This window comes from Loxodonta africana, chromosome 9 (assembly GCF_030014295.1).
Source record: "Loxodonta africana isolate mLoxAfr1 chromosome 9, mLoxAfr1.hap2, whole genome shotgun sequence".
Lineage (NCBI taxonomy): Eukaryota > Metazoa > Chordata > Mammalia > Proboscidea > Elephantidae > Loxodonta > Loxodonta africana.
Window position 1 is genome coordinate 64,657,301 of NC_087350.1, and position 224,076 is coordinate 64,881,376.

General features: G+C 38.4%; 3 protein-coding genes across 4 annotated transcripts; 2 read left to right on the forward strand and 1 right to left on the reverse strand.

The window, feature by feature from the left end:
• Window positions 1-9,396: 9,396 nt before the first annotated feature.
• INIP (INTS3 and NABP interacting protein) lies at window positions 9,397-41,370 on the forward strand. The gene is made up of 5 exons (XM_010587729.3): window positions 9,397-9,606; window positions 10,746-10,826; window positions 28,319-28,421; window positions 30,527-30,617; window positions 31,804-41,370. The coding sequence occupies exons 2-5, from the start codon at window positions 10,802-10,804 to the stop codon at window positions 31,897-31,899; spliced, it is 315 nt and encodes a 104-aa protein (XP_010586031.1). The 5' UTR covers window positions 9,397-9,606; window positions 10,746-10,801; the 3' UTR covers window positions 31,900-41,370.
• Window positions 41,371-50,167: 8,797 nt separating this feature from the next.
• KIAA1958 (KIAA1958 ortholog) lies at window positions 50,168-203,726 on the reverse strand. 2 transcript variants are annotated; one of them, XM_064291604.1, is made up of 5 exons: window positions 203,561-203,726; window positions 134,447-135,641; window positions 101,906-101,989; window positions 74,577-74,749; window positions 50,168-50,974 (listed from the first exon to the last, which is right to left on the reverse strand). In XM_064291604.1, the coding sequence occupies exons 2-5, from the start codon at window positions 135,615-135,617 to the stop codon at window positions 50,168-50,170; spliced, it is 2,235 nt and encodes a 744-aa protein (XP_064147674.1). In that variant the 5' UTR covers window positions 135,618-135,641; window positions 203,561-203,726. The 2 variants fall into 2 exon arrangements, with proteins under 2 accessions (XP_064147674.1, XP_064147673.1); XM_064291603.1 differs by lacking the exon at window positions 101,906-101,989.
• On the forward strand, window positions 173,293-173,956 carry LOC100660958 (ubiquitin-conjugating enzyme E2 C-like). The gene has a single exon (XM_064291605.1). The coding sequence runs from the start codon at window positions 173,311-173,313 to the stop codon at window positions 173,905-173,907; it is 597 nt and encodes a 198-aa protein (XP_064147675.1). The 5' UTR covers window positions 173,293-173,310; the 3' UTR covers window positions 173,908-173,956.
• Window positions 203,727-224,076: the final 20,350 nt, after the last annotated feature.

A 224,076-nucleotide genomic window follows, 5' to 3' on the forward strand; every position in this document is an offset into this window, starting at 1 on the left:
TTCTCCATGAGGGGCTTAATGTAGTTTAGTAAGTTCTCTCTCCATAAAAAAAAAAAAAAAAAATTTATAGTCTACTCAAAATACTAGGGTTCCATCTCTTTAATAAAGGTACAAATCAGTGGCAAATTAAAATTAAAAATCAATCACTCTTTTAAATAAAAAATTTCCTATCTAAACCTCACCCACTCTCACGGACCTCCTCTCCCTGTCCCACCTTACCTTCCCTTAAGGGGAGAGAGGTAGGGTGACCTAATATCTTGGTGTCTGTGCCACACAGACCTGGCTTGTACACTGTGTACTCAACCTGAACTCCATGAAGAGCTTCAGCCTGTACCAGTTGTGTCCATGCCTCACATTCTCATCCTTGAACACAGTTACAAGCACAAGGAACAGCCTGACCTAGCAGTTTAGTTTGCTATTATAAACAAATATGGTGGCACTCTGGGCACATTACTTCATTTCTCAAAGCCTCAATGTCCCCACACCTTTAAAATAGGAAGGAGATAAGTGTACCCTTCTCAAAGGGTGATCTTCAGATAATGTATTTGGAGTTCCAGCACATATGAAAGATACCAATTTTCCCTGGTTTCTAGTTTAATTCCATGGTAAGTTGGTTTTTCATTCACCAAACCAAGGAACCAACTCTGTGCCAACTTACCTAACTAATACCCACTTTTTTCTTTTTTAAATTGTGCTTTAAATGAACTAATACCCACTTTTTCTTCAAGGGTAGCTTCTCCTGTATTCCTGTAAAATGGAGAATGTTCTTGTGTCCAACTACACGTATCACGGCATGGGGATGGGGAAAAGAGTACATTATTATTTCAAACATCCACACTATTAATTTCAAACTATTTGTCTTCCACTGTTCTACAAAAACTATGATTTTTTTTTATTGTGCTTTAAGTGAAAGTTTACAGTTCAAGTTACTTTCCAATATAAAAATTTATACACACAGTGTTATGTAACCCTAGTTGCTCTCCCTATAATGTGACAGCACACTCCTCCTTTCCACCCTGTATTTCCCGTGTCCATTCAACCAGCTCCTGTCCCTTTCTGCCTTCTCACCTCACCTCTGGACAGGAGCTGCCCATTTAGTTACTTGAGCTAAGAAGCACACCCTTCACAAGTCTCATTTTATATTTATGGTGCAGTCTAATCTTTGTCTGAAGAGTTGGCTTCGGGAATGGTTTTAGTTTTGGGCTAACAGAGAGTCCAGGAGTCATGTCCTCTGGGGTCTCTCCAGTCTCAGGCCATTAAGTCTGGTCTTTTTACAAGAATTTGAGTTCTTCATCCCACTTTTCTCCTGCTCCTTCAGGGCCTCTCTGTTGTGTTCCCTGTCAGGGCAGTCATTGGTGGTAGCTGGGCACCATCTAGTTCATCTGGTTTCAGGCTGATGTACTCTCTGGTTTATGTGGCCCTTTCTGTCTCTTGGGCTCATATTTTCCTTGTGTCTTCGGTGTTCTTCATTGACCTTTGCTCCAGGTGGGTTGGGACCAATTGATGCATCTTAAATGGCCACTTGTAAGCTTTTAAGACCCTAGATGCCACTCTCCAAGGTGGGATGCAGACCATTTTCTTATAAACTTTGTTATGTCAATTGACCTAGATGTCCCCTGAAACCATGGTCCCCAGGATACTAAAATGTACTGGAAACCTTGTCACTTAGAGGTGACCAGATTAAAGACAGCTGACATATAGCATTACAATGCATTCATACTGCCGTTCTCCATGAGGGGCTTAATGTAGTTTAGTAAGTTCTCTCTCCATAAAAAAAAAAAAAAAAAATTTATAGTCTACTCAAAATACTAGGGTTCCATCTCTTTAATAAAGGTACAAATCAGTGGCAAATTAAAATTAAAAATCAATCACTCTTTTAAATAAAAAATTTCCTATCTAAACCTCACCCACTCTCATGGACCTCCTCTCCCTGTCCCACCTTACCTTCCCTTAAGGGGAGAGAGGTAGGGTGAACTAATATCTTGGTGTCTGTGCCACACAGACCTGGCTTGTACACTGTGTACTCAACCTGAACTCTGCTACTCTGTCTCTCGAAGTGTTTGGTTGTTTGTATTCAGAGAACTTCTTAGCTTTTGGTTTAGTCCAGTTGTGCTGACTTCCTCTGTACTGTGTATTGTCCTTCCCTTTACCTAATTCTTGTCTACTGTGAATACCCCTTTCCTTCCCTCCCCACCCTTGTAATCATCAAAGAATGCAAAAACTCCAATTCTTTTGAGGCAATTGCATCTGGTTACACCACTCTCATCCTCTTCTCATTGCTGTTATTTACTGACATATTCATGGAAGACTTCAGCCCTTGGCTCAGTCTTCAGCCTGCTATCATCCTAGATGATATCAAAGTCCACCTAAATAATTAATTCTAAAGGAACCCTACCACCTCCCTTAATTAGATAACCCTCCAAGGATAACAATGGTGAGAGATTTGCTTTAGCAGGTAGTGCCACGGATAAGGAAAAAAGGCATCCTACTGATCCTTTGTTTTATGTATTAGTTATATATTTCTGTGTAACAAATTACCCCAAAATTTAGTAGCTTAAAGCAATAATAAACATTTATTATCTTATACTGTTTCTATGGATCAGGAATTTGCAAGTAGATTTGCAGAGTGGTTCTGGCTCAGGATCTCTTATAAGCCTGCAATCAAATTGTCAGCCAGAGCTGCGGTCATCTGAAGGTCTGTCTGGGGCTGGAGAATCCACTTCCTAGGTGGCTCACTCACTTGGCTGGCAACTGGGTGCTAGTTATTGATGGAAAGCCTCGGTTCCTCTCTATAGGACTGCTTTCATGACCTCATGGCATGGTGACTGGCTTCCCCTGAGCAAGTGACCCAAGAGAGGCCAAGGTGGAAACTGCAATGTCACACACTAAGATTTCCACAATATCCCATTGGTCACAGACATCAGCCTTATTCAACGTGGGAAGGGACAACACTAGGAGGGTATCTTGTACATTTGGTTGTCAAAATCTTCATGATAGCTTATGTTGTTTTAATACTCTACTGAGTTAGCTAACCAAAAGGTCAGCAGTTTGAATCCATCAGCCACTCCTTGAAAACCCTATGGGCAATTGGCAATAATAAAATCTATTAAGAAATCATTCTGCATCCCATTTTGGAGAGTGGCATCTGGGGTCTTAAATGCTAGCATGAGGCCATCTAAGATGCGTCAATTGGTCTCAACCCTCCTGGAGCAAAGGAGAATGAAGAACACAAAAGATACAACATAATTATGACCTCAAGAGACAGAAAAGGCCACATAAACCAGAGTCTACATCAGCCTGAGATCAGAAGAACTAGATGGTGCCCGGCTACGACCGATGACTGCCCTGACAGGGAACACAACAGAGAACCAGAGGGAGCAGGAGAGCAGTGGGATGCAGACCCCAAATTCTAGTAAAAAGTCCAGACTTAATGGTCTGACCGAGACTAGAACGACCCTGGACATCATGGTCCCCAGACCTTTTTTAGCCCAAGACAGGAACCATTCCCAAAGCCAACTCTTCAGACAGGGATTGGACTGGACTATGGGACAGAAAATGATACTGGTGAAGAGTGAGCTTCTTGGATCAAGTAGACACATGAGACTATGTGGGCAGCTCCTGTCTGGAGGGGAGATGAGAGGGCAGAGGGGATCAGATGCTGGCTGAATGGACATGAAAATAGAGAGTGGAAAGAAGGAGTGTGCTGTCTCATTAGGGGAAGAGCAACTAGGAGTATATAGCAAGGTGTATACAAATTTTTGTATGAGAGACTGACTTTATTTGTAAACTTTCAATTCAGGCACAATAAAAATTAAAAAAAAAAAAAAACCTTTTGGGGCAGTTCTACTCTGTCCTATAGGATAGCTGTGAGTTGTAATAGACTTGACAGCAGTGGGTTTGGTTTTTATGAGTTAGAATACAGCATATGCTTAATAGGAAATGATGATAGATATTAGGGATCTGATTTTATTTGAATTAATCCTCAAATCAACATTATGGGGTGGTGCTTTTAAGACCCCTTTCCACAGATGAAGAAAATGAGGAACAGAGAAGTTAATTGTCCAAGTGCCAGTAAGTAGCGGATCTAGAATCTGAACCCAGATAGTCATCTTCTAGAGGTTGATTTCTTAATCAGTGGACAATTCTGCCCTTTTGTAGCTAAAGTTCTCCTAGACTAAGTTCATCTCATTTTCTGTTGTTGTTGCTGTTAGCTGCCATCAAGTTGGCCCTTGACTCATGGTGACCCCATGCACAATGAAACTAAACACTGCCTGGTCCTGTGCCATCCCAAGATTGGTTGTGGATTGGGACACTGTGATCCCTAGGGTTTTTACTGGCTGATTTTCAGAAGTAGATTGGCAAGCTGTCATAGTTACCTAGTGCTACTATAACAGACATACCACAAGTAGATGGCTTTAACAAACAGAAGTTTATTCTCTCACAGTCTAGGAGGCCAGAAGTCCAAATTCAGGGTGCCAGCTCCAGGGGAAGGATTTCTCTCTCTGTCAGCTCTGGGAGAAGGTCCTTGTTATCAATCTTCCCCTAGTCTAGGAGCTTCTCAGTGCAGGGACCCCGGGTCCAAAAGACATATTCTGCTCCCAGCTTTGCTTTCTCTGTGGTAGGAAGTCCCTTTCTTCTCTACTTGCTTCTTTTATATCTCAAAAGAGATTGACTCAAGATACAACCTAATCCTTTAGATAGAGTCTTGCCTCATTAACATAACTGCTTCTTATGCTGCCTCATTAACATCATAGACGTAGGATTTACAACACATAGAAAAATCACATCAGATCACAAAATGGTGAACCACCACACAGTACTGGGAATCATGGCCGAGCTAAGTTGATACACATTTTGGGGAGACACAACTCAATTCATGACACAAGCCTTTCTTCCTAGTCCATTTTAGTCCAGAAGCTCTGCTAAGACCTGTTCAGCATCATAGCAACATGCAAGCCTCCACTGACAGACTGATGGTGGCTGCGAATGAGGTGCACTGGCAGGGAATTTTACCTGGGTCTCCTGCAAGAAAAGTGAGAATTCTACCACTGAACCACTAATGCCCTCCATTTTCTGTCACAGGACCTCAAATAATAATACTTTTTTATTCAACTGGCAGCCAGCTTGTAAGATGGCCCCCAATGATCCAACCTCCAGGTGTTCACAGCTCTGTGTAGTGCTTTTCCACGATGCTTATTGATTGTGAGGATTTTTGTTTTCTTTATATTGAGGTATAATTCATATTGAAGGCTGCAGTCTTTGATCTTCATGAGTGAGTGCTTCAAGTCCTCTTCTTTCAATAAGCAACATCATGATAAATGGAAAAAATACTGACATGGTCAAGGATTTCATTTTACTTGGATCCACAGTCAACACCTATGGAAGCAGCAGTCAGGAAATCAAATAATGCATTACATTGGACAAATCTGCTGCAAAAAATCTCTTTAAAGTGTTAAAAAGCAAAGATGTTACTTTGAGGACTAAGGTACGCCTGACCCAAGCCATGGTATTTTCTATCACCTTATATGCATGGGAAAGCTGGACAATGAATAAGGAAGACCAAAGAAGAATTGATACCTTTGAATTATGGTGTTCTGAAGAATATTGAATGTATTACCATGGACTGCCAGAAGAACAAACAAATGTCTTGGAAGAAGTACAGCCAGAATGCTCCTTAGAAGTGAGGATGGTGAGACTTTGTCCCACATACTTTGGGCACGTCATCAGGAGGGACCAGCCCCTGGAGAAAGACATTATGCCTGGTAAAGTAGAGGGTCTGCTTGCTGAAAGTGAAGAGGACTTGAAGCACTTACTAATGAAGATCAAAGACCACAGCCTTCAGTATGGGTTACACCTCAACATAAAGAAAACAAAAATCCGCACAACTGGACCAACGAGCAACATCATGATAAATGGAGAAAAGATTGAAGTTGTCAAGGATTTCATTTTACTTGGATCCACAATCAACAGCCATGGAAGCAGCAGTCAAGAAATCAAAAGATGCATTGCATTGGGTAAATCTGCTGCAAAGGACCTCTTCAAAGTGTTGAAGAGCAAAGATGTCACCTTGAAGCCTAAGGTGCGCCTGACCCAAGCCACGGTATTTTCAACCGCATCATTTGCGTGTGAAAGCTGGACAATGAATAAGGAAGACCAAAGAAGAACTGACGCCTTTGAATTGTGGTGTTGGTGAAGAATACTGAATATACCATGGACTGCCAGAAGAACAAATCTGTCTTGGAAGAAGTACAACCAGAATGCTCCTTAGAAGCAAGGATGGTGAGACTGCATCTTACATACTTTGGACATGTTGTCAGGAAGGATCAGTCTCTGGAGAAGGATATCATGCTTGGCAAAGTACAGGGTCAGTAGAAAAGAGGAAGACCGTCAATGAGGTGGATTGACACAGTGGCTGCAACAATGGGGTCAAGCATAACAATGATTGTAAGGATGGTGCAGGACCAGGCAGTGTTTCATTCTGTTGTGCATAGGGTCACTACAAGTTGGAACTGACTCGACGGCACCTAACAACAACAACATCAAAGTAGAGGGTCAGCAAAATAAAGAGGAAGACTTTCAGTGAGATGGATTGATACAGTGGCTAAAACAATGGGCTCAAACATAGCAACGATTGTAAAGATGGCACAGGACCCTGCAGTGTTTCATTCTGTTGTACATTGGGCACTATGAGTTGGAACTGACTCAATGGTACCTAACAACAACAACAACTTCCACATTGTTTATCAGGGGTGGTCTGTGTGACCAACAGAATACGGCAGAAGCCATGGTAAGTCACTGCCAGGATTAGGTTATAAAAGACACTGTGGCTTCTGTCTTGGCCACTCTCTCTCCTTTTGTATCACTTGTTCTAGGGAAGGTAAGCTGCAATGTCATGAGCTTACCTTCCTGTGGACAAGCCTGTATAGGGAACTGAAACTTCTGCAATTGGCCACATGAGTGAGCTTGTAAATAGATTCTTCCACCGAGTCAAGCTTTCAGATGAGTATAACTTTATCTGCCATCTTAAGTGCAACCTCATCAAAGGCCCTAAGCCAGAACCACTCATCTATGCTGCCTGATTCCTGGCCCTCAGGAGCTGAAAGATAATAAATATTTGTTGTTTTAAGCTGCTTAATTTTGGGTTGTTTACATAGCAATAGATAACTGATACAGTAGATTTCTCAAACATTTATATACTTGATTTTAAAGGCTGTCTTGCCTAATGCATTCCCCACTAATATTTCATTGCAGAATACCAAAGAGGTTTAAAGAGGCTTCAGTTGGAATTTTGGGACTATTCTCAATTCTCTGCTTTGAAATTGAAGATCTAGAACCATGAGTCAGAATCAACTCGATGATGACTAACAACAATGACATAATACTAATTATAGCAACATTTACTGAGTGTTTATTACGTGCCAAGGAGCCCTAGCGGAGCAGTGGTTAAACACTCAGCTGCTAAATGAAAGGTTAGTGGTTCAAACCCACCCAGCGGCTCCACAGGAGAAAGACCTGGCCATCTGCTTCTATAAAGATTACAGCCAAGAAACTCTGTGGGGCAGTTCTACTCTGTCACATGCGGTTGCTATAAGTAGCAACTGACTTGACAACACCCAGAAATAATAACTATGTGCCCAGTGCTGTTCTAAGTACTTTACATACATTTACAAATTTATTTTTATTCCCATTTTATAGATGACAGAACTGAGGCACCAAAAGTATAAACCATTTGCTCAAGGTCTCACAATCATTGAGTGTCAGAGCTGGCATTTGAACCTAAGCAATCTGGTACACTTTTAACCACTGTTAAAATTCTTGTGAGGCAGAAGTTCTAAAAACTCTAGGGGATAAAATAGAATAGGTTCAAGGGCTAACTAACATCCACCAAATTAAAGGCAAAAGTTTCAGTGGCAAGTTAAATGTATCTTTCTCCTGATAATGTTCTCCCAGCCCTGGAAGCTGAATTTGCCAGGAAATTACAAAATGTTGTTGTGGGGTTAGAACTCCCCCCCCCACCCCTTTTAAAGGAGCTTTGTTCAAAATGTCCCTTTGTGACTTAGAGTGCAGCTTTCTATACCCTCGTTTCTCTATTGCCTAGCCAGTCAACATAACACCAAAAAAGACTCTCCTAAGGTTCTGTCAGCCTTTTTAGTCTCCGTTATCTTTTTAGTCACACCAAGACTCCAAAAGGTCTCTTAACAGAAGAGGGGTTCTGGCCTACTGACAAGATGCTCATGTGTTACACTTTATTTCTGGATTAAAGTAGTCACCAAGAGCTGGTCTCAGAGGAACTGCTTCCTCCAGAGCAGAGACAATGTGAGATTTAAAAATGTTGGCGTTAGCATCTGGCAGACCTTCTTCCTTTGAGTTTCGGCTGCTACTTGACGCAGAGTTAAGTAACTTGACATTTCTGAGTCTTACACAGGGAATGACAAGACCTGAGCTGATGCCCAGGAAGCACCTAAAATGTACTCAATAAATGTTCAGTAGTGTTATTTCAGTTATGGATCCATGCACAACAAAATTATGCACCACAAACATTTACTATTAAGCAAACATCAACTGTTAGAAACCTGAGTTCAAATTATACAAAAGATGCATAACATAGGTTAAGGACCACAGATGGGCGAAACACACTAATGTAAATGTGTAGAGTGCTGGAATCAGGCAACAGGTGACCCCACTAGCAACGTCTTGGTGTTCTGAGATGTGGCACACACCCATTTCTTAAATACAGATTATTGCACAGTAGTAACAAACTTCTACATATTTAGTGCTTTTTCTTAAATATAATGATGTAAATTACAGAACAAAAATATCCCTGGGATGTACGTGTGTGTGCGTACATGCGCACGTGCAGCCTAGGTCGAGAGGGATTCCCACTGTCGCAATATCGGACAGGTTTGTGGCTTTTCCCAGCCAACTAACTGCCCTGACAAAAGAACAATTCGCGGTGCTAGGGACCCATCCTCCCTCCTACCCACCCCTCTCACCCCGCGCATGCAGTGGTTGGAACCCACCAGCCGCTCTACGGGAGAAAGATATGGGGCAATTCTACTCTGTCCTATAGGGTCTCTATGAGTCGGAATCGAGGGCATTAGGCTTTTTTTTTTTTTTTAGAGACCTACCTAACCTCCTGTAATCGTCTCTTTGAGTCGTCAACCACTCAACAGCAGCAGGTTTACCTAGTCTCCGCCCCGTCTCGGCCCAGTAGAGTCCGCACTGTACGTCACTGCGCCCCGCCCTAGGTCGCGCCTTCAAGATGCCCCGCCCACCCCGAGCCCCGCCCCAAACAGCGCTGCCTGCATCTCCCGTGAGCCTCTTCGGCTGCCACTCTTCGCAGAGGAAGTGTAATCTGTCTGCCCTGAAAAAAAAAAGTGGCAGTTAAAGTTGGAGTCGCTTTGGGCTGCGGCCCTTGAGTCGGGATCGGAGGCGGGATTTCCGCCCTTTCGCGTGTCACGTCTGTCGGGAGAGGCGGAAGCGCAGCGGGGGCGGGAGGGATGTAGTGTGACTCTCTGGGCTCAGTTCGTGGGTCTCTAAGTGGTTCCGTCCTCCTGAAGGCAGCGATCCGACGGCAGGGCCGTCCCGGGCGCCCTAGCGTTCCCGGTAAGTATGACAGCCTGTCCGCACTCGTCGCCGGGCGTTGGAGGTGTGTGGCCGGTGGTGCTGCCGCCTCTTTCCGTAGGGCAGCCGTCTCCTCGCCGAGCTGGCCTCCAAACGCTTCTCATCCCGCCTCTTCTCCTTGGTCTGGAGATCAGTCCCGGCCCAGCCTCCGTCTTCTGCCCGCCCTCCACACCCTCCGGCGGAGACCGATTTGAGACGCCACGCCAGTCCAACTCTGTCACATATTCGCTTAACGTGCCCTATCACAAGATGGCCCTGTTGTCCCTCCTGTCTAGCCCGGTCTCGCTCTCCTTGTGCTCCAACCGCAGGAAACAATTAACAATTCATTTATTCAATACAGGCACTTGTTTTCCAGCCTTTGTACCTTTGCCTGGGCTCCCCTGGAAAAAAAAAAAAAAAAAAGGCATCCCTTAATCTTTCCAATAGAATCAGTTCCTTTCTGATTCCAGAGCACGTTTGTTAAGTTATATTTTTAGTATGGTTGTTTGAATAAGACTATTTTCCCACTGGATTCTGTGTTCCTCGAGGGCAGGAATAGGGTCTTGCTCTTTTGATCTCACCAATGTGTAGTACAAAAGCAGGGAAACCGATGGTCCGAAGTACACATTTTAGCTTTGTAACTTTGGGCACGGTGTCCCATCTATAAAAGATGGTAAGTGAAATAAGTAATTTCAAGCATCTTACATAGTGTATTGTGCATAAAAAGTAGGTACATAAGAGTATGTTTTTTAAATGAGTGAAGAGACACCATTAAATGAGTGATTTTTCTTCCCACCACTGTGATCCTATTGATGCTATGAATTGGCTGATACATTTGGTAAAAGTAAATACAACCTAATGATGTGTATTAAAGACAGAGGAGTGCTGAATGTTGATATCAACATCTGCAAAAATAAACATGCTCTGTGTAATTAAATGCTTACTGCTATACTTAATTAAATGCTTGAAAAGTGCTTATAGAGTTTAATTTTGTGATTTGTGTGCGTTTCAAATGTACATCTTTCTGAAGAGATTAAGAAACTGCAAACATTTCAGTGTAGGGAGGCTAGCTGTTCCTGACAACTTTTAGTTTGCTATTAAAGTCTGGTGCATTTTATATGTGTGTACACATATTTTTACAGGTGATTGTAAAGTGTTGACCAGTTGCCACTGAACATAACAAAAAGAAAATAGGAAAATGGCTGCAAATGCTTCAGGACAAGGTAATGCATGTGGGAATTTCTTTTATGACTTGAATTTTTCCCCCCATATATTTAAACATATTTGAATAAGAAAGTGTAGCACAGTGCAATTACTGCAGCCAGAATAAAAAATGTATAGCAAAGTAATATCCCACTTTGAGTCAGGTCCAACATTATATCATGTCTTAGTTTCCTAGTGCTGCCTTAACAAAATACCACGTGGGTGGCTTTAAAGAACAGAAATTTATTGTCTTAGAGTTCTCTTGTCTCAGAGGCTAGATGTTCAAATCAGAATTTTGGCAGTGTTGATTCCTTCTGAGGGCTTTTAGAGAAGAACTGGTCCATGTCTTTCTCCTGGTTTCTGACGGCTGCTGGCAATCCTTGATGTTCCTTTGCTGCTTGTAGCTGTATCTTCACATGGTGTCTTCCTCCTGTGTTTGCTTTTCTGTTCAAAATTAATTAGGAGTCACCCTCCTTAGGTGTGACCTCATTAACTGATAACAAAATAAAAATTCTATTTCCAGACAAAGTCAGCTTCACACATACAGAGGTTAGGACTTCAACATATCTTTTTGGGGAACACAATTCAATCCAGAACATATCAGATATACAACATCCTTAGTAGTTATATTTGGCAGTAGTTATTAAGGCTATATTTTAATCTGTGCTCAGATTATTCACTTTGTAAACCTTAGGTCCTCCTTTGACACCTGTGTTCTCTTGACATTTTACTTGACATCAGAAGCACTTTTTGAAAAGTTATGTAGTTATCAGGCAATATCTATGGTTTTATCTTCATTTGATCTAAAAACTTTAATACACACTTTACCTGTGTTAGGAGCGCTCCAGAGCAAATCAGATTAGACACACTCTCTGCTGTCAAGGAATTTCTATTAAAAATATGTTTTATAAAAGTAAAATTTAATCTCTAGAAAGTATAAATCCCACTTTGTATGTAATTTTCTGATGAAAGACTTGAAGCAAGCCTCTATTTCCATATCAAGTTCAACTTGTATTTTAACGTGATGTATGCCTGACACATCAACGTAATTTTTATTACTTAACCTCTGCACTAATGAAGTTTGTTCCCTTATTAGTCTGTTACAATAATGCTCATTTCCACTTTTCATGTATTTGATCATCAGTATATCTTCCCTTTATCTGAAATGCTCTACTTTGTATTTTTCAAGGTCCTCTTCAAATACCAGTTCCTTCATGACACGTTTTCTTACTCTTTCTCCTTATGATCCCTTTCTCCAAATGTTCATAGTAATTTGAATCTACACTACATAATTTAACATTTACAATTATCTTGAAATTTTTGTTATTTTTTATCATGCTTTCATCACCCAACTCAAATATCTCTACCTTTGTGGAGTGAGGCTAACAATGTTCTTCCATATTATGTATATTTTTAATCTTTTTTAAAATTATCTCGACTGTTCTTACAGATTGATGTGTTCAGAAAAACATATCTTTTATATTGAGTTATTTATTAGTAATTCTATCTATCTTAAACTAGATTTGAAGGATGAGGGAGAAATAGCTATAAAGTTACATTTTTTCTTGGTACCTTTAATGAGACTTTTAAACTTTGTGTAAAAATGGTGTGGTGGGGGCCATCTAACCTCTTCTGACTTTATAAGGGGGAAGGAGACTCAAGATCAACAGCCCAAGACTGATTTTTATGAGGCAGAGGTCAGACATACCTCTTTTCTCTAATCTTTATACCAATTCTGACACCAGCTATCCCACCTACGACACTCTCTGCCTCTCTGCTGTGTTTAATAGTTCATTGCAGTGGCCACACAGAACTCACAGACCATATTCACAGTTATGGGGTTTATTAGTACAATGTGATGGATCATTTTTATATGGTCTTTCTAGTCATGGTTTTGTAAGTCCCACCAAATGATTGGGTAGGACTATGCAAAGAACGATGTGCTTATGGCCCACAAAGGGGACTGGACAGCTTACTAATAGGGTGCATGTCACCTCGTGGGAGTGAGACCATGGAAATAAGGTGTATGGAACCCTAATGAGGGGATTGGTCAGTTTTGCCATCCAGCTAGGCTTAAAATGAGCCATCCCAGGGGCGGACAGGGGGACCTCACTACCCCCAAGAAAGAAGAGATGGTTGCGGAGCGCTTCCTTTAGACCCAGGATCCCTGGGCTGAGAGCCTCCCAGACGCAGAAGACAGAGAGAGAGAGAGCTGTAACCCTGGAAATGTGAGAGATGGTGAGACCAGAGGCACAGAAATGGCGGCAGCAGAGGCAGCAGAACCAGTAGACTGGCAGGAGACGGTGCAGTGGGCTTCCCTGTCCACAGCCCAGAGTGAGAAAGCTGTGTGCCTTCTGTCAGGAGGCTTGTTGGCAGAGCAGGGTGCTCCCAGGCACTTACTGGCAGAGCAAAAGAGCTTCATAACATTTGCCTGAGCAGGGCAGAGGCTGAGCCGAGAGGCCAAGGGCTAGAGGGAGAGGCCTGCCTGTGGACATGACTGAGAAGAGGCTGTCCTGATCGAAGAACTATACCCTGAGCCATCCCTGATCCTGAATTGTAATAAACCCAGTAATTGTGAGTATTGTCTGTGAGTTCTGCATGGCCATTGTGATGAACTATCTATCGAACCTAACAGAGAAGTAGAGAGTGCTGTGGGAGGGGCGGCTAGTGTCAGAATTGGTAAAAAGGTTGGAGAGTCGAGGTGTGTCTAGACTCTGCTTCATAGGAACCTGTGTTGGGCTGTTGATTCTCCTTCCCCTCTTGTGAAGTTAAAAGAGGAGGTGTGAGGCCTCTGCCATCATTTTTTACAATTAGGGAAGTAACAGGTTACAGGGATGACTCAGGATACAGTTCTTCCATCAGGACAGCTTCTCAGCCCTGCCCACAGGCAGTCCTTTCTCTCGCACTTGGCTTCTCGGCCCTTGGCCCCTCAAGCTTCTTGGGCCGTCCTGGCCTCTGCAAGTATACAACAGCAGTACTCTCCTCTTAAAAATAATGGCAGTAGCCTCTGCAGAACCATCTTTACTTCAGTCTCTGTGCTCATTGAAGAGGTAGCTCTCCATTTGAACAATGAATACTTTTAGAATCAAGAAAATTACCACTTTAATTAAGTATGAGGATGTTAGAAATCAAAGGGTTTACTCTTGGATGTGCTGCCATTGATATATATTGAGGCACGTGATTTTAAGAAACATTTGTATATACAAAAAATGATTCACTATCTATTATAAAGGTGGCCCCTTGACAATCAGAACTGTGCAGAGGAGACTCAGGCAGTTGGGAAGCTTAGTGGACCACCTCCCCTTTTCCCCTAGCACAAGTGATAGATCCTAAAAGTACTCCGGTAAATATAGGATATTCCTGTTTTTTGTTGTTTTGTAAGTGAAGACAGCTTGTTGTAAAGGCATGTAAGGAAGGATGCTGAGTTATGAAGACAAGGGCAGAGAACACAAAGATGGGGAGACCTTCTCAATATGTCCATTCTGAGCCTGGAGGAAGAAGGTGGGGGTGAATTGGCATCATGTATAGTATTTCTGTATTCTTTTTCACTGGCTTGCTGTGTTCAGCCTCTCTAATTATGCAACTGAAGACATTGCAGTGCAGAGAAAATTTGCAAATGAACCAATAAGACTTCCTTATATGATACCATTCCCCTATTCATGGATGGCATATGAGATAAGTCACCTAATAGAAAGGTGTGTTTTAGAACAGACTGTACTTTTCAAAAAGGATATAGAGACAATTTAGGCAGATTGTTAATAAGCTAATTAAAATTTGTTAAAATCTCTTGTAGTGTGCCAAGGGTTAACAATAAAACACTAATTGCTCTTTGCTCTGAAATAAATGTGGTATTTATTGACTGTAGGAATATACTGAAGCAGTGGTTGAATACTGATGGTTTTGGAAATTAATGGTGTGTGTTAAGTGCCAACCCAAGGTGTAGCAGGCAAGCTTTTAATATGCTTTTAGATTGTACAACTGTAGGAATTAGCTTTTCATTGGCAGTCATTAAATAAATGAAAACACTGCTGATTCTGTTTTTTTCCTAACATTTATTATGGAAAATTAAAAATATATAAAAGTGAACAGAATAGTGTACCACATTTTTACGCAAATAATGCATGCCTTCTACGTTTGTTTTCCAGCTGCTCCTTTCCCCTGTGGGGTATTTTCATAAGCTGTATGCTAATTTTTTATAGGAACATGTAAAAAAAACAAATTAGCATAGCAGCACTTATGAAAATACCTCGCAGAGGGGAGAGAACAGGGGGAAAACAAACATAGAAGACATGCTTTATTTACATAAAAATACAGTAATGAACTTTGATATACACTTCACTAAATTGCAACAGTTACCAACATTCCGCCATTCTTGTTTCATCTGTGCTTTCTCCTATTCCTCCCCACTTAGTGATTTTTTGAGAACATTTTTTAGATAAATTTACATATATTGAAATGTTCAAATCTTAGCTGTACAGTGTTCACAAGTGGATATGCTCATGTACCCATATGATAATGTTTCTGTCTCTCCAGAATGTTCCCTTTGTCTCTCCCCAGTCTTCTGCCCCCCCAACCATTGTTCTGATTTTTTTTCTTTATCTTAGTTTCATCTGTTCTAAGACTTCATATACATGGAATCATTAAGTGTGTTACTTGTTTGTGTTCAGCTGCTTTCACTCACTATAATGTCTGTGAGATTCATCATCTATGTTGTGGCATGTATCAATAGTTTATTCTTACTGTGGAGTAGTAGTCCATTGTATGACTATACCACAATTTGTTTATTCATTCTTCTGTTTGTGGACTTTGAGACCATCTCCAGTTTTGGTTGTTACAAATAAAGCTGCTATGAACATTTGTTTAAAAGTCTTTTTTGTAGACATGTTTTTTATTTCTTTTGGATAAATATGTAGGAATGGAGCACCGGACTGTATGATTAACTTTATGAGAAACCACCCCAGCTTTTTCCAAAGTAGATGTACTATTTTACATCCCCTCCAGCAATGTGTGAGAGTTCTAGTTGTCCCATGTTTAGTGTTGGCAGTCTTTAATGTTAGCCGTTCTAGTGGGTGTGAAGTGACAACTCATTGTAGTATTAACTGGCATTTCTCTGATGACTAATGCTGAGCACTTTTTATGTAACTTAGTGGCCATTGTAAATTTTCCTTTGTGAAGTGTTTGTCCAAGTCTCTTAATTTTAAAAAATTTGGATTGCCTTTAATATTGAGCTGACTAGTTATGAAAGCAGTATAACAGCTGTAGAATATTTGGAAAGTAGATTATTCATAATCCCACTAATCAAACATAGTAATTATCATTCTTTAGTTTTTTTTTTTTTTTCCATTTAAAAGAATTCCAGTTAGTCCTTGTTTTAAGTGTGATACAGCTGTTAGGACAAAGTGAATATCAGTTCTTAGGTTTTGAACGCAATTTGATGTAATGCTGGTTATAAGAAAGTATTTTTAGTGACAAAGAAATGTGTGGGAGTTACATGTTTCTCTGAATGAATACTGAAATGTGAATATATATGATTGTAAATAGAGATAGGGTTATAGTTCTAAGTGGAAATATTTTTAGAGCATGCTGCTTTATTCTAGGGTCATTTAATTAGGAAAAAAGATTAGTTATAAAAGGATATTAAGTGATTCCTACTGTAGTACTGTATATGAGATCCTATATTAAACATCTTTAACACTCTCATGTTTCTGAAAATGAAAAAGGCACATTAAATTATGGTAAGAAGCCATATTTGTTTTTTTTAAAAAGCCTCATGTAGTGAGTATAAAATATAAAATAACATTTAGTTAAATGTTATATATTAATGCCTTCACTTCTGACACCAATTGCAAGTTCAGGAGTCACCAAGACCAGCCTTGGATTTGATAATCTGCTGGAAGGACTCAATTCACTGAAAGCTGTTATACTCATGGGTATGGTTTATTACGGTGAAAGGATACAAGTTAAAGTCAGCCAAGGGAAGAGATGCCTGGGGCAGAGTCCAGGCGTGTACCACATGCGGAGCTTCCAGTTGTCTTCTCCCAGTGTAACTGTGGACAGCACTAACTTTCCTGGGAAAAATCCTCACCTTAAATCACATTGTTAGACTAGTGTGGCCCAAAACCCCCAGGTAAGGAAAAACACTCCTGTTAGGCATGACATTCCAAGGGTTTAGGGATCACCTCCCAGGAGCTAAGAACAAGGGCCATACCTCTCTTTGGGAAAGGTTAATTCTTTACTACACATCTTCCTTTATCTTTGACTACTGGTTCTACCATATAGAGGCATTTTAGTCAGAAGGTACTGAAAGTGCAGTGCCCAGGACACTAGTTTTCAAAGACCTATAAATGTTTGAAACATAAATAGATAGTATTTGTTTCAAACTATGAAAAGAAAATTGAAATTTTGGAATAAATTACTGTCTCAATACTGGGACATCATGATCTCCACAAAATGTTAAATTTAAGTCTTAAGTTTTTCAGTAAATTTGAAAACTATGTGAAAGTTACATTTTTAATTTGGAATAATTCCACAGAATGCTGTGCGATTACCAAGCAGTTATAGCCAGTTATAAATTAAGCAAGTTGCTTGTACCATAATTTCAAATATAAAGTATAAAAACCTTTCAAAAATTTTATAGGAATAAGAATTTTAATACAGATGTGTTCTCATTTTAAAAGATTGCGTTGTATTGTGGTATGGACGGTGCACAAGTGAAAATACCCAGGGTTTGTAAAAGCCTAGTACAGTGAAATCTGTGAGAGCGGAACTGAACGGCACTGCCTTGCTTTTCCAGGTCTCACAAATTTTCTGCTTTTGACAGGATGCAGTCTTGTCACCTTTCCATTGCTTATTTTAGTGGAAAATATTTGGGTTTTCCTTCTCTAACAGGTTTCTGCCTTACACAGGTTCCAGCTTTCACAGGCTTTACTGTAGTAGCCCTGTAATCATCTACCCAGCGATTCAAACTTATAACCTTTAAGTCATCCAGTCTCTTTCATATCAAGTTCTATTTCATCTGCATTATTTCTTGAATCAGTCTCTTTCTCCATCCTACTGCCCGTCATCATCCTTTACTAACTGATTTCTCTGCTGCAAGTCTTTTCTACCCTGTAATCCATTCTCCAGTTAATACCAGAAGATATTCTAAATGATGCATAGAATTAACTGTGCCATGTCCCTTCCTAAATAACATTAGTCCTTCCCCATTGCCTATTTCATAAAACTTAAATTTTAGCATGTAATACAAGGTCCCTACTTATCTGGCTCCTTCTTACCTTCTCAGCTTCTTCTTTCACTACTTTTTCACACATACCTTGTGCTGGAGTCATATGGATTTGTCAGTCCCCAAGGACTCATTCTACTTCATACTTTATTCAGTTCTTTAATGTCTAAGGGTATTTTGGGCATGGAGAAAAATACTCATCATTAGCATCTGGAGTCTTAAAAGCCTGTGAGCGGCCATCTAAGATACTCCACTGGTCTCACCCCACAACTACCACAGCCTCCACCAGACAGAGTCCAGCACAACTAAATGGTACTTGGCTACCACCACCGACTTCTCTTACAGGGATCACAATAGAGAGTCCTGGACAGGGCTGGAGAAAAACATAGAACAAAATTCTAACTCACAAAAAAAGACTGGCCTGACAGAGATCGTAGAAATCTCGAGTATGTCCCCTGTACGCCCTTTTAGCTCAGTGATGAAATGACTCCTGAAGTTCACCCTTCAGCCAAAGATAAGACAGGCCCATAAAACTAAATGAGACAAAATGAACACACCAGCCCAGGGGCAAGGACGAAAAGGCAATAGGGGACAGGAAAGCTGGTAATGCGGAAGTGAAGGTCGAGAAGGGAAGAGTGTCGACATGTCGTGGAGTTGGCAGCTAGTGCCACAAAACAGTATGTATATTGTTTAATGAGAAGCTAGTTTGCAGTGTGAGCCTTCAAATGAAGTACAATTAAAAAAAAAAAACTCATCAGTACCCATAATTTACTTAATAGTTTATTAAGCCTACTTATTTAATAATGTTCTAAAATAAATGTTTTAAATATTCAAAAATTTATTACAGGCTTGGTTAAATTCTCCTTGTTGTTATTAGGTGCTGTCAAGTCAGTTCCGACTTACAGCAACACTATGGACACAGAATGAAACACTGCCCAGTCCTGTGCCATCCTCACAGTCGCTGCTGTGTTTGAGCTCATTGTTACAGCCACTGTGTCAGTCCATCTCGTTGAGGGTCTTCTTTTTCGCTGGCCACTGTGTCAGTCCATCTCGTTGAGGGTCTTCTTTTTCACTGACCCTCTACTCTACCAAGCATGAGGTCCTTCTCCAGTGACTGGTTCCTCCTGGTAACATATCCAAAATATGTGAGATGAAGTCTTGTCATCCTCACTTCTAAGGCACATTCTGGCTGTACTTCTTACGAGACAGACTTCTTTGTTCTTCTGGCAGTCCATGGTATATTCGATATTCTTTGCCAACACTGTAATTCAAATGCATCAATTCTTCTTTGGTCTTCCTTATTCATTGTCAAGCTTCCGCATGCATATGAGGTGATTGAAAACACCATGGCTTGGGTCAGGCGCACCTTAGTCCTCAAGATGACATCTTTGCTTTTTAACACTTTAAAGAGGTCTTTGGTAGCAGATGTGCCCAATGCAATATGTCTTTTGATTTCTTGACTGCTGTTTCCATGGGCGATGATTGTGGATCCAAGTAAAATGAAATCCTTGACAACCTCGATATTTTCTCCATTTATCATGATGTTGCTTATTGGTCCAGTTGTGGGGATTTTTTATTTTCTTTATGTTGAGATGTAATCCATACTGAGGCTGTAGTCTTTAGTCTTCATCAGTAAGTGCTTTATGTCCTCTTTCAAAAAGCAAGATTGTGTCATCTGCATATTGCAGATTATAAATGAGTCTTCCTCCAATTCTGATGCTATGTTCTTCTTCGTATAGCTCTGGCTTCTCAAATTATTTGCCCAGCATACAGACTGAATAAGTATGGTGAAAAAATACAACACTGACACACACCTTTCCTGATTTTAAGTCATGCAGTATTCTCTTGTTTTTTTCAAACAACTGCTTCTTGGTCTATGTACAGGTTCTGTATGAGCACAATTAAGTGTTCTTGAATTCCCATTCTTTGCAGTATTATCCATAATTTGTTATGATCCACACAATCAAATGCCTTTGCATAGTCAATAAAGCGCAGGTAAACATCTTTCTCTTTGGTAACATTTAAATTACTATTATTAATATGATTGTCTGGAATATTACAAACACTTTAAATAGTTATTACAGAACTTACTACTCTTAAAATTAAGCCTATTTTAAAATATTAACCTATGGCTTAATTTATTCACTATCTCTATACTTATTTTTTATATCTTCTCAGGGTTATAATAATCTTTCCCAGGGTTATAGTAATTTTTCTATACCTTCCTAGGGTTGTGGTAATCTTACCACTACCAAAATAAAATTTCAGATTAACCAGGGTTCAGGGTTGATAGATTTGATTCCTGGTTAAAACATGGACTTTGTTATGCCTTTAAAGATGACTTAAAACTGTGCTGGTGTGTGTTGGTATGGGTCCCTTCTATAATTAAATTTCACCTGCTAAGTTCATAGCATTTTGTTTTTTTTTTTAAAGATATTGCCCTTCTTACAGATTTTCAGGTTTTTTTTTTTTTTAGTTTCCCTGAGTTTGAAATATTCTTTTATTTTTCTTGGCGGCCAGTGTTTCATAAACCAATGTTCTGTTGTTACGATGAATTGACCTCTTCTGGTAGTATTACTGCCAGGAATCATAGAACTTTCATCTCCCAGGGGATCAGGGATCAAGTCTATACAGTTAGCTCTCTTTAGGATACTTGACTAATTCATCAAATTAGAATTCTCAGTTTCTACTTGGTCATCATGTATGATTATGGGTGCTTATCAGCTCCTGTATCTTCTTTTAAATGACTTTTAGTGTCTGAAGACCTGTGTGACGTGATTTTCTTCTTCTTGGTACATGACCTGTATTTCCTGAGACTATCTGGCTTATCTGCAACTCCCTGTATCTACCCCTCCCTACTTGCACTGAATCAAAAAAGTACACAGCTATACTTTATAAACAGACATATACTTAGAAAGAAAACACCTAAATGTTAACACTAACCTAATTATTAGCATAATAAGATATTAAATACCCTATTATTTTCACCCTTCTTTTATATTACAACTATCTTTTTAAGTACTTTAACTTTCCCTGTTGCATCTCATTATGAATTCATGGCTTAACACAGACTCAATTTATTCCATTTAGCTATAATTATTATTTTCCTTTAAATGTTCAAATTGTGCTTGGCTAACTTCAGACTGGCTCCTTTGTCTTTTTTAGCACTACCCTGGACCTAAAAGAAAAGTCTTGCTTTCTGACAACAAGGTACTCTAGACCCATCTTGATTTTTTTCCTGCTTTAATACTTGGAACTAGTATTTATCATACAGCTCTGGTTCCTTTTAGTGCAGAGTAGTATCGGAGACCAAACTCTGTTCCATACAGAGTTGATGATGAAGAGGAAGGCATTGTTTGTTGCTGGCCACTGTAATGACAGAATAGGAAAAGAAGCTTCCCTAATGGTAGTCCAATTTAACATTAATATTACTAAACTTTTTATATATCATTCTTTCTCTTCATTATGCGGTTTCATTGACCACTAAGTGTTTATTACATTCACATCTTTATACATGAAGTTTCTTTATTAGGAATGACTCCTCACATCCCTTTTGACTACTTTGCAAACTTTTTATCAGTAAAATGATAGGAGGGGATAGTATAAAAAATTTTAAAAATCATATTGTTTTTCATGAAAGTTTACACAACAAGTTAGTTTCCCATTTAACAATTACTACACAGATTATTCAGACATTGGTTACATTTTTCACGATGTGTTAACATTCTCATTACTTCCCTTTTGGATGTTTTGCTTCCAGTAATCTGGTGTCCCTATCCCCTTTAGAGTAATTGCTGACTACTGGTCTCATAGTGATGATTTTTTAAAGATGCACACTACCACCCAGTATATTCTTTATTTTATGAGCCAATCTGTTATTTAGCTAAAAGGCTACCTCAGGGTGGTTTTGGTTCAAGGTTTATGGGAGTATCTCTGGGTGATAGTCTCAGAGAGTCCTCTAGTATCAACTGGTCCAGTAAATCTGGACTTTTTAAGAATTTAGTTCTGGTCCACATTTCCCCCCCCCTTCTATCAGGATCCATCTGTTGTGGCCCTGATAAGGACGGTTGTTAGTGGTAGCTGGGCATAATCTAGTTCTCCTGGACTCAGGATAGATGCGACTGTGGTTCACGTAGACAGTCCTGTAGACTAGTTTCTTCACTGAGTCTTTGGTTTTCCTCCTTCTCTGGACGGGAAGAGACCAGCCATTGTATCTTAGATGGCCACTCGCAAGGTTTTAAGACCTTAGATGCTACTCACCAAACTAGGATGTAGAACATAAATGTTGTGAACTGTATTATGCCAGTTGACTCAGCTGTCCTACAAGACTATTGTCCTAAGCCTTCAAACTCAGAAAACCAGTCCCACGAGGTGTTTGGTTATATCTAAGAAGTGTCTGTAACTGTGCCTCCTATGTGCTTTATTATGTATATGAACATACATGCATGCACATGCATATGTATATACATATACAGATAGCTACATGTATATATGCATGCAGATATACACACATAGATACCTATACACATACATGCATACATACATACATATGTAACCACACATATATTTTTTTATTGTTGCAAAATTATATATGTCGTAGCATTTACCAAAAATGTTCTCTGTGTGTATGTGTATACTTCTTAATGATATCTTTTACCTTGGTCATTCTTTGCACATTTCACCCACATTCAGTGTTGCCTTTCCCATCACCAAAAATAAGTGTCTAGTATTTAAAGACCATGAGTCAGAATCAACTTGACAGCAACAGGTTTGGTTTGGTTTGGTTTACCATCTAAAGAGTGATTCTCCCTCCCCACCCCGCCATCCCTGGTAACCACTAATGAACATTGGTTTCTGTATGTATACATATTTTTGTCTTTTCGTAAAAGTAGGATCATAAAATATTTGTCTTTTTGTGATTGACTTATTTCATTCAGCATAACGTCCTCCAGATTCATCCACGTTACATTTTGAGTACTCATCATTATTCTTTATGGTCGAATAGTATTCCATTGTACATATGTACCACATTTTGCTTATCCATTCATCTGTTGATGGGCACTTAGGTCATTTCCATCTTTTTGCTATTGTGAATAGCACTGCAGTGAACACAGGTGTGAATATGTCTCTTTGTGTCACTTCCATTAGGTCTCTAGATTATATACCTAGGAATGGGATTGCTGGATCATAAGGTAGTTTTATTTCTAGTTTTTTGAGGATGCACCATACTGTTTTCCATAGTGGTTGTACCATTTTATAGTCCCAAAAGCAGTGGGTAAGAGTTACAATCTCCTCAATTGGATCTCTAATGGCTAAAGATCACAAACATCTTATCATATGTTTGTTGGCTGCTTGAATGTCCTCTTTGGTGAAGTGTCTCTTCATGCCTTTTGCCCATTTTTTAATTGGGCTGTTTGTCTTTTTGTTGTTGAGTTGTTGAAGTTTTCTATATATTTTAGAGATTAGACCCTTATCAGATATGTCATTCACAAAGATTTTTCCTAGTCTGTAGGTTTTCTTTTTCATTCTTTTGGTAAAGTCTTTTGATAAGCATAAGTGTTTAATTTATGGAACAAAGTTGGAGTCCCAGTTAGCTATTTTGTCTTATGCTGCTTTTGCATTTTTAGTTGTATTTGATAATCCATCATTAAAACTAGGTCCCATAGTTTTCCCCTGTTTTCTTCTAAGAACTTAATGGTTTTGGTTTCAACATTTAGGTCCTTGATGCATTTTGAGTTAGTTTTTGTGGATGGTGTGAGGTATGGGTCTTGTTTCATTTTTGTGCATGTGGTTATGCAATTTTGCCAGCACCATTTATTGATGAGACTGTTCTTTCCTCATTGAGTAGACTTTGGCCCTTTGTCAAAAATCAGTTGTCCATAGATGAATGTAGAATAAATTTTTTTAAAGCTTAACCTGGCTATGAAATGTTAAACAGAGACAGATGCATGAATAGTCTTAAATATCTTGAAATATTATTGAACTCAAGGTTTTCTTCCATTAAAAAAAAATGCAAATAATATGTGATTGTCAAACATGCATAGATTTTTTTTTTTTTTTGTAATGAGGCTGTTCCTTCTTGACAAAACCAAGAAAGATACATAACTATGTGATTTAAAAATAGGGGTGAGGGGATGAAAGAGCTGAAGGTTTTCAGAGTGGCAGACATTTGGGCAAATTATGGAATCTTCATGAGTTGGAGCTAAAAGTAGCCTTTGAAGGCCACTTTAATTCTTTCATTTAACATGAATTAATTTGCCTACCTTGGTGACTTTAAGCAAACTAGGCATAAACAGAATACAAAACATTACCAAAAATGATGAAGAGAAACCAGATAACTGGGAGCTCCTAAAAATCAAACACCTATGCTCATCTAAAGACTTCACCAAAAGAGTAAAAAGACCACCTACAGACTGGGAAAGAATATTCAGCTATGACATCTCAGACCAGCGCCTGATCTCTAAAATCTACATGATTCTGTCAAAACTCAACCACAAAAAGACAAACAACCCAATCAAGAAGTGGGCAAAGGATATGAACACACATTTCACTAAGGAAGATATTCAGGCAGCCAACAGATACATGAGAAAATGCTCTCGATCATTAGTCATTAGAGAAATGCAAATTAAAACTACGATGAGATTCCATCTGACACCAACTAGACTGGCATTAATTCAAAAATCACAAAATAATAAATGTTGGAGAGGCTGCGGAGAGACTGGAACTCTCATACACTGCTGGTGGGATTGTAAAATGGTACAACCACTTTGGAAATCCATCTGGCGTTATCTTAAACAGTTAGAAATAGAACTACCATACAACCCAGAAATCCCACTCCTCGGAATATACCCTAAAAATACAAGACCCTTCACACAAACAGATATATGCACACCCATGTTTATTGCAGCTCTGTTTACAATAGCAAAAAGCTGGAAGCAACCAAGATGTCCATCAACGGACGAATGGGTAAATAAATTGTGGTATATTCACACAATGGAATACTACGCATCGATAAAGAACAGTGACGAATCTCTGAAACATGTCATAACATGGAGGAATCTGGAAGGCATTATGCTGAGCGAAATGAGTCAGTTGCAAAAGGACAAATATTGTATAAGACCACTATTATAAGATCTTGAGAAATAGAAAAAACGGAAAAGAACACATACTTTTGTGGTTACAAAGGGGGGAGGGAGGGAGGGAGGGAGGGAGGGAGAGGGCTTTTTATTGATCAATCTGTAGATGGGAACTGCTTTGGGTGAAGGGAAAGACAACACTCAAAACAAGGAAGGTCAGCCTAATTGGACAGGATTAAAAGTAAAGAGGTTTCCGAGATAAAATGAAAGCTTCAAAGGATAGCGAAGCAGGGGCTGGGGTCTGGGGAACTTGGTTTGAGAGGACTTCTAAATCAATGGGCAAAACAATTCTATTATGAAAACACTCTGCATCCCACTTTGAATTGTGGCACCTGGGGTCCTAAATGCCAACAAGCAGCCATCTAAAATACATTAATTGGTCTCAACCCACCGGGAGCAAAGGCAAAGGAAGAACACCAAGGTCACACGACAACTAAGAACTCAAGAGACAGAAAGGGCCACTTGAACCAGAGACCTACAATATCCTGAGACCAGAAGAACTAGTTGGTGCCTGGCCACAATCGATGTCTGCCCTGTCAGGGAACACAACAGACAACTCCTGAGGGAGCGGGAGACCAATGGGATGCAGACCCCAAATTCTCATTAAAAGACCACACCTAATGGTATGATTGCGACTAGAGGAATCCCAGAGACAATGCTCCCCAGAACTTCTGATGGCACAGGACAGGAACCATCCCCGAAGACAAATCATCAGGCATGAAAAGGACTGGTCAGTGAGGGGGAGAGAGATACTGAGGAAGAGTGAGCTAATTAAATCAGGTGGACACGGGAGAGTGTGTTGGCAACTCTTGACTGGAGGGGGGATGGGAAGATAGAGAGAGAGAGAAGAAGGTAAAATTGGCACGAAACGAGAGACTGAAAGGGCTGACTCAATAGGGGGAGAGCAAGTGGGAGAAGGGAGTAAGATGTATGTAAACCTACATGTGACAGACTGATTGGAATGGTAAATGTTCACTTGAAGCTTAATAAGGCAAATAACAACTGTTCGCGGAATAATTTCCATAGACTAGGCTGCTTTAATAAGCCTGATTCTGAGACCCTGGGTGGAATTTTAATCATTTTGAACTTTACTATCTCCTACTAATGAACACTGCCTCATTTCTTCTTACTGAATCCTAAATTGGGATAAAAAAATAACCTCTTACTGTCCTTTCAGAAATAACCAATTGTATAAGAGGTGTATATTTGGGAGTTTGGCTATTATATAGCCAAATTAAATCCTTCTTTGAGTCAAAGATTTCTCCTGATACATACCTGTCTGTAAGAGTGGGTGAAGCAGGTAATGATGTGTGGTATGTTAAGGCCTCATAGAGCTTCTTCTGGGGAAAACTACGTAAGAGATTGGGAGTGGGGTAGGGACGGGGAGATTAAAGTTAGGATTAGAATAGATGAAGGATCACCTGGAAGGCTCACAAAACCATCTTCCTCAGAATACCAGTGTATATTAGTATGAATTATCTTCCAAACAGAGGGAGTCTGCTATTACTAGAATTTGATGACAAGTTGGTGGCATAAGGATGAGTGAGCAGAGGAGAAAAATGGGAGATAATAAATCCTAAAAAGAATGTGGCAGAGACACATTTTTGTCCATAATCCTGGCTGTAGCCACTATGTTGATTCTCGATTTAAGAGCAGGCTTAATTGAAAATGCTATATATCTCAGCTGCTCCTATTTCAGTCTAATTTCAGTGTGAATGAATGCTCTTGTATATCCTGTACCACTCGGACCAATCTGTCTCTCTCTCCAGAAGAGGAGGATATATGCATCCTGGCACACATTTCTCCCTCTTTATAATAGTAAAATTCTTAGAATCCTTCATGTGGGTGCCCTCAGGAGTGCTCAGTGATGAGAGTCTGCACTGCTTGAAAAAAGTGCCCCCCAATCTTCTTTCTTCTAGCCCAGTAAGCTATCCCATTGATTCTTTTTCTTTTCTTCTTCTCCCCGCCCCATAGGTGTTTTCTAGTTCTTTAATCCTTTCATTTGTTTTCTTCTAGATTAAAAAACTCTGTTGCTATCGACTTGATTTTGACTCATAGTGACCCTACAGGACAAAGTAGAATTGCCCCATAGGGTTTCCAAGGCTGTAATTTTTATGGAAGCAGACTGCCACACCTTTCTCCCAGGGAGTGGCTGGTGGGTTCCAACCACTGACTGTTTGGTTAGCAGCCCAGCCCTTAACTACAGTGCCGCCAGAGCTCCTTATAGTCTAGGTTAGGAACAGAAACTTACATGCCCACAAGTAACACAAATAAAGTCTGGTAAGGATTGTAAGAAGTTGGAGATTGCCCAGCTAAAGGGGACAACTATTTCTTAGTCCCAGCTAATTGTTGCCAAATCTTAAGATGTTTCCAGAGAAGCTAGAGATCTGGGAATTTTGTGTGTAGTCTCTCAGTATTTACATGTCAGCATCTAATTCAAAATTTTAAAACATAGCTGGATGCTACTCCTGGGCTACCCATTTGTGACCTCTGTCCTAGATCTTACACAGGAATGAAGCTCCTAATCGAGCCCAGTAAGCATTTGATAAAGGGCATATTTCTTCGTATCCTGCCAGTTATGCTCCTTTTACTCAGAAGTGCTTTCATGTCAGTTGCATTTCTTTGACTTGTTCCTTGCCATGTCGGAATGGAAGCAGTTGGGACAAGGAAATACATATATATTTTTAATCTGAGTATATCTAATCCTTTTTCCCCCATGAAAGAAGCATTCACAGAGAGGCCTAAAATTGAGAAGTAAGACAATTTGCCATCCCAGCGATTGACTGTGTAGGATAGAGCTTGGTCCCTTCAGCATTTAGGGCTAAAGAGTTTCTTTAAAAAAAGAATGCTGTAGCCTATATCTTGGCAATTAAGATTCTTTAGAGCTAAGCCTTAAAAGTCCTCAGTCAGTATTGTGCTTTGCATATGTAGCCACTTATTATGCTGCTAAAGTTATGCTGTGCTGTTATGCTGTTAAAGTTGCTGGGAAATACATAGTAAGGAAACAGTAACTATCCTGGGAAACTACATTTATAGTGAGTTCATTCTCATGTTACAGAAGAAACATTTTGCTCTCTGGTTATAAGTGGCCTAGGTTTATAAAATAGCTCTAAAATGTTTCTTACTTCCCTCTCTGTCTTCCTTTCTCTTTTAGGTTTTCAGAATAAAAATAGAGTTGCAATCTTGGCTGAACTGGACAAAGAGAAAAGAAAATTACTCCTGCAGAATCAATCCTCAGCAAATCATCCTGGAGCTAGGTCTTGACTGCTGTTTTGGGGATACTGTTACTAAACATATTCTTCGATAGAACAGATGAAATGTTTACTTTGTGTTAAGCGTACAGATTTTAAAGAATAATATGGTATTTTTATTCAGTGATATAAAAAATTTCTTGGACAGAATAACTCAAATTGGTTGGCAGTTGTTTAACATTGGAATTTATATGTTGCTTTGTTTCCTAATTAGAGTTGAAAAAAAAATAGACTAATTAGAAATTAAATATTCTAAATCTAGTTAGAATATTTAATTTTCCCTACATCCTCCTTTTCAAAACAGAAAAGAATTTTGTGTGATTTTTGTTACTGACATTATTGCCAGTGGCCCACTTATAAAGGGTTCTACAAAGTATGAAAAATTTGGATAGCTTAAAGATCTTTATTATATTCAGTCTCTCCCATCTTAAATATCTTCCTTCAGATTCATTTTCTCTTCAGCCACTATTCTAGCTTTCCCCTCTCTTTTTTGGCCTTGCAGCAGATTACTCATCAAGTCTTCTTGCTCAGAATTGTGTAGCTTTCTCTTGCCTAAGACAGAAACTAGCAAGAAAAGGGGATTGTCTTGCACCAATCAAGGTTTAACCCCTGGGTCTGGGGCTGGGGATGAACCTGGCCCAGCCACTAATAATTGAACTAAGTTTAGGTGCCATTAGCAAGAAGGAAAAGAGAGAAACAGTTGTTGAGAAGGTGACCAACACTGTCAGCCTGAACTGGTTTGTGATACTTCTGATCATGTCACTCCCCTGCTTAAAACTCTTTGGAGACCTTCTATTACTTATTAGGTTAAGGTCTACACTTCTTTACTTATTTCACAAGGTTCTTCATATCCTGACACCTGCCAGCCCACTTCACCCTTCCTCAACCCTGACCTCTAGTCCTTACTGTTGTTGTTGTTAGCTGCCCTCAGGTCGGCCCCCAACTCATGGCAACCCTATATGCACAAGGAGATCAGACTGGTGTGATGAGTAGGGTTTTCACTGGCTGATTTTTGGAAGCGTATTGTCAAGCCTTTCTTCGTAGTCTGTCTCAGCCTGGAAGGTACACTGAAACCTGTTCAGCCTTACAGCAACACGCAAGACTCTGTAGGTAGACGAGTGGTGGTGAGTGGCTGTGTTTGAGGTGCATTGGCCGGGAATTGAACCCAGTCCTGCTGAACTCTAATTTCTTCAATCACGTCAAGCTCTTTTGCCCCTAGGCTTTTTCACATGCTGTTCCTTCTGTCTGAAACATTTGACTCTCCAGTTTTCATCTTAAATATAACTTTCATAAAGTTTTCCTTGACCTTTATCCTTCTAGCTATATTAGGTGTCTTTATTAATTCCCTTATTATAGCATGTACCACATTTCATCATAATTGCATGTTTGTGATCTTTTGTCTTATATGTTCTTATACTCCTAGTGTTTAGCACAGAGTCCCTGGGTGACACAAAGAGTAAGTGCTTGACTACTATCCAAAAGGTTGGCAGTTCGAACCCTCCCAGAGGTGTCTCAGAAGAAAGGCCTGGTGACCTGTTGCCAAAGGTCACAGCCTTGAAAACCCTATGGAGCACAGTTCTATTCTGACAAATGGGCTTGCCGTTAGTCAGTATCAACTTGACGGCACTTGGTTACTGGTTTGTTAGGGTTTAGCACAGAGCCAAGCATACAGTAGCTGCTCTACAATCTGGTAGATGACTGCCTCTAAATATGATTATTTATTCATAGTACTTACACCTATGTGGAACATGTCTATAATTTAAGTGTACTTATACAAACAAATCAAAATATATGGTTTTACTGTTTATGAATATCATATGGCTTGTTTGAATTGTGTTTAAAAATGGTTTTTAATGTGGTTCATGATAGACTGGAATTCCTCAAATCTGTTTGAAAGTAGGGGAACCACAAATTATAAAACAATTGTTTGAAACTCCAGTAAATAACATAGGCTTTCTTCGTATAAATGAGCGTAGAACATGGGGAAAGGAAAAAAGACTTTTCTGGAAGGTTCTTCCTTTTTCATCCTTATATAGAATATGCAATGAAAAATGTGAAGTAAGGACGTCTGCCTTTGACAGACAGCCAAGTAACTAAGATTTCCATTTTAGCATTGCCCTCTCGAGACCCTCTCTGCATAAGGATTTCCGGGATCACGCTGAGCAGCAGCATATTGCAGCCCAGCAGAAGGCAGCTTTACAGGTGAGCAGAGTATAATGGACACCGGCATCTCAGTGTAGAATTCCTGGGTGTTGGAAGCCAGCATAGTTCTTCTTTTGTATTTTAGTGGAGCAATATCAATAACAATGTTCCACACCTAATTCCAGTGTTTTGTTGATGTTCTGTCATGCCCACAGGATTTGAAGGACCCATACAGCAGTAATGAAAGTATATTTATGGTGTTGACGTGGTCATGATTGATTCCCTGGTGTACCTCCCAAGGAATTGCTTGAGCACAGAAGAGTGTAGGGTATTTGGATGGACAGAATGATCTTAAAAACTGAACTGGCTCACTTAATAGTACTTTTTTTTTTTTTCTTTTTTTCGCGTTATTACATCCTTTGACAGTTGTACTGGCTTATTATCGTTGTTTGGGTTATTTTTCATTTTAATGGTTAGCATGACCATTGTTCAGGAAATTTTTAAAGACTTATTTTACCATAGGATTAGGGTTGTGATATTCTGTCAGTTTAAAAAAATATATTATCCTTCATAGTAGTAATTTTAGTATTACATTGATCTCAGATAATTTAAGATTCCCAGAGGCCTTGGACAAAACGTTTTTTTTTTTTTATTGGCATAATTTAATGGCCTTGCTTTTAAACTCAATCTCAGAATTGGATGCAACCTTAAAGATCATCTCACTTTAGACAATTTAAAGACAATCCTCCTTTCTTTAGTGACTGAGCGAAGGTACAGCTGGTTTTCTGTTATTTACATTCCAACATTCTCTACAGAATTTTGGTATTTTAATCACTAGTTATCAGCCGCCTCACCCTTCCCTCCATCCCCCTTCCCTTCCAACTACTTCCCCTCTTTCTCAAGCTCCTGCTTTTTTGGCCAAGAGCAGAATACTTGGGGACCTTGTTGCTAGTTTTCCAAACCACTGCAAGGAACAAAGCAATTCATGTATATGACTCATTTATTGACTGAAAAGAATCACAGGGGAGGAAGTGGAGATGAGAAATGAGTACCTGGTGTGACTTGTTAATATGAATTCTTTATTATTGTCCATCTCCTGTGTATTTAAATGGAATTAGCAGCACAAGAACTGACTTTTAAATAAATTTGGTCTTAAGCACTTAGAAAGAATAATTTAGTGCCTTAATTAAAAAATTGTGACTCTTAATAGCTGAATTGCTTTTTTTTTTTTTTTAATCTTTCCCAGCATGCCCATGCACATTCATCCGGATACTTCATAACTCAGGACTCTGCATTTGGGAACCTTATTCTTCCAGTTTTACCTCGTCTTGACCCAGAATAAAGGGAATATTTGTAACGAAAGGGACTTTGTAATTTCAAATGCCAAAGCTACTCCCCATTCAGTGCTTACAAACTGTGACTTTCAGAATTTTGGTGAACTTTTATATTTTTTGTTTTTTTTTTAAGAGAAAGGTATATGCAAGTAAAAGGGGGTAAACAGGATAATGAGAACATTGGAATCTGTATCAGCTGAGGAAATGACTGCTACCTGTGACTGTAGCTCTTTTGTAATGCAGTTTGATTGCAACTCTAAATCAGATGCTGAATTGGATAGTCACACAAACTCACCCCCTGCCCCCTCGTGTGGCCATGAGGATGTCGTGTCCACAATGGACCGTCAAGAATCATATATAGTACTTAACTTTAAAGAAGTGAGGGTTTGTTCAAAAAATGTGAGCCAATAAGCTTAAGTCACATTCATACTTGCTGTTTATGGATTAATGTCTGTGTACTTTTGAATTTATAGTCAAACATATCATCCTGAAATAATCTTTGTGAACTCATAACTTGTTCCCCTATTCTCAATTTTAAAAGAAAACCCAAGATAAGACTAAATCACCAGTCTTAAACAGCTTTTGTAAATACATGCCGTTATAAATGATGTGACTAAATGTTATGAAAAACAATTGTAAGAAATGTGGTGGTTTTAAAATTTGTACATGCTCTTATTCAGTGTTGCTACTAAATAGTGTGCCTACGTGGTCTTATATAATTTGATTCTAATTAAAAACTTACGCAAGTTGGACCCCTTTTTAATTACTTGAAATAGGAAGGAGTTAGGTTAAGGAAGTTTCTCAACATGAACCATCTCTAAGAGCGTATGGGATGCTTATTTAAATATGTAGATTCTGGACCCTAATCTTGTCCTACAGAATTAGAATCTCTGATGTAAAATAAAGTTTGAAACCATGGGTTAGAGAGTTGTATAACATACCTTGTACAAAAATTTCATAATACATATATAAAATCAGATTTGTAGACACCTGAAACTTACAGGTCACTTAGTTATCAGCTGCCTCATTCTACCCACCCCTCTTCCCTTCCAGCTACTTCCCCTCTTTCTCAAGCTCCTGCTTTTTTTGGCCAGGAGCAGACTACTACTAAAAATCTACTTTTTTTTTGCTTCTAATAGGATTGAAATTATATTTTACACTACATCCCACATACAGTATTTTATATAATTTTTCATAACTGATATCGGCCTTGAGTCCCCATACTTTCTGATAGTGGGACAAAATTGAAACTTAAAACTTCCAGTCTGGGTCAATATTTAGTCAAATTTCAACTCTCTTTTCAAAGAGTTTCTTCTTTCCCCTCCTTCCTTGGATATTTGTACCAACCACACAGCCCCATCTTACCCAAACTAACTGAAGCAAGGGTGAAAATTCTAGATGTGGCTCTGCCAGTTAGATTCTTTCTCTTGAGAATTTGAACTGATTCCCTGCATTTGGGCAAGTTATAATGGTCATCTCGTTGTAACGGTCACCCCTTTGTAATGGGCACCATTACAGCAAAGGTGCCCTAATTTCTGCTGCTGAGGAGCTCCCCAGGCACCTCTGGCTCCCATCCTTCCTCAGGCCCATCCAGCTATTCTTGGGTCTTGCTATAGTGATCTCCATTTCCTTGAATTAATTTTACTAAGTTTTTCTGTCACCTGTGATCCATGGCAGGTGGCTTGATTCTAAATCCATATACTGATGCTAGGTAGATAAAAATTCTGGATTGTATAGTTTTTACACACACTATGGAAACCTCTACCTAATATGTGACTTCTGTAACTCAGGTAAAGAGAGTTTTACCCTCTATGGTATCTTTTTCAATCTCTTAGCCTTTTAAATAGATGTTCCCTAATCTTGGAATCCTGGCTAGTCTGTTGTGTTCCCACCCTCCTCCCATTCTTTGAGTCACTTAAGTTCAATTCCATATATACTTACTAAAACCTACTCTGTAAAACACCAAGCTTTGGGGGCAAAACGATGAGTGAGGCAGTCCCTGCTTTTAAGGAGGTCACAGTGGAGTGGGGCCTACTCTGGTACACAAGTCATTATGAAGCAAGCCAGGATGCAGTAGGTGGCACGAGAGAGGCATCCCGTAACAGATATATAGAAGTATAATCAAGACTTTACTTGGCAAGGGAAGGAAGAGCTGCTCCAGGCAAAGTCAACACTTCACAATCAAAGAGAAATGAACTACTAAAACACTAGGGGTGCCGAGGATACTGGAAAGGGCAGCAGTGGACTTAAGTCAGAAGCCCTGAGGTAAAATCTCACCACTGCTTCCCTCGGATTGTACGTGATTTTAGGTAACTCACTTAGTCTCTCTTTGCATGTCACTCCATCTGTAAAATGGGAAGAGCACACTGCTTACTTAACCGTCTACACCAGTAGCTTTCAAATTGTAGGTCTCAATCCATTAGTGAGTTGAAAAGCTAACTGGATGGTTTAATGGAGGTATATATAGCATATATATATACTTTTTAAATAAAACAGAAAACATCAGAGTACATTGCAGTAGTAAAATGGTTTTGTTTCATGAATCTTCTGTTTCTGTTTGTGTGTGTACTTAATTATTTTGTTTGTTTGTTTGTTTTTTTTACTTTGTTCACTACTGTATTTCATTTAGAATAGTATTATAGCATATAGTAGCTGTTCAATAAATACTTGTTTAAAGGAAGGAATGATATGAACATATGTGACCTGGGTTATGATGTAAAATTTTATTTATTTATTTTTTACTGTGAGTCATGACAAAAAAATTTGAAAATCACTGCTAAATAATATAGATGAGAGTGTTTTGTAGAGCTGTAAAGTACTTTGCAAATATGAGGCAGAGTAGTATGACCTGGAATAAGAACTGAAATGACCCAGTAATTTCAGAGACAATTTTTTTTTTTTTCCTGAACAATTTGAGTTGTCTTACTAAGTTGTCTCAGTTCTTTGATTCACTTTGGCAATAGAAACAGCCTTTATATGATTTTTAAGGCTTGTTGAGGCAAGGGATTTGGCAAATATGGTTACACTGAATAGAGAGGGTCAACAGAACGAATGAATTCATTCATGCAGTTCAGTCACACTACTGGAACCCCATCAGACAGCACAAGTCCTATTTCAGCAGCATTAAACTCAACCAGTTTTTCTTACTCACTTCCATATATACAATGACTGGTACACAGTAGACATCGACACACATTTTTTTTTTTTGTAATAAGCAAATAATGAAGGTGGACTATGAGGAGGAGGAGGAGAACACAGTCTCTGTCTTCAAGACTCATGATCTAGAGCAGCAAGACAAGCACACTAGTAACCAGGGCTTCCAACCGATTCAAAGCCCTGCTAGTAACTAGTACTGGGTGCAACCTGATGAGACTTGGGTACGTGAATCTCCCAGTACTTTCAAGCGGCTTTCAAGATGAGAGGATTTCAGCCAGTATACATAGGAGAGCAGCATTCAAAATAAAAGGAAAGTGCACAAAACAGGGAGGAGAGCAGGAGTAGGAGCCACTGTGGGCAACCAAAAGTCTGGTTTGGCAGGATCACAAATTTGTCTGGGGAATAATTAGAAATGAGGCTAAAGGTAGGCTGGATTCATATTCTAGAGGGGGCTTAGCTCAGTACACAGCTGGGAAACCATTGAACCTTTTTGAGCAGAGACAGGTGTACAGAGAAACCAGTTCTGCTCTCATCAGCTCTTGGGAAAGGAACTTGTGAGGCACCAAACAGTATTAATCTCAAGTAAGAATTCAGAGCCATGGTGGTACAGTGGTTAAGTGCTACGGCTGTTAACAAAAAGGTCAGCAGTTCGAATCTACCAGCTGCTCCTTGGAAAATCTGTGGGGCAGTTCTCCTCTGTCATAGTGTTGTTAGGAGTAGGCTTCGACTCCATGGCTATGGGTTCCTAGTGAGAATTCAGAGATAGGTGTGTTATGTTTACATCCACTCCTTGACTCCAGCCCCACCTACCTCTGTTACCTCCTCCATTTAGTTCTTGGACCCTTCCCTCAAATTCCTCTTTCTTCACCTTCCTCCTCTATCTCCCTTTCTTCTCTTGAATCTTGATGTGCCTCTTCTTTTTCCCTCTTAGAGTTATTTAGCGCTTCTGTTGAGAGACTGTTGTTGATTCACTGAAAATGGCCAATGATAAAATGACAATTGGAATTTGAGCCAAAACTATATATGCTGTCATCCAGTTGTAGAAATAGCATGTCTGAATGATATCAGTCCCTGGTCCAGAGAGATGTCCTTATTCTCTGTAGCTTTGGCCAAGCAAACCAGTCCAAGTCCATCAAATAGAAAAAGATGACCCCATATGCTGGGCCCTTGCATTTTGCCAGAAGATGTTGATGTTTTCTTAGCCCCTGCTGTCTGCCTTAGTGTTGGACAAAAGCAATGTTGAAGAAATCGTCCTTGGGTTCTTTTGAGACCTAAGGGCCTTTGCATTTGCTGTTCCCTCTGCCTGGACTACTCCTCTTCCTTATACCCATGTAGCTTGTTCCCTCAACGGCTTCAAGTCTTTACTTAAATGTCATCTTTTCAATGAAGCCTTCTTAGACCACTGTATTTAAAATTTTATCTACCTTCCCCAGCACAACCTTGTTTAATTTTTCTCTCTGGTACTTAACACTTTCTAACATAGACTGTAATTTACTTTCTTATTTTGATTATTGTCTGCCTTTAACCACTAGAATATAAGTGCCATGAAGGCAGATGTAGTGTAGTGTTGCTGTTGTTTTCACGGATGATATATCTCTGGTGCTTAGGACAGTGCCTGACACATAGCAAATGCTCAAACATTTTAAAGAATAAATGAAATAAATCTGGCAGTTCAAAGGAATAATTGGTCTGTCTAGGATGCTTGGTCCTTGGCAGTGGACCCTCTCCCTGGGGAAATATGCACATGCAAATACACAAAAAAACTATGCCTACAATTTTAGGAGATTCCTGGACTCCTTGAAACCCAGCCATGAACCCCAAGGTAAAAACTCTTTCATCAAAAGGAATTTAGCCATTACCTCTTTGGATGCTTCTCCAATCCAGACCTTTGGAAATCTCAGTGCCACAGATGTTATTTACTATTGAGAGGCTCTCAGAAAATTCAGAGCCTTGCAATATTGTGGCCAATACAGCAAAGCTGGCAGCACTAGTTCTGTTAAGAAAACATGAGTGTGTGCCAGCTCCTCCTTCACTACTTCATCCAACAGTGAGAATACAGGCTCTGAGCAGCCACAAGGTGAAGCGTATACCTCCATCCTGAGAATTAGAAAAATTGAGTTCTTCCAGTTTAGCCACGTAGTGATCAAATGCTCACAAATGCAAAGCTCCTACTTTTGGATAAACTTGGCTTGTGGAAGTCACCTTGGCTGGGTGACAATGATTGGCTTGTAGGTTCTGTTCAAGATTGCTATCCCTGAGGTAGCAGAATCCAGGAAACCCCCAAGGGGACTGGTCTACTCCCACAGAAGTGGGTGCAACTGTAGAGCACGCAGGTGAGAATTGAAGGATAAGTGAGAATTGGCCAGGAGAAGGGGGTGATGGCCGAGGAAGAAATGGAAGGGAGAGAAGGACATCCTAGGCAGAGGGTGCAGGGAGGAGCAGGCACAGTGGCAGCAGAGGGAGGGGATGGTGAACAAATGGCTCGTGTTCCATGAGGATTTGGAGCTTTATCAGAAAGGTTTTGGAGAGCCAGTGAGGGGAAATTACAGAATAAGGCTCATATTTAGTGAGATTTTCCTAGGAAGCAGTGGAGGATGAACTGGTGGAGGCAAGGAGACCACTCAGTTTGCTTTTGAGTAATCACCTAGAGAAATGGTATGGGCTGACCAAGTTAGTGACAGTGAGGAGAATGGAAAGGGAAGAGATCCAAAGAATATTAAGGAAGGTGGGATTATTAGATAATGGACACTGATTATGGAGGATAAAGGAGGGATAGAGAGAGGGAGGAGGGAGGTTCTAGAATAACTCCAGGTTTCTGGCATGGGCAACAAGATGGATGCCAGTGCCATTTCCTTAGGAAGGAAATACAGAATGGGGACATGGGATTGAGGAGCCTCACTCAACGGGCTCCACTAAAGAAAGAAGCTGTAATGCTCTAAGGCCTCCACTGTCTGGAATGAATTACTGTCTCTCTTCTTCATCTACAATGGTACTAGTTATAGACCATCCTTGGGAGAACTGAGAACTTGAATCATTTTTCTTCATTCTGTGGTTCAGATGAAGAACCCCAGTTGACAAAGGTTTAGATAATGTTGGTCTATTTATGTTAACTCTATGGGACTAGATGAGATTGACCAGAGAAAGTATAAAATTAAGACAGTACAAATGAGAAGGTCAAGAGATGAGGAGCCTGAGAAAGGGAATCCAGAGAGGTAGTGGAAAAACCAGGAGGCAAGGAGATGGTAATTTTAAGAAGGCGGGAAGGTGTGGTCAAGCTGTTTCCCAAAGTGTGGTTATTTTGCTACTGGTGGTTCTAGACATGATTCTTGGGCATATATGGCCAAACGTTTTAAATTTGATAGGTACGTATTTATAGCTATTTCAAGTAATACAGCACTTATGTAGAAACATAAATAATAACCATAGCTCACAGTTACTAGGAGTCCCTGGGTGGCACAAACAGTTAAGTGCTCAACTACTAGCTGAAAGGTTCATGGTTTGAGCCCACCCCAGAGGCACCTCAGGAGACAGGCCTGGCAATCTGCTTCCCAAAGGAAAACCCTATGGAGCAGTTTTATTCTGCACACATGGAGCAGCCATGAGTCAGAAATGACTCCATGGCAACTAACTACAACAATAGTTACTGTTTTTAAGACAGATACTATGTATCAGGCATTGTGCTTTTTATGTATTAATATTCTTATTTAGTCCTCACAACAACCTATAAGGTAGTTATTGTTGTTATCTGCATTTTAAAGATGAAGAAATTGAGGCACAGAGAAGTCAAACAATTTGCCAAGTTCATAGAACTAGTGAGAGGCAGAGCTGTAATTTGAACCCAAGTGGTTTGATGCCAGGAGTGTTTATGTTTTGCTTTAAAATAAATTCAAGTTGAAAAAAACAAAAAGAATATTAAATAAAGAACAGAACAAGTAGCCTCAGCTATCACATAAATTTTGAAGGAGGCACACGAGTGACATTTGAGAAAAACGGCCCTGGCTGGATAGTTACACTGAGAAATAACGAGAGAGAAGAGAAATCCATGAGGGTGGACTATATGTAAGCTACCCATGTACTGAGAATACTGGACAATAGGCAATGTCTGGCTCATACTGTTCCCTACCTAGGGGCAAGTCAAATTGCATCCTTTTAATTCTGGGCCATTAGCCCAGGGACAGAAAACCACAACAAACCACAAGAACAGGATTAACTATTAACTTTCAAAAATGTATTCGTTATTGGTGGGGGTTAGATTCTTTAATAATATCCTAAAAGATTCACTGGGTTCTTTAAATTTGGCCAAATTCTTAAACATTGTTACCATAGTTAAGTGTATTAGAAATGTGCTTAATTACTTCCTTGATTGCATTTTGAACATTTCAACAGCTGAGTACGTTGTAAATACTCCAGTAGGAATTTTTATTTTTCATCCTTATTTCCTTAGGATCCCATGAGAAATACAACAATCTTGTTTATTGCTGAAATATATCTTGTTTAATGTCTTTCATCTCTGTCCCTGGTGTTTTAACAGCAAAAATGTTAGTGAAAATGCTCCTCAGCAGAGGGAGGAATAAAACAAGAAAGATGAAAAGGAAATATATTGGGAAGGAAATGAGAGACACATCTTCTGGAGTTTCAGGTTTCAGACTGGGAGAGGGCAAAGACAAGGAGATGGAGCAGACTGGAGTAAGCCAGAACATATTAGTCATGAGAAACTCCCTAGGCCTGGTCAATAACGACTGACACAGAGGTGAGAGTGGGCAGGTGCCAGGCTTCCCAAGACCCCGATGTGTCCTACCCTACGCCCCATCCCCCTTGTTGGTGCTTGCCTGCCTGTTCTCTCCTTCTTTCAAGGTTTTAGTAGCACACGCCTTCCGTAGCAACTTAAGGAGGAAAAGGCTCTGTGCTTTACTGATCTTCACAGTACTTTTAGCATGATCAGATCACATCTCAATCTGTACGTCGTTAACTATAACTCTCTTAAGGCTGCATGGAATCAGCCCCCAAGATTTCCACAGATCTAATTTCTGCATTAAAGGGAGAGAACACGATGCGTTTCCAGGCGTCACCATCTGGTAGGTACGAGTAAGGTCGCGTTAACAGTAATAACTCAGATTTCACTGGCTCTTGCCGCCACTGCTGCAACCCAGCATTCCCACCTGAGAATCTCCCTCGGGTAGTATCTGGAGGGTCTCATCTGTGTTTGCCAGCATGGCTCTCCTCTCTCCTCGGGTCCTTCCCTTCAGTTTGTAGCTTCTGTGATTCCAGGAGGTTGGTGAGGAGGGTTGTGGAATCTCTAGTACCACGGTTTGGTTTGTTTGTTTTTAACTCTTCCTGGTGAAAAATTTAAAACATATGCAAAAGAATAGAGTATAATGAACCCCTGCTGCCAAGTCTTAACCATTATCAATTCTAGGCCAACTGTATATCATCGAACCTCCACTCTGGATGATTCTGAAGCGAATCCTTAAGTGCCCTGTGATGGATCTCAAAGAGACAACTATTTCTAAAAATGTAACTAGAGCAGAATTTAAACTCGGGTTTCTGTACGTGCGCTACTGCACGCATGCATGCATTTTCCTGGGAAATGGCCCATAGCTTTCATGAAATTTTTAGCTGATCCAGGAGTCTAAAATTTAAAAGGTCATTGCGCTAGTAGAACAATGGGAAGAGAGCCGGTTTGCCTCAGGTCAATAATTCTCAATTAAACATCTCTTCTCTTTAGCATTACTACCGTTATACTCTTGCAGAAATGTTCAGAAACTTATTTCTTAAGAATGACGTTAGCTGTTGTTTACGTAAAGGAGTAAATTTCTACTCTTAAAAGTTTTTTAGGATTAAATATACTCTCCAAAAGCCATGAATGGTAATTCAAAGAGCAGAAATACAACATTAATTAAAGGCATGTATACAATGGTCAATATACAACCACCATGGGAGCTTTCCAGATGGGCTCTCAGCCTGTTCAGCGCAGCAAATCTGAGTCAGAGGACCAGAGGGAGAGCCAGTCAGAACAACTATTTCACTGAGAGCATGAGCTTAGAAGCCACAGAATATGGGTATGGAACTGCTCATAATGCCATAACATAGCAAAATACAAAGGAAAACATTACTTTCAGGAATGCGATACTAAAATAGAAAACAATAAAAAACCATAATACTGCCCATTATACCTAAGTCACTTTAATAAAACAGACATAAAATATAGATTAATTTTTTTATTTTCGAAAATCTGGATTAAACAGTCAAGCTGCATGTGCATAAGCCAAACACACAACAATAACAACAATTAAAAAAAAAAAAACCTCAGAACACATTGCAAACTGTTAACAGACTCTACTAGACACTATCAATGGGGGGCTGGACTAGGTGAACAAGATTTCTTCAGCACCGACACTCTGACAGAAAATAGATTTCACTCATGCGCTCCTGCTCATGCACTCCTATGAGCACATAAGTGTGTGCGCGTGGGCAACACTGGAGGAAGCCAGGGAAAGTTGGAAATGGTACGATAAAGTCACTCAAGTTGCTGATCATGTCCTACGTCATTCAGAATGTTTCCAGTGTTAAGAAATAATGGGTATTCTTCCCTACATTAAAAAATATACACCCCAAAACAGTGAGAACATTAGGACACCATTTTGTTGCTGTCATTTGGAAAATACAGCCACATAGAAAATATTTAGTTTTTAAATAAAAGGATGGCATTTCTTACGTAGGTGGTTAAAACAAACAGATGCAGCTGCTAACCAAAAAGTCGGTGGTTCAAACCCACCAGCCACTCTGTGGGAGAAAGATGTGGCAGTCTGCTTCTGAAAAGATTACAGCCTTGGAAACCCTATGGGGCAGTTCTACTCTGTCCTATCGGGTCACTATGAGTCGAGATCAACTAGACAGCAATGTTTTTTTTTGGGTTTTGTCAGACACGGCTAAGCAAGAGGAGACCCTGGGAAAGGCTATACTTGGACAGAGTCTCTCCATCTGGAAGAGGTTTGCTCTGCTTCAGGATGAAAAACTAAGCAAATGCAAAGCAACCCATTAACTATTCTATTGCTAAATTTAAAGCAAACATGCTAGTGTTGTCGAAAATTTAATTTAGGGTTTAAATTGCCAAAACAACTTGGGGCACAGATTTTTACACTGAAAAAAAAAAAAAAAAATTTTTTTTGGGGGGGGGGAAGAACTCGGCCTTGAGGCCAATGATACTCTGCATTCTTGTGTGTTTTCAAGTCCTTCCAGTGCAAGCAAATGAAAACCAAACAACCCAGCATTAGCTCTATGACACTGTAGACTCCAGAAGTAATTCATTTTTTTAAACTGCTTTTACTCCCTTAACCTCTGGACTTAAGCATAGTTTCATAAAACTTGAAGTATAGCTAAGGAAAGCAACTCAATGCCTGAGGCCAGGTTCCTGCTGTTGAAACTGAACTTTTCTTGCATTTGTATCCTAAGACAAGTTTTGTTTTTCTTCTGATCTGTTTTTAAAATACAGGCATATATACTGTAATTTTCTAATTTTGTGCCGGTGGTGAGTTCTGAGTTTGAGGAGAGTGGAGAAGCACATGAAATGGAGTCTAACAAAATAAAGGCAAAGGACCCGTGGCCTTTTCATACTTGGAAGCAACAGGACTCTTTCAGGACACAGTATTTTAAATGGTAACGGGGAAAATTGAGAGCAATTTAAATTTTATTTGTAAAAGATGTGTCTGAATTTTCTATTTATACTATAATGATCATGTATTATTCCAGTGAAATAAATGAAGGAACACAATGCTGTGGTGTGGCAAATATATTTAAGTACATCATCTTGTATTGGTTTAGCCCATTCATGAGAGAGCTTTGGTTGTTTTTTAGCTATGTGGCTTCTAGCCCAATTGTCTACTTAAAAGCACACACATCCTTCTTCTAGTGGCTAGTGATCTGATGTTTAGTATCCCAAAGTCCCTTGAAATTATGATGTTAAGCAAAAGTTTTTTTAAAGCAAGCTTATCTTTCCCCATCATTTTCATCTCTTGTTCCTTCTGAAAACCTCAAGTTTATTCTTCATACTGATTTGATTTTTTAAAAAGCATTGATATTGTTCTTTTTTGTTTCTAATGTGGATTTAAAATCTGCCCTTATACAGTATTTTTACATTCCTTGAAACCCTTCTAATTTATCTTCTTTTCCATTTTATCCTACTGCCTTTTTTCGTAGCCTTTTCCCATCTTAAGATAACTTATGATTGTTGCATAGAAGCAGTGTCTTGTGTTCTTTCAGTTATGCCAAAGAGACCCCTAACATTTTCTTCTGTTTCCTGCAGTAGATCACTTTCATTTTCAACAGTTTTCTAAAACTGTTCCTTTTCCTTGGTTAGGTCACATTTTTTATGTGGTCCATTTTGCTTTTTTCTCTATAAAAACCCAAACCAAACCCATTGCCATCAAGTTGAGTCCGACTCATAGCAACCCAATAGGACAGAGCAGAACTGCCCCATAGTGTTTCAAAGGAGCTGCTGGTAGATTTGAACTGCCAAGTTTTTGGTTAGCAGCTGAGCTCTTAACCACTACACCATTTGGGCTTTTCCTCTATAGTCATCCTTAAGTGTCACCCGTTCTTCCCAGACCCTGTATTTGCCCTTGATTATGCTACCTGTTCATTTGAGTGTGTGCCAAATCCAGATATACAGATCCATGGTATAGTGATGTATATATTTGCAAGCCGAATTTCTAGTTTACCAGTTTTCTATTTAAGTGGCATTTTTTTTCCTTCCTGCTGCCTGGTTTTGGATCTCTGAACCAACACCATACATGAAAATTTACAATATTTTTTGTGTTCTGCTACCAGGTTATTTTTTGTTTCTGTTCTCACCTAAAGGACTTTTTTTTCCCTCGGAGTGCACTATGCCTCTAATAGTTCCTTTTTGCTTTCTGCCCGTGTTTTAGCCCTAGGATTTAGAGTCTTGGACTAAATGTAGAATGAGGTGGGGTGGGGAGGAAGAAAGGGTGGGATATAGGACCTCACTTCATGGTGCAGCTATATGTTAATATGTATATGCTATGCATTATTTTTTTTTTAAGTCTCAAAACAGAAAATAAACATTCTCTGATAAAGGAAAGAAGGATGGAAAACAAATGACTAATGAAGCATATTTTGCTGTAGAAGTGTGTTAGCCTAAAGATTATAAATCCTCTGTCACCAAAATTAAAAAGCAAAAGTAAAAATCCAAGCATATAATTTGGACATAGGCTAGGATGTATTTTACATTTAAATTGATGATCTCAATGTCAAAACAGGTGTAGTTTATAAACATTGACTTTTATTAGAATCAATTGGCATGACAATCTGTTCTTTAAATAATAGGCAACATGAATTATTTATTGGATAAAGGCAGGTGGTTCTCAGTAGGCAGAAAATGTTCTGCTGTTTCATAGAAAACCACCAGGCTCTCCGGGAACTATTAAATTATACAAAGTGACCAATCAGTAAAAGAGTACACATAAGGTGTGACATGGAATGGCTCAAGAAATGGAACAACGTCTCAAACAAATAGGAACCATTTTTAATTTTTAAAAAAGTTCTGTGATAAATGGGCAACTATGGGCCTGAACGACGCCATTTGGTCCAATGGACTGAGCACTGGATTTGGAGTCAGAAGACCTGGGTTCAAACTTAAATTATCCAAATTATGAGCTGGGCGAGACAACTGGAAGTTTACATAACTTCTCTGAGCCTTGATTTCTCAATAAGTAAAATGGGAATAATTAATAAGACCTACCTTGCAGAGCTGTTGTGAGAACGAAATGAGAATATGAGGCAACTTTGAGAAAGCGCTTATCATAGTCAAATCTGAACCTTCCAGAAAGTTTTATTTGAACAAGTTAGTAGATGTGACAATAACGACAGTTAAATGCAAGATAAGCAAATCAGTCATATTAACCATAAAATATTTAGGAAACCCTATTTTTTTTAGTGGTGTAGTGGTTAAGAGCTACGGCCACTAACCAAAAGGTCGGCAGTTTGAATCCACCAGGCACTCCTTGGGAACTCCACAGGGCAGTTCTATTCTGACCTATAGGATCGCTATGAGTCGGAATTGACGCCATGGGAGTGGGTTTGGTTTTTTTTTTAATCCTCATCTCAACAGGAGAGGAATATATCTATTTGCTGTTAGTAGTAATAGAAGCAATATACATCTATACGTGATCCAATGTTTGGTTGGTTCTTTTGTTTTTATTTTTGGTCCTAATGTTTCTTGGAATGATTAACTTCTACATGAGCTGCGTTAGATGAATAATAAAGCACCTTAGTGGAGTATAACAAACTGATCGTGATCAACATCTAGACATGGGGAGCTTCTCTGGATTTCCTGGACTATAAAGAACTATAAATAATAATAATAGACAATTTTTTCCCCAAAGGATGGGCTGCCTCCCTTGAAGGAGTTTTGAAAAATCTTGTGAGGTCAGAATATTAGTAGGAACTTTCAGAGATGAATTAGTTTAAGTATTATCCCACATAGCCTCCTCTTCTCTCAGAAAGAGAGCTCAGCCCCAGCTCACCACCAATCCCTCCCCAGACACATGTTTTAATTGAGGTGATTAATTTATACAGGAAAACACAACAAAGATCTTTACCTAAGAACACTGCCAAACATTATTTTTTTTTAGAGAGATTAGAAATTCATTCCAAAAGCAAAAGCATTGGAAGATATATACAAATTTGAAACTTTTAATGTATTCTTTTGTTCAAGGCTGTCTGTTAGTGGGTTCTAAATGTGTATGAGCCTTAACTTAGTCTATAAATTGAAGTTCACCTAGACCAAATGGGGGTAACTCTTCTTTGAGGTCTTCATTGTTTGTATCCACTGATGCCTAAAGTAGCTGATTACTGGATTAAACATTTTTAGCAAGCCAAACTTAATGAAAGCAACAAAGAGATGCATATTTGATAAGATCTAAAAATTCTGTTTCTGAAAACTTACTTTATTTAAGTAGCAACAATCTGGCCAGTGTTAGCCTAAACTGAGAAACAACATTCTGCCCCCTAGAGATAGAAAAATAATCTTAGAAGTTGTAGAACCTGAATATCCAAGAAAAATCTTATTCCTCAACAGACATCCCAGTATAGTAAGAAGCATGAAACTGGGAGTTGAGGAATTTTGAATCCTAGCTCTGCCACTTCCTAACTCTATGATCTTGGGGAATCACAGAAGTTTAACATTGTTCACTTTGGAGATGATCCATTCAAATGATCCCACTATATAACCGAGGAAAGCGAGACAAGAATTTGCCCAAGTTTGTAGTGAAGGATCTCCTAGTCTAGTCATCTTTCCACTACAACAAGAGGCTTCAACTTCTAAAGGAGGATCTTGTTCAGATTCTTGCAAACATCACGTCTACGAACATGCTGACAGAGGAGAGTAGTGCTTAGCACTTTTAATAAGGTTCCACCGAAACACAAAGAAAAGTAAAATTCCACACTTTCATAAACACCATTTATCAGGCACAGCAATACAGCATAAAGCTCAAGGAAAGCTGGAAAATGCCACGAGAACAAGAAGATGATTTCTTTCATGACTTTGGTTACGAACTTCCATAATGTTCCTCAGCAAATACACTGAACAATGGAAAACTTTCTCATAAAGCCTCTGAAGGCTTCTCCGTTCTTCCTTCACTTGTTTCTGCTGTTATCTGAGGTATCAGGGTTTGGCTGTGTTGGAGGTAGAATTTGTGGGCGTAGATGTGTTAACCAGATTCTCAGGTTTCCTCTTCAAGTTCAGCAGTTTAAGGGAGACAGAATCTCCATAATGGAAGAAACAGGTGGTCCAATGTATATTAGTTGGATAATAATCATTAATAATATTACCAAAAGTTACAGGTAAAATAGCTAACATTTATTGCATGCTTTCCATGTGTCCACACTGTGCTGAACTCTTTATATTTAAATTGAATAGTATCCTTTAAGTTGATGCCCTATCATATCTGTGAGAATGAACTTCCAAAGCGGAGCCTGCTACGTTCTGGGGAGAAGAGTACCCAGAAAACAGGGCTCACAATGGAGCAGGTGCAGAAGGTGCTGTGCACGGGAGCTTGCCCCCAGGACTTCATGGGTCTTCTAACACACACAGTACCATATTCCTAAGCTGCAGAGCCCAGAGGCATCTTGGGCCCAGGTGAGCTTGCAAATTGATATTCAATCCCATTTCTGAGCCCAGAAAACCAAAGGTGAGTGGAGGAAACACTCTTAATTTCCCCCCTCTCTTCTCTTGTGATTCTCCTTTCTTTTGATTTAGGCCAAGAGCAGAAAATCATGGAGTCACCAGTGGATATGATTTAGAGCCGGCTTGAAAGACAGAACAGCTGCCTTAGCTGAACACCAGCTAGAACTCTATGCCCCCATTGCCTCCTGCAAGATCCTTTGAGGAAGGCCATGGCCATGTACACAGAAGGATGCTTCTCCATTTCAGCAGGTTTACCAGGTTTTACCACATAGATCTAATGTGTGTGTATACACAGATACACATATACACACAAATACATAATACAGAGAGCACCTAGTACAATTTATGGCACAGAATAGCACTCGATAAATATATTCTCTTCCTCACTCCATTCCCCAAGGAGGCATGTAATTAATGAACAGCATTTAGGATGATGAAATACAATTCTTTCATTCCTTCAAGTTTTCACTAAAGATTCACTCTCCTGATTTTTTATTATCTCGGCATAATCATTCACTTTAGAACTCTGAGGATTTATAGTACATCAAATAAGGGATAAGCAATGCGTTTGAGGCAGAGATGGTTATTGAGCTGATGAGAAGTCAGCATCAGTGGATAGGTTATAGCCTCTGGATCAGTTATTGCTACTTTTGGAGATGTTAAAATCTGAAACTATCCCAGTAATTCCAAATGGCAATTTCTTCTTGAAAATGCTCATTGAATCCACTTAAAACAAAAATGGAGTTTTTATTTAATTAGGTAGCAGGCTCTGCCCAATAGCTCACACAGATTATATTTGTTTCAGTACAGAGCTGACCAGAAAAATGACCATCTGCTTTCCACAAACAAAATACCCTTTGGGTGTTTAGCAAACTGAAGAAAACTGTACCTAATGATTAGTGTCTGTCTCTTTTTAAGCAAAACCCCCAAATCACTGTAGGAAACCAGAACAGTATGTGGTATCAAGTCACATACCCATAATTAAATATTATGTGTTATTTATATATAGATGGAGACAAATCAAAATTAATCTATACTCCGGGGTGGTTAACTAGTAAAGAAAATTATAAATGTGCAGTTACTAAAAATGGAACAACATTAAACCTTAAGGCAGCATTGGCTGTGTCTGCTGGCAAAACAAGTGTTAACATATTTCAATGCCCAGTAATGATTTTTAAGAACAATTAAAAACTAAAATATCTATTTGAAAAAGAAATAGGACTGATTTGAGAACTTCTGCAAGCTGAATTGGTATTGGAATTTTAATTTGGGATTAGAAAGCATACACAGGAATGTCGTGGGATAAAGTTATAGCAATCTTTCCTCAAGTACAAAATAAAGATACCTAGAAAGTATTACTGTTAATCCACACTCTTTGGGCTCCTTTTTCACTTACTGTTGCAGCCAGAACAGTTAAAATTAGAAAGTTCTGCCGACATGTAAGTAACGCATGGTCAGGGTGAATGTTACCTGAGTGCAATGGTTTCAAACTGCATTAGTAAGCCATCATCATGCCCTGATTTTACAACTCTGTCCTTTTGCTAAGTTTGCTTACCTGGCAGGCTGCCGAAATCATTGTGTCCCAAGCATTGATGCCAGCCTAAAATGGTGACATCTATTGTGGCTTAAGTCATGCTTGGACAAAAATATTTCAAAGCTCTTTAATAAACACATTTTGGGCTCTGATTTCTTTGCAGCCTTGTTTTGTCAGATTTTCCTGGTTAAGTCTGAAGGTTACCTTTAGTTGCTTTACAGATCCAATGTTATGTGCTGACAGAATAATTGTATGACACAAAGAACAGATTTTTAAAACCTAAAAAAAAGTTCAAATGAAAACAGCTTCCACGTGGTGCTGAGGAAAAAAACATAGGCACTTCTGCTTCAGGTTTTCACATTTTGATCACAGATTGCTTTTCCAAGGTCCTTTCACTACTGGAAATTCCTTACCGGTAAAAACCACCTATCATATTTTTATGAAAATAATGGAAGCCTTCTATGTTTGTTTGCCAATCGCCACTCCCCAACACCACTGTGACATATTTTCATAAGCACTGCTATGCCAATTTTTTTTAACATATTGCTGTAAAAAAATTAGCATAGCACGTTTATAAAAATACTTTGTGGGGAGAGGGCGCAGCTGGCAAACAAATGTAGAAGGTGTTCTTTATTTACATAAAAATACGGTAGTTCACTGGAAACCTTGTTCTCACACACACTATTTCTGTGCATTAATCTTCTTTCATAAAACTGTCTCCATTGAGAGCACAGACCGAGTTTCTCCTAGGGCCGAGAACAATCCAAGCAGCCCCTGCCTCCCTAACTGCATGACTGAGTGTAGCTCCAGGACCTTTCATCACAGAAGGCTGCTTGCTTTGCAGAACCAAGTTCTTCATCAACAAAAACTGAGGAGTGTCAAGTGCAATTTTTCTTCTGGAAATAGTTAATATGTCTGCTGCTCTTTCTACTTCCCTATTTTGAGTGTAATTCGACAAAGTGTATATTCTCCATAACATTCTAAAGCTACTAGGCTACTGGGATTTTTTTTTTTTAAATGACTACTTAGCCAGTTTTCTTTTTTTTTCTTTTTTTTGAGAAAACCTGTGCTAAAAAGGCACTAGATAAAATGAATTTCCTTACTCTTGTGTCTGTAGCAATATACACTGTGTTAGACTCTATAATTTCAGAAAGGTAACAATTGGATAAAACATTCTAATTATTCAGACTCATTTACTTTCACTTAGAAAATAAATCCAAAGTCAAAGGAACAGCAGGCCACAGCAACGGAGACCACCTAACCATGAAGTTAGTCATCCCCTGCCTCCTTGGTGCTCTGGGTTGCTGCTGACCCTGGCCTTGGCCTCCTGAGTGGCCTCTCACTTATCAGGTAAGCAGGACAGTGGCTTGGAACCAGGGAAGACTCACTGGCTGCAGCTGTGGGATCCAAGCCTCCTGGAGACCTGAGTAAATGAGACAAAGGTGAAGTTCTCACAGTTTTCCAGCTTGACCTTCTTGGCTAAATTTGGGACAATTCCCCGCAAAGACCGCAGACCCATTCTCTGCTCCTCATACCACACACTGCCCGTGTCTGTGGCCTCCTTCCTGGCGGTAAGGTAGAAGGGGGACTTGGCCTCCATTTGGGTGGGTGGCCGGTGTATATACATGTACTTGTAGAGGAGGCAGTAAGGGCACTGTTTGTGTCCCCTGGAATGCTCATGGTAGATCTTCCCATGACACACTCTTGTGGAACTGCTCCGACTCTCCCGCTTTACGCTGTCTGTCCGGGCAAAGTAGGGCTCGTTTTGGGAGTCTTTGAGCAGCTCAATGTCGCCATACATCAGGTCTGCATGCTCCTGCAGCGTCCGCATGTTCAGGTATTGGCTATTGTATTTGACCACAGTGGACAAGAGCGTGATGGGGCTGTCATCCCCCAGACAGCCTGCCTGCCACATCTCCTCCTCATCTGAAAGGGAGAAGTAGACGATGTTGCGAGAACGGGCACCTGACATCCCTGCCTTACTTAGAACCCACAGCTTCTCCTTGAGTTTCTTGGTGGAAGAACTGAAGGTGCTGCTGGTGATGGAAAAGCCCACACCTGCATTCTTCAAGATGCGGTCCAGGCCTCGGCGAATGGCATGGAGCGAGGTGGCCAGGAAGTCTGAACCGTCACTCTTCTTAACGGTGACATAAAAGTTCTCGAGCAGCTCATTCAACTTTGCTGCAGGGATCTCAAATGAGACAAACACTGAGGTTATACATTTGAGGACACCCAGCCAGACCCCTCCTTCTTTCTCCTAATGCTCACCAGGGGCTGTATTGTGGACCAGATCTTTTGTGGTGTCTAGAGGGGACCCCTTAGCATGATAAAAAAAAAATTTTTTTTTTTTATGGAGTGGAAAAAACAGTTGACTTTAAGCTGGGAGATCTGGGATCTGTATTTGGTTCCACTTTCTCTTTAAACCTCAGTGTTTCAATCTGCAAAATGGGACACAATCAGTACTTTCTCGAAGGATTGTTTTAATGCTTAAATAAAATAGTGGATGTGAAAAGGCTTGTAAACAGTGACGAGCAAACACACATATGTGTGTGGAAAAGAAAAAATATATATATAAATTATTATTACCATTGGCCTTTGTAACTTTTACTATTCCTCTCTGGAAGGTTCTTTCTTCTTTTTAGCATATCGTTTCTCTCCCTCCAAAAAAATTCAACTATCCTCTCTACAGAATTACTGAATTAAACTTATCAAACTCTGACTCACTGTTGCATTAATTTCCTTGGAATCTGAACAACCTATTTGGTAATACTGTTACTAAACATGAATGGTGCTGTAGGGGAAGATAACTGATATATCCATTTTGCATAGCAAGTTAATGCTGCTTGAGTTTTTATTTGAATTTATCTGGAAAGGACTTGAAATATCTCTGGCTATGAGGTTTTAATATCGACATTAGTTCAAAGGATATGAAAAATTAGTCATTATAATGACAATTAGAGAGACCTCCTTTATCTGTGTGTAGTAAGAGGAGAAAGAAGTCTGGCTGGTAAAAGGCTTTATTTTCAAGATGAAGCTAGGAAGAGGAAACCAGACTTTGTTCATAGTCTATTTAGGCTGAAAACACATTCTAAGACAAAAATAAAGTCACAATATAAAAATGTTCATGACATAGAAACTTTATAGGTAACGTTCATTCTTCAAATAACCTTTGCGTCAAAGAGAAAAAATAAATTATAGATAAAAAATGAGCCAAACTGTGTGATGGAAAACTTTAAGAAATGAATAGTGGTGACGGTGTACAACACAGTGAATGTAATTAATGCCACTAAATTAACATTTAAGAATGGCTAAAAGGGCAAATTTTTTGTTATATATATTTTACACAATAAAATTTTTTAAATGAGCCAATCTGAAAATATCACTTATCAAAATGTATGAGACACTGCTAACTGAGATTAACATCGCAGTTTTGAATGACTTTGTTAGAAAACTTTATTGAAAATAAGCAAACTGATAATTCAACTAAAAAGCTAGAAAACAAACGAAATTTTAAAAAAAGGAAAGTGAATCAATAAATATAAAAACATAAAATTAATCTACTAGAAAAATACAAATTGGGATAGGTAAAAAATGAAAATATGTAATCTTTGAAAAGACCTATAAAGTTAGCAAACTTCTAGCAGGTCTGAAAGAAAGAGAAAGCAAGAGCAAGGAAGAGGAGCAAAGGAATTATACATTTAAACATTAGGAATAAGAAAGATTCTAACTACAGAAAATATAAAGAATATGAAAAATGCTATATACTTTATACATATTAATATAAAAATCTGGATAACCTGAACAATTTTCTAGCCAAATATAAATCACCAAAGTTGATTCAATAAGAGGCAAAAGATCTGAATAGCGCCCAAAAAGAAAAGATAGTGAAATGATTGTCAAAGATGTACTGCTCCTAAAGAGATGGCTTTAAGGGTGCTTTCTAATAAGCATTTAAGGAGTCTAATTTTCTTTGGCATTTAAACACTTTTGTTGTTACTCTTACTATTGGGTGCCTAGGAGATTCCAACCCATGCTTTTTTTTTTTTTTCATTTAAACACTTTTGTTGTTACTGTTGGGTGTCTAGTATTCCAACTCACAGTGACCCCATGTGACATAGTAGAACTGCCCCCATAGGGTTTTCTTGGCTGTAAGCTTAATGGAAGCAGATCACCAAGTCTTTCTCCCGCAGAGCCACTGGGTGGGCTCAAACTGCGAGCCTTGGGGTTAGCAGCCAAGTGCTTAACCATGTGTGCCACCAAAGCTCCTTTTAAATACTTCCAGGGTGTAGGAAAAAGACAAAAAGGTTCTTCATTAATTTATAACCAGAATCTGATCAATATCACACCAAAAACCAAAGTATATGAATATAAATGTGAGCTTCCCTAAGTAAAAGACAGGCAGTCTTCATTTTGCACAGTACCCTGCTAACTGAAACACATACACATTAGAACAGTTCCAAGTGAGGACATGGCTCTGATATGCACTAATTTCAATTAACATGGTACCACGTAAAACAAAGTCAAATTCAGGACTGTAGTAAAACACTACTGTATCAAGACAAGGAGGGATTTTTGCAGAATGTAAGGATGATTCAGTCTGAAGAAATATATATTTTTTTAATTTTTATTGTGCTTTAAGTGAAAGTTTACAAATCAAGTCAGTCTCTCCTACAAAAATTTATATACACCTTGCTGTATACTCCTAGTTGCTCTCCCCCTAATGAGAAAGCACACTCCTTCCCTCCACTCTATATTTTCGTGTCCATTAGCCCGCTTCTGACCCCCTCTGCCCTCTCATCTCTCCTCCAGACAGGAGCTGCCCACATACTCTCGTGTCTACTTGATCCAAGAAGCTCACTCTTCACTAGTATCATTTTCTATCCCATAAAAAAAAAAAAAAAATCCCTGTTTGAAGAGTTGGCTTTGGGAATGGTTCTTGTCTTGGGCTAACAGAAGGTCTGGGAACCATGACCTCCGGGGTCCTTCTAGTCTCAGTCGGACACTTAAATCTGGCCTTTTTATGAGAATTTGAGGTCTGCATCCCACTGCTCTCCTGAGAAATATTTTAATACAATTGATTTATTCATACATTAAGGAGAAAAAATATAAATCTTGATAAATAACTTAAAAATTCATTTGAAAATAATTTCATATCCCTTTCAAATTTTTTAAAAACTCTCATTAAATTTAGATTGGGGAAAAAAAAAACAAAACTCTCTTACTATGAAGAAGAGTATTTTGGAGACAAGAACCCTAAGAATTATACCCAAGATGAAAACAGGAGAATCCTCTTATGAAGTCAGGAACAAGATGAGCATACTGAATATCACTGCTATCATATAACACAGATTTATTGTTCTGGAGGGTCTAGCCAATCAAAAAACATATATACTTATATGTATATAGGAAAGGAAAATGACAAAAATACAATTTTACTCTGATAATATGATTGTTGGTCTTGAAAATCCAAGAGATTCAGTTGAAAAGCTATCAGGAAGAATAGGGTAGCCGTATATATAATATAAAAAGCAACAGCCTTAAGGGGACTTCTAAGTCAATTGGCATAATAAACTCTATTATGATAACATTCTGCATCCCACTTAGAAGTGTGACGTCTGGGGTCTTAAATGCTAACAAGCGGCCATCTAAGATGTATCAATTGGTCTCAACCTATCAGGATCAAAGGAGAATGAAGAACACCAAGGTCACATGATAATTATGAACCCGAGACAGAAAGGGCCACATGAACTAGAGACTTACATCATCCTGAGACCAGAAGAACTAGATGGTGCCCAGCCACAACTGATGACTGCCCTGACAGGGAACACAAGAGAGAACTCCTGAGGGAGCAGGAGAACAGTGCGATGCAGACCCCAAATTCTCATAAAAAGACCAGACTTAATGGTCTGACTGAGACTAGAAGATTCCTGGCAGTCATGGTCCCCAAACCTTCTGTTGGCCCAGGACAGGAACCATTCCTGAAGACTACTCGTCAGACATGGAAGAGACTGGACAATGGGCTGGAGAGAGATGCTGATGAAGAGTGAGCTACTTGTATCAGGTGGACACTTGAGACTGTATTAACATCTCCTGTCTGGAGGGGAGATGGGAGGGTAGAGACGGTTAGAAACTGGCAACAGGGTCACGAAAAGAGAGACTGGAAGAAGGGAGTGGGCTGACTCATTAGGGGGAGAGTAAATGGAAGTATGTAGTAAGGTGTATGTATATAAGCTTACATGTGACAGACTGACTTGATTTGTAAACTTTCACTTAAAGCACAATAAAAATTATTTAAAAAAAAAAAAAGCAACAGCTTTCTTATATACCAGCAATAGCCAGTTCAGTCAACTTCCTAGTAACCATTACACCACAAATCAGCTGGTTTCAGATTTTTTATGTTGTCACTTCTAACTCTATTTGCAGATGTTAACTTCTCTGTGCATTAGTTGGGACTCATCTGTTTTCGAGAGATAGATATAACTTGTACAAGGCTAGGCAAAAGGGATATTAGAACAAGACGACTCCCAGGCCATCAGGACACTCTCCTCTCTATCTCTCTTCTCTGTGCAGACCACAGGTACCTTCAGGTATTTTTTCTCATTTTCAGTATAAAAAACTTGAAAGGATGAATCTGATTGGTCTACTCCTGATCCAAACAATGAACCAAAATGTGGTCCATTGTACTAATAATATTATAGCTTCTGCAGTAACTATGTGGATTGAAGGAGAAGAGTAGTTCCTAGATAAGGAGTACTGAGAAGAAAATCTTATTTATTACCTTAGTACTTAAATAAATAAATAAAATCACCTCTGATAGCCTCTGTTGCCCTTAGGATAATTTCCAAACAGTTTATCTTATTTACAAGTCTTCACAATCAGCTTCCACTCTGTGGTAGATTGTTTGCAAAGACAGCCATAACAATTCCTTCCATCCCTGTGCACACCTCTTTGCAAAATGACTTTGATGCTCCTATCAAAAGGTGGAATCTGTTTTCCCACCTTTGAATCTGGGCTGGTCATGTGACTTTTATTTTGACTAACAGAGTGCAGAAGAAATGACAATGTATGAATTCCAGGACTGGGCCTCAAGGGACCTTACAGGTTCTGCTTTTGTCTTCTAAGTACCTGGTGTTGCCATGTGAGGAAGCTCAGGGTTAGCCTGTTGGAGCATAGGAACATGTGGAACAAAGATGACCTGTCTCTCACCTAACAACCAGATGACTGCATCACATGAGCACCCCAAGTAAGACCAGTAAAAGAACCACTCAGAGGATGCTGTAAAGATGACAGCATGAGCAGGTCTAGGATCTCAACCCTACCCACATGAACACCAAGAAAGCAACCCTGAAGAGGTAGGCAAAGGATGGCATCAAGAAGCCACAAACTGAAAAAACATATGGACAAATTTCAAATGGTGGGAAAATTTCTTCTTCCATTGTTCCCACCCCTCCCTCTCTTGATGTAGCAGACAGACAGCTGCAGTGGAGCAGCAGGCACAGCCACAGCTGACGCGCGCCTCTCCTGTGCTCTGATGAGGGCCCTGATCTCTGAGTCCACAGTAAAAAAGACAGATATTCCTGGTGGACTGTTCAGGATGTGTCATGGATTGAATTGTGTCCCCCCCAAAATATCTGTCAAAAATATGTGTCAAATTAGCTGAGTCATGATTCCCAGTATTGTCTGATTGTCCACCATTTTGTCATCTGATGTCATTTTCCTATGTGTTATAAATCCTACTTCTATGATGTTAATGAGGCAGGATTAGAGGCAGTTATGTTAATGAGGCAGGATTCAAGCTACAAGATTAGGTTGTGTCTTATGTCAATCTTTTTTGAAAAATAAAAGAGAGAAGCAAGCAGAGGGACAGGGGGGCTTCATAAAAACAAGAGCCAGGAGAATAGTGAGTCCTTTGGACCTACGGTCCCTAGGCTGAGAAGCTCTTAGACCGTGGAAGATTGATGACAAGGACTTTCCCCCAGAGCCAACAGAGAAAGAAAGCCTTCCCCTGGAGCTGGCACCCTGAATTCAGACTTCTAGCCTCCTAGATTGTGAGAGAAAAAATTTCTCTTTGTTAAAGCCATCCACTTGTAGTATTTCTGTTATAGCAGCACTAGATAACTAAGACAGGGTGTATGTTCTGACAGTATGTGTGCTGCCTGAAGGACTAGAACCTCTGTCTGGCCTGAATTGGAGCCCTCACAGAGTGGGGAAGAGAGCAGTGAGCAAGGACTGAAGGCTGTGCCCACCTAGGAACACATTGATCAGTTTGTGTTTTCTGATTGGTCTGGAAGCCACTGAAGGACTAAAATCTGAGTTTGACCTGATTTAGAGGTCTCACAGGGTTGGGTAGGGAGTGGTGAGCAAAGTCTGAAGACTTCACCTGCCTAAGATTTTCTTGCAGAATTTAGTGCTTTTGAAAGTACCATGTATATGGGAAGTTGGAAAGGCTAATACACTGTAAGAGTCTAATGTCTTAGTGGAGTCCCTGGGTGGTGCAAATGGTTAAGCACTTGACTCACAACTGAAAGTGGGTGGCTTAAACCCACCCAGAGGTGTCTCAGAAGACAGGCCTGGCAATCTGCTTTTGAAGGGTCACAGCATTGAAAACCCTATGGAGCAGTTCTACTCTGCACACATGGGGTCGCCATGAGTCAGAATCAACTTGATGGCAAGTAACAATAACAGCAAGAAAAACAACAATGCCCCAGCATTAACAAAATATCACAAGGCACACAAAGAAACTGAAAATTATGGCCCATTCAAAAGAACAAGATTAAGAAAGAGAAATCACCTCTACAAAAACCTGGACAATAAACAAATTTCAATACATACTACAAAACTACAGTAATCTAAATAGCCTGGTGTTGGTATAATGATACGCATATAGAACAATAGAACAGAATTGAGAGTCCAGAAATAAACCATACATCTTTGGCCAATTTATTTTTGACAGAAGTGCTAAGTCCATTCAATGAAGGAAGAATAGTCTCTTCAACAAATGGTTCTGGGACAATTGGATCTCCAAATGCAGAAAAGTGAAGCTAGACCCATGCCTTCCACCGTATATGAAAATTAACTCAAATGGATTAAAGACCTAAATGTAAGAACTAAAACCATACTATTCTTAGAAGAAAACATTGGGGTAATGCTTTGGGAAGTAGTTTTTTTTTTTTTTTTTTTTTTACAGTAGATTCTTAGATGTGACATCAAAAGTGTAAGCAACAAAAGACAAAATAGACAAATTAGAATTCATCAAAATTAAAACCTGTGTGCATCAAAGGACTTTATCAACAATGTGAAGAGACAACCTACAGATTGGGAGAAAATTTTTGAGAACCATATATCTGATAAGAGTTTGATGTACAAAATATAAAGAACTCCTACAACTTAATGACAAAAAGACAAACAACTCAATTTTGAAAAAGTAGGCAAATAGACATTTCACCAAAGAAGATATACAAATAGCCAAAACCACAGGAAGAGATGCTCAATGTTATTAGCCATTAATAAGTGCAAATCAAATCCACAATGAGATAACACTTTACCTCTGACTGTGATCAGGAAAACAACAAGTTTTGGTGAGAATGTGGAAAAATTGGAACCCTCATCCATTGTTCGTGGGATTGTAAAATGATGCAGCCACCGTGGGCAACAATTTGACAGTTCCTCAAAAAGTTAAACACAGAATTACCATATGACCCAGAAATTCCACTCCTAGGTATATATCCAAAAGAGCTGAATGCAAGAACATAAAAAGATACTTACACACCGAAGTTCACTGCAGCACTATTCACAATAGCCAAAAGATGGAAACAATCTGAGTGTCTATCAACAGATGAATGGATAAACAAAATGTGGTATAGATATATAAATGAGATATTAATCATAAAAAGAAATGAAGTCCTGATACATGTTACGACATGGATGAACCTTGAAAACATTATGCCAAGTAAAGTAAGTCAATCACAAAAGAACAAAATTATATGATCCTACTTATATGAAATATCTAGAATAGGCTAATGTATAGAGATTAAAGTTCATTAGTGGTTTCAGGGATGGGAGGGAGAAAGGGGGAGTCACTGCTTAATGGGAACTGAGTTTCTATTAAGGATAGTGGAAAAAAATTGGAAATGGATAGTGGTGGTGTTTGCACAACTTGACGAATCTAATTGTCACTGAATTGTACATGTAAAAAAGACTGAAATGGCAAATGTTTTGTTATATATATATTTTTGTCACCAAAAAGAAAAGAAAAGAACGACCCAGCTGAACTCAGCCCAAAATGCTAACCCACTGAATCATGAACAAATAAAACGAATGTTGCTTTAAGCCACTAAGTTTTGGGCGGTTCGTTATGTAGTGACAGGTAACTGATACATACCCTATTTCTCTAGCCTGATCTCCTGTTCTCTTTTTTTCTATCTTCCAGCCTCATTGAAATTTTTTCCATTCCTAGAAACCACCAGAGCCCTGGTGATACAGTGGTTAAGAGCTACAGTGAGATACCACTGCTAACCAAAAGAAACCACAAGGTTCTTTCTTGCTTCCAAGTCTTTGCATATGCTAATTCCTCTGGCTAGAATGTTTTTTTTTCCTTCATCCTTCTCTATCTGAACAATCTCTATGCATTCTTCCACACCCAGCTCAAATTCTGCTTTCTACATAAAGGCTTCTTCAGCTTTCTTAAGCAAGGCTACTCTCTCATCTGGGATCCCAGAGCATTTAATTTAAATTTTTATTACTGCCTTTTCCATATTGCACACCCTCTTATCTATTCACCTAATCTGTCTCTCTGAGTGGACTGAAACTTCCCTGAAGGCAAGAACTACATGAGACAATAGATTCATGACTGGTCTTCACACATACTGGAAGGCTGGAAATACATATAATTGGTCTTTAGTGAACTGACAAATGTGGGTAAAATTAATTATCACTGAAGTCAGGTGAACCAGGCTGGCTTAGAATGCTGAACATTTTTCTTGATTTCCACAGAATACCACAAGGCTCCACACTCAGTTGTATCACCATTCTTGGGAATAGGCATAAATATGGATCTCTTCCAGTCAGTTGGCCAGGAAGCTGTCTTCCGTATTTCTTGGCATAGATGAGTGAGCACCTCCAGTGCTGCATCTGTTTGTTGAAACATCTCAATTGATATTCCATCAATTCCTGGAGCCTTGTTTTTCGCCAATGCCTTCAGAGCACCTTGGACTTCTTCCTTCAGTACCATCGGTTCCTGATCATACGCCATCTCTTGAAATAGTTGAACATTGACTAATTCTTTTCGGTATAATGACTCTGTGTATTCCTTCCATCTTCTTTTGATGCTTCCTGCATCATTTAATATTTTCCCCATAGAATCCTTCACTATTGCAACTCGAGGCTTGAATTTTTTCTTCAGTTCTTTCAGCTTGAGAAACACTGAGGATGTTCTTCCCTTTTGGTTTTCCATCTCCAGCTCTTTGCACATGTCATTATAATACTTTACTCCACCTGAGTGTGGAAATTATAGAAGAATATCATTAATATCACACCCAAGCAAAATTTTGCTGAAGATCATTCAACACAGGCTGCAGCAGTATATTGACAGGTAACTGCCAGAAATTCAGGCCGCTTTCAGAAGAGGACGTGGAACCAGGGATATCATTGCTGATGTCAGATGGATCCTGGCTGAAAGCAGAGAATACCAGAAGGATGTTTACCTGTGTTTTATTGACTATGCAAAGGCATTCGACTGTGTGGATCATAACAAATTATGGATAACATTGCGAAGATTGGGAATTCCAGAACACTTAATTGTGCTCATGAGGAACCTTTACATAGATCAAGAGTCAGCTGTTCGGACAGAACAAGGGGATACTGATTGGTTTAAAGTCAGGAAAGGTGTGCGTCAAGGTTGTATTCTTTCACCATACCTATTCAATCTGTACGCTGAGCAAATAATCCGAGAAACTGGACTATATGAAGAAGAACGGGGCATCAGGATTGGAGGAAGACTCATTAACAACCTGTGTTATGCAGATGACACAACCTTGCTTGCTGAAAGTGAAGAGGACTTGAAGCACTTACTAATGAAGATCAAAGACCACAGCCTTCAGTATGGATCGCACCTCAACAAAAAGAAAACAAAACCCTCACAACTGGACCAATGAGCAACATCATCATAAACGGAGAAAAGATTGAAGTTGTCAAGGATTTCATTTTACTTGGATCCACAATCAACACCCACGGAAGCAGCAGTCAAGAAATCAAAAGCCGCATTGCATTGGGTAAATCTGCTGCAAAGACCTCTTTAAAGTGTTGAAGAGCAAAGATGTCACCCTGAAGACTAAGGTGCGCCTGACCCAAGCCATGGTATTTTCAATCGCATCATATGCATGTGAAAGCTGGACAATGAATAAAGAAGACCAAAGAAGAGCTGACGCCTTTGAATTGTGGTGTTGGTGAAGAATATTGAATATACCATGGACTGCCAAAAGAATGAACAAATCTGTCTTAGAAGAAGTACAAACAGAATGCTCCTTAGAAGCAAGGATGGTGAGACTGCGTCTTACATACTTTGGACATGTTGTCAGGAGAGATCAGTCCCTAGAGAAGGACATCATGCTTGGCAGAGTACAGGGTCAGTGGAAAAGAGGAAGACCCTCAATGAGGCGGATTGACACAGTGGCTGCAACGATGAGCTCAAGCATAACAACGATTGTGAGGATGGCTCAGGACCGGGCAGTGTTTCGTTCTGTTGTGCACAGGGTCGCTATGAGTCAGAACCAACTCGATGGCACCTAACAACAACAACACCACCACAAGGTTCAAAGCAAAATCACACCAAAAGCAACTCCTGAAAAAATATCAAATCACAAAAATTTATATTGTTTGCCTGTAAAACACTGTTCAGCCTGGTCCACCTTGGCTACCTCCTTAGGTTTCTCAGCTGAGTTTTGGTAAGTGATTATTCCTCTATTACCAAGGTCCTCAATCTGTTAAAAAGGCATTGCAAGAAGCCAATTTCCTTCACTGACCACTCTGAATTGATTTACTATGTCCAATTTCCAGAACCCATCAGACATTACAGACTTGGCTTTTGTGCTGTAAAATATCAAAGCTTGGTCATAAGACTGATGGTTCTTGTTGGGAGAGGACAGAATAACAAATGATTCATTTGGCAAATTCCACAGTTCTGGAACTATATAGTAATCCTTGACACTTGAAAGAGATTATAAGACAAGTAAATCCAAAAGTCAGTTTTGGGGAATTCTTCAAACTCCTCTTTGTGATAATCTTGTCTGGGGTGGGGGATAAAGAAAGTAGAGAAAATGCTTATGAACTTCAGGTACCCTTATAGGAAAACAAAATGAATCTTGAACTAATCATTTCTGACAACAAAAACTATTTCATTTTTACATTACCAACTTTTACTTTATTAAGAAAGATACATATTGAACTTTAGGATGCTCCATTTTCTATGGGCTAGCCTGAGGAATAAATAAGTCATTGAGATAGTAATCTTGGGGGAAGTGGATCAGTGAGGAGCAGGTCGTTCTTCAAACAATAATTTATCGGAAAAAATACCATGTGGACTATGCTCTGATCACAGAGTGAGACCAGCAGTGCACATTTTGCTTACTCAGATGACATTTTGAAGTCTGATTTAATTCTTTGCTTTTTCCATTAAACAAGCACCTACATGTGAGGCAGAAAGGCTGCCAAACTATGGTCAACGTTGTAAACCATTGTGTCTGCTGCTAGCTATATCTATTTTTAGAGACACATCTAGACTGAAAATACCTTGCGTTGAGAAGAAGAAAGTGAAGTTAAAGAAGATGGGCACTATGCCACAATTCCTTCTTTTTATTAAATATTGGCTAATTCTCTAAAATACTGGCCTCTTTCTTCCGAGTATATAATTACAATTATTTAGCTTTAGTAGCCCAATGTGAGTGGATTACAGAGGATTGGTATGTATCTTTTCTCTTGCCCACTATTCCTCTAGATATTAAGAAATATTGGTACTAAAAGTGGGGTGAAGGCACACTCCATTGGACAGCTGAGAAATTTTCACCATCTGGGATGCTTACATTATCTAAATTACGGAGGGTGTGAAGAAATAATGCTTTTTTAATTGATTCCTGCATGGGAACTTGTAGGTTCCCAGCAATTGACAATTGTCTTCACAATGATTTCCCAGAGTCTGGAAGACAGGCCATCTGATATAGAAAAAGTAAGGTTAGTGGGGATGGAGTAATGGTGATGTGGTGGGTGGGGATAGGTAAATTTTTTGACAATGTTAGGCAAAAAGCCAGAGAAACAGGAGACTTCAGAGATATGACAAGTATGAAATATTAAAGGCAATGGGGTTAGAAATTTCCCTTTGTTCTAAGAAGGCTGAACTTGCTTAAGCCTTTCATAGCAAGACTGGTGTGAGGATTAAAAGAGAGAGTATTGATAGTGTTTAACATAGTAGCTGGAACACAGTAAACAGTAGGACCTTAATAAATGACAGTTGTTAATACTATTACTATAGAAACAAACTCTGGAGATACAGAAAGCACTCCAGGGCTCCTAGCGAGTTATGAGTAGACTCAGTCTTATAACATTGGAGACCATAGTGGGGAATGCCTATTCAACCACTGCTTATTATGATTCTTCAAACTGATAACTGGAATATTGCTGAGTGAAAGATGCCCCTTGGTTTTCTGCCCTCTAATGGACAACCATGAACCAGCTGGCTTTCCTGTTTCCACACAAGGTGAAGAGAGCTTTTGCAGAAAAGTAAGGAGGTAAGAGTTCTTGCTCTCTAGACCATCCACTTGGCCCTCAGAGTTGCTAAACAACGTATTTTAAAAACTACCATTGATGGTTTATGCATTATTTGCTATATTTTAAAAACATGTAACTTATTTATGTTATACAACATAATAAAATCAACATCTATAAATCCACCATAAGAATGAAACCATTACTAACACTATTTCCTATATTTACATATTCCTTCTTTATTCAACTCTTCTGCCCTCCAACCTCCACCGAGGAAGCTACTATCTTGAATTTCGTTTTATCACTCCTTAATTTTTCCCCCACAAGTTTATCACATATGCATGTATTCTTATATTATACAGTGTGTTGTCAAGTTTTGCTGGCTTTTAAGCTTTGCAAAATTGGCATGTTAGTGTGTTACATATCTAGAACTCACGTTTTGTATGTAATGTTTTACTCTAACATAATTTCAAACTTAGAAGCAAGCTGCAATAGGATAAAGAGCTCTTGTATGTCCTTTACCAAGATTCATCAACTGCTTCCTTCTGTCCCATTTGCTCTATCATTTACATGGTATCTCTTTCCCTCTCTGTGTGTGTGTTTTTTTTTTTTTTACTTTGAGTGTAAGTTGTACATTTCAGTGTACATTTCCTATGAAAAAGGACATTCTCTTAAATAATTACAGTAGTTTTAAGAATGAGTAAATTTAACACTGATAAAATAACATTACCTAAACCATAGTCCATATTCAAATTTCATCAATTATTTCAATGTCATATATATTGTATAGGATGCAAATAGCTTTTTTCACTCTGTTTTTTCATTGTGTTTCCACGATTTAGCCTTGACATGCATCAATAGACTAATAATGAAAACTATTTTTAAGTCTACCGTTTATAATAGCAACACAAGGCTTATATTACCCACGTTATTAAATCTAGTGAGTCAGCTCTCAGTCCTCATTTTACTTGACATGTTAGCAAAATTTAACAGTTTGTCCCTCTTTCCTCCTTAACATGTTTTCTTCACTCTTTGGATTGTCTTCTTATTTTTTTTTGGTATGCAATTGACATTTACATATTGATGGTATACATCTTGCTAAATTCTTTTATTGTTTCTAGTAATTTGCTTGTGGATTCTCTTGGGTTTGCTATGTAGACAATCATATCATCTGAGAATAATATTAGTTTTCCATTTTCTTTTCCAATACTTATAGATTTTATGTCTTTTTCTTATTTTACTGTGTTAGCTAGCACCGCTAGTGCAATGTTCGATAGAAGCGGTGATGACAGGTTACCTTGTTTCATCTCTGATTTTAAAAGGAAGGCTTCAAAACTTTGGCCCCCAAGACTGCTATTTTTGTAGATAGCCTTTACCTGTTTACCTTTAAAAAGGCTTCTGTTTAAAAGCCTTTAAAAAATTATAAATGGTTATTCAATTCTATCAAATGTCATCTCTGGATTTATTGAGACGATCATATTCTTTTCCTCCTTTTAATGCTCAGTGTAGTGAGTGAAATTTATAGAATTTCTAATGTTTATCATCTTTGCATTCCACAAATAAATCCAATTTGGTCACTATGAATTTTTTCTAATATATCATTTGATTTACTAATATTTTGTTCAGTATTCCTTTCTTATATACTTAATGACTATTTTTGGTATCAAATTAAGCAGATGTCATATAATACATGAACAGTATTTCATTCTTTTCAATTTTCTGAAACATTCTGAATAAAACTGAAATGATTTGTACTTTGAAAATTGGTTGAACTCACCTCTAAGTGTTTTCTCTGTGGAAAGATGTTGAACTACGAACTCAATTTCTGTAACAGTTATAAGACTATTAAGACTTCCTATTTATTCTTGAGTCAATTTCAGAATGTGACTTTCAAGAAATTTGTTACCTTGGTTTCAGTTTTAAAATTTATTGATATAGTACTCTCTTATTATATATTTAATTGCTGCTGTATTTCTACTGAAGTTCCTTTTTCACCCCTATTATTTGTTTTTCATTCTCTTTTTTCCTTGATCAGTCTATCCATAGATTTGTCAGTTTACTAATCTTAAAAAAGAAATTTTTTTTTTTTTTTTAACAATCTCTATTATATCACTGTGCCTTACTTCATTAACTGCTTTCATAATCTCCCTTTTTTTCTGGTTTATTTTGTTGTTTTTCTAATATCTTAATTTGGATACCTAGCTCATAAATTTTCAGCTTTTATTCTTTTGTAATGTTAGCATTTAAGGCTTTAAAAAATCACTTGGAAATATTGCTCTTGCTGCATCCCACACGTTTTGAAGTTTATATTAACATTCATGTAAAAATATTTTTAAAATTTCAATATAATATTTTCTTTGATGTTTCAGTTATTTAAAAGTATGTTTTTAAATATATGGAAATCAAAAGCTCTTTTGGTCACTAACTCCTAATCTAATTCCACAGTGGTTGAAGAATGGGTTATATACGTAATATAAATTCTGTGATATTCATGAGCCTTGCTTTATTGGCCTTAGATCATTACTTTTTGTAAATGTTTCACGCATATTTTAGAAAAACATGTGTTCTCTATTTGGATACCTCTATTTGGGTTCTACCTATGTCCATTAAATTAAGACTGAATTTTATCGTTCACATTAAAAAAAAAAAACTTTTTGAGTCCTCTACTTTCAGCACTCCAATGTATCTTTGTTTTAGTACTTGTAAAGAGCTTATAGATGAATTTTTTCTTTTTTTTGTCAGTCTGAAAATCTTGGTCTTTTAACTGGAAAGTTTAATTTATCCATATTTATTGTGATTATTGATATTAAGACTTACTTCTATCATTTTACTTTTTGATTTCTATATGCCTCATGCTTTTTGAAAAAAACTATTTTGTCTTTTAAAAAAATAACTGAGCTTTGTTTTTTGTCTTTCCTATTCTATATTTTCCCCCTCTGCTAATTTGAGACTTACTCTATTTCTATTATTTTAAGGGCATTCCTCACATTTTACAATGCATACTTAAAATCTGAGGTTACCATCTTAACCCCTTCTCCAAACAACACTTATAACATTAACTCTGATTACCCCCTCCTGATTTGCATGCTAATTTATTCTTTTTGCTTTGATTATAAATGAAATTATTTTCTTAATTTTATTTTTGGTTTCTCATTACTACTGTACAGAAATACAATTACTTTTTGTATATTGACCAGGTATCCTGAAACCTTGCTAAATTCATTTATTAGTTCTAATAGCTTTTAGTGAATTTCTTAGAATTTTCTATATACAAGATCATGTCACCTGCTAAAAGAGATCACTTTACTTACTCCTTTCCAATCTGGATGCCTTTTCTTTCATTTTGCTGCCTAATGCCTTGATTAGAACCTTTAGTACAATGTTGACTAGAACTGGCAAGAAAACATCCTTGTCCTGTTCCTGATCTTAGGGGAAAAGCATTCAGTCTTCAATCATTAAATATAATGTTAGCCGTGGGTTTTTTTTAGATGCCCCTTATCAGGTTGAGAAAGTTCACTTCTATTCCTAGTTTGTTGAGTGTTTTTTTTTTTAATCATGAAGGGGTGTTGGGTTTTCTTAAATGCTTTTTCTGAGATGATCATGTGGTTTTTGACTTTTATTCTATTGCTATGGCATATTGCATTAATCTTTGGATATTAAAACAACCTTACATTCCTGGGATAAATCCCACTTGCTCATGGTATATAATCATTTTTATAACTGGATTTGAAGCCATCTGGGCCTAGGTGTTTCTTCGTGGGTAGTTTTTTTTTTTTAAACAAATTCAGTTTCTATGTGTCTATTGAAATTAGTCTATTCAGATTTTCTATTTCTTTTTGAGTCAGTATTGGTAGTTTGTGTCTTTCTAGAAGTTTATTCATTTCATCTAATTTATTGGCACAAAATTGTTCACAGTATTTCATTACAATCCTATTTCTGTAAGGTTGGTAGTAATGCCTCTTCTATCTGGTTTTAGGAATCTGAGTCTTACTTATCCTCTATATCTTAACCTTTCTTCTAAACTGCCATAACCTTACTATCTGTGCTATATTTTGGGTAGTTTCTTCAACTCTTTCTTAAAATTACTAATTCTCTCTTTGCCTAGGTCTAACCCAATATATTTTTTTATTTCAACACTTATTTTTTTCATTTCTTGAAGTTCTTTTTGTTTTATATTCATTTATTTTAGACTTTTCTTCTTTTATCATACAAGCATTTAAAGCTATAAAATTTTATCTAAGCATTACTTTATCTGCAGCCCACAAATTGTGATGTTATGTTTTTATTTTCAATCGGTTCAAAATGTGATTTCTTCCTTGGTTCATGGGTTACTTAGTAGTGTGTTAATTTCCAAGTATTTAGAAATTTTCTATGAATCTATCTATAACTGATTTATAATTTAATTCTGTTACGGACAGAGAACATACTCTGCATGATTTCAATCCTCTTAAATTAACTGAGACTTGTTTTATGGCCCAGCATATGGTCTGCCTTGGTAAATATTCCATGTGTACTTGGAAAGAATGTACATTCTGAGCTGTTGTACAAATGTTAATTAGGTCAAGTTGAATAGTGTTAAGTCTTCCTTATCCCTATTGATTTTCTGTGTGCTTGTTCTCTAAATTACTAAGAGAGAAGCATTGAAATCTCCAATTATAATTGTGGATTTGCTATTTTTCCTTTTAGTTTTGTGATTTTTGCTTCATGTACTTTTATTATTAAGCTCCATTATTAAGTGCACACACACTTAAGACTTTTATGTCTTCTTGATGAATTGGCCCTTTTATTCATTATAAAATTTCCCTTTTTTTTTTTTTTTGATGAATTGGCCCTTTTATTCATTATAAAATTTCCCTTTTTATTCCTGTTAAGAGTTCTTCTGTGGAAGTCTACTTTATCTGATATTAATAGCCACTCCAGGTTTCTTATGATTAATATTTGTATAATGTATCTTTTTCTCATCCTTTTACTTTCAACCTTTCTGGGTCTTTATTCTTAAAGTGCGGTTCTTGTAGACAGCATATAGTTGAATCTTGCTTTTCATCCAGTTTGACAATCTCTCTCTTTTAATTGTAATGTTTAGACCATCTCCATTTAATGTAATTATCAAGATGGCTGGGTTTCAATATACTATCTTGCTGTTTGTTTTCTATTTGGCCTATTTGTTCTTTGTTCCCTTTTTCCTCTTTGTCTTTTCCTGCCTTATTTTGGACTGAGTATTTTTTACCATTTCATTTATCTCCACTGGAGGGTTAGTGGGTTATCAGCTCTATTGGTTGGTTTTGTATTTTTAGTGGCTTCGGTAAGGTTCACAATATACAACTTTAACTTATCAGTCTACCATCAGATATACTATTTCATACATAATGCTGAAACATTATTATGCTACACTTCCATTCTTCCTCCTATCCTTTGTGTTTTTGTTGCCATACATTTTTTTCTCCATATATAACATACCCCACAATATATTGTTTTAAATAGTCAATTATCTTTTAAGGAAATTGAAAAATGAGAAAAATATATTTTATATTTACCCTTATCATTACCATTTTCAGCACTTTTCATTCCTTTGTAAGATCTAGGTTTATATCTGGTATACTTCTACTTCTGCCTGAAGAACACCCTTTGACATGTATTGTTGTGTAGGTCTTTTGATAAACGATTCTCTTCACTTTTGTTTGTCTTCAAAGGTCTTTATTTCACCTTCATTTTTATTTCCTTTGAGTATAAAATTCTAGATTGCCAGGTTCTCCCCCTGCCACCACCCCACTCCCTTCAACCCTTTAAAGATATTATCCCATTATCTTCTGGCTTCTTTAATTTCTGATGAGAAGTTCTTTATTCCCTTTATCATTGTTTTCTGCCCTTTTTTGCATCAATTGAATATTTTTTATAATTTCATCTGCTGTATTGATGTATTAGCTAGATGTCTTTGTTTTGTTATTTTAGTGGTTGATTTAGGGTTTACAGTCTACATATTTAACTTATCACAATCTATCTTCAAGTGATATTATACCACTTTATGTTTAGTATAAGAATCTTATAATAGTATAGTTTCATTTCTCCCCTCCCAACCTTTGTGCTACTATGTCATACATTTTGCTTTTACATAGGTTATAAACCCCATAATGCAAGGTTGTTTTTGCTTTAAAAGTCAGTTATCTTTGAAAGAGAATTAAATAAGAAACAACATATATGATTATCCATGTAGCTATCATTTCTAGTGTTTTGCATTCCTTTGTTTAGATCCTTATTTTGATGTGGTATCATTTTCCTTCTGTCTGAAAGACTTCCTTTAACATTTCTCATAGTGCAAATATGCTGCTGATGAATTCTTTCAGCTTCTGAATGTCTGAAAAAGTCTTAACTTCATTTTCATTTCTAAGAGATATTTTCACTGGATTTAGAATTCTAGGGTGACAGTTTTTATTTTTTCTTCAGTACTTCAAAGATGTGTTGCATTATCTTTTCATTTGCATCACTGATGATGAGAAATCTGCTGTCATCTTTCTCTTTGTTTTTCTGTATATATACCATATCTTTTTTTCTCTGGCTTCTTTTAGGTTTGCTCTTTATTACTAATTTTGAGCAATTCAATTATAATGAGACTTGGTGTAGTTTTATTCACTTTTCATGTGGGTTTTGGAAAAATTTTGGCCATTATTCTTCAAATATTTTTTGTTTCCTTTCTTTCTCTGTTCTCCTTCAGGGATTCCAATTACATGTATATCAAGATGCTTGGAATTGTCCCACAGCTCATGGATGCTTTTTTTTTTTTTTAATTCTCTCTCTCTGTTTAATTTTGGATAGTTACTATCATTATGTCTTCAAGTTCACATATTTTCATCTCTAATGTATAATACGCCTATCCAATATATTTTTTATCTTACACATTGTGGTTTTATCTCCAGAAGTCCAATTTGGGAGCTTTTTTGTTCGTTTGTTGGGTTTTTTTCTTTTTTGATTGTGGTAAAACATATAAAATTTGCCATTTTAACAATTTTTGAGTGTACAATTCAGTAGCATTGATTACATCACAGTGTGTGCAACCCTCACCACTATCTATTTACAAAAGATTTTTATCATCCCAAATAGAATCTCTGTACCCATTAAGCAATAATTCCCCATTCTCCTCTCCCATCAGCTCCTAGTAATCCCTAATCTACTTTCTGTCTCTATGTATTTGCCTATTTTAGATATTTCACATAAGTGGAATCATACAAAATTTTTTTTTTGTCTCTGACTTATTTCACTTAGCATAATTTTGGCCATTTTCAATGTTTTTATGATTTGTTTATCCATGTCTTATCATGTATCATAACTTCATTCCTTTTTATGGATGAATAATATTTCATTGAATGAATATACCAAACTTTGTTTATCCATTCATCTGTTCATGGACGCTTGGGTTGTTTCCACCTTTTGGCTATTGTGAATAATGCTGCAATGAACACTGGTATACAAGAATCTGAGTCCCTGCTCTCAATCCTTTTGGGTATATACCTAAAAAAATAACCATAACATTGCCATTGAGCTGATTCCAACTCATAGTGACCCTATCGGACAGAGTAGAACTGCCCCATAGGGTTTCCAAGGACAGGCTGATGGATTCAAACTGTCGACCTTTTGGTTACCAGCCAAGCTCTTAACCACTGTGCCACCAGGGCTTTGCGGGTATATACCTAGAAGTGGAATTTCTGGGTCAGATGGTAAGTTTATGTTTAACTCTTTGAGGAACTGCCATATTGTTTTCCATAGCAGCTGCACTATTTTACATTTCAATTTGGGTGTGTTTTGTTTTTTAAATATCTTTCATATCTATGCTTAACTTTTTAAACTTATTGAATGTAGTTATATAACTATTTAAATGTCCTTGTCTCGTATTCTAATGTCTGTGGTCACTGTGAGTCAGAATTGACTTGACGGCAATGAGTTTGGTTTTTTTTGTATCAGTTCTAGGTTGGTTTTAATTCATTCATTCTTTAAGGGATATATTTTCCCGCTTCTTTGCATGCCTGATAATTTTTGTTTAGATGCCAGACACTGTGAATATTATTTGTTGGGTTCTGGATATTTTGTATTTCTATAAATATTCGTAAGCTTTGTTCTGGGATCCAGTTAAGTTACTTGGGAACAGTTTGATCATTTTGGGTCTTGCTTTTAAGATTTGTTGGGTAGGATTACAGCAGTGGTTGGTCAGTCTAGGGCTAATTACTCCCTACTTTTGAGGCAAGACCTTTCTACGTACTCTACCCTATGAATCCTGAGGTTTTTCTAGTCCAACTGGTGGAAACGGGCACTATTTTGAGCTCTGTGCAAGCACCAGGTACCATTACCTCTAATATTGTCAGGTGAGTTTTTTTCCAGCCTCAGGTGGTTTTATCACACGCATAAGCGCATCAGTACTCAGCTGAATATTTGAAAAGGACAATCTTCAGATCTCTGGTGTTCCCTCTTTGTGTAGCTCCCTACTTTCAAGTACCCTATCATAAAAATTCTAGCCACCTTGGTCCCTCTGGACTCTCGGCTCCATTTCCTCAACTCAGCAAGTCTGTTGGGCTCCATCTGGGTTCCCCTCCCTGCACCACAGTCTGGAAATTCTCAAGACAGCAAGTTGGGGTTTACGTTGTTTGTTCCTGTCTCTCAGAGATCACCGCCCTTCTTTGCCTGACATACAGCACCTTCAGAATCATTGTTTTATATATTTTGCCTATTATTTAATTGTTTCAGGTACAGGGTAAATCTGACCATTCAAATTGGCAGGAAGTAGAAGACATAACTGCTTTTTCTCCTGGATATGGGTCCCATGTTCCTGTTTCTTACTATGTCTAGTAATATTTGGATGCTAGAAACTGTAAATTTTACATAATTGGATTTTACATATTGTCATATTTCTTTAATGAATGTTAGAACTTCTTTCTAGCACCCACAGCCTCTTTGAACTCCAATCTCTGTCTCAACTCAGCAAGATTGCCAGGCTCTGTTTCGGTTCGCCTCCACTCATTGTGGAAACCCTGGTGGCATAGTGATTAAAAGCTATGGCTGCTAACCAAAAGGTCAGCAGCTCAAGTCCACCAGGTGCTCCTTAGAAACCTCTGTCCTATAGGGTTGCTATGAGTTGGAATTGACTCAACTGCAACAGATTTGATTTCTGGTTTTCCACTCTCTGCAGTCCATAAATTGTCTCCAGGCGGAAAGCCCAAGAGATGGTGGTACTCATCTCATTTTTTCCCCTGTCTTAGGGGTCACGGTCCTGTGCTGCCTGTTCTGTCTGAAAGTTGTTTCATATATTGTGTCTAGTTTTTTTGTTGTTACAGCAGGAGGGAATTCTGGGCCCTTTTATTCCCTTATGGTCCGAAATGGAAATTTCAATTTATTTTCAGATCTGTTAGATCATTTTGATATCAATTAGTATCTTGTTGCTTATTCATTTTTATAATTCTCTTTTTTTCTTATAAACATTTCATATAATCGGTGTATAATCTACCATCTAAAGTCCCTGGTATCTAAATATTTTGTTGGTTGTTTCTACCTATGCTCACTCATGGGGATTTATTTCCTTAAGTGGTTGGTGATTTTTTTTTTTTTTTTTTTTAATGAACACATATTTAATTGACCTTAATCTGCAAAAAATTTGAACATTTGCCGATATTTGGATATTTCCCTTCAGGAATTATTAGCATATTATTCTGCAAGGAACCAGAAGATGTTACTGACCTAGAACTTTTTTAGTCCCCTTTCAGGGTTCCCTCCTTAACAGAAGATTCTTCAGTTCATCTATCTTTTCCCTTCCTTCCTTAATAATCATATCAACATTTGCCCTCAGGGAGAACTCTGCTTTTCATATATGCTTACTTCTTTCAGCTCCCATTTCACTTTTCCTTTTTTTGGTCCCATGGATGTCTCTCTTTCTTCTTCCAAGTACATTGGGTCTTTTATACTTGATCTTTTATAGATACCCTAAACACACTACCCACAACTCCAAGTCTTCAACAATAAACTCTATTTATAAGGCCTTTAAATATATATGGGCCCTGGTGGAGAAATGGTTAAGCATTTGGCTGCCAACCAAAAGGTCGGCAGTTCAAATCCACCAGCTACTCCTTGGAAACCCTATGGGGCAGTTCTACTCTGTCCTATAGAGTCACTATGAGTCGGAATCGACTCAATGGCAATGAGTTTTTAAATATATACCTCCGGCTTTAACATTCTCCCCATATTTTAAGTCCCACATTCCCAACTGCTTATTGGACATGCCCACCTGGACATATGTCAAATTTACACTCAATAGATCTAAATTTAAATACATCTTTCTGTTCTGTCTCTACATATCAAAGAACTTTTTCTTCTATTCACAAACCTGAAATATTTTAAGTTTGAAGAGATCTTAAGAGCCCATTTTACAAACAGGGAAATAGAGGACCAAGGACATTAAATAACTTTTTGCTTAGTACTCCGAATTAATTTCCCTGAAATATTTTCATTATCTTCCTTTCTGCCCAAAAGACTTCAGTGTTTTCCCAGTGTTTACAAGATTTTAGCTTAGCACTTAAGGGTTGACAAAATTTGGTTTTATAGTCCACTATTCTCATATTGGGTTGCTATGAATTGGAATTGACTCAACAGCAATGAGTTTGGTTTGGTTTTGGTTCATCTCCACATGTGAACCCCCTGCTACAGCCAAGTGAGTCTATCCCCCAAAATTTTACTCTTCCTCATATCATTCAGCAAAGAAGACATCCTCCTCTCCATCTACTAAAATCCTACCCCTTCCTCAAAATCTAGCTTAATTATTAAATTAAAATTAATAATTAAATTATCTATCTGAAATTTCCGGCATTAGTGATTTGTAAATTCACAGAACATTTATTAAATCCTGCCTTATTCTGTGATTATTTTTCTTTCTATTTTATATTCTCTCAAAGTTTTTCCCAGCAGAAAGTGCCTGTTCTGTTTCCCACCATGTTTAGCACAGTACCTGGCACTTGAAAAATGCTTGGTGGAGGTGGCTGAAAGAAGTAAACTCAAGAGCTCCTTACCTTGGTGATGTCCGTGTGATCTTTGAGACCGTTGGTCATGCACCAATATCGCCACACATTCAGGGCGTACCGCGTGGCTTTGGTAGTATTTGGGCTCACTGCACTGGTACACAGATCATTCAAGTCATCGTTAATATTAAATACAGGAAATTTGTTGAGCTTAGTAGAATAGGCTAGAAACAAAAACAATAAAGGCATTAAAATAATTTGCTGTTCCCTCTTCCGTAGAAAATTACATCTTGGGGTCTTGTTAAATAACAAAGAACTCCAAACAACTAACATTTAAAAAAATTAAATTTGTATGAAGCATACACATATCAGGATAAAGTAGGGAACAATATTTCCAGCATAGAATCAATGCGGTAACCTTGAATTTAATGCCAACAATTTTGCCATAGGTACTAATTAATGCATTAATGCAGACATTCCAACAATCATGGGGAGAAAAATTAACACAGAAAAATACTCTAAGAACATTCTCTCTAAATTTTTTACTAGAAAAAAAATAGCACTTCTATTAATAACAAGGAAAAAAAAAAGAAGGATGAGAAGAAGGAAGAAAAATTTACACATCCTTTCTCTTTACCCTTATAACATGAAGCACCATAATTTCTCTGTAATATACAGTATCAAATGTCTTATAAGCCATCTTGGGCAACCTAGAATTAAATGGTGGTAGCATGTTTCTTTAATTCCCCTCATAAATTAATAAAGAGAGAAATAATTAAATCCTGACTCCACAACCAACCCATCAACCAGCTTAGAATCAGAATGGAAGTTTAAGTGAGAAAAAATATTAGGGGAAAGAGGAAGGAATACTCCAGAAGGGTTCATATCTCCTCAGAGGAAAGAGAGCAGATTTTAAATTGCCAAAATTACTTCAAATGAAGACTACTCTTTCTCAATGTGACCACTGCTTGTCAAAGAGATAAACCAAGTCCAAATCATTAGCTTGTCTTTCTTTATACTTGTGATCCACTAAAACCAGACTTAACCTACTCAAACTGAATTTGGTGTCTTTAGAATAGAAAAAGAAGTATCAAAGTAAATCACTTAAGTGTCTTGCACAAAGTAAAAACACTGCCAATCTGTACTTATCTAACAGTTCTGATTCTCTCTGGAATGTTTCAGCATTCAAACAAGGAACTAACTGGCTAGGTCTCTGAGAAAAAGCAAAACGAAAAGTTAATGCAATTACCCAAGTGATTTTCAAACTTGGTTTCACTTTACCTAACTCACCTCACCTTTTACTTCTCTCACTGAGGAACTCCTCTGTACCAAACCACCAGCCCCCAGCATCTGCCTGCACCCAGGACATCCACACCATACCTTCCCTAGACTTGACCCTAGTATTCTCCCCCATGGTCTATGAGCCAATTGAAATATTGTCCTTTTTTCAAATCTAATTCCAAACTCCCTTCTATATAACCTTTCCCCACATTAATGTAACTTCCTGTTCTCTCCTTGTATTTGTCTCACATTTGCTTCACTATTTCTTAGGAATATGTTCTAATCGTGACATGGAAGTTTCTTCAATTGGTTTATATGTTCCTTACAAGCAATGACCATGTCTTCACTCTTTAAATCTTGGTCCTGCCTAGAAGTTAAATACACAATTTGCTTTAATAAATGCTTATAGCAAGAGAAGAATAAGCATTGCTGGGAACAGTATCTGAAGCAACTGGGTCAGGTAGCTCAAGTCCTCTCACCACTCCATAAACCTAGATAAAACAAAACAAAACAAACCTGTTGCCGTCAAGTTGATTCCGACTCATAGTGACCCTATAGGACAGAGCAGAACTGCCCCATAGGGTTTCCAACGAGTGCCTGGTAGATTCAAACCACTGACCTTTTGGTTAGCAGCCAAACTCTTATCAACTATGCCACCAGGGTTTCCATAAACCTAGATAACTGGTATTATTTGTAGGACTTGCTTGATACTAATAAAATGATTCTAGTATGAGATTTATTATTATTATATCCAGTACTAATTGTATGCCTACAATGTGCCAAGAGGTTTTACATAAATTATCTGTAATCTATAAACAACCTCATTGTCATATCTATTTTATAGATAAGAAAACTGACGCTCATACATTTAAATAACTTCATACATTCATCCATCCAATATTTACCAAGGTATCATCTCAGTGCCAGGCACAATGCTTTCCCAAAGCCATGGAGTTACTAAGTGGTAGAGCAGGGACTGGTCCTGGGTTCCTCTGACACCCTACACTTGCCTTTATAACAACAGAATCAGGTATTACAGGATGAAGTTCTTAATAAAGAATGCAATTTAGATATTAGCCACTTGAGCTTATGAAAAATATACTGGCCCCCAAAATTTACTCAGATTAACCTCCAATGAGAAGGACTAAATCTGCTTTCTTTAGGTGACAGTTCTACTCTGTCCTATAGGATTGCTATGAGTCAGAATTGACTCGACTGCACTGGGTTCACTGGGTTTTTAGGTGACCACTATAGTTTCAGATTGGATGATTAATTTTAATTATTACATTAAACAATTACATGACCTTAAAATCATTTCATTTGTTCTTCATTTTTATTACAAAACAGACACTGTGCCTTTAGAGTGGAAATCAAAATCCTAGTACATATAGACATGGTAAAGAATGCTTGTGTACTCACGCAATGGGAAAGAAATTGTATGAAAATGAGTAAATGTCATACATGGATCCTTCATGATTATATTTACGGATTAAATATATTTACTTAATAAAGTGCTTTTTTAAAACTTTGGGTAGAAGTTGTATTATGCTACAGATGAAAATCTAGGGGGACTACTGTGATAAGCCCTGGTGGTGTGGTGGTTAAAAGCTGTGGCTGCTAACCAAAAGGTCAGCAGTTTGAATCCATCAGTTGCTCCTTGGAAACCCTATGTAGCTGTTCTACTCTGCCCTATAGGGTCCCTGTGATTTGGAATTGACTCAACAGCAATGGGTTGTGTTTTTTTGGATTTAACATGATGAGAAACAAATAACAGTAAGAACTCATAACAGAAGACAGAAAAAGGAAGGGACTACTAAAGAAGGACCCCTGTTGGTGCAATGGTTAAATGCTGGCTCCTAACCGAAAGGCAAGTGGTTCGAGCCTACCCAGCAGCATTCTAGGAGAAAGGCCTAGCAATCTGCTCCTGTAAAGATTATAGCCCAGATTTGAATCTCCACGGCGTTGGGATTCATGGACTGTCAAGTAGGAATACACAAAGAAGACACATATATATTAGAGATATCTTGGTGAAATTTCTGAGTCAAAATCAACTCGAAGGCATCCAACAATAACAACACTAAATAAGTGAAATGTCAGGACGAGGTGGGCGTGGGCTATGGGGTGGGAATAGCGTAATGAAGGACAGCCAGATCTGAACAACTATCCTGTTTTCTGTATGTAGTTACCATTTACATCATTTACCAACAGCTCAGTTGTTGACAAGTACGGTTGTGTAAAATGAGGAAAATCTGCTGTGGAAGGCTACACTCGGCACCTGAGAGAGAACAGAGGGCATTACATCAGGTAACTCGGGGAAGCCTGCCATGGATTGAATTGTGTCTCCCTAAAATATCTTTCAACTTGGCTAGGTCATGATTCCCAGTGTCATATAATTGTGCAACATTTTGCCATCTGATTTGATTACCCTAAAACTATGTGCTGTAAATCTTATCACTATGATGTAATGAGATGGATTAGTGGCAGTTCTACTGACGAGACTATAAGATCAGATAGTGTCTTAAACCAATCTCTTTTGAGATATAAAAGACAGAAGGGAGTGGAGAGACATGGGGGCCTCATACCACCTGAGGTTCCTGGGCGGAGAAGCTCCTAGACCAAAGGAAGATTGATGGTATGGGCTTTCCCACAGACTTGACAGAAAGAGAAAGCCTTCCCCTGGAGCTGACATGCTGAATTTGAACTCGTAGCCTACTAGAATGTGAGAATAAATGTTTGTTAAAGCCATCCACTTGTGATATTTCTGTTGCAGCAGCATTAGATAACCAAGACAAAGCCCCATTGAGTACAGAGAGAGGAAAGAAAAAAGAAACTGAGAAAAGCAATGAAACTCCTGAATGTACGCCATCTCCCAGGTAACACCTGCCCTGTTTCTGTAGTTAAGAGTGTTCCCAGTTTCCCAGCTTGTTTCCAGCTTATACTCTCTGAAGGGAGCCTATGCATGAGCACCGCTTTGGCCACTCATTACTATTACTATTGTTTCCTGCAGAAATGAGCTCTGTCCAGATGTATCAAACAGGAACCTTTTATGATTTCTAAGAAAATCTTTATCTGGTACCAATAATGGTCAATGTAGCCTTTCATTTTAAAATGTGAGCAGACAAAAAGCATCACCAGGCAATTGGGGAAAAGCAACAGCGTGAAAGCCACCAAGAAACACAAGCAGAGCAACTAACTCCACATTCCCTCCCACACCTCCAGAAAATGGAGTCAATTAAGAAAACTTTTAAAACATCACAAACATCCCCCCCCCCCGCAAAAAAAAAAAAAATCACTAGAGAAATCTGAGAGGACACTGTATCCTTAAGACAAGAACAGGCTTCATGGGAAAAGGATAAATAGAACAAGAAAGACCCCCAAAATGACTGGAAAAAAAAATTTTTTTTTAAAGTACCTAATAGAAGGGCCGAATATCAGAATGAACATTGGCTAAAGGCAAATCTGTGATCTGGAAGAATTTCCCCAAAAGGATAAACAAAATAGTAAAAATTTTAAAATTATGAGGGTGAAGTTAAGAGACATAGAGGACAGAGCCAGGAGATTCAATATCCATCTTATAAGAACTCAAAAGAAAAAATAGGTAATAGGATAAAAAAAATCGAAGAAATAATATTTTTAAAAGTTTCAAAAGATTTGAATCTATGCCATATGTAAAACTTAAATGATGGGAAGAGGGCTTCCACTTATGGCTATGATGAAGTAGCTGGTATTATATTGTCCTTCCTGTTGACAGCAAAGCTAGATAAAATGCACAGAATGACCAAAATAGCTGGAACTGAGGGAAAAGACCCTGGAGAGAAGGGACGTGCACAGAGGTAAGTGCTGCATTGGTCACTGTGTTTTTCTCTTAGGGCACGTGCTGGCTTGTAGAGTTCAGGACATACAGCCCAAACAGAAAGCAGCAGCCTGAAATCTGTAGCAATCTCAGAGAGATGGGAATGCAGGTATTTACGTACTGGGATATCAAGCAGCCAATACTTCAGGAAGCGAGATCCTGGAGGAAAGGGAACTGTAGAAAAGTGAGCCAACATTCTACCTGCAATTTTCCTTCTGGGAATTGCGGACTTGTAAGCTATGTATGCACAGTCAAGATGCAGAGAAACCATGCAGAAAGCAGAAATTGCCAAGAGGCAATTTCATGGCTCACAGGAGTGATAATTGTAATTCAGGACCTGCCAAGGGGATAATAATTTAAGACCCAGTAAGGGCTTGACTAAGAGTAAGGGAAAGGGAAACTGGAAATAGACCAGTCTCAACTAGATTAAAGTGATCTGCCCTTCTTATTTCCTTGCTAGAAGAAATTTTAGTATTTTCTGGAGGAAGATAACCATCTTCAACAAGTTTTCATACACAATGATCATCTTTAATAACAACTTAACAGGAACACCATAAAACAAGATCAACTGAATAAAAAAGATAAAAACCAGGCAATATAAACAAACCTATATATAGGTAATCTGGAGTCTCTAGGTGATACAAATGGTTAATGTGCTTGGCTGCTAATTGAAAGATTGGAGGTTCGAGTTTACCCAGAGGCATCTTGGGAAGAAAATCCTGGCAATCTACTTTCAAAAAATCAGCCATTGAAAACCCTATGGAGCACAGCTCTGCTCTGATATACATGGGGTCACCACGAGTTGGAGTCGACTTCATGACAACTGGTTTACTGGTTGATCCTTTGCTGAATGTATTAGTTATATATTTCTGTGTAACAAATTACCCAAAATTTAGTAGCTTAAAACAATAAAAAATGTGTATTATATTAACTGTTCCAAGAAATTATGAAAAGAACAGAAAATACAGTAAAAAATGTAGAAGAAAGGAAACAACACAAATAAGGACAGAGGTCAATGAATTAGGAAAGAAATTTACCAATAAAAAAAAGCAATGCCAAAAGATGAATTTTGCAATACTATCAAAATCGATAAACTAGCAAGAAAGAATAAAAGAGAAAGCACAAATTATTACACCAGGAATGAAAAGGAGGTTATCCCTACAGATCCCACAGATACTTAAATGACAGTAAAAGAGATTATGATTATGATAGCTTTATGCCAATAAATTTGAAAATTTAGATACAACAAATACCTAGAAAAACCATAATTTACCAAAACTGAAGAAGAAATGTTAAATCTGAATAGTCCTAGATCCATTAAAGAAACTGAACCTATAATTAAGAACTTTTCCATAATTAAGAACCTTTTCATAAAGAGAACTTCAGATTTAGATGGCTTCTCCGGTAAATTCTTCTAACGTGGAAGAACAAATCATGGCAATCTTACAAAATACTGTTAGAAAATAGGAAAAGAGGACATATTACCCAAATTCTCTTTTATTTTTAGGTAAGCATATCTTTTGTATAAAAGCATGACAAGAACAATAAAATAAAGAAAAATTATAGGCCAACACAGCTCATAAACATAGACACAAAAATCCTAAACAGAATATGAGCAAATGAAATCCCTACTTCACACTACACACATACACAATTCCAAAGGGATTATAGACCTAAAAGTGAAAAATAAAACAATAAACCTTCTAGAAGAAAACATAGAACATCTTTACGACCTTAAAACAGCCACACATTTCTAAATAGGACATAAAAATTACTACTCCAAAGTTAAAGATTGAAAAATTGGATTTCATTAAAATTAAAACCATTTATCAAAATATGCCAAAAAAGTGGGTGAAAAGGCAAGCCATGAAGTAGGAAAAGGTATTTGCACTGCATTTATCTGACAAATCAATTCAAAGATAGATTATCCAATTAAAAAATGGGTAAAACTTGAGTAGGCACTGAATAAAAAAGGAAATCTATGTGGCCAATAAGCATATTGAAAAGGTACCCTATCAATATCATTAATTTTCCAGGAAAAACAATTTAAAATACACCTACGCAATGTCTGTGGGAGTGTCAAACACTTTGGAAACTAATTGGCAGTATCTACTAAAGTTGAAAGGAGTCCTGGGGTGGCACAAATGGTTAAGCGCTCGACTATAGCTGAAAGGGTTGGCAGTTCGAACCCACCCCGAGATGCCTCAGAAGAGATGCCTGGCAACTTGCTTCCAAATGTCACAGCCTTGAAAACCCTACGGAGCAGTTCTACTCTGCATGTGTGCGGTCGCCATGAGTCAGAATCAACTCGATGACAACTAACGACGACTAAAATTGAACATATGCCTATCCTATGACCTGGCAATTCTACACCTGGTATATTCAAAAGAAACGTATATGTATGTGTACCAAAGGCAGTTATGTACAAAAATGTTCATAATTGCATAATTTTTAATATTCCTAAACTGGAAACAGCTCCATGTTTATAAACAAAGAATGGATATAAAATTGTAAAATATTTATACTATGAATTATTATACAATAATGAAAAGGAATGAGAAAAGGAATGGACTACTAGAATCAATGATACGCAAAAACATAAATGAGTCCCACAAACATAATTTTAAGCAAGAGAAGCCAGATACAAAAGAGTATATATTGAAAAAGTCCACTTACATAATTCAAAAGCAGACAGAATGACTATGATGAATACAGTGGTTATAGTCAATACAGTGGTTACCTTAAGGAGGTAACAACAGGGAGGGCACAAGAGGGAAGGTTCTGGGGTTCAGGTAATGCTCTCTTCATCTGGGTTGTGGTCACAACAATGTTTGCTTTGTAAAAATGAATCAAGCTGTATACTAATTATTTTGCACTTTTTTTGTTGTCACAGTTCAATTAAAAAAAAAACTAAAAACAAAACCAAACCCTTAAAATCATAATAGTATAAATAAACCCGAAGCCCTGGTATTGCAGTGGATAAGAGATTGGCTGCTAACCAAAAGGTCAGCAGTTCAAATCCACCAGCCGCTCCTTGGAAACCCTATGGTGCAATTCCACTCTGTCCTGTAGGGTCCCTATTAGTTGGAATCGACTTGACGCCAACAGATTTGGTTTTTATAAATGCAGTGTATTATACCATGTACTTGGAAGGCTAAGATGTTTAATTTCTTCAAATAATCTTTAAATTCAATGTAATTCTAATTAAAATTCCTCTTTTTTTGTGGTTAAGGAGCCCTGGTGGCGCAGTGGTTAAAGCACTTGGCTGCTCACCAAAGGTCAGCATTTCGAACCTCCAAGCACTCCACGGGAGAAAGATTTGGCAATCTGCTTCAATAAAGATTTACAGCCTTGGCTACTGGTCTGACAGAGACTAGAAGAACCCCCCCGAGACTATGCCCCTGGACACCCTGCTAACTCAGAGCTGAAATCACTCCTGAAGTCCACCTTTCAGCCAAAAATTAGACGAGCCCATAAAATAATAACACACACAAAGAATGAGACCAAATGGGCAACACCTGCCAAAAAGCAAAAATGAGACATCAGGGACAGGAAACCTGGACAAGTAGACATGGGAAACCTGGGGCGTAAAGAGAAAGGGGAGAGTGCTGACACATTGAGGGCATTGCAACCAGTGTCACAAAACAATCTGTTCATAAATTTTTGAATGAGAAAACTAATTTGCACTGCAAACTTTCACCTAAAACACATACACACACACACACACAAAAAAATTTAACGCCTTGGAAACCCTATAGGGCAGTTCTCCTCTGTCCTATAGGGTCATTATGAGTTGGAATTGACCTTACTGCAACAGGTTTAGGGTTTTTTTTGTTTGTTCGTTTGTTTTTGTGGTTACTTGTCAGGTTGATTCTGAAGTTTATTTGGGAGAGTAAATGAATATGAGAAGAAAGGGAATTTTGAAAATGATAATTGGAAGACTTTGTCCTAAAAGATATAAACACGTTCTATAACACCGTAATAATTCAGTGAGCAGTAGAATAAATTTTAAACTGTTTTAAGTTACTGGTAAAGAGATAGACAGTGCTACGGAAGAAAGTCAAGAAAAGGTCTGTGTAAATATGTAAATTGTAATAAAGTGTCCAACACAAATTGTTGGAGAAAAGAGGGACTCTTCAATAAATGATTTGGAATAACCGGCTATACTGCTGGAAAACAAAAACAAAGGCAAATGTAGATTCCTATTTCATACCACACACACACACACACACACATTTCTAAATGTTTCTTTTTTAAAAAAGCTGTTTTCATAAAGAGACGATTTGCATGATTTTGGGAGTGAGGAAAGCCTTCCTCTGCATGATACAACCCAGAAGGTATAAAAATAGATTCATAGATTGGACTACATAAAAAATTTTAAAATTCTACTTTGAATAAATCTTAAAAGACAAGAGACAAAAAATACAATTAAAATAATAATAAAGACAATAGACAGACCTGGAGAAAACACCTATAAAATTTTAAAATGACAAAAGACATATAGAAAGCTCTACAAATCAACGGTACAAAGATAGCTCACTAGGAAATAGGCCAAGGAATGACAGGCTATTATTCATAGCAGAATTACAAATAACAAGAAGCATTAATATTAATCAGACATTATAATGAAAATGAAATATATTTCACTTATCAGATTGGCAAAATGCAAAAAGGCCCATATCTAAATGTTGGCCAGGATGTGGGGAACTTGCACTCTTAGCCAGTATTGGATGAATGTCAACATCAGTATAACTTTTGGGGGAATAATTTGCTGCTTCCCAGCTAAATGCAGAAATACACCATGTGCCAAGATAAATGAACAAAGACGCTCACCAAAATCCATTCACAGAGGAATGACTAAATAATTATGCATATATTTATATGCAGCCATTAAAAATTGTGCTAGCTTTCCACATGCTAGCACAAAAACAGGTCCATGATATATTATTGAGTTTAAAAAAAAATAAACTTGCTTTAGGAAAATATGAATAGCATGATTCCATTTTTGTGAGAAAAATAAAAATGATCTATAATTATATAGAAAAAATTCGGAAGGCTACACATCACATTGGTTAGTAATTACCTCTGTGGGACTTCAAATTTTACAATATGCATATATTATTTTTACAAGTTATAAAAATCACTAGGAGTTGGAAAGATGTCTATGTAGGCGAAAAAAATTCTTTTATTTGGTCTAGGAATTCCTCTTTTAGAAACTTATCCTAAGGATTTAATTTGATATGTGTATAAAAATGTATGCTCAAGGATGTTCTTTAAGGCAAATTAATAAAAGTGAAAATGTAGAAACTACCTGACTATCCACCAAAAGCATCATAAAATAGATTTTGGTACATCTATGCAATGGAAAGCTATGTAGCTATGTAACAATTACTTTCCAAGGCTATGGATTTTTTAAAAAGTTACAAAACAGTAAATATAGTTTGATTACAAATACAAAAAAAAAAAAAAGCCCACCAAAATATTAATAGTTTTCTATGGGTAGTACCATTCCTGTGGTTTCCCCCCTGCTTTTTTTTTTATATCTATAGGGTTGCTATGATTCAGAATTGACTCAGTGGCAAAGGGTTAGTTTTTTGTTTGGTTTTATAATTATTAGTATTTATCAAATTATTCACAATAAATATTTATTGCCTTACCTTTAAAAAACATTATCTATTTTAAAAAAGCAAATGCTCATCTTGTTTTTTGAAATAGTTCAGCCTAAAGATGTCTGTCATAAAATTCAGTGTTTTAAAAATTATCTTTTGAAGTACTATATTATCAACATTAAGTATCATATATTAGCCATTTAGTCATTTGAAATCTTTTTAGAAAAAACAATTATGAATAAATTAAACTTTTTAACAAAAGAAAACATTTTCTGATTTTTAGGCTAAATATTATTCAACTTCAGCTCTAATATTCCTCCCCTATCAGGGAAGTAAAACTTGTCACATTTTTAAGTAAGTAACTTACAAACACATTTAAAGACAGGCTCCTTGTTTCTATGAAAACATAAAGGAAGTTCCAGCTATAAAAAATTTTAAACAAAATTAAATACTATCATATTAAAATAGAGTGGTTGTTTCTATGTGGAACATTCATTTTTCTATGAGTAAAGACTTTGGTAGATTATTCAGATATGAAAGAAATAACTACATTTCTGCAAAGTAATTGAGACAAAATGTTATATTTTCAGTTTTAACATAAATATTTTCTTTATTAAATTATTTTAGTAATATAACAACTGCCAACCTTTGGTCAGCAGCCAAGCTCTTAACCACTGGTGCCATCAGGGCTCCAGTAGTACCACAAAGATATCTGGAATTAACCAACTTAATTATATTTTGAACTGCCATTCCTATTTGCTTGGAGAACATTGGCAAATGTGCCAAATACAATGAATGGCACATGGAGAATCACATATGAATAAAAAGATTTTCCTACAAATGAGGAACCGGACATGTACTTAGCTTGGTATGACTTCGCACCTATGTAAAAGGCATCTGGCAAAGGGATTGTTGGAGGTAAAGGCAGATGGCCTACAGCGCTCAGACTGAAAGGCAGATAGAAAGTTCATTGTTTGCTATAGAGCTTTCTGCTCCATTAACAGGATTTTCAGGCCTAGAGGTTCGACAGAGGTGGGCTGTGTCTGAGCAGTCACATGCACAAACGCTCCCCTTCCAGAACTGTCCCCCCCTCAGTGGTCAGAGACAATACTGTACGTGGAATGCTCTGCTCACTGTGTGTGATGGTTCACGTTGTGTGTCTACTTGGCTAGGCCATGATTCTCAGTATTAATTATCCTCCATTTTGTGATCTGATGCAAGAGGATTTTCCTTGGGGGTGTGGCCTGCATCCAACATATACGGGTGTTCTGGCAAAACTCTCTCTCACTCCTGCATTCGACTCATCACCATCTGACCTCTAGTTCTTGGGTCATGAGCCAACAGCCTCCTGCCTGACCTGCAAATTTTGGGAGTCGCAAGCTCCCACAGCTCCATGAGCCAGCAGCCTTCTGTCTGACGTGCTGATTTTGGGTTTGTCAACCCCTGCAACCACGTGAGTCAGGAGAAGCCTTCAGCCTGATGTCTGACCTACAGATTTGGGACTTGTTAGCCTCCACAACTACGTGACAATGGGCTCAAACACAGCAAAGATTGTGAGGATGGTACAGGATCAGGCAGTGTTTTCTTCAATTGGATTGCAACGGACTCAAAGGCACCTAACAACACAACTGAGTGACCCATTTCCTTGAAACAAATCTATGTGTATATATATCTAAATCTATATGCTTCACTGGTTTTGCTCTTCTAGAGAACCCAGACTAAGACACTATGCACTGACCAGATTCTGGGGTCAGTGCACAGTGTCCAGAATTTGATTCAAATTGTGGTCTAACTTGTATTTTAAGTTGTTTGTTGTTAACTACAAAAATCAGCCAGCTTTGCAGAAAACGTTTTATTAAATGAATGAAGACTGGTCATTATACGCAAACACAGACAAAATACTGTGAATAAAGCATGCTCTTGTTATAGAGACATCACTGACACTCATTAGTTGATTTTATTGGATTGTTTTTCTTATTTCCACAGGTTTTAGGCTGTACCAACACAAATACTGAAAACAATAGAAAATTATACCACATTAGAGGCAAACATTATACACATAATGGAATTAACTACTAGGACATAAAACTAGATTTTTATTTAAAGCACAAACACACAGACAAACATGAAGCAAAAACAGTGAGCTGATAAAGATGCAAACATCTTAGTGTAAAAGATCAGTGAGCAGCAAAATAAAAATGAAGTCAACAGTACACTCTTAGGAACAAAGAAATTCTACCACATCAGTACAAACATTAACTGGCAGAGGATTAATTAACCAAGAGCATCACAGTCATACATTTTAACATATTAACATAATTCTCCCTCCATTTCAACTCATTTTTCTCCTTTCTTTTACAAATTATAATTGTAGCAGCTTTAAAAAAAACTTTAAAAATATGATTAGGGTGAAACAGGCACAAATGTGCTTTTTCATGTACATCAGTTAAAAGTCAAGTGGTCAGAAAATATAGAAAAAATGAAAGTCTATCAAATAGGGGAAAAGGCAATTGCATCCTCACAGAATTAGTACTATGTTATTTCAAAATTTTTTTCTATGTATTAATTGTGGTTACTCGATTTCTAAGCAGCTTTCTGATGTTAAATTATACTGGCTGAACTGATAAATCCACATAATTTCTTACTCCCAATTATTATTACAAGAAAGGTGGAAGACTTTATCTGAAGCTGAACACAGCGTTCATTCTACTAAATCACAAACGTCCTTCATTTTAACAAATAAATGAGTCACACGTAGTGATTCTGTTGAATCTAAAATGCTTCCATTCATTTTCCCACCAGGTTTCAGGCCTATGGGATTACAGTTACATTTTCAGATCACAATGTAAAAGGTACAAACTATTGCTCACCATAGCGCTAATCTGGCAAATCTGTCTCGCCTTAGCAGTAAAAAAACAGGTGAAAAGTCATGGGGGAAACATATTCTATAAATTAGAAACCTAGCAAATATGTATTATTTGGTTTAAAACTTGCCCTAGGCACAAAGGCCTCAGGACACGGGAAAGAGTCAGATGACCCAAAGAGGGAAAATAAATCCAAGAGCAGGATTCAAATCAACAAGCACCCGGTCGAACAGAAATTGTTAATCATTGTTCATCAAGTTATATCACACCATGATCTTTGGTGCCCAAGAGGAATTCTAGGTACAAAGGCTTTCCCTAAAAACAGCCAATGCAGGAATCAAGAAACACTTTTGTCTCTGGAGGTCACTGGACAAAGGGAGAGCTTCTTTAGAAAATGCAAAATGGAATTTCTTTTTATTGCTTTATCACCTCACTGAGGGGCAAATGTTTAAAGCATGTTCTGGAGAAAGGGCTCACAGTTAAAATCTGCCTTTCTTTTTTCCTTAAGCAAAAAGTGGCAGGGGCTCTGATGAATTAGTTCTAATATTCTTAGAATTAAATCAGCAATTTCAGCAGCAACGTCTCCAAACACGGCTCTGGCTGTCGCTATGTATCTGACAGAAACACAAAGAGCCTTTATGTAATTCAGCAGATTATCCCTTTATTAAAGGAATCTTGTAATTACAAACCCATTGAGCAGACATAATGGAAACTCTGTGCTAAGTGAGGAGTTTTGGCATGTTGGTGTAAAAAGGCTCTTTGGGAAGCAGCCTACTTTTCTTAACATTTTATGACAGCTTTCCTCCCATTTTAAAAGTATAAATGTATAAATAAAATATAATGAGATTTCCTCCATGCAATTTTAACAAAGCATAGTAGAATTAATCCACTCAAACAGTTTTCTCTCTACTTTCAAAGTGTGTTTGGAATTGCTTAGGCAAGGTGGAAACACCAAGAACCAAATTAAAGACAGGTGGGCATGAAAAAATTCTGACGGTCAAAGGCAACCAAGTATGTTAAATAAGTCTATGAAAATACTGAATTATAAAAGTTAATATTTGGAATGCTGAGGTTTCAATTGTCTCTTAAATGTAAAATAAAATTTAAATGTTCTTATTAAATGCAATTGAAACAATAAGCCATGATAACCAAAAAAATAATGTATGCACCTCACAGTCTTCTATTATTACATTGTTTAGTCTCAAAATGTCCAGATCCAGAGAAATTATGCTGCTACACTATTATTCTATAGAATTTTGCTGCAAGGGGCTCCAGCATCAGAAAACAAACAAAAAGATCTGAACTTCTATGATACTGGTGAGGAATGAGCTTCTTGGCTCAAGTAGACACATGAGACTATGTGGGTGGCTCCTGTCTGGAGGCGAGATGAGAAGGCAGAAGGGGACAGGAGCTGGCTGAACAGACACAGGGAAGAGGAGGAATGTGCTGTCTTATTACGGGGACAGCAGCTAGGAGTACATAGCAAGGTGTGTAAAACTTTTTGTATGAGAGACTGACTTGATTTGTAAACTTTCACTTGAAGCGCGCACATACACAAAGATTTAAATTTCTAGAGAGGGAAACTTGGAAAGTTTGGAACTCTTGTTTGCTCTTTTTGCAAACGATCTCGTTTCAAAGAGCTGGGGTAAGTGTGAAAGAAAAGCTGAACTGGCCTGGGATTATACATATGAAATAAGATATTAAAGTTTGGCACCACTTGATGACTACAATATTTCCTTCTGTAGAGGCCATTAAATGCTGGCTCAAAATATTAAACAATGAAGTACATATTTTTGCAAGTCACACATACAAATGTTGACTGGCACAGCCCCTTAGCACAGTTTTTCAGTTTAACTACAGTAAGTGATAGCAGCAATGGTTAACATTTCTACAGAAACACCACAAACGCACATATGAAAGAGCACCTACAACAACATGCAAAATCTCAACAATGACATCACCGAATATTACACAATGCATAGAAATTGTAATAGTTTTTGGCAAGTTTTTTTTTTTGTAACAAATGCTTTATAAAACAAAAGTTCTTTTGTTATAAATGCTATTTAAAAATTGTAATACAATGGATTGTTGTTATAAAAGTTCAGTTAGATAAAGTTAATCTAGTGGATTAATACTAAACGTGGACCTGCTACTTCATCCAGTATAAACTGTCAGAAATTAACGTCTAGTGGAAGCATACTAAGGTATTTGATTTATAAAACGTAAGAATTACAGAAAGTAAACAGGCATAAAAAATCACTAAAACACAGTACGTACAATTACTGTTAGGATTTCATATTGCTGATGTCTTCCTAATTCTGCTACCACAAATAAATTTATGGGCAAAGATTTTCAAAGCTCTTATTGAAATGAATGTATAATGATGTAAACGCTAATTCCAGTGTAAAACAAAAAAGAACATGAGAAGTCTAGCAAAATTCAACATGCCATAAGAAGACAAATAATTCCATTATACCTTTTTTTTTAATCATCCTCGAATTTGATTTTTTTTCTTCAATCATGATTTGGTAAATATAACCTGAAGGATAAAAATCTGCAAATGTTTTAATATCTATGAATTTCTTTCCAGAAGGATAAACAAGACGATATGAGAGAAAATTTATACTTTGTATTTTGTATCTTCCTACTGTCTCTTTCACTAGTTCTCATTTTCCTTCCCCTTATGATCTCCAGATATATTCATTTTAGAAACATAATTATGTTGATGGAAAAAAAAAAACCCATGAGGATATGTCCCAAACCTTCAAGTATGATTTTTAAATATTTTATATTTAAAATATAAACTTTCTTTACACTAAAACAGGATATTGCAGACTCATTCAAAACCAATTAATATGGATGCTATGGAACTGAATACTCAAGTGAATACCAAATTAAGGAAAATCTTACTTTTTAATTCATAATCTATAACTAGAATTCACATACTTTAAGATTATAGTCTGTTTCCATAACTGAAAACTAAATGGAAATGTGGTGGGCTGAGAGATGTTGGTTACAATAAAAAGGAGAACAATTACATTCAGAAATTCTCCTGTCAAATTTCAAAAAAAGTTGCCAAAATCAAAATACAACCCTACACAATGAAACATGAAGATTCGTATGCAGAAATAGTCTATTTTTTTTTTTTTTTAGCTTGAAATAAAAACCTACTCCTAATGGAAACTTGAGAACTTGAAAAACCATTTCAATTTTGAAAACAATGAGATACTGTAACTCAGTGGAAATGCAGGGTTATTTTTCTTCCCTAACCTCTTATCTATGAATTAGAGGTCAGGGTGTCTGGGGTCTACTCCTGGCTCCTCCCCTAACGAGGCGCATACACCCCGACACTCACTGAATCTCTCTGGCGCTCAGTTTCTTCTTCTGTAAAAAGAAGGGTGGATTAGATCAGATGCTTCCAATCTTGTTTTATACCCCAGCACACCTGAAGAACGTGTAACAGAAGTAACAGTGGCTCATTCAGTCTAGTGAGTCTCAAAGTAGAAAAGTATGAGAATCCCTGGGAAGTCTGTGTTTAGGGACCTGTTCTTTTTGTAATCTCCATCTCCTTGTCCACCCCCACCCCACCCTGGAAGACATGGTGACCTTTATTCTTCACAGCATTGAGAATCACTGGGCCAGATGATCTCTTGGGTCCTTTCCAGGTCTAGCCTCTATGAATATAATCCAACAAAGATGGTTTACATTAACACTCTGACCTAATTAATACTCTGATCCCATTAGTATTCTGAACTAATATTCTGATTGTAATTCAGCAAAATTATGGTTTACATAAAAACTCAATTTAAATGTTTTAAAATGATTTTTTTTTTTTAATGAAATCTTCCATACCAAATCAGATCTTTCCCTTAGCTTTGGCAGGCCTTATTGGTCAATCTACAAATAGGCTGGACCAAGAGAAATTTTGAGTATTTGTTTAGAAAAGTGAAATCAGAGTTCCTGGCAGTTTACCAATATCATCCCCTCTTTTCTGCTGTTACATCATTAGAAATGCACCAACCAGACAATACAACCAGGATGATTTCTGCAGTGTATTTCTTTATCCTAATCCTATTCTATGGCGAGGCTGGCTTCATTGCTTTGCCTTATTAAAAGCTATGCACTTTTATCATCTCAGCCAGAACCAAGTGGGAAAGAAAAGCATTAAAACACACACACACACACACACACACACACAATCAACTGCCTTTGTCAATTCTAAAATCAAACCCATTGCTGTTAATTCCAACTCACAGCGACCCTATAAGACAGAGCAGAACTGCCCCATAGGGTGTCAAAGGAGCAGATGGTGGATTAGAACTGCTGACCTTTTGGTTAGCAGCCGAGCTCTTAACCACTGTGCCACAAGGGCTCCTCCTTGTCAATACTATTTCTTAATAATTAACTCTGTCTCTCTGTACCATATCATATGGTAGATGTGCAGAGATATATATACAGAAATTCTATTTGGGAAAAATGAGCCCTGGTTGTGCAGTAGTTAAGTGCTTGGCTGTTAACTGAAAGGCTGGCGGTTTGAAACAACCAGCCATTCAGTGGGAAAAAGAGGTGGCAGTCTGCTTCTGTAAAGATGTGCAGCCTTGGAAACCCTATGGGGCAGTTCTACTCTGTCCTAAAGGGTTGCTGTGAGTTGGATTAGACTTGATGGCAACCGGTTTGGTTTTTGGCTTTATTTGGGAAAAATCTATTAAACTGATTGATAGAGAACTTAATTCTTTAATATTTATAACTATTTTTTTCATGAATGAACCTTTTATAAAACACCTTACTGCAATAACTTACATATACTCCCCTTGAGCTTTCCCTTAGGCTTAGACATTTATTTCTTCTCTCACCTGGTACACAGACTTTATTTATAGGAGCTAAGTATTACAGTTTTATTCTGGCTAGAGAAGTAAAGATCAAAATACACCTTTCCTATAGATAAAGGAAACCAGTCAGAATAAGGCTGATTAAAATTGAAGGTGTTTCTCATAGTCAACTACGGTACTAGTCTAAGTAGAAAAAAATCTGTACTACTTCACAGTCTAATTCTGGAAATCATAAGGAAAGTATTTTTTCTACAAGAGCTTTCTGTTATCACAATCATAATACATTAAAAAACAAAAAGAAATAGCAACAATAAGACCCTTTATTAAGTATTGGCACCAAACTTGCAGGAAAGACCAAACTCCAAGGTAGACTGGCAACCAATATTCAGTATCTGGTCCATGGTAATATATGCTTCAAGGCTTAAGAGAACTATTCCCTTTGCCTAGAACTGCCCTTCCTATCTGAATTACAAAAAACTTCGTTGAAATTGGGTTTGAGGCTCCATTTGAGATAAAAACAAATGACAATCATTTGCTGTTGTTAGGTGCCATCAAGTTGGTTCCAACTCTTAGCCACCCTATGTACAAAAGAATCAAACACTGCCCGGTCCTACACAATCCTTGCTATGTTTGAGCCCAGTGTTGCAGCCACTGTGTCAATCCACCTTGTTGAGGGTTTTCCTCTCTTTTGATGACCCTATACTTTACCAAGCATGATGTCCTTCTCTGGGGACTAGCTCAGCCTGATAACATGTTCAAAGTACGTGAGACAAAGTCTTGCCATCCTTGCTTCTAAGGACCATTCTGGCTGTTCTTCCAAGACAGATTTGTTCGTTCTTCTGGCAGTCCAAGGTATATTCAATATTCTTCACCAGCACCATAATTCAAAGGCATCAATTCTTCTTTGGCCTTCCTTACTCACTGTCCAGCTTTCGAATGCATATGGGGTGATTAAAAATACCATGGCTTGGGTCAGGTGTGCCTTAGTCCTCAAGGTGAGATCTTTGCTCTTTAAGACTTTAAAGACCTCTGTTGCCGCAGATTTGCCCAACACAATGCATCGTTTGATTGCCTGACTGCTGCTTCCATGGGTGTTGATATGTGGGTTAAATTAAAATGAAATCATTGACAACTTCAATCTTTTCTCTGTTTATCACTATGTTGCTTATTGGTCCAGTTGTAAAGATTTTTGTTTTCTTTATGTTAAGGTGTAATACGTAGTGAAGGCTTTACAATCTTTGATCTTCAGTAAGTTAAAGGTTGTTAATGAGTCTTCCTCTGATCCTGATGCCCTGTTCTTCTTCATATAGTCCAGCTTCTCGGATTATTTGCTCAGCATACAGAATGAGTTAAGTATGGTGAAAGGATACAACCTTGACGCACACCATTCCTGATTTTAAACCATGCAGCACCCCCTTGTTCTGTTTGAGTGACTGCCTCTTGGTCTATGTACAGGTTCCACATAGGCTTAATTAAGTGTTCTGGAATTCCCGTTCTTCACAATACTATCTACAATTTGTTAGGATTCACACAGTCAAATGCCTTTGTGTAGTCAATATAACATAGGTAAACATCTTTCTGGTATTCTCTTTCAGCCAAGATCTGACATCACCAACGATATCCCTGGTTCCATGTTCTCTTCTGAATCCGGCTTGAATTTCTGGCGGTTCTCTGTCGATGTACTGCTGCATCTGCTTCTGAATGATTTTCAGTATAATTTTACTTGCATGTGATGTTAATAATATTGTTCAGTAATTTTCACATTCCATTGGATCATCTTTTTTTGGAATAGGCACAAATATGGAGCTCTTCCAGTTGGTTGGCCAGGTAGCTGTCTTCCAAATTTCTTGGCATAGACTAGTGAGTGCTTCCAGCATTGCATTTGTTGAAACATCTCAGTTGGTATTCTGTCAATTCCTGGAGCCTTGTTTTTCACCAATGCCTTCAGTGCAGCTTCGACTTCTTCTTTCAGTACCATTGTTCTTGATCATATGCTACCTCCTGAAATGGTTGAACGTTGACCAATTCTTTTTGTACATTGATTTTGTGTATTCTTTCCATCTTCTTTTGTTGTTTCCCGCATCGTTCAATTTTTTTGCCAGTAGAATCCTTTAATATCAACTCAAGGCTTGAAACTTTCATTGGTTCTTTCAGCTTGAGAAATGCCAAATATGATCTTCCCTTTTGGTTTTCTAACTTCAGGTCTTTTTATATTTCATTATAATATTTTACTTTGTCCTCATGAGTCGCCCTTTGAAATCTTTTGTTCAGCTCTTTTACTTTATCATTTCTTCCATTTGTTTTAGCTAGTCTACATTCAACATCAAGTTTCAGAGTCTCTTCTGACATCCATTTTGGTCTTTTCTTTGTTTCTTGTCTTTTTAACTACCTTTTGCTTTCTTCATGAATGATGTCCTTGATGTCATTCTACAACTCGTCTGGTCTTTGGTCGTTAGTGTTCAGTGTGTCAAATCTATTCTTGAAATGGCCTCTAAATTCAGGTTGGGATATACTCACGGTCAAACTTTGGCTCTTCTGCACTTGCTCTAATTTTCTTCAGCTTCAACTTGAACTTGCATATGAGCAATTGATGACCTGTTCTGCAACTGGCCCCTGCCCTTATTCTGACTGGTGCTACTGAGCTTCTCCATTCTCTCCCTCAGGTGTATTGATTTGATTCCTGTGTATTTCATCCAGTGAGGTCCATGTGTATTGTCACTGTTTATGTTGTTGAAAAAAGGTATTTGCAATAAGTCACTGGTCTTGCAAAATTCTAGCATATGATCTCCCATGTCATTTCTATCACCAAGGATACATTTTCCAACTACTGATCCTTTTTGTTTCCAACTTCTGCATTCCAATCACCAGTATTTACCAATGCAACTTGATTGCATGTTTGGTCAATTTCAGACTTCAGAAGTTGGTAAAAAAAATCTTCAATTTCTTCACCTTTGGCATTAGTGGTTGGTGTGTAAATTTGAATAATAGTCGACCAGTTGAATAACTGGTCTTCCTTGTACAAGTATGGATATTATCCTATCACTGATAGCGTTGCACTTCAGAACAGATCTTCAAATGTTCTTTCTGATGATGAATGCCATACCATTCCTCTTCAATTTGTTGCTCCCAGCACAGTAGACCACGTGATTGTCTGATTCAAAACAGCCAGTATCAATCCATTTAGCTCACTAATGCCTAGGATATCGATCTTCAAGTGTTCTAGTTCATTCAGTTTTCCTTGATTCATACTTTGTACCTTCCACATTCCATTTACTGATGGATGTTTGAAGCTGTTTCTTCTCAATTTGAGTCGTGCCACATCAACAAATGAAGGACAACCACTTAAACACATAATTACTTCTGCACATAAACACTCACCTCCATGACAAAGTTTATCATTCTTTAAAGAGTGACACAAACTCTTTCGCTGTCTAGTCATGGCCAGGAGGAAACAAACTGTGGGATATCCCATCTCAAAATAACCTCAGTAATGGGGTCTGAATAATGTTATGCTAACATACATGCCAGGTGATGGCACAGATCTCAACTGATTTGGAGTTGAGTGAATATTGATGATTCCATCACACTAGAGATTTCATTCATAATTCATCACTTCCAGAGGGTATAGGGAAGCACAACAAATCACTCTGAGAACAAAAAGGTAGGGCAGAAAAGCACAGTGCTTAACATGATCTGGATCTAGTTTTAGATCCTACTGTTCTTATGCACTAACTGTGATACTGGCAACCTATTTGAGTTCTCTGGAATTCCTCTGTTACAGAACAGAAATAGTGATATAGGGCTACTGTGAGAATTAAGTAAAACAACTTATAGAAACAGTGCAATGGTATATAGGAAGACTCAACAAATGATAGTCATTGATGACAAATTTGTACATTTTCATGCATGTGTGTACCTATGTGAATACAATGGATGGTGCAGAAATGGCTTCACCTTACTACTGATTTTAAAGCAGGTCCTAAGGACGATTCTCCACAAAATTCTCAAAGTAGTAATATGTATTCTGCAGCAAAAAAAAAGGACTAATTGTATGAGTACAATTTGGAAAATTATGCAAAGTAAGGTTTTTTTGGGGGTGTGGGCTATCAAAAATGAAACTTTTATTACAGTATCTTTTATAAGCTCTTTGAGAGCAGAGACTATCTTACACGTCTTTGTACCCCTCCCACTGACTAGATTCTAGATGTTCATTAAATATTTGTTGATGTGACTGTAAACTTTCATCTCAGTAAAATCATTTAATTTCATGGTATCTGGCAACTAAGCCATATGATTTAGGTAAGTCAATGTTACGAAAGTTTCAACTAACGATGATCTAATTGAAAAACAAGAGACCAGACCCATGTTAGAAAATTTTCATACTATTCCTTGGCAGATTGGGAAGCAATTTAACCTGGGGAAAATCATAATTATTATATAATAATAATATTTTAAATAGCTGATGTAGATTTATGAATCATACACTAGCCTTATTAACCAGGACAACAAACAGAATCTTAAGTATAAGCTCTTCTGGATAAATATCGTGAATATCTCTAACTTTTCTCAAACATTATGGTTTGAGAAAAAATTGTTAACATCTGTGTTTAAGTTTTCAATAACTAGTCACTCACGAGTATGGAAGAAAGATCGAATTATGCAGCTATGTCATCCAAATGCTGACAGATGGGTTCAGCATTTTTGTTGTAGACGCTGCAAAACTTCCAGAGTCATGTGCGGGGCAGTGGGTAATTTTTTACGTGATGTGACACTGATCTTAAAGTGTAAACTTTGCAAATACAGCTTTATTGGTTTCGCATGAACCACAAGATTTCCTGGGAAAGCAGTTTATTCAGCTGTGGTTAACACTTGCCAGACTGTTGGATTTTTGCTAAAGCACTTACGTGATTCTGGCATCTCCCTCTGTCACAGTTTGAACATGATTTTTTTTTTTTTTTTAAGTTAAAATTACAGACAGTAAAAATGGCATCTGGCAGTGATATGTCCTCAGTATTGTTTAGATAAAAACACATAATTTAGAGGTAGCTGCAGATAATTTTCATAATTCAATTAACTCAAAGAGATATTATAATTTGACTATGTTTCTACCAAGCCATTCTTTGGAAAGCAGTCTTTTGAATTAAATGTGACATTGTTCCTATTTGGTCTGAGTTATCATAGCAAAATATAAATAAAAAAAGAATAATTCACATTCGCAGTTTGGCTGCGTTCTTTCTAAATGAAAATGCCATAGATGAAGAAAGAGAGGTTTTCACTTCAGTACCTTGATATAATATAAACAGGGATTTGGAATTTTCTAGCTCTGCTTCCTCACTGCCTATTGCCTTTCTTCCTCATTACAAACTTATTTTGCTGTCAAAACATATATCAAGAATCTAGAAAACATGTCAATGCGAAGGTAAAATGCAAAATCATGCTTTAAGTGCTTCATAGAACATTTGTTTTTTTTTTTTTTTTAAAGAGGTAACTCATAAAAATAACCTTATTTTTAAAATGAGTGTTTTTAAAGTAGGGGATCTTGTGCACTTCTAAACTGGTTATAAGGAGAACAGAAAGGTTTTGTAAAGAGAACTGGGAGAAAGAGGCCCTGTGGTTCAAAATGAATGGAAAAGGAGGAATTAAGGGGCAAGTATGCCACCATGAAAGATCCCTTAGCATTCCTCTTAATCCCTGGACAGCCTTGAGAGATGGGAAGAGACCATGTCTCTATCTGTGGCTCATATCCCTGGAAACTAATGACTGAGTTGGTACTGAGAAAGGCTGACAGAAAAAACTCTGGCATCAGATGACAGACAGCAACTATTTCCTTAGCTATAATCTAATTTACTTGTCTTGAGGTCAGTGTAAAATGAAGATGACTCACCTTTTCAGAATTGTTGATAGGATTACAGATAATATATATAGAAATAAATATGTATGTATTGAAATATGTCTGGAGAAATATTTACCACAATGTTAACAGTGGTTATCTTTGGCTAGCGATTTATGAGTACTTAAGTTTTTTCTTTATGCTTACCTGTATTTTCTAATTTTCTTTCAATTACTATTACTTACATAACTAATACGTGTAAGTCACTCAGCACAGTCCTGGCACTCACACTGGTTCAAAAACGACAGCCATCATTATTATTAATATAAAACAATAAAGCAAGATGTTGCCCTCTCAATGAGCTTCTGCCCTTTCTTTGCTTTTGTATATATCAATGGATACCTCTCTATGGAGGAAAAGTGACGAAAATGAAGTTAATGCCACCACACAATGTCCGTGGCAGACTTTCCACTCCTGAGCCAAATGAAAGGTCACAGCTTAGAAAAATTTGTCTTTATGTGTTTATGGCTTAGTGTTGGAAACTGCTGCTCCGCCATGGGGAAAGCTCAGCTAATATGACAAATCAGCAATGCTAATCAGAATGAAATTCGCCCTGGTCATACAAAATTTATACATAAAATACCACCTACCTTCCTAACTACTGCAAATTATGAGGTTGCCTTGAAGAACAAACACCTCCCAATAGAATGCCCAGACCCATAATGCAATTAAGATTTGGAGTTTATATGTGGTAATAGTTATACAAGATAGGAGCCTAGCTCAGTATTATTTTGGTTCTAATATCTGAATTTATTTTATTTTTGAAGTACCTTAACTAATAAGTCACCACAGCCTTCAAAAAGTGAAAACAAAGACCTTGGAAAAACTACCACAAATACTGTTTAACCAAATTATCATTATTATAATTGCAGGCTATGGCAGGTTAATGCATTTACATTTACTGCAGAAGAAACTGCACGCTTTCAAAAATGCTTTGACTTCAGCTAAATCTGGTAATGAAATATTGTAACCTAAAGTAAGTGTCAGTATGCCTTTGATCTCAACTACAGAGCCAAGTAACCCCCTAGGGAAAGGAGACCAAAATTTAATGCTTATAAATAAATAATTCAGGTGATTTGAGCTTTGAAGAGGATTTTTTTTTTGGGGGGGGGGGTTGTTTTTGTCTCCACTAATGCTTCTAGATTTTTAGTAAGACTTTTCTATTCTCTACCTTCTCTTTGTGCTATGATATACAATCTAATGCTTGGGAACATTTTCAAAGCTTCTGCAGTTTTAAATTTCTAACGAATCTGATAAACTTCATTTACACTGATTTCTAAGAGAACAAAGGAAATTCTGTTCATGATCCAGGTTCAAGTACAACAGTAAAAATTAGCTACGTAACAGTCTTTTTTGCCACAATATTAGACTCTGCATATTATTTAAAAACTACCTATCTTCCAAAAGTGAATGATACCTTTAATCCTTCCTCCTCCCCAGTACCTTTCCCAAAAGGAAAAGACAGAGCTAAAAATACTGGATTTTCAAACATTGCAAAATATGAGGCACAGGAGCTAAAATTCCAATTAAGTTAAAAAAAAAAACCAGTATGTAAATAATTTGATGTCAAGTTTAAATCAACACTTTATATTCTGGATCAGACTGAATACAATCTTGTGCAAGCAGTAAAGCTAGTGCAGCTTCTTCCTGGTTAACACAGAATTAAAAAAAAAAAAAAAAGCCATTTATTAGGTAGCCTAGAAATCAGAGATGAGTTGGGAAGGAAAAGCAAGAGTTGAGGACGCAGGGTCTAGCATGACTCTAAGTTTCCTTTTGAAAGTTTAAAAAAAAAAAAAACACAAAAATGAAATTCCTTCTCTATTTTTTCTTGCCTGAGAACCACTATGATTTGTAAAGTCTGCACCAGTAATTACATTTAATCACCCACAAGTACATCTCTTAAGCCTATAAATACTATATTAGTAATACTAAACTATCTCCATTGGCTTATTTGTAAAAAGAAAAATATATTATATATTTATATTTTTATAAAGTGAACACTGAAGGCAGAGGAAAGGGAATGAGAAAGAGTGTATAATCACTGTTTCTCTGGACACAGTAACCAAACTGGGGTCTTGCTCCAGCCACCTGGTCAGGCCGTGTCTGAGGAAGAGTCATAGGAGGCAGAGACGATGAAATTGCCACTGTTGGAGCGGCTGGCCACTGGCTGGGCGGCCTGCTGGCTCAGGCTGTTACAGATAAGCACCAGCTGGTTGCTCTGGGCCTCGGACAAGGTGCTGCAGCTCTGATACACACTGAAGTTGGTCTTCCTGCCGGGGATGTTACCCTTCTCACACATGGTCTTCACCATCTTGGCCAGCTTGTTCTTGCCGAGGGCCTGGCAGTTGTACCAATGCAGAGCCGCCAAGTTCACGACTGGCTTGATGGACAAGTAGAAAGGGGCGTCCTCGTAGCGCATGGCAGGAGGCCGCCGCTGGGCATACTCCTTATAGTCCTGTACAGGGCAGGTTTGGGGGGCATGTTGGGTAGCATACACACGGGAGTCTGTGCCCCCTCTCTTGGTTTTAGCATTCAGATCACCAGTGTCTTGACCCATCCACTCCAAGTATTCCAGGCCTGTTTCCGTTACTCGGAGCCGGATATCACCCCATTTCAAGGTAGATCCATGGAAGCCTGTGCAGTGTCCAAAAGCCTTTGTGTTGTTGAGCCAGACAAGGTTGAGCAGACCCTCAGGATTATAGCGGCTCAGTAGTCCCCTTTTCCGCAGAATGAGTTCATCAGCAAAGGTGAGCTTCATGGACTTGTGTGGCTTATTTCCTTTTCCTTTGCAACGGAGTTCAATTTGCTTCTGTTTCAGGGCCTCTTGGGAACGCTTGAATTCCTTATCTCTGGTGATACTATAGCCATACCTGTGTTCTTTCAGGTACCGCTCAAGCCCACACTGGTAATTGGCCAAGCTGTTGGGTTCATATTCAGACCCATCCTTCTGCCTGGCGTCAACAAAGAAGGAGGCAAGGTAAGCATCCAACTCCTTGCAAGGGATCACATAAATCTCTCTTGTTTCCGAAGGATACTTGGAGATGAGGAACTCACGGAAATTGCGGAGCGCGGTCTGCGTGCTCCGGATGGTTTTCTCATTCTGCTCTCTGCTGAGCTCAGCTGCTCTTTCATCCTGGTCTGCAACAAATTGGGGAGGGGAGGGATAGAGAGGGTGTTGATGAGTTCAGACAATGTACTTTCCACTCTGAAATAAAGTTTCCTTTTATAATGAAAAGGGAAGGAAGGAATCAATTTTGCAGAGATCTCTGATAAACATTATTTACATACCTGTCACTTTATAATAGCCACCTTCAGTTTCACAAATGACGTATCAGACAACAGTATGGCCCATTACAATCAAAATGAGCTTCATGTTATTGGCACATAGTTTAGTGCAGGAGGTTTGTTGACAGAGTGAGGTTAGAGGCAGCCTTCATTTTAGGAAAAATGTGAGACAGAAGTGTGATGTTTACCTATTACAATGTGCAAGGGCCCCATTATAGTTGACAAACGCATCCTGAAGCACTTCATTTGTGAAACCAGAGGTTGTACTGGTTCCATTTTATTGCATTAAACATTTATATTTGTTATTTTAACACATCACTAGAGATCTATATTTAAAAATCATTAAGCATCATTTACAGTAGATACTTGCTCTTCTGGTAAATACAGTCTATAAGTATTCTGTATGTAATTGCAGGGCAGTATGCAATAAGTGAAAAAAAAAAAATCTGGTATACTGAAGGGTAATTATCTTCATTACCAGAACGTCAAAGCCAAAAGACAGAACAATGAAATTTGAATTAAGCTATTATATTCAAGATGTAAGAAAGTGGCATCTGTCTCCTAGATAAATATAAATAAAATTATATTTTATTAATTTATTATTTATATCCCACCACCATGAGATGCCTCTTTCCATTATGGATCATTCATCATTAAGTAATGCTGCTCAAGAGTAGTGGCCCTCACACATTACTGTGCTTAGTAATCACTCAGGATCTAGATCAAAATGCAGATTGCCAGGTGGCAGACCTAAGAATCTGCATTTTAACCAGCAACTCCACACTTGTGCTGAGGGCCTAAAGAACACATTTGGAGAAACAAAGTTCTAATGTCTATATCCTATGTAGGAAACCCTACTCCATTTTACTCATTTCTTTATCACGATTAATTTAAATATGGTTTAAATTAAATTTAAGTGGTTTCATTTCAGTAATACATAACTTAAATTTGAGATCTTAAAATATCAACAATGGTAGACATGAAAAACAGTTTGTCTAGAAAATGTTTAATAGAAAAAAACTGTAAGAGTTTAAAGTATAAGGTATAATAAGCATTTTGTTTATGCCAATTATTCAGGAAAACTTCAAATTGCTCTGTTAGGTTGGTCAGGGGAAGTCTTTCTAATTACCACATTAAACAAAAAAAAACTGTCGAGTCGGTTCTGACTCATAGTCACCATACAGGACAGAGCAGAACTGCCACATAGGGTTTCCAAGGAGCTACTGGTGGATTCCAACTGCCTACCTTCTGGTTAGCAGCCTAACTCTTAACCACTTCGCCACCAGGCTCCAAATACCACATACGATAAGAAAAACGAAATTTTCTAATAAACTGGATTTTATTCACAAAACACACTACTTTTGTAGCACTATACACATTTGTGAACAAATACGATATTTTAAAATAAACAATTCTAAGGTATAATTCCCAAAATCCATATAACTTTTTAAAATGAAATGAACTAAAATTCACTAAACTAGCTAAGTGGAAACTTTGAGACACATTTTTAAGAGATTACATTTGCAAAATTTAAATACAGAAAAGCATAGTTCATGCTTCAACAGACTTAACTTTCATTTATGCTATTTCTTGAAGTTGAAATTGCTTATATATTGACAACAAAGAAGTATATCTTTTCTATCAAAAATATGGAAGCCACAGGTTGTATGCGACTTTACCACGACAGCTTCCTTAACTGCTTACACGTGAGGTCAAAGGGGCCAGCACACCTGTGTATATTTTAGCTACTTGGTCAGCTATTATTATCTCAGCAGTTTTCCAAACTGAGGTACATGAAAAATTTCCAAGAAATATACACTCACAGATGATTTTGGGGGAAGATTTTCCAGTTTCTCAACCTCCACACGGACTTCTTCCTAACTTATTTGCCTGACATGAAGACGCTATTTGTACTTGTTACCATCCTAGATTCACCGCCGTCCATACTCTGGGGTATAAAAGACTTTAGAGAGGCAAACAAAATTTAGAAATCAACAAAGAAACCCATACGGCTTCCTGTGCTTCTGTCTTACACATATTTTGGTATAAGTAAAATTTGCCATTAGAAATAGGGTATGTGGGGCTGAGTTGGGGTGTTCTAAATTCAGGACAGCTGATATGGTATAGCTGAGGTTGATTATTTTAACTAGAACTGTTATATCTTGCAGGGCTACCAAAATGTTCAAGACAAAGTAGATAAACTCATGGATTAAATTTTATTCATTTCTTTTATATTCAATATGTTTTATTCACAAGGTGTTTAATAAATATTATCAAATCATATCATGAAATACTGATTCTGGTACAGTCAATCCTCATCTTCACTGTATAAAATATTCACAATTGAACACATCTGTGTATCCAGCATTAGATGAAGAAAAAGAACACCAGCACCCCAGAAACCTTCCTCATGTCCCTTTCTTCCAACCACTACCTCCCACCAAGAATATCCGCCATTCTGACTTCTAACATCATAGATTCATTTGGTCTACTACTGTAACTTATATGAATGGAATCTTAGAGGATGAACTCTTCTGTATCTGGTTTCTTTTGCTCAACATTATGTTTGTGAGTTTCACCCATAACGTTGTGTGTAGTTGAAGAAGGGGACTAAGACATCTTTGTTCTGTGTTCTCAAAGCCAGAATTCTGACGGGGACCCTATAAATGTCCACTGAATATTTTCTCATCACACACAATCTACTACATGAAAAACAGTTATATTCCTGAAGATTCTGGTAGTCATCCATAAATCAGCAGTCAAATTTCATGATTATGTGTGAATGTACATGGTAAGAAATACAGCTCTGGTTCTAAGCACCGTTGTTTATCTAATGCTGATGATAAGCACATTTTTTTTCAACACACACACAAAAGATACGATATAAAGGTCATTTTCAATTTTCTCAAGAGAAGCAGATATATGGTGCAGCAGGCAAACTGAACGAGTCACTGTTACTAATGAAAAAACATTCATTGAGATGGCTAAATGGTCTTACTAAGGAAGTTGTGATCAATAACAAATTCTAAAAACTGAAAGTGGGTAAAATCCCAAAGGCCTAGAAAACTGAATGAAGACAGAGTGGCAGTCAAAAATATGCAAGTACAAGTTATTTTTTCCAAGCAGATCAAGTACTTAACAATTAGAAATGAAGTTTTACAGATGGTGAATGAGCAGGCATCAGAATGTTTCCTATGGCTTCCATGAAGCCATGTACCCAGCAGTCTCATCAACAGGTATACTCACAACTAAATATAAGTTAGGATCTATCCCTACAAACCTGCTCTTCCTCCTAGTCAGTGCCTTTACCACCCACCCATTTGCCAAAACCTGAAACCTAAGCACCATTCCTGACACTTGCTCTCCCTCTCTTCCACATCTAATCAATTATCAAGTCTTGCTGCTTGAATTCATTTACTCAAGCACATTACTAAGTAACTAATTCATGTTAGGAATTTAAGAAAACGGAATTTACAGGGATGAGCATAATGTAAGAATTACTGAGTTTTGTGGGATTTACCACCTAGTGAGGGAAAACAGACAGTAACACAAATAAGTAAATCTTAAACCGGGAAACAAGTGCTATGAGGAAAAATAACAGGGTCTTGTGAGAAAGAATAACAGTGACCCACCTAAGGATGAGTATTCCAGGAAGGCCTCTCTAAGAACTTTTAGCTAAGACCTGAAAAATGAAAAGCTAAAGGGTAGAAGGAGGAGCACTCCATGCAGAGGAACAATGCTTGCGAAGTACCTACAATGGAAACTAGGCTGGAGAAACAAAGAATATCAGCATGCCTGGAGAGAAGTGAGCAAGAGGGAGAGTGACATGAGCAGAGGTCTGAAAGCCTGTAGGATCACGAAGCGCCTTGTAGGCCTTATTAACGATTTTGTATTTTATCCTAAGAAAACAAGTTTTAAGCTGCATGGTCAGGTTTGCTCTGTTATGATATAAATCTACCCTTCTCCTTCCATGCTAAGAAAATCTTCAATAAGCTCTGCCTTGTATGAGTCAGGCTCTTTCTTTTCTTTTTCCTAGAAATGGAGGGTAGGGGCTGAGTTCATATCTGGATGACCTGGAACAAAACATTCCCAGACATTGAAATGATCCATACTTTGTACCACCTTGGTGGAAGCAGAAGGTCAGAACCAGAGGGACCAAGAAAATATCCAAGTCAACTACTACTCCACCCCGAAAACAAATAAAAAACTAAAGAAAATTTTAGGGAGGTATCAGAGTTTGCAAAAACTGTAGTATGGGAGTTTGAGCTAATCTTATCTAGATCTTAAAGGACCAGGAGACACTAGCTAATGTATGAATTATACTCACATTATCCTGCCATGTTTATTTCATTACATTTCACACATTTCCTTTAGGTTGTGACCTCCTTGAGAAGAAAGAGGCATTTATCAACAACCTGAGTTTTTAAGCAGAGGACTCTTACTGTACTAATTTACACAGTCTCCATGTCCCATTAATTCAATTATTTTCCATGCATTTGTCACCTCTGAATTCTGAGTGCCCAATATGTTGGCACACCAGAGCTACCCTGTGAATGCATGAAGACTGACTAAGTACATGAACTGGTAAAAGAATTTTAAATGCACTGATCCTCTGTGTATATTTTGAATGTCTGAACGTCCCAAGCTTTGACCTGAGTATAACAGGAAAGGAAGAATTTCTGGACATGTGTGGCTTTCAAAACTAATTTCAAAATATCTGTCTCTCCCTCAGACCATTCACTTACATTAGCTCCTTTCTACCTCTATACTGAGGCAGTGATATTTCGTGGTAGAATTCTCACCTTCCATGCCAGAGACCTGGGTTCGATTTCCAGCCAATGTACCTCAAGCACGACCACCACTGATCTGTCAGTAGAAGCTTGCATGTTGCTACGATGCTAAACAGGTTTCAGCAGAGCTTCCAGGCTAAGACAGACTAGGAAGAAAGGCCTAGACAGCTACTTCTGAAAATCAGCCAACGAAAACCCTATGGATCACAACCTTTTAATTCGCAACTGATCATGGAGATGACGCAGGACTAAGCGGCATTCTGTTCTGTTGTGCACGGGGTCACCATGAGTCGAGGGCTGACATAAAGACAGCTAACAACAGCCTATATACCATACCCTGCTGGGCTTCTACTTGAGGGGTCCTTGCTGCTACCTCATCGCTACTATGGATTTGATTGTAAGTAGGGAGGATGAGTAGATTTGCTGTGTAGAAAGGTATAAGTGACCTTGGTTCTTTGAATGAATGGCCACTTATTTCTGGTCTGTACCATTCACAAGAATGCTAACACTTATCACAGCTTAGTCTAAGCTTCTCAAAAAAAGAAAAAAAAAATGCCATCCCATAAAACCCAGCACAGTGAAATGGGCCTTCAATAAATGCAGTCAACAAGTTTAAAGATTTTAGGTTACTGCCTCCAAAAGATCTGTTACCTGGAGAGAGGCCCCAAGGCAGAGCCTCAGCACAGGTTCAGGTGCATTTAACGATAGCCTGAGTAAAGCTTTCAAGCATACAGCTTTTTCTTTTACTTATTTACATAGTCTCCATGTCCCATTAATTCAATTACTTCCTCCCTTGTTAGGAGATGGTATAGAAAAACACATAATTAGTGCTGTATCTTATATTCTCATTTAATTTGAGGAGATTTATATTAAATTTAAAGTCAGATCCATTTGCTTCTATCACTGTAGTACTCAGTTAAAAAAAAATTTAGCTACCGCATTCCTTTCGTGATTTTATTAAAGCAATACATCTTAACAATAAACATTTCCTGATGTTTAACTTTTTCTTTATTATTTTCATTTAAGAGTGTTTTTTTCTAGCTTTTAACTTGATAGAGAAAAGAAATGTTTGAATTATCTTTATAAAACCAGTAAATGAATTCCATTTACAACAGCATCTAAGAGAATAAAACAAAAAACAAACCTGTTGCCGTCGAGTCGATTCTGACTCACAGCGACTCTACGGGACAGAGGAGAACTGCCCCAAAGAGTTTCCAAGGACCGGCTGGTGGATTCGAACTGCCAACCTTTTGCCACCAGGGCTCCACTGTGCCACCTGGGCTCCAAGAGAATAAAGTACGTAGAAATAAATCTAACCAGGGACCTGAAGGACTTATACAATGAAAACTATAAAATACTGCTGAAAAGAGATTAAGGAAGACTTAAATAAATGGGAAGATGTTCAATGTTCATGGATTGGAAGACTTAATATTGTTAAGTTGTCATTACTACCCAAAGCGATCTACAGATTCAACACAATTACAATTAAAATTCCAACAGCCTTCTTTACAGAAGTAGAAAAGCATATCCTCAAATTTATATGGAATGGCAAAAGGTCTCGAATAGCCAAAACAATGCTGAAACAAAAGAACAAAGCTAGAGAACTTACACTGCCTGATTTTAAAATATACTATACAGATAGCTACAGTAATCAAAAGAGTCTGTTGCTGGTCTAATAATAGACACACAGACCAATGGAACAGAATTGAGAGTCCAGAAATAAACTCACACATCTATGGTCAAGTGATTTTTGACAAGGTTGCCAAGTCCATTTGATGGAGAAAGAAGCGTCTCTTTAATAAACGGTGCTGAGAAAACGATTTCCACATGCAGAAAAATGAAATAGGATCCATGCCTCAAACCATACACAAAAACAAATTCAAAATGGATTAAGGACTTAACTGTGCAAACTAAAACCATAAAATTCCTAGAAGAACAAGGAGGAGCAACACTGTCAAGGTTAGATTTCAACAACTGCTTACCTAATACAATAACAAAAGCACAAATAGCAAAAGACAAAATAAATAAAGGGGACCTCATAAAAATTAAAAAAAGTTTTGTTCATCAAACACCTTACCAAAAAAGGGAAAAGACAAAATACCGACTGGGAGAATATCTTCAGAAACCATATATCTGACAAGAAGCTAGTAACCAAAATATACATAAAACTTTGACAACTTAACAACAAAACAACAACCCAGTCATAAAAAGGTCAAAGAACTTAAACAGACATTTCACCAAAGAGGTCATTCAAATGGCCACCAAACACAGGAAAACATGCTCAGTGACATTAGCCATCAGAGATGCAAATCAAAACCACAATGAGATACCATTTCACTCTCACTAGGAACAACAACATGGTGTCTAATAAAAAAAAAAATCAGAAAATACCAAATGTTGGCGAGGATGTGTGGAAAGTGGAACCTTATCCATTGCTGGGGGAATGCAAAATGGTAGCGCCACTGTGGAAAGCGGTATGGTGGTTCCTCAAAAAACTAAAAAAAGAACTACCACGTGATTCAGCAATTCCACTCCTAGGTATATACCCAAAAGATCTGAAAGCAGAGACTCAAAAAGAGACTTATATACTAATGTTCACTGCAGCACTATTCACAATAGCCAAAAGGTGGAAACAACCTAACCACCTATGAAGAGATGAATGATAAACAACATGTGGTAGATACATACAACGGAATATTACTCAGCCAGTAGGAGAAGTGAGGTCTTGATATGTGTTACAGTATGGATGGAGCTTGAAGACATGCTAAGCAAAATAAGCCAATCACAAAAGGACAAATACTGCATGACCTCACTTATATAAAAAACAAAAAAAGGCAAATGTATATAGACCAAAGTTTAATAGTGGTTACCAGGGGTGGGAGGTAGGGGAAAAAGGAGGGTTAAGGGTGATGAATATCGTGTTAAGGGTAGGGTTGTACAGCCAATTATTGTAGTTGCTGTCAATAAGTTGTACACCTATAAAAAGATGAATTGGCACAAGTTGTGTGATAGATATTTATACCAACAACAAAAGAAATGTAGTCGCTGAGGCTGCTTATGTACAACCAAACACCTCATGGGATTTGGTTCCTTGGTTTGGATGTTTAGTGTGGGTTTCATGAAACATCCCAGTTAATCGGCCTAATAATGTGTTTAGTGCTTCTGTTCTACCTCCTAGCTCATTGCATACTGCCTGGGTTCTTAAAAGCTTGCAAGCAGCCATCCAAGGCACAATTAGTCTCTCTTCACCTGGAGCAACAGAGGAAGAAAGAGAGTCAGGAATAGGAGGAGAATGTGGAATGTGTGGCTAATTGCCTCTATGAACAACTGCTTCTTTTGCCGTAAGACCAGAAGAACTGGCTGATGTCCAGCTACCACTGCTGAACATTTTCGCCAAAGATTCCATAGAAGAATCCTGATCAAAAGGAGGAAAATGCAGAACAGAATTTCAAATTCTCATGGACTCTAAACTATCTGGAATCATGGAGGGTGGATGAACTCTTAAAACTATTGCCCTGAAATAATCTTTAAACTTTAAACCAAAAATATCTCCTGAAGTCATCTTAACACCAAATAGTTTAGCTTAACCAGTAAAAAAAAAAAAAAAGTCTGCCTTGAGTATTATGCTCTTTTAAGAACCATCGATATAGGATCAAACTGAAAACAGCAACTTGAAAGATTAGACAGGAACCTTAGGGGGCAGTGAGTTTATGCTAATGAGGGAGGAATAACTCAGAAAAGGAGGATGAGAATGGTTGCACAACTTGGTGTACATATAGAAACTGTTGAATTGGTGTATGTTTTGCTGTGTAGATTAAAAAAAACAAAAAAATTTTAGGAAAAAAAAAAACAACAGTGAATAAGTCCAAGCGTTTACTAAATAACAATGTATTTTAAATTTGAAAAGTTAAAAAGAAATTTGGTAAGTAGATTTATATTTATGAGGCTGCGGTTGGAATTAATTCAATCAACATTTATGAGTACCTGTTATGCCCCAACATTTCAAGAAGATTTGTAGGTTGTAGTCAAAGGCAAGTTCCTGATGGTTATGAAGATTACATCACGGCTGAAGAGGTAACTAACACACATAAAACTAATTTAAAAGACCGTGGTAGGCACTGTGCAATTAGGCACTGAGTTTCGTGGCATGGGCTCCAGGTCCTACAGGAATTCAGGGTGAAAAAAAAAGAGAGTGACAGACATCAACAGAGCTTCAGCTGTGCTGGAGCTCTATTCCACAGACGAACTGGGACTTGAGTTAGGCTTTAAAACATGAGTACCATTTGGCTATGGAAAACAAGAAGGTAGGGCATTCTAAAGATACTGCATGTGCAAATGGAAAGAGATGGGAAGAAGTCTGGCTTGTACTCACGAGGATCCTAAAACCCCATCCTGGTTTGGGGCTGGGGGAAAGATTGGAGTGAAGAATGACATGAGACCAGTGGGCTGGCCACATGGAGGGTCTTACACAGTAATGATGAACAGACACACCCAGGAGAAGAGACTGAATATGCTAAATGCAAAGAACCTCCAAATGCAAAATATCTGAAAAACCTGCCTTAAAAACAAACAAACAAAAAAAACACCCCATGCCTCTATCTCTGACATTCATTATTTTCCTTATGCTACTATTTTATTTTCTTCCATATACCTATCACCATCTACACACTACATATTTACATTTTACTCATTTAGCAGCTGTCTCTCCCCAGTGGGCTGTGAGCTCTATGGGGCGGGAACTTCACTACTGTACTCCCAGAGTCAGCAACAGCTCCTCAGAAGTAGTAAAAAAGAAAAACTCGTTGCTGTTCAATTGGACTAAACCAAAAGCAAAGAAATTTCCTGAATAAACTGAATGCTTTTAAGGCCAGTATAGCAGGGGCAGGGGTCTGGGGACCATGGTTTCAGGGGACATCTAAGTCAACTGGCATAATAAAATCTATTAAGAAAACATTCTGCATCCCACTTTGAAGAGTGGCGTCTGGGGTCTTAAACGCTAGCAAGCAGCCATCTAAGATGCATCAATTGGTCTCAAGCCATGTGGATCAAAGGAAAACGAGGAACACCAAGGACACACGGCAATTACCAGCCCAAGAGACAGAAAGGGCCACATGAACCAGAGACTACATCATCCTGAGACCAGAAGAACTAGATGGTGCCCGGCTACAACTGATGACTGCCCTGACAGGGAACACAACAGAGAACCCCTGAGGGAGCAGGAAAGCAGTGGGATGCAGACCTCAAATTCTCATAAGACCAGACTTCATGGTCTGACTGAGACTAGAAGGACCCTGGTGGTCATGGTCCCCAGACCCTTCTGTTGGCCCAGGACAGGAACCACTCCCGAAGCCAACTCTTCAGACATGGATTGGACTGGACAGTGGGTTGGAGAGGGATGCTGGTGAGGAGTGAGCTTCTTGGATCAGGTGGACACTTGAGACTATGTTGGCATCTCCTGCCCGGAGGGGAGATGAGAGGGTTAGAAGCTGGTGAAATGAACACGAAAAGAGAGAGTAGAGGGAGAGAGTGGGCTGTCTCATTAGGGGGAGAGTAATTGGGAGTGTGTAGCAAGGTGTATATGGGTTTTTGTGTGAGAGACTGACTTGATTTGTAAACTTGCACTTAAAGCACAATAAAAATTAAAAAAAAAAAAAAAAAAAAACTTGTTGCCGTTGAGTAGATTCCTACTCATAGTGACCCTACAGGGCAGAGTAGAACTGCCCCATACGGTTTCCAAGGAGCGCCTGGTGGATTCAAACTGCTGACCTTTATTTAGCAGCCATAGCACATAACTACTACGCCACCAGGGTGTCCTTGAGTAGTAACACTCAATAAATATTTGTTGACTAAATATCAAAGCTAAAAGGAAAGTTACTAAGATGCCTCTCTGTGTAGCTATACAATCCACTTTACATGAAACATACTGACTGCATTTAAAAAGCATTAAAAAAAAAAAAAGGTCACTGGCATAAAATTAATTTGGAACCTCAAGGCCAGAATTTCATTGTCCCCTTACCCTGTGTTAAGGCTCTTTGGAGAGTCAGTTGCAGACAGGGCAGGTGATGTTGGTGTCTATAATAATGGTATGAAATGACTTCTGAGGCCACTGAAAGCTTTTCCCATGGCTAGTACCCTGGTGGCGCCACGGCTGCTAACCAAGAGGTCAGCAGTTCGAATCCACCAGGCGCTCCTTGGAAACTTTATGGGCCAGTTCTACTCCGTTCTATGGGCTCACTATGAGTCAGGATCAACTCGACGGCAGCGGGTTCTTTAATACCTTAGGAAGGAGCCGTGGTGGCACAATGGTTAAGTGCTAGGCTACTAACCAAAAGGTTGCTGGTTTGAGCTCACTCAGCCACTCCACAGGAGAAAAGACCTGGTGATCTGCTTCCATAAAGATTACAGCCAAGAAAACCCTACGCGGTAGTTCTACTCTATCGTGTAGGGTCACTATGAGTTGGAATCGACTTGACAGTATGCAACAATTACAGTACCTTAGGAAATAAGAACCTATCAGCCTTCACACCAATTACTAGAGGACAATACCATTACTCATTATCAAGATAAGGAAGAAAACAACTAATACTTCAAAAAAAGTCTATACTAGAATGAACATAACCATTAAATCAAAGGATAGCTCCCTCTCCCCATCCCAAACTCTGCTTTAATGTAAGATTACACTGGCATTATGGTTTTGTCTATTTGGTGCTTACTTCTTCCATGGATGTATTAATTTGAAAGAAATTAAATTTTCTTATGATTCTTTATGTGGTATAAGAAAATAATCTTGGTATTTTAAAAAATATGATGCCTGGTTTGTGATCTTAGAAAACAAAACAACCTTAATTTTATTTGTCATGAGTTACAAAAATCATATTTGCCAACATTCACACTTCATTTTTGAAAACAATTTATTGAGAAAAAACACATTTACTTTAAAGATACATGGAAAAAAAATGGAGATAACCTTAAACTACCATAAAATGTATTAAAAAGTCAGTGTCTTCTTTCTCCTTTAAACACCCAACTCTATGCAGATGTTATGCCTTCTCCTAGAACTTTAAAATGCTATTTCCTAGGATTGTTAACATCACTAATTGAAGCCAGATTTGTATGCTATATAGCTATCTGACCAGCAAATTATTTTTATGCTTGGTTAATCTTTTCCAATAGCGGGAATAAAACCCATTTCTTACCTACACATTCAGAAGCATAAAAATTTAGAACAGTACTAGTTAATCCAGTATGATTATGATTGCTGATAGGATTTTTCACTGAAGCGGAAATCACTTAAATAAACATTAGTCATCTGCTCATTTCTCCTGGATGAATATGACATTAATGCCTCTGGAGAATTTTCTCCTTAATAAAAATTTAGAAATCACAAACAGAACTCAAAACATACCTGTATTTTTAAGCAAACACAGGGGCCTTAAAGCACAAGGGAAAAGCCTCCTCTTTCTCAACCACACCAACTGTTGTCTCTGTGCATGAATTAAACCAGGCCAAGGAGCTGGTTATGTTGGAAGCTGGGGGTGAGATATCGCATGTGCAAAGGAGACCATATACTTACCTTGTAGATGCTCACAACTAGGAATTAATATGACCTATAAAATTTTTTTTTTTTTTTTTTTTATAGTGTGCAGACTGACTACGCAAAGGCATTCGACTGTGTGGATCATAACAAATTATGGATAACATTGCGAAGAATGAGAATTCCAGAATACTTAATTGTGCTCATGCAGAACCTATACATAGACCAAGAGGCATTCAAACAGAACAAAGGGATACTGCATGGTTTAAAATCAGGAAAGGTGTGCGTCAGGGTTGTATCCTTTCACCATACTTATTCAATCTGTATGCTGAGCAAATAATCCGAGAAGCTGGACTATATGAAGAAGAATTCAGGATTGGAGGAACACTCATTAACAACAATATGCAGATGACACAATCTTGCTTGCTGAAAGTAAAGAGGACGTGAAGCACTTACTGATGGAGACCAAAGACTACAGCCTTTAGTATAGATTACGCCTCAACATAAAGAAAACAAAAATCCTCACAAATGGACCAATAAGCAATATTGTGATAAACGGAGAAAATATTGAAGTTGTCAAGGATTTCATCTTACTTGGATCCACAAGTAACACCCACGGAAGCAGCAGTCAAGAAATCAAACAACCTATCGAATTGGTATTTGCTGCGAAAGTCCCCTTTAACTATTAAAAAGCAAAGGTGTCACTTTGAGGACTAAGGTGCGCCTCATATGCATGCAAGAACTGGACAATGAATAAGGAAAACCAAAGAAGAATTCATGAATTTGAATTATGGTGCTGGCAAAGAATACTGAATATGCCATGGACTGTCAGAAGAATGAACAAGTCTGTCTTGGAAGAAGTACAGCCAGGGTACTCCTTGGAAGTGAGGATGGTGAGACTCATGTACTTTGAACATGTTATCAGGAGGGACCAGTCCCTGGAAAGGACAATATGGTTAGTAAGGTAGAAGGTCAGAGAAAAAGAGGAAGGCCCTCAATGAGATGGATTGACACAGTGGCTACAACAATGGGCTCAAACATAGGAAGGAATGTGAGGATGGTACAGGACAGGGCAGTGTTCTGTTCCATTGTATATAGGGTCACCATGAGTCAGAACCAACTCTACAGCACCTAACAACATAGGGTACAGGATCTGCATTTTTAATGAGTCCTCAGATTGTTCTAGTACAGGTGTGGTACAGCCTGCCTTGCTTTGAGAAACAGTGCCTTATCTCCCTCTTCCTCCAGAGTGCCTAGAAAATGACTTTTCTTCCTTCAAATAAACTTCAGGAAGCTTTCTCTGAAGCCCACCTCCATTTCCTGTCCTTCCCTTGTTGTGCCCCACCTCAATTATGGCACCTCCCACACAGTTGGGAATGCTAACTTTCTGGTCTGACATTTTGTTTTTTCATTATCCAGGCAGAACAGTTTGCTTAATAAATATCTGACTAAAGAATGAGTTTAAAGAATTATTTCTCTCTCAAATCCACTGGATTCAGGTTTTTCTTTTGCAACTTCTCTTAAATGATTTTTTAATTGTGTTTTAGGTGAAAGTTTACAGTTCAAGTTAGTTTGTCATACAAAAATTTAGACATACATTGTTATGTGACTTTAGTTGCTATCCCTATAACGTGACAGCACACTCCTTTCCACCCCGGATTTCCTGTGTCCATTCAACCAGCTCCTGTCCCTTTTTGCCTTCTCATCTTGCCTCCAGACAGAAGCTGCTCATGTAGTCACATGTATCTACTTGAGCTAAGAAACACTCTGTTTACGAGTATTATTTTCTGTCTCATAGTCCAGTCTAATCTTTGTCTGAAGAGTTGGCTTCAGGAATGGTTTCAGTTCTGGGATAACAGAGAGTCCTAGGGCCATGTCTTCTGGGGTTTCTCCAGTCTTAGTCAGACCATTAAGTCTGGTCTTCTTACTAGAATCTTAAATAATTCTTATTAAGTTTACCACTGTTTCCCTAATTGGCAAAGACTACTTTTCAAATCTTATCTTACTTGACGCCCTTTCAGGGCACAGGACACAGGCAACGTAGTAAATGATTATGGCTCCAACTTCGCTACTGATTTTCCTGGGTTCAAGTCCCAACAGTGCTTAATTAGCTACGTGAATTCATGCAAGTTTTTAACTTAAGTCTCAGTTTCTTCGACTGTGAGATGGGCATAATAATTGTACTTACCTCATAAGAGTTGCATGAAGATTGAGTGAGATAGTAAAGTAAACCATTTATCACAGTGTTGAGCACATAGGCCATCTAGTTCAACCCCTCCCCATTCAACCTCTCAACAAAATAGGAAAAAGAATGATAAACCTATCACTGTTTAGAAAATGTTTTCTAATCTACTCAGTCAAGGTCTTCCTACCTCAACTGAGCTCCTCCTTTGCTGATGTTTTAATCTGTAACAAATGTTTACTAATTCTGCCAAGCTAGAGTCTATAAAGGCCACCAGTGTTAGGCATCTGTGTGTAAGTGAACATATTCTGTCCATTGACATATATGAACAAACCAAGTTAATATCTGTATTAACTTCCATTCCACAAGACTTAGAATCCTGTGATTTGATAAACTTATTGTGTCACTGTAAGAGACACTGCGGACTGTAGGGATTCAGTACAGTACTTAGCAGGGGTCAAGTCATGCAATTCTCTCTTCTAAGAATGCTGCTTCTTTGAATTAAATCAATTGCTCCTTCCCCTCAAAAAGAAATGTAGCATCCTGGTTTGAACTAACATTACTTAAGGACAGTCCTGATATGCTAGAGACAGCTCTGGACTAGCCACTCTGTGCTCAGAAAGGGATGAATTCAAACAGGCTCACATATAGAGGAGATGCTACATTAAATGAAATCTAAGAGGACACGAGAAGGCAAAAGGGAGGCCAGATGCAGAGTGAATAAAAATTAGATGAAGCACCTCAAACCTCAAACTTAATTCCAGGTCACAGAAATGAAATTAAGCATTCTGTGGCACAGCAAAAGCAAAAGAAGAGCAGAACAAGAGCATAAATATTGTACTATATTAATCACAATAAGCAGCACTTTCATCTTGGCCAAAATATATTCTTAAATCAACTTTAGAACGTGGCTGCATTTTCAGGCTTAGAAGCATGAAACCCACATGACGGTAATTAATGTAATAAATCATGTTGTGGACTTTTCTACAAAATCTGACAGTACTCATTGATATATTGCTTATTAGAGATCGTAGAGATTTCGCCTCTACTTTATTATACTGTCAAAGACACTGAATCAAGGGTACCCTCTCCTGATGTGTCTGAACTCTCTGCTGCTGGTGTAATACATAAAATACATAGTGAGCTGCTGCCATCAGACTTTGATATACAAAACATCATATACAATTTCTAAAAATAATCTTATTTTTTAACTCTCAATTTCCTTGACTCAGGGCAGTTGTAGAGGATACACGGATTCATTACAGATGTGACGTTTATATTTTCCAGTTTCCGTCGTGAAGTCGCAGCTTCACATATGTGGCTCTCCTTTTCAGTTTATTCCTTGATAACTACATTAGCACAGAGCACAGAACTCTGTTGAAAAGGTATTTCATCAATGTATACATGTTGTGCCCCACCTCTAAAGAAAAAATTTTATTAAACATTAAATCATTTTCGAAAGTAAAAAGTAGTCCTTGCACAGTTCAAGAATTTGGCCATGACTGTATTTTACCTCAGTGAGTTTATATACCCTGAAATTTGCTGTGCTTACGTATCTTCTAATTTACAAATATCCCAAATTAAAAAGCAGGTGCTTTAGAGGGTAACTATTTACATAAGAAAAAGGATATTTTATGTATTTTCCCCTAATAAAAATAACTCTACTATTTGTATCATAAAAGTTGTTAGTTGTTGTTGTTAGGTGCCGCTGAATCAGCTCAAAAAGTAACACATGTTTAATGTAAAATTTTTTCCAGAAAATACAGAAAGGTATAAAGAAGAAAGCAAAAGCTGCCCATGAATCCATCGTTCAAAGACCAGTGGATACATTTTGGTATATATCTTCCAATTTAAAAATTAAATTAAAATACTACTCTTTAATTACCTAGAGTCTAGTCCATTCTGTTTTAACTATACACAAGTTCTCTTTTGTGTCTTATTTTATTTTTCTCTGGAAATACTGCTTTGTCATATGTTCAAGAGAAAAATCATTATTAGCATACTAATACCTTGATAAGTTACTATTACTGGTGAATTCCTTTTCATCATCTAAAATCACAGATTTTAAGACGTGATTAAAGATTTGACATTGAATCTATTATCCATCAGTGTACAGCAATTTCCTTCTTAGCTACTCAGAATTCCCTCATCCAGTCCCTTCACTCCAGCCACAGTGGTCTCCATTCAAGTTTTCGGATGTGCTCGTCCTTCAGAATCTCAAGGGTGTCTCTCTCAGAGAGTCTGCATAAGCTGGTTCCTCCATCAGCAACACCCTCCTGGCCTCCATTTTCAGGTCTCATCCTTCATTCTCAGGTCAAATGTCACTTCCTTAGGGAATCTTCCAAAATTCTCCCCTCACCCCCAATATCCTTCCCTGTTCTTTCCTAGCGCGGCATTTCTAACAGTTTATAATTATCTACTTGTATGATTATTTAACCAATGTCTGTTTTCTACTGGAATATACATTCTATGAGGGTAAGGCCTCCCCCTACACACACTATCTATCCATAGTTGAAAGAATGAATAGCAGGCATTCATTAATATTTGTTATTATTGGTGAATTAATATTCACCAATTAATAAATATTAATATTCACCAAATTAATAAATAGGTGAATTAATTTCACTATCAGAAAAATACACTTAAGCTATATATGAAAAATACAAAGCCAAAAGAAAACAGAAAATTAAAGTTATCTCCTTTTCTAGAAATTCTAGTATTTGCATATTTACTTCAACATTCAACAAAAATATACTCAATACCTACAACATAGTAAGCATCATTTTAGGCACATCTATCTATGTCTTCCTCAACTGTTAAACACTTGATTTTTATTTCTTCCTTGTGTAGACAATAAAAAAAGCTAGATATTGGGACTAGAAAAGGAAGAGTAGGAAGGAGTTCTGGCAATGAATTTTTGGAGGAATAAAGAAAACTGTTGATCCGGGTCCTAGAACAGCACTTCCCTTAACAGGGAGAACGCTGACATGTGGAAGAAAAGCATCACCAGGGCAGGTGGGCCCAGCGGTTAAGAGCAAGCACGAACTTGGAAAATAAACTGCCTGGGTCTGAATCCCAACTGTCTACCCTCTTACTGTGTGACCATGGACAAGTTTAACCTCTCTGTGCCTTGGTTTCTGCATCTGTAACATGGAATTAATTATACATAGTCCTAACTTCACAAAGTTGTGAGAACTGAGTTAACCTAAGTAAATCAATTAGATTTAAAAAAGCCCGTTGTCAGGGAGTAGACTCTGACCCATAGCAACCCTATAGGACAGAGCAGAACTGCTCTGTAGAGTTCCAAGGAGCAGCTGGTGGATCTGAACTGCTGACCTTTTGGTTAGCAGTCACGCTCTTAATCACCGTTCCAATAAGTACTCTGTAAGTATTGGCTATTATTATTACTATTTTGCATGCAGTAATCAGAGAGCACTAACAGCATATGATCCTGTGTACTCAAGTGGTGTCTGGATGTTAAACAAGTATCACCTTCTGTTAACCGTCCATCGCTCTGTTAGAACTAAGTATTTGAAAGGTACTTTCCATGAGTTTGCTGAAATTCTATGCCTTTTTGTTTCAATGAATGAGAACAAACCCAAATGGGACATGCAGGGTAAAAATCTAATGACATTAAGATGAAATGCTATACAACAATAGAAATAGTCATTACAAACCTTTGATTAGAACTCATTTTTTCCTTTAAATTTACATTCAATTTACATGGCTGCGTATCTTAATTTGTCAGAATCAAAACATGAAGGCATCTTTTACGTAAAATGCATATTAAAGTTAAAAACATAAAGGAGTTATTAATCACCTTGAAACACAAGATGTACGGCACACAGAGCAAAAGAAAAACAGAGAAGACATAAAAATAGAAATGTACAAAACTCTAATAAATTATCTCCTTCTCTTCTGAATTAGGCTATTAATATTCATTAAATTCCACCCAAGAAGTAACAACCTAATGGATAGGAGGGCATTAATTTCTTAAGTGGGTCACTGAATGATAGCAAAACATATTTCTGGAAAGATCACTATAAAATAAAAATTAGAGTATTTTTCTATATGGATTAGCATTCTACTATCATTGGCAAAACAGGAAAACAAAGCTTTTCTCTGGATGGTGAGATGACAGTTTTCCACTGCACAGAATAATAGTTTAGCAGCACTAATTATAATAGTATACAAAGTGTTAAAAACCTAGAGATGTGTGGCATAAATATTAATATACTCTAGACACTAAAAAAAATTCTGTGAAATATAATTTTGGGCATTATTTGTAAGGAAGATATATTTCTATTCATTTAACCAAATACTAAAGTCAAATTCTCAGGAACAGTACATTCTAGGATTATAAGAATTCTTTATTTTCTCTGCTTAATGAAATTAAGGGTGAAAAATTCAGTAATAATTAAGTTATTTTAAAATTTTTTTCTCAGTCATAACCAGCCATCTCAGTCTTTGCCAGTCTCCAAACTTTTTTTACAAAACAGTTTATAATGAACATCCCCAAAATATGTGTTTATTTACAAACTATGTACATGTCATACTGTCAATTGATATATTAAAGGTTAGTAATATTTAATTTCTTTCTTAGTTTAAATAAAAAGTAGAAAACCTAATGCTTTTTTCTGGCACCACACAGATCACTGTGTGGCCATATTAGAGAGCAGTGAGCCACATTACTCAGTGATAAAGCTTCAGTACTTCATTTATGTTATCTGCTATTGGTATCTAATTGTATTTCTATTAGTACAGTTCTGTGTACTTTTATAGAGAATTTAGTAAAATTCTGCTTATATCTATCACCTTGAGAGATGAAGTAATGAGGTCAAACGACAGGTTTATCTATGCACAACAGGTAGAGTTAAGGCAAATGTACTAAGATTTACGGATAATTTGAGTGAAAAAGTATGTGTCCCTAGTGTTCTAAAACTCAAATGTGGAAGAAACATATGAAAAAATGCTCAACATTATTAGTCATCAGAGAAATGGAAATCAAAATCATAATGAGATACCACTTAATACTTACTAGAATGGCTATCATCAAAAAGTCAGATAATAACAAGTGTTAACAAGGATATGAAGAAATTGGAACCCTGGTACTTTGCTAAAGGAGCCCCGATGGGATAGCGGTTAAGTGCTCAGCTGCTAACCAAAAGGTCAGCAGTTGGAACCCACCAGCCGCTCTGCGGGAGAAAGTTGTGGCAGTCTGCTACTGTAAAGATTACAGCCTAGGAAACCCTATGGGACAGTCCTACTCTGTCCTGCAGGGTAGCTATGGGTCGGAATTGGCCAGATGGCATACAACAATACGCTGCTGGTGGGAATGTAAAATAGTCCCATGGTTGTGGAACTCCTCAAAAAGTTATACACAGACTTACCATATGTTATGAATTGAATTATGTCCCCCCAAAAATGTGTGTATCAATTGGGCTGGGCCATGATTCTCGGTATGGTATGATTTTTCTATATGTTGTAAATACTGCCTCTCTGATGTTAATGAGGGAGGATGGCACCAGTTGTGTTAGAGAGGCAGGACACAACCTACAAGAATGGATTGTGTCTTCCCGCAGTCTCTTGAGATATAAAAGACAGAAGCGAGCAGAGAGATGGGGTACCTCATACTACCAAGAAAGCAGTGCCAGGAGCAGAGCACATCCTTGAGTCCCAGGGTCCCTGCGCTGAGCTCTTAGTCCAGGGGAAGACTGATGAGATGGCCAACAGAGAGAGAAAGACTTCCCCTGGAGCTGATACCCTGAATTTGGTCTTTTAACCTACTTTACTGTGAGAAAATAAACTTCTCTTTGTTAAAGCCATCCACATGTGGTATTTCTGTTATAGCAGCACTAGATAACTAAGACACCATATGACCCAGTAATTTTGCTCCTAGGTATATACTTGAAAGACTTAAAGACATATGTCCACATAAAAATGTGTATACGAATGTTCACAACAGCATTATTCATAATAGCCAAAAAATACAAACAACCCAATGCCCATCAATTGATAGCATGCTTTTCTTTCTTGTGGAACATAAAATAAATGGTACATCTTACAATTAATGGTGTCCCAAATGCAATGAAATGTGGTAACAATAATGAGACATGCTATTGAAGACTTCTGTGCCAGGTATTATTCTAAGCCTTTTACGTGGATTAAGTCAGTCATTCACACAACACTTAGACCCATGCTCCCTTGAAGGTCCTAGAGGTAGTAAAACTCATCAGGGTGGAAAGAAACGTTAACCTAGAATACCAAAGCTATGAACAATATTTATACTGTCAAAATAACATAAAAGTGTTACTGGTTTTGAATGTTAGAGTCAACCTATGGATAATGCAGACAGATTTAGCTATGGTCACAGAAGAGAAGAAAAATATTGACAACCTTGTGAAATTAAGAAAAAAGCTTCAGTGGCCTGATGTTGACTTGTCTGCCCTGGGGTTGTACATTATCTCATCTCTTCAACCCACAAGAAATGGAGACCAAGCCTGGAAAATCAAGGCCAGTACCTTTTCAGTTCTGAACTTCCTAACAGAAGTCTTAGTCAATCCAAATCCAGCGAAAGGAAAACTACATTTTCAGGTTTAGTTATTTGCTAGTTTGCTGCATTGGGTACAATTCTGCATATCTGGAAATCTCTCAATCATATGTAGGTAAACTTTAAATATACCCACATAATAAACCAATACCAAAGCACTGCCATCGAGTTGACTCTGACTCCTAGTGACCCTGTAGGATGGAGAACTTTCCCATAGGGTTTCCAAGGCTGTAAATCTTTTTGGAAGCAGACTGCCACTTCTTTCGCTGGTGGAGTGGCTGGTGGGTTCAAACGGCGGAACTTTTGGTTAGCAGCTGAGTGCTTAACCCATTGCGCCACCAGGGCTCCACCTAAATTATAGTGAGATCTCATTTTATTGGCATAGCATGCAAGTGATTTTATTTTAAATAATGTTAAAAAGTTAATTAGGAAGGTTTTCTTGTGAAATATTAAGACAAATTTTACTGAAAAGGGATGTGCAAGCATTAGTGACCAAGCTGTTAAAACTGATAGTTTCTCAAACTATGCATTTGTACAACAGAGAGCAATTAACTTGATTTACTACTTCTGCCTTTCAAAAAACTAGTATATAATTATTTTAATTCTTAAAGACAGATCGCTAGTTCTCTACAAAAATAAGCAATATTACAATTTTAATGTAACCATGCTCATGTTATTTTTAGCTGAGTAGAAGGTGTTTCAAATAAATTACGATGTTGGAACGGGTTGCCCACGGCCTCTGCACTTTTCATTTCCAGCTAAGACTCACCTTAATTTATCATCACTATGACCTAATTGTTTATTTAATGACCTTTAGCCATATATCATCCTAAAAACAATATTAATAAGTGTGTTATCTAGAGGCAACCAATTTAGTCTCACAAAGTTATTCACAGTTTGATTAACAGCAGCTTGGTTCAGGAAATATTTTAAACAGTTTTCTTTTTGTTTTTTTATTTGGGGATATTTTGAGAGGGGAAGGGTTGGGATATCTCATTTCCACTGGAGTTGGGCATCGTAAGAACAGGAACCATGGTATTGCCATATCCACTGGGGCCCATCCTGAGGTAGGCACTTTGTAGTTTCCCAACGGATATACGCTGAATAAATGGATAAGAATGAATGGTCACAGCATGCTACAGAACTCAAATGCTGTTACAACTTCATTGTAGATCTGTGTGTCCTGAAGACCTTTTGGTGTTACCTGAAACAGTACCATGCCTTTGGACAGGGTGACAACACAGGTCCCAAGAGGCCAAATATCCCAAGGACATCAAGTCCTGTATATTCTAACTTCTGAAACATCTACCTCCATTTCCTCCTATCCAACACATTTACTGTTGCTTCCTCAAGCATTTGCTGCCATGTTCCAACGGGTTTACTGCAGTACTCTCCGTAACAGTTCTTATGTCCCAGCCTCTACTTCCAGGCAACCTTCCTCAATGCTATTAGTGTCATAGTGTAAGATAATGTGCTCTGTCCCTTTGCCCAACACACATGACATTTGAGACATCACAGCCTGTCTCTCTGGTGACAACTTCCTGGCCCCCTTAAAATCTACTCTCAAGCTACACTCAACCTCATCGTTTCCCCAAATATTCTACCTAAGTTCATGTCCTAAGGACTTTGCTCATGTTGTTCCCTTTACCTGAAATACCCTTCACCTTCTCTGCCAGCTCAACCGTCACCTCGTAACAGCTTTCTCTGTGTACCCTGAAGCTGAGTCAAACGCTCCCTGTATTTGTTCAACTGTATTTTACACGTCTTTCTACACACTTGGAGTTGTTGGTGTGTCTGCTTCCTTCTCTAAATAATATCCTGAGGGCAGGAAGTCTGACATTCATCTTTGTATTTTCACCAGGCTAAGCACAGTGCCAGTCATATGGTTGATCCTAAACAAATGTTTGATAAACTGAAGTGCATGTGACTTCTCCAAATGCTTGGTAGGAAAAAGACTAAAACACATGTCTCTCTTTCCCTGGTATGGATGATGATTCTATTACACCCTGAGTCCTTTTAAAAATGATTCTCAGAAAAAATAATCTCCCTAGAGTATACTCTAGCAGCCTAAACTTTGGATGACTGATAGGCATGACCTGCAAAAGAAAGAAGCAGCAGCAGCAGTCAGCAACTTAGGCCATTCCTACACCAAGACAAGCAGCGATCCCGTGACTACACTCTTGGTGCTAACAAGCATGCCAGATTTCTTCCCACTGTAACTCCAAGCAAAGTACCTAGTTCCACTGTGCCTCATTTCCCATCAGTAAAATAAAGGACACCTCTTCCTTGGTGGCACTTGGGCAATGTTGATCCTGAAAACAAAACAGCTGTGTAGATAACAGAGGACATGTGTGTGTGTGTGTGTTATTTTTAATATATTTCAGAAGATTACTGAAAAATTTCCCATGATCACCCCATCATAATCACAGGGTAGAAAGCCGGTGTTAAAATTTGAGAATAATTCTCAAATTATTTGTCTATAAACACGTACACTGGAAGGCAATGGCAGTAAAATTTGTTTTTGTACAAAGTAATAACATCTGAATATTCAGTAATAACAATAACCCAAAAAACCCGCTGTTGTTGAGCTGATTCCGACTCATAGTGACCTGATAGGGTTTCCAAGGTTGTAAATCTCTACAAAGCAGGCTGCCACATCTTTCTCCGATGGAGCTGCTGGTGATTTTGAACTGCCAACCCCTCGGTGAGCAGTTGACTGCTTTAACTACTATGCCACCAGGGCTCCTTATAATATCGTAATGCCCTCATCTCATAAATATTCCACTATTAATTTTATTTATGCTTTAATATCTACTTTTTTTAAGTAATCACATTTAATAACATACAGAGAAGCATACAGGATAATACTAGCTAACATATGGTTACAATGTATGGATTATATGGATTAATTTCACACTTACATGAACACTATAGAATAAATACATTAAAAAAAAAACTATAGAATAAATACATTAGTACCCTCATTTTACAGATGAGAAAGCTAAGCCAAAAAGAGGTTTAACTAACTTGCCACAGTTACCCAGAAAATGAGTGGCAGAGCTGGGATTCAAACCCAGACAGTTGTGAGTTTGGAGTTCCTTCTACCCTTAAGTACCGTGCTATGTTGCTTCTTAATAACACACAGTCATTGTCCTGCCACTAAGAGTTACTAAATACTAACATTTTATCTTAGTGTTTCATGTTTTTTTAAAAGAAAATGTTACAGGTACAGTTCAAGCTTCCTGTGTACCCATTCCCATCCCCCCTCCCCAAAAGTAATCACTATCATGTATCTGGCTGGATCTCCTTCTAGTCCGTGTTTCATAATTATATGTGTATCTGCATATAACATAAAGCAATCTATAGTAATGTTTTTTTAAGGTGTGGCACGCTATATATTTTTTGTAACTTTGTTTTTAAGATTTATCTATATTAATAAATGCAGATCTAGCTGAGGTACATATTCCATTGAAAAATATATCACTACTTATAAATTTCTCTACTGATGGACATTTAGGTTGTTAACCAATTTTTTCCTTGCTATCACGAAGTTGCAGTGAACACTCCTGTACATATATCAGGCTTGGAGGCGTCAGATCCACAAATAATGCCCTGAGGACACTACGCATTTTCTCTAGTGGAGGTACTCTGATCACTAAAACTCCAGCTTGGGCCTCTGACCTTGGAACAACCTAAATGCTGCTCCTTTGCCTTTAGAAACTGGATGTATTTGCCAAAATGGATTCTTCTAGGTGCTTCTGATTCAGAGTATGATGTGGGAGCATTTGACCGAAAAAGCCTAGGTCACAAGACTCTGCCCTCAGTGAAATATAAACTTGAAAAGCAAGTTTCTGGACTCTCCAATCGGGAATTCTGTAACACAGGCCGCGTTCAAATGTATTAGGTGGCCAGACGGAATGACACTGTTCCCTATAAAGTGGATCCTGTGTTCCCTAAATCAGTGCTTCTCAAGTTGTAATGTGCATACAAGTCACTGAAGATCTTGCCAAAATGGAGATTCTGATTCTGAGGGTCTTAGGTGAGGCCTGAGATTCTGCATTTCTAATGAGCTCCCAGGAAATGCTGATGATGCTTGTCCATGGACCACATTTTTAGTAAATAAGTAGGTATTACTGTATTAAATCAGAATCTACTTTATTAGCATATTGAGCATAATCTAATAATGATGATGATGGTGATGAAAATAAGAACAATAGTAATGGTGGAAACTGCAATTTAATGAATGTTAATCATATGATAAATGCTTTACATGTATTTTCACATTTTATCCTCACAACAACACTGTGAGATAGGCATCCTTATTATTACTTTACTAATGAGGAAAATGAGACTCAGAGAAGTGAAATGATTTAGCCAAGACCTCAAGGCCAACAGGAGGTAGGACTGGGAACCAACCCAGGCATGTCTGATGCTAAACTCTGAGTGGCCAGGCTCTATCATCTCAATGTCCAGGACTGCCTGCTACATTGCTCCTCAGGTGAGCATCCCTTTAGGACAAGAAGGAAGATGATAGCATAAACCAAACCTGAATTTTCACTTTGCCTTGCTTATCTTTCAGAATTTATATCTCAGATCTTCCTACAGGAGGGACAGGAAAGGGTATAGTTAAGAAATCAAATTTTATTCTTGTTCCTTCTCATAAGAAGAGGCATGCAATTCTTGTGAAACAAGGAAATATATAAAATAATAAAAATATAAAATTAATACATGCCTCTACAAACTGGATGCATTTGTCAATCAAACATAAATAACATTTATCCCTTATATTAGAACACTGTTCTATTACACCCTGTCTTTGAACGGAATACATAACAACCATTCCTATCTGCTCATAGAAAAAAGAAACTAAATGTTCAATAAAAAGAGCAAAAACAAGAACACATAAGTCACAGTAGGTGTCTCTGGTTTGCTGCCCAGACTACATTCTCTCACAAGAACAGTACACAGAATGACCTTGGAAGACCTGCCCTTGTCCCGCATACCGCCCCCACACTCAGTAATGTGGTTTGTGTAACAGAGATTCCAATACCATTTCCTGAGCGGGGCCGGATGCCTATGACTGGTTCAAGGATGAATGTGTAAGCACGATCAGTCAGAGAAAATCTCCAGGCTGTGGCTGGGAGTGCTGCATCACGGGCTCTGTCTACTGCTGGACATCAAGCCTAGCAACCATCTTGGGACCGTGAAGGGATCCAGTGTCTGCAAATGGAGCTAACATGAGGAAGCCAAGGCAAGAAACGGAGAGAAAGAAATTAGATGTTGTTTGAGCCCTGGATGAAGGCTTGTCTGAAAACATGTCCTTGGACTATAAAAAATTAAATTCTCTCTTTTAAGTCAGGTTTTCTGTTTCTGATAAGAGAAATCCATTGTTTATATCAACACAGACCAAATAAGAGGAAGTAATCTATACCTTAACTTTCAAAAGCTCACCTAACTCAATTTTACATCAATAATTTGCCAAAAATTATTCTATTAATGCTTTACACTATATCCCTCTTTCCTCTGAATGCATTTTGTTTTGTATAAAATATAATTACACAGTAAAGATTAGAAAAGAACAGATAAAGAGATCAATAAAAATAGAAAGAAAAATTTAGAAATAGACCCAATTATAAATAAAAATGTAATATATGAATCAATTTCGTGGGGAGTGAGAATTATTCAATAAAGGATGCTGGAACAGTTGACTACCTGGAAAAATAATAAAGTGAGATTCCACCCCAAGATATATTCTAATTTTAGAGTTGAATGTAGAAAAGGAAAAAGAGAGAGAGATGGAGAGAGAAAAGAGAAAAGAAAAGAGAACTAGAGGAAAATATATGTAAATGTTTATCTGATTTCAAGGTAAGAAAAGGACTTCCTAAGAAAAACATCAAAGGCAGAAAAGATGACTGATAGACAGGTTGAAAGGGTAATCTTCAAAAAAACTAAGAAAACCTGTATCTCAAAAAATGTCATCACTAAAATTAAAAGCTAATGGTAAACTGGGACAATATATTTCCAATATACATGACAGACTGAGTTAATATTTCTAATACATAAAGAACACATATGAATCTATTAGAAAAGGATAAAGATTGTGCTTTCAAATTTACATTATATATTACATTATATATATGTAACAAACATGATAAACAAAAATGGACTGCCTGCCATCATAAAACTTCTAGGAAAAGAGCTGATTACTAAAAGGGGTCCTTGGACAAAAATCATTTAAAGGCAGCTGTGTATATTTAAGAAATACACACATACAAAAAAACAAAACCCCAACTCATAATTTAATTTTCACCATGACAAATGCCCTAAAATTTACATCAAAACCTCTAAAGTTGATGGAAACCAAGTTATTAGTAGGTAGTCAACAATTCTTCCAATAATGCATGTTCTCTTTTCTCATTATTGTTTGCTAAGATTTGGATTGAGCAGCATGACAAAGTTGACTTGAAAATTAATGATTTTATCACATCCTGATTAACGTTTCATGACTTTGTGAGTTCAGTTCTGGACAGAAATAAAAATGATTTTTGTAGGGAAACAGAATTTAAATGCATCAGTAAAACTAAACAAAATGGAATGATTTCTCTTTGTTTCTGGCTGACTCCATAGTCATTTGTCAACTTATTTATTTTAGAAATATTATTCAGAGATATGCAGTACGTCTACTATGACTTGATAAAGACTCAGGCTTACCCAGCATCCATTTTTAAAGTACCTAATTTAGCTTTCAGCTAGTTCTTTCCAGAACCTTCTTTGCTTAGTCCCGAGTGTACATTAAATTAACTGCATATAGTCCATCTGCACAGTCATCCACATACATTTGGACATGCTGGATTCTGTTTCTAAAATCTATGTTTCGAATGAAGGTTATCTACTGTAAAAGAATATTCAAGCAAATAAATAAAACTGTAGAGCACAGAACTCAGACTCTATGGAACAAAGGCAAATCATAAGTTAACTTTATATACCTCTCACAAAAGAAAAAATGTCAGTTAGATCTTTATTTGTCCCATTGATGTCTCCAGTCCAAACAGTGCTTCTTTAAAGCTAATGATATTTCAGCAATATAATATCCTTCCTCAGAAAACTGGATCAAAACATCAGGATCAGAAGAACTAGATGGTGCCCGGCTACAACTGATGCTCTGACAGGGAACACAACAGAGAACCCCTGAGGGAGCAGGAGAGCAGTGGGATGCAGACCCCAAATTCTCATAAAAAGACCAGACTTCATGGTCTGACTGAGACTAGAAGGACCCCGATGGTCATGGCCCCCAGACCCTTCTGTTGGCCCAGGACAGGAACCATTCCCGAAGCCAACTCCTTAGACTGGACAACGGGTTGGAGAGGGATGCTGGTGAGGAGTGAGCTTCTTGGATCAGGTGGACACTTGAGCCTCTGTTGGCATCTCCTGCTGGAGGGTAGATGAGAGGGTAGAGGGGGTTAGAAGCTGGTGAAATGGACACGAAAAGAGAGCGGAGGGAGAGAGCGCGCTGTCTCGTTAGGGCGAGAGTAATTGGGAGTATGTAGCAAGGTGTATATAAGTTTTTATGTCAGAGACTGACTTGATTTGTAAACTTTCACTTAAAGCACAATAAAAATTATTAAAAAAAAAAAATCAGGATCATTCCTTAGGAAATTCCAGGACATTCCCATTGCCGGTTCTTTTTACCATTTTTCTTGAAGGTCAATTCCAACCCAAACCAATCCTTCTTGTGAGAGTAAAGTCAAATCATAGTTAATGATTATATATGATATGTACTATGCTTGGCTGTACCTGAATTTTGTAACTATTGTAAGAAACGCAATTTCAATGAGAGAAGAAAAACACCTAACAGAATATAATCTATACAATAATAAAGAGATTAAAGCAATTTCTTTTCCAAATAGGATGAATTCCTTTTCCAAAATAATTATACAGTAAGGTATTCATACGTGGTTTAGTGAAGAACCTCAATGTCTCATTTACTATCCACAAGGCAGATGCAAAGAAATCTTTGTTTTGCGTGGGTAAGTTAGTGGAAGAGCGTGCAACACAAACAACAGTCTTACTAAGCTGTCTGGGTATACTGGACCACTTTCCAAAATAGAATTCTACCCTCAAATATAAATTAAATGATAACGTAGAAAACTCTGTCAGGCTAAGTTCCCTATTTTACAAAGAAAGGAAAAAAAGAGAGACAGACACACGTACACACAAACACCAAATTCACAACTGTTTAAAAGGCAAAAGATTTATGCGATCTGAAGAGAAACCAGAGTATGAGACTCACAACTATTAGAATCAAAGAGGTACTACTTATATCCTATATGTAAGTATCAACAGTCAAATTTCCCAGCACAAAGACTTTCGAAGCCAGTCTAATAAAGATGACATTAAGCCTAGGCCCATGAAAGTTAGCCAAAGGTCATGTTGTTACTCAATGATTTAAGTAAAACTTGAAAAGAAGGAAGAGAGAAAGGGAGGGAGGGAGCGGAGGAGGCAGAAAGAAAGAAACACAGACAACCTATGGAATTGGAGAGAGTATTTGCATTTCATATATCTAATGAGGGACTTGTATCCAGAATATCTAAAGAACTCTTACAATTAACCAATGAATAGACAAAAAACTCAATTAAAAACAGGCAAAAGTTTGAATAGTCCTTTTTTTAAAAGAAGATACACAAATGGCCAACAAGCACAAGAAAAGACTTTCAACATTAGTCATTAGGGAAATGCAAATCAAAACCACAACGAGATACCACTTTACATCCACTCAGACTGCTATTTTGGAAAAAGGAAAATAAGTGTTGTCAAGAATGTGGAGAAACTGCAACCCTCAAACATTGCAGATAACTGTAAAACAGTGCAACCACTTTGGAAAGCAGGTTAGCAGTTCCTATAAAAGGTGAACACAGAGTTACCATTTGATTCCGCAATTCTACTTCTGGGTCGTTCTCTGAGCAAAATAAAAATATATGTCCAACTGAGTCCGGCACAACTAGATGGTTCCCTGCTACCACCACCAACTGCTCTGACACTGGTCACAACAGAAGGTCCTGGACAGCGCTGGAGAAAAATTTAGGACAAAATTCAAACTCACAAAAAAAGACCAGACTTACTGATCTAACAGAGTCTGGAGAACCCCAAGAGCATGGCCCCCAGACACCTTTTTAACTCAGTACTGAAATCACTCCTGAGGTTCACCCTTTAGCCAAAGATTAGACAGATAAAACAAACAATGATACATATAGCTCAACCATGTATAGGAGACAATGGGCGCACCAGCCCAGGAGCAAGGAGGACGAGAAGGCAGAAGGGGATAGGGAAGCTGGACGAAAGGAAATGGAGAACCCAAGGTTGAGAAGGGAAGAGTGCTGCAATGTTGTGGGGCTGACAATCAATGTCCCAAAACATATGTGTATTGTTTAATGAAGAACTAACTTGCTCTGTACACCTTCATCTAAAGCACAAGAAAAAAGTTTTTTTTGCCACATAAATAACAGGTATTAGTTATATTTGTACAACAGGATTAATGTAATTGATGTCACTAAATTATACACATGAAAAAAGTGAAATTTGGCAAATGCTCTGTTATATGTATTTTACAATAATAAAAATTAAAAAAAAAAAAATATGTCCACCCAAAAACTTGTTGTACACGAAAGTTCATAGCAGCATTATTTATAATAGCCTAAAAATGGAAACCACCAAAATGTTCATCAACTGATGAAAGGACGAAATATGGTATATTCAATGAAATAAAAAAATCAAAATATAGTATATCCGTACAATAAAATAAAAAGGAATAAAATACTGATATAGCTATAACATTGATTATTGTTGAAAACATGCTAAATGCAAGAAGCCAGTCACAAAAGGCCATGTATTGCATGATTCCATCAAATGAAACGTGCAGAAGGGACAAATCTACGGAAACAAGGTATGTTAGTGGTTGCCAGAGGATGGGTGGGAGGGAGAATCAGGAGTGACTGCAAAAGGGTACAAGATTTCTTCCTGGGGTAAGGAAAATTCTCAAATTAGATTGTGGTGATGGATCCACAACTCTGAATACACTAAAAATAACTGAACTGTACACTTTAAAAGAGTGAATTTTATGATATGTAAATTATAGTTTATCAAGCTATTATTAAAAAAAAGAAAAATGAATAAACTGAAAAGCATAATTTTGAATAAGGATATGAATATTATCAATTTATACTTTATCAATACAACCATGACTGTGTTTTAATAAAATCATAAATGGAAGGTTTTCTTCAGGTATCTTAAGGATCTTAAGCCTGATACTAAAACTGGGAAAGCAAGTTTGCAAAGCAATTTAATTCTAGGAAGTTAAAGGGTAAAGGCACGGGTACCTCAAGCTTCCAGGGTGCTTGTCCCAAAATACTTGACTCTCCTGAGGGACTAAAAGAAACCAAAATGTGCCAGCTTTCTGCTTTGTATATACTCCTCGTGTCTGTTCATCCTTGCTCATGTTTCTACTTCTGGCCTATTAAATTTGAATCATGTACTCAAAAGCATGAGACTTAAGCCTCCTTTATGTAACAACCCAGATTAAATAACTACAAAGTGTTAGAATTACAGAATGGTAGAATAAAAGAACTCATAGGACTGTTTTCCTCTCTACTCAATCCATTCCAGTTAGGCTCACACATTGCAGAAATACAAGCTACCTGAGTCTTTTAAATTTTGAGAATAAGATCAAGTACTTCTTTTAGATATGTTTGTTGCTTTTTTAAAACTTGTTTCAAATTGCCACACCTACGAAAATGAATAGAAATGCCAAGTTGGTTCAGAAAAAAATAAATGAAAAACATTAGGTCTATCATCATTATATTCCTAACCTAACATTATTATGGCTTCAAACAGCAACCAAATACCTTGTTACTGATAGGAAAGCATTAAAAAAAAAAAAAAAAACTTTCAGATATAACTTTATTATACAAAAATTCAGCTTAAGGTCAGATACCAACCTTAAATCTCGTATGCAACATCAACAGCACAATCCTACAGCTGTCCTCTTAGCCCTAAAGTACATCAACTGAATAGTGGACCTTAACTCAGATGAACTTCTACTATAGTCTCACTTACATATAAAACATTTAATTATTACTATCTTTCTGAGAATGATCAAAGCCTAAATTCTAGCAAGCTGAGCCAAGGGCTTTAAAAGTACTGGCGGCGCAGAACGGTGTATATGTAGAAGAGAGACTCACTGTTACCTCACGTGCCATACCTGGTATGCACTGTGCTGTGGCCTCAGTGGTGATGGTGGCAGCGGCTGGGGGCTGCTGCTGGCTGGAGCTCACTTCTGGCTCTGCGTTAACAGAGGGAGAAAGGGCTACCTCACAGGAGGAAACCTGGCTGGGCAGATGGGGCAGGAACTCTTCAGAAGCAACTTGCTCATCCTGCCCAGGCAGCTGCAGGGCAGACAAAGGGATACTGATCTGTTTGTTAGGATGGGATGTGCTCACAGGCATCTGCATTGCCACCTGCTGGTTGGTGCCATGGGCACCAGGAGTTCCTCTGTTTGGTGAAGCCAGAGATACCCTGGCAGTCTTCTGGACAATTGGTCTGGAGATCACAGAGGGGGAAGCAGACACGCCATGTGGGTCTATCTCCGTGCTGATGGCAGACGTTACGTGGGGAATCAGCTTAGCAGGCCCTACACAGGAGGGACCAGCGTGAGTCTGAGATTTGGGTTTTGCCATCTGCGTCAATGATAGGGCTGGGCCATCCACCCCTCCCGTCAGCTCTGCATTTGCCACAATGTAATAATCTTCAGGAATCTCTTGTTTGATTTTCTTGATGATGACATCATTGCTGCATTCATCAATCATTTGAGTCTGAGAGCTTGAATGGAAAGAAGATGGGATTACACCAGGTCTTTTTCGAGCAATACTTTGAGGCCTCTGAGTTTGGGGTTCAAAGTCACTATCTTCATCTGTAACAGAAGACTCACAAACCATGTCAAACAGGGTGTTTTCATCCTCATATTCCTCAACGGCTTCATCCAGTTCAGAGGGCTCACTGCAGTAAGAGAAGTCACAAGAGTCTCTGGTCCGGTTACAGTCTAGCTTTGCTTTCACGGGTCTCCCAGGGTACCTTTCAACAGGGCTGGTCTGTGTCTCAGAGGGCACTCCGATTATACTGGGACTATCAGAGTTAAAACTTCTGTTATCCTGGAAACAGACCCTCTCCTGGGACCCAGCTCTGCAAGTAGCTGTCAGTGGCCAATGATAAGCGTGGCCTGCACTACAGCCCCACATTGCTGTCAGGTTCCCATGGGAACCTTCAGAAAGCAAGTGTTTCAGGTTTGGAATGAGGCTGCAAATGGTCCCATGGCTGTGGGCCCAGCTGACCAATTTGGACAGATTCTCAGATGAGGTATGAAGGCAATCCTCCATGTTACAGGATTAGCAGCGTCTTTCCTACAGGAAAATAATCAAAGTAAAAGCCATTATTACCTAAGACACTCCCATATTTCAATTACTTCAATTTCCTCCAACTACGATCATTTGGCATCAATAAGAAATGCCTTTCAAAACTGCATCTAGTTAATATCACTGCATATGGGCAAGGACTAGAAGGGAATACAGGAAAAGTAAAAACAGCTGATGTCTGATGGTTGTGGAATTTGGAGAAATTTTTTGTTAGATTCCTTTATTGTTCTAATAATTCCTGCATAAGCAAAAAAAGAAAAAAAGAAACAGCTATGCTACAAGAAAAAAAAAAAAAAAAGGAGATGAGCTTTTTCATGGTACATTTTAACCAAAGTCACAAAGACAGAGGTTCAGTCAACCCCTTAATAATATAATGTGCACATAGTATTACCTGTATTACCCAAGAGCATGAACTCCCAATCTCACCCTTTTTCACCAAAAACTTCATTACTAGAGGAAGAGCTATATGTTCTTTTTCTCAAAACTTGGCTTAAACCTATTTTTTGAACTTTTGCCATTAGAAAGTGTGATATGACCACCAAACATTGCCATACACATTTTTTTACACACCCCCCCCAAAAAAAAACTACTACAGAGTGTCTCTCTCACACCTAGGTTACTTAAATACAGTTTTTCATCTTTTATGAACAAATAGTGTATTAAAATCACCAAAAAGAACTAAACACATTTTTGGGGGGACCAAAAACACTACAGCATCTCTCTCTCATATTGGATTTTACAAATAAATTCTTGGGACGTCTACAATTCTATGTCAAAATGATTTCATTTTGATAATAGATTATTACGAATCATCAGAATAATCACTTTATATCCAAGTACTGTGCTCCTTTGCTTTTGTGACAGCGTTCAACTTCCAATTTGTTAGGAAGCCTGTTTAGCTGCAGTTATGCTTACGCTGCATTCTTTGTACCAGGTATAAATACAAAAGTTCCCTTTTGCACTGAAAATTTTCAAATGAAAAGCATCAGGATTTGACATCATGAAAACGGTACATTGTGATGATGGGGTAATATACCACTTTAAGTCTTGAATTAATGAAAAGAGTAACTGAAATAAATGATATATGTTCATATAAAGGAAAATCATATACATTACAGTACTGGCGAAGAATCCTGAATATACCATGGACTGCCAAAAGAACAAACAAATCTGTCTTAGAAGAAGTACAGCCAGAATGTTCCTTAGAAGGGAGGATGGTTAAGATTTCACCTCGCGTACTTTGGACAAGTTATCAGGATGGACCAGTCATGAGAAGGACATCATGCTTGGTAAAGTAGAGGGTCAGTGAAAAAGAGGAAGACCCTACTGTGGTAGTAACAATAGTGAGGATGGCACAGGACCAGACAGTGTTTCGTTCTGTTGTACATGGGGTTGCTGTGAGTAGGAATCAGCTTGATGGTGCCTAACAACAACAGCAGCAGCACAGTATTTAAAGGAAGATGTTGCAGCAGTTCAAATATAGAAAAGTATGGCATAATCAAGCCATAACACTGTATAAGCATATAGAACTCAAAATAACCCATTACGCAGATAAAAGCTACTATACAATAATAAAATGGTACCTTTGCTAAAGGACTCACAGCCTGGAGGAGGGGGGAATTACTACAATTAGAAGAAATAAAAGACCAAGTGGATAGAACTATAAATTTTATTCAAGCTTATCCACTTAATTCTATAGTATTCACCAACTGTTGAGAATCAACATTAGTAATCCTAAATTGCTTTTATTACATTCTGAAATTCATTGGCAATCTCACGAAGAGGCTCTTAATCTTTTCTTGAGTACCATAAGAAGAAAATATTTTTCCAGTATTACTATTAATGTATTTCAACCAGGTTACCAATGTTAAATGGTAGATATGACAGCATAATTAGTTAATCTTTTAGGGCAATTAAATGAATTGATCCAAGTTGACAAGGAATAGCTACCTATATACTGCAATATATTCCAAGTTTAATACAAAACGGAATCAATGATAAGACAATCAAAGTGTTTTCAAAATCCTGAGAATAAGTAGTATTTAGAGTTTACTGATTTCCTTTAGCTGTCTGATGATAAGCTCTCTGGTGAACCGTAATGCTTTTACTACATCTCCACGAACTGGAAATTAACTTCAGATGTTATTTTCCCATATATGATATAACAGCGATGGGATTAAACACAGCTTTACAGAGTTATCAAGTGACACTTCATTAGAAACTGAAATGCAAGGAGTCCTGGCTGGCAAAGTTTAGATTAAGTATGCAATCTGATTACCCTTAATTAGCATACAAAGCTATAAAGTTATTAATATCACATTACATGATAACTTAGGTAAGTGGGGAGCCCTGGTGGTGCAGTGGTTAAGAGCTCAGCTGCTAACCAAAAGGTCAGCAGTTTGAATCCATTAGTCGCTCCTTAGAAACACATATGGGTCCTTACTACTCTGTCCTATAGGGTCGCCGTGAATCGGAATCGACCTGATGGCAATGGGTTTGATTTTGGTTTTAGGCAAGTGGATATTCTATGCATTAATATTTATATTAAAATCAAAATCAGAAACACATTAAATATAGGATCAGACTTTACACCATTAAACCCACCATGGACCATGAGAAACATAGCTTGACCATAAATCAGTGGAATAACATAACATTAATTGTTATTGCAGCTGGTATTTATTGAACAATTTGCAGGAAAACCTGGTGGCATAGTGGTGAAGAGTTTGGCTGCTAACCAAAAGGTCAGCAGTTCGAATCCACCAGGCGCTCCTTGGAAACCCTATGGGGGCAGTTCTACTCTGTCCTATAAGGTTGCTGTAAGTCAGAATCGACTTGACGGCAATGGGTTTGGTTTGGTTCTAGGGCTTGAAATACATTCCCTCACTCCAATAACCCTAATAAATAAATTATCCTCATTACAAATAAATAGATTAAGTAACCTGCAAGAAGCCCTGGTGGCGCAATGGTTAACAGTTTGGCTGCTAACTGAAAGGCTGGCAGTTCGAACCCACCAGCAGCTCCATGGGAGAAAAAACCTGGCGACCTACTCCCGTAAAAATTTCAGCCTAGGAAACTCTATGGGTCAGCTCTACTCTGTCATATGAGGTCATTATGAGTTGGAATCGACTTGATGGCACACAATAACGACAGGTCACTTGCACAAAGTAAGTGGCAGAGCCAAAAATTTGAACTTCATCTTACTGCAGAGCCCATGCCCTTAACATCGTACCACACTGTCTCCTGCATTATAATAGGAGAAGGACATCGTCTCATTCCCCACCACATTAATGTTGTTAATTTGAATTTACGTTTGGTTTTACAGTTTTACTTGAATTGGTAAGTTTATTTTGGCTTACAGCTAATATCAGGGCTATGAATGTTAAGTTTTATGTTTGTACATATTTAAGTAACATTATAATAAATGATTTAAGTCTGCATTAAGCATAAAGAAGGCCCATGAAAATATTTTTCTTTCAAAAGTTTGAGAAAATGTGTTTTACAGAAAATAAAAAATAGGTATGAAAGTATTACGTCACTTGTCTAAAATCTAACAAAGCTAGCTAGCAGGCAAAAACCAGTAAATGTCTAGTTGGCTTCCACCTGACTTCAGCTGCAACAATCTGTCCAACAGTCCTTGTAGTCCGTCGCTTTATAAAAAGTTCTCAACGTTCCAGGGGGGTTGTTGGTTTTTCTTGTGTGTGTTTGAAGTCATTAGATATCAACTGCTGATGGATGAAATAAACACATTTCTTGAAAAATACAATTTACCAAAATTGACACAAGAAGAAACAGAAAATCTGACTGCATATAGCTATAAAAGACATTGAATTAAAAAACAAAAACAAACACCTGCCGCAAAACAAAGCACAGACAGTTTCACTGGGAAGTTCTAACAAGCACTCAAGGAAAAAATAATGCCGATATTATGCAAATATTGGGGGAAAAAAAAAGAGAGAAGGGATCATTAACCACCTTTTTGCAGGAGGCCAACATAACCCTAATACCAAAACTTGACAAAGACACTATAATAAAGAAAGTTTTCGGATGTGGTAGTATTCTGAATCCTGCTGTAAAAATTCTTTACAAAATATTAGCAAACTCAACCCAATAATATTTAAAATATACAACACATTGTGACCAAGATATATGCCAAGAATGCAAGGCTGGCTGAACATTCAAAAATCAATCAATGTAATCAACATATTAACATAACAGTTTAAAGGAGAAAAACCATATGATCATTTCAACAGATGCAGAAATGCATTTGACAAATTCAACACCCATGCATGATAATAATAATAATAAACCCTTAACAAACTAATAGGGCATCTATGAAAAATCTACAGTTAATAGCACGTTTAATATAAAAAGCTGAATTGTTTCCTCCTGAGATCAGGAATAAAGCAAGAATGACCATTTGCATCACTTCTATTCATTACTGCACAGAAGGTCCTAGCTACTAAAATAATGCAAGACAAAGAAATAAAAGGCAGAAAAATTGAAATGGAAAAAGTAAAACTGTCCTATTTGCAGATGATGCGATGGCTAATACAATGGCTGATCCATGGCTACTTATGTAGAAAATCCCAGGGAATTCACAAAACAACTGCTAGAATTCATAACTGAATTTAGCGGTATCATAAGACGAAAGATTAATACAAAAATCATTTTCTACATGCCAGCACCAAGAACCTGGAAATAAAATTATTATTAATTCTATTTACAGTGGTGTAAAATATATAAAATACCTAGAAATAATTCTAACAAAAGATGCCAAAGACCTCTATGAAAAGAATTACATAATATTGTTGAGAAACGTTAAATATGACCTAATAGACTGACATACTATACTCATGGATTGGAAAATTCAATATTGTTAGCTTAGTGATTATTCTCATATTGATCTACAGGTTCAATACAATTCCAATCAAAATTCTAGCAGGCTTTTCTGGCAGAAATTAACAAGCTAATTCTCAAATTTATATGGAAATACAAAGAATCTAGAATAGCCATAGAAGAACAAAACTGGAGGACTCATACTACCTGATTTCAAGACTTAAAGTAATTTCAAGCTACAGTGGGGTATTGGTGGAAGGTCAAACACTTGTATCAACGGAACTAAATTAAGAGGCTAGAAATAGTCATATTTAGTAACCTGGTTCCACCCTCCCCCCCCATAAGTGTTATTTACTGCAACACTAATGATTACAATGTGTCTATATTGTAATGGGCTTGATCTCCCAACTGGTCTAAAGAGTCTTTGTCCTTTCCAGGGACCTGACCAAAATAAAGATGGAGCTACAGGCAGTAGGGCTGCTGGAAAACCTGCTGTAGACTCCTCAGACAGTGAAGGCCTGGAGCCTGTCCCAAGTGGAAGGGGCATCACCTCCAGTAGCGGCAATCCTCTGGAAGACAGTTTGTTGTTAGACGCCACTGACTCAGTTTAGAATCACAGCAACCCTGTGTACAACAGAATGATATACTGTCCCGTCCTGTGCCATCTTCACAATTGTTATGCTTAAGCCCACTGTTGCAGCCACCGTGTCAGTCCATCTCCTTGAGGATCTTCCTCTTTTCGCTGAACTTCTACTTTACCAAGCATGATATCCTTCTCTGGGGACTGATTCCTCCTGATAAGGTGTCCAAAGCATGTGAGAAATCTCCTCATCCTTGCAAAAAGGACCATTCTGACTACCCTTCTTCCAAGACAGATTTGTTCGTTCTTTTGGCAGTCCGTGGTAGATTCAATATTTTTTGCCAACACCGTAACTCAAAGGCGTCTTCATTGCCCAGGTTTCACATGCATATGAGGCAACTGAAAACAACATGGCTTGGGTCAGGCACACCTTAGTCTTCAAGGTGACATCTTTGCTTTTCAATACTTTAAAGAGGTCTTTTGCAGCAGATTTGCCCAATGCAATGCATCTTTTGATTTCTTAACTGCTGCTTTCACGCTGTTGATTGTGGATCCAAGTAAAATGAAATCCTTGACAACTTCAATCTTTTCTCCATTTATCATGACGTTGCTTATTGGTCCAGTTGTCGGGGTTTTTGTTTTCTTTATGTTGAGATGTAAACCATACTGAAGGCTGTAGTCTTTGATTTTCATCAGTAAGTGCTTCACATTCTCTTCACTTTCAGCTAGCGAGGTTGTGTTATCTGCACAATGCAGGTAGATAATAAGTCTTCCTCTCATCCTGATGCCTTATTCTTCTTCATATAGTCCAACTTCTTGGATTATGTGTTGAGCATACAGACTGAATAAGTATGGTGAAAGGATACAACCCCGATGCACACCCTTCTTGACTTTAAACCACGGAGTATCTCCTTGTTCTGCTGGAATGACTGCCTTTTGATCTACGTACAAGTGCCTCATGAGCATAATTAAGTGTTCTGGAATTCTCATTTTTCACAATGTTAGCTATAATTTGTTATGATCCACACAGTTGAATGCTTTGCATAGTCAATAAAACACGGGTAAACATCTTTCTGGTATTCTCTGCTTTCAGCCAGAATCCATCTAACATCAGCAATGATATCCCCGGTTCCATGTCCTCTTCTGAATCTGGCTTGAATTTCTGGCACTTCCCTATTGATGTACTGCTGCAGCTGTTTTTGACTGATCTTCAGCAAATTTTACTTGCGTGTGACATTAATGATATTGTTTGCTGTTCTCCGCATTCGGTTGTATCACCTTTCTTTGGAATAGGTATAAATATGGATCTCTTCCAACTGGTTGGCCAGGTAGCTGTCTTCCAAATTTCCTGGCATACACAAGTGAACATTTCCAGCACTGCATCCATTTCTTGAAACATCTCAATTGGCACTCCATCAATTCCTGGAGCCTTGTTTTCTACCAATGCCTTCAGTGCAGCTTGGACCTTTTCCTTCAGTACCATTGGTTCCTGATCATATGCTACCTCCTGAAACAGATGAACGTCAACCAATTCTTTTTGGTATGGTGACTCTGTATATTCCTTCCATCTTCTTTAGATGCTTCCTGCATCATTTAATATTTTCCCCATAGAATCCTTCACTATTGCAACTTGAGGCTTGAACTTTTTCTTCAGTTCTTTCAGCTTGAGAAATGCAAAACATGTTCTTCCCTTTTGGTTTTTTAATTTCAGGTCTTTGCACATGCCATCATGATATTTTACTTGTCTTCTGGAGCCACCCTTTGAAATCGCCTATTCAGCTCTTTTACTTTATCATTTCTTCCATTTGGTTTAGCTACTCAACATTTAATAGCAAGTTTCAGTCTTTTCTGGCAACCATTTTGGACACCTTAGGGTCTCCCATTGTCTGAATCTGTCCTCAGACGTGCCAAGGTCTCTTATGGAGTCTTGGGGAAAGGCATGTATGGGGCTGCAGGACAACTGTAACTGGAATGGAAATTTCCACAGATGCCTTCTCAGCCTCTGAGAGTGGAATGTTGATTCTTCAAGCATACAATTATTCTACTTTTAAAGCACAAAGCACCCATGCAACAGGCCTCAATCTGATTTTGACAATTCTTCCCTACTCTTGCGTGGTCCGCTGCTCTAGGCAATCTGTCCTGGTAACTCACTTCCAGAAGGAAGAGATTTTAATAACTTTGTGCTGATATCAATTTGGCCCTGAGAAGGATATGACCACCCCCTGCTCTATTCCCTTTGAAAAGTGAGCTTGGAAGTCTCTGAGCTCCTCTCTTATCCCTGAGTCTCCCTGACCTTAGAGTCCTGGGGTGTGTCCTTGATGAGTGCTTAATTGATTTTTGACAAAAATGCTAAGGCAATCCAATGGGAAAGAAAAGTCTTTTCAATAAATAGTATTGGGACAACTGGATATTCATAAGAGGTAGGGGGAAAAGCATCAACCCTTAGATAGACCACACACAAAAGTTAGCTCAAAACTGATCATAGACCTAAATGTAAAATCTAAAACTAGAAAACTTGTAGCAGAAATCACAGAACTTCTTTGTGACCTTGAGGTAGACAAAGGTTTCTCAGAATGCAAAAAAGTATCAACTGTAAATTTAGAGCAGCATTACATCAAGAGACTTCACCACACGAGTAAAAAGAGAGTCTACAGACTGGGAAAAAAAATTTGGCTATGACAAATCCGACAAAGACCTGATCTCTAAAATCTACAGGAAAATCTAACACCTCTACAACAAAAAGACAAATAATCCAACTAAAAAATGGGCAAAGGAAATGAAGAGACACTTCGCCAAAGAAGACACTCAAGGAGCTAACAGACACATGATAGAATGCTTGTGATCGCTAGCCATTAGAGAAATGCAAATCAAAACCACCCCAACACTACTGGAACAAATCAAAAAAACAAAAAACCAAAAATAACAAATGTTGGCGAGGCTGCGGGGAGATGGGAACTCCTATGCACTGCTGGTGGGAATGCAAAATGGTACACCCATTTTGGAAAATGATACAGCGCGTCCTCAAAAAGCTAGAAATAGAAACACCATAAGATCCAACAATCCCATTCCTATGAATATATCCTAGACAAATAAGAGCTGTCACAGAAACAGACATATGCACACCCATGTTCACTGCAGCATTGTTCACAATAGCAAAAAGATGGAAACAACCTAGATGCCTATCAACAGATGAATAGATAAAATATGGTACATACACACAATGGAGTGCTACACAATGATAAAGAACAATGATGAATCTGCTAAGTATCTCACAACATGGATGAATCTGGACGGCATTATGCTGAGTGAAATAAGTCAATCACAAAAGGACAAATATTATATGAGACCATTACTATAAAAACTCACGAAAAGGTTTACACCCAAAAGAAACACTCTTTGATGGTTGTGAGGAGGGGAGGAGTGGGGACGGAAAAAACACTAAATAGAAAATAGGTTAAGTGGTAACTTTGGTGAAGGGTAAGACAGTACACAATACTGGGGAAGCCAGCACAGCTTCTACAAAGTAAGGTCATGGAAGCTCCATAGACACATCCAAATTCCCTGAGGGACCGAATTACTGGGCTGAGGGCTGTGGGGACCATGGTCTCAGGGAACATCTAGCTCAACTGACATAATTTATAAAGAAATTTTCTATATTCTACTTTGGTAAGTAGCACCTGGGGTCTTAAAACCTTATGAGCAGCCATCTAATACACTCTACTGGTCTCAGCCCATCGGGAGCAAGGGGGAATGAAGATAAGCAGATACAAGGGAAGGATTAGTCCAAAGGACTAATGGACCACAACTACCACAGCCTCCACCAGACTGAGTCCAGCACAACTAGATGGTACCCGTCTACCACCACCAACTGCTCTCACAGGGATCACAATAGAGGGTCCAGGATAGAGCTGGTGAAAAATGTAGAACAAAATTCTAACTCACAAAAAAAGACGAGACTTACTAGCCTGGCAGACTGGAGAAACCTTGAGAGTACAGCCCCCAGACACCGTTTTAGCTCAGTAATAAAGTCACTCCTGAGGTTCACCCTTTAGCAAAAGATTAGACAGGCCCATAAAACAAAATGAGACTAAAGGGGCACAACAGCTGAGGGGCAAGGACTAGAAGGCAGGTGGGGACAGGAAAGCTGGCAATAGGAAACGCAAGGTCGAGAAGGGAGAATGTTGACATGTCATGGGGTTGGTAACCAATGTCATAAAACAATATGTGCACTACTTGTTTAACAAGAAGCTAGTTTGTTCTGTAAACCTTCATCTAAAGTACAATTAAAAAAAAAAATCAGAGCAGCATTAAAGAATACAGATCAGCTACAAAGACATCGCTGAGAATCATGCAAACAGGCCCTTAGACCAGCTGTAAGATCTATTCTTCATTCATCTTAAACCTTCAGTCTCTGGATGAGACAACAAATAATTATACAAGAAATAATTTTGTTGCAATTTATTATTATTATTATTTTTATTGTGGTAAAAATATATACACCCACTCCTCATTTATCAATTTTCTCATCATCTGACATTTTACTTTTATAATAGTAAAAAATCTAGTATCTGACTATTTTGTACATTAATGACATACGTTTGGCAGTAATGAATACTGAGGTATGAGGCAAGAGTAACGATGGCTATGATGGTTACAGTTACCTGTCAACTTGGCTGGGCCACGATTCTCAGTGATTTGGCAGTTATGTAACGATGCCATTTGGCAGTTATGTAATGATGTGGTCATCCTCCGTTTTGTGATCTGATGTAATCTTCCTCCATTTTTACATAACAATAATTTTCACATGACAACCTGGTCTTTGGAACCTCACCATGTTGGTTAAGTAATGAGCCTGTGTATAGCAAAGCATTTGCCAGTGCAACAATTTTGACATGTACAACTCGATGACATGGAATTGTAGAAAAAGCACAAGTAAAGGCCCTAAGAGAGGTTCTGGAATTCCCCATGATACTGCCAGAAGGTACCCACCCTTAGCAACTACCCCACAACATTCCAGCACCCCAAACAGAGGATCAGGATAATACATCCAAAGATCTGAAGTACTTCTTGTCCTGCTGATTCCACCGTACTTAACATACCCCTCCTAACAAATGCTGCTAACCTTATTTGAGAAATTGATCCAGTTTAAGTCCTAACATGAAATATACATTTATGTCATGCAAGCTAGTTATGCCTTTGCCAAGGACACAAATTAATTTTTAAAATAACTTTTACCCTAAGTCTAAATCTACCACAAGAAAGGAAATAACAAAGATCAGAGCAGGAATAAAATAGAAAACTGAAAAACAATAGACAGAATCAATAAAACCAGAAGGTGGTTCTTTGAAAAGATGAATAAAATCGACAAGCCTTTAGCAAGAATGACAAAAAAGATCCAAATAACCAAAATAAAAAATGAAAGAGGGTATGTATCAAACGACTCAACAGAAATAAAGAAAACTATGGCAGAATATTGGGAACAACTGTATAGGAACAAACTGCATAACCTATATGAAATGGAGAAATTCTTAGAAGCACACACCATATCTAAACTACTGAAACGGAAACAGAATGTCTCAACAGACCCATAACAAGTGAAGAGGTTGAATCACTGATCAAAAACATCCCAACAACGACAAAAAATCCTGGACCAGATGGCCTCACTGGTAAATTCTACCAAGCATTTAGACAAGAATTGACACAAATATTGTTTAAACTCTTCCAAAAGATAGGGAAGGAATACTGCCTAATTCATTCTATGAAGCAAACATAATCCTGATGCCCAAACCAAACACAGACACCACAAGAAAACTATATGCCAACATCTCTTGTGAATACAGATGCAAAAATCCTCAACAAAATACAAGCCAACAGAATCCAACAGCATATTAAAAGAGTCATACACCATGACCAAGTGGGATTTCTTCCACGAATGAAAGGTGGTTCAACATTGGAAAAACAATCAATGTGATATACCACATTAATAGAATGAAGATAAATAATCACATGATCATCTCTATGGATACAGAAAAAGCATTTGAGAAAATCCAACACCCTTTCTTGATGAAAACCCTACAGAAAATTGGAATAGAAGGGGAATTCCTCCATATGATTCAGGGCATAGATGAAAAGCCAACAACCAACATTATACTTAATGAAGACTGAGAGCTTTCCCCTTGAAAACGGGAACAAGACATGGTCCCCACTCTCACCACATCTATTCAATATTCTATTAGAAGCTCTAGCCAGAGCAATAAAACAAGAAAAAGAAATAAAAGGTATCCAGATTGGAAAAGAAGTAAAATTATCTCTATTCACAGATGATATACTATCTATAGAAAATCCTGAAGAGTCCCAAGAAAACTTCTGGAATAGAGGAATTTGGTAAAGCTGGAGGGTAAAAAGTCTACAGACAAAAATCAGTTCTTGAGTTTCTAGACACCAGGAATGAGAAACCTGAAAAGGAAATTAGGAAAAGAATTCTATTTACAATAGCATCTAAGAGAACAAAATACCTAGGAAGAAATCTAAGCAGGGACATGAAAAATCTAACCAGGGACGTGAAAGACTTATACAATGGTAACGATAAAACACTACTGAAACAGATTAAAGTAAGACTGATTTTTTAAAAGGGTGCTAAGTCCATTCGATGAGGAAAAAAAGAGTCTCTTCAATAAATGGTGCTGGGAAAATTGGATTTCCACATGCAGAAAAATGAAACAAGATCGATGCCTCACCTCATACACAAAAACAAATTCAAAATTAAGTACCCAAATGTGTAAACTAAAATCATAAAATTCTTAGAACAAGCAGGGGTAACGCTATTAGGCCCAGCTTTCAACAGTGGATGATCTAATAATAAAAGCATATACAGCAAAAGACAAAAGAAATGGGACCTCATAAAAATTAAAAATTTTTGTTCATCAAAAAACTTTACCAAAAAAGTGAAAAGGCAAGCTACCAACTGGGAGAATCATATACTTGACAAGAATCTAATAACCAAAATATATATAAAACTTGGACAACTTAACAAAAAGTCAAAGCATGGGTTTTTATTATACACTATCAGAAAAGGATTGAAATAAATTGTAATGGCATTGCATTCATTCAAATTGTTTCACATGTGTTGACTAGCAGCGTTGTCTGATCAGACTTTAAAGTAGCTTCCCTTCAATGGACACGATCTGACATGATGACACCTGCTTTGCAGCCCACTCAAAGAAAAATTTTAGTAAACAGGAAAACTGAAAATTCTGTCTCAACATGTGTGATGTTAACATTTTTAGCTGCCTTTAAAATTTCCGAGACTTACATACTAGCAGTTTCTTACAATTAAGAATCCATTCTAGATGCAGAAAATATACATGCTACTCCACATTCCGCTGAAACTGCTCTGGCCAAGGTCACCAATAACCTCCACGTCAACAAGTTCAATTAACACTTCTGGCTTTTCAGCACCTCTCAAACCTTACTCAAAATCCTCCTTCCTTGGCTTCCTCCATACTGCCCTCTGTTGCGCTGGCTGCTATTTCTGTTTCCTTCCCTGGCTCATCATCCTCTTTTTGACCTTTAAAACTAGACTTTATCAGCGCTCCTGACACACTACTTGTCTCACCCACCCCTGTGAATCTGGCTCAGATACATATCCTAACAGTTAATATCCAGATTAATATCTCAATGAATGGCATCACCATCTCTCCAGCTGCTGAAGCTTGAATCCTAGCGGTCACCCTTGACTCCAGCCTGTCCCTCTCATCTCTGTGCACAGGAAGCTGCTGCATGGCTGCTTTACTTCCAAGAACTCATCCTGGCCAAGCGTTTCTAAGATGACTAGGCTTTCCAAGGCTTCCGGTTTATGTAACTGTTCCATTTCTGAAGCATTCAGACAGAGACGTAGTTTCTTTACGCATGGCTGGATAAACCTTAAATTAACATTTTAAATGTGGTGATGTTATATAAGTATGGATATAAAGTGTTATACAATATACAAATTAAGTCCTGTATCTTCACTGGCTCTCAGAAAGGGAAGACAGGTCTTTCTTACTATTGCAAAATATTTGCTCCCGGGAATGAGATTTTGAAGCTACCGTGTGTATCATTTTAATAGCCCTCCCATTCTGACTCTCATTTTTAGGAATGGGGATGGTGAGTGCCGAAGGTGGTATCATTGTTCCAGATGAGACGGTGAGTCAGTGACAGTGTTGGGAATGTGGGTAACCTATTTTTATCCACAAAGTGAAATATTTTTGAAACTCTAAAAAAGGCTTAATTGACATCAAAATGACTTGGATTTCAGGACACCAGTAATAGGATTAAACCCTCCAATTTGGGGCCATAGCATTCATTTTAGAAAAGAGTCAAAGAAAAAGAAAGACTATTTTTCTGAGAAACGCAAAGGAATTGAAAATTGGTATTATTTTCATTGAGTATTAATGTCCCTTTGCAAAAGCACAAAAATTTCCTTTCTTTCTCATGTATTTCTAGACTTTACACTCTGATTCATCTACTTACCCATTTTACAGTTAATACTGTATCATTTAAAATTCCTAGGGTTGATTACTTTTATATTTAGGAAGGCAAATCCCTAATTATCCTTTATTTTCAAAACTGTTTTCTAATTCCTAACTTTTATGGCAAAGCTTCCGGCATTTTAACTACTAAGTATGTTAGATATGTGGGCCAAACATATTTTCTTAACGATGTTAAAAAATGTTTTCTATGTTTCTTAATTGAAAAGGACATTGAATTATATTGAGTATTTAGTCAATTATAAATAAAACCTTTTTTCTTTTATTTATAAGTTACTTATACAGATTTCTCAATATTGGCCACTTTGCATTCCTACTACTACTTTTCGATGTGACTCATCACCCTCTTTTTGATCTTCAAAACTAGGGTTAATCTGTGGTCCTAGAACTCTTCTGTTCTCATACAACTTTTTCACTAGACAATGCTTTCGCCCACCCCTGTGGATTTGATTAGCAGATATACACACTTAGACGATTCTCTTGTTAATATCTCAGTAAATGATATCACTATCTTCCCAGCTGCTGAAGCCTGAATTCCAGAATCAGATTTCTAAATATTTTATTTAGGATTTGGGGATCTTTGCATAAATAACACTGCTCAGGGGATGAACAGCTGTGTGCCAGCCACAGGCATCTTTTTGTTCTGTGATCCTTCTCGAAGCACTGAATGTAGACTATTTGTAGATAGAAACCCTGGCCAGCACAGTGTCTTTAGCACCTCTAACAAAGCCTGCCACACAGACGGCATTCAATAAATACTGAACAAATACTGAATGAACAAACCCAACCTAATTGAGTTCTCATGAATTCCTACCCTTCTTGGATCTACCCACCTGTTTTGTCAATTCAACTTTCTACTTAGCAATGTGTCTCCCCTGTCTCACCACCTCCTGGCCAACCTGACAGTAACAGTTACCACTCCTGCCCATTCATGTGCAGGACTGCATGAAGCATTAACAGTGGTTCAGAGAAAAGGAGAGATTGACATTCCAAATGGAATGTTCACTACCTAAAAGTCCTTCAGCAAGTATGTACCATCCATAATTACAATTCCACATTACTGAAAACTGACCTAGGAAGATTGCTACATTCATTTGCCTAGTTCAGTAAAGAAGCCTAAGTGAAAAGGGCTGTATATTACCCAATTCACAACAAAATCAGATGGTAAAGTCATGGGCCTGTGAATCAGGCCTGGTGATCTACTTCTGTAAAATTACAAGCCAAAACCAAACTCACTGCCATCGAGCACTTCTGACTCATAGTAAGATTACAGCCATTGGAAGCCCTATGGAGCACCATAAACCCACTGCCGTCGAGTCGATTCTGACTCATAGCGACCCTGTAAGACAGAGTAGAACTGCGCCATAGAGTTTCCTAGGAGCACCTGGTGGTATGGAGCACAGTTCTACCCTAAAACACGTGAGGTCGCCATGAGCCAGAATCGACAGAAGGCAACAGGTTTCATCACCATGAGCCAGATTCAAAAGATGGCAATAGGTTTTTTTTATACGTGAATGTGAGCATATGTGTATTAGGTGGGCAAACTTTTAAAAACTCTGCCCCTTTCCCCTCCAAGGGGCTCAGCCAGTAGTTACTTGGCTTTGAAAGCAGCAGACTTTGCCCTAGGTGCAGAGGGTAATGGGGAGAGATACACAGCTGGATCGACCTTGGAAGTACAAGGGCAGAAACTGAAAGGCATCTTAGGTCTACTCCAGGGAGACACGGGCATCAAGGAGCGTTCTAAATTTCACTTGGCTCCCAAGTGGCATCTAGTGAAGCCAGAGGGTAAACGCCGTGATCACCCACTCTGTGTGGTGGAATGCCTTAGTCTTGTTTGCTCCTCAACTTGTGTCTCACTTGCTGGTTCTCTGATCACAGATCTCAGGAGTGACTGTGATGACCAAAACTATAAATGAGCTCATTTCACATAATGGGATATTCCTTCAAAATGCTGCCTGAAAAAGTTAAAAAACAAAAACAAACACTGTCCAGAAGTGAGCTCTAAGGCCTTGCTGTTCCGAATCTGGGGAGTTTTTGTGTTCTTCTTAGGGAGGAAGATGTGGCAGTCTGCTCCCATAAAGATTATAGCCTTCGAAACCCAATGAGGCAGTTCTACTCTGTCATATAGGGTCGCTATGAGACGAAATCAACTCAACTCAACAGCAATGGGTCTTCTTGTGTTCTTTTTACAGTAACTCATGCACTAATTTTTCAGGGGGGCTCTTTCTTGCCAAGTGTTAGGTGCTCAGCACCAATTCACTTTTTGGTTAATGTGATCCCATCTTCTTTCCATCTTCCAGGTTTTTCTTTTTCTTTGCAGGCACTTCATTTGCCTTTAAGAAATGAGTAAAACCTTTGGCTCAGTTGACTGAGAGCCAGTGTAGAACTAGAGAGCCTATACAATGGTGGTCCCCAAACCAGGCTATGCACTGGAATCCCCTGGGACTCTTGTTAGAAAATACAGGAACTGTTTCTTAGCTCGGCCTTGGAAATTCTGATTCATTGACCCTGATGTTGGGCTTGAGAATCTTTGTTTTTGTCTAGTGTTTTGATTCGCTTGCGGCCCAATATAAGAAGCTGCATTTGAGAACCACTATTCTACATGATTTTTAATGATGGATATACTATAATTAACAAGCTTACCATTCACTAATGTAAATATCACAATGAACACCTTTGTATACTAATCTTTTTATATACCTCTGTCATTTTGATAAATGCCTAGACATAAAGGCAAAGAGATGAGACTTCTTAATGCTGAGTTATTTTATAACTGTGAAAACACTTATTTGCTCATTCAATAAGTATGTCTTGAACACTCACCAGGTCTTGTGAGCAATGTGGGCAAAAACAAATATGGTTTCTTACTTTAGCTTTTATAGAAATGGTCATTAATCCAATAATCAGGCATATAAACCTAGTAAATGGCATATATTCCCACAACCATGATAAATGGTGCCATTAGATCTTATAAACTAGAGTTGGTTTATTTTAAAAGGTCAAAGAAAGCTTGTCTGGAAAATGAAGTTCATAATAAAGATAATCATAATCGCACCCCATGACACGGCACTTACTACGTGCCAGGTTCCATTCTTAGCACATCGGATATATCATTGCATTGAACTTTATGAGGAGGCGCTATCATTAATTCCATTTTACAGATGAAAAACTGCATCAGAGAAGTTAAGAAACTTATCCAGTGTCACATGGCTAATAAATGACGGAACCAGGGTTCAAACCAAGGTGGCCTACCCCAGGGAGAGTGCTATTACCACTATATTATACCATCTCTCAGGTGCTGTTCCTGAACCCTACACCAGGGTCAGTGTGCTCCACTTCCTTCACCCTGCCAAAAAGAGATGACGTTCTCTGCTGTTCCGAAGTAATGGCACACAAGCTTCGTGCCAACAAGGAGCTCCTCCTGAGAGTCATCAACAAATATGAAAGACTGATGTCTCATCCTGCTCACTACTTGCTTTCAGAGTTGAAACCACTGCTCCACTGCCCCGAAGTACCAGACCGAGGTGTTAAAGAGGGAACGAGGAGGGTTTTCCTTGTTTTTAAATTGTTTAAAAATTTTCCTTGTTTTTACCCATTGTCTTAGTTACCTGCTGCTGCTGAAACAAGAATGCCACCAGTGGGTGACTTTAAAAAACAGAAATTTATTTTCTCATAGTTTTGGAAGCCAGAAGTCCAAATCAGGGTCTTGGCTGTGTTGGTGCCTTCCTTGTCCGTAGCACCAGGGATTCCTTGGCTCCTTGGTTTGTAGACCATCCTCACGTGGTACGTCTTATTCTATGTGTGTATCTATTCTCATCTTTTTATGACTCAGAAGTGATTAGGTTTAGGGATCTTCCCCACGCCGGCATGACTCCATTAACATAACAGAAAACCCTACTTCCAAACAGTATCCCATCCACAGGTACGAGGGCCAGGAATTCAACACAGATTTTTGGGAGATATAATTCTACCCATGACACCGATGTTGGCGATTTCCTGGTAATCACCTCTGTGCTATAACATGTTTGAACATTAAGAACCACTATTTCACAGGCACTTGCGAAAAATCTACCAAATTTCTGATTTTTAAACCCCTCAAGCTAAGAGTGATTGCCTCTCGTAATGACCCTGCCCGACCTAGGTCCCCACAGACTGGCTGTCTATTTTTATATTTGCATTTAACTACATTAGGCTTGTGAACACTAAGGATGGATTACTTTGAACGCGGTGTAACCTGACTAGGCGTTAGAAATTAGAAAACTGTAAAGGTTTAAAACCAAAGATCCTAATTCTTTGTCAGTCTGCCAAGCTTTTTGAGAGTTTGAGGTGTGACAACTTAAAGAAGCACATTCCAGGGATTTCTGTAAGGATCATTAATTCACTCAGAGCCCTAAAAAAGTGAGCGAGTTAAACTCTCTTAACAGATTATTGTATAATCACCTGAGATTGTGCAGAGACCCAAAAGCTGCACAAAACACAAAATATTCACCAGCAAGCTGACCAGTCCCCACTCGAACTCCCCACAAAATACTAGTGTCTACTTCTGGGAACCTGTTCATGCAGTTCTCTCAGTGATGGTGGATGCTGCAAACGTTTGACCGCATAAAAGCAGGCGGAATGTACACTGAAATTATAAACTTTGCCGAAGACTCAAGATTTTGCCCAAGCTGAAAAATGCTGGTCAACTGCTTGAATCATGTGCAAAACCATTTTAACAAATAAATATCTGGCAGAGTTAGACCAATTCACAATTGTGGAGAATTCTCACAGACGACAGAGATGCTGAAAAAGAGAATTAAGTTTCATTGCATTCCATGAATGCATTTCATGAGTTTATATATTTATCAGGCAATATAAAGATTGATTTTAGCTGTCACCTTGAATGAATTTTTTTTTTCTTAACACCTCAGAAAACCAAACTCTATACAAATCTGGTTATACAGATACTTGATATGATGCCATAAAACATTTTTTAAAATAATTTATTTTATTTTTGTTGTTGAGAATATGCACAGCAGAACATATACCAATTCAACAGTTTCTGCATGTACAACCATTCTCACCCTCCTTTTTTGAGTCATTCTTCCCACATTAACGTAAACTCACTACCCCTCATGTTTCCTATCTAATTTCTTAAGTTGCTACTGTCAATTTGATTCCATATAGACAGATCTTAAAAGAACACAATGCTCTCAAGGCAGACATTCTTCACCAGTTAAACTATTGTTAGGTTTGTAAAACATTTTTTAAAGATGCTGAAGTCATTAATTCATTCCAAAAACATTTATCAAGACTACATTGTAACAATCACTATGCTAAAGCACTGAAGATTCAATGGTACACAAAAAGATACACACCCTGTCTTCACAGGGCTCACAATCTGGTAGCTTACAAACTAAACAAAATAAGTAATTACAATATAGCCTCACAAGGATTATGATGGGGAACTACAGGGCGCTAAGCTGCTCAGAGAAGGGGCAGCTAACCTGGGCTCCATGGAGTCAAGGAGAGCTTCATAGAGGAAGGCCAACTAAGTTGATGCCTGAAGGATGATTATGATTAAACTAGAAAAGGGTAGGGGACATAAGAGTATTCCAAGCAAGAAGGGGTGCAGGATTTTGAAAAATTTTAAATTCAATATCACAGAAGCACAGACTATCCAACAATCACAATGTTTGTTCAATTCAAATTGAATTCTCTTCTAGATCATCAATATTGTACAAATTTGCCAGACTCAGAATAAGTATAATTTTGGCTACTAACTCAAAACACTCTTGTACTTGGCTGCTCTAAAGAGCTTTCATTTAAGAGAAGGAAAGATTAACAAACTAACCAACAAGTTTAGTGTATTTAGTACATCAGCAACATCCAAATCAATAAACATCAAGTTCCAAGCAACTGGCAGCCATTTTTCTTTGCAATTCATTAATAAAAAGACCTTAACATCATTAATGATATATTTGTCAAAAAGGTGAATGCTAAGACAAATTTTCCTTCATGAATATGGGATTTAAAAATAAACCAAAAACACTGCATGAGACCACTATTATAAAGAGTTAAAAAAAAAAAAGGTTTATGCACAGAGAATAACATTCTTTGATGGTTACCAGGGATGGAAGGAGGAGGGAGAGGAAACCGTCATCTAGATATCAGATACACACTAACTCTGGTGAAGGGAAAGGCAATACACAATATGGGGAAGTCAGCACAACATGAACAATGCAGAGAACAATACTGAGAGGTAGACAACTATGCTAAATACTACAACATGCATAAACCTGCAACAACAGGAATAACAAACGATAATTTACGAGTGGGTACGTAGGCAGATATGCATGCCGAATAGGTATGGGAAAGTGTATGGGAACACACCCATGTGCAAATACAGACTAAACCCAGTGCCATGGAGTCGATTTCGACTCATAGCGACCCTGTAGGATGGGTAAATACAGCCTAAGGCATGGATATTTCTACATAAACATTTATATGTGCTGCATGTATATATACAATGGAGCACACAGGGAGCACAGTCTAATAAGCTTCTTAGACATCCAGATGCTTCATGGGACTGAATTACTGGGCTTGAGGGCTAAGGACCCCAGTCTCGGGAATGTCTAGGTCAACGGGCATACTACAGCTCATGAAGTCAATGTTCTACATCCTACTTTGATGAGTAGCGTCTGGGGTTTTAAAAGCCTGTGAGCGCCCATCTAAGATACAACTATTGGTCGCTTCCCATATGGACCAAAGCAGAATGAAGAAAATCAAAGACTCAAGGAAGCAATTAGTCCAAAGGACTAATGGCCCACACGAGCCATAGCCTCCAATGGCCTGAGACCAGAAGAGCTAGATGGTGCCCGGCTACCATTACTGACTGTTCTAACCAGCATCACTATAGAGGGTTGCAGACGGAGCAGGAGAAAAATGTAGAACAAAAATCAAATTCATAACAAAGACCAGACTTACTGGTCTGATAGAGACTAGAGGAACCCCCAAGGCTATGGCTTTTAGTCACCCTTCTAACTTGGATCTGAAGCTACTCCCACAGATCACCTTTCAGCCAAATGATAGACAGGCCTATAAAACAAACAGTAACACCTGTGAAGAAAGTGTTCCTTAGAACAATCAGCTATAGGAGACCAAAAGGGCAACATCTGCTCAAAAGCAAAGATGAGAAAGCAGGAAGGAGCAGGAAAACCAGATGAATGGAACTCAGGGTGAAAATGGGGAGAGTGCTGACACATTGCAGGGACTACAGCTAATGTCACAGAACACTTTGTATATAAATTATTGCATGGGAAACTAATTTGCCCTTTAAACCTAAGCACAATTAAAAAAAAAAAAATTGTTACTCATGAAAACAGGGACTCAAACAGATACTTAACAATGTTCTTTGTAGCATTATTCACAATAGCCAGAAGGTGGGACTAATTCAACTGTCCTTCAACAGATGAACACATTCAACAAAATGTGATACAGGCAGTCCCTGGTTTACAAGGAGATCCATTCCTAACTGTGTCTTTAAGTCGAATTTGTAAGTAAGTCAGAACAGGTGCACACGGTTCTTATTTAGTGCAAGAAAAGGCTCAAAGCCTTCTCAATGATTTAAAACCTGCACATGCAGCAAGTGAAGGTGATCGTGATGAAGAATTTGTTGCAAGAAGGAGTTGGTTCAATCATTTCAAAGTGAGGGCAAATTTATACAACATTACAGGGCAAGTATGAGTTGTCCATAAACTGGATGTTTGTATGTAACTCAGGGACTGCCTACCTATGCATTCAATGGAAGATTATTCAGCCATAAAAAGGAATGGAGTTCTGATACATGCTACAACATGAATGAACCTTAGAACCATTATGGTAAGTGAAATAAGCCAGACACAAAATGACAAATACTGTATGATCCTACTTATATGAAATATCTAAAATAAGCAAATTTATACACACAGAAAGTAGATTAGAGGTTACCAGAGACTAGGGGGAGTGAGGAATGGGTAGTTATTGCTTAATGGTTACAGAGTTTCTGTTTGGAGTGATGAAAACGTTTCGCAAGTAGAGGTGAAGGTTGCACAACACTGTGAATGTAATTAATACCACTGAGTTGTATACTTAATATGGTTAAACTTAAATTTTTGTTACATATTACTTTAGCACAATAAAAAAAAAAATTTTTTTTAAAGAGTTGCCCAAGTGGATTTCTACCCTTCTGTTCATCCCTGTAACATCCCGTAAGTAGAAACACTTACTCTTGGCAAATAACAGCACAAATTGTAAGTGTTAAACTGCCGTGTTTCAAAGGAATGAGAACACTTCCATGTACATGTATTTTCTTCTGTCAAAATATATGACAAATGTCAAGTAAAAAAAAATGACAATATATAAAAAAATACAAATTTTAATAAAACAGCATATAACAAGAAAATTCATATCCTGCCTTGGCAGGAATTCATCTCTTTCCAGTCTTTTCATTCTTTTTCCCATTCTCTCTTAATATTATTTGAATTCTGATTTCACAGCAAATACCTAAGCTCATACATATGAAATAATTAAAAATAAGGTTAAAAATTACAACTGCAATTGGAAAAAAATTTTTTTTCCAAAGACATGAAATTTCACTGTTTTTAAAAGTGAAAAGGTTTCTTTTGAGAGGGACTCCTGGCAAAAACGAGGGTAATGCACCCTCTGGTGCTTCCTTGGTCACAGCTTTCCTGTATGGCAATCCTTTGCATGGGGAAAGCCAAAACAGAGAAACGTGTAAGTTGTAGAGTTTGGCATGCACTTCAGGAAATTTAATCACTTTCACAGACCTGGACTCTCAAGACTGGTGGAGTAGATCGCAAAGTTCCAACTTCTAGTATGCTACACTGGGGTTCAGTAGTTGTGGGCTGCCCACCAAATCAGGTGACTTTGAGCAAGTCTCTTCACAAATTTTGACTGATTTATTTATTCAGCACCAATAACTGGGCATGTATTATATTCCATGCACTGTGCTCAGTGCCTGAGGTACAGCATTAAATAAGATAGATGTGGTTACTAACCCCATTGGGTTTTAAAGTCCAGCTAGAAATACCTATAATTAAACAAACAAAAAACAGAGTGTGAGTTACGGTGAGGAAGTAACGAGAACTTCAGGTTCCTCATCAGTAAAATGAAAAGGTTGACTAGTGGTATCTCAAGGCCCTCTTAGATCTGACATTCACTTAAGTCTAACAGTACAGAAACTTTTAAAAGCTTTTGAAGTCACTGAACATTATTCCTCTGTTTTTCAGGAAAGAAAGCTACAGATAAGAAAAGGCCTAAGAAATGAACTTAATATACTGCGTAAGTGTGGGAGGAAGGATTTTAATACACAAAGGAAAAAGACAATATCTTTATTAAGGCAATGGAGACACAGATAAGGCCGAACACGCACTTCCTTAACTAGTTAACGGGCAAAATAGCAATAGAAACATCATGTTATGTTGTTGCTAAACGCTGCTGAGTCACTTCTGACTCATAGCGACCCTACAGAACAGAATAGAACTGCCCCAAAGGGTTTCCAAGGTGTGGCTGGTGGATTCAAAGTGCCAATCTTTCGGTTAGCAGTCGAGCCCCTAACCAGTGTGCCACCAGGGAAATGTAAATATTGTAGGAATACCTATTTTCCAATAACTTCGTATTTCAGTTAATATCGTGATAATCACTCATAAAAAAGTATTTCTATTAAAGATATTTCATATTTATTTAAGTAAAAAATATACAAAATAAGCATCTTCTATGTACAATAAATTGTACTAGATGTTATAGCAAAGCAATTAAAAATTGTACATGGGTACTGACCTTACTAAGTTCTCAGTTTAGCGGGAAAGTTAATGAAGGAGTTAGGCATTCAACAAAATTCTTCGCACAAACATCAGGAAATTAATGTCACATGTAAAACACCATATAACCAAGGTGTTTGCTAGATCTGGCCCACTTGGCATCTATTAACAATCAGGGTTAATTTTTTGGATCAGATATGTTTAAGAAGTAGATGGTTACTTCTGAGTACTCACAGAATGTTAAAAGATTTTATTTGGACCTGTTTTCATATCTATAAGATGTGTCCAAAATGTCTTTTTCATAAAACGATTGGGAGGATCTGGGTTGTTGTTGGCAGGATGCCGCTGGGTGAACAGCATTCAAACTACCCAGAGCTTCAATCTGCTCAAGGTGACAGAGGCTGTGAAGAATCCTTGATTTATGAAGTCTCTGGGTAGCAAACTATCTGAAGCCTCAGAATTTCTTTCTGAACCAAGATGAAATGAGAAACTCACATTAACTTCCCAGTTTTCCTCCATTTTGAGTAAACTCAAGTTCTATCATTTGCAGATGGTAAAAAGACGAAACCCCTCAACCCCAAATACCAAGTCAACAACAAAAAATGAAAACTTCAGAGTATCATCGGCTTCAAATTTGAAAATATACTATTTAAAAAGTAACAGAGGTACCTCCTAGGTACACCCTATATGTGTTTGCAATCTGTTGTTAAGTGGCACCCACCTCTCAATGTTACTGAGAATGTTAAATGAGAAAGTATGGTAACACCTAATATAATATCTAGCGCTTTAATCAGAAGATAAGATCCAGATCCCAAAAAAGCTTACAAGACCTAAGCTGACCCCATTCCAACTTCTTCATTCCATATCTACACTTAATCTATTAATATTAGATGACAGCCTTTGTAGTTATATTCATATTTAATTATTTTCTACTTTGCTGCTAAACCTTTTTTTACCAGTATATTTGTCTCAAAGCATAGCAGATGTGCTACTTAATACGTAGCAGACATTTAATATACAATAACTGATAATCCTTTCATCAAAAAAAGACTGATAAATGAGTATATGTATCCACAAAAATACATAAGAATGTGAATAGTAGCTGGGTAAGTGTGGGAGGAAGGATTGTTCCAAAGCTGGAAACAACCCCAAAGCAGAATGCATTAAAAATTAGTTGTATATTCATACAATGGACAGCAATAAAAAAGAACATACTACTGATACACACAATTACAACGAACGAACTTCAGAAATATTGTGCTTAGTGAAAGAAGCCAGCCAGGCACAAGACTATACTGTGTTCTTCATGTATATTAATTTCAAGGAGAGGCAAAACAATCTCTAGGAGTCAGAGGAGTGGCTACCTCTAGAGGGTGAGTACTGACTAAGAAGGAGCACAAAAAACCTTTGTGAGACGATGTAAGTGTGCATCGCTAATCTGCACACTTCACTCATTGGTGTCATGCAGGGGCTTGCCATACCCCCTTCTAATGGGTACCATCATTTTTTCAGTGTCATTAATCAGTCTTTTTCAAGCACTCCGGTAGCCAAGCTGTTTTCAATACACCTTCCTTCTTGCACTGGCTCTCTCAGAGTACGTGCTGTAATAAACAACGGTTCATCTCATGCTCACAGAGAAGGCTCTAAATCAACTTCTCAAAAGCTATTCACTGGGAGCCAATTAGTCAATGGATGAATTCAATAAATATACCAAATTTAACAGTTTCTCAAAATTTTTTTCAGCTTCTGAAAATTTCAGTGAAGTTTTAGTAAACCAGTTCTCACTTTGCTTCATAGAATGCTAAGAACTAATTTGTCAAAAGCAAAGAGTTGTAGTTTAGTCTTCTTATGAATATAACTGTCTTGAATATATTCAACGAATATAAACATATCCTTATAATGATTATATTCGTGAATACATCCTCCTTATGAATACATTCATGAATATATTTTTCTTTGCCCTATTGAGAAAATTTTTAATGTAATTTAAAAATTAATGAGTATGAATATATTCATGAACATTTTCCAAAGTTTATATTCATATTCATGAGCTATGTTCTTGACCATATTGGGACACTTTAGAACCTGGTTTAAAATTTAATGAATATCAATGTATTCCTTAAAAATATATTCATATTTTCATCAACATGTATTCATATTCATAGACTGTACTCTTGAACATATTGGGGAATTTTTTAACTCAGTTTAAAATTTAATGAATATCAATACATTAATTAAGAATATATTCATAAGAATGCACTCTTGAATATATATAATGAATGTTCATTATATATATTCAAGAAGCATATATTCACAAGGCAACTAACCCATAACCATGATCTTAACATTTGACAAAAATGAACATTCCTTAAAGCCCTGCTAAGAAGAATATATTTATTGATTTTTGGTGACTTGGCATGCTTCCTAGTAGAAAGGCTTTACCTCCAAACACACATCAGCTCCAGAGATTTATCCAGTGGAACACACTGAGACAGGGTCCAGTGGTATCCCAGTAATTCTCAGATTTCACAGGCTCAGTGACATGTCTCTATATTTTCTTGTTTTCCTCTATCTAGCACATTGATTTGGAATGTATCCAGGACTGACTCTTTTTGCCTAAATGTAAGAACTTCTAGCAGTCCCATCAGCTGAACACCACCCTGTACCTTCAAGTATCACCACTACTCTACTTTTTAAGATCATTTTTCATCCAATTTTTACTTCCCTTTAATTCCCTGATTTGAATGTTCTGTTTCACTTAACTATTTTAATGTTACTTTTCCTTAACCCATAAATAGTATTCATCGAAAAATATAAAACCTTAAAATTGTGACAAGAGATTTCCATTAAAAATTAATGAAATAAAGGTACTTATCCTCACCAATATGATTCAAAATTGTTGTAGATGGCAGGAATGCAAGAGGTTCTTAATTGGAGAAAACTGTGTGCAGGGGGAAAAGAGGTATATGGGAACTCTCAGTATTTTCTGCACAATTTTTCTGTAAACCTAAAACTGCCCTAAAAAATAAAGACTATTAAATTGTTTGTTCTAGCCTATGCAATACGGCAAGAAGAGGAGAGATGGAAATTCTGGAAAACAATCACAAAACCAGCATTATCTGTAGATAATATAATTGTCCACCTACAGAAAAGCAGGAGCACTGCAAAAATAAAATAAAATATAAAATTATAAATGGTTTAGAAATTTAGCTGAAAAAACAAAAAGACTAGAAAAGTAACTTCATAACTTTGAGATGTTTAAAGCATTTTTATTTACGAATGTATAAAAATTTAAAATATGTATTACATTAATGTGACCACAGAAAACATTCTGACAGAGGTTCCACTCCCAAAACCTCTTATTAACATCAAACATATATTAAAAAGTTGGTAGACTAGCAGAATGGTTGCCCATGTAACTCCCATATCAAGTCAACACTTGTTAACATTCAGCGACGTTTGCTTTATCTACCCACCTACAATTGGGTAGGTAAGGGAAGAACTAGCACAGAAATGATACTTGAAGGTAGAAAGTAATAATCAGCTCATGGGACTACAGAAATTTTTACATTCAGGTAAAAAGTGTCAGTCTGGACACATCCCAAATCAGTGTGCTATACGTTGTGTATATATGTGTATTATGTATGTATACACATAAGCACACTTTCTTGCTAAACTATTAAAAAGCAAGTTGCAGACATGACACATGGGTTTCTTTTTAAGTACAGTTTATCTTCTTTTCCTATACTACATTGCTACTTCCTTCCACTCTCCCCACCTCAGAACTTCTTTCTAGGTAACCTCTATTGGCAACCAAGTATGTATCCTTCCATATTTATTCTTTGCTCATATAACTACATGCACACAGAAGTATAAACATATATTCACATATGTGCTTTTGTTGTTTTACAAAAGTGAAATCATATGCACGTTTTTCTGCATTTTGATTTCCTTACTCAAACATAACTTTGTTAAGCCAACTGGTTTAAGTGTAATTAGTACCTTTTTGTTTTTAATAACAACTTTATTGAAACATAATTCACATACCATAAAATTTACCTATTTCTGCCAAAAGAATGAAAAACTCAGTTTTAGAAGAAATACAACCAGAATGCTCCTTAGAAGCAAGGCTGGCAAGACTTCAGCTCACTTACTTTGGACACATCATCAAGAAAGACAAATCATTAGAAAAGGATATCATACATGGCAAAGTAGAGGGTCAGCAAAAATGAGGGAAACTCTTAATGGTATGGATTGACACAACAGCCACACTGTACTCAGACATTGTTTTTTGCCTACTCACTAGAGTAATATTAGAGTGTGGGAAAATATTCAGTATTAAGGAAGAAGCTGGGGGGTGCAAGGCTGTGCAGTTTACTGTTGTTCCTTTTGCCAAACATGCCTCTCACTAGATGCTAGGCCACCTTGGTGAGAAGATAAATACATGGACATGCAGCTTTTTGAACAGTAATCTTGAGATACGTGTAACAATATCTTACTTTGAGTCGGTTCAAACTCATGGCGACCCCATGTGTTGCAGAGTAGAACTGAGCTCCACAGAGTTTTCAAGGCTGTGACCTTTTGGAAATAGATCGCCAGCCCTTTCTTCCGAGGTGCCTCTGGATGGATCCAAACCACCAACCTTTAGTAGCCAAGTGTGTGCCTATTTGCACTACCCAGGGACTCCATATCATGATATAGGTGATATTATTATCTCTATTTTACAGATAAGAAAACTGAGGCACAGAGAGGTTAATTAACTTGCTTAAAGTTACAAAGCTAGTAAATAGTGAAGCCAAGATTCAAACCTAGACAAATGGTTCCAGAGCCCCTGCACTTAGCCTCTATATTCCGCCTCTCCTGTACATATTTTTCAGTATGTGTACTCATTGACCCAGCAGTTCTTTTTTCAGGAAGTTAACCTAAGAAAACATTGTTGTTGTTAGGTGCCATCCAGTTGGTTCAAGGAAACATTAGGAACTTTATATAAGGATATTCACTGACACATTGTTTAAAATGGTAAAAAGTAGAAACTAAAATATATACACTATAGAATTTGATGGAATATGATGTGCTCTTTAAAATTACAACCTTTATACATTGACATGGTAACAGAAACTCAACATAGTCTTCAATGGAAAATGCGTGTTCTACTACAATACGTATATTTCATAAATCTGAAAGAGTATACTTAAATTTGGGGGAGAGGGAAAAGTAAAATTATTGAAGAGCTTTCATATTTACTGCATTATCTGAATATTTTAGAAAGATCAGGTATTAGGGGAAAAATCTATTTAAAAGTTATAATGTTATTATGTGATACATAGTTATTTCTCAATTTTGAAAAAGTTTTATGAAAAGACAGGCAAGTTTTGTTTCAATGGTTTTGTATTAGAAAAAATCTACTTAAAAGCTATAGTATAATGTTTTATTATGTGATATATGCCTTATTTCTCAAATTTTGAAAAAGTTTTGTGAAAAGACAGGCAAGTTTTGTTTCAATTGTTTTTAAGGGCTACTTTGAAGGCTGTAACTGTCCATCAAGCAGTAAAAAGAGAAGAGGATTTTCAGTTTTGTTCCTTGGTACACCATTTTCTAGATTATCATTTTAATGTACTGGTAAACCCCATCATGAAGAATTCACAGGCATTCAGCTGAAAGGTACACTAGCTTATCATGGCACCCAATCCACTGCCAAACCCACTGCCATCGAGTTGATTCCAACTCATAGTGACACTACAGAACAGAGCAGAACTGCCCCATAGGGTTTCCAAGGCTGTAAATCTTTACAGAAACAGACTGCCACATTATTAAGGCACAGGGTAAGCTTGTATCAGACATAGTTCCCACTACCCAACTGCAGGAACTAATCCCAACTAATGCCCTGGAATGAGACTACTTGAATACAGACCCAGTTTTTGATGTTACAATCCTAACTCCAGAGCTGGGCTACCAAATGAAGTCGTAACCCACCACTGTTTTATATACACATCAGGACCCTCTATTAAAACAGCTCCCCCAGGAGGCAGTCAGGAAAATGATCACTCCAGTTCTTAAATTGTCTTGCATACAGTAGACATTTCTCAGTGACAAAAAGGACAACAGGTAGGGCACTGGCCATTAGGGACAAGGGTCATATTAGAAAAAAAGAATTTTCCTTTGTCTTAGGGTCAAAAATTGTACCTATGAATGCATATCTAAAAGTTAAATTAAAAGAAAGTGTGGTTTACTAAAACAACGGCTTTACAAAAATAAAGATTTAAGATGCATCTGCCTTTAATTGCGGTATCTTGCAAATTATTTGAAGACTGAAACATATTTTTTTTTCTTTTAAAATTTTACTACGTATTAGGTGAAAGTTCACACAGCAAATTAGGTTCCCCTTAAACAATTTTCATACAAATTGTTCCTTGCCATTGGTTACAATTTTTATAACATGTCAGCATTCTCATTATTTCCATTGTTTGTTTTGTTTCCATTGATATAGCTTCCCTTCCCCTCCTCCATGCCTTCTCATCTTTGCTTCTGGATAATTGTTGAGGGAGAGACAAATCTTCTGTACGCTATTAATTTTCTGCCTATGACCCATCCTGAGGACACTCTGAGACATCAGTCTGTGACAGCTACTCTGCAGCTTCCAAGCCGGAGTCATGAACTCAATTCACCTTACTAGAAGCTAAAAAAATTGAAAGCTGCTAGATAATCAAGGTATTTTTACTCCAAACAGGTTCCCCAAGGTATCAAATGAGGCCATCAGTCTCCTATGAGAGGAATGTGAGGCTGTCTCTCAAGATATGGTCTGTTAGCCGCAGGGTCACAGCGACAGCAGCAGAAGCCAGGCTCTGGTCTGTGGGCATGAGGGTCCCGGGGATCAAACTCTGCTCTAGCTGTGGCCCAGAACCTAAGCCCTGCAACACTGCAGATGGGAGATGCTAGAGACCAGCAGTTACCAGAGCCTGGGCATATGGCCATCACCCCCCAGTAACCTCACCGGATTCACACTAAGCAGACATTAGAAAAGTCATGGTTTTAATATCAATCCTGAGTATCTTGATTCCTTTAGGTGTATAAATGGAGCAAAATCCATCTGACAGAGATCTTTTTTAAAATGAAATAAGACATTTTTTAAAAGTTGTAAGCTAGTAAAAAGCTGGAAGCAACCAAGGTGTCCATCAATGGATGAATGGTTAAATAAATTGTGGTATATTCACACAATGGAATACTACGCATCGATAAAGAACAGTGACGAATCTCTGAAACATTTCATAAAATGGAGGAACCTGGAAGGCATTATGCTGAGCGAAATTAGTCAGAGGCAAAAGGACAAATATTGTATAAGACCACTATTATAAGATCTTGAGAAATAGTATAAACTGAGAAGAACACATACTTTTGTGGTTACGGGGAGAGGGGAGGGAGGGAGGGTGGGAGAGGGTTTTTTACTGATTAATTAGTAGATAAGAACTGCTTTAGGTGAAGGGAAGGACAATACTCAATACATGGAAGGCCAGCTCAGTTGGACTGGACCAAAAGCAAAGAAGTTTCTGGGATAAAATGAATGCTTCAAAGGTCAGCAGAGCAAGGGCGGGGGTTTGGGGACCATGGTTTAAGGGGACTTCTAAGTCAATTGGCAAAATAATTCTATTAAGAAAACATTCTGCATCCCACTTTGAAATGTGGCATCTGGGGTCTTAAATGCTAACAAGCGCCAATCTAAGATGCATCAATTGGTCTCAACCCACCTGGAGCAAAGGAGAATGAAGAACACCAAGGTCACACGACAACTAAGAGCCCAAGAGACAGAAAGGGCCACATGAACCAGAGACCTACATCATCCTGAGACCAGAAGAACTAGTTGGTGCCCGGCCACAACTGATGACTGCCCTGACAGGGAGCACAACAGAGAACCCCTGAGGGAGCAGGAGATCAGTGGGATGCAGACCCCAAATTCGCATAAAAAGACCATACTTAATGGTCTGACTGAGACTAGAGGAATCCCGGCAGTCATGGTCCCCAAACCTTCTGTTGGCACAGGACAGGAACCATCCACGAAGACAAGTCATCAGACATGAAAGGGACTGGACAGTGGGTAGGTGAAAGATGCTGATGAAGAGTGAGGTAATTATATCAAGTGGTCACTTGAGACTGTGTTGGCATCTCCTGTCTGGAGGGGGGATGGGAGGATAGAGAGAGTTGGAAGCTGGCAAAATTGTCACAAAAGGAGAGACTGGAAGGGCTGACTCATTAGGGGGAGAGGAAGTGGGAGTACGGAGTAAGGTGTATATAAACTTATATGTGACAGTCTGACTTGATTTGTAAACGTTCACTTGAAGCTCAATAAAAGTTAATAAAAAAAAAAAAAAGTTGTAAGCTTTTAAGGGCTATCATTTTAGCCAAAAGGTTGGTGGCTCCATGGGAAAAAGGAGCTGATGGTCTACTCTTGTAAAGATTATAGCCTAGGAAATGCAGTTCTACTCTGTCCTATAGGGTAGCTATGAGTTGGAATTGACTCAATGGCACAAAACAACAACAATTATACAAATAAGTACTAGTTCACCTAATGTAAAGAAAACCACCTGGAATTATAGAATTTTTTAAAAAAGCCTTTTAACTGTCAACATCTAGAATGGAACAAACAAATTAGCACCAAACAGATTTCTCTGCAGAATATGCTTCTTTTGCCTAAATTTAAAAATATGCTCCCTTTTTCCTCATTAAACAATAACAATGTTTTTAATCATAAAATAACAGAAAAGCAGTGTCATACTACCTAATAGAAATACACCATTAACATTTTGGTATTTTTCCTTCTAATCTTTTATTTGTACATGGAGGTCAGTTAATTTACTTTTAAACAGAGCTGTAATCAAACTAAATCTTACCACTTACATCCTGTTATCTTAAGCATCTCCGTGCTGTTGCACAATCGCTTGCTATCTGGTATTCCATTAGCTATAACTCAGACTGAGTTGAACATATACGATATAATGGAATTACTGACAGTTTCATAACAGTCTCTGGAATACTTAGTTAGAGATAAACATATTAAGAATTCCAGGCTTCTGAAAACTAAACTTAATTTCTGGCAGCCACAACTGGTAATTACAACCAAAAGTCAAATATTGTGGAATTCTTTTTTTAGAGTAAGCAATCTTACCACTCAGTATATATATTCACTGAAACACTTCTAGCATAATGATATCTGTTCAGCTACGGGAAACCATAAAAAGTCCCTGAAACCAGAGACAGAGAAAAACGTTCTAATATGAATGGCAAAGTCAAAGTTTTATCTGAACAATCTGAAAGAAGAAAATTGTGGTCATAAATATAGTATTCATTCTAAGAAAATTCATAATCATATATTTTTACCTGTGAGAAGTAGCTATATAAATTATTACAAAAAATAAAACTGATCCAATATTGAAAAAACTTAATCTCCTTAAATTCCAAGTTCATATAAGCACATCAAATTATTTTCAAATTCTATATGAAATCATTGGGGTAAATTATTTAAATTTTCAAAAACATATACTTAGGATATATTGTAGCACCAGAAAGTAAGGAAGTGTTCAAAAAACAAACCAATGGGGGTATGCCAAAGGGAAACAGGAGCCAACTCATAGAGCTCCCAATGGCCAAAGCTGGAACTATTTAAGCAACAAGATAAATAAAGTAGTACTGGATTATAACCCAAAGTATAAAATTGCCATTGAGTCCATACTGATATAAATGATTAACTAAATAAGTTAATGGAGGGGAACAAACATATCTCCTTTACAGAAATTTCAAATAATGTATGTAAATACTGTCTCCTCAAGGAAGTGGAGCATAATTCCCACCCACTAAGTGTGGGCTGCGCATAGTGACTTCCTTCCAAAGAATATAAAACGAAAGGGAGGAGGGAAAGTAACTTAACAGTGGAGAAACCTGGCAAATACTACCCCAGTCAGGTGGTCAAGGCATCAACAGCAACAAGTCACATTGACAGCATGTACCCTTGATGTGATGTGATAAGAATGGCACTTTATCTCTGTGGTCTTCCTTCGAAGATCCATTAGCCAAAAAACCAAACCCGCTGCCACTGACTCATAGAGACCCTGCAGGACAGAGCAGAACTGCCCCATAGGGTCTCCTGGGCTATAAATCTTTACAAAAGCAAACTGCCACATTTTTCTCCGGCAGAGTGGCTGATGGGTTTGAACTGCTGACCTTTTGGCTAAGCGCTTAGCCACTGTGTCACTAAGTCTCCTCGAAGACCCATGGAAAAAAAATCCAAGATCACTGCTGTCGATTCAATTCCAGCTCATAGAGACCCTACAGGACACAGTAGAACTGCCCTGTACAGTTTCCAAGTTTGTAAATCTTTACAGAAGCAGACTGCCACATCTTTCTCCTGCAGAGCAGCTAGGGTTCAAACCGCCGACATTACAGTTAGCAGTTGTCATGGATTGAACTGTGTCCCCAAAAAATATCTGTCATCTTAGCTAGGTCATGATTCCCAGTATTGTACGATTGTCTACCATTTTATCGTCTGATGTGATTTCCCTAAGTGTTGTAAAGGCTATCACTATGACACAACAAGATAGATTAGTGGCAGTTATATTGATGAGATCCACAAGATTAGATAGTGTCTTAAACCAATCTCTTTTGAGATATAAAAGAGAGAAGCCAGCAGAGAGACATGGGGACCTCATGCCACCAAGAAAGCAGCACCAGGAGCAGAGTGTGTCATTTGGACCTGAGGTTCCTGTGCTGAGATGCTCCAGACCAAGGGAAGGCTGATAACAAGGACCTTCCTCCAGAGCACACAGAGACAGAAAGCCTTCCCTTGGAGCCGGTGCCCTAAATTCAGACTTCTAGCCTATTGGACTATGAGAGAATAAAATTCTCTTTGTTAAAGCCATCCACTTGTGGTATTTCTGTTATAGCAGCACTAGATGACTAACACAGCAGCCGAGTGCTTTAACATTGCATCACCAGGGCTCCCATTCAAAGACCCATAACCCCCCATTTAATCATGAAAAGAATATGAGATGAGCTCAAATTGAGGGATATTCTATAAAAATCTGTCAAGCTAATCAAAAGCAAAGTCTGAGAAACTGTCATAGCTCAGAAGAGCCCAAGGGGACACGATGACTAAATGTAATGCAGTACTTTAGATGGGTAAAAACTAAAGAAATGTGAATAAAGTAGTGACTTTAGCTGATAATATTGTGTCAATATTGGTTCATTAATTGTAACAAATGTATGGTGAATATGAGAACTCTATTCTCTTCACAACTTTTACGTAAATCTAAAAATAGCGTAAAACTAAAAGTCTATTTAGAAAAAGAAATAGATACTTGCCTAGTTGGATAGACAGACAGATATCATACCCACACACATGTAAGTTCCAAGACAGCAGGGACTTTGTTTTGCTCACTATCCTACATCTTATTGCTGTAACACCTCCTGATTCTCAATACATGTTTTTGGAATGAATAAATGAATATATATGTTTTAGAGCAGGGGTTTTATTTCAATAATTCTATCCACAAAAAGAATATGGTAAACAGAAAAAAAAAAAAAAACCATCATCTAATGCTGGCCAAGAAATTAACATTCATTCATTCATGGATCCATTCAACAAACATTACATTCCTACCATAATCCAGAAACTATGCTGGATGCTGGGGCTTCAAAGATAAAGAAAACACATGAAATTCAGAGTCTAATTGTGAGGGAGGAAGCTGAGGATCTGAATGATACATAGATGATAATAATTCAATGTAACTTAAATGTGAGCTCAGAACTTGCTTTGGGCACCAAGTAAGTACACACCAGGGGCACCTAACCCTGCATGGGATGTATGTGGCAGTCCAACCAAAGGATTCATGAGCAAAGAAACACAAGTAGACCCAAAACAACCAATGTGTAAAAGCTACAAAAAACTGTCTTGTGGGCCACTAAGTGCAAGGCAAAGCATAGTGATGGCAGCGCCAGACCATGGGGAGGTGTGGGGAGTCACTGAGTGTTTTAAGGAGGGTGGGCGGTAGTGTGGTAAGCTGGGTGTGATGATTAACTTTATGTGTCAACTTGGCTAGGCTATGGTGCCCAGTTCTTTGGTCAAACACTAGTATAGATGTTGCTAAGAAGGCATTCTGTAGATGTGATTTACATTTGTAATCAACTGACTTTAAATAAAGGAGATTACCCTTGATAATGTGGATGGACCTCATCCAATCGGTTGAAGTCTTTAGGAGCAAAAACTAAAAGCTTCCTGGAGAAGAAAGAATTCTGCCTCAAGACTGTAACATATAAAACCAACTCTTTCCCAAGAGCCCAGCCTGCCAGCTATCCCAAGAATCTGACTTGCCAGCCCCCACAATCAGGTAAGCCAATTCTTTAATCAATCTCAATCTCTTTCTCTCTCTTTACACACACACACACACACACACACACACATGCTCTATTGGTTCAGTTTCTCTGGAGAACCCTGATACAATGGGCAATTTCAATCGATCACGTATCTTTGGAAGCACAGTAGGGCAGGGTTTAGGCACAGTGATTAGTATGAAGTATGGCAGCACATCAGGCAACGACAATGAACTGTAACAGTGAGCAATGCATAGACTTGAGAACTATTCAGGAGGTAATAAAGGCAAATTTGGAAATTACTAAATATGGATGGTACTATGGATTGAACTGTGCCCCCCAAAAACATGTGTTGTAAATCCTAACCTCTATTCCTGTGGTTATAAATCCACTTGGGAATGAGTTGTCTTTGTTGTGATAACGAGGCAGGATTGGTATAGGGTATATTTGAGTCGCTCTCATTTACGATATAAACAAGCTAAACAACTAAACAAGCAAACTAAGAAGCAGAGAAGGGGTAAAACAGATGCCAAGACACATGGAGAGATCCCCAAAGAACCAGGAAGCACAGCTGAAGAGACAAGGACCTTCCTCCAGAGTCAACAGAGAAAGTCCTCCCCTAGAGCCAACACTCTGAATTCAGACTTCTAGCCTCCTAAACTGTGAGAAAGGAGCCCTGATGGCACAGTGGTTGAAGTGTTCAGCTGCTAACCAAAAGGTCAGCAGTTCAAACCCACCAGCCGTTCTGCAGGAAAAAGGTGCGGCAATCTGCTTCCATAAAGATTACAGCCTCGGAAACCTTATTGGGCAGTTCTACTCTGTCCTAAGGGTCACAAATAAGGCAGAACTGACTCAAAGGCAATGGGTTTGTTGTGACTCTTTTTTAAACTGTGAGAAAATAAATTTCTGTTAAAGCCATCCACTTGTAGTATTTCTGTTATAGCAGCACTGGATAACTAAGACAGATATCTAGTTAAAAGGCCAAGCCTTTTATTAGCTCATTTTTCTATTTCACCCCTTGCCCTCTTCAAACCATCCACCCTATAGCAGACAGAATTATCTTTTTAAAACATAAAACAGATCAACTGTCTCCCAGCTTAAAACCTTTCAATGGTTTTCCACTACACATTTCAAAACTGAACTCCTTACTGTGGTCTCCAAAGGCCAGGAGGGATAATGGAGTTCCTGCTCTCTTCTACTTACTTCTTCATTCTGTGCCACTGTCCTCTAGTCATGTTTTTCTTTCAATTGTTTAAACATGCCAAGCTCCTTCCTGTTTCCGGGCCATTCCTTCTGCCTAAAATGCTCTTCCTCCTATGTGTTGCATCTCAATTCAAATGTTACCTCCCAAGAGACCCAAACTAAAAAGGTGACCTCTCTCCAACCACCACCAGTTACTCTCCCTCACAGCACCCTGTTTGCTTGTTTACATGTAATTTGTACCTGACTACCACTGTGTGCTCTATGATCTGTAAACTCACAAGGACAAGGCAGAGGCTTGTCTTCTTACCATCTTGCGCACAGTAGCTGTTCAATAAATATTTGAAAATAAATAAATGAGGCAGTTGCCGTCGTCTCTGCCGAGTTTCTGTCGCCCTGCCAGCGCCGCCCGGATGGCTTCCCAGAACCACGACCCAGCCGCAGCCAGCGTTGTCGCCGCCCAGAAAGGGACTGAGCCCAGCGGAGGCGCCGCCCGGGGCTCCGTGGGCAAGAGGCTACAGCAGGAGTTGATGACCCTCATGATGTCTGGTGACAAAGGAATTTCTGCCTTCCCTGAATCAGACAACCTTTTCAAGTGGGTGGGGACCATCCATGGAGCAGCTGGCACAGTATATGAAGACCTGAGGTGTAAGCTCTCTCTCGAGTTCCCCAGTGGCTACACTTACAATGCGCCCACGGTGAAGTTCCTCACGCCCTGCTACCACCCCAGCGTGGACACTCAGGGTAACATCTGCCTAGACATCCTGAAGGACAAGTGGTCTGCCCTGTACGATGTCAGGACCATCCTCCTCTCTATCCAGAGCCTGCTGGGAGAACCCAACATCGATAGCCCCTTAAACACACATGCTGCCGAGCTCTGGAAAAACCCCACAGCCTTTAAGAAGTACCTGCAGGAAACCTACTCAAAGCAAGTCTCCAGCCAAGAGCCCTGACTCAGTCTGTCTAGCCTCTCTCCTTGTGTTATCTTTATTTATTTTTTTCCTTAGCTGGTCTGTCCTCTCCTTGATTTCTGTATAGGTCTCTATCTTAAGCTGTGACGTCATTTTTGTTTTGTTTGTTTTTTAAATTATGTCTCCATTTGAGCCCTTTATGAATATATTGAATAAATACATTTTGGGTTAAATAAATAAATACTCAATAGGAGGTGAATATGCAAAAGTCTGAAGGTCAATTGGAGAGAAGCTTAAAATATAATAAAGATACCCTAAATAATCACAGATGTGGTAACTGTTAGAAAGAAACTCAAATAAGGTGCTATGATAGAGAATTACAGGGGAGGCCTAATCAGGATGGCCAGGAGTCTCTGGGTGGTGCAAATGGTTAAGTGTTGGACTACTAACTGAAAGGCTGGCTTTTCAAACTCACCCAGAGGCACCTCAGAAGCAAGACCAGGCAATCTGCTTCCGAAAGGTCACAGCCTTGAAAACCCTCTGGAGCAGCTCTACTCTGCACACGTGGGGTCGCCATGAGTTGGAATCAACTTGACTGCAACTAACAACAATTAGGATGGTCAGGGAAGGGCTTTCTGAAAAAGTGATTCTTAAGGTGAGATCTGAGAAATGCAAAGGAATCAGTCATGTGAAGAGGAGTGGGGAGCAAATTCCAGGGAAAGAGAACAGTAAGTGTAAAGGTGCTGAGGTAGGAAAGTGTCTTAATGGGTAGACAGTGCTATTTAAAGGCTGAGATGAGAAAGGCCAGTACCTAAACGTGTTAGTGCCCGAATGAGTTCAGTGCAAACACCTCCCAGGCTTGAAGAAATAGCTTTAACTTGTTTAGCACCTCCCAGAGATGTACAAAGGGGGATTCCTTTCTTAAAACCCATGAAACCACTTGGATAAAGTTAATGATCAGGATGGCACTGGGAGAATTTATTGACAGGGATACATCAGAATAAAGAACAGAAAAGACAACTTCCACCTCTCCCACCCCCAAGCACCCTAATAACAGTCCCTGAATTCCTCTGTCCTATTCTTTCTCTTCTGTGTTCACCCAGACCCAGTAAGTTGAGGGTCTGTTGTATTTTGGTTATACACTGTAATACGTTTACAAAATGGCTATAATAATTAAGGACATGATGTGGCTTCCCTCATTCAGAGGAAATAAAATTGTGGGATCTTATGAGGATTAGAAAATTACATAAAAAAGAAATATGTAATAAATTCTACTTCATATAATGGGGACTACACAAAATTACTTTTACATATGAATAATTGCAGTAATAAACACCGATAAAGCAGGAGTAATGGCATCATTAGGAACAGCAAAATAACTCAGGCAATGAAAAGACCACTGGTGGTCCACAGAATCACTCTACTTCACCATTACTGGGAACATACCATTATGAATAAATGAAAACCACAGGAAATGCTCATTTTCTCAAGATTTGTATGTTTATAGGAAGGTCAACTGCTGCGGATTCCAGAAGATGTTGTTGTTTCTATGATTTATAGATCTGGGAGGATGGCCAATGGGTAACTGATGAGAAATGAGAGCAAAGGAAAAAACGAAATGTGCTAAAATGTCAACTCATAGCCAGCAGAGTAAAAACTTTCTCGGATTATTCAGTATATGGGACACCTTCACAAATACATTCACTGATGAGACCGTCCCTGACGCACACCAGTTAAAGAGCTAACACGTATTGAGCCTTATACACAATGTGCTTTAATCCCCTGTGGAGGGAATTCTGGGGAGATAAAAGCACATGGCAACTGCCCTCAAGGAGATTGAGGGCCAAAGATGGTAAGATTTGTTTAGGATATAAATGAGGATTTTATCATTAAGACAATGTTATAAATAAACTGATGTGGTCCTTGGGCCACCCATAAAAATCTCATTTAGCCCGCTGCTAAATGAACCCTAAGGTTCCAGGGCATTACCAGGGTCATTACAGACTTGCTGACCCTCTTCTGAGCTGTCTAATAAGGCAACCTCTAGCCACTGTGGCTATTTAAATTTAAATGTAAAATAATTAAAATTAAATATAATTAAAAATTCAGTCTCTTACTAGACACGCTTCAAAATGGTCAACAGCCACACTGGCTAGTAGCTATCATGTTGGGCAGTGAAGAAAGACAGCATTTCCATCACAACAGGAAGTTCTACTGGATAGCACTGCTCTATAGCCCTAAGAAGGAAGGTTTCTTGCTTTTCTACAGTATCATAAATTAGTCTCAACACCCTCTTCATTTTTCTGTTCCTTCATTTGTCTTTCCCATTAGTGCTTCTGTGTCCTCTGTCATTCTCTTATTTATAGTATAAGTTTGTGGATGTTAATTTACAAAAGATGCCCACAACTCTTACTGTGTTTCTTATTTAGTGCTATTATAACAGAAATACCACAAGTGGATGGCTTCAACAAACCGAAGTTTATTCTCTCACAATGTAGTAGGCTACAAGTCCAAATTCAGGGCATCAGCTCCTGGAGAAGACATTCAGGGTGTCAGCTCCACGTGAAGTCTTTCTCTCAATCATCTCTGGAAGGAGGTCCTTGTCATTCTTCCCCTGAACTAGGAGCTTCTCAGCGCAGGGATCCTGTGTCCAAAGGACGAGCTCTGTTTTCAGTGCTGCTTTCTTGGTGGTATGAGCCGCCCCTCCTTGCTTCTTTCTTTTCTGTCTCAAAAGAGATTGACTTAAAACACAACCCAATCTTGCAGAATGAGACCTGCCTCATTTACATAACTGTCTCTAATCCTGCCTCATTAACATCATAGAGGTAGGACTTACAACACATAGGAAAATCACATCAGATGACAAAATGGTGGACAATCACACAACACTGGGAATCATGGCCTAGCCAAGTTGACAGATATTTTGGGGGGACATAATTCAATCCGTGACACTGTATAAAAGTTAGCCCAGGAACAATCTACCCACTGACTTGGAGTATAGAGTACCAACTAGGTGGTAGCAAAAGCATCAGGCATATGCTACTGCTTTATCAGACATGATAAATAATGCACAACTAATACAAAATATCAATTTCATTCTGTCTCTAATTACTTGAGATTATACCACATCCATTATCTTATCTCCAAGTGAAGGTACTTCTGCTCAAAGCTATTGCTAAACACTGAATTAAATTTCCTTGGTAATGATATGCACACAGCATCTTTATCTACCTCTGTGTTTTCTATTTTCCATCTTAAGTATTTTGAAAATGTAAAAGCAATTTAATTTGCTGCCTTCTTTCTACTAATGAATCTAATCAATCAAGCCAAGAGTAGAAAGTAAAAGTGCTGTTTTCAACTTCGCCGTTTTTCCAAACACACAAAACTTAAAAATTCCTTGATCATAACTAAGATGACATATCACCAAGGGGACTAAACCACCTTTCTTCTATTATACTGGTTCACTTCCTGCAATATTCTCTAAGTAGGAACAAGAGACAAGGCGATGTATTTATATCAGCATTTACTGAAATACTAATTAAATGCTGTAACAGTCCAACCAATTACATGGATGCAATATAATTACATGAAACACAATGGGGTCAGATTATTACCATAGTGTTGTTTGTTTTATCAGAAATAAGTTAGTACAAACATATCTTTGAACTCCAAAGGGTACACCAGCTTTTCTCACCGTTATGACGTGGAACAATAATATGTATGTGCTGGAAACAACCCAAAGAACTGAAAAAAAACAAACCAAATCCACTGCTATCGAGTCGATTCCGACTCATAGCGACCCTATAGGACAGAGTAGAACTGCCGCAAGGAGTTTCTAAGCAGCACCTGTTGGATTCAAACTGTCAACCTTTTGGTTAGTAGCTGAGCTGTTAACCATTATGCCACCAGGGTTTCCAAAGAACTGAAGGATCTGGAATTTATCGTCACAATCGCCATGTCTATTTTGCCTCTCTTACACAATTATTTATGTATTCAACAAATACTCACCAAGCTTCTATGTACCAGGTACTGCGCAAGGCAAGCTTAAGTATAGTAATGTCCAGAAGAGTCATAAGGATTATTCAAAGCGACAAATTCCTAAGAGCCATAAAGTCATTTATATTTTCTTCGATAAGGCTCCTAGTTCGTGAAATTATATTAAATACTGGTGCATACAATGTCCTGGTGATAACCAACATGTAAAATAAGATCATAAAACTTCCAAGTGGATCCTCAAAACGGTCTGGGAAGCTATGAGCATGACTTCAGACACCATAAACATCTAATCTGTATTAAATTTCACGTTAGCATGATAACTGCATGGATTAATAAAAACTACATGATGGGAAAAAAAAAACTGTGATGTTTTATAAAGCAATCAACAAGAAAACCATGAATTAATAACAGCAAAGTATCAAGTTTGTTCAAAAAGTCAATCAATGCTGATTTAAGGGTTTCCCTCCCCTCCCAGTTCACCAAGTATTTATTTAGTTCCTACTGTGTGCTTAGTGGAAACCCTGATGGTGTAGTGGTTAAGAGCTACAGCTGCTAACAAAAAGGCTGGCAGTTCGAATCCACCAGGTACTTCTTAGAAACCCTACCGGGCAATTCTACTTTGTCCTTTAGGGTAGCTATGAGTCAGAATCAACTCCACAGCAATAGGTTTGGTTTTTAGTTCTTATATGCTTAGTACAGAGCCCTGGTGGTGCAGTAGTTAAGCGTCTGGCTGCCAACCAAAAGGTCAGCAGTTCAAATCCACCAGCCACTCCTTGGAAACCCTATGGGGCAGTTCTACTCTGTCCTATAGGGTCGCTACGAGTCAGAATCGACTCCATAGCACACAACAGACATTCTTCAGCAGTGGTTAAATTACTTGAAAACAGTTTATTCCTTTGGGTTCTTTAAGCTTGGATAGGCAGGACTAGAGTAGTGTTTAACGAGGGCTAATTTTTTCCTACCACTGAGTACCCTCCTGAGTACTCTGCACCCCACGTACTACAAGCTTTTTCCATTCCGACTGCTGGGAACACAAACAATTTTCAGCCCTGTGTGGGTCTGAAGGTTTACTCCTTCTGCTTCTCCTATCTGGTGATTTTCTCCCCAGCCTCAAATAGTTTCCTCATACACATGTGCAGATCAGTACTGAGCTAAACACTTGAGGGGACACTGTGGAGCTCCAGGATTCTCTTTGCACAGCTCTCTCCTCTTTGACACTCTACCAGAGAACTCTATAGTCACCTTGGCCTCCTAAGCTCTCAACACTAGCTTGTCAACTCAAGGAGACTGCCAGACTCTACCTGAGTTCCCCTTCCCTGCACCACAGCCTGGAAATCCTCTCCAGGTAGTCAACTGGGGCAATCACAGAGTTCACCTTATTTGTTTCTTGTCTCTCAGTGATCACTGTTCTTCACTGCCTCACGCTCAATGTCTTCAAAACCACTGCTTAGTATATATTTGTCTGTTTTTTAAATTGTTTCAGCCAGGATGGTTCACCTGGTGTCTCTTACTCCATCTTGGCCAGAAGCGTAAGTCTAATGCATTTTTAAGACAATATTTTACTACAAGGCAAGTAATTACAACAGTCATGTATATTTTTTTCCTTACTCTTCTACAAGATTCATACTTTTGTCATAGCCATGAGGCAAGGTTCTTGAGCACTACATGAGTAAATATAGGTATAGAAGGAAAGGAAGGAAGTACAGACAACAGTTGAGGTTATGGACTAGGAGATGGGACTCCGTATTTTACAAAACACTTTCATACATTTACCTCTCATTTCACGTTCTGGTCAACTGTAAGGCTAAGGTGTTAGAGACTTTAAGTTACACTGCACAGATATTGAGAATGGTTCACAGAGGTCAAGTGACTTAACCCAAGACTAGAGAACAACTGAGGAGGACTTAAACTCAAAACTTTTAATGCTAAATTCCTTGCTGTGGTAGACAATTCTAAAGCCCAGAAACACTGGTACTTTGAGGCACTTAACGAAGGAAAAACGCCATGCTCTGGAATCAATCAGAGCTATCTCAGAACTTATCTCACTGACCTACCACCTTTTCACTGTCCCACATGCCCTGTCACGTACTCATTTTATTCCTCATGCAGCTTAGATTTCACGGCCCATCATTTAAAACAATCCATTGTACACACTCAATTCCCTCATCCTTTTCTTGCTTCAACAAAGTCATCTGGCCAAACCCCAAGTCTGGTTAAAACCAGCTCTGCTTACTCTGTGCCTATGTCTGCAGCTAAATGTGGCTGGAGAGAAACATAGTCTAATGACGGTTTTTCACTTTAAATTTAAGACTGCTAAACTCAAGGTCCTCAGTCCAGCCTGGTAATTGTACTTATCTCTAGTCCAGCGGTTCTCAAACTTTTGTGTGCATCAGAATAACCCAGAGGGCTTGTTAAAACACAGATGCCTGGCCCTCACCAGAGTTTCTGATTCAGCAGGTCTGGGAAGGGGCCCAAGAATTTGCATTTCTAACATATTCCTAGGTGGACTGGTGCTGTTGGTCCAGGGATTGCATTTTGAAAATCACCACCCAAACCCATTCATTTTCCCACTTTCTTAAGTGAGCATCTCTTTAAATTTCCAGTACCTTCTGCCTCATCCTCACTCGCACTAAGGAAATAGAAACAATCAGAAGATAATTTCTGTATGTTCCCAATACAACATCTACTAACTTACCTCTCTGACCTCATCCTCTACTTGGTCACTCTGTTCATCTACAACATCCTCCTTGCTCTTCCTCAAACATACCAACATTGCCCCTACTTCAGGGATTTTGCACTTGGCTGCCTGGAATACTTTTCCCCCAGATATTTGTATGATTTGCTCCTTCACTTCCTTTAGATCTACTTATGTGTCCCCTCAGTACAAAGGACTTCTGAGACCACCCTATAAAATTGAGCAAACCTCCCCACATATGCCTGGCATTCCCTCGCCCCTCTACCTTGAATTGCTTTTCTCCATAGCACATGCATAATTTGCATCGTTGTTCATGTGTTTATTGTCTGTGTTTAGCCATGTGGAGACTCTGAGTAGAAGGAAGGTAGAGGCAGCCAGATTCTCTAGGATTAAAGAGTTAGTGATGAGAGCACAGACCACACATGCCATCCATTTATCTGAGAGATCTGGCTGTGAAAGAAAGGAGAGAAGTAGGAACAAGAAGCAGCAGGCTCAAAGCAAAGGCTTCCTCAGTACGCTAAGGCAGGGAGAAGGTACACAAGGCCAGGGCCAGTGCAAAGACAAAGTTTAAACACGCTGGATATTGAACAGATACGTAGGAAACAAGGTTGCTTAAAATATCTGGAACGAACAGGGTTAATGGACACTGGATTTTTACTTTTTTTAAAGGGAACATCTACTAAGAGCTTACTATATACAGAGCACTGTGGGAAACTGTCCACACCTATTACCACATTTAATTGAGTTAATCCCCTCAAAAAAAAAACAAAACAATTGCCATGGAGTCAATTCCAACTCACGGTGAACCTCATGTGTGTCAGAGCAGAACTACACTCCACAGGGTTTTCATGGTTGTGATCTTTCGGAAGCAGATCACAAGGGGTTTCTCTGAAGCCCCTCTGGGTGGATGTGAATTACCAACCGTTAAGTTAGTAGCCCAGTGTTTAACATTCTGTACCACCCAGTACTCCTTTCGACAACTCTAGTAAGTAGAATTACCATCTAGGCCTTTTTCTGCAGATCCAGAGACAGCCTACTGACACATTTACCCACTATAAAAATACCATACAAGTTTCTCCTCCCAAGCAGTTTTGACCCTCCTTTCTCCCTTAACCTTCTAACCCTACAGGGCTCTCCAACTTCAGGACCTCATATAGTCAAAAATCAGATCTCAGGAGCAAATTTTGAGGATGGGGCTGAGGTTATAAAGGAGGTTATAAAGCTCTGCCCACACAGGTCATCAATAACTTAAGCTCAGAAAAGCCAGAAGCCACTCTGACTTACAAAAACCAACCCTGTGTTAATGGACTGCACATACCTTCACACCAGTTCACCCTTATTGAGCTCTCAGAGCTATTTCAAATAATTTTTCACCACAACAGCTGCTCCAAATTCTTCCCATTCTTCTTAACTGCCCAATTTCAACCTTAGTCCCTGCAGTTTCAGCTAAAGACCTCATTCACAAAAAACATGAAGGAAACCCAATAGAAAATGTTTCTACCTCCTCTCTACTTCAAACTTTCTTACTCTTAGGAATATTCTTTTCCTCTAACCCATCACTATTCCCACAAATGGCGATATCTGTAGGGCTTCCTTTCCAACATTTGTATTCCTTTTTCTTGCATTATCTTACTCACTGACTAAACACCAAAAAAAAAACAAACTCAGTGTTGTCGAGTCGATTCCGACTCATAGCAACCCTAGGACCTCCAAAATAATGGTGATAACAGACGCCCTTATCTTGTTCCTGATTTAACCTACAGGGCTTCAGCGTTCCTCATTTGGACACACCTTCAGTGTTTCTCCATTAAGAAAGTGACTGGCTATTGGCTTCCGAAAACAATGCTTATTTTACATGTCTCCAAGGTTGGAACTCAGTATCCCCTTGTTCTGTTAGAACGACTGCCTCTTGATCAACGTACAGGTTCCTCATGAGCGCAATTAAGTGTTCTGGAATTCCCATTTTTTGCAATGTTATCCGTAATTTGTTATGATCCACACAGTCAAATGCCTTTGCATAGTCAATAAAATGCAGGTAAACATCTTTTTGGTATTTTCTGCTTTCAGTCGCGATCCATCTGATATCGGCAATGATATCCCTTGTTCCATATCCCCTTCTGAACAAGGGGATGCTGAGTGGTTTAAAGTGAAAAGTATGAGTCAGGGTTGCATCCTTTCACCATACTTATTCAATCTGTATGTTAAGGAAATAATCCAAGAAACTGTACTATATGAAGAATACACCATCAGGATTGGAGGAAGACTCATTAACAACCTGAGATATACAGATGACACAACCTTGCTTGCTGAAAGTGAAGAAGACTCGAAGCACTTACTCATGAAGATCAAGGACCACAGCCTTCAGTATGGATTACGCCTCAAATTAAAGAAAACAAAAATCCTCACAATTGGACCAATAAGCAACACCATGATAAACAGAGAAAAGACTGAAGTTGTCAAGGATTTCATTTTACTTGGATCCACAGTCAACACCTATGGAAGCAGCAGTCAAGATCAAACAACATATTGCAGTGGGCAAATCTGCTGTGAAAGACCTCTCTAAAGTGTTAAAAAGTAATGATGTCACTTTAAGGACTAAAGTGTGCCTGACCCAAAAAAGCCATGGTGTTTTCAAGTGCCTCATATGCATGTGAAAGCTAGACAATGAATAAGGAAGACCAAAGAAGAACTGATGTCTTTGAATTGTGGTGCTGGTGAAGAATATTGACTATATCATGGAATGCCAGAAGAATGAATAAATCTGTCTTGGGAGAAGTACAACCAGAATGCTCAGAATGGTGATTCTATGTCTCACGTACTTTGGACATGTTATCAGCAGGGATCAGTTACTAGAGAAGAACATCATACTTGGTAAAGTACAGGGTCAGCGAAAAAGGGGAAGACCCTGAAATGAATGGATTGACACAGTGGTTCCAACAATGGGCTCAAGCAATAACAACAATTGTGAGGATGGCACAGGACAAGGCAGTCTTTCATTCTGTTATACACAGGGTCGCTATTGAGTCCGAAATGACTCAAAGACACCTAACAACACGAATGGAGCATCCACAAGGAGTCAGTTCCAGGCTCGTCTTCTTCTCTATGATAAAGCTTATTAATACACTATTCAGCTGACACTGACAGAGGATTAAGACAAAAACATCTACATTAACACCCTCATGCTTTTTTTTTTTTTTCTTTTAAACCATATATTCTTTGTAGGGACTTTAATCACAATGCAGATACTTGTTGAAATGCATCTTCTTTATCACCAAATAATATTTTTCCTGTAATGGCTTTAAACGCAGGCTATGTTTGCTTATTTTGCATAAGGACGATTGAAGTGAATAGCCTATAAAAGTGAAAATTTTAAAAGTGGAACCATATAGTTTAACTAGTGACCAGCAGGTCAAAACAATCTAAAAATCTTATCAGGAAAAAAATAATTAGGCAATCAGCTTTATGGTATAAACTAGCCAACAGAAAACTGATTTCAAAACCAATCCGCAGATGTTTAATAACATATATTTTTATGGCATGGTTTTCAGCTGTTTCACCTTCGAGCTAAACTGAATCAGATTTTTACCACCCTTATGGCACTGAACATACGCAGGAAGCAAATGCAATCTATCGAAGCAGAAGCAGTGTTGCATTAAAGGGCTCAATTAAATGGTGGAATGCTCCTTGTAAATTAAAGCCCTATTGAATAACCATCTTTCATGCAAATTATCTTTCTTGGGGTGTTCCAACAATATGTGATCATCACAGCAGCGGCTTCAGTACATGCTTATTTGTAATGCTTGACACAATGAATTCTCCCTCTTCATTCCCTTAGAAATGAGAATGAGAATTTCAACTTTTTAATTTTTCCTAGCCAGACTGCCTTTGTGAATGCACCAGTAGTGAAACTCTATTTTTCCATAACCTACTGTGCAGAAGAATGATTTAACCAGATGCACACAACTAGTACCTTTATCAGAAACAATAAATTAAATGGATTTAAGAAAAAAAAATCATATCATTCCCTCCTTCCTCAAAAAAATAAGTTTTCCCTAGAAGCCTATCAGGCATTAGGGGGTCCGTATGTTCCCTGACATTTTATACAAAACTGTGCACTGCATGTGGAGATATACATTTTCTGAGAGTCCAAAGCTTTTATCTGATTCTCAAAGAGGTCAAAAACCCACAGAAAGATTAAGAGTTGACAAGTAAAGCTAAAAGATACAATACCTCAGGATCATACTTTGATCTTCCAAGTCCAGAAAGTCTGACTGATATCCAGTTAAATAGATATTTAGTTCTCTTGGTGGTATTGATGCACATTTATCACACTGAGCAAAGATTCCTACGCAAAAGAGTCAAACTAAAATATGCTATCAGAGTCACTACTTAAAACCTAAAGAGAGATTCCACACATCCTTCCTGAGCATTCAAGATTAATTATATGCACATGATGTAACAACCTAAATCCTGAAAAGAGTAGCTGGCAAGGCTGTTATAAGGGAAATCCAAGTCATATGCCACTCGTTGGACCAGAGCCTTACATACCAGCAGTGAGGCTAGTTCAGTGTTACAATTTCATGCTTCATGAAGACCTCCGTAAGCGTATGGCTTCCTTTCCCCCAAAGCGCTTCTAAATTCCTTAGCTTAACTATTAACTGAATTATAAATATTGAATTGCATTTTAAAAAAACTTTCTCAGGGGTCTTCCCACTCACTTTAATCTAATGAATTAGGAAAATTCCAAGTGGCCTTCAGGTTCAATTAAATACCACAATTGCTACAACAGCAATGTACTAATAAATATGTAAGTATCTGAGTCCTGTGAAGACATCACGAACAAAACCACCGCATTTCTAGTTAAACCCAGGTTCTATTCAAAATTAATGTGCCCATAAAAACCCTAAGTTACAACTCATGATTCTTCAAGAAAGGCAAAAACTTTCTTATAAAGCTGGTGTGGCACCTATGTTTTAAAAGAAATAAATAAAAAGCAGCAGCAGCAACAACTTGAGCAAATAAAACTTTTGAAGGCTTCGTACTTAAAACAACGAAGTCAACATTACAAAAAGATTTCAGACTTTTCCCAGTAAAAATAGAATCTTGTGCAATGCCCAACTATTCACACCACAAAACACATTAGGGACACATATAAAATCATCCTTAACAAAAAGAAATACCATAAAGAAAAATAAATCTAACATTTATCCTGTCCCATGTTTCATCGCAAGGCAAACTCAGCAGGCCACTGCCCTAACAAACTATCACAGTGTTTCCCCTGCTGAAACAAACTACATTTTCTCCAAAATATGACAGCCATCTGTGAAAGGTTTTTGGCAGAAGTGCTACAACAGCACATGATCTGAAACCGCTGTGCTATTTAATTAAGATGATTAGCCTCAAGTGTTCTTACTGAGTGTTACCTATGAAGTCGAACTAGAGAGGCATATATAAACTTTAAATTACTATACACAATTCAAGGATTTGTTGAACTGAATTTTCTCTGATATCTAGTGTTCAAATACTCTCCCTTCTAGATATTTAAACCTCAGTAACAATTGCTCCTATTTCCCTGAAAATGTACCCATATTAATTCACTAAATACTCGTAACAATCCTATGTGGTACTTAGTATTATACCCATTTTATAAATGAAGAAATTAAAGCACAGACAGGCTACATACTAATAAGGGCCAGAAACAAGACAAGATTTTAATTAACAGAGACAGAGACAAGATTTTAACCCAGGAAGCCTGAGTCCAAAGTCCATGCTCTTAACCTGGACACCAATCAAAAGAATTCATTATTGGCACCATACTTGCTACAGTGGTTTTGGCTCTGACAAGATTTTGATAAAACAGATTTAGGTTTCATTATTCACAAGGATTTTCTTTTTAAGTTAAATATTAGGTGAATTATTAATCACCGAAGTGCTGGATTCAAAGGTGATGGAACAGACAAACACCCATAAAAAAGAACTGGAAGTCCAAGATCCTTCACTTCTCCACATCATTTCCGCAGCCACGAAATCAGGGGATTAAGGTAGATAATCTCTACAGTTCCTTCCAGTTTGAACACTGGAAGATTAATCATTGAAACCAACTATTCCTTAAATGATTTAAGACACTGCTGCCCACCAGCAATAGGTCATGTTACAATCAAATGAGGGAAGATCTTAAGTACCTGATTTTTAAGGCATTCAAAGACATAAATACGCAAAATCATTTGGGTTTTTAAATACACTTTTTATTATAAAATATAGCCAAATTACAGGAAATGTGGCAAAAAGGAAAAAAAAAATCACTCATAACCCCAGCACATTAACACTGCCAGCATTTCAGAATATCTTCTTCCAGTCTTTTCCTTATGCAGACCTCCACATGACCATCATCATTAAGCAGAGGAAAGAAAGGAAAGCGAAAGTGCATTCTTTTTTGTTTCCTACTTTAACGATTTATAACAGGTACTTTTCCTTTTGCCGCAAGTCCTGATGGTGCAGCGGTCAAAGAGCCCAGCTACTAATCAGAGGGTCCGAATGGAAGGCACCACCCGCTCCACGGGAGACAGATGTGGCAGTCCGCTTATTTGTAAAGACTTACAGCCTTGGGAACCCTCTGGGGCACTTCTATTCTGTCCGACAGGGTCGCTATGAGTCAGAACTGACGCGACAGCAGTTTGGTTTTACTTCATGTTGCCACAAGGTTCTACATGACCGCACCTCCTCCCATTACCTCTCCAACCTCATCTCTTGCTACTCTTCCCTTCCTGCCCTTTCCAGCAGCTCTTCACTTTCTTCTTTCTTAGAACACAGAAGGCATATTTCCAACTTTGGCCCTTTGCACTGGATCCTCCTTGCTCCTCCAGTTTCCCACCCTCCAAACACCTGCCTGTCTAGCAATCTCACTTGTTGAAGTCCTCACTCAAAAGTCGCTTTCTCAGTGAAGGCTTCCTTGGCAACCCTGCTGAAAACAACAAGCATCAACTCTGCGACATCTCATATCACTCTTCCTTGCCTTTTTTTTCCCTAAGCATTTATCACTTACATGTTATTTTATTGTTTACTCTCTACCTCTCCTATTAAAACTAAACTTCTGAGAGGGTAGGAATTTTTGTCCTTACTGATTTCCCAGCACCTAGAAAAGTATCTACCACGTAGCAAATGCCCAATGAACGTTTGCTACGGGAATAATCCCTATAATCATCACTTTTAAATTGCTATACACTTGGGACCCTCATCCGTTGCTAGTGGGAATGTAAAACGGTACAGCCACTGTGGGAAACAGTTTGGCAGTTCCTCAAAAAGTTAAACATAGACAGTGGGATGCAGACCTCAAATTCTCGTAAAAAGACCAGACTTAATGGTCTGACTGAGACTAGAAAGACCCCAAAGATCATGGTCCCCAGACCTTCTATTAGCCCAAGACAGGAACCATTCTGAAAGCCAACTCTTCAGACAGGGATTGGATTGGACTGTAAGATAGAAAATGATACTGGTGAGGAGCGAGCTTCTTGGCTCAAGAAGACACATGAGACTATGTGGGCAGCTCCTGCTGGAGGGGAGATGAGAAGGCAGAGGGGGACAGAAGCTGGCTGAATGGACACGGAAATACAGGGTGGAGAGAAGGAGTATGCTATCTCATTAGGGGACAGAGCAACTAGGAGTACATAGCAAGGTGTGTATAAGATTTTGTATGAGAGACAGACTTGATTTGTAAACTTTCACTTAAAGCACAATTAAAAAAAAAAAAAAAAAGTTAAACAGAACTACCCCATGACCCAGCAATTCCACTCCCAGGTATACACGCAAAAGAACTGAAAGCAAGAATACATACAGAAACTTGTATACCAATATTCACCGAAGCATTATTCATAATAGCAAAAGGTAGAAAATCTGAACGTCCATCGACAGATGAATGGAAAAACAAAATGTGGTATACCCATATAACAGGATATAACTCGGCCATAAAGAAGTCCTGATACATGCTACAACATACACGAACCTTGAAAACATTAAGTAAAATAAGCCAGTCACAAAAGGATAAATATTGTATGACCCCACTTACATGAAATATTTAGAACAGACAAATGTATACAGATCAAAGCGTATTCGCGATTACCAGGGGTGAAAGGGAGGGTTACTGCTTAGGGGGCACAGAATTTCTGTTAATGGCGATGGAATACTCTGGAAACAGACAGTGGTGATGGTTGTACAACATAACGAACATAATCAACATCACTGAATTGTACATCCAAAAAGTGTTGAATTGGCAAATGTTTTGTTATATATATTTCTACCACAATAAAAAAGGCTAAATACTATAACACCAAGTGTTTATACCAGGATTTATCTAGTAACTCCCCTACTGACAGACATACTGGTTATTGTCAGTCTTTTACTCTTCTAAATAATGCTCTCATGCAGGAGTCACCAAGCCTTTTCTGGAAAGGGCTACATGGAAAATATTTTCTGCTTTACAAGGTCTCTGTTGCAACTACTCTGCCATTGTAGCGCAACAGCAGTCAAAGACAACAAATGCTTGTGGCTGAATCTGGGCCACAGCAGGCTGGATTTAGCCTATGGTCCCAAACCGCTGCTTTATTGAACATTTCTGTGCATGTATCTTTTTCCATCTTTTCAATGAGTAAAATTACTACACGAATGGGTATGAATATATTTACAGCTCTTGATACATTCTAATTACTTCTGCAAAAGATAATCATGAGGAAGTGGAACACTGGAACACTAACACATGGTTGGCAGGAATATGAATTGGTACACTTCAAAAACTGGCAGTATCGACTAAACCCGAATATATATACTCTAGGACTCTGCAATTCTACTCCTAGGAAAAGATCCAAGAGAGATGCATCCATACAATCACAAAAGACATGTATTACAATACTGCTTGCAGACAGGTCTATTCCTAATCATCAAAAAGTGAAAACCACCTAAATGCCCATCAACAGTAGAATGGATAATTGTGGTATAGTCACACAATGGAATACCAAAAAGCAACAAGAATGAATGATCCATAATTATATGCAGGAATAAAGATGAATCTCAAAAACATAATATTGAACGAAAGAAGCCAGACACAAATAAGTATATATTTTCTGATTCTATTTACAGAAACTATAAAAATGAGCAAAACTAATCTGTTGTTGGAAGTCAGAATATTTATTTTCCTTCTGGGGAGAAGAGGAATGTTCATTACTGGAAAGGGCATAAGGGGTTGCTTCTGGGGTGTTAATAATGTCCTGTTTACTAAGCTGAGTATTACTCACACATATGCAATTTATAAAAATTCATTAACTGTACAATACATGTACTTTTTTGTACATATATTATACTTAAACGTTTTAAAAGGAAAAAAAGAATACCACCAATATTATCAACAGCGATATATGTGAGAATAACTTCCTTCCCTCCAATTCCCTCACTAGCAGTAGGTACTATCTTATTGTACATCTTTGTTAATTTGACAGGATTAAAAAAGTATCTCACTGTCATGTTAATTTGTGTTTAATTACTAGTGAGGCTTAACATTCCTTTTTTATAAATTGTCCTTATTTTATCTATTATTCATTGGAGTTTCATTTTTTTAAATAAATTATGAAAACTAACCATGATAAAATATCATTAAGACATCAGGTCTTTGCCTATCATATGATTGCAAATATTTTCTCCAGACTATTGGCTTCTTTTTTAATTTCACTTTTATTAAAGAAGTTTAAGCTTTTATACAGCCAAAAAGACTGATCTTTTTATCAGTGTATCTTTCTCTCCAAAACCATTATACAGAATAACATTCTTTCATTTTCAACAAAAATATTGTTTCTTTTATGTAATGTGTAAGGACATGCTTAATTCTCAGACAGGTAGTATGCTTTTAGAAAAACAAAATATTTATTTGGAGATTAACTGGAAGGCATCAACTAAAAAGGTATTAAGTCAAGTCTATAGGATAAATCTTGACATGAAATAATTTTTAATAGGAAAAGCTTTAAACTCTTGAGGCAATTATTTCATTAATGGAAAGTGCAGATTTTATACCTTATCAGTGGAGTATACTCTGGATGTAAACACATCATTAGAGAAATGTAAATATTCAGGAACTCTACTTTGTGGTAAGACTTTTGCCTGACATAAAGAAGACAGCCAGTTGGCCAAAAATTAATTTAAATGCCCTGGTGGCACAGTAGTTAAGGGCTCAACTGCTAACCAAAAAGTCAGCAGTTCAATCCACTAGCTGCTCACTGGAAACCATACGCGGCAGTTCTATTCTGTCCTATAGGGTCACTGTGTTGGAAACACCTCAACAGCAATGGGTATATACACATCAAGAATACACACATTCATCAAATACAATCATAAGCAAAACAGACTGATAGGCAGAATATATTTACAAGAATATACTTAATTTCATTCAATATACTCACATCCATTGAATATATTTTTTAAAATATTTGTAAGAAGACTAAACCATCAAACAATCTTAGCTTTCAAAAGGAGAACATTCCTTTCGAAAATGTTGCTCTAATCGTTTGCAGTCTTAAAAGCCTGTGAGCAGCCATCTAAGATACAACACTGGTCTCACCCCTTCAAGAGCAAGGAAGAATGAAGAAAACTAAAGATACAAGGGAAAGATTAGTCCAAAAGGACTAATAGATCACATCTACCACAGCCTCCACCAGACTGAGTCCAGTACAACTAGATGGTGCCCGGCTACCACCACCGACTGCTCTGACATGGATCACAACAGAGGGTCCCAGTCAGAGCCGGAGAAAAATGCAGAACAAAATTCTAACTCACAAAAAAAGACCAGACCTACTGGTCTGACAGAGACTGGAGAAACCCCAAGAGTATAGACCCCAGACACCGTTTTAGCTCTGTAATGAAGTCACTCCTGAGGTTCACCCTTCAGCCAAAGATTAGACAGGCCCATAAAAAAAGACTAAAAGGGCACACCAGCCCATGGGCAAGGACTAAAAGGCAGGAGGGAACAGGAAAGCTGGTAGAAAGGGAACCCAAGGTCGAGAAGGGAGAATGCTGACTTGTCGTGGGGTTGTTAATCAATGTTATAAAACAATATGTGTACTGTTTAATGAGACCCTGGTTTGTTCTATAAATCTTCATCTGAAGTACAAGAAAAAAGAAAATGTTGCTCTGAAGATAAAATGGGAATACCTTTAGCTAAAATTTAACAGAAATATTAAAAGCCTGTTTAAACGATATTTTGATAAATCAGTGAATTTGATGGATTTGTCAATTGGATGGATTGGGTGTTTCTTGCACTGATTATGGGAAACTGGCCTAAAGGTGCAAAATTTCGAGGCCAGAGTTTCAGACAATTTTCCAGGGAGGGAAAAAAAATCTTGAAAATAAACCTGTATCTGCTTGGGTTCATCCTGATGCCAGAAAAGAATTCCTTTGGCAGATTTACAAATGCAAATTGCTACCTTTACTTAAATTGAGCAGACTACATTTGGGGAACATTTTCATTAAAAACAATTAAATTTTAAGTTTTGTTCCAGGGAGATAAACTTTAGTTATATAGGAAAGTCACTAATATAGAGCTACTTGTTTTCTGAATATGCCAGGTAAACGAGGTAAATTACTGGATCAAAGAGTCATGGAAATGTAAACAACCTGAGTAATTTAGAAAAGAAAGTCCCTGCAACAAATATGTATCAGCTTATTCCTATGTTATAAAGCGGATGAACTAGAAAAGCTGTTTACAATCAGATTCTTGCATATCTTACCACTTACAGGTAGCTACTCAAAGCTTTGTCCCCCTTGATCAAAAGAAAAAATAGTTGTCCAAAATAACAACAACAAAATGCTTAAGAATGAACCAAGAACTACTAAGCAAACAAGATGGTTAGCAGTGGCTTAATTTTGGATTCTCCCCAAATTTACTTATAAAAATAAATGGAGCAGACCAAGATATAGACTCATGCAAACATGTTAAACTGATTTTTGACAAAGGTTCACAAAAGCAATTCAATCGAGGATAAATAACCTTTTCGAACAAAAGCTGCTGGAGCAACTGGACATCCATCCGTAGGCAAAAAATGAACATCTACCCTACCTAAACCTCACACTTTTTACAAAACTTAACACAATATGCATCAGAGACTTAAATGTAAAATGTAAAACTAAAAATTTCAGAAAACAGCATAGAAGAAAATCTTTGGGGCTTAGGGCTAGACAGAGTTCTCATACTTGATACCAAAAGCACTACCCATAAAAGAAAAAAAAAATGGTAAAATCAGAAGTGTTTGCTCTGTGAAAGTCCCTGTGAAGAGGATCAAAAGACAAATTACTGATCTGGAGAAAACATCTGCAAACCACGTATCTAAAAAAGGACTAGTATCTGGAATACATAAAGAACTCGCAAACAACAGTTCTTAAAAACCCCGATTAGAAAACAAGCAAGAAACATGAAGAAGATATTCAGATGGCAAATAAGCACATTAAAAGATGTTCAGTATCATTAGCCACTAAACCCACTGCCATCAAGTCGATTCCAACTCATAGGGACCCTACAGGACAGAGTAGAACTGCCCCGTAGGGTTTCTTGTGGATTCAAACTGCCAACCTTTTGGTTAGCAGTCGAACTCTTAATCGCTGCACCACCAGGGCTCCAAAAACCAAACCCGCTGCTGTTGAGACATTTCCAACTCACAGTGACCCTACAGGACAGAGTAGAAATCCCCCATAGGGTTTCCAAGGAGCAGCTGGTGGATTCAAACTGCCGACCTCTTGGTTAGCGGTCAAACTCTTAACCACTAAGCCACCAGGGCTCCCTATTAGCCCTTAGGGAGATGCAAACTAAAACCACATGAGACATCACTACCATACCCATCAGAACGGCTAAAATAAAAAAATAGCGACAACACCAAATGATGGCAAACCCAGTGCCGTCTAGTCGATTCCGACTCATAGCGACCCTATAGGACAGAGTAGAACTGCCCCATAGAGTTTCCAAGGAGCACCTGGCGGATTCAAACTGCCGACCCTTTGGTTAGCAGCCGTAGCATTTAACCACTACGCCACGAGGGTTTCCAAAATGATGGCAAGGAGGTAGAGAAACTGGATCACACATACATTGCTAGTAGATATAAACAGTTAATATAAAATAATACAGACACTCTTGAAAAGTCTGGCAATTACACCTCTAGGTATATATCCCAGAGAAAGCAAAACTTATGTCCAACCCCAAACCTGTATATAAATGTTCATAACAGCTTTATTTGTAATAGTCAAAAACTGGAATCAGCCCAGATGCCCTTTAAGAGGTGAACGTTTGGACAAACTGTGGAACATCCATGGCATAATACTCAGCAACAAAAAGGAACTACGGATGCATGCAACAACTTGGATGAATCTCCAGAGAATTATGCTAAGCAAAAAAAAAAAAAAAAAAAGCCACTCTCAAAAGGTTACATACTGTATGATTCTATTTACATAACATTTTTGAAATGATAAGATTCCATAAATGTAGGGCAAATTAATGATTTTTTTTTTTTTTTTTTAAGGGTTAGGGATGGAGTAGTTGGGGGAGAGATGGAGGGACTGGTAGAAACAGGTACCTACACAGATGATAAAATTATATTGAACTTAATAAAAAAATACACACACATAAATGAATACTAGTAAAAACGGGAAAATCTGAGTGAGATTGGTAGATTGTATCAGTGTCAATATCCTGGTTGTGATACTATGCTACAGTTTTGCAAAATGTTACCATTGGGGGAAACTGGGCAATATATACAAGGGATCTCTCTGTATTATTTCTTACAATTGCATGTGAATCTACAATTATCTCCATGAAAAAGAGAGAGAGAAAGAAACTAGGGTAACAAAAGAAAAAAATCCACAGATACAGTATTTAGGTGTACAAAATTAGGTGATAAGGGAGCCCCATGAAGCCCATATGAGTGAGCAGGACTACAACAGCCACAATAATAGGATCATACAAGATAGGCAACTGGGCAGGTGGGGAGAGAAAAGGGAGAGTTCTGATGACTGTAAGAGCTGGGAAACAAGAAATTACCAACACCCACCCTCAAAAAGAGAGGGCCTCTTCTGAGTGGAAGTGGATCTGAGAACAACCAATAAGGTTTCTTAGGCTTCTTGGAGGATACTGCAAAAGACTATGGGAACCTGCTACAGGCTTGAGAAAGAAAACTGCTGGGACTAAAATCTAAATCAAAGAGGTATCACTAGAGTAAAAGGAGGGAGATCTCAGAGAGTATCACAGAGGTGGCTTATTGAGAGGTCGTATTTTTTCCTTTATGTTGAAATACAATATACAATGAGAAAAGAGCAGAAATCATAAGCGAAGAGCTTGCTGATATTTCACACACCGAACACACTCATGTAATCAGCATCCAGATGAAGAAATGGAACATTACCAGCACCTGAGAAATCCCCTCTTTCTCCTTTCTAGTCACTATTCCCCGAGAGTAGCTACTACTCTGATTTCTCACAGAATAAATTGGTTTTGCCTGGGTTTGTACTTTATGTAAATGGGATTATATAGTATGAACTCTTTTGTGTCTAGCTTCTTTCTGCGAGAGTCATACATACTACTGCATGTAGTTGTAGGCTGTTCATTCTCATTGCTCCCTAGTATTCCACTGGGTGAATATACCACAATTTATTTATCCATTCTGTTTCAGTTGACTGCTATTGAGTAACAAACCACCCCAAAATTGAGTAGCTTAAAACAACAATTTATTATTTCTCACAATTCTGTGGATCGTTAGGCAGTTTCTCTCCTAGCTTTACCTGAATTTGTTCATGCGGATACTTTTAGCTGCAGGGTCAGGCAGGCTGGAAGGTCCAAGATGGCCTCACTCACATGTCTGGTAGTAAGTGCAGGTCACTGGCTGGGTGCCTCAATTATCCTCCAAGTGACCTCTCCTGCTCTAGTACTTCCTTATGTGATAGTCCCAGGGCACTATTTCCCCAACTTGCAAGCATTTATTAAGCCTCTGTTGTACCACATGAGCTAATGTCTCATGGGATAAGCAATTACATGGCCAAAATCAGAGTCACAGTGGGAAAAAACTACACAAGTGTGTAGCTACCAGAAGTGATTTATTTGGGGTCATCAACATAACACTCTATCACTTACTACACTGATGGGCATCTAGGAAGATTTCAGTTTGGGGCCATTATCAATAGTGCTATGAACATTCTAGTACATTTATAGTGATGTGTTTATGTCTAGAGTGAAATTATTGAGTCCTGGAATGTACGTATGTTCAGCTTTAGGAGATGCTGTCAAAGAGCTTTCCAATATGCTTGCACCAATTCACACTTCCATACCAATTTACACTTCTGATAGCAGTGTCTAAGAATTCCAGTTACTCTACATCTTCACCAAAACTTGGTATTTTCCATTTTTTCATGTAGTCATTCTGGTGGGTATGCAGTGCTAACTCATTTTGGTTTTGAGAAGTAATATTTGCAAATACTTCACATAAGAGGAGAATACTTTCAAACCATGAAGATGGGAAAACTACTTTGGCCCACTCCCACCCCCATCACAAGAACCATCTCCTGAAGTACAGGTAGATCCATTTAATTTAAACATAAACAACAGAAAAAGGATGCAACCTAACCCTATGAAATGGTACTGTGAGAAAAAGATGAGAATTAACCAAATAATGTAACAATGGCCAATGAAGGCACAGCACAAAAATGTGGGCATAAAGTAGATGACAACTGTAACCTAGTATTTCAAAATGAAGTAAAAGAAATAAAGAAACTGACAGAAGCTATGAAAAAACAGCATGCATCAGAAACAGAAAAACTAAGAAAAGAAAATGGCTAGATAACAAGGATGCACAAAGAGAAATTGATAGAGTTTAGGATAGAATGGAAAAGAAAAAATTTCAATAAGGAAGACAAAACTAGAAGGAATGTTAGGATGAACAGACAGACACCAAGGAAAGTACATGAAAGGAACTAGAAGAAAGGAAAAATACAAAAATAAAGCAGATATTTTTTAAAAGAAAAAAATGTTAAATAAAGGTATAGCTAGAAAAGATAAGCAAAGAAGACCCAACATACATTTAACAGATGATTCCAAAGAAAAAAATAAAAACGACTGAACAGAATAAATACTAAAATCTGTAATTGATGAAAACATGTACGAGAAAAAATACTTGGGCCAATAAAATTTAAAAAACACACTGTGTATCTGGGAAAACTCAACAGAGAACAGTCAACACTTAAACATAAAAAAAAAAACATATTCTACTAAAATTACTGGTCTTTAAAGATGAAGAAAATATTCCTTTGGGCATACAAGCAATATGGTCACCTATAATGAAAAGAAAATCATACCAGTATGAGACTCTGACAACAACACTTTAGACCAGAATACAATAAAGTAGGACTGGGCAAACTATGGCTCATGGGTCAAACCTGGCCCACTGCCTAGTTTGTAAATTAAGTTTTATTGGAACACAGCCATGCTCATTCACTTATGTACTCTCTATGGCTGCTTTTACATTACAATGGCACAGCTGAATAGCTGTGACAGAGACTGTATTGCCCACAGATCCTAAAATATTTACTATCTGGTCCTTGACAGAAAAAGTTTGCTGACCTCTACAACAGAGTAACATGTTTGAAATACTTGAGGAAAGAAAAACGTAAGTCGACTATTTTTATTCAGCCGAACTGACCTTCAAGAATAAAAGCCACAGATAAACAACCTTAAATATGAAAGGTAGAGGATATCACTCACATGATCTATTTATGAGGATTCAATGAGCTTCAAACTACCAAATGATGATTACAGAAGTTTTAGCATAAAGATCTGTGTTGAACACTGAATACATTTAATGCAGAACTAGGACAAAATAAGGGGCAAGGAATAACAGAGCTGTATGTAATTCATTTTCATGGGACAAACATAGACCCGATAAATCTTAGGGAGCTGGAATCGAATGGTCGAGGGGCTTGATTATATACCAATACAGGACTGAGAATAAAGAAGCAGTCACAGATACATTTTATGTTTCTGGACTGGGAAATGAGTGGAAGGTGGTACCATTCACTAAACTAGGGAATACAAGAGAAGACACAGGTTTGAATAGAAAGATAACTAAGTTTTGGGCATACTGAATGTGAAATGTTTGTGGAACATCCAAGTGGCTATGTCTAGTCAGTTGCTGGATATAAGGATTTGGATTTCAGAAGACAGGCCCTGACTAGATATAAGATTTGGGGGTCATCAGCCAAGGAATGGGGGAAGTGACTAGGACAGTACATAACTTAATCATGTAAGAAGCAAGATCAATATTTGAAGAACAACACCAAAAGAAACATGACCTCAGAACTCACCAAAAGCATACGAGCATCAGCAATTCCACTGGGCCACACTGGGCCACACAGATATTACCCAGTATTCTAAACCAATTATTAAGAATTTTCTACTTTACATCATTCAAAATAAAGCATTTAAAAATAATGAATATAAAGAGTGAATTAAAAAAATAAGCCTTTACCCACTTTAGCTATTTTTAATGACATATAGAGTTGATCATATTGTTCTGGGCTGCACCTGGCACTAAGTGATAGTGAAAAAGATCATAAAAGATCACTATAAAAATCATACATATGGAGTAAAATATGTGTGTATAAAACCAAAACCAAACCAAACCCAGTGCCGTCAAGTCGATTCATGTGTGTATAAAAGGCCACTTGGATAGGCAACGCTGGGAGGAAGAAGGAATCCTAGCTGGGTAAGAGATCACAATGTTGTTAACTCTCTCCCAGATGAAGTCCCATAACAGAAAAGTTGAGATCTTAAAATCTGGTGATTATCTGTTAGATAACTCAGAGGTAAAATTAATTAAAAAATAGTATCAATAAATGTTTACAAGGGAAAACAAACTTTCACTAAAGGGACACAAAAAATCTGCAATTAGAAAAAGAAACAAAAGGTTATAGTACTATCAATTTTTGATGAAAACCAAGAACAGAGAATCCAGCTAAGATATATCTTGTGCCTGAAATAAAAATGAACCAAAAAAAAAAAAAATCCAAAAACAATCCAGCCAAGCAAAGGAAAGCAACAGAGGCAACTGTAGATAATTCTCTAGAATCAAAAAGTGTCTTAAAAAAATGTGTCAGCTAACAGAATCCTTGGAGATTAGCAAACAAAAACATTTTCAGGCATTAACTGAAAAGATTATTAGCAGTAGATTTTAACATAATTCATGTTCTTTGCAAGTTTCTTTTTTAAAACAAACAGGTAATAATTATTAGCAATGCTCCACATATTATTTTTTACCCTGCATCTAGGGCTACAAACACAAACCCATTGCCGTCAAGTCGATTTTGACTCATAGCGACCCTACAGGACAGAGTACAACTGCTCCACAGAGTTTCCAAGGAGCACCTAGTGGATTTGAACTGCCGACCTTTTGGTTAGCAGATGTAGCTCTTAACCACTACACCACCGGGGTTTCCATAGAACACAGATTTCAAGAGAACAGCAAGGTAGAAGGGAAAGCTGTTCTCTAGCTTGGAGCTACCAAGGACAGACTTGCTTCCTAGTGCCAGCAGATCAGAGAGAAAAAAGGTAGAATGGAAATATATTCTTTTATGGTATTTTATGCTTCTAGAAGTTTCTTAAAGTTTTTAAAGTTATATTTCACATGAACTTGCACAGTTTACCTTCAGAGACACATGTAAGTTTACTTTCCTTTTGATACAAAAATGTTACTGATGTCAGTGGTACCTGGCTTCTACCACTGATTGCACTGACCCACCATGGAGGGTCCTAGATAGAGCTGGAGAAAAATGCAGAACAAAATTCTAACTCAAAAGAAAGACCAGACTTGCTGGCCTGACACACTGGAGAAACCCTGAGAATATGGTCCCCAGACACCCTTTCAGCTCAGTAATGAGGTCACTCCTGAGGTTCACCCTTCAGCCAAAGATTGAACAGTCCCATGGAACAAAACAAGGCTAAAGGGGCACACCAGCCCTGGTGGAGGGACTGGAAGGCAGGAGGTAACAGGAAAGTTGGTAATAGGGAACCCAGGGTTGAGAAGGGAGAGTGTTGACATGTCATGGGGTTGTTAACCAGTGTCATACAACAATGTGTGTACTGTTTGATGACAAACTAGTTCATTCTGTAAAACTTCATCTAAAGTTCAATAAAAAAAAGTAAAAAAAAAAAGTTACTGATGTCCTAGACCACATCCCTTTGCCTTCTATATTATTTTTATGATAAAGTGTTTCTGAAATGCATTCTCTTTGTTACTAGACGCACTGGCATTACCGATATGAAAATAGTGAAAAAGCTCTCCAACTGTTCTAAGTGTAAGAATTTGCAAAATAAACTTGAATACTGCTGTGTAATTTGCCTTTTTCTCTAAAATGCTATTAAATTTTGTTGGCACTGGATACAAAATAAAATTCAAAAATTTGCATTTTCAGTACTTTTGGTTTCTTGACCTTTATTTGAATTTGAGACTAAGCTTTACCAAACAGCAGAATTTACACTGTAACTAGCCAACCACGGTCCTCATTATGGAATCTGTACAGTGCATTTGTTACCTAGGAAACAGACCAGAGCGCAGGCAGAGTGCAATTTCAGTCCAGCAAAAGAATTCTCCAATCATGCTGGTAAATAAAGTCCATAAATCAACTAATCAGAAGCAAGGTCAAGAAGTATCACGTAAGAGTTAAGCTCCATGGAAACTTTTTTTTTTAATGAAAAAGAGAAACCTATGGGGTCTCTTTGGGCAAGAATGTAGATCTTTGAAGTAAATATTTTGAGCAGATTTCTTCATAAACACAAACTGTCAGAAAATAAACTGTTCAAAATAAATGGCTTCTCTCCAATCTTCAGCTTCTCTATTTTTGACAGTATTTAAGAGAAAAAGCATCTTTAGAGCCAGCCTCATACATCTGGTAGCAGAATATTAATCCAAGAATGAATTCTGCATTTTTAGGCGATCAGCATTGGCTTCCACTGTTCTTAAGCAATGCAGGATAAGGTCTGGAATGGGAGGTCATTGCCGGTATCTCTTAGAATCAGACCTGCATCCCCACCAGACTTCAAAAAACAACATGAAAAAGGACTTGAAAGTCACAGACCTATTATATAAAGAATCAAACTCTTACTTTCCAGCTTCACTTTTGGTTACTATTAATCATACTGCTAGTCATTTGAGGGTTCCAGTTAAAGTGGCCATTTTAAGTTTCCTTTAATGAGAATACATTGATAAGTAGCAGATAGGAAAATGCTAGAAAAGTCCAGTAAGCTGTGGACAGCTTAGTGTTGTTTTAAAACAAAAACAAATTGCTGTCAGGTTATATTGCTCAGATATAGTTAAAATTCCAATTTTACACAAATTCAAAATTTCTGAAAGCAGCATCTGTTTGTCGTAACAAAATAAAGCAGGAAAAAATATTTCAACCGTGAAAAGTGGCAAATTTATATGCCTTCCTAAACACCAACTTACCAAAAGGGAGATCAATTGAAAATATTAAAGGTTCTCTGGAAGGCTTCTGATTATGCTAAAATATTACTGTTAATTATAAAAACAAAACAAAAAATTAATATCTGCACAGCAGAGTTAAAAAATAAAAAAAGGTATTATCCTTTAGCCAGCCCACACAAAGACACTACACTGCCAGTCTGAGAGCTCTATTAGGCACAACTCCAACTCTGCCAAAGCTATTCTCAGCACGGGCCACACAAAAATATTAATATTTAGTTTACACTGTGGTATTTTGTTAAACTTTCTCATGTCCACTGACAACCTTGTAAACACATAAACAATTCAATTTTTAAGCTTATCTTTCTTAATACTTCAAAGGGTTGATGAAATTACGTGTATCTAAGAGCTGAAACTCTGGGAATGGTTTAGAACTTCATTCCAGATTCATGATAAAGACTGAACAAATTTCAATACCCATCCTCTTTGGGCCATCTTTAATGGGAAAGGAAAAGCAACATTTGTCAAGGGCCTTCCAGTCCCAGGGACAGAGCCTATCAGAGTTCTGTGCCTTTATGCAGTTTCAATTCATTCATCTCATCTACACTGGAAATCTAAAGCAAGAACTAATAAAATATGATCTGGAGTGATCACTGTGAAATGTAACCTCTTCTAGGTTTTAAGAAAAGTGTTCATAAGTATACGCTATACACTCCAGGCATTTATAAAATCAGTCATGCAATAAATAATATTACTCTGTTAATGTAACTGGGGAAATAATCTGGGATACATTTTTCTCCATAGAAAAAGACCACTATTTTAAGCATACTAAATTATTTTTTCTTTACAGTGACAAAAATTAGCTTGCTTAATTACAAAGGCACCAAAATAGTATTATTATTTTCTGATGAATTTCTACACCATACTTTATGAAAACTTAAATACTTTCCACCTTCATGTTTTTCATTTGAGTTTGGATTTTTTTTTTAAGAAAGCCTCCATTTTCTACATGTGACTGCATATAATTGAGTACCCTCAAATCCGATTTTTTAAACATCTCTTTGGTAACTGTCAGACTTAAGCTTGTCAACATATATTCTCATATACTAGGGAAAAATATACATATTTGTCTTCAAAAGTAAGCAACAGATTGACATTAATACAAAGAATAAAACTACCTGTATTAAAAGTCTGAATCTGTGAAGAGAATTGTTTGGGTGCTTATTCATTTATTTGAAGATCTACAAATACATAGCAACTGTTAAAAAAAAAAAGCCAGCTAATTAAATAATATAAATCGGAAATATCACCCTACAGTACTTTTCAAAACACTAAATTCACCATATACAATTCAACAGAATATATAACTATATATAATAAAATAAAGAAGGCACTATCGCAGGGAGGAAAAATCCGTTTTAACATTCATGTTCTCCCATATGTGTCAAATGTCTCATATCTTAAACCGGCAAAATGAAGGTTTTAGCCAGAATGATAAGTGATAAGCTAGATAAATGCTTATTTCCAATTTAACCTCCACATTGGAGGCTGTCACCACCTGACTCGCCTGTTGTTATTTTAATGGGTCGAATTTTCTATCATGTTAATGCTAAAGAGTCTGGGAGATAACAGAACTTTACCCTAAAACTTTAAAGAAACAAAACTTAATATGTAATTGTAAAAATAACAGCCATGTTTTGTTTTTGCTTGTCTGTATCGAATCTTTAAAAAAAAAAGTCGCCAGGAAAACAAAAACAGGTCTTTGATCTTGGTCCGATTTCGGTCAGCCCACGCTCCTTTCACCCAGGGGGATACGTTTCTTGATATATTTGATAACAAACACAAATCACTGTGCGCAGCCTCAGATGGGGGAGGCTTTCAGAGAAAGCCCTCCTCGGTTAGAAACAATAAATAAGAGACCGAAGCGATCGTACGTTCCTACACACACGCCCCAAACGCACCTCAGTGTGCCTCCGGATGAGGGAAACAAGTCCGGCAAAGCCCTGAACCACCTCTTTCCCTCTCTCTCCATAGCCATCCCAAGACTTGGAAACTAGAGTGGCAGATCTCTTCTTTCTCCTTCCCGCCCTCTTTTCCACCTCAAACAAATCCAAGAGCAGGAGCAGGCGAGCCAGACCCATGCAGTGCGCCCGCGGCCGCCGCGGCCACAGGAGATGCTAGGCGGCCGGCCGTCCGGCCCCGGACGAGCCGAGATCACAGCTGCGGCCGCCACAGCCGGCGCTCGCTCCCGGAGCCCACTCGGCCGCCTGGGGTCTTCACCTCTGAGACCGCCCCCCCCCCCAGCTTGTTGCCGCCAACGTCCAGCCGCCCGGTCCCTGCCCTCCCTCTGGACCTCTCCCCCCACAGAGGAGACAAAAGGAAGGTTCAGCCGGGTCACTGCGCGGCAGCCGAGGGGAAGGCAGAGCAGACCCCAGCGGGGCCACCCCCCACACAAAGGGGTTCTCCAGCCCAGGTCGCAGTCTCAGCGTGCTCGTCCCCGCCCAGCGCACGGGCTCTCACCCACCTGCAGGTGTCTGTGCGTCTGTCCATAGGAACGCGGGCGATGGGGGGGCCTGCGGGAGCCGGGCAGCCTAGGCTGGACGGGGCGGGACAGAGGAGAGAGAGGGAGAGCGACCAAGGGGACCCGGACCGAAAACAAGTGGAGCGTGGAACGCGCCCGGCGGGCGGCGGGTGGGGGCGCCAGTCTGGCTCGGCCAACCGGCGCGCGCCGCTCCGTGCGCCCCGGGCTCCGAGCGCCCTGCTCGGAGCGCGGCGGGCGGGCGGGCACGGAAGGGGGGCGGGGCACGGGCGGGGCGGGGCCGACGAGCGGGGCGGGGGCTCGGACCCCCGGCTCCAGCCGCCACCGGAAACGCGCCGTGGTCGGCGAGACCCACAGGAAGTGTGTAACGACACCTCCTACGACACGCACCGAGCCTACAGTCGTCGCTGCCTGGAGGAGGTGTGCACCACCCTCCTTACACGCACACGCGCGCGCTGGCTGGGGAGGTTTGTAACAACCCTTTTTCACGCTCTGGAGCTCAGTCCCCGCTGCCCGGACAGGTGTGGAGCCTGTGATCTCCACTATGTTCCGGAAGTGTGCAGCGTGCGCTCCTACCGCAAGCCCCAGTCCAAGGACCTCGATACCCCTCGGAGGTCCATAAACCTCCAACTAAGACGCAACAAACAAAATCTGATCCGTTCCTCGGTATGTGACACCTGTTAAAGTGCACTGAGCAGACACCTCTATAGCCAGGGACGAATAAGAGCACGTCTGACCGATATACAAACAACCACAGTCAACCACCTCGTGGAGGTTTCTAACATCCAACTACAACACACACACCCGTCACACTCCCCCATCCCACAGGAGCCGGGGGTGGTTAATGAGTCCTAAAACAAACTTAGAACTAGGTCCTCCCACACTCCATGGAACCATGCAATGACACCACCTACAACAGAGGTGAGGCTGGACGTGCTACATGCTACTGGGTATCCTCCACCTTATTTAACACTTTAATAGTACTTACTGTGTACTCGGACTTTGCACTAAGTGCTTAAAAAAAAAAAAGTGCTTAGCAAATATTAATTCATTTAATCCCAGCAACTGTTAGTTGCTGTTAGTATCCCCATTTTACAGATGGGGAGACTGAGGCACAGAGAAATTAAGTTTGCTCAAGATCACATAGCTAGTGGCAGAGCCCACATTGAATCCCAGGCAGTCTTGCTCCACATCCCATGCTCTTAACTTCCTTTCTTCTTAACAGCACAAAGCATCTCCAAAATAATAATGATACTAATAAATAACATTTAGAACATACCTGATTATTCATATGCCACTTTCTGTTTGTCTTCTATACCTCTAGACACAAATCAGCAATGCCCCAGGAAGAAAAATGACTGAGAATATAGAACTGATGTCAATATGTTTCCCTTCTTCCTGGGTTCTAAGAACCTCAAGATGTTGGCCTTACCCCGCTTGTGACAGGAAAGCCACTCCTATGCTTGGGGTAGGCGAAGGAAGAAAAGAGAAACACAGAGACAATGAAAGAGAGAGGAAAAAGAATCCATGGTCATCCAAAACCCAGGTGAATAACTTATTTTGTCACCTCAGGCACACTCTCCTATATGGCATTCTACACCAATTCTTCTCAATCTCCAGAGCAAATATTCTTAGGTCAATATTCTCAGCACCTTGTTCTGTCAAAACTCTGCCTGATCTAGGCTGAATAAAGTAATCTGTGTAAACATTTTTGACAAAATAATGTCTGTGCAAAAAACAAACAAAAATGCAGTTAATTACTGCATATTTCAAAGTTGAAATCCCGTTTGTTTAAATGAAATTTCCATCAGGATGAATTTTTTTAATTATGTAGGCTTCCAGCTATGATGGAGTGGAGCTTGTTGAACAAACTAACTCTCCCACTGAGAACTATAAAAGCTGGATTTTTTTTTTTAAGGGGAAAAAAAAAACTTTAAAGCTATTGGAGAGCAAAGTTGGCCAAATTTTGACAGTCCAAGAGCACAGGAAGAAGGAGAACATATTGAAGTGAGTTCTGTATTCTCAACTACTTTTCCTTCTTGGGACGTTGTTGATTTGTGTTAATGAGTATAGAAACCAAGCAGAAAGTGGCATCCTGGAGCTGTGGCAGTCTCATCGGGCTGGAGATTTCTTTAAAAAACAAAAACAAAGGACACTAAGTCTATCAATGCAGCTTGGAATTGGGGGACCAAGATCCCAGAGAATAGGCAATTGAAGGAGCCAGTCACTCTATATGTCATTTTCCCTCAAAGCATTTCCTGATTCCTAACCCGTGCATGCAAGAAGTCAAGAAAACAAGTAGAAAGCAGCTGTTGAGAAAAAGAAAAAAAAACTAACCAAAAATTGTTGACGGTCTCATGACGCTGGAAAGAATTCAATGGGAAGGATGGTCCCTGGTAAACCCATCTCCCCTGGGCTTTCAGTTGAGAGCCTTGAAGAACTATATCCTGGGAGCAAAAGCAAAGTGGAAATAGCCCTCACAATGCCTAAAACACAGCTTTGAACTATCTCAGTCCCTGGTTGGATCAAGGTGATCTTCCCATGTTCTGCCTGCCTGGAAAAAAAAAAAAAAATCCCCGTTGGTGGAAGAGCCTTTAAAATTTTTTGTATACAAAGTCTAGCATTCCATCAACAGTTACCAAATATGCCAAGAATAAGAACACTCTTAACAAAAGCCAAGAGGAAAAAAAGATAATAGACACATGATCCAGATATTATAGATATTAACCTTTAGAATAGCTATGGTTAATGTGTTCAAAATAATAGATAATTGGATAGAGACTGCCACTAGGGAAATTGAACATTAAAAAAAGAATCAAATAGAGTCATCAGGAAAATGCAGATCAGAACCACAATGAGATATTACTACACACCCATTGGAATAGCTATAATCAAAAAGACAGATAAGTGTTGGTGAGGATGTGGAGAAATTGAAACCTTCATACACTGTTAATAGCATTGTAAAATGGTGCGGCCACTTTGGAAAAGAGACTGGCAGTCACTCAGAAGGTTAAACATAGAGTTACCGTCTGACTCCGCAACTTTTCTCCTAGGTGTATACACAAGAGAAATGAAAACATATGTCCACACAAAAACTTGTATGTGAATGTTCATAGCAGCATTAGTCATAATAGCCAAGAAGTGGAAACAACCAAATGTCGGTCAACAGATGAATGGAAAAACAAAATGTGGTCTGTAAATATCACGGCAATATTATTTGGACACAAAAAAGAACAAACCTCTGAAGCATGCCATGATATGGATGAGCCTTGAAAATGGGGTGATATTATTTGAAGTACAATAAGACAAGTTACATATTGTAAGCTCTAGAATGACCTCTAGAAAATACAACAAAAACAAATAGCTAAAATGTCAATAAAAACCAAACAAAGCTGTTGCCATCGAGTCGATTTCAACTCATAGCAAACCTATATGACAGACTAGAGCTGCCCATAGGGTTTCCAAGGAGCACCTGGTGGATTCAAACTTCCAACCTTTTGGTTAGCAGCCATAGCTCTTAAAAATTACGCCACCAGGGTTTCCAAAAAGTCAATAGTGGAGATAAAATGGAAGGCAAAATGAAATGGAAGAAGGCCAGAAAAAATGAACAAAGATATACAGAATAAATGGAAAAGAAGTAAGATGATTGTATCCCTTTGGGATCAATCAGAAGAGAGAAACTACACATTAGTTTGAGCTGGGAATGTTTAATATAAAGACTTACTAACTGTAACAGGGAATTGCAGTAATGAGGAAGTACCTGTAGGAAGTAAAGAGAATCCTAAAGAAAGTATAATAGCAGATATAGAGAATGCCCTGATGGGCTGAGGGAGAGCCCCCAGGAAGAGGAATTCCTCCCCGCAGCTGAGATGCAGACATTTTTGAGAGGGCATTGCCGTGGCTCCCCCACATGTCTGTCAGTTTGTCGTACTGTGGGGGCTTGCACGTTCTGTGATGCTGGAAGCTACGCCACCGGTATTCAGATACCAGCAGGGTCACCCATGGAGGACAGGTTTCAGCTGAGCTTCCAGAATAAGACAGACTAGGAAGAAGGACCCAGCAGTCTACTTCTGAAAAACATTCCCCAGTGAAAACCTTATGAATAGCAGTGGAAAACTGTCTGATATAGTGCTGGAAGATGAGCCCCGCAGGTTGGAAGGCACTCAAAAGATGGCTGGGGAAGAGCTGCCACCTCAAAGTAGAGTCGACCTTAATGACGTGCATGGAGTAAAGCTTTTGAGACCTTTATCTGCTGATGTGGTGCAACTCAAAATAAGAAGAAACAGCTGCAAACATCCATTGATAATCAGAACCTGTAATGTACAAGGTATGAATCTAGGAAAATTGGAAATTGTCAAAAAGGAAATGGAACGCATTAGTGAGCTGAAATGGACTGGTATTTGGCCATTTTGAATCGGACAATCATATAGTCTACTATGCTGGGAATGACAACTTGAAGAGGAACGGTGTTGCATTCATCGTCAAAAAGAATGTTTCAAGATCCATCCTGAAGTACAACGCTGTCAGTGATAGGATAACATCCATATGCTTACAAGGAAGACCAGTTAATAAGACTATTATTCAAATATTCACACCAACCACTAGGGCCAAAGATGAAGAAATAGAAGATTTTTATCAGCTGTTGCAGTCTGAAATTGATCAAACATGCAATCAAGATGCATTGATAATTACTGGCGATTGGAATGCAAAAGTTGGAAACAAAGAAGAAGGATCAGTAGTTGGAAAATATGGCCTTGGTGATAGAAAAAATGCTGGAGATTGAATGATAGAATTTTGCAGGACCAACGATTTCTTCATTGCAAATACCTTCTTTCACCTACATAAACAGCAACTATACACATGAACCTCGCCAGATGGAACACACGGAAATCAAATTGACCACATCTGTGGAAAGAGACGATAGAAAACCTCAATATCATCAGTCAGAACAAGGCCAGGGGCCAACTGTGGAACAGACCATCAATTACTCATATGCAAGTTCAAGCTGAAACTGAAAAAAAACAGAGTAAGTCCGTGAGAGCCAAAGTATGACCTTGAGTACATCCCACCTGAACTTAGAGACTATCTCAAGAGTAGATCTGATGCATTGAACACTAGTGACTGAAGACCAGACAACTTGTAGAATGCTATCAAGGACATCATACCTGAAGAACACAAGAGGTCATTCAAAAGACAGGAAAGAAAGAAAAGATCAAGATGGATGTCAGAGCAGACTCTGAAACTTGCTCTCAAACGTCAAGCAGCTAAAGCAAAAGGAAGAATTGTTGAAGAAAAAGAACTGAACAAAAGATTTCAAAGGGCGTCTCGAGAAGACAAAGTATTATACTGACATGTGCAAAGAGCTGGAGATGGAAAACCAAAAGGGAAGAAAACGTTTGGCGTTTCTCAAGCTGAAAGAACTGAAGAAAAAATTCAAGCCTCAAGTTGCAATAGTGAAGGATTCTATGGGGAAAATATTAAACGACGCAGGAAGCATCAAAAGAAGATGGAAAGAATACACAGAGTCATTACACCAAAAAGAATTAGTCGATGTTCAACCATTTCAAGAGGTGGCGTATGATCAGGAACCGATGGTACTGAAGGGAGAAGTCCAAGCTGCTCTGAAGGCATTGGTGAAAAACAAGGCTCCAGAAATTGATGGAATATCGATTGCGATGTTTCAAGAAACAGATGCAGCGGTGGAGGTGCTCACTCGTCTATGCTAAGAAATATGGAAGACAGCTTCCTGGCCAACTCACTGGAAGAGATCCATGTTTATGCCTATTCCCAAGAAAGGTGATCCAACCGAGTGTGGAAATTATAGAACAATATCATTAATATCACACGCAAGCAAAATTTTCCTGAAGATCATTCAAAAACGGCTGCAGGAGTATATTGACAGGAAACTGCCAGAAATTCAGGCTGGTTTCAGAAGAGGATGTGGAACCAGGGATATCATTGCTGATGTCAGATGGATCCTGGCTGAAAGCAGAGAATACCAGAAGGATGTTTACCTGTGTTTTATTGACTATGCAAAGGCATTCGACTGTGTGGATCATAACAAACTATGGATAACACTGTGAAGAATGGGAATTCCAGAACACTTAATTGTGCTCATGAGGAACCTTTCCATTGATCAAGAGGCAGTTGTTTGGACAGAACAAGGGGATACTGACTGGTTTAAAGTCAAGAAAGGTGTGTGTCAGGGTTATATTCTTTCACCATACCTCTTTAATCTGTATGCTGAACAAATAATACGAGAAGCTGGACTATTTGAGGAAGAACGGGGCATCAGGATTGGAGGAAGACTCATTAACAACCTGTGTTATGCAGATGACACAACCTTGCTTGCTGAAAGTGAAGGGGACTTGAAGCAATTACTAATGAAGATCAAAGACCATAGCCTTCAGTAGGGACTGCATCTCAGCATAAAGAAAACAAAAATAATCACAACTGGACCAATGAGCAACATTATGATAAACGGAGAAAAGATTGAAATTTTCAAGGATTTCATTTTGCTTGGATCCACAATCAACAGCCATGGAAGTAGCAGTCAAGAAATCAAAAGACACATTGCATTGGGCAAATCTGCTGCAAAGGACCTCTTCAAAGTGTTGAAGAGCAAAGATGTCACCCTGAAGACTAAGGTGTGCCTGACCCAAGCCATGGTATTTTCAATTGCATCATATGCATGTGAAAGCTGGACAATGAATAAGGAAGACCGAAGAAGAGTTGACATCTTTGAATTGTGGTGTTGGTGAAGAATATTGAATATAGCATGGACTGCCAAAAGAATGAACAAATCTGTCTTGGAAGAAGCGTGGCCAGAATGCTCCTTAGAGGCAAGGATGGCAAGACTGTGTCTTACATACTTTGGATGTGTTGTCAGGAGGGATCAGTCCCTGGAGAAGGACATCATGCTTGGCAGAGTACAGGGTCAGTGGAAAAGAGGAAGAACCTCAACGAGGTGGATTGACACAGTGGCTGCAACAGTGAGCTCAAGCATAACAACGATTGTAAGGATGGCGCAGGACCAGGCAGTGTTTCGTTCTGTTGTGCATAGGGTTGCTATGTGTCAGAACTGACTCAATGGCACCTAACAACAACAACATTGCATTGGGCAAACCTCCTGCAAAAGACCTCTTTAAAGTGTTAGAAAGCAAAGATGTCACTTTGAGGACTAAGGTGTGCCTGACCTAAGGCATGCTATTTTAAGTCACCTCGTATGCATGCAAGATCTGGACAATGGATGCGGAAGATTGAAGAATTGATTTCTTTGAATTATGGTGTTGGTGAAGAATACTGAATATACCGTGAACTGTCAGAAGAAGGAACAAGTCTGTCTTGGAAGAGATACAGCCAGAGTGCTCTCTGGAAGCAAAGATGACAAGACTTTGTCCCATGCACTTTGGACATGTTATCAGGAGGGACTAGTTCCTGGAGAAAGACATCATGCTTGGGGAAGTGTAGGGTCGGCAAAAAAGAGGAAGACCCTCAACGAGATGGATTGACATAGTGGCTGCAACAGTGGGCTCAAACATAACAACGATTGTGAGGATGGCACAGGAACAGGCAGTGTTTCGTTCTGTTGTACCCGGTGTACACCTACGGTCTGGAGGGCAGGACCATTGCCTAAATGGTCTCGGAGAACAGAGGATTATTTTCCAGCCTTGAGAACTAATGTAGTGTGTTCTGCTCACTTGCTTGTTTCCTGTCATCTCTTCTTTCCCTCCAATTTCTCCCATTTGTAATGAAAATGTCTACCTTGTGTCCATTCCACCATTGTACTTTGGAAGCAGATAACTTATATTCTAGATTTCCCAGATGAAGAGGAATTTTGCGGAAGATGAGATTTTGGACTTAGAGGTTGATTTAAGACTTTTGGGATGATATGATGGGGTGAATGTGTTTTACATGTGGCAAGAACATGAATTTTGGGGGGCCAAAGTGTGGAATGTTATGGATTGAATTGTGTCCTCCAAAAATGTGTGTCAACTTGGCAAGGCCATAATTCCCAGTATTGTGTGGTTGTCTACCATTTTCTGATCTGATGTGATTTTCCTGTGTGTTGTAAATCCTACCTGTATGACATTAATGAAGCAGGATTGGAGGCAGTTATGTTAATGAGGCAGGACTCAATCTACAGGATTAGATTGTATGTTGAGTCAATCTGTTCTGAGATATAAAAGAGAGAATGGAGCAAAGAGGATAGGGCCCTCATACCACAAAGAAAGAAGCCTGTCCTTTGGACCCTGGGTTCTTGTGCTGAGAAGCTCCTAGACCAAGGGAAGATTGATGAAAAGGGCTTTCCCCCAGAATTGACAGAGAGAGAAAGCCTTTCCCTGGAGATGGCACCCAAATTCAGTCTTCTAGCCTCCTAGACTGTGAGAGAATAAATTTCTGTTTGTTAAAGCCATCCACTTGTGGTAGTTCTGTTATAGCAGCACTAAACAATTAAGACAGAATTTGGTGCCAGGAGTGGTGTGCCTCCAGGCACTTATCAGTGTAGCTAGGCTTGCCAACACACAGAGCAGGAGAGCTGAGTGTTTTCTGGCCGAGGTTTACTGTTGCGGTGCCTCTGGGCACTTAGTGGTAGAGCTAAAGAGCTTTGGAACACTTGCCAAAACAGAGCAGACACCAGGTCTGCCAAATAGGTCTAATGGGCCAAGGGCCCAAGGAGCCAAGGGGCCAAGGAAGCAGAAAGCAGAAGCTGACAAGGAGCGCAGGAAGCAAATCTGCCTTGGTCTCAAAGGGTAGGGCCACGACCTATGGGAACTCAAAGGGTGGAATTATGCCCTCTGGGTCCTAAAGGGTGGGTCCATGTCCTCCTAGGTTTCAGACTCAGATCTTTACCGATTAGTTGCGAATAGTGGGGCTGTCTTTCACGAGTACCAGAGGGATGGGGCCGGATCTGTTGCCCAAAGCTGAGGGGAGGTAGCAGCCATGCCCAAGGGGCAGAAGAAATAGGCCTGCTGGGGCCTAGTGGGTGGAGTCACCACTCAGATGGACTAGGTTAATGGGGCTGCCCAAAGTTGAGGGATCAGAATTACCTTTCCAACAGGCCTGGAAGGCAGAGCTGAAGTCCAGGGCCGAGGGGCCTCCACCCAAAATTCAGAATGCATGGCCTACAACCAGAGTCTGGAGGGAAGAGCCATTGCCTAAATGGTCTCAGAGAACAGAGGATTATTTTCAAGCCTAGAGAGCTAATATAGTGTGTTCTGCTTACTTGCATGGTGCCTGTCATCCCTTCTTTCCCTCCAATTTCTCCCATTTATAATGAAAATGCCTACCTCGCACCTGTTCCACAATTGTACTTTAGAAGCAAGTAACTTGTATGAAGAGGAATTTTGCCCCAGGTGGAATTTGGACTTGGAGTTAAGACTTTTGGTATGATATGATGGGGTGAAAGTGCTTTACATGTAGCAAGGACATGAATTTGGGGGGGTCAAGTGTGGAATGTCATGGATTGAATTGTGTCCCCCAAAATATGTGCCAATTTGGCTGAGCTGTGATTCTCAGCATTGTGTGGTTGTCCACCAATTTTTGATCGGATGTGTTGTAAATCTTAACCTCTATGATGTTAATGAGGCAGGATTAGAAGCAGTTATGTTAATAAGGCAGGATTCAGTCTACGGGATTAGGTTGTATCTCGAGTCAATCTCTTTTGAGATATAAGAGAGAATCTAGCAGAGAGGGACCTCATACTACCAAGAAAGAAGTGCTGGGAACAGAGCTTATCTTTGGGACCTGGGGTCCCTGCTCTGAGAAGCAACTAGACCAAGAGAAGTTTGATGATATGGACTTTCCCCCTGAACCAAGGAAGAGAGAAAGCCTTCCCTGGAGCTAGCGCCCTGAATTCGGACTTCTAGCCTCCTAGATTGTGAGAGAACAAATATTTCTTTTCCTCTTTTCTACTGGCTATCCTTCACAAAAAAGAAAAAAAAAATATTGTTTATTTAGAGTTTTTCCCTCCCACTCCTCCCCTCCTTCATAACCATCAAAGATTATTTCTCTGTGTAAACTTTTTCATGAGTTTTTATTGTACTGGTCTCACAAAATATATGTCCTTTTGTGATGGACTTATTTCACTCAGCATAATGCCCTCCAGATTCATCCATGTTGTGAGATGCTTTGCAGATGCATGATTGTTCTTTATTGTTGGCTAGTATTCCATTGTGTGTATGTACCATAGTTTGTTTATCCATTCATCTGTTGATGGGCACCTAGGTTGTTTCCATCTTTTTGCTATTGTGAACAATGCTGCAGTGAACATGGGTGTGCATATGTCTATTCATATGATGGGTCTTATTTGTCTAGGATATATTCCTTGGAGTGAGATTCTTGGATCATATGGTATTTCTATTTCTAGCTTTTTAAGGAAGCGCCATATCGTTTTCCAAAATGGTTGTACCATTTTGCATTCCCACCAGCAGTGCATAAGAGTTCCAATTTCCCTGCAGTCTCTCCAACATTTTTTTTTTTTAATTCGTACCAGTAATGTTGTGGTGAGAGTATTTCATTGTGGTTTTGATTTGCATTTCTCTAATGACTAGAGATCGTGAGCATTACCTCATGTGTCTGTTAGCCAGTGGGATATCTTCTTTGGTCAAGCGTCTGTTCATATCCCTTGCCCATTTTTTAATTGGATTATTTGTCTTTTTGTAGTAGAGGTGATGAATTTTCCTGTAAATTTTAGAGGTTAAGTCTTTGTCAGATTTTTCACAGCCAAAATTTTTTTCCCAATCTGTATGCTCTCATTTTACTCTTTTGGTGAAATCTTCTGATGAGTGTAAGTGTTTAATTTATAGAAGATTCCAGTTATCTAGCTTATCTTCTGGTGTTTGTGTATTGTTACGGTTTGTATCCTGTTAATGCTGTGTATTAGGGCCTCTAGCATTGACCTTATTTTTTCTTCAATGACCTTTAGAGTTTTTGGTTTTATATTTAGGTCTTTGATCCATTTTCAGTTAGTTTTTGTGTATGGTATGAGGTATGGGTCCTGTTCCATTTTTTTTTTTAAGTAGTTTTTATTGTGCTTTAAGTGAAAGTTTACAAATCAAGTCAGTCTCTCACACAAAAACCCTTACACAACTTGCTACATACTCCCAAATACTTCCCCCCTCATCAGACAGCCCGCCCTCTCCTTCCACTCTCTCTTTTCATGACCATTTTGCTAGCATATAAGCCCCTCTACCCTCGCATCTCTCCTCCAGGCAGGAGATGCCAACATTGTCTCAAGAGTCCACCTGAACCAAGTAGCTCACGCCTCACCACCATCCGTCTCCAACCCATTGTCCAGTCCAATCAATGTCTGATGAGCTGGCTTTGGGGATGGTTCCTGTAGTGGGCCAACAGAAGGTCGGGGGGCCATGATCACCAGGGTCCTTCCAGTCTGTCAGACCATTAAGTCTGGTCTTTTTATGAGAATTTGGGATCTGCATCCCACTGCTCTCCTGCTCCCTTAGGGGTTCTTTCTGTTCCCTGTCAGGGCAGTCATCAGTTGTGGCCAGGCACCATATAGTTCTTCTGGTCTCAGGATGATGTAGTCTCTGGTTCATGTAGCCCTTTCTGTCTCTTGGGGTCATTATTATCTTGTGTCCTTGGTGTTCTTCATTCTCCTTTGATCCAGGTGGGTTGAGACTCATTGATACATCTTAGATGGCTGCTTGCTAGTATTTAAGACCCCAGATGCCACCCTTCAAAGTGGGATGCAGAATGTTTTCCTAATAGATTTTATTATGCCAGTTGACTTAGATGTCCCCTGAAACCATGGTCCCCAAATCCCTGCCCCTGCTTCGCTGACCTTCAAAGCATTCAGTTTATTCAGGAAACTGCTTTTGTTCAGTCCAGTTGTGCTGACCTCCACCATGTTGAGTGTTGTCCTTCCCTTCACCCAAAGTAGTTCTTGTCTACTATCTGTTTAGTAAGTACCCCTCTCCCACCCTCCCTCCCTCCCCCTTCTCATAACCACAAAAGAGTATGTTCTTCTCAGTTTAAACTATTTCTGAAGATCTTATAATAGTGGTCTTATACAATATTTGTCCTTCTGCAACTGGCTAATTTCACTCAGCATAATGCCTTCCAGGTTTCTCCATGTTATGTTTCACCGATTCATCACTGTTCTTTATCGATGCATAGTATTCCATTGTGTGGATATACCATAATTTATCCATTCATCCATTGATGGGCACCTTGGTTGGTTCCATCTTTTTGCTGTTGTAAACAGTGCTGCAGTAAACATGGGTGTGCATATATCTGTTCGTGTAAAGGCTCTTATTTCTCTAGGATATATCCCGAAGAGTGGGATTGCTGGGTCATATGGTAGTTCTATTTCTAGCTTCCTAAGGAAGCACCAAATCGATTTCCAAAGTGGTTGTACCATTTTACATTCCCAACAGCAGTGTAGAAGTGTTCCAATCTCTCCACAGCCTCTCCAACATTTATTATTTTGTGTTTTTTGGATTAGTGCCAGCCTTGTTGGAGTGAGATGGAATCTCACTGTAGTTTTGATTTGAATTTCTCTAATGGCTAATGATCGAGAGCATTTCCTCATGTATCTGTTAGCTACCCAAATGTCTTCTTTAGTGAAGTGCCTGTTCATATCCTTTGCCCATTTTTTAATTGGGTAGTTTGTCTTTTTGTGGTTGAGTTTTAGCAGAGTCATATAGATTTTAGAGATCAGGTGCTGGTCGGAGATGTCATAGCTGAAAATTTTTTCCCAGTCCATGGGTGGTCTTTTTACTCTTTTGGTGAAGTCTTTAGATGAGCATAGGCATTTGATTTTTAGGAGCTCCCAGTTACCTGGTTTCTCTTTGGCATTTTTAGTAATGTTTTGTATTCTGTTTATGCCATGTATTAGAGCTCCTAACGTTGTCCCTATTTTTTCTTCCATGATCTTTATCATTTTAGATCTTATGTTTAGGTCTTTGATCCATTTGGAGTTAGCTTTTGTGCATGGTGTGAGGTATGGGTCCTGTTTCATTTTTTTGCAAATAGACATCCAGTTTTGCAAGCACCATTTGTTAAAAAGACTATCTTTTCCCCACTTGATGGACTTTGGGCCTTTTTCAAAAATCAGATGCCCATAGGTGGATGAATTTACATCTGGGTTCTCAATTCTGTTCCATTGGTCAATGTGTCTGTACCAGTACCATGCTGTTTTGACTACCATAGCTGTATAGTAGGTTCTGAGGTCAGGTAGTGTAAGTCCTCCTACTTTATTCTTCTTCTACAATAGTGCTTTACTTATCTAGGGTCCTCTTCCCTTTCCATAGGAAGTTAACGATTAGTTTTTCCATTTCTTTAAGGAATGCTGTTGGTATTTGGATTGGGATTGCACTGTATTCGTAGATTGCTTTGGGTAGATTTGACATTCTCACAGTATTCAGTCTGCCTATTCATGAGCATGGTATGTTTTTCCATTTACGTAGGTGTCTTTTGGTTTCTTGCAGTAGTGTTTTGTAGTTTTCTTTGTATCAGTCTTTTACATCCCTGGTTAGATTTATTCATAAGCATTTTATTTTTTTAGGGGCTATTATAAACGGTATTGTTTCCTTGATTTTCTTTTTGTCATTCTCTTTGCTGGTGTATAGGAATCCAACTGATTTTTTGTGTTTATCTTGTATCCTGCAACTCTACTGAATCTATTAGTTCCAGTAGTTTTCTCATGGAGTGTTTTAGATTTTCTATGTATAGTATCATATCATTTGCAAATAGGGACAGTTTTACTTCTTCATTACCAATTTGGATGCCCTTTATTTCTTTTTCTTGCCTTATTGTCCTAGCTAGAACTTCCAGCACAATATTAAATAGGAGTGGTGAAAAAGGGCATCCTTGTCTTGTTCCTGTTCTCAAGGGGAATGCTTTCAGCCTCTCTCAATTAAGAATGATGTTAGCTATTGGTTTTATACTGTTGTTGTTAGGTGCCGTCGAGTTGGCTCTTACTCATAGTGACCATATGCACAACAGAATGAAACACTGCCTGGTCCTGCACCATCCTTACAATCATTGTTATGCTTGAGCTCATTGTTGCAGCCACTGTGTCAATCCACCTCGTTGAGGTTCTTCCTCTTTTCCACTGACCCTGTACTCTGCCAAGCATGATGTCCTTCTCCAGGGACTGATCCCTCCTGACAACACATCCAAAGTATGTAAGACACAGTCTTGCCATCCTTGCCTCTAAGGAGCATTCTGGCCACGCTTCTTCCAAGACAGATTTGTTCATTCTTTTGGCAGTCCATGCTATATTCAATATTCTTCACCAACACCACAATTCAAAGACGTCAACTCTTCTTCGGTCTTCCTTATTCATTGTCCAGCTTTCACATGCATATGATGCAATTGAAAATACCATGGCTTGGGTCAGGCACACCTTAGTCTTCAGGGTGACATCTTTGCTCTTCAACACTTTGAAGAGGTCCTTTGCAGCAGATTTGCCCAATGCAATGTGTCTTTTGATTTCTTGACTGCTACTTCCATGGCTGTTGATTGTGGATCCAAGCAAAATGAAATCCTTGAAAATTTCAATCTTTTCTCCGTTTATCATAATGTTGCTCATTGGTCCAGTTGTGATTATTTTTGTTTTCTTTATGCTGAGATGCAGTCCCTACTGAAGGCTGTGGTCTTTGATCTTCATTAGTAATTGCTTCAAGTCCCCTTCACTTTCAGCAAGCAAGGTTGTGTCATCTGCATAACACAGGTTGTTAATGAGTCTTCCTCCAATCCTGATGCCCCGTTCTTCCTCAAATAGTCCAGCTTCTCGTATTATTTGTTCAGCATACAGATTAAAGAGGTATGGTGAAAGAATATAACCCTGACACACACCTTTCTTGACTTTAAACCAGTCAGTATCCCCTTGTTCTGTCCAAACAACTGCCTCTTGATCAATGGAAAGGTTCCTCATGAGCACAATTAAGTGTTCTGGAATTCCCATTCTTCACAGTGTTATCCATAGTTTGTTATGATCCACACAGTCGAATGCCTTTGCATAGTCAATAAAACACAGGTAAACATCCTTCTGGTATTCTCTGCTTTCAGCCAGGATCCATCTGACATCAGCAATGATATCCCTGGTTCCACATCCTCTTCTGAAACCAGCCTGAATTTCTGGCAGTTTCCTGTCAATATACTCCTGCAGCCGTTTTTGAATGATCTTCAGGAAAATTTTGCTTGCGTGTGATATTAATGATATTGTTCTATAATTTCCACACTCGGTTGGATCACCTTTCTTGGGAATAGGCATAAATATGGATCTCTTCCAGTGAGTTGGCCAGGAAGCTGTCTTCCATATTTCTTGGCACAGATGAGTGAGCACCTCCACTGCTGCATCTGTTTGTTGAAACACCTCAACTGATATTCCATCAATTCCTGGAGCCTTGTTTTTCACCAATGCCTTCAGGGCAGCTTGGACTTCTCCCTTCAGTACCATCGGTTCCTGATCATATGCCACCTCTTGAAATGGTTGAATATCGACTAATTCTTTTTGGTATAATGACTCTGTGTATTCCTTCCATCTTCTTTTGATGCTTCCTGCATAGTCAAAAAGGAAATGGAACGCATAAACATCGATATCCTAGGCATTAGTGAAGTGAAATGGACTGGTATCAGCCATTTTAAATCAGACAATCGTATAGTCTACTATTCTGGGAATGACAACTTGAAGAGGAATGGTGTTGCATTCATCGTCAAAAAGAACGTTTCAAGATCTATCCTGAAGTACAACGCTGTCAGTGATAGGATAATATCCATACGCCTACAAGGAAGACCAGTTAATACGACTGTTGTTCAAATTTCCATACCAACCACTAGGGCCAAAGATGAAGAAATAGAAGATTTTTATCAGCTGTTGCAGTCTGAAATTGATCAAACATGCAATCAAGATGCATTGATAATTACTGGCAATTGGAATGCAAAAGTTGGAAACAAAGAAGAAGGATCAGTAGTTGGAAAATATGGCCTTGGTGATAGAAACAATGCCGGAGATCAAATGATAGAATTTTGCAAGGCCAATGACTTCTTCATTGCAAATACCTTCTTTCACCTACATAAATGGCGACTATACACATAGACCTTGCCAGATAGAACACACAGAAATCAAACTGACTGTATGTGTGGAAGGAGACAATGGAAAAGCTCAATATCATCAGTCAGAACAAGGCCAGAAGCTGACTGTGGAACAGACCATCAATTACTCATATGCAAGTTCAAGCTGAAACTGAAGAAAATCAGAGCAAGTCCAGGAGAGCCAAAATATGACCTTGAATGTATCCCACCTGAATTTAGAGACCATCTCAAGAATAGATTTGACGCATTGAACACTAGTGACCGAAGACCAGACGAGTTGTGGAATGAGATCAAGGACATCATCTATGAAGAAAGGAAGAGGTCACTGAAAAGACAGGAAAGAAAGAAAAGACCAAGATGGATGTCAGGGGAGACTCTGAAACTTGCACGAGTGTCGAGCAGCTAAAGCAAAAGGAAGAATTCATGAAGTAAAAGAACTGAAGATTTCAAAGGGCCTCTCAAGAAGACAAAGTAAAGTAGTATAATGACATGTGCAAAGAGCTGAAGATGGAAAACCAAAAGGGAAGAACATGCTCGGCGTTTCTCAAGCTGAAAGAACTGAAGATAAAATTCAAGCCTCAAGTTGCAATAGTGAAGGATTCCATGGGGAAAATATTGGTTTTATATAGATGCCTTTTATTATGTGGAGGAATTTCCCTTCTATTTCATTGAGAGTTTTTATCAGGAATGGGTGTTAGACTTTGTGGAATGTCTTTTCTGCTTCAGTTGAGATGATCATGTGATTTTTTTATTTATATGGTGGATTACATTGATTTTCTAATATTGAACCATCCTTGCATACCTGGTATGAATCCCACTCAGTCGTGGTGTGTGATTTTTTTTTTTTTTTTTTTGATATGAAACTTAATTCTACTGGCTAGAATTTGGTTGGGAATGTTTGCATCTATATTCATGAGAGAGGTTGGTCTGTAATTTTCTTTTTTGTGTTATGTTTGCCTGGTTTTGGTATCAGGGTTATTCTGGCTTCATAGAATGAATTTGGAAGTATCGCTTCCTTTTCTATGTTCTCAAATAGTTTGAGTAGTACTGGCGTAAGCTCTTCTCTAAATGTTTGATAGAATTCTCCAATGAAGCCTTCTGGGCCAGGGCTTCTTTTTTTTGTTGGGAGTTTTTTTTATTACCTTTTCAATCTCTTCTCTCGTTATGGGTCTGTTTAGATTTTCAACTTCAGTGTAAGTTTGGGTAGGTAGTGTGTTTCTAGAAATTTGTCCATTTCCTCTAGGTTTTCATATTTGTTGGAGTATAGTTTTTCATAGTATTCTGTTATGATCCATTTTATTTCTGTTGGGCCTGTTGTAATATCCCCCATTTCATTTCATATTTGTGTTATTTGCATCCTTTCCTGTTTTTCTTCTGTCAGTTTGGCCAATGGTTTGTCAATTTTGTTGATCCTTCCTAAGAACCAACTTGCGGTTTTGTTGATTCTTTCTATTGTTTTTCTATTCTCTATTTCATTTATTTCAGCTCTGATTTTTATTATTTTCTTTCTTCTGGTGGCTGGGCTTCTTTTGCTATTCTCTATTTGTTCGAGTTGTGCTGCTAATACTTTGGTTTTGTCCCTTTCTTTTTTGATGTGAGCATCTATTGCTATAAATTGAGCTCTGAGAACTGCCTTTGCTATGTTCCAAAGGTTTTGGTATGATGTGTTTTTATTCTCATTTTAGTTTTTTGATTCCAGCTTTGATTTCTTCTCTTATCCAGTGGTTTTTAAGCAGTGTGTTATTCAATTTCCATGTATTTGATTTCTTTTTTTCTTGCTCTTCCTGTGTTTTTTTCTTTGATGGCATTGTGATCAGAGAAGATAATTTGTATTCTCTTAGAGTTTTGAGGGTTGCTTTGTGACCTAAGATGTGGTCTTTTCTGGAGTAAGTTCCATGTGCATTGGAAAAGAATGTGTACTTTGCTGCTATTGGGTGGAGTGTTCTATATACATCTATGAGGTCAAGTTGGTTGACTGTGGCCTTTAGATCTGTGAGAGAATAAATTTTTGTTTGTTAAAGCCATCCATTTGTGGTATTTCTGTCGTAGCAGCACTAGAAAACTAAGACAAAGCATATATTTGTTGGAACAGTGAAGTTAAGAGGGTAGCCACACAAAACACTGTGAATGTAATTAATGCCACTAAACTGTACACTTAAAAATGGTTGACATGGCAAATTTTAGGTTTCTTATATTTTACCATCAAAAAAAAAAAAAGAGTGGCCACAGACAAATCAAAGCACTATTTAAGGGCATTTCTTGATGTATAAGATTACTAGTGATGAAACATGTTAAAAAGTATTTCTAATTAACTTTAGTCAATAATTAAAAAGCCCAATCTCATGATTTCCTTCCATACCACTCCATTTCAGAACAAGACACAATCAGCTACTAACACAAAAAATGGCCATTCAAAACCGCTGAGAGGATCTACAACTTCAATGTAATTGACAGACAAGATCCAAAAAGGAAATGAACACAGGTGAATTCATTAAGCTAGCTGGGGGATGCGGCAAGAGAGAAGGCTTTAGTAATACAGGTTGTGCCCACCCTCTATTAACTTCACTGCTCCATCAGGTATGTGCTGCATTTCTGATAGATGAGGACACTTTGCTCAGTATTTCTTAGTGATAATACGCATGAAGGGGCTGAAGATAGCCTCACCCAAATCCTTCAGTCACTGATGTGAAAACTAGGGTCCTGTAGAAATGTTTTTTCCAATATTTGAAAGCCTTTTAGGTAGCAACTTCACATTTTAGTGACTGGAACCTGGAATTCCTGCCTCACAATATATATATATATATTTTTTAATAATTTTTATTGTGTTTTAAGTGAAAGTTTACAAATCAAGTTAGTCTGTCACATATAAGCTAATATGCACCTTACTGCATACTCCCATTTACCCTCCCTCTAATGAGTCAGCCCACTCCCTCCTTCCAGTCTCTCCTTTCATGACCGTTTTGCCAGTTTCTAACCCTCTCTACCCTCCCATCTCCCCTCCAGACAGGAGATGCCAACACAGTCTTAAGTGTCCACCTGATAAAGTAGCTCACTCTTCATCAGCATCTCTCTCCAACCCCTTGTCCAGTCCCTTCCATGTCTGATGAGTTGTCTTCGGGAATGGTTCCTGTCCTGGGCCAACAGAAGGTTTGGGGACCATGACCGCCGGGATTCTTCTAGTCTCAGTCAGACCATTAAGTCCGGTCTTTTTATGAGAATTTGGGGTCTGCATCCCACTGATCTCCTGCTCCCTCAGGGGTTCTCTGTTGTGTTCCCTGTCAGGGCAGTCATCGCTTGTGGCCGGGCACCATCTAGTTCTTCTGGTCTCAGGATGATGTAAGTCTCTAGTTCATGTGGCCCTTTCTGTCTCTTGAGCTCACAGTTATCGTGTGACCTTGGTGTTCTTCGTTCTCCTTTGATCCAGGGCCTCACAATATTTTAATTTTCCTAAAGCTTTGAGACAATTTGAAGAATGCAGGGAAAGAAGTCTTTAGAAAACTGCAACAGAAAGAGTGCTGGCAATTTCTGATCAGGAGCTTTATGTGGTAAGAAATGACCTTGAGCTGTCAAGGGAGTTTAGAGGCTGCCACCCCCAAACTCAATCCAGCTAGGTTTTATGGAGACTGTAGGTAAGATATAAGGTCTTTAAATTCCAACCAAGGTCAATGTATTGGGAGATTTCTGTTGGCTGTTGTTTGCCATTGAGTTGATTCCAGCTTATGCCGGCCCCATCTGTGCAGAACTGCTCCACAGAAGGGCTTCAAACAGGTTGGAACCCCTGCTGAGAATCTGCATTTCTAACAAGTTCACAGGTGATGCTAATCTGCTGGTTAGGGACCAATTAGGGCTGTGGTTTTCAAAATTTATTAGACATGAGAATCACCTGGGGATCTTGTTGAACTGTAGATTCTGATTCAGTATGCCTGGGGAGGAAAGGCAAATTCTCAGCAGGGCTCCAACAGGAACCAACTGGTTTGAAGTACTGAGCCATAGGGTTTTCAAGCCTGTGACCACTCAGATGCAGATAGGCAGGCCTACCTTCTGAGGTTCCTCTGGGTACGTTCGAACTACCAACCTTTCAGCTAGTAGTTGAGCACTTAACTCTTTGTGCCACCCAGGGACTCTTGATGGCTATTGTTGTTCTTGTTAGGTGCCATTGAGCTGATTTTGACTCATAGCAATCCTATGTGACAGAGTAGGCTATAATCTTTATAGGAACAGATCACTAGGTCTTTCTCCTGTATTGCTGCTGAGGGGGTTTGAGCCACCAACGTTTTTGTTAGCAATTGAGTGCTTAACCATTGCACCATTAGGGCTCCTTTTGTTAGCTAAGACTTGTTAATTTTGGTCCTGGGCTCGTCCTTTCCCATTCCTGACCTTCGTTTCCTTATTTGTAAAATACAGATTAAATGTTCCTAACATTGTAATTCTCAGGAATG

Bases quoted from the DNA above. Each gene is read 5' to 3' on its own strand.
- INIP (XM_010587729.3), top strand. From the start codon at position 10,802: ATGGCTGCAAATGCTTCAGGACAAG. The intron at 10,827-28,318 runs GTAATGCATGTG...TTTCTCTTTTAG, and splicing joins TGCAAATGCTTCAGGACAAG to GTTTTCAGAATAAAAATAGA. The intron at 30,618-31,803 runs GTGAGCAGAGTA...AATCTTTCCCAG, and splicing joins AGCAGAAGGCAGCTTTACAG to CATGCCCATGCACATTCATC.
- KIAA1958 (XM_064291604.1), bottom strand. From the start codon at position 135,617: ATGGAGGATTGCCTTCATACCTCATCTGAGAATCTGTCCAAATTGGTC. The intron at 101,990-134,446 runs GTATGGCACGTG...AATTTGTTGCAG, and splicing joins CACAGCACAGTGCATACCAG to ACCAGGATGAAAGAGCAGCT. The intron at 50,975-74,576 runs GTAAGGAGCTCT...GTCTCATTTGAG, and splicing joins ATCACACGGACATCACCAAG to ATCCCTGCAGCAAAGTTGAA.
- LOC100660958 (XM_064291605.1), top strand. From the start codon at position 173,311: ATGAGGCAGTTGCCGTCGTCTCTGCCGAGTTTCTGTCGCCCTGCCAGC.